Here is a 251,354-nt window from a genome sequence, read left to right as displayed (position 1 = left end):
GAGCATTCATCTGTGTCCATTTTCTCTGCAGTGACTGTGCTGGGATCTCAGAGGGTGAAAATTAGGAGCCAGAGTTGTCTAACCCAGTTGTTAGTTCTATATCAGCTTCTCTTCCACTAGATTGTGCTTCCTAGACTCTTGATGTACAATTTTTCATTCTGATATTTACTTAGAATGTTAATTGCAATTCTATGTTTTCTTCACAGAAATAATCCATCTTACTCCAGTGCCTTTTCCCAATAGATTTTTCATGGTTCAAGACTGAGGGATTTTTCTTAATTTTAGGTATTCTAATAAAGAAAACTTGTATCTGCAGTAGATCCTGTGAGTAATTATAGAATCATTTTGGTTGAAAAGATCTTTAAGATAATGAAATCCAACCATAACCCTAACACTGCCAAATCCACAGCTGTGCCTCTAAGCATCACATCTGCAAGTCTTAAACACCTCCAGGAATGGTGAGTACACCACTTCCCTGAGCAGCTTGTTCCAATGCTTGACAAACCTTTTGTGGAAGAAAATTTTCCTAATATCTATTCTAAACTTTTCCTGGCACAACTTTTCCTCTCATTCTATCACTTGTTGCTAGAGAAGTCGATACCCATCTTGCTATAACCTCTGCCCTTCAGGCAGTTACAGAAAGCAATAACATCTTCCTTCAGCCTCCTTTTCTGCAGGCTAAACATTCTAGCACATGAACACCCTACCAAAGTAGCTCCACGGCATTGTAGATGGACTTGGGAGGAAAATACCTCAAATCTGTCCCTGTTCCCCACATTAGCTGGAATGCTTACACTGCCAAAGAAAGGGGGCAATATTAAGACATGGGAAAGAGTTAACTCCTGCATTCCACATTAAAAGCTCATGAGGAACAGCTTCGTATCTGCAGCTGTCTCTGCAGCTGTACTGTGTACTTGTAGGTGCCAGCTGGTATCTTGCAAAGCTGAGTGCTTTCAAGACACAGATGGGATTGCACAAGCTTTTCCTGGGATCAGGAGACAAGAACATGCCTTTAGGTGCATTGAAATGAAGAGTAGCTGTGGAAGTTAGAGGCAGATATGAGCTATGATGAGGTTTAAGTAATAAAAACAATAAAAATAATCCTCAGTGCAGCTCAAAAGCAAATAAAAGGGGTATTTCAGGATTATGAATGACAAGAAGGAAGAAGGGTGGATTTTGGATTGGTAAAGAAGCAGGCAGGGAAGAAACCCCTGCAGTATGCTGTCAGTTTGATATACACATATCTGTTTGCCCAAATTCAGTAGCAAGAAATGGAATGGGTTGAACCACGCCAGTTTTACAAACAAGTTTTATTGCTCAAAACTTCAAAACCAGAATGTGAAGATGGATCAGTTGTGTGTCTGGTGAATCTAACTCTCTGCTGTATGTTATGTAAGATGTGTTTTTTGCTCACCTTTAGGAATCTTCTGGCATTTGTGACTCAGCTTTCAGACTAACTTTTCAGATAGACTATTATTATTATTATTAATAATAATAATAATAATAATTTATTACCAAAAAGAAATTAGAATGTACATGAAACACAGCCTGACAGTGAAGAGAGTTAAGTAAGTTGTCACAGTCTGCAGCAGAAATTTGACCACTCTCTAGCCAGGGTTCAGTCCACAGCACACCGATGTGTAAAAAGATGCAGTCAGGAGAAGCAAGCAAACAGTAAATATTTCATGTGGAAAATCCTTCCTGAACAATATGACTTTGTGAAGTTTACTGTAGTGCCCCTTCCCTTTCTGTTCCTTACTGTGGAGTGTGCCCAGAAGAGGCCTTGTTTAATAGATCATTTAACTGGGTATTTAGAGTGTAATTTGGAGGTGACATAGATTATACCCTCTCTTTCAGACAGACTCATTAAGGGAATTGACGCTTTGAAAACTAGGTATTTAAAGGTGTTAAGTACTCTAAATTCCAATTAAAGATGTGTTAGCCAAAGACAGCGAGGACCACACAATGCAGTCTATTTTCCTCCCTTAATGATGCACTGTGCTTTAGAGATGGTCCAACTAACTAGGCACCTGAAAGTAAGAGTGTCTGCGTCTCTCACATGGAGAATTTCTCTGGTTTCCAAGAAGAATACTAGGAACATGGAAATGGCTTAAATCTAGAGTTGAGAAATGAACATAATTAAATACAGGTCTACATCAGCCCTCCCCATAAGCACAGCCTGCATATAGCCCTCACCTTTTCTCTCTTCTGAGTGAATACTGGCATGAAGAAATGCCACTGACCATGAGCATGCTTTCTATACTGGAGTTCTCACTTGCTACTACAAAGGTAGCTTCTCCAACACAAGCTAGAGAAGTTTATTTTTCTGCTCCTTTTCATTTCTGCCTGGAGGGGGTAAGGATGGTAGATACTAATTACAACTCTAAGCAGAAACACACTGCGGTAACATTTTTGTTCTTATTAGCTTTTTCTTGGGTCTAGCTTCACAAATACAAGAACAATAGGGAGAATGGTATTGCACTGATAAGAAAGCTCAAGAAAAGATGCTGAGGAAAGATCAGAGGAAAAACTTAGAAGCAGAAAAACAACACAAGGGATAAAGTTTGCAGGTTCTTTCAGGAATTTCAGGTCATATCTGACTCATCTAAATATAAGACTTTTAAATTAAATTATTGGTCCTTTAAATTAAAATTAGATTAATTAAAAATTATCCTGAAATAATTTTTAACGCATGTGGGAATTTAAGGTTTCCATCTAAGACAGAGGCCCACATGTAGCATTGTTTTCAGTAGAAACATGAGTATAATTGTGGCCTTCCAGTATCTGAAGGGGGCCTACAGGAAGGCTGGGGAAGGACTTCTCAGGATCTCAGGTAGTGATAGGACTAGGGGGAATGGAATGAAGCTGGAGGTGGGGAGATTCAGGCTGGAGGTGAGGAGGAGGTTCTTCCCCATGAGAGTGGTGAGGCCCTGGAATGGGTTGTCCAGGGAGGTGGTTGGGGCCCCATCCCTGGAGTTGTTTAAGAGCAGGCTGGATGAGGCTCTGGGCAGCCTGCTCTAGTGTGGGGTGTCCCTGCCCATGGCAGGGGGGTTGGAACTAGATGATCCTTGTGGTCCCTTCCAACCCTGCCCGATACTATGATACTATGATATTTTTCTGTGTGTTAAAGGGAGCTTCTCAGCTTCCTTGGAAGTGAAATTTCTTCATTGATATATGCAAACCAATGAGTTAGTCTTGGTATTGGCTTCTATAATATCCCAAGAAGGCTGAAGCTAGGATCTTTAACTTTCTGTAGAAAGCATTAGTTAACTTGAAAATTAATAAAGCAGTGGACATTGCCTGTTGGTCTCTGGCAGCCTGCTTCCATTGGCTTGCAAGTTGTTGGGTTGTTTGGTTTTTTTTTTTTGTTGTAGTTTGTTGGTTATTTTTCTGTGGTTTCTCTCTCTTTAGATTTCTTTCAGTTATGAAGCTGTTTGCCAAAGATTCAGATTGGCTCATTTAAACTTTAACAAAGAAAAAGTAGTGCCAGTTCAAACGCAACAATTCTGGAACTTTCCAGTGCAGAAATGATACTGTCAGTATTTGGATTCAGCAGGGTAAACTGTTCAGTGACATTGACTGCAGTGCTTTCATCAATGCACTTACTGCTGTCATTCCTTGATGTGTTGGAATAATTTTTTTAATGAACTTTATTCCCTTCTTCCTTTAATTATCTGAGGTTGTTCGCAACACCTATTTCTGCTACCTTTGAAACTGTTGTAAAGCCATATGCTACAAAGCCAGAGTGATAGGACATATGGAGACAACTTTGGGTAATATGCAGCCAGCTGGCTGGAAAGTTTGAGGAAATGTATCTTCTTGCTTGAAAAAGAAAGGGAAAAAGATTGAGGAAAAAAGGGAGGAAAAAGCTTAACCCCAAAGATCTGAAAGCATTTAAAACACCTGTGTATATTATTAAAGACAGAATTAGTGCTTAGGTGACTCTCTGTGATTGCCAGTTCACAGCTTGATTCCAAATACCCTGTTGTGAATGACCTTGGGATCACTGAAGTTAGCAAGTCTCTTTATTTTATTTCATAGTTTCATTCAGGGTTGGAAGGGACCACAAGGATCATCTAGTTCCAACCCCCCTGCCATGGGCAGGGACACCCCACACTAGATCAGGCTGGACAGAGACTCATCCAGCCTGGGCTTAAACACCCCCAGGGACGGGGCCTCGACCACCTCCCTGGACAACCCATTCCAGGGCTTCACCACTATCATGGTGAAGAACCTCCTCCTCACATCCAGCCTTTCTTTCCCAGTGTATTCAGTGATCTTGCTATCAAGTCCTATTTTCTAATTTTCTTAATGTTCCTTATTTACTTCAAGATCCACAGAGAATTTTCTTCCCATGCAATATTTACTAAGTGGAGCCATAAAAAGTGTGTTTTGGTTTGCGAGATAAATTCAATTTTAGTACTTCTAGATCTTTCTTTTCTTCCTTTAGGTTTTTAGCAATATCTTCGTGTACTTTTTGATAGCATGTAAAATTAGAACTCTTCTGTCTAAATGTAGGCTCAGAAACTGTCTGTCATTGATAAGCTGCTTGTTATCTTCCAGCCACAACACACTGTCCTGATTTCTTTTTCCTATAGTCTTTCCATCTGACTGGTTCTAAATTTCTATGCAATGACACTCCATGATCACCTGTCAGACTGCTTGTTCGAGACATGATAGTGGAGCACAGATTTCTCAGCAAGTTTTGACTTCTTTTCCTGCTGTCACCCGTATTTAGCTTAGTAACTTCCCTGCTTTCTGTTATTTATGTTCTCTAGGCAACATAGAAACTCTACTACTGCAGATTAGTGCCCCAAGCAGTTCTTTGCAATGCAGCGTTCATCTAGGTGTCGCTGGGTGGGGTTTTCATCATGCAAATTAAATATGCTTCTGAAAAAGGTTTCAGTAGGAAATATTCCCTCTGCTTTCTCAGAGTGGATGCTGACTTAATGGTTTTGAATGATAGCTGTCAAACACTCACCAAAATCTTCACAATGAGTGTTTTCCATGATTTCACAGTATCACAGTGTAACTTAGGTTGGAAAGGACCTCGAGGATCATCGAGTCCAACCTATCAACACAGACCCCATGACTAGACCATGGCACCAAGTGCCACGTCCAATCTCCTCTTGAACGCCTCCAGGGACAATGACTCCACCACCTCCCTGGGCAACCCGTTCCAATGACGAATGACTCTCTCGGTGAAGAATTTCCTCCTCACCTCGAGTCTAAACCTCCCCTGGCGCAGCTTGAGACTGTGTCCCCTTGTTCTGGTGCTGGTTGCCTGGGAGAAGAGGCCAACCCCTTCCTGGCTACAAGAAGGGGTTGGCCTCTTCTCTTCTCTTTCTGCGCAATTGCAGCCTGCCTTGTGCTGTCCCTTCATACAGGGGAATTGTTCTACAGGTTTGTCAGAAAATCAGTTTCTCACAAGTCTAAATACCAATCCACTTAGTTCTCTAAAAAACTCTCTGGAATACTGTTTACAGTCTCTGCTATTTCACAGGAAATATTTCATGTATTTTCACCTTAAAGAAAAAAAGCTACAGGTATAAAGTGAAAATACATTTCTCAGGTTCACCATTCTTGGCAATGTTTTCTGAACTCCTTACAAAATCACAGATGTACAAACACAGATGTTGGTCAACCAGTTTTTAACGTGATCAATTATTAACATACTTGTCCAGCCTTCAATACCACTTTCTGGTATTTAGGTTTCTTTCTTTTTCTTACATTGATTGGATCAGAGCTCTGGTTTTGTCATGTGTAATCAGAAACTACATAATGGACTTTCTTCCTTAACTGACTAATAGTAGTCTGGTTTGGTTGTGTAACTGGTATCAAACCACTTCTTTCAAAAGTCTCTATAGTTTGCATCTGTACATCAATAATATTAACTAGTCAATCTATCATAACTTGTTGGGGTTACTGTAGGACACAGCTCGCCTGAAGATCTTTACCCCTCTGATTGAAACTCCTAGCACAGAATGAGAGGCATTGTTCTTATGGGGAAACAGTATCTCCTCTTAGATTATCTGGTGTAGGCTAAAGGACAGGACAAACTTCTAGGCAGTCTTTTCTAAAGCACAGACATCAAGCAGAGATTTGGAGCAACTGCCCTGAGCTAACAGCTGTCCACGGTTGCTGGAGGAAGCTATTTATGACAAAAATGCACTTTGCACTTGCAGAGAACTGTGGGATTCTAAAAAGGAGGAAAAGAACATAGTGTTAGGCCTCCTTGGCTGAAAGTACTCTACTATTTCCACCTTTCTTGATTAGAGCATTGACCCTAAAGCACTTCCATTACTTCCTCAGAAACTATGAGAGCCAGCACTGGAACAGAGGGGCTACTGCACTAGGGATAACATTAAAACACTGCTCTTAACCATCAGCTTCCCTTGGTGCACCTGGAAGCCATCCATTGTCTCATCTTTGTGATTTGCTGCATTGAACATGTTTGTAGAAATCCTGTGGTGGCCAGAAGCAGCTTTTCAGGAAGACTGTGCCACCAAAGCTCCTAGAAGTAAGAAAGCACAGAGGTAGCAGCTCTGTGATGATACATTAGAGCATTTGTACTGTGTTTACTTTGTCCTGCTGATGGATTTCCACAACTGCATTAAGCTGACCAGCATCTGACAAAGCTGAACAGTGTTTTGGAATGGAGTGTTAATGTTTCTGGGAACAGGTTTTGGAATTACTATCTCGGCACAGTGTGGTTCTGGCTATTTCACTCTCACTATTTTACTGTCCATACCTATCTTAAAGACATCTAGGAGCCTTAGATGGCAGTCCCTTGAGAAGATTTGAGAAGATAGGTGTTAGAAATACTGCACTGGTGCAGCCTGCATAGCACCACTGAGCTGTAAGTACTGAGTCTCAGAATTTAAGCTTCAGCAATAATATAAGTGAAGGGGAGAGTACAGATGGAATTGTTTACTGAACTGTTTTGCAGGCAATGTTGAACAGTTTGATGCTATATGTTTACTACTGCTTCCTTCAGCCCACTTAAGCATCTTGAGAGACTGCAGCATCCTTCACAAGTGTGTTGTGGCAAAGGTGGTGTTGCCATTCTGAAGCACTGAAAAAAATAAAATACTTGACAGTATTAAGTGCAGATCTAAGAGTGTCTTGCCATGCAAATGTCTCATTAAGAGCACGAGAGCTGCTGCTGGGTATGAAAAAAAGCACTTTAACATGAGTACTAGGTGTGTGTTGGAATATAATAAGCACCTTTCTATCCAAGTGCAATTGCTAAGCAAATGCCCATAAGGAAAAGCTTATCAGGGTAGATAACAGAGGTTAAATGTCTCTGCTTTCAAAACAGGACTGATATGTAGCATGATGGAAAAAGCTGATCCATATTTTCAGGTACTAAAAATCTTCCAAGAGCATTTATTACATCTCCAGCTGCTCCAAAATCTTGCATTTTATGAATACTCACAGCAGAGAGAAAGAACTCTTTGTTGTGTTTGCTTTTCCACTGCAGTGCTCTGACTCTGGAGTTCTCTGTTTCTGAGAATCAGTACTAGCAAGTGCTGCTCCTGTTCTGGCAGCATTGGTGAGAACAACCCGGCAGTCTGTAGCTGCCCCAGAGAACTTGACGGAGTTATGAAAACAGCACCAATAGTTTGGAAGCTTCAGCAGCAAATAACCTGATGGAAATGCACAAATGAATCTCAGAAACTTGGCTGACCTAAAAGATAGGAGAGAGATGTATGGGCAAAGATCTTTCACAATATGATGTTCTTCTAGCATAGATCAAAGTTCTTTAAGAAATGTTTATTGAAGTTTCGGTTTAGAGTAGAATATAACAATCAGAGATACATATTTCAGACCAGTTTATCCTTTTGCCTCATGGTAACTTTCTCTGTAATGATTTTTTCAGAGGTTCATCTGTTCCTCCCAGCAGAACTCTTGTTGAGCTCTCTTTGGATAGATGAGGTGAGCTTTAGTAGAATTTTTCTCAAGGTGTATAAGAAAAAAATGGTACACAGGTATTCAGTGGTACTTCCCAGATACTTTAATGTGCTTTTGATGTAAAATGGCATTATAGAGCTAGGTCAATTGTTCTGTAGATTTCCTCTTTGGAAGCAACATCTTTGATTTTCCTTTAGATTGCTAGTTGTTCCTTGTGTTGTCACAGCCGTTGCAGAATGACAATTGCATGGTTGCTGTGTTGTTGAATTTGCTGCAATTGCCAGCAGATTTTCCTGCATGCACTGGAATACAATTAGCATGTGTTTTCACTCCACATAGCAGCTATTTTCCTAACAGTGTGTCTTACACCTCATGCTGGTCAGTCAGAATGTCAGGATGTCCCAAGACAGTAAGGACAAATCTAATGGATTCAGTTAATGCCTCTTGTAGCCTCAACAGCCTCAGGTAGAATTATCTCAGAAATTTACTTGACCCAATATGTGAACAGAACTGTAATTATCAAGAGTACCAGTGATGTTCTTAGAACTATGACTTTAGTCCTTGTGAGAGTGATGAAAGAGAGATCTGCTCTTACTGAAATCAGTCAGATATATTCTTCATACATATTACCAGATCCTTGGCTAGTGTTATCAGCCCAGAAGATGTGAATGCATCTGCAGAATCAACCACCAGCCTCTAGTCACAGAATGGCTTAGGTTGGAAGGGATCTTAAAGATCACCTACTCCAATATCCCCACCATGAGCAGGGATGCCTCTCATCTAGACTCAGCTGCTCATTCAACCTGGCCTTGAAAACCTGCAGTGAGGAAGCATCTACAACCTCCCTAGGCAGCCCATTCCAGAGACTCACCACTCTCATATTGAAGAACTGAGTCTAAACCTACTCTCCCTCAGTTTAAAACCAAGAAACCAATATTGTAGATTTGCTCTGGCAAATTACACTAACAACACATAATTAATGTAATGTAATGTCTATTCTGTTGGTTTATGCTTTATGAGCCAGAATGGAAGCCAAGTGCCCAGGCTGCCTTGCAGATGGTACAAGGCTGATGCAAGTCATGACAATATGCCTCTGAAATCAGTAAATCAAATGCCTACCTTTTTGTTTTCTTCACTTTCCCCTCTTTCTTTCCTGTTTTGTTTCCATTGACTTTAATGAGTTTGTGGCAAATTCATTTTACTAATGAAGAACTAACAGTCATCAGATTGGTTTACTGTCACCAGGCTCCTAAAACAAAATAAACCCAACAAAACTAAAACCAGAAAAAAAACCAAATCAAAACCACCACCAAAAACTAAACAAAAAAAACCCCACACCACCCACAAACAACAATAACAAAACACAACCAACAAACTAACACTTGGTGGTGATCTGAAGCAAATGGACTTGTCTTTCTGATTGTGTGTGAACTTTTGCAACTGGTTTGTTCCACTTAGCTGATAAACTGTCACAGTGTGAAGACTGAGGAGTTAGGTAAAGTAACAGCACAAGGTTTAGCTTATGGGTTTTCTTGGGATGCAAAATTGGAATAGTTGGATTTCTACTTTTCAAGTGAGTGCAATGCAGTTTGTTTGCTTGCTCAGAGAAAAAGCTCAAGAGCAATTCTGATACTGTGGGAGAAAACTTTCCTTTCTACAGGATATCCACTTTATTCTAAAGATCTTGGACTAGTACCAATATTTCAATGTTTTTTCAAAGGCTAATAGAGTGACCACTAACACACTCTGAAAGAGAGTAGGAGCAGTCTGAAAAGATTTTCTCACACATTTTTCCACCTTAGCACTTTCATGGCCAGTCTACCATGTCTTCAACCATCTTTACGATTTGGCAGTAATGTAGATGTCAAAACTGCCTCAATACCTCAGCAAGAAGTCATCCCTAAAAGAGGAAACAATCAAATGAAAACCAAAAGATGTAAAAAAAACCCAAAACAGTTATAATGTTGACTGACTCACAGGAAGATAAATCCTTTCCTTTTGAGCCCTATAAAACTTATTCTCCTTATTCTCATTGCGAGTGAAAATTGGCATGGGACCCAGCTTTCGAAACTGGGATGTTAAAAATATTCTGCACTAGGACAGCATTTATCTTGCTATTCAGTGGGGGGGAGAAAAAAAAAGGCTAATGAAATACATACTGTATCATTTTCCTGAACTGGGTCAATGTACAGCTACTGCATTGTGTAATCAGTATGCTAATAAACTCATTTTTAATTGTGTATTTGAGTTAGCGTAGCCCGTTACAAGGCAGGCCCTGCAGTGTGTTTGCTTAAACTCTGAAGTGTTTGAATATTTTCTTCATTTTAAGATCACCTTCAAAACCCAACATCAGTCTAAGGTGCATGAGAGAAACACAGATACTGAAAATAACAGTTTGTGGCAGAGACTACCAGAGAGGGAGTTTTTTTTTCCCCTGAGGCATTTGCCTAATGTTTCCCAAATGTTGCTTCATCAGAGCCAAATGGTCAAAGCTGCCTAAGAATCATATTACAGATGCAGAGATTTTTTTTTTTTTTTTTAGCTGCATCCCTGAAGCTGTAACTGAGATAAAGCATGTTTAAAATCTTTGTTCATAGACTGCTCCACAGCTAAAGCTCAGGATCATCTCCTTGAAGATGCATTAGAAACAAAGTGTTCCCAAGTATTCCTGATCCTTGTTGCTTTACATTATAAAACTGTTAATCTGGTTCATGTGAAACATTCCTTGATGCCCACACTTTGTGCATACCATTGCACAGAATCCTACAGGAGTTCAACAAATGACAGTTCAGCTGCTGAAGCACAGCCAGCTTTGGATATCTATATTTCACTTACTCCATTATCTTGTTTTATTATCCCATACACCCAACTAAAGCTGAAACAAAAAGAGGAAAAACAGAAGGCAGGAAGAAGTCAACAGTTCTGTAAGACTAACAAGTGATAGGCAGGAACAAACATGATAAAAATTAAATTCCATTTGTATAAACTTAAACCCTGCCAAAGCCTGGGTTTGTGTTGCACACATGTCAAGCTCTCTATCTGAAGGTCTCAGTCATGTTTGCAAGCCTGCTGCCAGAAGCTATGAGTTCAGCTTGTACTACATGCCTATTTACAAAGATGCTTCAGATACAGATTTTAGGCATGAGCAAGTAGTGTGCAATGTCTTGAGGTTTCTTCCAAGCCTTCTCTTTTCTTTCTCCAAGTTCTATTTTCTCTGTCTTTGTAGCCTCTTTGTTGCAGTCTCCTGGGTTTTTAAATGAACCATTTATTCCTGTCTTTGCTAGGATGGACGTTTTATGGATGGTTTTCTACAGGCTGGTGACTTTTGTTTCCAGACCATTGAAGCCTGAGTAACATTGTTATGCTGGGAAAGGTGCATGCTTGCTTCCAAAGGTACAGGTAAGCAAAACATTTCTTCCATGACTAGGCTGGCAGTTGTCACTGTAGGGTTCAGGGTGGCACCCACAGCAACGAGGATAGAATGCAAGCAGAGTATAGGGAAAGCCAGGACCTAGACTCCAGACCAAGGGGACTCAGACTCCCCTCAAGCAACTTATATTTGTGTCTCTGCTCTTAGTGTGGCTGCATGGATTGGTTGATGATGTGTCTGCATGGGATTAGTTAACAAGCTTTTCTTCTTCCTGGCTAGTGATACTCATTAAGGTAGCACAGCTGACTCCTAGCTCATCTATAATAATTACTCGTTAAGCTATCACAGGTGGTTCCTACCTCATCTTACCTCACAGTTTCTCACCCTTAGTCATTCAGTCCAGGGGACTTTCCAGATTCTCATGGGACACAGTCCCCCACAACCAGTGGCAAATTTAACTGGGCCATTATTGAAATACATCTTGAGAAATGCAGAAAATCAGTCTAAGATTTCTGGTCATGATGTTCTTTTGTAACAACAGATCAGTTGGTAATAGCAGGTGTTACCACATTAAAGAAAGAAGAAAAATGAGCTGAAACCACTCCACCCATAATCTTTGCCATGTTAAACCCAGTTTCCTAGTGTGCAACGGCTTATTGTTTCCAACTTGCAAGCAAGAGTCATCCAGCTTCAGTAACACCTTGGTAAGGAAGGGCAGTACTATGTAAATAAATACCTTGCTCTTTTGACGAGAATAACTAGCTAGTTTGGAGTTCAGTATTTTCAGTGATGTGCCCAGAAGTGGCTGATGTTGCCAAGTGGGAAGTAGCAAACCTTTTTTTTTTCAATTATACTTTATCCCTCTTAAGTAAATCTTACTTTGCTTAGACAGCTACTTACTCCTTAGAGAGCAATCTGTGTGGCACTTACTCCCGACAGCATGTCCTAGCCTGGAGTGAGTGTTTTGCCTCAGTGAAAGCCAAATGTAGAGACGTTGTTATATGTTGAGAGTGCTCCTAGTTCTGCAGAGCCTTTAACAGTGCATCTGGGTGTAGTGGTTGTCCCTGGAAACAGCACCTACAATGCATGTCTGCTACTGCTAGAGAGCTGCCCGGTTGTCATTGTGCCCTTTCCAGTGCAGGCATGATGTTTTGTTGTGAGCAGACGTGGTTGCACTCTGTATTGCAGAAGAATTGCTCTGTGCCCAAGAGCACAGATTCCATCTGCTTTTCTACTCATGTACACTTGTGTGTCTGTCTACTCTGGTATGCTATGGACCAGTAAGTTCACATCAGTGCTGCTGTTCCTCAGACTCCTGTTGGGGCACAGAACTCTTGCAGTAGCTGTTGGGAAGGATGTAATACAACCAAATTGGTGTCTTGCTTATAGTGTGGGTTATTTGCTTTGTTTTAGAAATTCCAGATCTGGAGTCTATTCTTTCCTTACAGCATTCATTGTAAACCAATTGCTTTAAAAGCTTTGCAGATTGAGAGAGTCTTATGCAGTGGAATGGAATGGAATGGAATGGATCAGGTTGGAAAAGATCTTTGAGATCATCAAGTCCAACCTATCATCCAACATCATCTAATCAACTAAACGATGGCACCAAGTGCCTCATCCAGTCTCTTCCTAAACACCTCCAGTGATGGTGACTCCACCACCTCCCTGGGCAGCACATTCCAATGGCAAATCACTCTTTCTATGAAGAACTTCTTCCTAACATCCAACCTAACCTCCCCATCCCCCACCCCACTCCCAGTGCAGCTTGAGACTGTGTCCATCTGAGGAACAGCAGCACTGATGTGAACTTACTGGTCCATAGCATACCTGAGTAGACAGACACACACGTGTACATGAGTAGAAAAGCAGATGGAATCTGTGCTCTTGGGCACAGAGCAATTCTTCTGCAATGCAGAGTGCAACCATGTCTGCTCACAATAAAACATCATGCCTGCACTGGATAGAGCACAGTAACTGAAGTCTTGTGAATATACACTTAATGGCTTTCACTTACTCAAAGAATATCCAAAGTTTATGGGATTTCATTTCTACTCAGCTGCAGCCTGTGAATATTCAGCCTAGCACTCCATTCCCAGCGTATTTAATAGCTGCCACATGTTGGCTTCCCCTTTTTTGACCTCTCCTTTTTTTCAGGTATGAGTGTTGTGATGTTTAAGACAATAAGTCTCTCTGGATCTGGTTCAGTTGACATGGGGTCCCTTGGCGGGTAGCTGAGGTCCTGTCTTCCATTAAAAATTGTGCCTGGTGATGTGGCAAAGGTTTCAATGTCTGATTTGTATCTCCTGTCACAGAAGAAACTCTGCCTGGCTTTGCAAATGCCACAGGTATACAAAGTAGGAAGGCTTATTTGGTCATGCTGAGTGACCTCATTATTTTACACTAAGCTGCTCAGTGGCTTTGTTTTGACACCAGCTTTGGAGGAAAGGTGGGGATATGTTCACTGTTAATTTTTAATGGCTCCTCTTTGCAGCTCTGTCTAAGCTTGACCAACTTTCATGGTATGAATCCTGTGCTTGGGCAAGCTGGGGTGAACTGACCGAGAGACACAGAGGTGTCTGCTTCTAAGCTTTAAATCTGCTGTCCTGGAGACTCTGCTTAAAATCATAGATGCTCTTTAGAGAGATCTTTGGTAGAGAATAGAGACTTCCTGATTACTTTCTCAGCTTATATTTCCAGTGGAATCTGGTACTTAATGCAGTATTCCAGCCTGTGGCTTGCCCTGCCTTGCTGGCTAGCTATGATTGATATTCTCCACATCAGCCATTGTCTGTTTTAAATGATACCATGACTTGCTTTTCTGTATTTTCTTATCGGCAACTGCATTCCTTGTTTAGCTTCAAAATGAGGCTAATCCTTCCATCTAATTATTGAGTCTAATATTACTGCTTTCTCAGTGCTCCCGAGGCTACATGTCAGCTGCAATCAGCTGCCCATTGTTTGTACATCCTGGCTGCAAGAGTAGCAGCCAGCTTCTGCAAGAACTCTTTGCAGAACCTCGTTGCTTTGTAACATGAACTACTGTTTTCTTTTCTTGAGCTAGCTGTAGTAACAGGTCCCAGAAGTACTGATTCCCTTAACTCTTACATCATTGCCTCTCAGCTGCATATTAATCTTCCTATGAGGTATGATGCTCGCTTAGAATATTTCCTGGCCCTTGAGACATGCATCCCATTTGTGTCCCTGTTTAGCCCATGTGCATGCTTCCTCTCAGCGGTCCTTGCTAGGAAAAAGAGACTTTGCACTGCAAGTTGCACTTAAACAAGACCAGGGACAGAAATTAAATGCTCTAAGAATGTCAGTAATGAGTTTAGCCATATGCTCCTCCTTTTTCACCCCCTCTACTACTGAAGCAAGAGGGACTAGCAAAATTCCAGCTGTCATTGAAACGTGCTTCCCTACTGATGTAGTTACTGGCAGTGTACTAGGGCATGCAGTCCATTGAGCAGATACATTTGAAGGAGTTCAGCTGAGGCCAGCCATTGATCACATGGTAAATCCATCTTCAGAACTTCTATACTGTGATCGGTGAGGTTCTGGCTGCATGGCACACAGCAGTGAACCAGCATAAACCCACCTGCAAATTGAGATTTGTTTAAAAGCAGTAGGTTCAACAGCTTAATGTTGTACTAGCATGCTTTATGTCAGATCAAGTACTACTTATCCTCACAAGATCAGGATAAAAAGGCATTCTGTAGTGTGTATTCTGGCTAATCTGCCAAAATACCCTTGCCCAACCCAGATCAGAATTGCTGGGTGATAGCATGCAGCCCTGCTGTTGCTGGCTGTGGACCCACAGTGACAAATACATAACAGTATGTACTCTTGGCAGAGCTTGTGGTGTAGGTGTTGCTATTCAGGCTGCCTGAGCCATGGCTAATGCCATATACGGTAGCTGAAGAAACCCAAAAACTTTGAGGCCACAGAAATCAGCATCTTTCTTCTTCAGCCTCAGCCAGCGCACTGTTTTGGCTCTGGCCCCTGTGGGAAATGATTCCTGCTCATTCCTTACTGTTTGTGTAGCTTTAAATGTTTGCAGTATTTGATGACTTGGAATCCACCCTGAGTCATGACAACGCCATCCTGTGCTTTTCCCCTGCTTTTCCCCTGCATCACTTACAAACATGTAAGGAGCAGGGTAAAGTCAGAATGAGATCGTTACACTGACCACAGGAGCAGTGTAGGGTGAAGAGTATTTGAAGACAAGATAGGGGAGGTGACATTGCATAGGCATCCCCATTTCTCATTCCCACACTACAGAATCCCATTTTGACTCACTGCATGTTACTGAATCTGTTACCCAAAAAAACCCAAGAGAACTACATTTTCCCATGGTAAATGGCCCTGACTATACTCTCTGAGGAAAAGGGGGGGTGGTTATTCTCTGATAAATTGCCAGCTTGCCTAGGAATAACCCTCAGAGTAGCTCAGTATTCTAAGGAAATCTTTTTTAAAATTAGAAAATAGAGGCAGAGCAACCCAAACCCTTGCAACCTGTTCTGTGTTCAGACTTCCAGTTCACACAGGTTAGCAGTCATTATCAGATGTCAGCGACAGGAGCTGCAATCCGAGTGCCACTGCAGAATGAAAATGTGGGTACTGCCCCCTTCTCTGCCTGCTCCTCAGTTTATCAGGGACCAGTGTGTTGGGAAGATGAAGCTGGAGGTGGGGAGATTCAGGCTGGATGTGAGGAGGAGGTTCTTCACCATGAGAGTGGTGAAACCCTGGAATGGGTTGTCCAGGGAGGTGGTCGAGGCCCCGTCCCTGGGGGTGTTTAAGAGCAGGCTGGATGAGTCTCTGTCCAGCCTGATCTAGTGTGGGGTGTCCCTGCCCATGGCAGGGGGGTTGGAACTAGATGATCCTTGTGGTCCCTTCCAACCCTGAATGAAACTATGAAACTATGAAACTATGTATTTGAAGCCACAGGATGTAGTCACCCTGCTCTGCTGATCTTACAAACCCTGTAGTTTAGGCTGCACATTATTGAGTATTATCTCATTGTAATTTCTTGTGGCCATTCAAACTGACCTGAACTCCTTCCTCTAAGCTGAAATAGCTCTTAGGTTTCTCTCATACAGTTCAAATGCAGCAGGGCAATGCCTCAGTAGGTTTTCTGTGTGCATCCCACTGCCTATAGGAGAAAGAGAGTCAACAAAAGTCACTGTTGGAAGGCTGCTTTAGATCCCAGCTGTATATGCAGCTGTAATCTGTCTAGCAGAGCCATGTCCTTTTTCTCTAGGCACTCCAAGCAACAGAGGTCTATGCAGTGGCTCTCTGGATGCATGGCTTGGAGATTCAGAAAAGATGGCCTTTGAGTTTGAAAGCTGCTCTTGCAGTAAGAGAACAATTGCATTAGCAGTGGATAGGAATAATCTAATTTTATTTAGAGATGCCTTTGCTTTGAATCCACAATAGCTCTGTCCACTGCAAAGCATGGGGATTGTTTTGGATCTACCAATGCAAACTGTTATGAAGACTATGGCTGGGACACAAGTCCACCAGTAAAACCCTGAATCCCTATAAGATGGGTAAATCCTGTGTCCCAAGGAAAGTGAAGAGGTTGTTCAATTTCCCACTGAGCTGTTTGTTTTATCCTTGCTGCATTCAGTGTCGCAGAGGGCACTTCTGGCATCATCTAAGCCATGTTTCTGGGCTTTGCTTCAGTCACTGAATTGCCATTTCTATGCATAAAGGAGTCACCTGGTTTGATCATCAGGCCTGGTCTTTACTCAAGATGGCAAATAATAAGTGGGATACCAGTGCTTCAACTGAACAGATCAAAATAAGGAAGGGGCTTTTCCAGGATGATCTTTAGTCTCTTTTCTTTACTTACCTACAGTTGTGCTTTTGGGTCAAATGAGACTCTCAGACAGTCCCCAGCTCTTGGTATTGCCCAATACGCCATCCTGTATGAGGCTGTCGCTCCGCTCTCTTTTAATGATCACATCACTTAACAACCTCCTGGATAGCTCCAGGGGACAATTTGGAGTACATGGATTATACCACATTAAAGCACATCCATACTATTGAGGTACCTGTCCTAGGTGACAGGCAAAATCAGAAAGCATGAGAAAAATATCAGTCAGAAGGGCTCTGATCAAGCAGCTTGTGTCCCTGTGGGGTTTGTGCAGCTGAGCTTTCTACTGCTCTCTGCCTCTTGGCCATTTGAAGAATTTAACAATACACAGTAATACAGTGCACTAACCACCCCTAATGGTAGCCTCATTATTAACCACCCCAATTGGTAGCCTGGGATTGTTTGGCCTGGAGAAGAGGAGGCTCAGGGGAGACCTTATTGCTGTCTACAACTACCTGAAGGGAGGTTGTAGCCAGGTGGGGGTTGGTCTCTTCTGCCATGCAACCAGCACCAGAACAAGAGGACACAGTCTCAAGCTGCACCAGGGGAAGTTTAGGCTCAAGGTGAGGAGAAAGTTCTTCACAGAAAGAGTTGTTGGCCATTGGAATGTGCTGCCCAGGGAGGTGGTGGAGTCACCATCCCTAGAGGTGTTCAAGAGGGGATTGGACGTGGCACTTGGTGCCATGGTCTAGTAGTCATGAGGTCTGTGGTGCCAGATTGGATTTGATGATCTTTGAGGTCTTTTCCAACCTTGTTGATTCTATGATTCTCTTCTATGATTTTTATTTGGAGCCCTCACTCCAGTTCACCTGGTTAAAACAAAAAAAGCTGTAATTGTGAAGAAAGAAATGCCAAGAAATGTCAGGATTGATGCAGCCTTTAAAGGTACCAGATAAGTGTAGCATTAACTGTCACTGATGCTGGAGTCCTAAGTCTAGGTCATGCAGTGGAGGAAATCCTGGAGGTCTTCTCTAGTTGACTGAAAAGATGAGAGAAGGGAAGGGAAGGGAAGGGAAGGGAAGGGAAGGGAAGGGAAGGGAAGGGAAGGGAAGGGAAGGGAAGGGAAGGGAAGGGAAGGGAAGGGAAGGGAAGGGAAGGGAAGGGAAGGGAAGGGAAGGGAAGGGAAGGGAAGGGAAGGGAAGGGAAGGGAAGGGAAGGGAAGACCAGGTTGGAACAGACCTTCAAGGTCATCGTGTCCAACCCATCAACCAATCCAACCCACCTAAACAACTTTGACCCCAGTGACCAGTAGAGGATGTGGTAAAGGAACTTCTCAGAACAAAATCATTTGCCAACACTCCCTGTTTGTGGCATTTAGGCCAACTTTATGAAGTGCATTAGTGCTGTGTTTTAATTAGTATTTAGATCATTGAATGTAACAGATTTGTTGGAAATGGTGACTACTGGGGAGTTGCTTTGGAAAGAGGGAAGCTCCTTATAACAGTTGACTATAGAGGTTACCAAGTTCGCTACTATAGACTTGTGCTTAAAATCCACATCTTCTGAGCAAGTCATATCACATGGTCCTTGTTCTTCCTCCATATTAGCTTCATTTTTTTCCCCTTTTATCATCTTGCTCATAGTTATTTTCTGTGATCTCTGTGACTATTTTCTATTAAACCTATCTGTTTTCTATTAAACCTGCATTTGTGTTATTTACAGATACCTCTGTATTATTCCCAAGAAATTTTTCATGTTGACTTCTTTATTTGCTGCAGTCTATTTTTGTTTTCTCTTTCATGGGTGGCTATAGGTTTTCCTGAAATGACATTCCAATTTTAACCCTGCAGTATAAAGCCAGTGTGAAAGAGTTTGTAAGCAGGAAATGCACTATGATAACTTAAGCCTCAGAAAATGAAGAGGAGGCTGTTACAAATGAAGCAGCTCCTCGGAGGTCAGGCAGGATTTAGCACTGCAAGAGCTGGCTTCTGCCACCTTCAGCCACCCCGAGCAGCCCATGATTTCTGAGGGGCCGTGCTCTTTCAGATGGCTTGGGCTGCTTGCCCAGGGAAAGGTTGTTCCGTGGGGACAAGGGAAGATGAATCGAAGAGTCCACCTCTAGCAGCTTTCTGAAAAGATTAATTACTCTGTGAAAGAGTCCAGTAATGAGCAACAATGTTGCTTTTGTTGTAGGCCCTGGGGTCCTGGATGGTCATTCCCATCTTCCAGGGCTAATCTCTAAAGTAAATAGTTTTCTTTATGTTGACTGTCAGCAGTGTGTCACTGTGCACTGACCTGGATGTGCAAGTGCTGTGGACTAGAGATCTTGTGGCCCCTGCCAAATCTGTACAGGGCGTATCTCCCGCTCCCCAGTGCCCCCTGCCATCAGCTCCTTTCAGCCTGAAAGGAAGGAGATTGAGCAATTTGTCACCGCTTGTTGAGGAAAGACCTTTGTGCTTGATAGCCAACTCCTATCTTGCTGGCCTTTCCTTTCATAATTCTGAATCTCTCCTTCATCTCAGCAGTGATGCTTTGCTCCACCCCTGTTTTATTTGTTTGTTTGCTTTGGGTTTTTCATTCCTTTTTCTTCCTCTGCTTAATGCCTTTCTTTGCAGGATATGGCTTCAGAGGTGTGTGTGTGCATGCACAGAGAATTTAAGTAAATTGTAAAATCTACAGTCAAGAGACACCTACAGACCTTGTCTTTTTTCCCCTCTATGACTTCATAGCATTGCCTGATCTACTCTCAGTCCCTGCCTAATCAGAGTGATCATGACACCAAAGCAGCATGCACACACCCTTCCTGGGATTTTGGTCTTCAGTTGCATGTTATTTGTTTTTCCCTTCCTAAGAGATATTAGAGCACCTTCCAAGGCACTGCTTGTTTGAAGATTGCCAGTGTCAATGAATGATGTATGAGCAGTGATTTGCTGTGCAGCTGTATCGTGTCTTCCACAAATAATGATGAGAATACTTAAATCAAGAGTCTTGAGTTTTATTAGAAAACTTGCCTTGGTCACATGAGAACTTTTCCCTGATGAAAAATTTGCCTTCATATCTACAGACAGGCCTTCATATGCGCCCCAAAAGACTGCAGAGTGGGGAGCTGGGGCTGCCCAGAAGTCTAGTCCTCCATATCCCACAGAAGTCATTCTTTGTTCCTGCTGTCATGCTCCACAGGACAGTCATCTTACTGAGAGACAAGACTGGTGTCTGCAGTTTGCCCCTGGGAAGCAAGCCAGGTGCACTGCCTCCGTTCTGTGTACAGCTACACAACTATTTGGTTTTTAGGTGGCTGCTCCATGACAATTCTTCATGAACAAAAAGCTGCAGTGAGGAGATTCTCACTGTGGCAGACTCTGCAACGCTTCAGCAGTGCTTCCACAGCTGATGGCTGAAAGCAGTTGAAGGGAACTAAACCTTGGGCACATCAGCCTAATAAAGTGGATTGCAATGCAGCACTGACACTTTTTGTCTCTGGTCCTTTTATGGACTTTATTTCTCTCTTATTGAATGATCCAATGGGTGACTGCTTGCAGAGCTCTTTGTAACCTAGGGTATCACAGTGATCCATTCCCACGTCTCCTAGGCAGCTGGTCAGGAAGTATGTGACTTTATCCCAGCTGAAAGGAAAAGCCAGGGATGATTTTAAAACTAAATACAGGCTCAGTACTCTCTGTGAGGGAACTGGCTTTCAGCCACTATGTTCCAGGCTTTACAGGAGCTGAGATCTTGTGCACACACCTCTGGAAGTCTTCACTTCTCACCTTGTAATGGAGTGTTTCTAAAGCAGTCACATACTGTAGGAAACCAAAAGCCCAGCCCTCAGCTCACTCTTCTTGTAACCTGAGGCTGTGATAAGAAAATGATCAGATGCAAAACCCAAAGTAGCCTCCAGCTGAGCTTGAGAATTTGGGATTAGTATGAATGGAGTAACCACAGCATAAGGGCAATGAGTCACTGCCAGGTGGTATGTGCATGGGAAAGCATCAGTAAGGCTTTATCAAAGATTTGAAGTGACTTTGTAAATTTTCTTTACAGGAAGCTTTTCATTTGCAAAAAGAGCATGATGAAAAAGGAAGGAGCACTATTGGAGAGCACAAGCAGCTGGAGAGCCATCTCTTATCTTCTTGGTCAGCTGCAAGCAGCTACTGACTGGTGTGTGCTTTGAGAAAAGCAGGTAATGACAAGGGACATGGGAGACAATGAAAACCTGAACCAGAGCTTTGCCAAAGGCAAAGGGGCTGGATTTTTAAGGCAGTATGCAGGAAGAATGAACAAGATTTGTGTCAAAGAGGCTGCCCCTTCTCCTGCCAGCTGTGCACTGCTTTTTGCCATCCACACGTTACTCCTCTTACAAAACTACTGAACATTTCCATTCCTGGTGTTATTTATAAATAGTTACAATTAAGCCAATTATTTCTGTTCCCTCTGTTTTGGTTCCTCTTACTGTTGAAATTAGTTCCTCTGCTAGAATCTGCAAGCTTTTGCAACTATTGTTTCACTCATTATTGCCAAAGCAACCATTATGTCAGTATAAAAGCCCTGCCAGCTCACACAGTATTTTGTTCTTAGTCTGTCTTAGGCATATAGACTGAAATCCTATGAGAAGATTTTTGTTCAGGTACCTAAAACTTTTAAGACTACCCAAGCTGTCTTCCTCAAATTTTATTCTCTTGCTAATTTCACTACTAAAAGCAAAATCTCACACAACTGCTGTTGTTTGTTGTTTTGTTTTTGTTTGTTTGTTTCAATAACCCTGATCTAGCTCCCACTAATGTTCCTAGAAATATCTCCCTTCACGTCAGTGAGCCTGGTCTAAATAAAGTTAAAGCCTTGACAATACCAAATTTACCTACAGAATCCTAGAGATTGGTGCAAAGACTAATGCTTGTGTGAGTTGTAATGATAATGTTGGTGAAGGATGCACTTTTAAACAATGAAATCAAAATCAGAATCTGTTATGTTTCTACAGCTAATACCCAGGTTTGCTGGAAAAAAAAAGAGACTTATCTCTGGAACCATGAGAAATTGCTTAAACTCTCAACTATAGATTCCCTATTTCACTGCCATGCTGTATAGCAGATGTTGCTGAGGATTTTCCAGGTGTAGGTTTTATAATCTCTAGCACAAACTGTAGCTGGGTCCATACTTATGAATATATGTAACCTACAGTGAAAGAAATAACCTCTCTGGTGTGGAAGTACACAGGAGGTCATAGGACATGCCACAAGAGGGAAATGATTAGTCAGAGGAACTGTAAGCACCTGCAGCCACATCCTGGAGGACATCAGTGCTGAGAAGAGTCAACACCCAGATTGTCCTAGAAAATAAAGGTATGATGCCTTTGGCTTTTTTTGGGGGAGGGGTTAGCAGCTTGTTTCCTGAGCAAGATGAGACTGCAAAAAAGCTTTGGGCCAGGAATGAGCAAAAAGGAGGATTTTTTTTCCTTGCTTTTTGTTCTCAGGCAGAAAGAAAATTCTCTAGCTTGTGCTGATGTTTTTTGTTGGTGAAAAGCATAGATGTGGAAACCCAGAGAAAACAGGTTATCTGGGGAAGGTATGAGATAGTGCGAGACAGCCTTGCTCCTCTTGCAGAGCCTGAGATTGAGGATGCACATTGTGATAGTATGACACTATTCACAGAAAGGTATTCAATAGGACTGACACAAGGGGCTGTGGGAGTGAAGGTAACGTACAAGGACATGCCTTCAAGCCATGGTCTGAGGTTTCATTTTTATCCTCACAAGACAATACAAGTCTGGGGAAGATGAATAAAGCTGAGGCTGTGATTCTGCAGTCACTCTGCACTGACACGAGCACAGGCTGCTGCCAAAGAGACTGAGCTGCACACTTTGACAATAGTCTGTCCTTCTTTTGGCTGAGGGCTTGCATGGAGAAAGAAGCAAAAGCCACAAAGGTAATGTTTTATAACACCCTAAGTACAGAGGTAAGTTTTCTAGGTTTATTTTTTTTTTTTTCAAAAGCATGAAGGTGCTTGAGGCAATCTTATCTTCCCTGCTACACCCAGTTCTTGAACAAATTTGATGGTGAACATCAGCCATCATAACAGCTAAAAAAGCACTACGTGGTCCCTAGAAGAGCAACGAGGCTGGTGAGAGGCCTCAAGCACAAGCCCTATGAGGTGAGGCTGAAGGAGCTGGGATTGTTTAACCTGGAGAAGAGGAGGCTCAGAGGAGACCTTCTTGCTCTCTACAACTACCTGAAGGGTGGTTGTAGCCAGGAGGGGGTTGATCTCTTCTCCCAGGCAACCAGCACCAGAACAAGAGAACACAGTCTCCAGCTGCACCAGGGGAAGTTTAGGCTCAAGGTGAGAAGAAAGTTCTTCACTGAGAGAGTTGTTAGCTGCACAGGGAGGCGGTGGAGTCACCATCCCTGGAGATGTTCAAGAGGGGATTGGATGTGGCACTTGGTGTCATGGTTTAGTCATGAGGTCTATGGTGACAGGTTGGACTTGGTGATCTTTGAGGTCTCTTCCAACCTTGGTGATTCTGTGACTTGAGAAAGTAATATGGCCAGACCAGAGCTGAAACAAGTAGGAGACTAGTTGTGAGAAAAGTCTGGAAGAGTAAGAGCCTGGGGCTGTTTAATTCTGTGGGGCAATATCTATCCTAACACAAAAACATCATCTCTTTTTGTGAGAGGGATAGAGCTTGAAATGGAACAATATCATTAAGCATAATACAATAGATGCAAGATGGTGTGTCACCATAAAGAAGTTTAGTTCACTATCTTTGAAGCTTGCAAATACAGTACACAGGAGAGCCATGGGTGCTTAGGTGTTCCTTGGTTTTGGTGCCTGACTTGGGGAGGTTTCAAACTAAAGGGAGTGCATGAATGTTCTGGCTCTTCAGCTCTACTTCACTACACAAAGTGCTTTTTCCATCTACAAAGGAGAATAAAACACTTTTGTCCCCCTTTCAAATTTTCTTTTGTGGTGATGCCTGAAAAAGCACTGATAGCAGGGTCCTGCCTACCTTACTGATCTGTGCTGTCTCTTGTTCTTCCCATCTGTTGATTTGTGTTTTATGAATGGTGTGAAGCAGAGATTATCTGTGTACAAAATCCAGCAGAGTACAGCTTTGATCTGTGACCAGCTCTTATTATCAAACTCATTAATACCAACACGGAGTTCCTTGAACACAGGGTTTTGTGGAATACTGTCCCCAGGGGGAGATAGAATACAATTTCCCCAGTGCCTAAAGAAGGCTGTCGCTCGACTGGCACACAGAACACCATTCCTCTTTTCATCTTGACTACCTGCTTTCATGAAATGTGCTGAAAGATAAGCTACAAGAGACCCTTCCATCTCTGTCAAGTTGAATTGCAGCTGGCCAGAGGTTCAGAATGATGCAGGTGGGAACTGAGAAATATCAGAACAACAATTTGTGTTTTACCTTCGCATCTGCTAAACTGAAAATGGGCTGCTGTATTTCCAGTTGAGGTAAAATGAACCTGGGATGGTACCACAGCAAGCAGTGTGCAGAGCTACTCCAAAACAGGCTGCAGGGGAAAAGTGAAGGTGCCTCACTAGGCTGTAGTTTAATGTTGTTGTGTGGGACTCCGGGGGGTCTGGTTTGGTTTGGGGTTTTGTTTGGGGTTTTTTTGTTTGTTTGTTGATTTGGGGTTTGAGTTTGGTTTGGTTTGGTTTTTGTGGTGGGTTTTGGTTTGTTTGTTTGTTTGTTTTGTCAATGCTGTGAGCATGACTGTGTGGAATTGGTTTAGTCTTTAGCCTGTAGGCTTTTTCAGCTTTCCTTTATTTCCTTTCCATTGGCAGTAATGTTTCATTCTGCTAAAAGAGGACAGTATAGAAAGGCAAATATGTACATATGAAGCCTACTCTTCTGAAAGTGTGCTGAAGTGCTTCTTCATGTTAAGTCAGATCTGTGTTTCTGAAACTCCTGTGTTTCATGTAAGATCTTAAATTATCAGTCACCAAATCTGTCATGAGGATATTCCAAATCACTGTCCTTGCAAAAATCTGCTTTAGTCTGTAACAAGTCACTGTCATCATACTGAGCTTTCTTGGAAGGCAAAACCAGAGAAAGCAAGAATCTTTTTTCCCAAGATTCTCAGAAATGGTGCCATTAGGAGATGGTCATCTCAGCAATTTAAAACCTGGGTTTAAAAACACCTGTGTTTTATTTTTCAATCCAGGATGCTGAAGGATTTGCTTTGCTGAAGCAGAACATGAGACAAGCTTCAAGTCCCTCATGCAGCAATGGGAGAGAAACAGTCAAGCTGCCTTGTAGTGTGCAATGCTAATTGAGCAAATGCTGGTGAGACAAGCTGGTGCTTTGTGGTTTCTGGCTGGTTAGCTGGCAATAGCTGGGATAGCCAGGCAAATAAATAAGAGTATTTTAAAGTCTTTGTTAGGCATATTTGGATTTGGTAAGGATTAAATAGCAAACACATGAGCATAATCTTCCCTTAAATGCATAGCAACCATTGATATTCCCATTCTGGGCCCTGGGTGAGAGAAGGTTCCCTGTTTGTCATCATCACTGCCATGCTCCTGTTGACAGAGTAGCTGCATCTCTTCCTGTCCCTCTACAGCAGTTGCTATGTTTGCAACAGCAGCAACACTGGAACATAAATATATCCAAAATCATACTTCAACTTACCTATAAACCTTATTCTGTAATAGAAGGGGGAAGATTCACTGTTGCTTTCCTTAAATAAATCAAATTTCTGCAATAGTCTTGTAAGTTCCTTTACCTTTGATATAAGGAATGCAGGAAAGGCCTGGATAGTCCCTAAATCAGCTGTCCACAAGTAGAAGCATCTTGGTACTGCAGAGAGATTCAGTGCTCTAATTAAAAAATCTCAAGCTACCAGAATTTTCCATTAGGCAAACTGAATGTTTGCTTCACCATTATGATGTTATCTTGACTCATCTCATGTATCACAGACATATGGAAAATAACTGGGGAAGGAATTGAGAATGTGCTTTTTAATGCCATTCTCTTTTGGGAACATGGGGAGAAAAAAAGAGCAATGACCCTTTAAAGGCCCTAACATTTGTTTCCAGTACTTTTATGTTGCATCCCACTACCTGACTTTTGGTTTTTTTTTCCAGATCAGAAAAAAATAATATCTTGTAATATCTTGATTCCTTATCTTTTTTAAGAGATGCCATGCTGTAGGAGCTATAAAGGGCTTAAAAATCTCTCTTGACTCTACAAATTCTTCAGGTTTTCTGGGTGCAGAGCTTTGTGCCTGTATTTTGCCTAAGCAACCTCTTCCAGGTTGGCTTTCCATTTCAAGAGAAGTTCTCCCATTTGAAAGCACTGCTTCTTTTTGTTGCTTTTAAAGTATTTATGGGAGGCCATACTTTTAAATAGCCAACAGGAATCAAAGTCATGGAAGTGATACTCTCTGCCAGGCGGTATCTGGACATGTTACTATTTAAGATAAAGGCAAAAAGGTAAGAGAGTCCCGAAGGGTTTAGGAAGAATGGCAGAACTGAGGAACAGAGAAGCTGTTTGATGGATGTGTTTTCAGCTGTAATCTGCAGTACGAAATTCTCTTGCTGGTTATCTTCTTTTCAGTTCTAGTATAGATCTCTCTATGCAGTGTTTGTGTATCTGTATATGAATTTTGCAAGCTACTGGGCTAGGCAGTAATGGGTATGTGGCTACTTGGCAGCAACGAATACAGGGATTCAGTAAATGAGCATGTAAGGAGTTATTTCCACTCCTTTGTGAGCAAAGCTCCCTTTCTTAATTAAAAGGGAGGGCCTTTTGTAAAGAGGGATAGAAACCACTCAGATTAAACTCATCTTATGGATTGCCTTCCAGAGGAGCCCTTTTCTCCCTACTAAGAACCCAACCTTCTGATTTTGGCATCGCAATCAAGTCTCCAGAGCTAGGCTACACCAGGATAAACACCTGTGTAGCAGACACTTAAGTGTGTAAGCCTGTGTACTTTGAAACTAATTCTGGAAATAGACTCTCCTGAAGCAGACATTGCCTTTTGTAAAGCTTATTTCACACTTCATAGTTTCCTTGACCTGAAACCACCTTTTTTGACATCTTCTGTGTGGTCCTTATTCACAGAAGACTGTTACAGAAGGAGGCTATATCTGAATGGCAGCACTTGGGCATGGTCCCATGCTCACGGACTTGAGTGCAGATCCAGTCACATCCTGGCTCACAACAACCTACAGACTCTGGATTTACAGTTGAGTTTCTGATGTGTATGATCTGAGTTTATGATGTGAGAATAAAGTAGCTAATATTTGTAGTCTGAAATAGCTTGATCTGCATTTGTAATGTCTCAAAGGAAATAGTAACTTTGTCATTAAATGTGGAGATATTAGGCTGATAACTTTTCCCTGCATTGAGTATTTTTTTTTCCTCTTTGAACACATGCCATTCCTTTTTTTTTTTTTGTATCCTATCTGAATCTTGTGTTTGGGAAAAAGAATCTCCACTTGCCTTCCACTGAATTGTCATGGAGCTCATTACAGCTGATGAGATAAGCAGTGGCACAGAATAATTAAACTCACTTCCTGCTGGCAAGTGGGAAATCTTTCCACCCCATTCCTTTTGATTTGACCTTTGACTAACCACATTTCTCGTTGCCACATAGGTGGCATTTCACGCCCTGGATGCAGTGTGCTGCTTTATCCTGGATGAGGCAGTGATTTCTACATCGCTGTTTTCATAACTACATTTGCAGGAAAGAAAATGTGATCTTTTCTCTTCAATAAGAACACAAACTTTTGCCTGAACAAATCTGAGTTAGAGAGCAATGAAATCTGATTTTTCTGCCTATGTGAGTTACTTTTCATAATGGAATCTCATTATTAATATGTTTTCAATGAATTTGCATTGCTTTGTTTAAACATAGTGTAGTGTTTAATCATATAAGAATCTAAACAGAGCTTTCTGGTGTAACCCACCATATAAAGATAGTTCATGGGCGGCTTCACAGAGACTCAGGAGTTAATTCATACTGAAATGAAGAGGAATAATGCTTCTATTAAAAGTATTTTTCCTTAGTTACCAGTAAAAAAAACAAACAACAACATTTGAGATCTCAAAACAAAACAAAACAAAAAACAAGAGTTAAAAATAAAAAGGCTGCCTGTCAAAGTGAAATGTAGCCTAGGATGACATGACTTTGATTTAGTGGTAGCCAGTCATTGCCTGTGGGTAATTGGCATTTTCCTACAGCAATTTATCTTCCTTTTAATTTGGGGTCATTTGAATGCTTATGAATACAAGCACCCTATAGACCTAAATGTGCATGGAACACGGCATGGAACCCAGCAGCACACTTTTACTCACAGCATCCTCGTAACACTGTCCAGCTGGGCTTGGTCAGAGGAGAAAAACAAGACGACTGCCATTTCTCAGTTGGCTAGAGGCCAGTCTCTGGGAAACTCTGGTTCTTTTCCTCTGCTCTATTTTTGCATTTAGATAAAACTAATTGCAGAAAGTATTAGTAAAAACAGCTTCAGCATGGCATCTCCTCACCCCTAAGCAAGAAAGTAATTTTCCCTTCCTCAGTTTCTCACTCTGACCCTATTTTCTTTTTTTTCTTGTTTTTCAGCAGGAAAACTTGCCAGAGAAAACAGAGGAACCTGTGGGTTGGAGTCCCTCTGTAGCAGAGAAGTGAGAATTAAACAGGAGTCTCTCCAATCCTGAGGGTGTTTGTTCACCCAGCGCTGATGGGAGCACTGCACTGCTTGCAATTCTCTGCCTATACCCGAAGAAGGACTTCTTTGCTGCTCAGTTTGTCAAAGAAAGACACTGACACTTTTCCCCTCAGGAGAGAAAATAGAGGTATGCCCCTGAAAGTCCCAGGGAAACATCCTACTTCTCCATGTCAACTTTGTCTTCTGATGCCAGTAAGCATTTTCCTGGGGAGCATGGGAGACCATGCAGACTCTGCTCAGAGCTACCAAGGACAGCTCAGGTTGCCTCTCCAGAGGCAGCTTGCCCAAAACAAATTTACTTGCATCCCATCTGGGCTCTGCTTCCAGTATCACTGACAAGGATGCACCCAGCAGTGAAGGGTCACCTCCCAGTCAGGTGGGAGTGTAAAGAGCCATGCCCTTCAAGCAGAGCCTCTGGTCCATTCAGCACTGCTTACCGGCAGGGCTCACATAGACTTTTGGAGGCATCTGTGGCATCAGGCCATGGAAGCAGGTCTGGTAGCAGTGTGTTGTGCAGAGCAGATGAGATGCTCTGCACTCAACTGCTGCTCATTTGAGAAAATCCCAGCTGAGTTGGGAACAGTAAAGTCCATCACCAGCAGCTGTACTGCCTTTTCCTTGCCTTTTTGTCCTGCTGCCCTCACTGAGCACCATGCAGCTGACAATTTACAGGTCTGACAGGGTCTAGCTTTCACCTACTGTCCTATCATTGTTAGATCATGATGACAAATGGGGTATTTTACCTTGGGAAAGTTAACTTTTGCAGCTGGGCTTGGTTACCACTTTCTCCATTACCACTTGTCATATCTCCCTGCTCCTGTCTTCAGATGTCTTGGAAGTAATTAGAGAAAGACTGTGTGCACCTCTAGCCTCAGTGTAGATCTGGGAATCAGCAAGAAAAGAATCAAGGATGCAACTGGGAAAGTCCTACCTCAATTAAACATGGTATCATCTTCTTGAAGTTACTTAATTAGAGGCTGAGGGTTTGGTTTTGTTTGTTTGTGTGGGAAGAGGTTGTTTTTGGATAACTTTGGATGGCTATAGGGAAGATAGTTTGTTTGGGGTTGGTTTGTTTGTTTTCATTTTGTTTACAGTAAACCTTAAATCAGCTCATTATTTCAGCCTTAAATAACCCTTAAGATGCCTGCACATACTTTCCTACAACAGCCTGGTAAACAAGACAGTGATGAGTCGTAGAATCCTAAGGAAAGTTAAAGGCCCAACTTGCTAACCTCAAAAAAAAGAAGCAAGAAAACAACAGCAACAACCCCAACCCAACTTGATTTGCAATCCTGCCACAGCTAGCTGTTGCTTACAAAGGGCTTTTTGATGTTTTTGTTGTGCTCTGGCTGTTTTCTTTTTAATTAAAATCACAATAAATTGAAGATCAGTGAGCCTTGCTGCACTATAGAAGGAGATAGATAAAAGAATAATTAAATTTAGTTTTAAATAATGCAGTCCTGAGCTCGAGTGGCTTTTTGATAGAAAATAAAAGGGACCTCAAAAGATCAAGAGTTTAAAATATTAGAGAAAATAGCCCTCTGAGGAGCACAAAGCACATAATTGACCTCTGACAGATATTCGGTATTCAGAAAGATATGGATTATGTTGATTTGCTAAACACTTGAAAGGGAGATAAATTCTTGTGATTCTAATGAAGGGAACAAGGAAGAGAAAGTTTCACTGGGTGTACCTATCATTTCTTCTTTGCCTGCAAGGTCGTTCCTTGGGATGTTTCTCCAGAACTAACTTCCAGTACTAACTTCTGACCTTATTGCTCTCTACAACTACCTGAAGGGAGGTTGTAGACAGGCAGAGGTTGGTCCCTTCTCCCAGGCAACCAGCACCAGAACAAGAGGACACAGTCTCAAGCTGCACTAGGAGAGGTTTAGGCTGGATGTTAGGAAGAAGTTCTACACAGAGAGAGTGATTGCACATTGGAATGTGCTGCCCAGGGAGGTGGTGGAGTCATCATCACCGGAGGTGTTCAGGAGGAGACTTGATGGGGTGCTTGGTGCCATGGTTTAGTTGACTAGGTGGTGTTGGATGATAGGTTGGATGCAATGATCTTGAAGGTCTCTTCCAACCTGGTCTGGTCTGGTCAGGTCTGGTCTAGTCTATTCTGTTCTGTTCTGTTCTGTCAAGAGCAGATTGCTGGGGCTGATTCTGGCTGGTAAGTCAAATTGCACTTCTGCTCTGCAAGCAGCTGCAAGGTGAAGTAGGTACACTGCAGGTATACAAAAGATGGGAAAAGGGAACAGAAATATTTCCCCCTCTGAGGCACTGGTTACAGCACCAGCAGGTCTTTTAGGAAATGTTTGTGTTCCTGCTGTCCTCCTAAGATGCCCTAATTTAGCCACTGGAAAGAAGACACATCCCAAGTGATCCATTAGCAAAGAGAGGAATTGGGATGTGCACACAGAAGAAAATTGGATCCCACAGGCCCTTTTATATTTTTTTTGTGTTCTGTGCAGGATTCACATCAAAGGGAGTTTTCCTTTAAAGACACATTTCTTGTTCTGATAAAACCTGCTTTGTGAGAATGCTAATAATCTCTTCAGAGCAAGGAAATGTCTTTTTTTTTTTCAAGCTTTGGCCAGTGATCCAGATTTTTCCCATCTCCATTCCAATAAAGTTAGTCTTCTGAAGTCCCCAAGTGCACAAACAAGATAGATTGCGGTAAACTCTCTACCGGCAGACTCTCATTTCACTGGAGTCACAAGCAATATATTTTAATCCATATATCCAGCAGCAAAAAGCTCTGATATGGTAATTTTTACCTCCTTTACTTCCTTTTCTCCTCCTTCTTTTATATTCAATCTCCCTGTACTTACAGCAAAAGACACAAGGCTGTGTATATGCATTCATATTGGAGAGCTGGAAAGCACATGTGCTACATCCACCAGGGAAACCCAATGACTAGGTTGGCTTAGGAAACATTCAGCCTGGTCTGATTTCTCAGGAACAGCAGCAGAGAAGAGAACTGGTGCAGAGGACCAGTCAGGCTGCTCTGGGCAGAATGGTTTTCTGGGTCAGGTTTGCTGTTGCCACCAGTATTTTTTCTACCTACCTGCCTTATACCTACCTGCCTTATAGGGGACACAGTCTCAAGCTGCGCCAGGGGAGGTTTAGACTCGAGGTGAGGAGAAAGTTCTTCACGGAGCGAGTCATTCGTCATTGGAACGGGTTGCCCAGGGAGGTGGTGGAGTCATCGACCCTGGAGGCATTCAAGAGGAGATTGGACGTGGCACTTGGTGCCATGGTCTAGTCATGGGGTCTGTGTTGATAGGTTGGACTCGATGATCCTTGAGGTCCTTCCCAACCTAAGTGATACTGTGATAAAAGGCACCCCCAGCTGTCATGGATCTCTTGCAGTCTGTTGAATAAGCACAGCTTCTAGTTTTTAATGTGATTCCTTTCATAGCTTTTTGATTTTCCTGCCCATTCAGAATTGATGTTTTGGCAATACTTTCCCATAGTGCTTTCCAGGGGCTCATATCTTTCTATTTTTTTCTATTTTCAAAAGCTGCTGAGTCAAATTAGAATTCTAACACATCTTTGGCTCCCTGATGCCTAAGTTGCTCTTGAAAACTTCAAGCTGTAACTTGTTACTAAAAAAAAAGTATGAAAAAAACCCCAAATAAACAAAATAAAACCAAACTATCTAAAAAACCCTAAACAAAACCCAACCAAGCAAACAAAAAGGCATTGAAAATCCAAATGTTGACATTCATCCTGCTCAAAGAAGCAAGATTAAAACACAAATGGGGCTAAGGTCTGTGTAAGCATAGCAAGCAGAGCAGTCAGCTCTTTGTAATGCAATCACAGCTGTGGTGCAGAAAATTTCATCTCAAGTAAGAATGGGAATATTGAAGGAAGCATTTTAATTTTCTAATACCTCATATAATAGAGAAGCAGCCTTGGAATGCACATCTGAGAGGGCATAAGCTGTGAATTAGCTAAAGAGACAATGGCAGTTAAAGATTGTTTAATTCAAAAAGCCTAGTGCTCAAACAGCACAAAACCAGCTAAGTGCTACAAAAGCTGAAGTGAGCAAACTGCTGGCCATGTAATTATTCTCCCAGCAGGCTCATCAAACAATTCCCAGCATGCCCTCCTGCCTCTTCTGGGGATATTTTGACTAAATCTAACAAAATAATGGCTGCAGTCACCTCCTTTTACAGTCACCTGCGATACAAATGGGATGCAGTTTCAAGTCCTTGAAGAAACTGATGGCTCTCATCAACAGCATTTGGCTGTCAGATGCAAACCACCTGGCAGACATGCAAACCTTCTAAAGGCAATTGGGAGAATCATCTGGATTATTTTTTTTTTTCCCTAGACTGAGAAATCCTCAAGGAGGAATGAGGCTTTATGCTGAAATCTGCAGTTTTGATGTGTTCCTTTTGAAAGGGAGAGGGCTTTTAAAAAACTATGTGGTGGTCAAGATGGGAAGTGGATCTGTTGTCACAAGGAAGCTGCAAAGCTACACTAGGCATTCATCAGGCTTCAGGGTAGAAGTGGTAGGAAATCCCATTTAGGTTTGGAGGTCTACAGCAAGAAACTTTAGCCTTAATGTATTGTGAACCTATCCACCACTGGAGATTTCTGCTCATTTTGGATGGGCATCAAAATGCATCTCTCCCTCTACACAACATGGAGCTGGAGCAGTGCTTGTGGTGCATGCCAGAATGGTCCTGTTGAAAGCAGTTACCTTGGAGAAACAAACCACAAGACATGATTCCTAGTGTGCATGCTGTCTATGTCTTGTCATACTTGAGGGGGAGAAGGGGGGAGAGAAAAAATTATGAATCTCTGATTGTTTCATGAACTCATGTCATTTAAGGTGAGGAAAAACTATTAGCCTCTCTCTCTTCTGACTGCTTCACGTCAGTCACAGCATCTCATTGCCATGCAGCAAGGCATATGAATTAGGAATAAAGCAATAAGGTATTGCATGTTAGGAATAAGGACAAAATAGGTTGGCCACAGTGAAAACCCTGAAGTATTCCTCCTGCTGCATCCTCAGAGGGCAGTAGGACCATGTTTGGTGACTGCACATCCAGCACTGGCCATGAGCCCACTCCACTCTTCCAGGCCAGGCAAGATGTTCTGGCTGCCCCCTTCTATGTAATCCTAGGTAGGGAGGGAGCTATGATTCTAGAAACACTTGCTTGTAAAAAGATTATAAAGTGGGAAATGTTACCTTAAAAACCTCCTTAGATCACTGAATCCTCGTAAAGCAGAGCATTTCAGTGTTGTTCTTTTATTAGTGTTTTTCTTCCTTGACTCTACATGTTTTACAAGCTTAAGAGAGCTGAAAGATCCAGCTTGCCTTTGGAGAAAGCTGTTTTCACTGGTGACAATTCAAAATGTTAGACTTATTCAAAACATGACATTTGCATGTCTAAGTGGATAGATCCGTTCCAGTGTGTGAGTTAGAAAGTCTGCTCTCATCTGTCATTGAGTTTATGGAAGTGTGTGTTCTTGAAACAGACTTCTGGCTTCTCTCTCTCTCTTGGATGTTTTTTGTTGTTGTTGTTGTTTTCTCCAAAGTCCTTACCAACAAACTTTACCATCTCAAGTTGTAGAATCAATACTGAGCTGACACAGTCTGCCATGGTTTTTACAGTCTGCAGGGCAGTGTGTTGAGTAATAGATGACTTGCACCAGCTTGCTTGGTCAGATCGGGTTAACACCAGGGTCAGCCAGGATATTCCTCCTTTAATTCAAGCATTGCAAATATTCTTGCTATGCCAACATGCCAATAGAAACATGATCCCTAGCCTTTGCAAAGCTGAAGTCCATGTGAGATAACTGGCAATTTCCTGTACCTTCCAGGGAGACTCCTTATCTTCTTCAGTCTTCAAGAGATCTGTTTCTCCTTCATCTGCTCTGTCCCACTGCCTTTTCCTAGTTACATTTGTTATGTCAGGGTTGCTTCTCTCTGCACTGTTGCCTGTCGTTCTGCATCTAAAACTGCCAGCCCTGAGACCAAATTAATTAACAGGAGCATATGGCTGCAACACTTCCCAGATCTGCCTGCTGCTTGCAGGAGCACAGGTCCTGAAGGACTTGCCTGCATGGCATGGTCAGAGCTAGCACAGCAACACCACAGTCATAACCCTTTTGCTGTCCCCCAAAAAAGACATTTTAGTATTTCCACTGTTTTCAGTAGAGCCGAGATTCGGCAGCTGCTCCTTCTGCTCAGTCCCCAGAAACTTGTGTCTGTAGGTACAGACATCATAGGATCAAGCTGGACACCTCCTTCTGTCAGGATGGGCAGGAATGCAGATTACAGCGGCAGGGACCCAGCCTGACTCTGCCTGCTGCAGATGAAGACAGAGTCAGTCCCTCCATTTTCCAGCCTTCCAGCCGTTCTCCTCAGGTCCCAAAGGCACTGACCCACTGTTTTATCTGAAAACTTGTGGTTTAAGATGTGGTCTGAGGGGGGAAAAAAAAGAGTGTTCCTTTTCTTTGGGGTATATTTTTTTCCCCCTGCACATCTCATTACAGCCCAGTCTGTTTCAACATCAAAAGTGCTTGTGTAAATATATACAACGAGGAGAAGTGATTAGAATAATCTAATGCAAATTTCGAAGGCTTTGAGCAGATCTGAGAAATCAACACTGTCATAAGTTTTATTTCCACAGCCTGGATGGAAATAATACAACAAAAATACAGGTTGTGCTTCAAAGTACAGCAGGGCTGGAATTCTGATAAGAGGATTGCTGGAAGATGATGGGGAGGTGGAACACAGCGAGCTCTTTCCCCAGTTGCAGGCACTTGTAGATGCCTTTTGTTTGTTCATAAACGCCTTAAAAATGTAATCCTGTCTCGGCGAGCGCTGAGGCACTCTTTTCCATTAACTTTCGCCATCTCCTGTTTTCATACGTCCCCGCCCGTCCCCTGAGCCTGGCTCCTCCCGGGCATCCCCCCGGCTCCGGCTGCCATCTAAAGGTGGCCGCGGGAAGTGACGCTTCCCTGAGTAGTATTCCGGCCCTGGCACTCCTTTCCCAGAGGTAAAAATCTCCTTTCGGGAAAAAGAAGAAGGAAAAAGAAAAGAAAAAGAGAAAGGAAAAAGGGAAAGAAAAAGAAAAAGAAAAAGAAAAAGAAAAAGAAAAAGAAAAAGAAAAAGAAAAAGAAAAAGAAAAAGAAAAAGAAAAAGAAAAAGAAAAAGAAAAAGAAAAAGAAAAAGAAAAAAAAGAAAAAGAAAAAGAAGAAAGAGAAAGAAAAGCAATAAAAACCCCACAACACCGATGTCCAGATTACCTGGAGGTAAGAAAAAGCAGTGGTGGCTGAACCTCTCCAGGGCTGGAAGAAAGATGTGGACAGCTAGTCCATGTCTGGCTAGTCCAGTTAGGAGGTAGGAGTCTAGCTCCTAGCTCTAGCTCCTAGCTCCAGCTAGGAGTCTAGCTAGTCCAGTTGCAACAGGATATGGGTGATGGTTTCAAACTAAAATTGGGTAGATTTAGACTAGATAGAAAGAAGAAAATTTTTACAATTCAGCTGGTGAAACAGTCTCCCAGGTTGCCCAGAGATGTGGTAGAAGCCACATCACTAGAAACATTCTGGGTCAGGCTTGATGGGGCTCTGAGCAATCTGCTCTAGTTGAAGGCATAACTGCTCACTGTATGGGGGTTAAACTTTAAAGGCTCCGTCCAAACCTTTTTATGTTTTATGATAAAGGAGATTCACATAAGGAAAGTTGCATAGGACCACATCCAGGTGTGTTTTGAATATGTTGAGAGAAGGATACTCTGCTTGCATGGTATTGATGGCACACATCACTGCTAAAGGGGACAGTGAAGAAGGGAGTTCAGATGTAGAGGTACTGGGGCTCCTGTTTGATGGGGACATGAGCAGCCTCATTAAAACATCCACTTAAAACTGCAGCTCTCCTCAGGCTGCACCACTTTGCCCAGCAGCAGCACAGAGCAAGTTGTAAAAAGGGCTCCTGAAGCCACCAGATCAGAAAGCAGCTGCCTTCTTGAGGGGGTAGGGGGTGTGAAGAGGGGAGGCTGTGATGTGGTGCAGAGCAAATGGAGCATTTGATCCCTCAGATGGGACTGAGTCTCCTACCTGAAGCTTGAGGAGGGCAGATTTAGATTGGATATTAGGAAGAAATTCTTTACAGTGAGGGTGGTGAGACACTGGAACAGATTACCCAGGGAGGGTGTGGGTACCTCCTTCCTGGAGGTGTTCGAGGCCAGGCTGGGTGAGACCGTGAGCAACCTGGGCTAGTGGGAAGTGTCCCTACTCGTGGCAAAGGAACTAGGTGATCTCTGATCCAATCCAAACCATTCTATGAATCTATGAACATCTTTTCCCTCTACATCATCCACTGAGGCCCAGGTTAGCTCCACAGCCCAGAGTGCTCATTTCCTCCACTGGTATCAGTTCCACCCAAACTGCAGTGGGCACCTCAGCAGGGAGCTGATGGAGAGGTGGCACATCAAGGGTAGGGGTATGTAATTTTTTAGTTCTGAGGACAGGCATTTTCATGAGAAAAAAAAGGTCCATTTTCAGATCAATAATAGGTGACCTGTTCAGAAATAAAAGCCTTTCCCTCAGAATTGCAAATCATCTGGGCTGTTCTAACATCTCCAGGGCTCTAATGATCTAAAAGCAGTCTTTTTGCTGTCTGCAAAGCAACTGTAGCTTGGCCTGTGAAGGACAATTTCATTTCAAGTGACCTGGGGAAGCAATAAAAATGCAAAGAAAAAATGGAAAGAAATATTTATTTGAACACTCATGGTACTATTTTTATTTGCATCATAGAGATTCTCGACTGGTTCTGGATGATCTTTCCACTCCCTAGAAATTGCAGTGTTCCATGGTAGCAAATGCACAGAGTTTAAGGTCAATGTCAAGTCATAAACCAGCTGCAAGTACAATTTAAGCATTTGCAATTATGGGCAAAACAAGAAAAAAAGGCACTTTGTACTCCATCTGGAATTCTGCTCACTCTGTACACAGTGTTAATAAAATACAGATGCAGCTCAGGCCGGTGGCAATCGAAAGTCATTAACATCAGAAGCTGTTCAGTGGCCTGCATGAATGCTGCTTTGCTGGGCTTAGCCCAGTGCCCATCAGACAGACAGCTACATTACAGCCAGAGCCTTGTGTCGTTGGAAAGCACCAGGGGCTGCAACACATTTGCTCACTGAATTCCCCTTTTGGAAGTAAAGCTAATCGCTTCTGGACACCATGGGGTCCCTCCTCCCCGGCACCACTTGTGCTCCTAACATTCATGGTCTCCGAGGGCAGAGTGTCCATCTGCAGGGCTGCTGGTAGAGAATATAATGCAGATACGCACAGGACAGCCCGAAAAGCCAAGTGCAAGGAAAAGCTGTCAGACTGACAGCTCTGCATGGAGAGGGGTGGGACCTCCTCACCACCTGCCCGTCCAGAATCCGCCTCTTGTGCTGACTGCAGCTAAAGGCATTGCTGCAGAAAGAAGAAAAGGTGAGCCTGCAGAGCAGCTCTTTGGGTGCATAACTTCCAGCACTCTCAGGGCTGGGCTAATAGAACTCTAATCAATTAGAAGAAAAAGGTCAGGAAGTGTGCTCCTCTGCTGTGCAGCTTCTTCCTAACCTGCTTGTGACTTTTTTCCGTGGACGATTGGTAGATAGGCTTTGGAACAGGCTGCCCTTGAAGGCAGTGGAGCTGCCATCCCTGGAGGTGTTCAAGAAGCATGTGAGTGTGGTGCTTCAGGCTACAGTCTAGTAGTCATGGTAGCTGGGTTACTGGTGGACTTGATGATCTTAAAGGTTTTTTCCAACCTTAATGATTCCGTGATGTAGAGCTTCACACTGAAGCTGCATCTCCCACACCACTCTCTCATTTTTGTCCTGCTCTCTGTAAACAACCACTTGGTGTGAGGGAGACATGGTGGGTTTCCAGCCCACACTTTCCAGGATCCCCTGTCTGGGAAGCACCATCATTCGCTGCCAGCAGAGCGTGCCATAGCCCTCTGCTCAGCCCACCTTTCAAGCCTCATTGGATCCATATGCTTCAAATGATCAGGGTGATTTTTCTCCTAGGTTCTGCACGGGTATGACTTGTGGTTCTCTCATCCATGCAACAATGGCCATATGCTCTTGGGTACCAGCAGGAACAAGAAAGAAAAGGTTATGATCCTCAGAGAAGTGATCCTGTCGGTAGTGCAGCTGCCACCCGCAGTGGGTGAGAGAGCTCTGAGTTTTCCAGTTAATACTCTTCTACGATGTGACCTTTTCCACTCAAATCTCTCACAGGCTGGAAAACATACCCTGAGTTATTCAGTACCCCCGGTCCCACCTCAGATAATATGCTTCAGAGAAAGAAGAAAAAAAAAAACCCATGTTTTTCCCGTGAAAATACAAGGAAATGTGGTTGTTAGGGCTGTAAGGATCTGGGAACACATATTTGTTCACTCAGATGCTTTAAGGAGAGTACAAGGCATAGCAAGTGATGATAAAATAGGTCTGATTTAGTAAAAAGAAAGGTGTGCAGAAAAAAAAATATGCAAACACTCATTTTATATATGTTTATGCACATTAGCTCTCTAAGTGATTAGACTGTCTCTAACCTCTAGATTTTCCACAGGGTTTTGTAATGCTTCAAAGGGATATAGCTGCAAAGAGACAAGAAGTTTCCTTTCTCTCATTTCAGGAACAGCAAGTGCATATTTTTTGCTTTCAGAAGCTGCCTCTTCTGTCAGTTGTACTTAGATTGTTGTCTGCTTTTATGCTGATAAAATTCCACTGACGTCAGCTGTGGCAAACCTTCATGCTTGATAAATGTGTGAGCAAGAAGAGAATCAGGGTCATGCTAAACAAACAAACGTCAATCATCAAGGAATACAGGGGGCCTTTAGCCTGCTCAGAAGGAAGGTAAGTAGAAGGGGCTTTGTATGACTCTTCCTCCATCCTTAAAACTAATACAGGAATGGCTTTAGAGGAATAAAAGCTTATTTTATGCCTTCTGGTTTTGACTTGTGTGCTGTCAGAGGAAATGGTGTTGAAAAGGCTAAAGCCACTGATATTTTGGTGTTGTGAAAGAGTGAGAATGTAAGCTAGAAATTAATGGGAGTGCTCCCTTAAGTATATGATCCATTAAGTTGTTTTGCAAAGCTGAGAAATGAAGCAAAGAGTATTTTGTTAAAGTCAATATCCCATGGGCACAAAAGCAAGATTAAGATGTCACTGCAGCAGGCCAAGCTCTGCCAGTAAGGACATAGGTATAAATCCAGAACACTTCCAGTTTGGTTAAAAGAATCACCTTGAATTCACAGAGATACAGCTGAAAACTAATTCAGGACCCACATCCCCAGCTGGATATCACTGGACTGGTGTGCCCAAGGCTGTGAACAAGCCAGTAGCAGCTACCTGGCCTGTGTGCAGAGAACTTCAGCCAGATGTTGATACAGGAACAATGTAGAATACCACAGGCTCCTCCTGCTTGCTCCCCAGTGAGGGATACCTAATGCCTTTTTTTTTTTGAGAGGCTCCTGCTTATCCTTCCAAGAAAATGAGATGTCCATTCAGTGGAGAAAGCAGGTTGGGTTATTAGAAAGGAGGTTGCATTATCATTCTGCAAACAGCATTCGTAAAATTCAGCCCTTAATGCCTCACCCCCAGCTCCAGCACTGAAGGACACCACTTCCCTCTGTCCTGGAAGGACAGATCTATTACCAGTTTTCACTGGTGTGTATCTTAATGTGCTGCTGCCTTTTTCCTACAACTGCTGACTACCTTGACACTATAGTAGCACTGCTCAGCAATTTTCTGCTCCCACTGCCAGACTTTTAGCTATTCACTTGGTATTGCAGAATATTTTCTTTTGCTTTACCTTCAGACTTGAAGGGCAGGAAAAGGACCTCCCAAGCTTGGCCTGAGATGGATTGGAACTGGTGTTTTCAGGGGTGCTCAGCTGCAGCAGGTTTTCTTTCAGACTCAAATCAAAGAAAAAATCCTCTCTGGTGATTTTCTTTACCTTGTGTGCCTGAAATCTGAATAAAAAGAGAAACCATGCATTTTAAAAAGTGCCAGCTTCAAAACATTGGCACTGACAGAATGTGGCTGATCAATGGTGGTTTGTTGCTACAAGGGGAGCTTTAGCTGAAGCTGTTTTCCCTTGGTCTGCTGCCAGAGAGAGCAGCAGACATCTCTGAGGAGTTCAGGAGGGAAGGTGAAAGCTTCTGGAGGAATACCTTTGTGGCAGTGACTACAGACCAAGAGAAACCTCTTAGCCTTGTACATTTTTTACAGCCAATAGCTCAGTAAACTTTAAAAGCAGGCAGTATGCTGTTGAAAAGAAAAGCAGCTCAGTCCTCAAATACCCTTTTCATAGCGCTCTGTCTCCAGGTTTCATGAAATGGCAGGGGAGATAAAATACCTCTGAAGCAACTGGGTACCTTTCTATATTACCCTCTGCATTTGACATACTGGGATCTAAAAAGCAGCACAATTCTGAAACCATGGCTGCCTAGAGTAAGGGCACTGTCCCCACTGTCAGTTCAAAAGAAGACCTCAGGAGGTATTTTGCCCTGGTGAGGAGTCTTACCCCAGCACAGCAAGTAGGCTCTTTGTGAAGGTTAGCATGCCTTGACCTGGGATTTCCTGGATGACTCCCAGACTGGAGGTGCAGCCAGTCTGATGCTTCCAGAAACTGGTATGTACAGTGCCCTTCTGGAGCAGAAATGTGTGGGTCCTGCAAACAGTTCCAGGGTGCAGTAAACTTAGAATCAGAGAATCATTTCTGTTGGAAATGACCTTTAAGATCATCAAGTCCAACCACTATCTAACTCTACCAAGTCTGGTCCTAAACCACATCCCTTAGCACTGCATCTCTGCATCTTTCAAGCACCTCCAGATGTGGGGATTCAACTTGCTCTCCATGTCCCCTGGAATCAAGCAGTGTGTGCACCCCACACACACAAACAGCATGGCTGACATACACCAGTTAGTATCTCCTGAGCAGTAACCGAGCTATGCTGAAGTTAGCAGGACTGCTGCTGTGACCAGCAGTCGCATTTAGTGAAGGGTAGGGTCAGGATCTCTGTCATTTCCCAGACTGACAGTACCTTTGTCCTCCCAGTTCTGTCACACACTTTCTGAAGCAAAGTTTTTAATTCTTTTTTTTCCTTTCCCCTGGAACTAAAACAGATGCTTTTAATAACAAACACAGCCCTTGGGTGCTGCCTCTTTTTAACCAGATGATAGCGTGGCTAGAAACCATCTCTCAATGTGATAACTTCAGCCTTATCTCTAAAGTAACACATTTGCCTGATCAATCAAATATAAACATGCAATTTCAAATGGCTACAGTCTGGCTTTTGGAAATTCATTACATCTTTAGACTCCCCTAAGCTGCAATATCACTTTAGTTAATAACCTTCTCCTTCACCTTACAGTGTTAGTCCCATCAGGACTGCTTTCCTTTAAAAGAAAGCAGCTTTGGGGATTTTGGGCTGCTGAGGGACGAGAAGGAGAAGGAAAAACTGAGCTTGGAGAGGAAAAAGGAAGGAGCTTTTCTGTTTTGCTTTTCTTTCTGTGAGTATAAATTTTAGACAATGAGTAAACCTTCCCCATCTGTGACCATGCAGAAGTAGGTTACACTGCCTACAGCAATTCAGTAACTCACTTGCCACTTTTTATACAACTCCCTGCTTTATTAGTTTTATGCTGGTAACTTTATAGTTACTTTCCAGGTATAAAAAAAGTAGGTAATTTACATCACAAAGGTAGCTTAATACCTGGATGCATCTGAAACTACCTCAGTACTAAGTTAGCTCTTTCAGCTGGCCAGTGATGTGTCCCTTGGTTTCTCTCCATGTCAATTGGACAAGTGGCAGAAGGACCTCTTTTCCTGACAGTGCAAGCTCTGTAATATTTAGGAGCACATATTTAAGCCATGAGTTACTGGTCACGAGTTACTCTTCTACTGATAAGAGAGCTATGGGAAAGACCTGCAATTCTAATGCCTGGAGTGGTGGCATTGGTGAAAGCAGAAAATCCTATGAATCTGCTGCATCTTCAAAGAATGCAGGTTTATTTCTGTCAGAAGTGAGTGATTTCAGAGCTTACAGGACAGATGGAGAAACAACTTTCACCCTTTTGGCCATCAGAGAAGATTTCACAGTGCCCAGCAGTGCAAGAGTGAAATTAAAGACTTCTCTTTCCACAGCAGAAATAAGAATGAAGACTATGGATTTCTGGTGCATCTACATCTCATGGTTAATCTGAACTGCCTAGGATTGTGTGCAGTTCCAGCACCTCTAAATATACTGCAGTATAGAATAGACCTGGGAATTCCTTCTCCTGGCACCTCTAATCTCCCACGTCCTCAAATGGTATTCTTTCAGCCAATCATCTTAGCAGTTTACTTCTCCCTGCAGAGTGTGGCTGTAAGAGTGAACAGTTCAGCCAGGGTGCCAGAAGTCTGCAGACAGCAAGAGAAGTCTCATGGTATGTGAAAGCTGGCTTTGGAAAAGCTGTTTTCAGACTGGGCCCTTTGAAGCAATGTGAGGTGCTCTGCTGTTCATATTGTAACAGCTGGAATGGACACTTGGTACCTCAGCACATGTCTAACCTTCCCAGGATCAACTCCACAACTCTCTTAAATTAAATGACAGGAAATGATCATTTGCCTTCCTCCTACACTAAACACAGAGGCAATCTGAGGTGAGTCTTTGGTTTGGTTGTTGTTTTTTTAAACTGCAGCTACTAGTTCTATATTTACATATACTCATTAATTTGGAGTCTCAGAAGGTGGCAAGTCCTGTCACTAGCAGAATGCCAAAGCACACAAACAGCTTTTTGTGCTGGTCTTTCTGTTCAGCTCCGGAGACAAATGCGGCATGCTGCTAGCTGTGGTTTGCAAGGCTGTGCAGAGGCATTGCTCAAGGGAGCTCAGGCTCTGCAAGCAGCTGGAGCTCTGCTCTTTGCCTTGGTCCTTGATTAGACTCGATTCTTTAGGCAGAAATGGCTCCCTGGAAACCAGCGCCTGATGCTGGGCTGAGAGTCCTGAGATAAGAATTGCCTTCTGCTCTTCCCAGCTGCTAGCTCTGGGTAAATAAAAGTGAGCTGTGCTTGGGCTCTCTGTCACTTACCCTACTGCAAAAGCGCCTTACAAGGCTTCAGTCGCTGCATATCACAAAGCAAATGAGCAGAATCAGTGCCAGAAGAAACACTAACACTGGGAAAAGGGCCACGCAAAGGTGCAGCCTCTGGCTGCAGTTCAGCAAGGTGTGTTTGAGTTAGCAGGAAACCCCCACCACGTCCTGCAGGCTCAGAGGAAGGAGGAGGTTGTCACTGCAGTCACCCAGTAGACAGACTGCATTTCACTGACATCCAACTCCCTGTAATACAGTCATGGCTTACTGGGTGCTGGGTATCAGCTCCTGTTTTCCAGCTGAACCTAAGGCTGAGTGGGCAGAGTGGGGTCACTGGCAGGAGGTAGAAGTGCAGAGATTGAGACGAGCAAGGAACCACAGCCCACCAAACACTGCATGGCATGCAGGAGCTGGAACAGACAGGCACGGGAGGACCATCCCTCTAGTTTATTAATCATGTGGTTTGACAATAACTTTTGTATTAGAACAAAATGCAGACACCACACTTAGTTGAGGAAAGAACATGACAGATCATTTGGCTTTTGTTCTCACCTTCAGAAATTTCAGCAAAGGACCTGAGCTTAGCTGGAAAGAAAATAGCATGTCCTGGAGCTTCATGGGTCAGATCACTGCTTAGGCAGAACACTACTTCCCTGTCAGCTCCAGCAACGCTTATCATCCCATGGTATGCTCCTGCTGGGATGCAGCTTAGGAGACCAGCAACGGAGCAAGTGGGAAGACCTCTGAACTTTCTCTGTGAAGCTGGAAGCAAGTTGCTTCTCTGACAACCACACATCTCCCACAGGAGAAAAACTTTCAGTTATGCTTAAATGGCATTGGAGGGGCTGTGGCTCAATTTTTGCTGCTGATAATCTGATACAGCTAAAATATTTGTTTTTTAAAGAACCAAAGAAAATGACAGCATATAAAAGTCCATGAGGTTATATTTTAGTTATCTAGAAGGTGAGATAGTCATATTAATATATTATGAAGGCATTGTAATAAGAGTGATAGAATAGAATAGAATAGAACAGAATAGAATAAACCAGGTTGCAAGAGACCTTCAAGATCATCGTGTCCAACCTATCATCCAACACTACCCAACCAACTAAGTGATACAACATCCAGGGTCACTAGAAAATATGTAACATCACCTGTAAATTCATTTTAGATGTAAGGAAATGGCATGGCATAGGAGATCTGTCACATTCTAAATAGGATAGATGTTATTTCTACTGTGTGCTGAAACAGTTTATCTTTTGAAGCAGCAGGAAGGTGCAGCAGGACTCACTACTTGATCACGCAGCATCTGCAAAGGTGCAGAGGGACCATGGCAGCTCATTTGACAGCAACAGGCAAAGGCTGAGGGTAGTTAAAGGGCTTGCTGATGGTGAAGGCCACCTCCTGCAGAGAAAGACCACACTCAGCTGTGCCATCAGGGAGCTTCTGTGGTGCAGAAGAGCACTGGCTGGTATTCTGGTCTGGAGTCATGCTGCGTGGAGGTGAGTGATGGTTTAGCTTTCTCTGTGTAATGGTCAGAGGAGAGGAGATGGCTCATAGATCTGCAGAGAAGGGGGAGAAGCTTGTGGTGAGTGAGCTCTGGTGCTTTTGGGGTGGCTACAAAGGGCTGTGGGAAGGTGCTGTGTCTATGTTCTTTCATCCCACAGCTGAGCCTGGGGGGAGGTTTGAGCATCTTGTGGTGCAGTGGCCCTGAGAGAGCTCAGGGAATGGTTAGTGTACATCTCCACTCGAATACCGGTAGTATGTTAGGCACTGAGCCACCCTCAGCTGACTTAAAACTTGCAGAGTGAAACCAAGGTCAGAAATGTTGCTTGCTGGAAAGGCTTCTTGAGGTGTTAATTTGCTGATGGCTTTGTGAAGTGTTGGGCAGAAGAAGAGTGGTGTTTGTCTGAAGGTGTGAGAAACCCTGCCAGTACCTGCTGTGGTTTATGTTGGCACTAACTGCTTAGAAATGACTTCTGATGGTAGATCAGAGGGCTGTGTTTGTGCAGTATCAGCATGTAAAGGCCATGATGGATCTTTGAAAAACATGTGACACCAAGAAAGTGGGGAGAATATGGCAGGAATGCAATTTATCATCAAACTTGTAAATTGTTCTTAAGGTTCCACATCTGGTCACAATGGTTGTGCTGCACTAACTGTCTAGTATGAAATTCTATCGTGCTCCCTCTGAAGCTCCCTTGGAACTGTTAATGCTTTGGCAAACAAAGCCCCAAGGTTAATCTCTGCATAATGCTTGCTTAGCCTGTGCTTGCAGACTGAAGAGGAGGGGGCAGAAAAAAGCCAATTTTGAGTATATGGTATTGTCTCTGCATTCCCTTCTTACAAAGCACTCAGTATGACTTTGTTGTTTAGCTGTTGATAGATTTATCTTTCTGTTGCTGTTTCTTTTCCTCACTTAAATCCATGCTTCACTGATATATATAGATATATAAAGAAAAAACAAAGAGTGATAATAACTTCTGTATAAGCTTGTGGAAGCATTCTGTTATCCCTGAAGAAGCAGTAGAGAGAAAATACCTTCCTTGTGAGATTCAGCTTTGTAGGTATTTGTTTGGGGCTTTTTTTCCCCAGTCAGTTAGTGTTTAAAGAAAGGTAGAGGCTGCAGCATTTGGGTTTCTGCTGGCTTCCAGAGGAATGTAATGAAAGGTCACTTTTCAGTTTTTAACCACCTTGGACTGGCAGAAGAGCACACCACTTCTAACTGATGCTGACACCAAGGGTGAGGTCCTTGTGCCTCTCTCCTGCTGGTGAGAAAATCTTCAAGGGGCTCATCCTCATCTCTGCCACCAAAATAAGGTGAATTTAAATCAGACTGAAGGAAAGCCAAGGGTTTGTGTGCTTGACCGGCAGTGATTCTCTTTCAAAAGAAACAGCCTCCTTTTCTGCACCAAAAACAAACAGTGGGAAGAGTGACAGGCAACAACAGCAGTAAAAATGTGTATTACCTGCTGAAGAAATCGTGGGGCTTTGCATTCTAACCCCTTAATGAGAAATCAGAACTTACTCAGTGGTTTTGTAATGTGAAAAGCTACAGCAGGTGTTAGGAAACATCACAATAAAGTCAGAAGGTTACCCAGGCCCTGCAGGCACTCACTGAAGGAAACCAAAGTGAATTTTCAACTACTGTTAAGTTTGGGGAACACTGTGGAAGAATCCCTGGCTTCAGAGGGGCAGCAAACACTTCAGATACTGATTTCTAACGTTGAAGTAGGACCGACAATGGCTACAAAAGCTTTCCCTATGCTTTGCAGTGCTTATTTCAAAGAACATTGTGCAGGGCTTACAAATGGGTTTGTTGTAAATTACCAGCAAAACTGCCTGCTTATTAGAAGTACTTTAATTTGATGAGAAACTGAAATGTGATATTTTTTTCTACACACCCCCCCCCCATATTGCATGCATATCTAACCAAGTAAATTAGCTGCAGAAGACAAAGTACAAGCTTCTGTGCTTGTGAGCCTATCATTTGTTTAGCAAAGGAGAAATTAGTGGCTTTTCCATGGAATGATTCTCCTGTCTGCAATGTTCTCTTGCTGGTATTTTTTTGTCTATCCTGGCTATGGAAGCTTAAAAACTAGGCCCTGCTTCAATTTCAGATGTGTGGTAGCTAATTACAGTACACATAATCTTAATAAAGGGGAGTCATTAGTTATAAAATATGTTTACCCTGGAGTTTCATGGGTAGGAGATGTAGAGCCCAAGCTGCAAAGGCCTGTTGCCAACTGGATGGCTTAGGCTGTGATTTTGTCAATTACTGTGTTTTCTATTTATGTTCTACAAAGCTGAGTTGATAAAACTTGTCTCTGTCCTAATTCCCTTGAGCTTTTCCCAAGTATTTGTCGACTATGTGGAGACTGCGCCACGGGAAGTTTAGGCTCGAGGTGAGGAGAAAGTTCTTCACTGAGAGAATGTTGGAATGTGCTGCCCAGGGGGGTGGTGGAGTCACCATCCCTGGAGGTGTTCAAGAGGGCACTGGACGTGGCACTTGGTGCCATGGTTTAGTCATGAGGTCTGTGGTGACAGGTTGGACTTGATGATCTTTGAGGTCTCTTCCAACCTTGGTGATTCTGTGACTTTCTGGAGATGAGTAGTCAAACTTCTACATCTTGTTAAATGTGTTTTGTAGAATCTTCTCTTTGCCTGCCTTAAGCATCTTCCTCTTTCAGTCTTGAAAGCGCTCTCCAGTAGAATTGTTGACATTCACAACCAATACACTTATGCTAAAGGCAGCACATTAACCTCCTGTCAAGCTTTGTTCCATCTTTCTCACCTCAGTTTATCCTCGTGTTTTGTTCCATAACATCTCTTGACATTTTAAGATTAACTGCAGATATTAAACACTAAATTGCTCCCTCTTGGATAAATGGGAGCTTTGCCATTGCTTCCTCTGGAATTAGGATCAGAACCTGGAGAGATGTATGTAGTGCCTTGTAAGACATGCTAATATGCTTTCTGCCTGAACAAACAGGGCTCTAAGCCCTTCTGAAGCTTGTTCTCTAGCTCTCTGCAATATGCATGCTACTACCTGAACAACTGGTAATTGAAACTTCAGTACCTGACAGTGATCTTCCCATTAATTTGCTGGAAACAAAACCAGCAGCCCTGCACCAGGACTGACCAAAAGGCTCCCAGGCACAGGTGCTAAATCACACCTGAGTATAAGTGAAAATGCATTAAATCCACCTAAGCACCCAATGAATTCACAAGCTGCTACTGTCACCATAAAAAAATAGTGCCAGAAAAGAGCTTACAGAGGTGGCCAGAGCTCTCATTTATTAGGGTCTGCAGGCACAATAAATATTGCTTGCAGTTTTGATTCAAATTCTACTCAAGCTTTGTTTAAATGGTCGTCACAGAGGTGGAACTACCTCACATGTAAGACTTTGTATATGTAACTCTGAAGTATTCCTGGTCACACATTGAAACCCCCTTCTCTCAGCTCAGAACTTCTTTTAATCAGGGACAAATGTCAAGTCTTGGGCAGCCTCTTGCCCCTCCAGTAAGCACACACTGCAATGCTGCAGCCTTGAAAACATGGAGCTATGCATGCAGGGGATTTTGTGTGCCCAGGCACTAAGTCCTGGATCCCAGTGACTTGCAAAATTCTGTGAAAGAAGCAGCCCAAGAGTACTTGGTGGGCTGCAGCAGTGCCTGATTTAGCCAGAGATCCTGGGAGTTGTAAAATGTGCATCATCAGTACCACAGCATCCTCACCTTCACATTTAGCACCAGCTAAATCAGCTGCTCAGTTCAGAAGAACAAGTAAATGGAGTACTAATTTATATTTTTGATGTGGAGATGGCAGACTGCCCTGTCAGTGCCCCACTAATATTTCTTCAAGACACTTGAAGGCAGATTAAAAGCAAAGCAAAATGGAGCTGATGAGATGGGCAGTTTGTCCCAGACCAGGCTTTCAATACAGCTGGGACAGGTGCTGACTCTGCTGCATCCTCTTCCTGCCATTTACCTTAAGACAACCAAATGATGCACTCTTTGAAAGCAAGCCTTGAGGACCTATCCCACACAGACCACATGCTTCTAACTTCACTAAACAAGCAGCAAAGGATGAGAAAGTGCAACTCGTAGCACTGTGTCCTGCCATAAATGTACTTTATTAGTAGAAAACAAGGTCATGTTTGTCTGTTCTGGACTGAATCCACCAGATTACTTTAAAGCAGCTTAAACTTGCTTGTTTTGAGCCCCCAGCCAGCCGCTGCAGGTCTCATACCTGGCCCTGTTTCCAGGCAAGTTCACAGCACAGGCATTTCCAGTGCCTGCAACAGCAGCACTAGCAAAAAGCAAATAAATGCCTCTGTCCATTGAGTGGTGACCTTGTTAAATGACAGCAGGTATCCTGAGCATCTGTTACAGGCAGCACTGTGACCTTCTCTCATGACAGTATCACAGGGACATGCATTAGCTCTGCAGGATTGATCTTACAAGGGCAGTTCAATGAGAAAATGAATAATTCTTTCCTCTGATTATGATGATTAATTCTGTTACGTCAGCAGCCTTTGGCACAGCCACTGACAGCAGCAGGCTTCATATGGGGGGGGAAAAAAAACCTCATTCAAGAGCCAACAACCTTAAAGGGGAATTTTGTGTAATTAAGTAATAATGTTAATAAACGACAAACAAGCAGCCAGAATTTTACATGTACGCAGATTCCTCAGCCCTGCAGACTTTGCCCTGCTGTGTAATTGTTTTTGCATTCAGAACATCAGCCAAGATAAAAACCTGGCATTTTTGCTGGAATTGACCAGCCACAGTTGGACTGAACTGTGGAAGTTTTTGGACCACGGGAAGTTGAGCTGAAATTCTGTCACTGCTGCCAGCTTCACAAATAGGGAATCGCTGCCCAACTGGCAGGCACCCTCCTTCCCTCACTTGGAGTTTGGTTGTGCAAAAGCCAAATCAAGACATTAATCAGGTACATAAATGAAGATGGGTAGATCTTTGCTAGCACATGAAACTGGATGGCTATGGAATTTCAGTTTTGAAGGGAATTTGGCGCTCAGACACTGCATTAACAGGCTTCCAGTTCTGAAGGCAAGTCCTTGACATGCACTGATCAGGTCATGCACCCCTTCCCTCTACATTTTCTTCCCACAGCTGCCATAACCAGGTTGTGCTCTTTGTCAGTTTTTCTGCCTTGGATGTGTTCCAGCTCACATCTTTCATGCACTCAGTTTCAGAGGTATCTGGGAGGGAAGCATCAAGGGCAGGTTCCTCAATCTTGTTTTGCTAAGAAATGCTCATTTGGCCATCCTCACAATTATTCTCAGCAGGGCATGCTCTGCCAACATCTGACCTTTAGCTGTTACAAAACAGTAGAGCAAGCACCACAAAAGTAGTTAATTCTACAGTGAGTTCAGATATTTGACAGATAACAAGAAATAGCTCTCTTGTACTTAGGGATGGCATTTAGAAAGCTGGAGTAACACTTCAGGTGGCTGCTCTTGTATCTTGACCTGTCTGCTGTTAAGAGTTGCTGTCCTCTCAACACTGCCCTACAGGAGACTAAATACTCTCACTTAGATGTGTAGGCTGGTAATTAAGATGTTGACTTTCAAATCAGAATCACTGCAAACACTTCTGCAAGTGCCACCTCCTCAGCTCAGTTGTGTTGATCACTTGTACCAGCACAGTTGCACAGAGCAGTATTTGAATCCAGTAATTTAACCCCCACTCTGCTTCCTCAACTTCTCAGTTCACAGGGGATGTTTCCCTTTTACTATGTGCAAGAAGTGTGTCGAAAGGCAGGCACAGAAGAAACCACTCCCCTTTTGACCTAGGGAGAAACTGTCTTCTAGATTTTAGTGGCAGAGAGCACACACAAACATTTCTATTGCAATAAAAACTTTGATTACTTGGGGTGCCCCTGTACTGACTGTAGAGAGCCTCACTGATTGCTGTCTACTACTAAAAATGTTGGAAAGGTAATGTCCAAGTACAACTACACTGATCTCCCTTACCTGCATAAAAGAAGTGATTTTAGTGTCAATTTACACTTTGTACACAACTTGCTTCCAAGCCTTCAGGGGAGATCAGTATTTATGACAGTTCTTTAGAGAATACAGCTGACTTTTATTGTGCAGACCAAACAAAATACAGTCACCACCCCACCACGACATTATATCATCAATTAACAAAAATTATTGTAAAAAATAACTTAATTTCTGATGAGCAAATAGAAAGAAGTTGTTCAGATCTCCCATATTCCTGTATTGATAGGAGAAAATGGTATTGATCCATTATAAACAGTAACTCAAGAACCAAACCATTTCTGTTGCTTAGAGGAATAAAAATATTCCCATTTTCTCCCCTAGTCCCAAACCCAATGTTGGTTTATACCAAAGAAAACAAATGTCAGCTGGAGTTACTGCAGGAGTCCCATACTCTTCACTCTCTAACTCTGATATGTAAGTACCTGGTAGACCTATCCTACTGGCATGTACACAACTCAAGTGAAGCACTGCTTAGCTCCTTCCAAGCATTTCTAGCCTGCCAGCATACTAGGCTTAATCTTCTGGCTCCTCATAGTGTGCATATCCACTAGCATAGGTCCTTCCTAAATTCAAATTGCTGAATACATCTGTGGTCTCAGTGTCAGAATCCTTTCCTCCCTCGTCGTTGTCATCTTCTTCATCATCTTCAGCTTCATACGCGTCACATTCATCCTCGCGGTCACCTGCATCTTCAGCCTTGCTGGAGGAGAGGCTCTTCCAGTAGGCATCATAACCAGAAGCTCCATCTCCATCTTCACCTCCAGTCTGTCGGCCAAACTTCAAAGAACGTGCTGCAGGCAGAGAAAAGTCATCATGTTCCCACCCATCACCAGCAATCTGAGCAGATCCTAAACTTTTCCATACAGAGTTAAGACAGCCTTTCACCCAAACCTGACATTTTCAGGTTCTGACACAACTTTTCTGCTGCACAGCCTGTCCCCTGCAGCCAAGTCTGCCCCCAGAGCATGACTTAGGAGAAACCTTTGGTACTTATGCCAGGGAAAACTGTACCTGGATGTGCTCTGCAGACACAATAAAAACTGTGATTTATGCACAGGAGTGGCCGAGGTAGGCTGTGTGTCATCAAATCATGCTTTGAAATTCATTAGCCAACTTCTTGGAGATGAAATGAAGGCTTAAGCAGTCAGTTTGGCAATCTTTCCATAACTAAAATCTCAAACTGAACAGCCTTGCACTTGCAGTAATGGTTAAGAGGCTGCTCAATTCTAGAACACAGCAACGCTTTGCAAAACAATCAGAAGGATTCAGACTTTACTCCTATGCACAACAGTAGTCACCGCTGGTACTTGTGCTGCTTTTTAGCTAGAGAAGCAGGCTTACTTGACATGCTCAGATCCTTTGTCTGCTGAGTTTCATGGCCACATTTAGGGCAGGGAGGCTCTTTTCCTTTCTCCTGCTTGAAAACCTTACTTCGCACGTGATCGTCACAAAAACAAGCCTGTGGGGTGAGAGGAGAATACAAAGGCTAAAGGTTCTAATCACAGGACAGCAAAAAGCAAGCAAAAAACAAGCAAAAAAGTGTCTATCAGCAGCAGAGTTTGCTGGTTGGGATTAAAATTTAATGAGCTCTATCTGCAGTGGAGTCTGTGCATAGAGTAACCACTTGTGTTGAACGTGGTTTTGTGGCTTCCCAGGGAAGAGGCTGGATAGAAGTCCTGGTAAACCAGGACAGAAAGGAACATGCTCCAGGACTGGATTACAGAGCTGCCCCCAAGGAGCCTGGCAAACTTAAATTAAAATACAATCAGAAATGTGTGCCAGAATGCTGAAGGCAAGAATTAGAGATTGAAATTTCACGTGTTGAGCACCAGGGTGCCAGTGAAGATATCTGGAGAAAGGGACGATTTACAACCCGAAATCACTGCCATGGCAGACTGCAGAGAAATATATGGAGGGTAAGCAGAGTAGGAGAAGGCAATGAACCAACACCTGGATACGTGTGGACAATGCTGCTGCTGAAGCAAGTGGAACTTTATGTATGAAAACAAAGTTTTGTGTGTGAAGACAAAATGATGTCACCAAATGAGCCTCTGCCTATGTAAAACCAAATCTACTTCTGTTGGATCCAGGCTGCAGTGGTTTCTGGACAGACTTAAAAAGAAAACAACTTTTTTCATTGTCTTTGCTCTACACTGGATCAAAACATATGCCAAAGCTGCCTGAGGAGGTGGTGGAGTCACCATCATTGGAGGTGTTCAGGAGGAGACTTGATGGGGTGCTTGGTGCCTTGGTTTAATTGATTAGGTGGGTTGGATTGGTTGATAGGTTGGATGCAATGATCTTGAAGGTCTCTTCCAACCTGGTTTATTCTATTCTAACAATGATATTCTGGTCAAGACCAAGGATTAGTTTTGGTGAGGTTTTTCTTGTTTGTTTGAAAAGGCCCAAACGTGGTCCAGCCCCAGTTTAAACACAGAGCTGAACGAAGGGAAGAGCACCTCACCTGCCATAAGGATGCACACCACTAGCTTGTGTTTCATTAGGCAAGCACAGATAAAGGCCCTTCTGTCCCCAACAAGTCCACTTCCAGGCTTCAGAAACGAATACAGAAGTATGAATAATAATGTAGAGACAGACATGGCATGGCTTGGTAGCAGCCTTGGAGCTAAGGAGAACAAGCCTAAAGCTGTAGCTACTTGTTTTATTCTTTACCTTACAGCGCAGGCATGAATGCTGCCCAAGCCTATTACAGGAAACACCTGTTGGAGAAAAATCAACATGTAAAAGTCAGCACTGGGAAACTGCAGATCTGAGGTGTTCTGAAAAGCTTGTAGAAGTATGTAATGCTGCAATTGAGGCTTTTATTCTTTATCCTCCTGAACAACTGTGCTTTGGCCACACAAATCGGTCATTTCACCAAGTTGTTTTCATATTTAAACAACAATGCAATTAGACACAGAAAGTTTAAGGGGGAGCTGGGGGGAAGGAGCCATTTTTCAAGTTTCCAACCTTTCAAAACCAGAAGCTTCAGAACCAATTTGGCATTAAGTGGTCACCTTGTTCTTCCTCCTCACCAAGGAGCACTAGCATTTTACAGTCACTTGAAGCAATGCCACGGTAGCCTTTAACACCTTCATCTCATAAATGAAATGTGAGAACACTTAAAGCTTGCAAGCTTCCAAACCTAGAGCAGCTGCTTTGGTCTGCATTTTCTATCATGTTCTCTGGAAATAAACTTTTGCACACAACCTTATGTGAAAATCTGTGTTGAAGAGGTGTAGCTGGCACATGAGCTGTGAGGAGCAGAGCTGATGCTCGGAATTTAACTTGGCCTGAAGCTTCACCTTGGTTTCTTCACTCCACTAGAGGGAGCGTCGCAAAGGCAACCACACAGGAACTGGCAGCAACACAAAGCTGGGTGAACAGCTACTCCTCAAGAAGCAGCAATACTTATTTTACCAGTCTCTCTGCAAGCTTGTTCCCTTCCACCTTGCCTTACCCTTGTGACAACAAAGCTTTTGAATCTGAAGTAGCAAATCTCTTGAGCCTTGGGATTTAGCGCTTGGTCACGTGTTTAAAGACAGAACTGAACATGCTCATGCAGGTATATTCAAACATTCCTGAGCATCTGCACTTAAACTTCTCTTGGACAGTGACAGAAAGTAACAGTACCTTTTTCACAGCTAGAATGGGATTTAGACTACAATTGCATGACCACTTTTCAACCTCATGTATTCTGTGAAGTGCAGGGTTTGTAATCTTGTTACTACACCCTGACAAAAAGCCTGCCTCTCTACCAAGACTGCAGCATGTCACATAATATTGAGCATAGTGGAAAACCCTCAAAGCAATTTCTCTATTCAGAGTGTGGCATCACATCTGTAAATTAAAAGCTTCCAACAATCACTGGGGGGGGGAAACAAACACACAACAACATTCTTGTGGAACAGCTGTTGCTGCTTCAATATTGCTATGCAGAAAGATATTCTGGCAGAATACATCAAGGGAGGCTCATCAAGGCTTAGAAAATAGCTGTCTGGGAAGAAAAAAGATGGGAGATGAAAAGGAGACAGGAGATCTCTAAAGGGAGAGTACAGCATTGAAATCAACAATTCTTAATTGGGAGAAATCAATTATGACAAGAGATTACTCAGCTCTGAAGAGAAGTCTTAGATATGATAAAGAGCACCTTGAATTTTTACAGTAAAGCCTGAAAGTGCTCCAATAGTCAGGACATGCATACAGCTTTTGGAAGGGACAAATGCTTGTCTCGTGGGATAAATCAAACAGCAGTTGATGGTGACAGAAAATAAATCATGGAATGGTTTGGGCTGGAAAGGACCTTACAGATCATACCCCAACAGAGGATTAGTTATTTCAAACATACATACTTGGTTTCTTGTTTGTTTGTTTTCAACTTTTGTTGAAACTTCCAGGTTTCAGCCAGAGGTTAAGTAGTTTCATAGTTTCATTCAGGGTTGGAAGGGACCACAAGGATCATCTAGTTCCAACCCCCCTGCCATGGGCAGGGACACCCCACACTAGATCAGGCTGGACAGAGCCTCATCCAGCCTGCTCTTAAACACCCCCAGGGACAGGGCCTCGACCACCTCCCTGGACAACCCATTCCAGGGTTTCACCACTCTCATGGGGAAGAACCTCCTCCTCACATCTAGCCTGAATCTCCCCACCTCCAGCTTCATTCCATTCCCCCTAGTCCTATCACTACCTGAGATCCTGAGAAGTCCTTCCCCAGCCTTCCTGTAGGCCCCCTTCAGATACTGGAAGGCCACAATTAGGTCACCTCGGAGCCTTCTCTTCTGCAGGCTGAACAGCCCCAACTCCTTCAGTCTGTCCTCATAGGAGAGGTGCTCCAGCCCTCTGATCATCCTCGTGGCCCTTCTCTGGACACCTTCCAGCACCTCCACATCCCTCTTGTAATAGGGGCTCCAGAACTGGACACAGTACTCCAGGTGGGGTCTCACCAGGGCTGAGTAGAGGGGGAGGATCACCTCCCTTGACCTGCTAGCCACACTTCTCCTGATGCAGCCCAGGATCTGATTGGCTTTGTGGGCTGCAAGTGCACATTGAGAGCTCATGTTGAGCTTTTTGTCCACCACTTGTGCACTAGCAAAGTCAGGCATGACCATCATGTCCTCTTAATTAAATTGCAATTAATTGCAATTTAAAAGGACATGAAGTCTTCAGCTACCCGTTCTTTACTCAGGTGAAACATCAATGTTTGCCATATCTACTGACACCATAGTCCACAGTTGACTGGTCAGTGAAGAAACTAACACTGAGTTCATGCTCTGGGTGAACACTATTTTTGTTACTTACTTCCATGCTCAGCCCATCTCACTGAGTCAGATGATGACTGCTTCCTAAGCCCTGGCCTTCCTCGGGGCTTGCTGCTTTTGCAAAGTCAACAGATGCCACAGGCCATCCACAGCTACCTCAAAGTTTAGCTAGGCTAACACAAGTGGTTATTGTTTAGGGCAGCTGTTTTCCATGAGGAAAATGTACCTAGAACTAGATGATTGTACAGTCAGAAGAGTGGAAGAGAGCTCCTTCTTGCCTGCAGAGCTTTGTAGAGTAAAAAAGCAGCATCAGCAGGACCACTGTCCACTGCCCATACTGCAGCTTCAGAGACCGCTGGCTCCTGTAAAAGCAACTTCCTATGGGAAGCCTACAAAAGCCAGGCAAGGCAACAACTGCCATGGACAGTATAGCATGGAAGAAGGTCAGAGACAAAAGCTCTAGTACAGATAACTGGATATCAAGGGCAAGAAGATAGGAAAGAGGCCCCTGCCTCCAGTGGTTAGAGAAGTTATTTGGAAAAAGTGATGGAGCACAGAGGAAGCAATTGGAGAGTCTGCTTGGCTGACTACAAATAACTTACATTTAAATGTCTCTGCTTCCAGAACTTGGCAGCTGGCTTGATGTTCAAACTGATCATCTTCACAGAGGAAATTGTGGCAAAAAGAGCAGGCAAATATTCTGCCTCCTAGAAGATTTATCAAGGCAAAATAATTAGCAATAGGCATCAAAATTCTGTAGATGCACAGGCATCTACAAACAAGCAAGGCAGTTTCTCATCTCCCTTCTGTCACAAATACTTGAGCCCTAAATTAGACACTGCCATCCTTTATTATACTGAAAAATACCATGTACCCTACAACTGAATGCAACATATAGCAAATACTATTTTCTTCATTTTGACTATGGCACTAAGTATTTTTCTTAGATCACATTCTCTCTCATCCAGACTCCTTCCCTCCCACCCCTCACCTCTGATGCACACTTGAAATAAACACTTCAAAGGATTCCACAAGTGGAGGTTGGTTTGGTTTACTGAGCAACTGGGAATCCAAATACCTGTAATGGAGTGGGAATGGCAGCAAACTGTGCTGACAACCTGATCCAGTGCTTAACTGTGAAGCACTCAGCGGACAGGACAGTTAGTACTTCCCATTACATAACTACCCATGAGCTGAGTGCTGTACGTTCTTGAGCAGGTCACTTCCATTCCCCACTGCATTAGGTCTTTTTAAAATGAGGGCAATGCCTTGAAGAAACACACAGCAGGGACTGATCAGTGGAGATTAGAAATGCTCTATTGAGAATATAGATACAATAACTTAAGCAATGTGAGGAGAAAAGTATTGTTTGGATTCTCTTATCTTTAAGTGTGAGCAACTTACCGTGGTCCCAGACACTTCTTTCACACTCAATACATTCTGCATCTGCAAGAGGGCAGATACAGGCATGTGTGCTCAGACACTTCCTCCCATGGCACACCCAGGCTTCACAGAAATCACAGATTGCACCCTGCAATTACAGAAAGATATCATCCTGGGACTTCTGCAATACCTAGAGATGCCTGTTCCATAACCCTGAATGTATCCATTCTCTCAGTGGCTTCACTCCAGCTGAGCGAGAGAGTGTGAACCACATCTGTATTCCTATCAAGCTGCTCCACAGTTCATCTTGCTTGTTTGATATTCACTTCTGCAGGATTAACTCTAATGAAAAATAACTTGGGTTTGCTGCTTTTCTGTTTTTCCCATTTCCTATCTTAAATCTTATGCATGAAAATTGTGTCCCCCTGCCGAAACCCGAGATCCATAAATTCTAACAGTGTGCCAGCAAAAATGCAATTCCAAAAAAACACCTGAAAAATGCCAGGAGCTGCTTACAGCTGAGATCACTCATCTGGATTTTAAGCCATGCTGCATGAGAAAACAAGCTCAGCAGCAAGCAGAGATCAAAGAACTCATTAGGAATTAATTAGACTAACTTCCGTTTTGATTAAACTACAAGATCTACTTGTCAACTGCCCCTCAATCGTGGCACTTCAGAAGCTTCCTCAGCCCATATGGAACAAACTGCAGCGTGCATGACAGGCACATAAAGCCAGCAGGACAAAGGTGAATCCAAATTAATAGTTGCTCAAAATACTGCATCTGTGAAAGCATGGAATGAGTTCAGGAACTTCAGAATGGAGAGGCCGGCTGTGTTACCCAGCAAAAGCCATCAACTGGAGGCAGGCACAGGAGGGAGGTTCAGTCCATGCAGCATTTAATCCAGAGGCTGTGACATCATACCTTGCTTTCCAGAATGGGGTAACTCACTTGTCCTTCTAAGAACAAAAACTCAAAGGCCAGGAGCTATGATGCTCTCTGCCAGGAGCTCAGTTCTTGTTTTGTTTATATTTTTAAATGCTATTCCTCCCTAAAGCCAAGGAACAGATCCCTCTCTTATACTGACAGTCTCCACAATACTCAGAAGACAGCAAGAAAAACCTACTACCCTCTCCAGAATGATTCTAGATTTCACTGGAGACTAGGAACTGGTTATAGGGCATGTAAACCCTGGTGCTGTTGATGATGTGCTTAGAGACTCCCACCAATGCAGATTTACTAGCATCCAATTTTCCAGTGAAAGAGAAAAGCTTTGTGGTGGTAAGATGAGGGGAAAAAAATCTTGGCAGGGTACATGCTATCATTCCATAAATCTGCTTTATCTTCTTTCAGATTTGCATAGAATAAGCTCATGGTGCAAAAAAGAAGGCTGTAGTTCTGTGTACATACCACCATTGCTAGTCCAGTACTGTACACCCCAGCATGTTTTATAACACAGTCTGAAGACTTCATCATGCATTTGGTTTTACCTGTTTTAAAGAAATAATAAGACAAGCAATCAGAAGAAAATCATATGGAAAAACCCAAACAGTATTGGAATGAATGTTCATGTAAGAGCAGTACTTCAATCAACCATATAAGCTGAATTGTAAAACTAGGCAAAAAAATGATGCAAACAAATGTGTACAACCTGCAACCCACCCTCAGACTGCATTAATTAATGTCCATTTTCAGCCAAAGTCTCTTGCCCCAGTACTGAGATAAGGCAATGTGTTGACTTGCTCTGGTTTGAGGCATTGGTAGGAATTTAAACTGTTAAAGGTGAAAGTTAAGCAATGCTATCTTTAAAAGCTGAGAAGCTCAGAGCTGAGTTCTGTCACTACAAGTCCTCTTCTAACTGCACAGCATCAGCCCTCTAGCAAATACCAATAACATGAGCCACACAATGCATTATTTCAAAGCCATGTAAGGTGAATCATGCACTGTGGCTTTCACTGATACTAAACCCATCAGAAATTATAACACCCTTAAAAAGCACTATTTATAGCCACCTTGTTGGCAGTCAAGAGTGCTTTTTAACTTTGCTAATGTTGTGGAACAATACTCCACACAGTTAATCTAGGGAAATGGGCAGTCAGGTATCCTCAGACCTAGAAGGCAATGAAATCAAGTCTCCCAAAGATCAAACACTAAAGCCAAACCCATGAGCCACACCTGCACACCTCTGGGGTGGCAGGGTGGGGGTCAGAGGCATATGCATGATCAAGCAGATCTCAAGGAGGGTTATCATAGTATCAGTCAGGGTTGGAAGGGACCACAAGGATCATCTAGTTCCAACCCCCCTGCCATGGGCAGGGACACCCCACACTAGATCAGGCTGGACAGAGCCTCATCCAGCCTGCTCTTAAACACCTCCAGGGATGGGGCCTCGACCACCTCCCTGGACAACCCATTCCAGGGTTTCACCACTCTCATGGTGAAGAACCTCCTCCTCACATCCAGCCTGAATCTCCCCACCTCCAGCTTCATTCCATTCCCCCTAGTCCTATCACTACCTGAGATCCTGAGAAGTCCTTCCCCAGCCTTCCTGTAGGCCCCCTTCAGATACTGGAAGGCCACAATTAATCACAACAGATTTAAAAGAAGCTGCTTCCAATGTGGCAAAGGTACTTTCAGACAAAGGTACTGTAATTGCTGAGAGCTGAACACCTCAAATGGGACTGAGGAGATGTGGGTTAGTTTGTTATTTCTACTTACCACATTGTGCACAAATGGGTAACTTCTGAACAGAGTTACAGAAGTAGCAAAAAGCTCTATTCTTCTGTCGCCTAGGCATGGAGGGAGGAAGGGGGGGGGGGAAAGGCAAGCATTAAAAAAGGCTTTGTAAAACGCTTGAAACCAATTAATATGAAACTACTGGGCTGAGAAGGTGGAAAATACTTACCGCTGGCACTTATCACATTCCTAAAGAAAAGAAATACAATACTGGTGATTATTTTTGTTCCAGGTAAAATACATCACATTTATAGACTCCATAGGGACTCTGAGTTAAGTTTTGGTCCTTATCAGAACTTCTTAGTCAAGTATTACAGCTCTGATGCAAATATAACCTTGCATATAAAGGAAGGATGGCAGGAAGAATGACATCCTAGCATACAGAATCATAGAATGGTAGGGCTTAGACCCCCTACCCCCTCTGTTGTTAGTGGTTTTACATAACTTAAAATCAAGTATTGTAATATAAAAACACTTTAAATTACCATTGAAGCATTGCAAGGATGTTTGGCTAAATCTATGTTGGCTCTTGAAGCTCTTATCTGCTTCTCCCGCTCACGACGGTTCTCGGCCTTCTTGCGAGCACCAGTCTTCTTCTTAGGCATTTTTCACTGTCTGGGGGGTGGAACAGCTAAGTGTGTAATGAATGCACACAAAGTTATGTATGTAACAGAGATACACACTAAAGCCAGATCTTGCAGTTCCCACGCTAACTGTGCTGCTTCATCTCCATTCCTTTGCTTTACTGAAAGTTTCCTTTCAAACCCAGAATCAGGGGCCAGTCCCTCAGGAGCAGCCATGTGATGAACCATCAAGAATCTTGTGATCTGGAAAGGCCTTTGCTGTTTTAAGCTTTGCACTTAGCTATCTTTGAAGTGTTTTGCCTTAAACCCAAAGGCAATATGTTTTCCAGGTTGGTTTGTGCTCTCTGGTGTTGGTTTGCCCTGTCTATTTAGAATAAACCTTTATTTTAGAATAAACCAAACCAGGTTGGAAGAGACCTTCAAGATCATCGTGTCCAACCCATCAACCAATCCAACCCACCCAAACAGCTAACCCATGGCACCAAGCACCCCATCAAGTCTCCTCCTGAACACCTCCAATGACGGCGACTCCACCACCTCCCTGGGCAGCCCATTCCAATGGGCAATCACTCTCTCTGTATAGAACTTCTTCCTAATATCCAACATGAACCTCCCCTGGTGCAGCCTGAGACTGTGTCCTCTTGTTCTGGTACTGGGTGCCTGGGAGAAGAGACCATCATCCGCCTGCCTACAACCTCCCTTCAGGTAGTTGTAGAGAGTGATAAGGTCACCCCTGAGTCTCCTCTTCTCCAGGCTGAGCAACCCCAGCTCCCTCAGTCTCTCCTCATAGGGCTTGTGTTCCAAGCCCCTCACCAACTTTGTTGCCCTTCTCTGGACTCGTTCCAGCAAGTCAACCTCCTTCCTAAACTGAGGGGCCCAGAACTGGACACAGGACTCGAGGTGTGGCCTAACCAGTGCAGTGTACAGGGGCAGAATGACCTCCCTGCTCCTACTGGCCATACTCTTCCTGATGCAGGCCAGGATGCCATTGGCCCTCTTGGCTGCCTGGGCACACTGCTGGCTCATGTTCAGCCTGCCATCGACCAGCACCCCCAGGTCCCTCTCTGCCTGGCTGCTCTCAGCCACTCTGACCCCAGCCTGTAGCACTGCATGGGGTTGTTGTGGCCAATGTGCAGAACCCGGCACTTGGATGTGTATTTAATAAGGACAATATTCAGCTCATTTTCTCTTTCCCTTTTCTTTCTTCTCATTCTCACAACTACTTCAGGCAGTTAAAAAGCTTTCTTTGGGTAGGCAAATCGTGGGGTACTGCAAAAACAAATTTCCCATTTCAGGAAGGCTTAGAAAACCAAAATCATTATATAGATCTATGACAAAGGGGTGTTTGTACTGCATATTCACCATTCTAGCACAGGAGCAATGAGATGAGCATGCACTGCTCTGGACATGCCACTGCTTCTCATGAAGGGGGGTTTACACTAATTTGATTCCCCTTGGTTCAATGTGTGTGTGTCAATCCTAGCAATCTAGGAGGCAGCCAGTTGTTCTGGTGCTGGTTGCCTGGCTACAACCTTCTTTCAGGTAGTTGTAGACAGCAATAAGGTCTGCCCTGAGCCTCCTCTTCTCCAGGCTAAGCAACCCCAGCTCCCTCAGCCTCTCCTCACAGGGCTGTGCTCCAAACCCCTCCTCAGCTTTGTTGCCCTTCTCTGGACACCTTCCAGCAAGTCAACATCTTTCCTAAACTGAGGGGCCCAGAACTGGACACAGGACTCAAGGTGTGGCCACTGAGCATAGTTCTAAGAAACTACTCCCAGGTGGACATGCTTCCTTGTGCTGTAGCTACTAAACCATAGTTCCTTGCAGATAGTAAGATAGCTGAATTTTTGGAAGTGTCTAACTCTTATTTGGGCACCTCGTCACAGAGCTGTTCTGAAAATCTGGCCACTCTAGCAAGTTACCCCAAAATACATTGCACTGTACAGCTAACCCACAGTTCTCGTAGGTACAAGTCCAGCTAACGGTGCTCCTGCCTCTGAATTCTAAAACTGTAGAAATATACTTTCAAAGAACTAGTAACTGAGACTCCAGAGTCATCTGAATATCTCTAAGGAATCTGAAGAAAATCACTACAGACTTGGTAGAGAGCAGCCCACCTGATGGGACAGCTGTGCCTGGGCAAGGTTCTGCTCATTCCATTAGGTCTATGGGTCACCAGTCTGAGGAAATGAGAGGTATCTGCTCTCATCCCTAACTCCCAAGCAGACACATACACATGCAAGCTGGCATCTGTAAGGAGAGCTGCAGCATCAACAGGGAGTGAATTGTATCATCTTAAACTTGGAAGACAAATGAGCATCTTTCTCCAAAAGGTCTCAAAAAAACAACCCCAGCAATCCCAATTTGACTGAACAAAGATAGATATTGCTGTGACCAAACAGCAGAATTTGTTCTTGGTAGCACACACAAATCAGTTTTCTCACCCTGTAGCATTCTGCACCATGTTTAAATTTTATTAGTGTCATATTCTGCAGCCAAAATCATATTGCTGAGCTACCTGCTGGCAGCTGTCATTACTCTGGAGCGTGACATTTCTGACACTGGGAGTCCAATAGGAGCTTGCACACTAGAGCTCAAATGCTGATTTAACATCAGAATTTAATGGTTAGTTTTTCTACCTTGGCTCCTTCACATTCCCTCATAAGTGAAAGCACCAAAACAAGAGTTTTCATGAGAAACAGTCTCAGTCTCACCTTCAGAAAGTTGTACTAAACTAAATAACAAAACTGCAGTACCAGGTCCTTTTAACAAAGGTATCGAGTCCGTTCAGGACTCCAAACACCAGCCAATAAACAACATCCTACAGACCAATATTCTCTCACTTTTTTCCTTCTGAGCCTCCATTCCACATTTGCTTTCTTAGCCCTGAGTTCTAAGTTGTTAGGGAATTTCCCATCTTTTAATTTTCTGACTGCAGCTTAATGATGCTGGAGCAGAAATTGCAATCATAAAAACTGTCTACCTGCAATTCCCTTCAAATCAGACTACTGCATGTTTTAAAAGCACTAACCAGTATTTAGAATGCCCCTGCAGCATGTTCTACCTCCACTTTTGGCAAACCCTCTGTAATCTGAGGCTAATGGGTGACCCAAAAATGCCTTTAGGAACTAGGACACCACTACTAAATGCTAAGATGGGGAAGACCCAGGAGTATTTGTCTGCAGTCTAGACAGGGTGCACAGGAGAAAACAGTGCCTCTGGAGCACTTAGAACAACTCCACTTATCAAGGAAATGCCTTTAGTGAGGAACTACTTGCTTATGATCAACCTGCTGGAAATATCTTGTGCTCCTTTTGCCTGGATAGTCTCTGCTGAAGGCAGACTTGCAGCCATGCCTTTTCATCTATGCACCCTCCTTTTCATCTATGCTGCTGTTGTACAAAAAAAATGCCTAGGACACAGTAGGTTCATACCTGGCTCCCTCCTCAGCCCCAGAAATAGGACCCTTCTTGCCCTACAGTGTCTGAGCTCCCAAGCTGGGAGAAGTTCTGCACAGGGGATTTTTCTCCATTTTTCTACTCAGGAATAAAGCAGCAGCTGGAGCAAGGGTGACTCCCCAGCTTTATGGCTGATGGTGTGCCACAAAAAGCAGAGAGTTCTGGTGTTGGGAGGCTCTGTGTGGAGGTTTGCAGTAGCTCAGAGGAAAAGCCCTGAAATATGTTATGCAGTAGAGGGTCCCCAGCAATGTTTCATTCTGTAAAACCTTCTCATGTGTTGTATTATTTGGTAAATAGAAGTAAATAGAAGCTAAGCCACTACAGCTCCAAAGACTGCTTGTGTATTTCACCTGCTGACTGTGCTAGGTGAATTACATAGTGCCTGACGTGAAAGTTCTGCTGAGGTCATACTATGCCCATTGCCATCTTTCCTCTCTTGATGAGGTCCCAAAGACCTCTGCTTGCAGCAGACAGCAGAGCAGATTGCACCAGCAGATTTCTGCATCTTTTGTGCTAAGCACAACATTCCCTTGTGTCATATTATCTTCTGTGGTATGCTAACCACCCTGCTGTCACAAATATCACCAACAGCTGTGACAAACCACTGAGCTGGAGGGAAGGGTTGGGTTACTCCTGTCATGTCACACCAATACCAACACCCAAAAGAGTCTTTCCCTATTCCAAGACTTCTGGTATTTGACCAGCAAGTAGCTCCTACCTTATGCATAGCCATCCAAAGAGAAATCACAGTAAATCTGCTGGGTCACTTTGATTCCAGTCAGAACTCAACACAATCCAGTTTACACGGGAAGCACTATACAAACCAACTATGTATTCTTTTAATCTGAACTACCAGTATTTCACTCGTGTTTTTCCAGTCCACGGTTACTTTTAATAACAGAATCATTTTAAGGCGCTGTGGTTTCAGTGCCTTACTCCCATCTTTTAGTAACGAGGTGGCCAAACTACTCTGTGGCCGCCTCGCCGGAGGGCTGCCGCGCTGGGGAGGGCCCAGATGTGCCGAGGATCCCCCAGGCTTGTCCCTGACCCGTCCCCGCCTCTGGAACACACCTCGTTCCGCCAGGAGCGGCTGCGGCGTTTCAGCTTTCGGTATATTTCAGTTTCTTTAGGGCCCCCCCCCAACCGTGTCGCCAAGTTTCCAACCCGGCTGGCCGCGCTCTGCGCTCCCCGGCACCTATCTCTGGGGAAGCCAGCAACCCCTTCGCCTGCTCGCTCGGGGAAGCGGCGGGGGTCCGGCACCGCCGCCGGGACTACCCTCGCCCCCCACCAGCGCTCCCCCCCGCTCCCCGCCAGTCCCTTCCCTGCTGGTTGCCCACCTGGCTCCGGCGGCCGCGCGGAAGCCGGAAGCGGCGCGGTGCGGTGAGGTTCGCTGCCCGGCCGGCCCCGCTCCTCTCGGCGGGAAGGTTCCGAGCGGCCTCCGGCCACCCCAGGTCGCTGTCCCGGTTGGCCGGCTGCACCTCTCCTGTCCTTCCTGGCACGGCGTTAAAGCTGCACACCCGGCTGGCAGCGAGGGGGCGACCGGGGGGTCTGTTAATCACAAATCGCACATTATCTGGCGGATGGAACGAATGCTTCCGCAAAACTCTTGAGTCGAAATCCTGTTCCTGCTCAGAACAGTCACAGATTGCATCGGGTTGGAAAGAACCCTCAAAGGTCATCTTGTCCAATGCCCCTGCAGTCAGCGGGGACACCTCCATCTGGATCAGGCTGCCCAGGGTCACCTCGAGTCTGATCTTGAATACCTCCAGGGATGGGGCTTCAACCACCTCCCTGGGCAGCCTATTCCAGTATTTCACCCCTCTCACTGTGAATAACTTCCTCCTTATGTCTAACCTAACTCTGCTGCGGTTTAAAACCGTTGCCCCTTGTCCTGTTGCTACAAGCCCTTCTAAACAGCCCCTCCCCAGCCTTTCCGTGGGTCCCTTTTCAGATATTGAAATGACAAGTAGTATTTCAGTTAGCAAATGCAACAATCATCCCTGCTTGGGAATTGCTCGTTCCCACATAGGAGATTTACTCCTTTGGAAGAGCCCAGGGTAGCCGATTGCTTTGTTAGTAGCATCAATATATACGTGTTCTACTTAAAACAACACAAGAGATGCTAGCCTCTGACAATCATTGAAACAGACATTATACAGTCAATGTGCAGCATATAAGGCTCGTGGGAAAGGTCACTGAAACATTTTCAGAGCATTTCCATCAAATTACATTTTTTTTTTCCCCCCCTATTAATATGATGCTCTACAAATTGATTTTACTTTGATAAAAGTCTTATGCAATTTCTGGTATAATATAATTTTGGAGGTATTTTGTTCCTCTTATATAGTTCCATAAATCCTTATTAAATTTATTTTATGCTCTCTTTTCCAACCTATTGGCAAGGATTATCCTAGAAACTACTAAGAAGGGTAGCATTGTTTTCTATTGATTTTGTTAGGAGTCTGGCAGACAAATTCATGCAGCGTGCTGAGAACAAATCTAATTCTTCTGAAATGAGAAATGATAGTGCTAGGTATCTGAGGTGTGAAAAACTGAAGACCTAAGCTGACTTCAAAGAATGAGAGAAAAGTAAAAGGAAAAAGAGAGAGAGAGAAAGAGGCATGAAAACAAGTACCCCATCTGATGTGTTTTGGTAATACTAACCTTCATCCCCTGGATATGGTTTAATGGTGACCCTGGAAAGCCTGGGATTAAAAAAAAGGCAGACTTCAACACTGTTAAGAGACTCTCCCGATGTGGCTTTCCAGCAATGCTGTTTCTTTGTCCTGCCAGCATTCCTTACCTGTCCTGCCTTGTCCCTTTGATGCAACCCTACAGGTGCATGGAACCCATTGCACACACCATGCACATCTTTGCTAGCATTCAGAACTTGTACTACTATTCCTTTTAACCATTTCATCTAGTAAGCTTCCAAGAGAGAAGCATTTTTTAACTTGTCTCCACTCCCTTTCTCTACAGTTAGGAGCAGTCCTCCCCATTGAAATCTGTGCTTATGCACTAAGGCCCTGCCTCATTAACTTAGGCCTTAGTTTCCTAGTTTCATTCAGGGTTGGAAGGGACCACAAGGATCATCTAGTTCCAACCGCCCTGCCATGGGCAGGGACACCCCACACTAGATCAGGCTGGACAGAGCCTCATCCAGCCTGGGCTTAAACACCTCCAGGGACGGGGCCTCAACCACCTCCCTGGACAACCCATTCCAGGGTTTCACCACTCTCATGGGGAAGAACTTCCTCCTCACATCTAGCCTGAATCTCCCCACCTCTAGCTTCATTCCATTCCCCCTAGTCCTATCATTACCTGAGAAGTCCTTCCCCAGCCTTCCTGTAGGCCCCCCTCAGATACTGGAAGGCCATAATTAGGTCACCTCGGAGCCTTCTCTTCTGCAGACTGAACAGCCCCAACTCCTTCAGTCTGTCCTCACAGGAGAGGTGTTCCAGCCCTCTGATCATCCTTGTGGCCCTTCTCTGGACACATTCCAGCACCTCCACATCCCTCTTGTAATAGGGGCTCCAGAACTGGACACAGTACTCCAGGTGGGGTCTCACCAGGGCTGAGTAGAGGGGGAGGATCACCTCCCTCGACCTGCTGGCCACACTTCTCCTGATGCAGCCTGCTAGAATATACATGAAATAGATCTATGTGACTTCTGCCAAGCCCATAAACCTCACTTGCATCCCTCCTACCTCCCCTACCATGGAAAACAAAGCTAATGCCTGGGGGAGAGGAAGAGAGCCAAGGATCATAAAAAAGAAGTTCAAACAAACCCCATCCTACCAATGGACTGCAGTCCATAAACAGAGCGTGGAACTGCCTTCTACAATGCATTTCTTTTCACATGTAGTAACAGACCACTGCAGCACTTCAGCATCCAGGCTACTCCACGGCAGCAAGCCTCACGATGATTAGGTAAAACAGCAGCCCTACACTTGTTTCACACAAGCACGCTCTAGGAAAAGGCAATGCTACCCTCTGCTGCTTCCTAGTAGAATGACCCTTCTGCCCACAACTCTGTGATCTAACGTTTATTCTCATTTGTTATTGCATTCATGGCTGTCTAAACTAGACAGGAATGGTCACAACCAGAATAAAAGAATTCATGAAGAAAAATTAAAATTACTTGGGAAAAGCTCTGAGTTCTCAAAAAAGATCATGTTTTCTCCATGGGTTGCTAGTTAAACTATGTAGCTATGGCTATCAACAGCAGTTAAAAATGACTTTCTTAAAGGACTTTCTTTAAAAGGAGAACTGTCCAGTTAAGTGGTTATCATGAATTTTTTGTCTTAAACAATAATGCCTTTCCCTGTGTGTCCTGCTAACCTGGTGTGAGGATTACACCTTGAAGGAAAAGCAGGACAAGCAAACCATTTGTTGTGGGAGATACAGCCCTGGCCTCCCAAAAGTTCAGAGAGTCTCCTGGAAAGGCAATGATGGCCAGTGAATACCTGCCTCCTTCACTGAACCAAAAATCACATTCCATAACATTCCAGAAGTGTATGCCCAAGTACAGTGTGAAGCAATACAACCACCCCACCTGAGTGAACAGATGATCAAAGCACACAAGAAATAAAGCAGTGCCTTATGATTTATGTGAAATATTTATCAGGCCCTTTCTAGGTAAAGGAATATGAAACATACCAGCATGTAACTGCCCTGTGATCCTTGCACTCATCTTCATTTAAATGTCCAACACCATTTACCAGTAGAGGTTAGGGCTTGACCTGATGGAGTGCAGCTGCACAGAGAAGGACCTTGGAGTCCTCTTTGATAATAACTTATCAAGGGGACAGCCATGTGTCCTGGTGGCCGAGAAGGCCAATAGTATACTTGGATGCATTAAGAAGAATGTGTCCAGCAGGGTTGAGGGAGGTTCTCCTCCCCCTCTACTGAGCCCTAGTTAGACCACATCTGGAATATTATTTACAGTTTTGGGCTTCCCAGTTCAAGGACTGGGAACTACTGGAGGGAGTTCAACAAGGGCTGCAAGAATGATTAAGGGACTGGAGCATCTCTCTTACAAGCAAAGAGTGAGAGACCTGTGGCTTGTTTAGTTTGGAGAAGAGAAGGCTGAGAGGGATATCCTTTGAAGCAGTTTTGTTTTATCCTAGCTATGTTCCAGAAACCACGCTCTAGGTGGCAGGAGTTAGTCACATCACTCAAGAACAGTAAAATGCCCTCTTTCTAGAACAAATAAAGTGGCCTAGAGCTGTAATACAAGTGAATAATAATAATAATGTTTAAAAAATAGATTAGAATAGCTAATTTAGAGTTTATGGAATTTCTATTACCAATGCCAGACTACTGTCTAAGGAACTTGCAGACCGTTGTTTCAAAGATACATGCCCAAAGTAGTGAGTCACCCTCATTTTGAAAAGTGTTTTCAGTGACCTTTGTAAGAGAAGCCATGGAAGGACGTACTGTGTGTCTCTGAACTATCATCTTCCCACTTTACCTTACAAAGAGTCAGAACTGTCATGTTTTTGCTTAATGGCCACTGCCTGTCTAGCTGAGAAAACAGGCCCTCCCAGTCATGTCCTCCCTGCATTGCCTGACAATGGTCTAGTTGAGAGCGTGACAGCACAATTACTAGTGACTGTGTTAACCCTAAGGTGTGCTACCTGCACAGTAGAAGCTGTACACTAGAGAGTCCTGGCAGTGAAAGCCACTCTTGTAAGCCACATGATGCCATGACACCACAGCCACTTGGCTGGGATTGATGCATCAATGGCATACCCTGCAGCTTGCTTTGTTTCTCACTTGTGGCTTTCTCAGCTACGCCTCTGCCATGCAACTCAGAAAGTTATTTCACATATGCAAAGGGACACAGGATGCTAATAAACAAGAATTCCCTCAAAATAAATTAAATTGCTGTCTCGAATGCAGAACAACAACATTCTGAGCAGTTTCTTCCCACCACTTGCTCCCTTTTTCATTTGCACTTTGGAGTCGTGGCAGGGCAGAGCAGTAGCTCTGTGGATTATGTACTGGCTGCTGGTCAGATAGATGTGTTTAAGGAAGTGAGTTCACAAACATTTTAAATGGGAATGATTCAGCCAAAAGAAGCATTGGGAATGGTTGTCTGAGAGAAGGTGAAGGCTGCCTTTTCCAGTGACACACTGGGTAGCACCACTGCATCACAGGGTGCCAGCTCATGTGGGCACCAAGACTCTTCAGAACTGCCCTGCTTGCTCCTTTGTCTGCTCACCTCATAGAAATTCTTCCTTTCCAGTGAGGGCACATTTCAGGGATGGACACTTATTTATTCCTTCAGCTACTCAGGTAATAAGAAAGAGTTCATGCCACCTCACTTCTCCTAATGAGGGCTGAGCTCAGAAAGGCAAATCAGGCAATGGAGTGTGTGCAGAGCCTCTGTCAGAGCAGCAATATTCTGGGAGAAATAGAACCTTCATCTGCAGCGACGCCGGACTGTGCTGCATGACAATGAAACATTTTTACTGCCTTTTGCTGTAATATCTGAGTCCCTTCAAAGAAACAACAAAGCATGTTAACTATCAACTTGAAATAAATACTGACCTGGGTTGCTGTAATTTACTTTTAATTTAATGCACTGCAATTTCTTTCTCTCTAAATAACATGCTCATTCGGATCTAATTAAGCCCCTATTACCTACCTACCTATTACTGTAATTATCTTCATTATCGCCATGTCTCCTCACAGCATTCAATATGTTTGCCTCCCTGGGGGTTGCATTGTAAAATGGGTGCAGCAGATACCTTTCTAGCTGACCTTTGAAACAGCATACATCACATTTAATTTGTTTTTAAATCCTGGCCTCGCAGCAACTGACCTTAAAAGTCACATCAATATTTGCTCGATGTAAGATAATTTTTCTGTAGACATTTCTCCTCGCTGATTGAGCCACGTGAAGGAAAGGGAAACAAAGAAAACAGCTTGAGGCAAAAATCTTTACTGGTGTTTATGGAACTGGCGTGTTCAAATATAATGTTCTCAAATAGACTTTCTTGAAGTGGGTGTTGGAGAGATTTTGTGTGTGCATCTTTTTCCCCCTGCTGTTATAACTGACGCTTGCAATTGTTCATCTAAGGCCTGGAAAGTTGTTCCCCAAGACATTTCTCAATGGGTCTTCTGGCTGGTCAGTCTTTGTGAAATGTGTTAAAAAGGAAAGAAACTAAAATTAAAGAGAAAGAGAGTGATTGGAGTCCTGATTTGAGCACAAGCCCTGCGAGGAGAGGCTGAGGGAGCTGGGATTGTTTAGCCTGGAGAAGAGGAGGCTCAGGGGAGACCTTATTGCTGTCTACAGCTACCTGAAGGGAGGTTGTAGCCAGGAGGGGGTTGGTCTCTTCTCGCAGGCAAGCAGCACCAGAACAAGAGGACACAGACTCAAGCTGTGCCAGGGGAAGTTTAGGCTGGAGGTGAGGAGGAAGCTCTTCACTGAGAGAGTTGTTATAGCCATTGGAATGAGCTGCCCAGGGAGGTGGTGGAGTCACCATCCCTGGAGGTGTTCAAGAGGGGATTGGATGTGGCACTTGGTGCCATGGTCTAGTAGTCATGAGGTCTGTGGTGACAGCTTGGACTTGATGATCTTTGAGGGCTCTTCTAACCTGGGTGATTCTGTGATTCAGGGAGCCCACTCAATTTTCCACGTCTTTATTAAAATATATTAATCTCTTCTGTGATATTTAAATTGTGTATTTTCACATTTCTTCCATGACTTCAACAAAGAACTGAAGAGCATTTTAGCATGGTAGTGTAATGGGGCTTTTGTGTTTTGGTTTTTAAGATGAAAAACCTGCAGGGAAGCCAATGCTGGGATTTCTGCGGTTCATTTAACCTGGTGTCATGCATTGATCATACATTAATTAAGATTGAGATGTGAGGACAGTGCAAAACTAATCAGATGCTCATTTTCTAACAAAAAAGGTAAGCAAGAATTATTTGTGATGGACAAAGAACTTGTTGGCTGGTAGCAAGTTATTAGTGTTCCATGATGAGATTGATATGTCATAAATTATCTTGTTTCTCTTCTTTCTGACCCCATCAAAATGCTGGCACAAGGCAATAAATTTCCTGCACATGTGACATTGGGAGGCTTTGTGTGTGAAGAAGAGGAGGGAGATACCTGATAGAAATAAACAGGAGCACCTGTGTGACAAAGATGGAAAAAGTAGGGGAAAAAACATCTGGGTCAGATGGCAAATGACTGATGAGAAGATTTTCTCTCTGCAGTGTTGGAGGGTTGTCAGGTGGAAGTGACAGATGAGAATGAAAAGTATGAAAGTTTTAATTCATCACAGAATCTGAGATTAAGTATTAACCCAACTTCAGCTGTGTAATGATGAGCTTATGGGGCTGAGCTTCTTGCCCCATCTCTTCCTCTAATCACCAGACAAGGATGGGCACCTGGAGGAGGTCAACCCTGTCTCTCAGAATAGGTGGATCACTTGTTTTCAGACAGCTAAACCGAGGTGGGGTGAAACCTGCCCATGATGACTGCCTGCTGTCCATGCCAAAGAAGTAAGGTTCTAGGGTATACTGAAGGTAGTGTTTCCAACAGGGGTAGAGAAGATATACTGGTATCAAAAAGGTCTATCAAGACATTAGCTAGAATACTTGGCACAGTTAGCTGAGTTCAGCCCTGGTCTAAAATAGGGGCTGCACAGCTGCAGCCTTATCACTCAAGCAAGAGGGGCTGAAGTTCCTGTTCCCCTATAAGCATAATACCTGTTTATCCTTGTTAGAGGTAAAGAATTCCTACAGCCACGTGGAAGAAAATTTTGCCAAGGTGATCAGGAAACTAAGAAGCCTGTTACATAGGAGGAGGCTAAAAGTATGTGATGGATCTGTCAAAATGACAGGTCAAACTGAGGTAGGGGGTGTTTGTGTCAGTGTGCCAAGTAAGGAGGGGTGAGCAAAAAGCCCACTCTGGCACAAGAGCACATGGGCTTGAAATTGTACAGCCCACAGCCACATGGTGTGAGAGGGATTACAACAGTGGGAGAGCGTGAATGTTCAGGAGTTGTGAGATGCTGGGAAGAGCTGAGGTCTTTTCATCTGGAGAAGGGAAGGCTGAAATGATCTAATTGAAGGCATCAAGGACTTAAAGGGAATTTATAGTGAAGACAGAGCTAGTCTCTTGTCAAACATATGCAGTGAAAGCGTGAGAGGCAAGAGTCACAAACTGCAGTGAGGGGAATTATGACTGGTCCATGGAAGAAGATTGCTCAGACTGAGAGTGGTTAAGCAATGAAAAAGCTGTACTGGAGCCTCATACTTTGATGAGAAGAAATTCTCTTGTAATTTAGAATGCATAGTAGTAAAATAATGGAATTAATTAGATTTGGAAGGGACCTCTGGAGGTCATCTAGGATGGAGATTGCACAACTGAGAATAGAATAGAATAGAATAGAATAGAATAGACCAAGTTGGAAGAGACCTTCAAGATCATCGCATCCAACCCATCAACCAATCCATCCCACCTAAACAACTAAACCATGGCACCAAGCACCCCATCAAGTCTCCTTCTGAACACCTCCAATGATGGTGACTCCACCACCTCCCCAGGCAGCCCATTCCAATGGGCAATCACTCTCTCTGTATAGAACTTCTTCCTAACAGCCAACCTAAACCTCCCCTGGTGCAGCCTGAGACTGTGTCCTCTTGTTCTGGTGCTGCTCTGGGCAACCTTTTTGCAGGCTTAACAACTCTACCTGCAAAGATCCTGAATAGGAGAATCCAGTTAACTTCAAAGGCAGCTGGATTATGGTCTGGATGAGGCAGAATATGTGTTTGCCATCTTTTTCTGTGCTAACACATTCAGGATTTCAGCTGTTTCATGCTTTTCCTCAGTTATCAGGCTGTGTGACATGTTCCTCTTTTGTGGCACTTCTTATCTAGGTAGTGGGTTTTCTCCTTTAATTATGGCTTTTCCTTGCTCAGTACAGTTCAGTTGCAGAACTCTTATGCAAATATGAACTAAATGGTTTTCTTATCCAATTACAGCTCCATTTAGATGAGACTAGTAAGTATCAGCAAAATACTGAATTTATCCAGCTAATGAAAGCTGAGGGACAGATCTTTTGCTTTATGGCATACAATGTGGATGGTTTAGGTCTTGGTTCAGAGGACAGTTCACTGTCCAGATATTGCAGGGAGCTCTCTCTTCTCTCTTTCACAAACTTAATAACCCCTGTTTTATTTACCCTTACAATGCCTTTGAAAATCATCCTGGATCCAGATCAGCATTACACGGAGTGTTCATAATACCATCATGCAGCAATTCATCACATCCAGAACTTCATCTTGTAGATGATAAAATACCTGTATTATAAATAAGAACTTTAACTGCATGTAATTGAGTGTCAAATCATGCTTATGGCACTATAAGATGTGGAAGCATTTCTAGGTGTGGACACCAGTCCTCAGTATTCTGATTTGATTTAGAAAACCCATCCGGTTTTGTTCCACTGCTGTGAGTTGATGTTGTGCAAACAGTTTCTGTTCATTCTCATTTGTATTTTATTCTTTAGATTTCATTTATAGTCCCAAGTTGTAATAACAGTTCTCTTGCTTCTCAAGTAGCTGTACATTTGGAGCTATTGAAGTGTCACTATAAGCAGTCATGTGCTCACCATGGTCGCTAAACTCCTTATTTATATGTATTGAGGACTAATGAATCTGTAGTCCTCCTCTGAGTGAGTTTTATCAACAGCTGATGTATTGTGAAATACATTTTCACTTCATAACAAGTGTTCCAAGCGTGGTGGTGTTAAGAAGCACAGCAAAAGCCCTTTTGGTGGAGTGCAAGGGGGAAATGAAGTTTGTTTCTGCTGCTTTATTGTGTTTATGAATTAGTTAAAGCACCGGCGGAACACTGCAGAGCTGATGTACCACAGATAAAACTCCAAGAGGACAAGAAAAAAGCTGTCAGTTTCTGAAAGCAGCAGCCTGGACTGCCATCCCTTTTCTTTGCTATTTTTTACTAGGTTGCAGCTCTTTTTGACAAGATGGATCTCTCTCTAACTCGTCGTAGATGTGCAGCCTCCGCACTGATTGCATTCCTGATGGGTTATTGGAAGGATCATCAAAGTGTTTGAGGAGTTGTTGGGTTGTTTTATTGTATTGATTGCTGCTGTCATGTCACTGGACAGTCTGATGCCATCCACAGTTAGGATGTGGCTGTGTATTTTATATAAACATTTGTCTGTAAGGAATAGAGCCTGGGGGTTGTGAATTTGCCATTTGCATGATCATGAGTGAAGTTAGCTGGTTACTGCCAGCTTCTCTTGCTCTGACCCACTCAGAGCTTGAAGACCTTCCAGGCATCCCACAAAGGCTAGTTGTGTAACAGTTTTGAGCTGGGAGATGGATGGGATGCCCCTGGCAGCCAGTGTGTGCAGTTTCCAGAGTGTTTCCATTTGTATCATTACCCAGATGAGGTAAAATGCTGCTTCCATTTGTTTGTTTTTCCAAGTGGCTGCTTGGTGGAGTCGATTTGCATAGTTGTGTTTTTGTCACTGGTCAGTTCATTTTAAATCTGATTCATTTCAGGGAGCTCAGACCTTTTAAATGAGCACACTTTCCCCCCCAGTGTTAAATCCAGCTAAACCAGCCTAGAATGAATTTGGAGCACTGGCCTAGAAAGGAAAGGCTTCACAGCCCATTACCAATCCCCTGAGCCATCTCATCCCTTCGACTGTCATGCAGTGTTTGTTTAATGGGAAATTTCCATATAAAACAAAGCAAAAGCCAAAAAGCAGAACAAGCAGCTCCTTGGCATTGAGATACTAAAATGTGAAGGTAGGGAAAAGGAGAATTCCATTTATATTAGTGCATTAGCAACCTTAGGGGAAACCTCAGCAGGGAAATGCCACAGTGGTGAGAAAAGGCTCGACTTGGAGGAGGAGGTGGATGAGCATGTTTGGCAGCGGGGGCTGGAGTCGCTGGGGAGTTTTGTTTTCAGCTTCAAGGGAGAGGAGGTCCTCGTGGGAGCCTGCAAGGATTTCTAAACTAAGAGCTGTGGGCCAGTCTGTCAGCATGCATGTTACCAAGTGTGCCTGGGCAGGAGTGTGTCACTGTGTGAGTTGCTGAGGATCGCTGTGCATAAGTAAGCACGTCACTCCGTGAGTCACTGAGGATTTCTATGCATGAGTGACTGTTTCTGTGCTCCAGTATGAATAAGTAACATCCAGAGCCTCCAGGCATTCCAAAAAGGTTTAATCAAGGCTATCAAATAACTGGATTTTCAAAAACCATCGCTTGCTGAATGTATTCATGAGGTTTCAGCAGCTACAGTAAATTTGGCATCCCAGCAGTTTCTCCCAGGACTTTTAAAGTTCCCAGGAAGATGAAAGACAGACCCCCTCATTCAGAGCTTTAAAAATGTAAAACCAAAATGGGATCACTTGTGTGAAAGGTGGAAGTGATGTGTTCAGAGTCCTGTGCACATATCCCCTCTTGTGGGATTCTCTCAGCCTCAACAAGTGTCTCTGTGGTCACTGGTGAATCTTGTCTAGCTTTGAATGGTACTGAGCATTGACTCTAACACTCATCTGTGGATGGGCTGAGGGTTGGAGGTACTTGGCAATGAGGAGAGTATGTGTAAAATGTTAGTGACAGCCTGCAAATCCTTGCTGAAGGTACTGGGAGAATGCAAAGGAGAGAATTTCAGAGCTGGCTCACTGAGCATATGTTAACATCACACTTTACCTAGCTGTGTTTTCTCACAGGCCTGCCAGGTCTGGTGCTGTCAGACACTTGCCCAGCCTGCCTCTGTGTCCCACTGCTGCTGCTGTCATCCTTGCCTGGCCTTACCCACCTCTCATCCTGGGATCCAGGGGTGGGTTTGTGTCACAGCCTCCCTCACCTGCAGGTTTGCAATTTCATCTGAATCTCCTGTTTTCTGTCACTCCCACCCCACTGTGGAAACACCTGAAGCCACCTGTAGAGGTAAAGCTAGGAAGAAATGCATGGCTGAAAGGTTCATAGAGTGGTCTTTACACACAGGTTAGTATGGTATCTGCAGAAGAGCTGGTTAGGCTCTGTGGCAGAGGGGAGCCAGGGGTGCAGCACAGGTGCAGCATTCAGGCTGTACACAAGACCAAGCACTGTCACCAGACAAGCTGTCCCCAGGCTGAGTCTGCTGGCTCCTCTCTGTCACAGCCCTTTCCCATGGAGTGCTTCCACACTGAGAAGCTCTGAAGTTACCTTCTGCTGCCTGGGGAAAGAGATGCTTCTGTCATGTGCTCATACCAGGCTGAGCTCTCTGTCAGTGAGCCTCTGCTATGGACTTACCAGAGCTTTCCTAAAAGACTGGGGGGTTCATCACAGGTGTCTCAAAGTCTGTGAGTTGGAGTTTGACCTGGAGGAAGCAAGATGCAGGTTTTGAAGCAGTACTCTCTGGAGAATGGTGTCATCTTTTTTTAATGCCATATTTGGGGAGGCACAGGCATGAGTCTCAGTAACTATCCAGGCTGTGCATCTTTTAAAGAGCACTTGGAGGGTGTCCTGAAAGAAAACTAAAGAAATGATATGTTTTTTCCTCTCAGTAACCATTAGTTATGCCATTACATCAGACTTCCTTGGATTCAGCTTCAACAGTTGCTCTTCAGCCTAATCTCATCCAAATGTTTGGATAGCTGGCAGATGGCATTGCATAGATCCAAGATGCAAGGTCTGGAGTAATTTTCTGATTGCTGATGCTTTATCCCTGCTATATAGGAACGTACACGAGAGGCTGGCAGACAACTCTGTGTGACACAGAGCAAAGCTGGAACTGAGGTGCTAAAATAAAAGCAGACACTGAAAGCTATCTGAAATACTGAAATACTATCTGCAGTGAGTTTTGTGTTCCATTGTGCCCTAACATCTCTTGTGGAGTTGTTGCAGCAAATAAATAGGGAGCAGGAATACAACAGACATCCTTGCAAAAGAAGGATGCAAAGATAAATGTAGATGAACATGAAATACAGTTATCTAGCATGGGAATGGGTTGCCACACAATTCTTACTGCTTTTCCTTTGGGGAATTTTACAGGAGCAGCCCTTCCACTTTCATCCTCTGATAGAGGTTGACACCTTCCATAGCCTCATACTCATTAGCAGCCCTCCAAAACTTTTGCTCATTATTGACTGAAGGATGACATCCTTGTTGCCTACTGAATCACTGACTGACAGGGCTGCAAGTTTTTCCCTAGCTGAGGCTTGTGGGCATTTGACTGATGATCAAAACCTCCCAGCCAGCTGTAGGTAATCCCTAGCGTGCCCCTGCTGTGACTGGCAACTGGAGGGTTCTGCTTTTACAGGGCAGATGATAGAGGGCTCCTGGCTGGGCAGCAGCTGAAGCTTTTGGTGGCTGTGGCATGTGAGTTGGTTTGCATCCTGAGGCTGTAGGACTTAGCTGTTATCTTGGTTTCTGTTTCTGGCTGTGGGTCCTTGGCAATGCAACCTTGCTCTAACCCTTCATCCTAACAAGTGGGCAAGATTGGTTGCACAGCCTAAGGCTGGCACTTCAGTCCCCTCTCAGCCTACATAGTTGCAGGGTTGTAGTGATTAAACCCCTGGTCACTTGTTGATCTGCACACCTAATCCTTTTTGTGTATGGTCAGCTCCCAGCTGTGTGTGCCTTTTCTGTTGCAGGTTTTCATGCCTTCCGTGCTGATTTCAGAGCTGATCCCTACAAACTGGAGGAAAAGTACAATTGCAGCTCTTGTTATGCAAGAAATTTAAATTGCTAAATATTTTGGAGGCTTGCTTTGGTTTGGTCTGTGGTGTTTGGGTTTTTTGGTTGTTTGGTCTTGTGTTGTGTTGTGTTTTGTTTTGTTTGGGTTGTGGGATGGTTTTTGCTTTGAAATAGTAACTCATTCAACAAAAGTGAGCAAAGTGAAACTGTGGAAAAGGGAAGGAAGGGAGAAAGAAATCCCCAGAATATGCTAGGTGTTTGAGTGCTTCCATAAGCTGTGTGAGAGAAAAGGGCAAGATATACAGTCCCCTGTCACCTTGAGCTGGGGCATGTACAAAGATTCCAGCTCTGGAAAGTCATCACACGGAGAGGAAGAAAGAAAGACAGAGACTTCTTTTCCCTTTGTTTTAAAATACATTGGATTAAAGCTTCCCTTTACAAGGCTCCATGAAGTCATATTTCTGAGTAACACACAGCTGATGTTTCAGGTGCCCACTCAAAGCAGAGGCAAGAGCCTAAAACCCAGGTACATGGTAGCAAGCTATGGCAGTTTAGGCTGGGTGCCTCCTGATACTGCCACATAGGTTACACCGCCACTGTCCAGAGGGTCAGCTGAGACTAGCCCAGCAGTGGGGGGGGTGGGAAAGAAAGAGCCCTGGGGGTTTTGGCTATACCCTCAGGTGGGGAAAAGGGAAGGCTTTTGGGTGTGCTGTAAGGAGCTTTGTATGCTTTGGGTTTCTTTAGTCACTATGCTTGTAGCTTTCTGTAAAACACTTAGTGCTTTCCATTTAAACTCTCCATCACTTCTGCATTCCATTTGTGTGAGTGTCATTCTTTTCCCCCTCTCAGGGGGCAGAAGAGGATCTGCCTGGCCTCAAACCAGGACACAAGCATGGCCACATTAATATATCTGCCCTGGCCAAGTCCTGTAACAGAGACAGGATCATAGAATTGTTTGGATTGGAGGGGACCTTTAAGGTCAGTGAGTCCAACTGTTAACCTAGCTCTGCCAAGTCCACCACTATACCCTGACCCTAAGCACCACATCTCCAAGTCTTTAAATGCCTCTAGCAATGGGGATTCAATCATTTCCCTGGGCAACCTGTTCCAGAGCTTGACAACCCTTTTGGTGAAGACATTTTTCCTAATATCCCATCTAAACCTCCCCTGGCACAACTTGAGGCCATTTCCCCTTGTTCTGTCACTTGTTCCCAGGGAGAAGAGACCAACCCTCACCTTGCTGCAGCCTCTTTTCAGGTAGCTGTAGAGAGCACTAATGTCTTCCCTGAGCCTCTTCTCCAGACTAACAAACCCCAGTTCACAGTGCTCTTCTTTGGACACTCTCTACCATTTCCATGTCCTTCTTGTAGTGAGGGGCTAAAAGTGAACCCAGGATTCAAGGTGTTATGAAGACAGGAGAAGAGCAGCACACTTTCTTCAAGTGACATTAGCTAAATCAGGGTATGGTGTAGTCTCTATAGCATCCTTTGTCTCTTGGGATTCTTTGCTACCTGTTTTTGCCTATAAAACTGAACAATGCAAGGAAAGCTTGTGTGGCTTGAGTAGATAAACCCAGCTATGCTTTTTGGCTCCTTATTTAGCCATCTGCAGGGAGTCTGCAGAGAGAACTGATAGAAGAACTGATAGAAGAGAGAACTGAGAGAAGATGCAACAGAGAATTACTAGATAGAGCTACAAAAAAGACTTTGGGTAGGAGGTGTTTGGAGTCAAGTGCTGAAGTCATAAAGAGAGAAATTTGAGGGGAAGGAGATCCCTGGAACACAAAAGGAGTCAGGATTGTGTATCGAATTTGCCCATGAAAAAGGAATGAAAACTCTGTTACCAATCTTTTCATCATTTCATGAAATATTGGGGGGGATATTGAACTTAGAAGTACCTAAATGGGCCTGGGTTCACTCTGATTGCAGAGCTGTGCTGGATTCATCTGTCTGGCTGTAACATCACTGATTCAGAAGAGTGGAGAAATCTGGCATACATTTCTAAAGCCTGGGCATTAACAGAGTGTCTGTGCAGATGCATAATATGATTTAGCAGATTCTGTTTGTTTGCTGGAATGTGGGAGATACAAAATCTTACATTAACAGTAAAATGTGGTCTAAGAATGAAGAGAATTTTTCCTGTGTAAAGCATGTTGCAGTTTCCATGGGAAATATAATAGAGATGTAAAACAGAATCACAGAAAGTTAAGGGTCAGATGGGGACCACTTTAATGCAGCCCAGGATGTGATTTGCCTTCTTGGCTGCAAGTGCCCACTGTTGGCTCTTGTCCAGCTTCTCATCCACCAGCACCCCAAGTCCTTTTTTGCAGGGCTGCTTCCAATTTCATCATGCCCCAGCCTGTATTGATATCAAGAGTTGCCCCAACCTAGGTGCAGGACCTTGCACTTTGCCTTATTGACCCTCACAGTGGTACATTTTCCCCTCCACCATAATTCCTTTTCAGTTTGAATCTGTTTTTTCTCTGTTGTTAGTTAACAGCCATGCTGGTTAGAAAAAGTGAAATGAGGACAGCCAGGGATAAAATATGAACTAAATGTTAATTGTGGAATTCTTGATGTAACAATAATTTGGATGTACTATGACTAACACACTCTCTAGCTAGCCAATTTGCATGTTCTAATATAGCCATGAAATTGGTGGATTGGTTTCCTTTCCTTTTGCAGCATCTGTCCTGCAAGCTTTCAGTACTTCAATAAGTAGTAGCCGCTCATGAGAGCAGCCTGACACTGGTGCTAATTGAATGGTACTGGGTTGTTAGCTCTGATCTGTGATGAGGTTTCCATGGGAATAGCACCAGATGAGAGTGTGGCCACTATAACCATTTCTTTGTGCTGGTGGGATTCTGACCTGCCTACCTAGCTGTGGATGAAATCCCAACTCTGCTGAAAGCCAGTGGGAATTTGCTGTTGATTTCCCTACCTAGTTTCATAGTTTCATAGTTTCATAGTTTCATTCAGGGTTGGAAGGGACCACAAGGATCATCTATTTCCAACCCCCCTGCCATGGGCAGGGACACCCCACACTAGATCAGGCTGGACAGAGCCTCATCCAGCCTGCTCTTAAACACCCCCAGGGACGGGGCCTCGACCACCTCCCTGGACAACCCATTCCAGGGTTTCACCACTCTCATGGTGAAGAACCTCCTCCTCACATCCAGCCTGAATCTCCCCACCTCCAGGTTCATTCCATTCCCCCTAGTCCTATCACTACCTGAGATCCTGAGAAGTCCTTCCCCTGCCTTCCTGTAGGCCCCTTTCAGATACTGGAAGGCGACAATTAGGTCACCTCGGAGCCTTCTCTTCTGCAGACTGAACAGCCCCAACTCCTTCAGTCTGTCCTCATAGGAGAGGTGCTCCAGCCCTCTGATCATCCTCGTGGCCCTTCTCTGGACACGTTCCAGCACCTCCACATCCCTCTTGTAATAGGGGCTCCAGAACTGGACACAGTACTCCAGGTGGGGTCTCACCAGGGCTGAGTAGAGGGGGAGGATCACCTCCCTCGACCTGCTAGCCACACTTCTCCTGATGCAGCCCAGGATCTGATTGGCTTTGCGGGCTGCAAGTGCACACTGAGAGCTCATGTTGAGCTTTTTGTCCACCAGCACCCCCAAGTCTCTCTCCTCAGGGCTATCCTCCAGCCAGTCACTGCCTAGCCTGTATTTGTGCCTGGGATTGCCTCGACCCAGATGCAGGACCCTGCACTTGCTCTTATTGAACTTCATGAGGTTGGCCTGTGCCCACCTCTCCAGCCTGTCAAGGTCCCTCTGGATGGCCTCCCTTCCCTCCAGCGTGTCTGCTGCACCACACAGCTTGGTGTCATCAGCAAACTTGCTGAGGGTGCACTCAATGCCACTGTCCATGTCCCCCACAAAGATGTTGAATAAGATAGGTCCCAGGACTGATCCCTGAGGGACTCCACTTGTCACTGGCCTCCACTGGGACATGGAGCCATTGACAGCCACTCTTTGGGTGCGGCCATCAAGCCAGTTCCTTATCCATCTAGTGGTCCACCAATCAAACCCATGTGTCACCAGTTTGGAGACCAGGATGTGGTGGATGAAATCCCAACTCTGCTGAAAGCCAATGGGAGTTTGCTGTTGATTTCCCTACCTAGCTGTGGATGAAATCCCAACTCTGCTGAAAGCCAATGGGAGTCTGCTGTTGATTGCAGTGAATTCAATATTGTTTCTATCATGGATGGGTTTGGAAATGTGCTCTGGAGTTACACAGGTCCCAAATGAAGGCACTCTGCAGTCAAGATAATGTAATACTTCTGCTTTAAACTGTTCACTGTGTTGCTTGAAACCAGATGGAATTTGCTGACATTTAAACCCACTCCCAGACTGACCATGTCTCCACATTAAATAAGTTATGCAAGCCATAACTTAAACCCTTAATCTGTGCTTATTTGATTTCATTGCATAGAAGCCCTTGGAATGGAGTGGGATGATACTGCACAGGGGATGAGAAAATGGTTCCCCTTCAAAGAGCTTACAGCTGGATACAGCTGAGCTTGTGAGAAAGACTGGGAAAGAATGAGGTAAGGAGAATTGGCAGTGATCAAAGCAAATCTGCTGCCTGACCACACTGGGGTTTATTTTTTGCCATTCAAATAATGATCAGTGGTTTTAAGGGGGCTTTTCAAGGAAGATAAAGTGATTTACTCTTCTGTATGAAGCAGATGAAAGAGTATGGCAGTGCTTTTGGCAGCTGAGTGGGCAGCAGAGGCTGGCAGCATGGGCAGAGGGATGGCAAAGTGGGTGAGGATACAGCAGTAACAAACCCAAGAGAGATTGTGGTGCTCCTCAAGGTGGATTTGATAGGGGACAAAAAATTGCTGTTACCAGGAAAAGGTCCAAAATAAGTTAATGATCTTGTTTTAAGAGTACTCAAAACTGGCCTTAAATATGGGCAGATTACATTTACCAGGAGAAGACAAAAGGAAGCTCCTTTAAATACATGAGGTGGTTGAAGCTCCTGTTAGGACATGAGATGGGTTTCCAGATAGGGATTTTTAAATGCAAGGGTGGTTAAGAAAGTCTGTAATTGTCAAGAGATTATGGGAAAAGAAATTGGCAAACTTCAGATGTGATCAGGGTGAGAATGTCTGCAGTGCTCCAAGCATAAAAGAGTTTTCAAACTTTTCTACCTCCTTATACCAGTGAGACAGCCTTGTGCTAGATAACAAAGTGAAGAAGCATTTCTGTAATATTTCAGTGTCTGTTAAGAACAGAACAGGGGACAGGGTTGGCTTTAGAAGGTCAAAAGGTCTCTTAAGAAAGGGAGGAAGGGAGGGCATGAGCTGTGATTTCTAACATCCATTCTTTTAGAGTAATAAGTAGCTGTTTCTCCTAGCAAAAAAGATCCCACACTAGACTAGACTAGACTAGAATGCAGGTTGGAAAAGACCTTCGAGATCATCAAGTCCAACCTATTACCCAGCACCATCTAATCAGCTAAACCATAGCACCAAACACCCCATCCAGTCTCTTCCTAAACACCCCCAGTGATGGTGACTCCACCACCACCCTGGGCAGCCCACTTCAAAGGCCAATCACTCTTTCTGTGAAGAACTCCTTCCTAACATCCAGCCTAAACCTCCCCTGGTGCAGCTTGAGACTGCGTCCTCTTGTTCTGGTGCTGGTTGCCTGGGAGAAGAGACCAACCCCCTCCTGGCTACAACCTCCCTTCAGGGAGTTGTAGACAGCAATAAGGTCTCCCCTGAGCCTCCTCTTCTCCAGGCTAAGCAACCCCAGCTCCCTCAGCCTCTCCTCATAGGGCCCCTTCCTTGATCCTTGTGTTATAGTTGAATCATGAGTGTGTGAAAAGGTTCAAGAAGGAAACTTAAGGAAAGAGAGACAAAATATATTAAAACTAAAGATATGTATTTGCAGAAACTTCTTTCTTTTCTTTTTTGGTTTGTTTTTTTGGGGAGTTGAAGGGGGTTGTTTTGTTGTTGTTTTAATAACGAGGAAGACAAAACAATCTCTGTTGTGCTGGTTTTTATATTTCATTCTTTAACCTGTGTAAACACTGAGCAAATCCAATACACTTGAGCAGACAGCAGTGTTTCTCTTACTAGACTGAGGAGAAGCTCTTCTCATGGAGCAGTTATGACCTCTTGTGGTTATCTGGTAAAGCTTCAGGTTTGTCCCATATGTGAAAGAGTTGGTTTGGTGTTTTTTTGTGAGGGGGAGTCACAACACTGACTGTGCCACTAATGTTCCTCGACAAGTCCTATATTTAAGTGAAGAGTACGAGTTTACTCTCAGAGAGAATGATTTTGCCTCTTTGCTAGAATTGTACTCATGACTTGTGAAATAGAATAGAATTAACCTGGTTGGAAAAGACCTTTGAAATCATCAAGTCCAACCTATCATCCAACACCATCTAATCAACTAAACCTTGGCACCATGTGCCAGGCTCTTCTTAAACACCTCCAGTGATGGTGACTCCACCACTTCCCTGGGCAGCACATTCCAATGGCCAATCTCTCTTTCTGTGAAGAACTTCTTCCTAACATCCAGCCTAAACCTCCCCTGGTGCAGCTTGAGACTATGTCCTCATGTTGAGGTTAATGTTCTAAGCTGAAATGGGAATTGTTTATTTTTTGTTTTAATCCATGAAAGCGAAACAACAAAAGAAGCAAATGCACCTTGTGCAGTTAAAGCTTTCTAGGTTCCTCTCAGTCTAAATGTGTGCAACCCAAAAGTTGTTGCAGTGTGCTAGTAGAGGGAAAAATAACAATTTGTCACTGTTTATGCTCACAGAGACTAAACATTCCTCACCAGCTGGTGAAAAATGCATTTCTAAAATTACACTCCTATAAATAATCTAACTTACATTCACACTGGCTAATGCTTTTCATGCTCACTGTGTTCACTTGGAATCACAGAACTTACCTTTAATCATCTGTAAAGTTAGTATTATTTAAGCTGAAATCATTTCTGTGCAACCATGATCTGAAAGGTAAAGTTCTTGTGACTGTGTGTGACATGTGGTTTCAACTGCCAGGGGGGTTTGGGAGGGAAACTGTCTCTTTTGTGTAGCATCAAAATCATTACTAGACTTCCTTTCTGACTCTGCTAGGTATTCAGTATTCCTAAGGTGGGAAGGGACCTCAAAGAGCATCGAGTCCAACCTGTCACCACAGACCCCATGACTAGAGTAGGGAAGACACTACTGCCCACTGCAGGCTTGAACTCACAACCTTCCCCTTAAGGGTCTAATGCGCTAGTGCAGTGTCCTCTGAAATAGGATGTTTAAGTAGCCCTCAGTGGTTGTGTACAGCCCTGAGGTGTGTCTTTTGGGGTTGGGTTTTGTGATGCATTGCCAATGTTAATAATTAGGAAGTCAATTTAACATAAAAATTCATATTTCAGTATAACAGTGAAGGAGCACATCTAAATGTCCCAAGAGCCTTGGGAAGAAAGGCTTGATTAGATACAGACAGACTGCACTGCCATGAGATGTCATTATAACTGAGCACTGGACAATTCAGAGGCAGGGCCATGAGGTATTTCAGGGTGCATGTCTCTGGTGGTTGATGGTAGCACAAAGCACGGATCATGTGCTTCGAGATGTAAGGCAGTCATTTCTGGGAGGCAGGATAGCATGAGCTGGAGGCAATAATGAGAGGACAAATCACTTCAGATCAGCTTATCATAGGGATTTTTGTACCTTGCGATGTTTTTGCTGGTTTTGAATACTCAAAGCTAAGATGCTGATTCACAGGGATTGTATGTCTGCTAAAATACATCCATTCCCAAGCTCCTATGAATAAATCACTAGATTGAGTATCTGAAAAAAAAAACCAACCCAAACCCTCAGAAGAAAGCAGTTTTCTGTCTACATAACTCACTCAGATATGCATGGAGGTAACACAAAGATTTCCTAAGTAGTGTGGGAATGTTGAGCCTACCTGCTCAACACACTTCCAGCACACATTTTCCACCTGCCTTGGTTGCTGTATCTTTATCATCAGTGGGCACAATATTCTAGTGGTGTTACTGCTCTGTTGTCCAGGACTACTCAGTGCTCCAGGACATGTGGGGTCTGCAAGAACCCCACATTTAGAAACCATGTGCATATTACTACAGAGTCAACCAGGTTATCATGATTTGCTCCTAACCTGGATCAGTGACAGACACATACCTGTTGTCCTAGGACCTTGTAACAAGTTGAAAAATTACTTCTTGGGGGTGTGTGGGGTGTGTGGGGTGTGTGGTTTTGTGTGTTTTTTTAATGTCTGATAAAAGCTGGCTCTAGGAATAATACCTGATATTAAAAACAATATTAACAATTCAAATGTTAATAACACCAGCAGCAGCGGAGGAAATCAGAATAGGGGATCATAAGGGACCCTCTTACAGGAATCCTAATTAGTCTCTGCAGTCTGTAACAAAACCCAACAAAGCCATAGTGACTCCAGAAAAGCCTCCCCTTCTCCCAAGACGATGTTATAATGAACCATTACAACAAAAGTTTTAGTCTCTTCACAAAATGAAGCTTTTAGGCAGGGTATTGACTGAGGCACATGCCAAATAAAGGTGCAGTGTAATAAAGGGATCTAAGCAATGTGAGTTTAGCTCTGTCAGACAAGCAGCAGTGTTATTGCAAACTGCTGTGCTCCAAAACAAAACAAAACCACACCAAAACAACAACAGCAACAAAGCCCACATCAGAAATGAGAACTAGAACTTGATGAGCAAACTTCCTTGAACGAGACTTTTGCTAATAGTACTTATAAATCATTCATCAGTTCTTCCCCTGCATGGTCCATTTCTCTGTCACTCTAGCATGGGCCTTTTCTCTGTCATTCCAATTGTAATGGTAAACAGTTTATAAATGTATGAGATAAGAGGACACAATACGAAGGGTAGGGCTATTACCTAAGCTCTAAATGCAGTGTCTGAAGTATTTGAGTGATTAATTGAGAACACTCAGTTTTAAAGTCTAGCCTTAGAGAAAGGCAGAGACCTAAAGCACAAAGAGAATGAGGAGTAGTAATAGCCCAAAATGAATAAAACCCATCTGACACCCATAAAATTTCTTAGTAACAACTGTGTGTACTTTTCCCTTTAATTCTGTGTTCAAACTCTTCACGGACTGTAGCCTCAGTCACACGCCAGGCCACAAATATCCTTCTGCTTAGTTTAAAGAAAGGTCCAATGAAGGAAATAAAATGAGACATCAAAATCCTGGGTTCCCATTCTTTTCATGTGCTTGACATCCTGGGACTCAGTGCACTTTTCATTCAAGCCAGTGGTGAGGAGACCATTTGAAGGGGAATTTTAATATTGATACTTGAAAGTGCTTCCTTTGAGCAGGAGCACTGCTTCTAAGAACCTGCTCAGCCACAAATGTGGGCACCACACAAAACTTTAATAGCATATGCAGGAACATCATAAAATGTGCTTAATGTGACACAGCTACACAACATCTCGGCCATAACCTGTAAAAATGGGAGTCTGGATGTACTGAGCTTATGAAACTGTGACAGCACCATCTGGTGTCTTCCAGTAATGCCATTTGTGCTATTTTTAGGGCAGGCAAGGGAAAGAAATATCCTGTCAACTTTTACAGCTAAGTTTGGATAGAGACAAAGGGGATTTCCTGGGCCATCCAAACCTTGCTATTGCATGCCATCATTTAATAACTCCCACACATCAGCCAATCATGTTGTCTTGAAGTACAAAATGTCCCAGTTCTCTTAATTAAAAACTTGCCTCCAGTTTTGTGTATTCATTTATATATGATCAGCTTGCAGTCTCTTTCTGAAGTTCCAGACCCTAAATTGCCTTTTGCTTCGGCTGCATTCAGCCTTCCTGATATACCATCAGAGAGGAACTGTATCTCCTTCAGCCTTCCCCTTGTTGCCAAGCTTTTAACATTTCCAGAAATGATTCCTTGTACCCTCACTCTCCTAGCTGCTCTTTTCTGCATCTTCTGCAAGTACAGTTCCTCTTACACACGACTCCAAGTGTACTTTCTTGAGGCCTCCTACAGGAAGATCTATATGCCCCCTATTGCTGCTGACTCTAATGCATCTTAAGGCCACAATTGAAGGAGGTGGGGTAACAGAATCTTTGTAACATTGGCATCCTCATGAACCAGCATCCCAACCAATGAGCTTCCAGTTAAGAGCAGATACATGTAAATTCATGACCTGGCATTATGTACTATTGAATTCCATCATATCTCTCTTGGATCAGTCAGGTTCTCCTATATTCCATACATCCCCTTCCCTCTCTTGCCAATTCCACCTTCTTTTATACCATCAATGAATCTCCCAATTTGTTTGTATGCACTGTGGTCATCAATGATCATGTTAAATATAATCAACCCCAGGAATCTCTCTTGGAAAACCTCCAGTAGTAGGCTCACACATCTGTTTTCAGCAGAATGTGTTACAATCTTCCATTTGGCCAAGGGTCTGGGTTTACTGCCTGCGTGGCACTGTATAAATGCTCTGCTGAAGTTCGCCTGCAAGGTGTATCGGTGTAGGAAAATGCTCCATTCACTCAGGTATATGCTTCCTGTCTCTCAAGCAAGACTCTGCAAGTCTGAAATGAGCCATGCAAACATTCTCTCCATCATCCTGGGTATATCTGGTTTTCATGCTTTGATTCAGAGGCTTGTTGGTGGAAGCCTTGACAAACATTGTCATCTTGGGGCCACTTGGTACACTCAGCTTTTGATCTGAGGGTGATAGCTTTATGGCAATGTAGCACACTAAAGGAAATGCCACTTGGAAGCCATCAGTGAATCATAACTAGGATGTGCATGTGTAGCTGGTCCATTCTTGCACACCTACTATGCTGGTAATTCATAGCTTCATTTTGGCAACAGAGGAGGAATGGAGGAATTTCATGGATGTCCTCTCAAAATCAGACCCTCAAACTAGGAAATCTTTCGGTGTGGCTATGCCACTCAGAACTTGTGGTGCAACCTTGGTGAGGTGAATATTGTATTTTATAGCTCTGTACCCTCCTCTGCTGGTGATCACTTAGGGAGCAAGGTGCAGGATGTCTGCTGAATGAGTGATTTTGTCCATATGAATGCTCCCTCTGCTGCAGCATATTCACTGATGTCTCAACCAAAATAGTGTGAAGCAAGATTCTGCCACTAAGTTGAAAGCTGCAGTAATGTTTAATATATGCTGTCCAGAATAGTGAGATTTTCTGCACAGAGACTGAACTCTGTATTTCTTTTAGGCATTAGAGACTGCCATGTGGCCGGCAACTCCTGCTTTAAGATTTATCATTATACCATAGAAGTTATGAGCCACCTCACTAGCACTTAGCATGACTCTTTTCATTCCAGATCACATGAACTTCCAGCATGAGGCACAGATGATCTCTAATTACACATTTCTGTGCAGCTTCTGCAGCAGGTTCCATGCTTTATTCAATCTTGGCTAATACATTTCCAACTTGTCTGTTTGTTGGAAAGAAGCTCTGTTCTAAACTATAGCTGCTTCTAGGTTCTTCACAATATTTCCCCTGGAAGATGACTAAAATACTAGGAACTGGCACCAGTTTGGAGCTTGAAATGTTGTGTATTCAGAAATTCTGCCTCAGCAGGACGGTGCTTCACTCTGTGTGTCTGCAGCAGAGCAGTTAGCACAGACGCAGAGCTACAAATTTGAGCCATACTTAAGCTGAAGGCTGTCTCCAGTCAGTCTGGCTGACTGCTCAAGAAAGATGATGAAGGAAGGTACCTGAACCTAATGCTACTGCCAGTGGTTCCCTCCCTTCCCCCTCCCCGCCAGGCTAGGGAAGATGGAGCTTAATAATTGTAGCTTGTTAGGTCCTGTAAACCTTTGATATATTTAGTTACACGTGCTCTGCCTTAGAAGGATGCAGGTAGGAAAGGTGAGCACTTGTAATCGGGTTACTGGTGTGCTGCAAGGAGGAACCACCAGGCTATGCTGCCTCAGGGCTGACAGCTTGGCTACCTTGCAGAGCTGGGGCTGGATTTTATCAGTGCATTTTTTTTTCTCTCTGAGATGGTTGAATAACTGCCTTTATAGGAGAGCAAGGGAAATAACTTAGTGACGGGAGAAAACGAACTTTTTTTTGCTGTTATCTTGCAAAAGACAAGGTGGCATTTTGACTTAGTAAATTTCTATGTGCAAGTAACAAGAAATGCAGAAAGTGCTGAAAGTTTAAGGGAGCTGAGTGAGCTATTACAGAGGAGAAAGGAATTGAAGAAAGGAGACATGTTTCTGTCAAATGTTCTTTATTTTTAAGAAGCTATAACAGAAGGAGGAACAGGCAGAAAGATGTTCAGCAGCAGCAATCTCCTGGGTTCTTACAGTTTACCAAAAAAACCCCACAAAATATCTCTATAGCAAAAGCAGATGCTGAACAAACCTGATAAGACAAGGCAATTTTTGCCTCTGGGGCACGAGGAGCACCATCTCACTGTGAAAACTTAATAAGGATCAAATAAGATAAAGGCCTTTTCGATTCACAGAATCACAGAAACATTCAGGTTAGAAAAGACCCTCAGGATCACCAAGTCCAACTGATAACCCAACTCTACAAGGCTCACCCCTAGACCATATCCCCAAGCACCACATCCAAACCACCTTCAAACACATCCAGGGGCGGTGACTCAAGCACCTCCCTGGGCAGCACATTCCCATCCCTGACCACTCTTTCTGTGAGCAATTTTTTCCCTAACATACAAGCACAGCAGCATCACAGCACAGGACACAGTCTGTCTCCAATGAAGGTACACTTGATGCCTCTGGGGCACGGGGAGCACCATCTCACTGTGAAAACTTAATGAGGGTCAAATAAGATGAAGGTCCTTTCAATTCTTTTCATAATTTTTAGATGAAAATGTCATTTTCCCTATACATTCTATTGAACTTTTCCTGTAGCTGCCACGAGGAGTTTATCTGGGCTGGAATGGAACACATTTGTTTATTTATTTAGTTAAACTTTACTCTGAAGATTTCTTTAGAGCATCAGAGCGCTATCAAGGCTATTCATCTGACCTAAGTAAATGAAAGCAGAATTACAGCAGCAGCTTAGAGCAATACAAACAACCTTGCAGAACGAAGCAGCATTCCAGGCTAAGGCAGGATTCTGTCATAAAGTGACAGGCAATACAGCTATTAGCATATGAACAGGAAGATGGATGGAGTATTAACAGTGTCAGTTAGGTCAAGAAAAGATGAATTGCTCAATTAACTCTCTAAATGTACAAACTCCCTTTTTTTCCCCCCTTTTTTTCTTTTTTTCTTCTTTATGACTCCCAGCACAGTATTGGCAGCAAATGGGTGAGGCAAATGTATTGCTTTATCCTCTGTGTAGTCTCCCGTTGTGAAGATCTCTCCTATTCTTCTACCAGCTGTAAACAAGAATCAATTTCAGTCTCAACGCTAGGGAAGGCAAAAGAATTCGTTTTCCTGAGCACCTGCAGAGAGATCAAGTTGCAGCCAAATTTTCCTTCTGTCCATCAGCATTAAGAATCCTTCGGGCTGCACTGAAATTAGCACTAACCCCAAGTCTCTCCCAGCCATCACCTGCTGGGGTCCTGCCCCTGTGGGGATTCGTTGCACTCAATGCAGAGGGAACAGAGCCGCCAGAAGAAACCTCCTGGGAGTAAAGAGAGAGGAGGAATTTCTTTGTATATTTCCCATGGGATGTATATTTGCCATAGGTTTGCTTTTGCCTGCGCCCAGCTCAACACAGGATCACCATCCTTTGAGTGTATCTAGGTCTTATATGCAATAAAGCACCAAGTTTGCATGTTCTGAATTGTTTGCGGGAGGATCTTCCCATTAGTAGTAAAGGGAGCTGACACAGCTAATTTAGGCTTTTTCAATACCATGTAACATCATCTTCAGTGTTCTTCTGGATTGAGATTCCTAATTTACACATAAATTCCTACTGAAGCAGAATTTAGGCAGTCTTTTAAAGCCTAGCTTTTAAAGTTTTTGCCATTTTTTTGCCATTGAGCCAAAGAACTGGCTCTGCCTTCTGTGTGATTCCAATCTGAATCTACCCATTTCTGTTTCTTTTCCATTCCCCCCAGTCCTATCACTCCCTGACACCCTAAAAAGTCGCTCCCCAGCTTTCTTGTAGGCCCCCTTCAGATACTGGAAGGCCACAATAAGGTTGGTTGGAAAAGGTCTTTAAGATCATGAAGTCAAACCACTACCTTGTTTCCACTAAGAGTTGCTCTTCTGGGCCACCTGAAGGTAATTCTTCTACCTTCACAGCTCTCTGCAGTGTCCACCCCTCTACCCTGTTGACACAGACCACTAAGCACTCTCCTTTAAAGACACCCTGAGCAGCATTTCCTGAGCAGCTCTATGGAAAGCAGTTAAAGTGGAGTCTCCCTCCCTGGAAGTGTTCCTAAGAGGCTTGGATGTGGCACTTGGAGCCATGGTTTAGTTGTCAGGAGGTGTTAGGTCTTGGGTAATAGGTTGGACATGATGATCTGTGAGGTCTTTTCCAGCCTGGTTGATTCTAAGCATCTTCTAAGCATTTTACCTCTTAGCAATTATTGTCTCAACAGACTCAGAGTCCACAAAACACCATGGGATTCCATAACAGAGTGGATTAGCAACCTCTCCTCACCTTTAACTGGAGCAATTTCTAGCCATTCCCTTTGAGATTGTTTGAAATGTTGGTCACAGACACACAATCCAGCACAATCTAAGCATACCAAGTTAGCTTTTAAACCAAAAAGGGTATAAACTACTGAATTCTACCTTGTGAAAGGGCAATCTAACCAAGTATTGTGACACATACTAGAAGTAGTCACGTAGTGAATTTCACTGTGTCATTTGCTTGTGACCAGCTGTTACCTAAATCCAGCTTCTGAATTATTGTATACCAAGAATCTGGGGCTGAAGTTCCCCATATGCCACTCCTCTCCTACTTACTGACCACTCTTTACACACTCAAGTTTGAATATTTTGTTCTTGTAACTTTCTGCAAGGCATCATGCAGCTGGAATTATTGTCACTCTAGAAACATAGGAAATGGGGAGGAGAATTTGCAACATGTTATTAAAGTCATATATAACATCCAAAAGCCAGAGGTACACCCCTCAGTGCCATACTGCAGAAGCTGTAAAATTATTTCCAGTAGCATTTAGAGACTGTGCTATTCACTGCAATTTAGTGATTTGTGGGCATAGAATCAATAAGGTTGGAAAAGACCTCAAAGACTATCAAGTCCAACCTGTCACCCAACACCTCATGACTACTAAACCATGGCACCAAGTGCCACGTCCAATCCCCTCTTGAACATCTCCAGGGACGGTGACTCCACCACCTCCCTGGGCAGCACATTCATGCTGGATGAGTGCCTTGTATGCTTCTGTGGGACAAAAGTCACAAGGTGTGGGGTTTTTTTGAAGGAGTGAATATAGGCTAGGGCAAGATGGTGGTAAAAGTCTTGCTGGCCTGAGAAGGAACATATTCACAGCTGCTTGGCTGTTACTTGCAAGTATGGTGTGCTTGTGCCAGGACCAGAAGAGAGTTCTGGGGAGTCCGGCAAAGGGAGAATTTCAGACATTCATGTGACCAAACCCAGATAATATGGGAAGAACCATCCTCATCTGTTATACCAAACTGGCTGATCCTAAGAAAAAGCGCTGACCTGGTTAATTATAGCTCAGCTTTCAAACAGTCTGGTTTTATTCAGGAGTGCTTTTAAGCTGATAAGAGACCACTAGGCTGTAAATTAATTGTGAAGAATTTTTTATCTTGCACTTAAATGAAACACGTTTTCCAAGGGTATTTTTTAATAGCTTGAATGTGACTAGATTGCCTATCACTTCCCAGGACAGTCTCACTTTTCTCCAGTGGACAGTCACTGTTTAATCTGTTATTTTTTCTTCTCTAAGTTGCAGTCTAATCCAAACTCTAGTTCTCCTTATGCCTTTATCCACTAGCTTGAAGAGCCTATTAGTGCCTGCTGCTCCCGCCCCGTGATGTTGCTTACACAATGTAATCATATTGCCTCTTTTCTTGGAAAGCTGAATAGCTTGGACACCTGAAATCTCTCCCTGGAGAGAATTGCTCCAAATTATTTTTAGGGTTTCTTTCTTAACCTTCTCTAGCATTTCAATATCCTTTTTAAAATGCACATACCAAAACTGGACAGCTTCCAGTAGCTGTCTCTCTGATGCTTCCTGCAGAGAGAAAATCGCTTTCCTGCTCCCTTGAAACATCTGAGGATAGCTGCAGCCCCTTCAGGCCCCTTTTCCCTAGGAGTGTAGCACAACTCCTTCCTACTCTGCCCCCCACCTCCTTCCCTGTGTGCAGAGTAAACCACACTCTCCCCAGTTCCACTCCAGAGTAGCTGGCAGGTTCCATCACCTGGAATCGTATTTTTTTCATTGAGCTCTATTGAAACACCTCCTGTGTCAAGGAAGCTCATCTTACCTGCTCCTCAATAGGTGACACATGTAATGAGCAGGCCACATATCACTGAACAGCACCTCTTATGGCCATGGCTGTGTGACTTTACTTACCACACTGATCACCTCCTCAGTAAAACATGAATCATGTTTGGCAGATCACTTCCCATAGAAACAAACTTCATCCATACAGTGGATTTTTCTTGTCTCTTCTTCTCCTTGGAGCTGGTCAACAATAGGCTAACCAGTCTACAACTACCTGCTTACCAAAATTAGTTTTTCTGGATCTCATCTGGACACTGCATGCTCAATCTTTCAAGATTTCCATGTTATGACAAGATTTACTTGAAGCAGTGTCAAAGAGATGGTTATTCTCTCCACTCTCCCACCCACTCTTCAGGGAGTCATTTGTGCCATTTTTCCAGGTCTGATGGGTTTTATATGTTCTTAGGGGGTACTTCCTAAGCTCTCTCTCTTTTTTTTCCTAACTTCCCTTCTAATAATATTTTTTACTCTACCAAACACACAAATGCTTTATAGCCCAGAGCAATTCCAGGCATGGATGCTCCCCTCATGGCTTTTCTTCCCTTATGAAATCTCCATGCTTTCTAGTTAATGTCGATTGCCATCTTACCTTTGTCTCCCAGTATTAGTTCTACATGATAATCTTCTCTTCTCATTTGCTGACTCCATTTCTCCAGGAATGAGTTTTCAAGGAACATTATCCACTTTTCTTGATGGTGGCCTTCTTGGCTACCCCCCGTATTGCCCTGAAAACTCCTCTGTTTTATTCCCCTGTCTGCCTTCACAGGTGTTTTTGTACCAAACCAATTTTTTTCAGCTTTGGAGAAGTAACTTTCTCAAAGGAGCATGTGTGTGTGCAAAATCTGGTTAAGGCTGTCAGGGGCAGCTGTGAACAGAAACTGGAAAGAGGGAAATACTACTGCTAGTGAGATACTCAGGTGTCTCCTGTTAAGTGCAAGAGAATGGTGCTTCTAGCAGCAGGTGTTAAAATGAGGAGAATAACCCAGGTGATACCTATTAATCTTGTGAGACATTTTTGCTACTGGAGGTATTTAGAAGGCACGTAGATGTGGTGCTTAGGGACATGATTTAGTGGAAGGCTTGGCTGTGCTAATGGTTAGACTCACATGATCTTAAAGGTCTTTTCCAGTGGTTCTGTGATTCTATGATACTAATGGGAAAGCAGAATTTTTGCATGTCACTTGCACTAGGATAAATAAACATAGTCAGTTGTGTTTTAACCCTTTTGAAAGGCGTTCTTTTAGTGCTTTATACATTTTAAGAAATCCCCAAATCTGGGCTTTTCCTGAGCCAGAGACGAAACTATTCTGTCAATTTCCATAGAGTTCGAGTGTTCCCTGAGAACAGCTCTCCTCTTCTCGCAGGTTTCACCTTGGAGGTTTGCTGTGTTCCTGTCAGTTTCACCCCCGGGTTTGGTAAACACTCCTGTCAGCATCAGTCAGAAAATCGTAGTAAGAAATTTACTAGGTTTGTGTTCTTGAGCTTGACAGCCCAGCGCCTCTCCCTCCCAGCCCTGTGCCACATGATGCATTTCACCTTTTTTAACTTTCTGCAGCACAAAGGATAAATAAATCAAAGTTAAATTCTCCACTGGCTGTGCGATCCGGGGCTCCGCTCTCTCCGGGGACAGCCGGCTCTTGGCCCCGGCTCCAGCAGCCGCGGCGGGGCTGACGCGGGCCCCGGCGGCTCCCCCCGCACTGGCGCCGCTCTGCCGGCAGATGGCGCCGCCGCGCCGCCCGCTCCTCCCGCACCCGGCGGCCCCCACCCGCACCCCGGGCCCGGAGAGGGAGCAGCGGCGGTGCCAGGCGTGTGTGCGTGTGCAACATCCTCCGCCTCCGTGCCGGCCCGACCCGCGTCGACCGCGTTACTAGCGGCGGGCGAGAGAGGGGCAGGAGCAAGCAAAGGCGGCGGGGAGTCGGGGTGGGGGGGGAGAGGGGGAGAGGGCGGAGACGGGGCTAGCCCGAGGAAATCAAACGGCCCCGCCATGAATTAAGCAGCGGGCTGCAGAGGGGAGGGCCCCCTCCCTCCCCCGCACGGCGCCCGGCGCGATCAGCGCCGCCCCGCACCGGAGCCGCCTGCTCGGGGCGCGCCAGGCGCGCACGCACACACAGACAGGCGGCGGGGGCGGGTCGGCCGGGGTGGGGGGGCCCCGGCAGATGAAGATGGCAATGTCTGTGATCCAAGCATGCCGCAGCCTGGCTCTCTCAACATGGCTGCTGTCCTTTTGTTTTGTGCATCTGCTGTGCCTGGACTTCACCGTGGCCGAAAAGGAGGAGTGGTACACGGCCTTCGTCAACATCACCTACGCCGACCCGGCGGCCGGCAGCGCCGAGCTCCGCAGCGAGAAGAGCGAGTGCGGGCGTTACGGCGAGCAGTCGCCCAAGCAGGACGCCCGCGGGCAGGTGGCCCTCTCCGCCTCGCCCGTCGACCGCTACGCCTGCGACCCTGGCACCCGTTTTAACGCCCCGGCGCCGGGCAAGAGCTGGGTGGCCCTCATCCCGCGGGGCAACTGCACCTACAAGGACAAGATCCGCCACGCCGCCGCCCAGAACGCCTCCGCCGTGGTCATCTACAACGTGGGCTCCAGCAACGCCAACGAGACCATCACCATGCCCCACGCAGGTGAGCTCCGGCACCCTGCCCGCAGCCCGAGGCTGTGCTGGGTGGACGGACGGGGCCCGCTTTTCCCATGCGTGGCGAGCCCGCCCAGCCATCCCGCACCCTTGAGGGGTGCTGGGGACGAGGTGCCCTCGCACCTCCTGGCAAGGGAGCGAGGTGGGCTGCGGGCCCGGCCGGGCACGCATACCCATCCCGGAGACCGTGGAGCATCTCTCTGTGGTGCCATGGCAAAGGATGGATGTGCTCCTGGCAGCACCGCACGCTGGTGTTCCAGGGGTGAAAAGTTTGGGAGATGGAAAGTTTGGGTCTAGTTGGAGGAATAGGTGGGACGCTGAGCCCACCTCGGGGAACCAATGTTATGTATGCTGCGTCCCGAGGACCCTCTAGCAGGTGTTGTGTGGGATCAGGTGTGATTGAGACCTTTCTCCTTGAGAAGTGCAGTGTCTATGATGCAGGCTTATCAGGACGTGCAGTCAAGTAGGGAACACGGTGTCCGCTGTCTTGTGATAGTGTAAAAGTTGTGGGATCGGGTGGGAATGTAGAGTATCTGATTTAGTGAGGACAGGAGAGATTTTGTCCGGGACTGAAATGGGAGGGGTCACTCCCAGGTGAACAGCGCGCTCCGATAGAGTTGTGCTTGCAAGTGTCAGCACATGGGCGCTCCGGTCCCAACATGTGCTTGTCAACTAGAACGCCGGAGAAATTCAGTCTCAGAAACAACCCAAACCTCAGGTTTTGCCCACAGAAAACCGCTGGGTTTGTACCAGTGTTTGATCTGAAATGTTTCCAAACAGATTATCAGATGTATATATTTAGGGGTGGTGATTTCTGCCAGGGGTCACTGGGCTTGTATACCAGCAGCCTATGGCACGGAGACTAAAATGCCACCTATTGTGAAATCTCAGTTTGGTTTGCCTCCAGTAACTAATCACGGCCAGCTGTTTCATGCCAGTTGAATTTTAGCAGAGTTAGGGGGAAATTGAAACACAGGCTGCCAACCAGGACATTATTCTAATGACATTTTAAGTTTCCACATTGAACTAGCTAGCATGGATGTGCCCCAAAACAGTTGGTTGCCTACCTGTAGTACTGCTAATGCAGAGGTAGGGCTTTTGGAGCTTTTGGTGCTTCTTGTCTGCAGCCTCTTTAAGAGACTAACCATTTCTTAGAGTAAATTGATGTTTCTTTGGTCTATGGGTGGAAGATGGGGTTTTGTTAGTGTTTTCCATTAATTTTGTGAGACAAGCAACTCATAACCTCTTGAGCTTCTTAAAACTGTGCATTATAACCTGCACATCGTTTAGCAGCTGTTCAGATTATACTTCTTGGTACTTTAAGCATCGCAGCTTATATCCTAAGCACTGTAAAATAGTAGGAGCTTGCCATACTGAGGCACCCTTCAAGTAAAGCTCAGGCTGTTTGAAAGCTCAGGATGCCTCGCTTGTTCTTGTCTAGTGAGTTTCTCTGAAGCTGCCAACATGTTGGATCAATTAATGGTTTGCCTGTTCTTAAAGTATGCACTAAGCTGGTTTCCCACACAAGTGGTGTTTTATTAAGAAACAGTGGGAGTAAAAAATGAGTCTAACCTTTTAAAATGTTAGAGCTTTTGTTTGTTTTAAAGTCTAAAATGAAGCAAGCAGGGAATCTTTCTTACTGCAAGTGGCCTCAGCTTTAAAAATCCAAACACTGTATCGCTTATCTCGGGAGCAGCTTCTTTTATGTCATATGACTCCTTAGGGTTTATTCTGAGAATCCTTTTTGAGCACTCAATTGATACCCAGCAGTGTGATTGTACAGCACCAGAGGCTGAAATGAAAGGCAGCTTGCAGAAAATAATCTGGACTTGTTGAATTCGGTCAGTGAGACCAAAGGGCTTTGCTGATTGATTGTGGGAGGTTGTATTCGGTTTAGGAATTTTTGTGTTCTGAGAACTGGTTGTTGGTCTTACCTAAGGGAAAATCTGCTCTCTAAGGAGTTTTAGACCATGAGTGTCCTGGAACAGGAGCTAAAAAGAATTGTTCTTAAACAACATTTAACAAGGCAGCAGGGATTTAGAACTGGCTTTTTCTGTGCTCTTCTTCGTGTACCACCTTTACGTGGGACTAAGTGAATGTACAGGCTGTGTAAAATTATCTGACTTGCAGCCTTTGGCACTTGCTTGGTCCCAGTCTAAATGATAGCATAAGCTTCAAGGGAAGAATGAATCAGGTTCTTGGTTTCTGAGTTCAGCAGCATCTGCGGTGCTCTGCCCACGCCAAATCCTGGAGTGGGAAGAAGAAAATTCCATTCTGGAAAATACTTGGGGGGTGGGAAGGGAGGGTGAAATATGACCTAAAAAGCAGTTTAAAAGTCAAAAGGAATATGATGTTACTCTCTCTCTCTTTAATGTTTATCCTCCCACAGATTTATTTTTTTTTGGGGGGGGGAGAGGGGTGGGTTCATATAAGCTTAAATAATCTTTCTGTACAGAAAGCAGTATATCCTGTTGCATAACGTGGCTTCTGCCCTGACTGAAGAACTATTACTCCTGAGAGAGATGTTTTTCCTTACGTTCTCTTCTGTATGCTTTGCCTTCTTTGTCGTTTTATCTTACCGTGCTGCTTCTGCTCCTCTCACCCCACCTCTCATTTCATCTCTACCCTTGTGCTTCGTCCCCCCTCTTGACTGCATTACTGTGCTGTTTGCCCTTGCCACTTTCTTCCCAAAGCTCGCTCTTTCTCCTGCCAGAGATCTTACCTCACAGCTGTATGTTCGGTTACGCTGCCTGTTTCCTGCTGCAGTGTGTGCCAGTGACCCTTTGCTGACATGATGCCTCCTGAGTTTAAAATCTGTGGGCAGCTGTAGCAAAATACCAGTCTGGAATTTGAAGGAGAATTGGTAGACCACCTCCTCCCCCCTTCCCCTCCCCCCCACACTAGGATAATGTTGTATTGAAGCTTGTTGTGGAAAACCTCAAATACAGCTATCCAGGATTTATTTACAGTGCACCAGGCAAACCAATTTGCCCCAGTTCAGTCACCGTACTGAAAGCCTTCGCTTTCAGGGAGCTTGCACTTAGGTCACTGCTTGCACATCCAGAAGAGTGAGGTAGAGTGCTGACATCTGCGTTCACAGGGAATGCAGAGCTCTGTGATTCTCATGCTGGGACCCACTTAGCTTTTGCATCATCTGCTACAGCCTCTGCAAACTGGCTTCCTTGTTTTGTTTTATTGTTTTGGCTTGAAATATGGTATAGGAGCTGTGAGGATAACTTCTGCTTTTTGACTAAGTAGATTTTAGCCAGAGAAGGAGCAATTGCATCCAGAATTTCTGCTTCAGTTGCTTTTTAGTTCTCCTAAATCAACTTTCCTAGTAGAAAAGTGCCCTAATAATATAAAGGATGTTCTTTGTCCTCCAGAATAATAATCCATGGTGTTGGTTAGGGCTCCTGAATGGCATTTTTTTCTTTTTCAGACCAAATTGTCTGTTATTTAGGTTTGAAAAGGCTCTTAGTCACTTTGTCTGTACTCAATAACTTAGTATTACTTGGAAGTAGTCTCACTACCTGTTGCAGTGCATCCTAACACTTCTTCTGAGCTCTGAATAGATACAGTATGGGAACCTTCCAGATGATTCAATATAAGGACTTCTGCTCTCCAGCTCTAGTTTAAGGGAACCTAGGCTCACCACTTCTCACTTGGGCACCTGTGGCTAGGGAGGGTTGTTAACTGTGGCTGTGCATGATTCATATGCAGGCAAAAGTCAGATCTTCAGCGTTCAATATGGTTTGTAACTTCCAGTTTGAATTCTGGGGTGCTCCAGGATATCTCACATGAAATAAATTGCATCCCAGGTATTTTGCCCCAGAAGCACATGGAGTCATGCAGTTTTGCATTCCCCATGTTCTACTTTCCCAGTGCAAGCCATCACAAATCTCAAGTCACTTGCTGTGCATATCATCAGCCTGTTTGCAATGACAGGCAGGTGCTTCAGCTTTTGTAATGGCTTCTGCACACTGGCAGCAACGGCCAACTCTGAGACCTGGATCTCATAGGTGGTCTAAAATGGCTCTGACTTCTTCCCTCCCTCTTTGACCCTCAAGTACAGCATGTGTGCTCCAGCTGGCATGAGGAGATCGTGTCCAGCCCACTGCCAAACCAGGTGTGTCCCTCCACACCTGCTGTGAATTTGGCCAGCCTTGTGCACATGCAGTTCAGTAGCAGCTTCTTCCCTTGTACTCAGATTTTTTTTGTTGTTCCAGCACCATTCTCACCTTTTACATTTTTTTAAGCTGCCTTGGTAGTAGTTTTGGCTTTGGGCACCCCTGTAGATTTGTACAGATTTGCAAATTAAACATTGAAGTTGAGAATTTCTCTCTTTACAGACTTAATTCACTACTGTTGCTACATTTGTTCCTTCACTAAAACAACTGTTTTCCTAACTTTTTGTTGAATTCTAATGAGGGAAATGTGCTGACAGCGTGCACACTGCATTTACATATGGATGAGAGGGAATTAATCAAAGATTGGAGATTTCAGGCTTCTGGGGACTGCCATAATTATTTTCTGTTCCAGGCACTCAGGATTCATTCCTAACCAACTCAGGGAGGGAGAGAGATGGAGATCAATGCATCTCTGAGCCTTTACCATAGTGAAACTGAGGCATAGCTGGAGTGTGCTGCCCTCCTTGGGAACACAGATGGGCTCCTGGATCCATCATGTAGGCCTGGATTTCAGTAGTTTTAGCAAATCTGGTTCTCTGTATTTATCAAAATCAAGGATTTGTGACCTGGGATAGAGCCAGCAGCAGTGCCAACAAGCTGCAGTTGCTGAGGGCCACACTTTCTCCTAGCTCTGCTGTGGTCCATTGCTAGACTTCTCTACTGCAGGTGTGTTTGATTCTGCCAAGTGTGGGGGGTGTAGGCTTTGGGTTGTTAGGTACCTGGTTTAGCTTTAACTGAATTAAAAGAGATTAATTTGACCTACAAGCACTAGAACAACAAAATAATCTTGGTCTCCAGTACTACAAGGGCCAGCCACTTCAGTGCTGGGGTGCTGAGTTTTGTCATTAGATGATACCTTTTTTTGCCTTGTTGAATCTCACAGCTTCTTTCAACCTCACAGCTGGGCTTGTGTGCCTCCTCCTGAGCCCATTGCAGTCTGTGAAAAGACAGTGAGTCCACTGAGCTTTGGATCAAGCTATGAGGTACAGCCTTTCCTACAAAGCAGTGAAGTATTGATTTATTGAAGATTGCATTGATCCTCCAAGCTTACTGATTGCAAAAGCAGTTAGATTTTTTCCATGCTCTTTAGTTATCTGCAGCATTTGTTTGCAACAATACTCATACAAGTGCTGTCTTCAGATCTCTGCAGTAAGAAGTGACACAGCAAGAAGAAGATCTTCCTCAGGAGCAAATCTGTATCAGCGCTGAATCTGGTTGCTGCCTCTTAATCTGGAGCACCTGCTCTTGATACAGTGTCCTTAAGAGAATGGCTTGCTTTTGATAAAGCTTGTTCTAGTGCCATTGGTGTTTTGGCTTTAAAATGGTTTGTGTTAGCTTGGGTTGTTAGAATACCATGGGAGTCTGTGGCTAATGTGTCAACTCGGTTGTAGCTCACTAATTCATGCAGATCTATTTCTGTGCTGCTCCCTTCATGGTACGTCACAGAGCATGGGAACATTTTCAGGACAAGGGGACAGGGGAGAGAAACCTACAGTTAATTCAGTGTTGGAACTTTAAGAGTCTCTGTTCCTGGTAGAAGAAGAGGGCATTTCTCTGCTGTTCTCGCATAAGCCTAGGACTAAAAGAACCCATTATTTTGTCCCGCTTGTTTGATAGAGTTCATAGTGCATTGTCATGTGAGATGGATGAGCTTCAAGTGACCTCTGCCTCCATACACCATGAGCCAGACTGCTGAAGAGTTAGATCTTTATGAAGGGATAGCCCAACAACTTCTCCACTTCCCAATAAATTCTGCATAGCTAACCTGCACAGAAACAGCATTCATTGCAAGACAAGCCCTGCTTCTGCCCTTTCAGTTGGATTTGAGTGCTAGTTACTTGATGACTTCTTTGGTGCAGAAGAATGAACAATACAATCATTGACTCATAGAAATCAGATATGGAAAAGACTGAGTAGTCCATGCAACCGCTCACCTTACTTACGTGGGACTGCTTCCTATGGTGTTACCTTCTCCTACCCTCACAGTGCTTTTTGCTTAGCATCTTGCAGAGGAAGGGATCTTGGGGTGCTTCAGAACCAAATGCAGTCTGTGTAAGCAGCAGAATTGTCATGAAGCTGGGAGGATATAACACTTAATTCTTATAACTTCCACAAAGTCATCTTGGCAGAGGCATACCTGCTGAAGGATAAGGTTTAAAGCCATCTGTAGCCATAGATAAAATATTTTGGAACTGATGATGCCCAAGCAGGGTTTACTCTGCTGCGTCTTGATGCCGTAGTGGGATGTGACCCAGGGCTGCATTAGTGCCCTGCTGTCTCCTTGTTTCACTCTGCTGGTTTTGGTTTCTCTGAAGAGAAATCTAGACAGAAAGGCCACGTGTCAGCCACTACACTGTTTGACCAGATGCTGAGTGTGGATAAGGGTCCTGAGTGTGGATGAGGAAGCCTTACGTGTTCCTGGGTACATTTTGGTGTAGTATCTCAGAAGGTAATTTGGTGAAGAGCTACAATTTCTGTTACCTCAAGGAGAAAACCAAAACCACTTGGGTGAAAACTCAAATTGTGAAATTCATTGGATGAAACTTACCAGATTTATATCTGCTGTCTGACTCACTGCCCTTATTGGTGGATGCCAAGATTCAAGAAACCTACAAGTTTGCCTGTGGTTTTGCTGTGAACTGAAGCTCTCCAGCAACAGGCTTACTGTTCTTCAGTGCATTTTGTGCCACACTTTGAAGTAATCCTTGAACCAGGATAGGTTAAAAATTACTGGTTTTAGGAGAATTTACCACCCTGGTGGAAACAATGACTTCTGGTTCAAAAATGTATGAGTGGAAAGACCTCTTCTCTCACCATCTAGCAGATGGATAAAGATTGTTTTGCTTATGACACAACAGTACTATGCAGCTGTGTTTTACAAGAGAGCTTTAAGGCTCCTTTTTAATTCACTATTTGAGATAAACCTTAGACAACTGAACTGAGAACTGAAGGAGATGATGAAAAGATTAACCAGTTTGTTTTATTGCTGTTCTCTATCTGAATATGAAAAGCTAGCCTCCTGGATTCTTAGGTACTTATAGATATAATAGCCTATTCAAATAATTGTTCATTTCTTTGCCCTCTCAAGAGTGGTTTATAAAAAACATCAATAAAGTGAAGTGCCTGTTCATTTGCTTCTGACAGTGTAATCATAGTGATAGCCAAATATACCTAAGGGTCTGTCAGAGTGTCAGTCTCAAATTTCATGTGTTCAACTGTTTGTGCATGGAAGGGTAGCCCATTTATTTTTTCAACCACCTTTTCAGTTTGAGGCAAAGTTAGAGGGGGAATAAAAAATGTTGGTCATTTTAGTTCCCAAAGCACAGCAGTGTAAATGACAGCCCTGTAACTTCGTGGAGTCCTGGTTTGAGTTTATCATGTGGACCCCCTCAACAAGAATAGAAACGTCATATTTGCATAGGAATGTAGTTCCTCCAGGGATATATGGAATAGGATGAGTTGGCAAGTGCTCCCTTGTGCCACACACTTAATGAGACATAGCTTTTAAAAATTAATTTATATTCCATGGTGTCTTGAAGCCTTTGTCATGAGAGAGGACCCCTGGCACTGGGGTGCTCCATAACAAAGCAGTTATGCACTGTGCACTGTTCTACCAAGACAGACCCCTACTACTGACATAGTTATCTGTGAACTATCATCATATGTCCCTGAACATTGGCTTAATTATACAGGAGATTATTCTTCCTCATAATTTGTTCCATACCTTAGGCCTCCTCCCTTTTCATATGCTCTTTGGTTGGCCTCTTACTGTTCAAATCTCTCCTTACAAGGCATCTCTTTTTGCAAGTCATTGTAAGAGCACCTCACTGGATAATATACCCATTGTAAAGAGAATTATGTATCCAATTAATCTCTGACTTCCAGCTTTATAAATCACACATCATTAAACCATGCTCTTCTCTTTATTGCTTCATCTTGCAGTCCTTGTCAAAAAATCCATTTCCAGCACAGTCACTGTTGTATTGTGTGGAACGTGTCTGACATCACAGAGCAGCACCAGGGATGGACTCAAGAGCCTAGAGAGAAAATCCATCTTTAGTTAACATATATGTCTAATCTTGAGCTGTCAAATGTGTCAACACTAGTTGAGTATGTGCTAGTTGAGTGTGTGCTGTGGGTTGGCCGAGTTCAGGCCCAGTTCAATAACCTGTTGTGTGGTTCTGTTGTTTTGCTTAAATTGATTTGTGGAGCACTTGAGAAGCGTTTACACCTGGTTGTTACTGTCACACTAGCAAGAGCAATTCCAGTTCCTAATGATCAAAGCTCTGGGTGCCTAACAAGTTTCACTAGAAAAGATTCCTTGGATTTTCCAATGATGCAAGAGTATCAGTATCTGATAAGTATCAGATAAGATCTCTCTGGTTTTCCATCCCCTGTTCCTAGCTAAAATGTTAGAAGGTGTTAGCGTTCTCCTTTTCCATGTCAGTATTTTCTGTTGGAAGACAAAAGTATAGTTTTGCTTTTCCTTTGCCCTTTCAGAAGTTTCTGTATTAGAGAATCTTAAATCTTTGGTTATATTTCTGGGGCATGTCTGTGTTGGTCTTCAGAGGAAGATTATCTTTAAAACAGAAGAGTCTGATGCTGCAGTCTCTCTCATGATTGCTTCTTATGCTTGTACAGAATGCACTTTCCTCTCTTGAATCTCTTTAAGCTTTTATTATGCACTCAGTGTCTCCTAGTTTTACCTGCCAGTATCACATTCCTTGATTGAGGCAGCTTTCACAGAACTCTGTGATCTCCCTGCCTGGTCTTTATATGTCCATGTGTTTGAAGTCCCATCTGGTTGTCCATGAAATTCTTACCTTTACTGAACACAGTATCAAGACTCTTCACGGTGGAAAACGAGAAGCTGAGTAAAATCCATTATGTCTTGTTAATATATCGCCTTTGATGTCTTTCTCTTGCCTTCCTTCTCCCTCAATCCTCTCTCCCTTTCATTTTCTTCCTTTTTTTTTTTTCCCTTCTTTTTTTTTTTTTATTTTTTTGGCAGGAGGATATCTTTTACTTTCCACTCTTGCAGTAAGTCTTTCCCTCAGACTTCTTACCTTTTTCTTCCCGCTCTGTCTTGTCTTTGTATGTGATCTGCACCTATTTTTCATCTCTTCTAGGCTCTCCCCCCCCCTTTTCTCCCCACCTCTCCCCAGGCTGACAAAAATAGATGAAGGCTGTTGCTTTAAATACAGAGCTGGCTGTAAGGGGAAGCAGAGCAGGATTATGTCCTTTTGGTTACTTTTCCTTTGCAGCTGACTCAGGGTTTAAAGAGCATCTGCTGTCTGCTGCTCAGGGTCAGCTGGGAGGAGTGGGACAGCGGCAGTCAGGACGCACACGGCCATGCCATTTGTGTACAGAAGGCTGCCAGGCGGGCACAGCACATTTGCTATGTATAGAATGGCTTTGTGCTGAACACTCCTAAGCCTTTTTCATGAATTCTTAAAAGACTAAATTATGGTCCCCTCTATGTAAAGAGGCAGATCCTGTACTTTCATGCTTTTGCAGATGAAGATTAAACTTTCCCTGCTGAATGCTAGGAAAATGGACCAGGAATTTGTCCATCGAAACTGGTTGTCTTCAGTTGTGAAATACATTTCCCACAAAACACTGTTTTGGAAAGTTTTTGCTCTCCAGAAAAGATCTTACAAGTTCAAAGTTTGAATAAAGATTTTTATTTTAGTAAATAATTAATGTCTCTCAATGTCAGGTTCAAAGCAGTTTGGTTTCCCTTTCCTTTTTTGATGATGTATTCCTTTTTAATCATCTTCTATCACCTTTAGACGCTGGCTCTCCACCCCAGGGCCTAGACCTGACTTCTTCCCTCTGCAAACATTACCCATCTCCAGGATTCAGTGCATGCATTTGATTACAAATATTATCTAGAGACACTGAACTCAGATTTGCAGCGCTGAGTTTCTTTTCCCTATGCCAGCGTGCCAGCATCTTTCTATCTTCCTATACTGCAGTCCCTACACTAGAAGGTGTTTGGCCCCTGCTGTGTGTGTATGTATCATTACCAGCAGGCTAGACATGACTTTAGCACTGTCTCTAGATACACAAGGGAACGGTGCTTGCTATGAGATAAAGATAGTTGTCAGTGGAAGTGAGACAGATTGAGGGTTGTAGTAAGATGCAATTTCCTAAATGGTTGCCCATGACTTAATGTTATTTGAATGGGCTTGGATAGCTCTGTAGAAGTCCCACCCTGAAAACTTACCCCATTCTCTGTAAATATTGTGGTAGTATGTGCACAAGGAGGATTAGAGAAGGTGATCTTGGCAGTTCTTTAGGGGTTTCAGGGTTGTACATTTCTGGAACTACCACTCAGCTCTTTTCCACACTTGAAGACTGTCAAAACAGCTCTGGCAGTCTGCACATGGGCAGAAGTGAACCCTATGGCCTGGAGCATCAGCTTTTCAAGGTCAGATCTCTGCAGAGCATTCCTTTATCACCTGGAAAGTACTTAGCTGGGTGACAATGATGAACCAGTTTGTTATTTCTGTGTGATTTATAGAAGAGGAAGCTGCAAGTAAACTCACCTGCATGAAAAACAGTCTAAGCAACTTAAATGTTTCTGTGTCTGAAGATAGCCAACAATTGTAGAGAGCTACCTGTGAGCCTCCACAAAACAAGCATGTCTGGACCATCAGTCTCATGTTGTAACAGTAGTTGAAAGCCTTTCTTTTCCAAAACTTTCATTTAGATATTGAATGCCAGCACAAGGGAATATCATGATTAAATACAACCCAAGGTAGCAAAGGTGTCACAGGGTGGGGTGAAATGCTTCAAAAAGCAGTAGTACTGTCATTGACTCTGCCAGAGAAGTGGCTAGAATGGCCAGTAGATGAAAGGGAACCAAAATCCTGGAGAAGTGAATTCATATTGGTGGGAAAATGATAACTATGGGAGTAGCTTGTGACCCCTGTGGCATTACCACTGGGGAGGTATTCTCTCTCAGAGTCTGTGAAACTTACTTGGCTATATCTTAATGCCCATTTAATTTCTGTGCTCCCTCATCTCACTGATATCCATTGCCACAATCTTTGACATTTTGTTTGCTGCCTCATTGCTGTTTGTTCCAGTCCTTCCTTGCTGCCTTTACAGGTGGTGGGAACATTCCCTGAGATGATGAGGATCTTGGTCACCTTGTGCTCAGGTTTGAGCTTGTGCTGTGTGCATTTCCTAGTTGTGTTTAGCAGTCTTGCATGTTACTTGTGGTTGGAGCACGGGGGATTGCATTGCTCACAGAATACTGCCCAAGTGAATCCATAGGTGAGTTAGAGGAAGCTGCCAACAGCTTAACTGCATGGGAAGCTAATGAGCTATGTCTAAGGCAGTCAGGATCCTCTAGTGTATATTGATTCTGCAGAGAGATCATCTGTCCTTTTCACTCCCCTGGCCTGCTAACTCCTGCTTAAGAAACCACAAAGGAAAAATTAACTTTTCTATGTTGTTTGGGGATTTTTTCCCCTCTCTGGAGACATTAGCTTTTCTTTATCTAAGTCCCAGATCACTGAGGGGTTATAGGCTCTTTTGGTTTTTCTATTTATGGGTTTTTTTCCTACCCTAGTCTACTGACCAGAATTTCTTGAGATACAGTTTATGAGACACCATAGCCTATTTGTAAGAAAAAATTTGACTCTATAACTGTTGTTGTTTTTTTTTTCCCCCCTGACTTTATAATTTCTAATGGTTGGTAGTTAAAGGAAGATTTTTTGGTATCAGAGAGCTGATATTATCCTGTTTCTAAATATGCATGACCTATCACTTCTTCCCTCAATAATTAAAGGCTTCCTTCCCATTAATTTATACAACCATTTTTCTACAGTTAGACATGAAAAATAACAAAGCAAAGCACTGAATTTTAAGTGTGGAGTATCATCTCTTGATTATCTTGTACATTTGATGTGTGGAATCTCTTCTTACTTCTCAACCAATGCTGTGTGGAGTCAGCAGAGTGATTGCTGTTGGTCTTTTCTGGACAATTTATTTTGCATCCATTCCAGAAATATTTTTCACTGATGCAAAGATAACTCTGGTAGTTTTATCACAAAGCTGTTGTCTTTGGCTCTGACTAAACAAATCTGTTGTGGATTAGCCTGCAAAACAGGAGCTATTGTCCATATGTAAAGCAATAGACCATTTGGTAGTAGTGACAGCAGGGAGGCAAATGTAGCTGTCTCACCTAGACCAATACAGCAACTCCTCAAACCTCTTTCTTGCAGGTGAGACTGGTATTTAAAAATCACTCCTCACATTACCAACACAGTGATTTTGCTGTCATAAACTCACTGGTAGGTATTTCAAATTTCAGGTTAGACATTATTTCTAATGTCTGCATTACATTAAGGTAATTGGGAGAAAGCTTCATGTGCCAGTTTGAGGTGGTGTTTGCACAAGTGGTTATAGTTAAGCTGATATTCAGTTCCCGCTAAGAGTGGGCCAGAAGTTGAGCACTGCCTGAATGTGATTGAAAATGGTTTTAGGAGAAAATGCCATCTAAAAGAGGCCAGGGGAGGTTCAGGTTGGATGTTAGGAAGAAGTTCTATACAGAGAGAGTGATTGCCCATTGGAATGGGCTGCCCGGGGAGGTGGTGGAGTCACCATCATTGGAGGTGTTCAGGAGGAGACTTGATGGGGTGCTTGGTGCCATGGGTTAGTTGTTTAGGTGGGTTGGATTGGTTGATGGGTTGGACACGGTGATCTTGAAGGTCTCTTCCAACCTGGTTTGGTTTATTCTAATAAAGAAGTGTCTCATGTAGCCCAGAGGTTTGTTGTGTAGCACTGTGAATCACAGAATCACCAAGGTTGGAAGAGACCTAATAGTCAAAGGTTCTTTACAATAAGGCACTTTTACTTGAAATTGTAAACACAAGATATAAACTTTCTATAGCTGATACAACAGTTGCTTTATAAATACCTATTAAGAGAGATGCTTTAATTATGTTTCTCCACATAGACTGACTTCGCTTTCTTGGTTATCAAGCGTGTCTGCATCACAGTTAGAAGCAAAGTACTTCTCTCGCCTTCCAGTGAGCACTGTTCCTCTTCTATCTGAGGAAGATTTGACCACCCAAACCCTTTGAAACCCAGATGCTATCTCTTCTTAACTGCATTTTGTTAGAGGTCTGTTTACCAGTGCATGCAGAGGAACAGACATAGCTGTGAGAAGTGTGGACAGCTGGTTTAGTTATTTGCAGATGTCTTAGAGATTTGTATCAACCAGGCAATTGTACTTGCTAGGTGATTTAGAATAGCCATACAGCATTTCTTGCTAATCAGGGAGTTGCCTAATTTAGAAGTGCTTACGTATCTAAGGCATATCAGATACACAGCACCTCCATACCTTACACCCAGTCGAGTTTGGGAGTAATTATTGCCATGTTTTCCAGATTTGGTTCCAGTGGATAAAGTTTTGCATCTTCCCTTGTGGCCTTATCAGTTTGTCATCTTCGTTTTGCTTTGAGAAATTCAGGAGAGGTTTCCCTGACGTTCCCGCTGGCACATGCTGATTTTGAACAGAGCTTTCAGCCACTTAGCTGTGGGGGTATGTTGAGAGAATGGGAAACCATAACCAAAGAGGAGGGGAGTGTAAAATGAACAGAGGTTTCTCTGTCTGACATTCCTAACAAGTTAACTGTCGTATTTAGCTAGAGAGATCTGCCTGGAAGTAATACAACATTTACTTTTAATAACCTTTAAGTATGTAAATGTGCCCTGTGACAGCTGACTTCAAATCACAGTAAGACCTACCAGGCCAGGCAAATATTAATGAGTAATAGGGAAATATTAATACCTGGGGTGACTCAGTAGTGCCTGCAGAATCACAGAATTTTAGGGGCTGGAAGGGACCTCAGAAGATCATCCAATCCAACTGCCCCTGCCAGTGCAGGAGCACCTACATCAGATTACACAGGAACCCATCCAGGAGAGTTTTGAGTATCTCCAGAGAAGGAGACTCCACAACCCCCCTGGGCAGCCCTGTTCCAGTCTCCATCACCCTCACAGTGACAATTTTTTTCCTCATATTTACATGAAACTTCCTATGCCTCAACTTCCACTTACTGCCCCTGTCCAGTACTCTGTACTTATCAGCACAAGCCTCAGACATCCTCCATGATCTCAGTGTGAATGGACATCAGAGGGACTGGGGATGATTTATATCCATTTGTGATTGCTTTGCTTTTCACAGGCCTGGGTCTTAGTTTGCTTTCTCCTCTGCCTCCCAGTTTAATAAAATGTCTGTATCTATCTAAGGGTGAGTGTCAAGATGAAAGTGATGGTCTCTTTTTGGTGGTGCCCAGCGATAGGATAAGGAACAGCAGGTACAGGCTGCAGCACAGGCGGTTCCACCTCAACATGAGGAGAGCTTCTTTACTGTGAGGGTGACAGAGCCCTGGCACAGGCTGCCCAGAGAGGTTGTGGAGTCTGCTTCTCTGGAGACTTTCCAAACCCACCTGGGTATATTCCTGTGTGACCTACTCTAGGTGATCCTGCTTTGGCAAGGGGTTGGACTAGATGATCTCTAAAGGTCCTTTCCAACCCCTGATATTCTGTGATTCCGTGCAAACAGAATTGGAATCCATCCATCAGAAAACTATTGCAGGTTGGATTGATTTGAAAATAATCCTGATGTTCATGCTGTTTTCCAAAGGTTGCCTCCACTTGTTGGCAAGAGTATCAGGATCTGGGAGGGCACAATATTCAGTTGGCTGGGGGAAAAACAAAGAATTACTGCAATTTCATTTTTTGTTTCCCGTCTTTAATAAGGGCACTGTCCCTGTCACTGAAGGGGATAATGTGCACATTTGCATTTGAGCACCCTGAGGCTGTAGCAATGAAGAGATGGTAGCTTTTTCTTGTGGAAGGATGCTGCACTGTGCAGCCTTGGTGTCATGGAAACTGGGAGAATGTATGAAGTTTTAAATAGGGGATGAATTTTAGATGCGTTTCTCTAGCTGCTTTGAAGAAGCACCCAAATGACTTGGCTGCAAAAGTCACAGGAAGTTCACAGGGAGAAAATAATTGTCCAGTAGCAATATGATGGTCTCTTCTTATGTGGGGTATTTGGACTAGGCTGGGCTTTAAACTGACTCTTCATAAGCTGTGTTTTCTTTCTGCAGGCTGCTTTCAGGTCAGCCCAGATGATGATTTCTGAACTTTCAGGTTAGCCACCATTTCTTTAAGAGTCTCCCAAGAACCCATTTCATTTATTTCTGCTGAGGGTGCCAGAGCACTGCAACAGGCTGCCCAGAGAGGTTGTGAAGTCTCCTTCTTAGCCTGGAGAAGAGGAGGCTCAGGGGAGACCTTATTGCTGTCTACAACTACCTGAAGGGTGGTTGTGTCTGGGAGGGGATTGGTCTCTTCTCCCAGGCAACCAGCACCAGAGCAAGAGGACACAGTCTCAAGCTGTGCCGGGGGAAGTTTAGGCTCAAGGTGAGGAGAAAGTTCTTTACAGAGTTGTTAGCCATTGGAATGTGCTGCCCAGGGAGGTGGTGGAGTCCCCATCCCTGGAGATGTTCAAGAGGGGATTGGACATGGCACTTGGTGCCATAGTCTAGCAGTCATGAGGTCTGTGGTGACAGGTTGGACTTGATGATCTTTGAGGTCTTTTCCAACTTTGCTGATTCTGTGATTCTTGTCTGGAGACTTTGAAAAACCTCCATGAATTCCTGTGTAGCCTGCCCTAGGTGATCCTGCTTTGGCAGGGGGGTTGGACTCAATGATCTCTGGATCCAATCCCTAACATTCTGTGATTAGGTGATTTACCTTTTTCCTTTTTTTCTTTTTTTTAATGTTAATAACAGAAATGTTTCTGTTAATATCAGAAAGCCATCTCATGCAATTCCAACCCCCAAATCTTTCCTTTAGAGCATGATTGCCAGCAATGCACTTACCTATGCCTTCAGTTAGTAACCTCTGCTTCTAACGTCCTAACCCTGCTGAAGTCAATGCCAAAACCTCACTAGGATTTTGTTGCCAAGTAGTTAAAGCAAGAAAATAAATACCTGAACTTATTGTATAGCTTCTGCTGCCCCTATAGTGTTTAACACCTTGTTGCCAGGAACAGCAAAGCCCCATTCATGGCAGCCCAACAGAAACGATGCCAGTCCTTCACCAATGATCTTGTTGAAGTGTGAGCAGGCTGCCTTTCAGATGAATCACACCCCTCTGTCAGAGTCGAGTAACACAACAGACAACACCAGGGCTTCAGTAAGGCCATTTAGTAGTTGAGTAAAATAAAGGGCCAGCCTAAGAGTGCCTTGAAGCTGCAAGTATGAACTTGCATGAGTTCTCCAGCACATTTAATAGAAGGTTCACCTGGCCTCAAGTGGTAGTATAGATGATGTAGCCACAAGTTCTTCACCACGAGAGTGGTGAAGCACTGGAATGGGTTGTCCAGGGAGGTGGTTGAGGCTCCGTCCCTGGAGGTGTTTAAGAGCAGGCTGGATGAGGCTCTGTCCAGCCTGATCTAGTGTGGGGTGTCCCTGCCCATGGCAGGGGGGTTGGAAGTAGATGATCCTTGTGGTCCCTTCCAACCCTGACTGATTCTATGATACAGATAGAAGTTACTTTTCTTACCTTTTGAAGTGCTTGTGAATAGTAGGTCATGCCTTACGTGGATTTCTGACTGTGGTCTTCAAAACAAGCTGCTCTTAAGTCTGCTGACAGCTAGAATGTAGTTCTTGCAAGGCTTATGGCTTTTGTGTGAAATGAAGGGAGTCAGAGTGGGGGGATGTGGTGGTGTTAGAGCTGTGTTGCAGGAAGAGGCTGAAGAGCCTGGTTTGCAAGATGCACATGCCTGCTAGCTCGATTCCAAGAGCAGGGAGCAGCCAGGCTCACAAGAGCTGCGAGAGATGTTGCTGCCTGACAAAAGTCATAATTGAGATCAGAGCTTCCAAATCTTGAGCAGGTACTGGCTGCACACACTGCAAAAAGACCTGCTCTATATTTGGAGGGTGAGAGCAGAATGATTTTCACACCTTTCCTCACTAACTGGTATGCTAAGCAGGAATGGCAATGATGACAGCCTTATCACAGGGGGAATGCTTCGGTGATGGTTGTTAGGAGAATGCTCAGAATTAGTACTTGCAATTTCCAGTGAAGGTGGTTTTTACCAGCCATCCAGACACCAAATAAAGGAGGACAGGTGTTACAGAAATAGTTACAGAAACAAAGTCTATCCTCATTAAGCCTAGCAGAGGTCACTCCTTACCTGTTCCCAGTCTGACCAAGTTAGGATGGCACTTAATACAAGCTGAATTTATTCCACACAGATGGGTAGTTTATAGAGCTTGGAATATGGGGTTGGTGAATTTTTGTCTTGTTTTCCTAAGGCTCATGGAAGCTGAGGAGATCACAGTGTAGGCACTACCACATGGAGATATCAGTGCCTTTGTCCTAACATGCATATTGTGTTCCCAGTGATGCTGAGCTGTTCTGAGAGCTTGTGGGATTCCCAAAACCACTGCTATGTTAATCTCATTTGGCTTCTGTAACACGCCTCAGATCACTCTCTCTTTTCAGGGTTTGATGACAAGATATTGAATGCTGTGATTTGTGCTGCAAATGCTTGATTTTCAGTTTTCACTACACCTTCATTTTGGGACTCTGTGACTGTTCAACTCCTTTGTAAATCTTCAGCAGACCTTATTACAGTGAATCTCTTTGCTCGTGGAGGTATTTGCCAGTGAGAGAATCCCTGCCTCTCAGTTGGAACAGGCACTGCTGTATCATAAATATGCTTTTTGAGCCCTTTAATACAAATTAATTGTAAGAGGCTAAATGCAGGCAGAAATACCAAATGCACAGCTGTGCTTAGCAGAAATGTTACAATTACATAAAAGTATCAGAAATCAAAGGAGAGATGGGGAAAGGTGATTCAGCACAGAAATAACAGGGTAGCTGGAGTTCATGATTTAAGCTGGTAGTTCTGTTCTGCTTGTACTTGGGCACTGAGTCATCCAAGGCAGAAAAGCTAAATGGAGAGAACATAAGCTGCCATACAAGAACCAAGGTAAATAGAACTACCCTTCTTTCATGTCCTCTCACATAGGAGCAGAATTGGCCTCTGATGCAATCCAAACATAGGAATGTATGAGCAGCAGGAATGTTACCAGCAGAGAGACAATTTCTAATGATTATGGTTAATATTCCTCCCTGGGAGGCTGTGTGGGTTTCTTGTTGTTGGGTTTTTGTGGTTTTCTTTGTTGCTTGGTTGGTTGGGTTAGGTGGTTGTTGGGTTTGTGTTTTGGTTGGGTTTCTTGTTATTTTGGGGTTGTTTTGAAGGGGAAGGGGGAGAAAATGGGTATGTAAAATAGCATGTAAATGTCCTGCACAGCACGATACAGCATCTGAATTGCATATTCAGGGGATATCTGCAAGTTACCATTAAACTGAAGGTTGGCTTGAAACAAACCTTGGTTTGAAGTCAGCTGCACAAGAAAAATCCGTCCCCTTTACTTCTTCAGCTGTGGCTTTTGTGCTAGAATCTGCTAAATTTTGTGCATGATTTAGTTTCTGAACATCTTAGATCTGAAGTGTCTCATTCTTGTTTCAAGTAATTTAAAGAGTTAGAAAATTCTCATTCAATCTGGAACTCTAATCTGAAAATTCTGGCTCTGGTACATGTTCAGATAATGAGACTTCAGTAGGGGGAATAGTACACTTTCCTTATCAGTTGTAGATACATTCAGCATTGAAAACCCTTACAATCAGCAGGTATGCCCCTGTACTCGGCACTGGTTAGGCCACACCTTGAGTCCTGTGTCCAGTTCTGGGCCCCTCAGTTTAGGAAAGATGTTGAGTTGCTGGAAGGTGTCCAGAGAAGAGCAACAAAGCTGGGGAGGGGTTTGGAACACAAGCCCTATAAGGAGAGGCTGAAGGAGCTGGGGTTGTTTAGCCTGGAGAAGAGAAGGCTCAGGGGAGACCTTATGGCTGTCTACAACTCCCTGAAGGGAGGTTGTAGCCAGGTGGGGGTTGGTCTCTTCTCCCAGGCAACCAGCACCAGAACAAGAGGACACAGTCTCAAGCTGCACCAGGGGAGGTTTAGGCTGGATGTTAGGAAGAAGTTCTTCACAGAAAGAGTGATTGGCCTTTGCAGTGGCCTGCCCAGGGAGGTTGTGGAGTCACCATCCCTGGAGGTGTTTAGGAAGAGCTTGATGCTGTGGTTTAGTTGATTAGATGGTGTTGGATGATAGGTTGGACTAGATGATCACAAAGGTCATTTGCAACCTGTTTTATTCTATTCTATAAGGAGATCCATCCTGGTATTCATTTGAGTATTAAAACTAAAGGTTCTAATTAGTAGTGTGCTGTGATTTCAGCATTATGTTAAGTGAATTTGTTTTCATCTTCCTCAAAGCTTGCCTAAATAGCAGAGAAATAGTGGTAACCTTATAACAAACCACGTAACAACATCAGTCACAGTTGTACAAAATGTGGTGTGGCCAAAAATGTGAAGCTTGCAAATACTGACAGGTAACTTTGACAGATGCTTTGTTTTAGGAATCTGAATGTGTGGAACACCCTCTGAAGAGATCATTTTAGTAGGGCATTGTGAATTTGCCTGAGAAGTATGTGCGAAGAGGCATTTATTTCTGACTGAATAGTCAGAAGCAAAGCCTGTATTGCTGTGTTCCTATAAAAGGAACAGCACAGAGGAAGGACTGCCTGCTCAAAACAGATTTGCACCCATTTATGCACATAACTTCCACTGAGGCATCTAAATACCTTTTTTTAGGAGGAGATAGCATGAATCATTTGCCCATAGATACAGATGTGTCTATCTGTGTGTCCTTATTCACACAAATATGTATAAAAATAGTGATTTCCTGCAGGGAGATTGGCCACAGCAGGTAACCCACCCCTTGTCTTGAGCTCACAGATCACCCAAGGTGTGTCGATACCTGATACACCTACTTTGATAATGAGTGATCTATGTAAACATTAACAGCCACATTTGGAGCCCACGTGGCATGGTGGTAGTACTCTTGCTGGTTGCTTTGGGGTTCATTCCAGCTCTATAGTTGAGCAGAACATGGAAAAAATGGAGAAAAAAAAGGAAGTAGAACTCAAAAAAACCTTCTAGGCAATTTTAAGAAGCCCATTTCCTGTGCTCTTTTCTGGTTTGGGAAGGACTGAGGAGAGAGGGAGAAAGGAAATCTGTGTCTGGGCCACCTCTAGTTCTTCATCTTTTGTGTCTTAGAATGTAGACAAAAAATGTTGCACAGTCAACTCATGCCACCCTGCAACTTGTATAGGCAGAGGTATAACAGAGTGGGGACAGGAATTTGCCTTCTATTCATGAGAATTTCAGAGTACTAGGAGCAAGAGATTCCATCTGGAGATGAGTTTCTCCTAGTTTCTGGGTACAGAAATGAAATAAATGTTTCCATATTGTTCCAACTGCTCGATTAGAAATGAGTCAGAGAGTGGTCTCTGTGTTCTTCTCCATCTGGATGTGCATACTCCAGGATAAGCTCAGATAGGAAATGACAAAATTCTGTTAAAGTGTTTAGCTCCTCCAGCTAAGAAGGCAAGGTTTGTTTGTAGGAAAACTGTAGAGACTAGTTTTACTGTCTCAGGCCCTCATGCTCAAAATACTCATGTGGGCAAGTACCTCATGCATGTAATGAACTTGCTTGATCTATTTATAGCTTTTACTCAGTGGATGTTTGTACCCAGATGGTGCTCCTTCAGTTTCACTGGGCTGTGTGTATGAGCAGCAGATCACAATGCAGGACGAGAACCCAGGTAGCAAACATGCATCCTTCATTAAGTAGATGTTCACAGTTACTTAATACAATACTTAGGACTGGTGTCTCTTTGCAGGAAGGATCTTTAACTGGTAGGATTTGCAAAACAGCATGCAATTTTTAAAAGTGGATCATTTCTTTACAAGGATGAATGAACAACATTCCATTTTAAGGATGGATAAACTGACCAAAAGGGGGAAGCAGCCAAACCTTCCAGTTTGTCAGGAGCAGAGTCCAGCCTTCCAGACTGTCCTTTTCTGACCAGTAATAGGTCATTCCCGTCTCCCCAGCACCTTGCTTCTCCAAGCTTGCCTGACAGTTTTGGTTCTCTGTTTACTCTTTCCATGTGCCTGCACTCCCACCAGTGCTGGCTTGGCTTTGGAAAATGTCCTTGGCAAAAATCTACAAAATCATTTTAATGAACTTCTTGTTTTTCCTTCAAGGCATTCATATCAAAGTCTGGGTTTTAATGCTGCCACAAGTTTTGCATTAGCTTCCTCTGCCTTTCTTGTTCTTCTCTCCATGGCACAGTCTCTGCTTTCTAGTATTCATGAGGACCCCAGGTAGGCAACACACTGCAGACTGTCTTTAAAAGGCCTGAGAGATGGGAAAACTAATGACCCAGTGTATCTCCTTCAGAAGCATAGATGTCTTAGCAGCCTCTCCCTGTTCTCTTCCTCTCTTCTTTCCATGTTGTTCTCCAAGCTGCTTGTTTCCTGCTCCCATATTGCAGTGTTCTGCCCTTTCAACTGTTCCAAAACGAGCTGGGCTTTAAAAATATTTTAAAAATGAAAAAAAAATGAAGAAGTCTTCTTTATTTTTAGATCAGATCAGACCTGATTTACCCTGGAGTCGCTTAGTACCATGTTGGCGCAGCTGGTCAGTGATGGTGCTGCTGCAGGAACAGGAGGTTGTTGGCGAGGAGGGTCAGTAACTTTGTGACATGGCTTTGCTCCCAAAGAAAATGCATGGTGGAGCTGCATGTGGATTACATCTTGAGTTGAGCCTCAGGTGCAGCTGTGTTTATTACACCATCTGCAAAGTAGAGCAGTAGTGTGCAGGCAAAGCTCCAAAGCCCCTTAGCAGCTTCCTAATCTGAGGTCAGTCAAGACTTCCAGCTTAGAGGAAGGCCCTGTGCGTAAAGCTGCTGTATAGTCAAATGTCATTTAAAGAGGTTTGGACTACAAAGAAAAAAACCCATAACTGATAGCTTTGGTAGAGGACCAAGGGACTGGAGTTAGTGTAAATAACTGCCATATCCTATATGGGTGTGGAACTGCACATATAGTGTGTATGTCCCAGCTCCTAGGCTCGGAGTGCTGACGTAGTCCTTCCCTGCTATACATCCTCTGGCTGTTCATGTTGTTTTCTTTTCTGACAGTACTTATATCATACCAGCTGCAGCTTCCTGCTCCCCAGATCTTGGCATGCCCTGTGGTTTGGCTGGCTTGATATTCACTGTTCCAGCAGAGCTGTCTCTTCCTGTAGGACATCTATCATATCTTTGATGACCTCCTGTCCCGTTAGCAGTTCATCCTCACTTTCAGTCTCTCTTCTCTCCATTCCAACTGTGATTTCAGGTCAAGTCACATGCCACACTGTTACAGGTCATGCTTTTGTGTTTTCTTAGCCATGTGTTTGCCTGATCATGTTTAATCAATGCTTTTCCTTAGGGTGGTCCCTGATTTTCTTGCCGTTTCAGAAGCTACAACTGTTCCAACAAGCTGCAATGTTCTGACAAGTAGTAGAACTAAATGTAGCATGTCTGTCTTTCTATCCAAAATTTTTTAAGGGGCAGTGGGAAATTTAAACCTAAACCAAACCAGCCAACCAAACAAACAAAAAAACAGGTAGCTGAGCAGTTATTTACACTGAAAATCTGTGAATGCTTCTCAGGTAAATCTGCCTGTGGCTTCTTGGCAGTGGTGGGGGTATTAGTAATTCCTAACAGCATGGCAAAATGCAGTGTTCCTGCTCATTCTTCATGTGGCACAGCTGTGTGGCTGATCACCTCTATCCATACCCCAGTCAGAGGTAGAGGAGCTATAAGTAAGCTGTACAATAACTACAGCTCTCCTCAAGTAAGCTTTTCTGGCCAAGGCTCAAAGTTGCATCTTTCTATGCATCTTCATTCTGTCTTTTAGGACTTGAATGAAAAATCAGAAGCAGTTTTCTTCAGTGTTTCTCTCATGTATATAACAATTTACGCCCTCGTTGTAGCTTCAGGGAACCAATATGTTTTTCTGTTCCACCCTTCTATACTCACCAGGCTCAGATGCTCTTCAGACCCAGCAGAAGTTTACTTAAATAGCAGAAGCTGAACAGTGTAAGTCATGTCAGGATTGTGAAAAACTGCCTGAAACTCAAGAGTCCAGATCAGTCCTGACCTGGAGTTAGAATAAACCAAACCAGGTTGGAAGAGACCTTCAAGATCATCGTGTCCAACCCATCAACCAATCCAACCCACCCAAACAGCTAACCCATGGCACCAAGCACCCCATCAAGTCTCCTCCTGAACACCTTCAATGACGGCGACTCCACCACCTCCCCGGGCAGCCCATTCCAATGGGCAATCACTCTTTCTGTATAGAACTTCTTCTGCTCTGTTTGCTCTGTTTTCTCTGTAGACCTTGACTGTTACTGCTGTAGTTCAGCCTGTCTTTAAAATCATAGTAGACCATTTTTTATGGAGGTCTATCACAGAATCACCAAGGTTGGAAGGGACCTCAAAGATCATCAAGCCCAACCTGTCACCACGGACCTCATGACTAAACCATGGCACCAAGTGCCACGTCCAATCCCCTCTTGAACACCTCCAGGGATGATGACTCCACCACCTCCCTGGGCAGCACATTCCAATGACTAATGACTCTCTCAGTGAAGAACTTCCTCCTCACCTCCAGCCTAAATTTCCCCTGGCACAGCTGGAGACTGTGTCCTCTTGTTCTGGTGCTGGTTGCTTGGGAGAAGAGACCAACCCCCTCCTGGCTACAACCACCCTTCAGGTAGTTGTAGACAGCCATAAGGTCTCCCCTGAGCCTTCTCTTCTCCAGGCTAAACAACCCCAGCTCCCTCAGCATCTCCTTGTAGAGCTTGTGCTCTGATCAGTCTAGTACATAAGGACCCAGCTTCCTGTCTCTTGCTAATAGCAATGAGCTACCTGATGAAGTTTCTGTCTGTATCACACTGCATAGGCCATGGACAGCATTGTCTCCATATTGTTCTTCACATCTGTTTGTGAATTTTCTTGTAAGTTAACAGAACTCTGCTTAAATCATTGCAAACAAATGGAGAATCTAGTTCTAAAGCAGTTACCCAACTTTGAATAGGACTGGGTGAATGAGCCTATCTTTAGTTAAGATTCTGGACATTTAAAAATGCATTTTGAATGACTGGAACCCTTTTATAGACTCTATATTTAGTCCTGTGCTATCTCCCTGACACAGACATACTGCTAATTCATTAACATGATTTTCTCTGTAATTTTGTTAGCAGGCTTGGCAAAGGTGAAAATTGGAACAGCTGAGAAGGGGAGCTAGAAAGTGAAGGTATTCACTGACTGCAGTCAAGAGTGCAAAAGCATTTTTCTCAGTAAATGAAGAGAGATTTGCTTTATTCTGCAGATGGGAGATCTAACATGCTAAAAGTGCAATTTAATATCTGCCTCCCATTTGAACAGCCATCAAGCAAAGCAGGTGATCTGTAGAGCATCAGAGTGCTTGGCCTCAGTGTTGTGTAAACATAAATTGTTATTTTTTTTGGCTGGTTTGGTCTCCCACAGAGTCCAGTACATACTTAACATTTTAAAAGAGGTGCTCACATTGCATTTGAGAATGGAGCCTTTGTGGATTAGGAAAACTTACCAAAACATCTGTGACAGGCAGCAGAAAATAGCAGCTACCTGCATGAAACACTGCTTTTAGTGCATCAAATCTTGCAGGGTAAGTACAGGTTGAGAGAGAAGTATTTTTGCCTCTTAGGTCAGTGAGGCTGGATGAGGGGCTAAAAAACTGGTCCTGGATTGTTGTGGTACAGGATATGATCATTGCCAGGCCCTTCATCCCCAGCTGGAAAGCAGTGTTAATCAAAACATCTATTACCACAAAATCTGGTTGAGGAGCACATACTTGGGCTGCAGTTGTTCTATTTTAATGCAAGAAGAATGCATTCTTGGTTGTTGACTCTGGAAGAAAAAGAATTAGTTACCACATTAAAAGATGAGAAGTGAGAATAATTAAATGGTATTGTGTGATCTTATTCCACTTCTGCTTCCAATATTAGTTTCCTGAGTGCCATGTGTACCAGTGCTAGCAGCAGCACTGGTGGCTGCTTGTGGGAGAGCAATTTATGGCTCAAGGCAGTGTTTTACTTTGTTGAAACTTAATTGCTGGTACAGTTAACTATCCAGTACATAGCTCAGTAAGGCTACCTGCAGTACAGCAGGCTTTGAACATTGAAATAGTCCTGTCTAAAGTCAGAGAGAAGTTGTTGGGCTTACAGTCAAGTACCCTATTGCATCAGGACCTGTGACAAGAAGCTTTCTGAAGGAGGCTAATAAGTTTCTGGGCTCCCTTGTTGTGTAGCATGTTGTCTCAAAAGTGCATGTGCTGTGCCATTGTTTCAGGTGGTTTCATTGACTCATCAGAGGCTTGTCGCCAGTGTTGCGCTTCATCAGTATCTGCCAGGAGAACAGTCTCATGAAAAGGCAGGTGTGCATGTTATGGAGCTATTCAGAGCTCCAAACATGATGAGTGCTAAGAAAGGGGAAATAGAAATGACAAAAAGCTACAGATGTTTGGAGGGCCAGAAGACTAACGTAGGAGCTGCCAAAGAAAGAGCAGGTAACAGTGAAAATAAGTGGAAGGTAAACACAGGAATGTGGGACGAGGTAGAAATCCTTATGAAGGAAAAAAAAAGCTTTGAAATATTTGTCAAGATAGGAATCATCACCAGACCATGAGTGCCTTATAGCATTTCATAAGGTCCTTTATGTTTCACCATAGTTTGGTGATTTGATTATATGTGATAAGGAGATTTTACTTCTGTTTATGCTTGTTTTCCCAGCTGAATGCTTGTGAGCTAGTAGAAACATCATAGGTTGGTAGCCTTATATAAGATCATCTTATTGTAATGCTTGATTTCATGCAGTAGAAAAGGAAAGCTGATGGTCTGGAGTATGTAACTGTCCACAAGTATTTTAAGTGGGGATTTTTTATCAATATTCTGAAAAGAAATGCCTGTTATTTGGCCATTGGAATGTCCTGCCCAGGGAGTTGGTGGAGTCTCAGTCCCTGGGGGTGTTCAAGAGGGGATTGGACGTGGCACGTGAAGCCACGTTTAGGTGGTTTAGGTGCTGGGAGACAGGTTGGACTTGATGATCTCTGAGGTCTTTTCCAACCTTATTGATTCTGTGATTCTTCCCTGGATCTGTGGATTTAAGTTCTGTTCTGCACATGCAGGTGTGACAGTAATGAATGCACACTGACAAAGCTTTGTCCCACAAAGCTCACCTAGAAAACAGAGGTGTGTTTATAACCCCTGAGGCCAAGCAATGTTATCCTGGAGTGGTGATAATAGAAAGGAGTGCTCAATAGCATCAGTGGTGCCTGTGGTAGCAACTAGACTGTGTGCTCCTGGCCTCTCCTACTCTGTTTACTGAGCCACACTAACACCCACTCCCCTATCTTCAGTGTGAGTGTTACTTGTGCTAGCTGGAGTAAAGTGTGACAAGTAGGCAGCTTCATGCCACTACACAGACATACCTCTAGACAAACTCTGTGGCTTGCCCAGCTGGGAGGTGGCAAAAGGAGGTCATTGCAGCAGCCAAGGAGTACCAGAGAGCGTAGGTATCTCCTAGCTGTCCTGCTCTTTTCCTGTATCTTGATGATGTTGCTTCACACTAGAAAGAGGTCCCTCAGGTCAACTTCAGCATGAGCAAGGCAAAAAACATCTGCATTGTGGAACCTGTCTTAAGTATTTATCCTTCTGTCCTCTGTACTTTTTCTGTCAGTTAGAATAGAATAGAATTAACCAGGTTGGAAAAGACTTTTGAGATCGAGTCCAACCTATCACCCAACACCATCTAATCAACTAAACCATGGTACAAAGCACCCCATCCACTCTCTTCCTAAACACCTCCAGTGGTGGTGACTCCACCACCTCCCTGGCAGCCCATTCCAATGGCCATTCTCTCTTTCTGTGAAGAACTTCTTCCTAACATCCAGCCTAAACCTCCCCTGCCACAGCTCAAGAGGACCTTCTCTAGCACCCACTGAAGCCTTCACTGAAGGCTAAGGTGCAGATAGGTCTTCTGATGCAGAAACCTTCAGCAAGTGTGTGCATTGCCCTTAGTGAGGAGGAAAATGCTGCAAGTTGCATTTCCATAAAGCTAAAGCAGAATCCTAACCAGCAGCCTCTTCAGGTTATTTCCTATCTCATTGTGTGCAAAATATCAGAATAGGCCAATCACAAACCCCTCATGTTCTGCACTGCTTGTAAATATAGTATTGCACATTTGTTAATAAGAAGAAAATGAGTTTGAATTTCCCTGTGAAATATGAAAAGAAGATAATCACACAATCCATGAGAGATGGAGGGCTCTGAGATGTGTTCTACTGCTACAGCTGTCAGCTTCTCTGTACATGCAGATGTTGTACTGTCAGAATTTAATAGGGTGAAAGAGGTTTTCATTGCAGATGAACAAGAACTCCAATTATAAGCTCTCACAATTCCAGTTACTGTACTCTGTGTGAGTGTGTTTCACAGCAGTTCAGTGTATGGCACAGAAAAAGTCCTTGGCATGTTGGCTGGAGTTGCAGTGCTAGGTACAGCATCATGCTGTCCATACACAGAGTAGACAAGGCACTTCCATGCATCCCCCTCTAGTTGGTTTTTGGGTTTTTTTGTGACTTTTTTAAAAGTCTTTTAATCTTCATGTTGTCACTCTTATTCTTGGTCCAGAACCCAGCTTCTCTTGCTAATTGTTGTAAGCCCCACCTGGGTAATTTGGAACTCTCCTGGTTTTTTAAAAGAGAAGGTTTGTGATTAGCTAAAGAAAAAATGTGTTCTGAGTGTTCACATGCCTGAAATATGCAAGATTAGAGTACTTAATGTCACAAAAGAGTTGTGGTGTCCAAAATTGTGAGCATAACATTTGAGCTGGCACTTTTATTGTGTTTCTTTATTAGAGTATTAGAATAAAAACTCTTTATTAGAATAAACCAAACCAGGTTGGAAGAGACCTTCAAGATCGTGTCCAACCCATCAACCAATCCAACCCACCCAAACAGCTAACCCATGGCACCAAGCACCCCATCAAGTCTCCTCCTGAACACCTCCAATGATGGCGACTCCACCACCTCCCCAGGCAACCCATTCCAATGGGCAATCACTCTCTCTGTATAGAACTTCTTCCTAACATCCAACCTGAACCTCCCCTGGCGCAGCCTGAGACTGTGTCCTCTTGTTCTGGTACTGGGTGCAATTCTGAAGGCAATTGCTTTGCTGAGAAAAAGAGGGAATTGGTAGCAAAGTCAGTAAGCTGTCCTGGGTTTTATATGTGATCCTAAAAACTCTGGTTTCCATATAGGTCCTCAAAAGAGAATCTTTGTGCACTGAAATCAGAAAGCTTCTGCCCAGGGTTTATGTAGCCATTTGTGTTCTGAGATAAAAATCACAATTCAAAGAATTTTCAAGATGATCAGAGGGCTGGAGCACCTCTCCTATGAGGACAGACTGAAGGAGTTGGGGATGTTCAGTCTGGAGAAGAGAAGGCTCCAAGGTGACCTAATTGTGGCCTTCCAGTATCTGAAGGGGGCCTACAGGAAGGCTGGGGAAGGACTTCTCAGGATCTCAGGCAGTGATAGGACTAGGGGGAATGGAATGAAGCTGGAGGTGGGGAGATTCAGGCTAGATGTGAGGAGGAGGTTCTTCCCCATGAGAGTGGTGAAGCCCTGGAATGGGTTGTCCAGGGAGGTGGTTGAGGCCCCGTCCCTGGAGGTGTTTAAGAGCAGGCTGGATGAGGCTCTGGCCAGCCTGATCTAGTGTGGGGTGTCCCTGCCCATGGCAGGGGGTTTGGAACTAGATGATCCTTGTGGTCCCTTCCAACCCTGAATGATACTATGATATTATGAATTCCAGTTCTAAAATGAAAGTGATTCCATTTTAATTCCCTTTTGTGAGAGTTTAGATTCACAATTACAGGTTAGGGTAAAACTATATTTGCAACCTTATGCAGCTTCTTCTGTTGCTTGTGTAAAAACAGCATTGCGTTTAGGCAGGATGGGCTGATTTGTTACATTAATACCTGTGCAGTTTTAAGCTAATGAATTTATATCTTTAAATCCTGGTTCTACACATTGGCCACAACAACCCCATGCAGCACTACAGGCTGGGGTCAGAGTGGCTGCAGAGCGGCCAGGCAGAAAGGGACCTAGGGGTACCGGTTGATAGTAGGCTGAACATGTGCCAGCAGTGTGCCCAGGTGGCAAGAAGGCCAATGGCATCCTGGCCTGCATCAGGAACAGTGTGGCCAGCAGGAGCAGAGAGGTCATTCTGCCCTGGACTCAGCACTGGTTAGGCCACACCTTGAGTCCTGCGTCCAGTTCTGGGCCACTCAGTTTAGGAAAGATGTTGAGTTGCTGGAAGGTGTCCAGAGAAGGACAACAAAGCTGGGGAGGGTTTTGGAGCACAGCCCTATGAGGAGAGGCTGAGGGAGCTGGGGTTGCTTAGCCTGAAGAAGACGAGGCTCAGAGGAGACCTTATTGCTGTCTACAACTACCTGAAGGGGGGTTGTAAACAGGCAGAGGTTGGTCTCATCTCCCAGGCAACCAGCACCAGAACAAGAGGACACAGTCTCAAGCTGCACCAGGGGAGGTTTAGGCTGGATGTTAGGAAGAAATTCTTCATAGAGAGAGTGATTGCCCATTGGAATGTGGTGCCTGGGGAGGTGGTGGAGTCACCATCACTGGAGGTGTTCAGGAGGAGACTTGATGGGGTGCTTGGTGCCATGGCTTATTTGATTAGATGGTGTTGGATGATCTTGAAGATCTTTTCCAACCTGATTTATTCTATTCTATTCTATGCAATTTTAAGATAAGTTTCTATTTCCATTTATTAGTGGTCCTGAATTTCACAGACACTGGTTGGGTCTGGAAATGGACTGATGCATAGAGTGGAAGGGTTGGTGACTGAGACAAGACAGGTAGAAAAAAATACTCTCTTCTGTTTTCTCAAAGGGAGCCTCTATTGTGTAAAGTAGCTCTGGTGTGATACCTGCTTCCCCTAAAGACATCTTCCTGGTGTACACTGAAATCAATTCATGCTTATTGTAAGGCTTAGAAAAGTTAATATAACAACTAATAGTTGTCTGCCACTCACAGCATCACAGAATTGTCAGGGTTGGAAGGGACCTCAGACATCATCTGGTTCCAACTGCCCTGCAATGGGCAGGCACACCTCACACTAGATCAGGTTGCCCAGAGTCCCATCCAGCCTGGCCTTAAAGACCTTCAAGGATGAGGCTTCCACCACCTCCCTGGGCAACCTGTGCCAGTGTCTCACCACCCTCATGGTGAAGAACTTCCTAACATCCAATCTGAATCTACCCACTTCTAGTTTTGCTCTATTCCCCCTAGTCCTGTTCACTACCTGACATCCTAAGAAGTCCTTCCCCAGCTTTCCAGTACCCTTCAGATACTGGAAGGCCACAATAAGGTCTCCTTGGAGCCTTCTCTTCTTCAGACTGGACAGCCCCAACTCTCTCAGTCTGTCTCCATAGCAGAGGAGCTCCAGCCCTCTGCTCATCCCTGTGGCCCTTCTCTGGACACATTCCAGCACCTCCACATCCCTCTTGTAATAGGGGCTCCAGAGCTGGACACAGTATTCCAGGTGGGGTCTCACCAGGGCTGAGTAGAGGGGGAGAATCACTTCCCTCAACCTACTGGCTATGCTTCTCGATGCAGCCCAGGATGTGATTGGCTTTCTGGGCTGCAAGTGTACACTGGTGACTCACAAGTGGACTTGGAGCAGCCTGTATGCTTAAGCCCTTATCTATTGTTGCATGGTGAGCAGCTGTTCTCTGAAGCCCCATGTTGTGAAGACTGGAGGGTACTGAAGGCTTACCAACACTCAACAGCTAGGACAAAGCTTGACTCATTCTTTCAGTTAGGACAAAGCTTGACTCATCCTTTCGATTATTTCCTAGATGTGAGATAACATTTTATGGGGAGCTTGAGAACATTCTGTACACAAGATGCTGAGAAGAACTAGTTAAAACTTTGTGAGTGTCTTTTCTCTGAAATTCCTTGAGGGGGAAAAAAAAAACAAATCAAAAACTCTACACACAATAAAACAACCCAAAAAAACCCAACAACTGTTACTGCAGTCTGAAATGTTTGTATTAGCATTAGTGTGTGTTTCTGTTGCAACAGCAAAAGAAAGCAGTCTGCTTGGGAAATCCACCTACTGTGGGATTGTCATTCCTGAAGCCTCACAGCCTTGCCATGTTTGTGTATGTCTGTGGTTGGTTTGCAGAGGGGCATCTTAGCATGCATCAAGAATAGTGTGGCCAGCAGGAGCAGGGAAGTCTTTGTGCCCCTGTACTCAGCACTGGTTAGGCCACACCTTGAGTCCTGTGTCCAGTTCCAGGCGCCTCAGTTTAAGAAGGACATTGAGACACTTGAACGTGCCAGAGAAGGGCAACAAGGCTGGGGAGAGGCCTTGAGCACAGCCCTGTGAGGAGAGGCTGAGGGAGCTGGGGTTGTTTAGCCTGGAGAAGAGGAGGCTCAGGGGAGACCTTTTTGCTCTCTACAACTACCTGAAGGGTGGTTGTAGCCAGGAGGGGGTTGGTCTCTTCTCCCAGGCAGCCAGCACCAGAACAAGAGGACACAGTCTCAAGTTGCACCAGGGGAGGTTTAGGCTGGATGTTAGGAAGAAGTTCTTCACAGAAAGAGAGATTGGCCATTGGAATGTGCTGCCCAGGGAGGTGGTGGAGTCACTATCCCTGGAGGTGTTGAAGAGGGGATTGGACATGCCACTTGGTGCTATGGTTTAGTCATGAGGTCTGTGGTGACAGGTTGGACTTGATGATCTTTGAGGTCTCTTCCAACCTTGGTGATTCTGTGATCCCCAGGATCAGCACTGTTTTTATTCCATAGACATCTGTTGCATGGTCTATTCACTTTCTAAAACATACACTAATTCAGTACCTGTAAAGTAATACTGTAGCTACAATAGTTTAAAGTATGTTAAAGTAGTATTTATCAGGCATTTCATCAAATTCAGACCTAAATAAATAATCCATCTCAGGGCCCTGTGATATAAATAAGGGTGGGGTATATTGTGACCACAAACTAGAATGAAATTCAGCAGTCTGTCAGCACTGTTGATCTATTTCTGAAGGCCATTTAATCTGGTAATGGAAGCCACAATACCTTTCTTTCTTTCTCTCTCTTTTTTCCCCCCTCCATTCTCAGCTGGAAGCATTTATTTTGTTATTTATTTATTTATTTTTTCAGGTGCTAAGCACCTGTGGCTCCAAATCCAACTGTGAGTGCCTTGTCTAGCATAAATTGAGAGTGCTGCTTCAATCAGAAATGCTCTTCAACAAGTCCTTTTTATTGCAGGGATGACCGTCTGCCCTTGTAAGCTCTTGACAGTGCTATTTTGGGGACGGTTTCGCTGGTTGGCTCTGGAATGATCGGGACACATCTGAACAGCAGCGAAAAAACCTGGTCTAAAACAAGAGCTCTTAACTCTAGCTCTGACACGCTGCTGGAGATTCAGAATCATATCATATTTGCTTCAGAGGGGGAAAAAAATGGAGAAAATAATGTGAATGAACAGTGGAAGTGGCATTTAAGGCACAGTTGCAGACTTTAATTCCAGATTAAGCTTTACTGTCTGAATGCCAGTGCACTCATTTCCTTGCCATAAAAAGATCCTGCCTGTGATCTCTTCACTTTAGCTGATTGCTGGGAGGTAGAGAAAATGCTCACTGATGGAGTGAGATACGAAATGAAGTGCTGCAGATTAGTGCAGTCAGAATTTGGAGTGCAGGCTGACTTCTGTCGTTGAGAAATTATCCTTTTAGGCCTTTAAGTGGAGCTTGGGGCAGAGAGATTTGGGGGGGGGGGGTGTGGGGGGTGTGTTTGTTTTGTTTATTTAATGGCAGCATTCATTTGGAGAGGGAATGGATTTAAGCTTGAGGAGGGTAGATTCAGACTGAGCATTAGAAATTCTTTGCAGTGAGGGTGGTGAGATGTTGGAACAGGTTGTCCAGGATAGCCCTGGACAGCCCCTCCCTGGAGTTGTTCAAAGCCAGGTTGGATGAGGCATTGAGCAACCTGGACTAGTGGAAGGTGTCCCTGCCCATGGCATGGGAGTTGGAACTAGATGATCTTTAAGGTCCCTTCCAACCCAAACCAATCTATGCATCTATGAAACATGCTTAAAGAGCAATGAATGCTTTTCACCAAATGAGTGTTCAACTTGTCCCACAGTAATCACTGCCTGGCTTGACCAATCTTGTGCTCACATCCAGTTCTAAATTTATCAGGAAAAAGTTGAAGTGGAGTTGAGGGCAGAGACTGCTACATATTTACCCTCCTCCTTCCACCCCCAATTGAGGTTCTCAATTAAGAAATGCTCAGACTTGGAGAATTTGAACAAGAAATATTAAAGTAAGAGCCAGTCAAATGCAGAATGTGTCACAGGGAGTAACTGATGCTGTCTCTTAGGAAAGTTATCCCAGCACGGATAGCTTTTGGAGAGGTAAAAAATCCCCAAACCTGTGTTGGATACTTTATGACATAAATATGAGTGTTTTGCTCCAGTTACACACGAGGTTTTTGTACTTGTCATGCCTCAGCAGCTCCTGTTGAAGCAGGAGCTTGCTCTTGAATCTCTTTCAGAGTGAGGAGACTTGGATACAGCCTGCTGTTCCAAATGGATGCTGCAGTGCTCTTCAGTGAGCATTTAGGAGGAGGCATGCAGTAAGATGTGTGTAGCACAGCCTCTCAACACAGGTGACAAAGTGGCACACTCTGGGGACTAAACCTGTTTACACTCATAATAGGTTCTATTTATTTATTTTCCCCAGTACTGAACTCAATCATAGACTCACAGAATGGTTTGGGTGGGAAAGGACCTCAAAGCTCATCCTGTTCCAATCCCTCTGTAATGAGCAGGGACACCTTGCACTAGATCAGATTGCTGAAAGCCCCATCCAGCCTGGCCTTGAACACTTTCAAGGATGTGACCTCCACAGCTTTTCTGGGCAACCTGTTCCTATGCCTCACCATTCTCACAGTAAAGAATTTCTTCCTAGTGTCTATTTTCCCTCTTCCAATTTAAAACCATCACCCCTCCTTCTGCCACTGTTTTCCTGGGTGAAGAGTCCCACCACAGCTTTCCTGTAGATCCTCTTTGTACTGAAAGGCTGCCACAAGGTCTCCCCAGAGCCTTCTCTTCTCCAGGCTGAAGAACCCCAACTCATCCTGTGCTCACAGGAGAGATGCTCCATCAGGAGTGCTGCACATCATCAGGAATACTTTCTTTTACTGAACTGATCTGTCCTATGGAGCAGAAATCTAGTAATGAGGTGTTTGGATTAGTTTGGCTTTGTTGTGGCTGAGGTCAGGTGAATTCTCATAGATGTGAATTTTTGGCTGCTTGCTTTATCCACATTGAGCCATTTAAAGTTTGTTCTGTTTGCTCACTGCTCCAGACTGTGTCAGTTTTAATGAGAAGATTCACATTATGCATGCTTTAATTTGATGGGAAAAGTTGTAAATGGCAGCTGTGACCTTCAGCTATTTAACTTTGGCTGCATGCATGGTGGATTTGTGAGAGGTGCTAAGCACTTGCAACTCTTCCTTTAGCAGACACAGTGGCTGCTCAGGACCTTTGAAAAGTGTCACCAATCTACTCAAAAATAACCATTATCCTCAAAAACCCATTCCTTGGCTTAATTCACACCTGTTAACAAAGTAAAGGTGATTATCTCTGTGCAAATACCTCAGTGTGCAATTAAGGACATAAAGTGTTTCAGTAATCAGAACGATTTTGACCCTGAGATAATGCTATAGCACATCCCCAAGCTGCCTTCTCCCAGAAAGCATCATCTTAGGTTTAATATTACCAACCCTTGAGCTACAAAAGCATTTTCAACCTGAAGTTTTTCTAGCTAGACCTTTTGCACCATTTGGATCAAATGGCTCCTTTCCCCCCATCCCTGAGTATGTTTTCCTTAGCCCTACGTATCTTTAATGATCTGTTCAGTGGTTCAGGCCTATTAAGGAGGTTATTACAGCAGTGGAATAATTTTCTTTTGAACTTAGAGGTGAATACAAATACTTAAAAATGAGCAAAATTGACTTTGTCTGCTATTGCAGAGGCATCTAAAAGCCAAAAATACACATGAGAGTGGATGATGGCAGACAAAGGATTGTTTTGCTCACCCAAATTCCTGAGGTTCTGCTCCACAGAATACTGAAAATAAAGAAATAAAAGGGAGAACAGTTAAAAGAAGGCCAGAATGAGGATGGAAAGTTGGAAAGTGAACTTGACTAGATGCCTGTTGCTGTTGGAAGAGTTTATATAAAGCACCAAGTTTTTGAGTCTTTGCATCTTTGAGTTGTCCTTGTCTTTAGTTTTCACACTGACCAAATTTACCAGGCCTAATGAATGTCCCGTGCTTACTCTTTTAGTTGGAGTTGTTGTTTGATGCAACAAGACTGGTTAGCATGGAGGCCTTGGTACCAAGAACACTTCTAACACTGTGGCAGTCATAATGAATTGACTTGCATTCTTTTGGAACACAAAGAGCCTCCCAATACTTATTGATCCGGTTTTGGAGGGTTTCCAGTGCGATGGCCTTGTCTCATTTTCAGAGTACTTTTGTTGCATATTGAGGATTTGAGTAACATGTAAAATGCCTGAGAGATTGCAAGCCCCAGCAGGGTAAAATTAAAACCTTGTAAGAGTGAGCTCCCTCATGGGATATCCTGTACTTTGAGATGGTAAGGATGAGTCTGGAAAAGATTAGCAATGGTGCAGAACACAGTTGAGAGGAGAACTTGGCCAAGAGCTGTACAATATTTTGATATTCAGGAATAAATAACTTGTGTGTACTAAGAATCTGATTTTATAACACCTGATAAGCAGGATTAAAATGGAAAAATAGGCAGAGAGAGGTAAAGGATCTAGCCTTCTCCTCTGAAAACACTGAAGATATGGTATCAGGTATTCACTGGTAGGTAATTTATCTGATGATAGTGGTGGATCCTTGATACACAGTCATTTTGCACTTCAGTAATTCCTCTGGAAGGTTTGGCTGGTACAGCAGCAGCCTGTGATCAGTAACCACAGAGCATCACAAATCAGGGAGATGTAGGCTCTGGAGAGCTGGTACTCCCTGCTTGGTGCTGGGCTCCGTTTTTGCCAGGGGTGAGTGTACAGTTGCCATGGGAGATAATTTGGGAGGAAAACCAGAGATATACTTTCATTTATTAACAAGTTAAAAAAACCCCAAAGCTCTCCATTATTGCTATTATTGGGAAATATGCTGCATACAGATAAGTTAGAAGACCTAAGTACTGTGTAGCCTGTGGGAGCTAAGTACTTCAAGATGACACACAAGGAATACAAGAGATTTCAAACTACATAGATTTGCAGTTCAAATAATCCCATTTGAGTGATGTTGTTGAAGTGGGATCTTTCATGCTGGACCTCTGTTTTCATGTTAGAGTGCACAGACTTCTTGCAGAGCTTCTTGTACAATCAAGAGGCTCTTCAAGGAGATTGTAAAACAGAATTGGGATAATAGACTCAAATACTGGCTGTGATTTGCCTCAGTGTTTTTACTGTGATTTTGGTGCAGTTGGGAAACGTTTGAATTTCTTTGTCTATTCAGCAGTTGAGTGGTATAATTACTGGCAGGTTTCACTAACTACCCTTTAAAAACTTTATTTTGTCTTCTGTTCTAAAAGCAGATGAAATATCTTTAATCACATCTGGCTTTTACATTCTTGTGAAGGTGTATTTAGTCAGAGGAAAAGTTGCCTTTCCCTCAGAAAGGCATTGTCTTTGGGTGAAGGTTTAATCTGAAGGGATGGAATTAATCAGATTGCTTAGGACCACTTGACAAGCAAAAACTGATTACAGAATCATAGAATCAACAAGGTTGGAAAAGACCTCAAAGATCATCAAGTCCAACCTGTCACCCAAGACCTCGTGACTACTAGACCATGGCACCAAGTGCCACGTCCAGTCCCCTCTTGAACGCCTCCAGGAATGGTGACTCCACCACCTCCCTGGGCAGCACATTCCAATGGCTAACAACTCTCTCTGTGAAGACCTTTCTTCTCAATTAGTCAGGTATAAAGGCAGAGTCTTTTTTCCTTTCTCTGACAGCCCATTGCAGATCTAATTCCTCAGTTCAATGTAGATTACTTCATCAGGTCGTAGTGAGCTGTAGCTAAATTGTACGTAATGAGACGGGGAGTAGTGCGAGGGAAGCATCTGTATGTACGAGTGAGAGTGGAAGGAGGGAGGGATTTTAGCTTGTTTAGAAAATAAAATGCACCATTAATCTAAATATGACAGTAGCATAAGCTGTGAGGACTGGCTTCCAAAGAGCATGCCATGAGCCTGCTTTGTTTGCTGTTCTCTGCCAGCCGCAATCACATTTTTCCCGAGCTGCTGCTTCGTTCCCTGGTGCTTGGATGGACCCTTCCCTGCCCCTGCCAGCTAAAGGCATTGCAGGGAAAGACTGCCTGAAAGAACAGCCACTGGAAGAATAATCTGCTTGGATGCAGTGCAGTATGAATGAAGGGGCAGAGAAAAGAGAGGCCAGTCCACCAGCATTCCCAGCTACATCTGAACACTGTGGAGAGGCTTCACACCTTCTGCACAGAGTCTTAGACATGTGTGTTTGATAGTGATGTGACAAAGGTAGTGTAAGAAAAGGATCTGATAGGAAAAGTCTGGCTGCAAAAGCTGGGTTTTATTTCATTTTTATTCTTGTTGGGAGTGATCTTTAGAATGATCACCATCATAGAATCAGTAAGGTTGGAAAAGACCTCAAGGATCAAGTCCAACCTGTCACCCAAGACCACCTGACTACTAAACCATGGCACCTTCCTATTTTGCTTCTCTTCTTCAGAAGCTGGATATAGGGCAGACTGTGAAAACCTAATAACTCATGTAGCTGTCACCACACTGGTTTGCAGTTTTCTCCCTTCCCTGAATAACTGTTCTTTCTTTAAACATTCTGCAAGGTTTCAGTTTTGGTTTTGTTGGGTTTTGCTTTTGAATAACAAACAGGTCATGGGTGAGAGAGTGCAAAAGCTAAGCAACACAAAGCAAACAGCAGTTCTGCTTAAGAGGTGCATGCAGAAATACACATAGATGTACAGGAGTTTGTTTAATTGAATGTAAGTACAGTGGAAGCAGAAGCTGAACTGCTGCCAGGAGGATAATGATGTAATTGATGCCTTTGTCTATGAGACTGTTTTATTCTGGGGTTTGATATATAGCTCCACTAATGAGGTAGGTCTCAGCCCCAGACTTTGGTCTCCTGTTCCATGTGTAAGCTTTAGATATACTTAGAAACATAGAATCATAGAACGGTTTGGGTTGAAAAAGACCTCCAAAGGTTATCTAGTCCAACCACCTCTGCAGTAGATTAGGTTGTCCAAAGCCTTGTCAAGCCTCATCTTATCTCTAGGGATGGGACCTCAACTACCTCCCTGGGCAACCTGTTCTAGTGTTCCACCACCCTCATGGTAAAGAACTTGTTCCTAACATCCAATCTAAATCTACTCTTCTCTAATTTCAAACCATTGCCCTTCATCGTACCTCTACAGGCCTTTGTAAGTAGTCTCTCTCTGTCCTTCCTATAGGCTCCTTTCAGGTACTGAAAGGTCATTTTCTCCAGGCTGAACAACCCCAGCTCCCTCAGCCTGTCTTTGTAGCAGAGGTGTTCCTCCATGAGGAATGTGCCTGCAGCCTTTTGGAAATGAAATGCAACTCTTCTAGGCAGCACTGACTGCATTTGGCCGGTTTCTGGGCCACATCATTTCCCACTTCACATTCAGAGGAAGACAGCAGTCAGAGTTGGTACAAACAGAAAATTAGAGTCAGGCTGTGCACCCAGTGATGCTCCTCTCCTTTCCAACACAAGGCATGTTTATTTGCATGTATTTTCCTGATTGCTTTTGTAACCAAGTTCTTATTGAGCTCTCATTGAGCCAGGGGAGGGTTAGACTGGATGTTAGGAAGAAGTTCTTCACAGAAAGAGTGATTGCCCATTGGAATGGGCTGCCCAGGGAGGTGGTGGAGTCACCATCATTGGAGGTGTTTAGGAGGAGACTGGATGGGGTGCTTGGTGCTATGGTTTAGTTGATTAGATGGTGTTGGATGATGGGTTGGACACGATGATCTTGAAGGTCTCTTCCAACCTGGTCTAGTCTATTCTATTCCTTTGTAAATTAATCACACTCTTCATCTCATTCTTTAGCAGACACTGATCTCATGGGTAGATCAATGTGCTGATGAAGTCTGTGAAGGTCAGGAAAAAGAATGAGGCTCATAAGTAGGTGACTGGAAGAAATGGGTTGTTTTGCTGATGTGCCACACCAAAATACTGGGCTTCAGAAAAACAATTGTCTAAGCTGAACAGAGCATTACCTGGGGGCAGTGAGATGACTCTGCTCTAAAATTGGTTTTACTGTTCTCTTTCATTTGAAGATTGTTAGTTGTCTGTTTTTTTCTCTTGCCTTTTTGTCTTCTGCTGTGTGAGTTGCCTTCCTGTCCTTGTGCTTTCCATGTAACTTTGTTCCCTCCTGATGCACACACACACGTGAATACACATTTCACAGAAGAACACAGAGAATTCTCCAAATTCCAGGACTCCATCATTTTCTTTTGGAAGATGAGAGGATCCTTAGGCCTTCTCTTTCCTCCTTTGCCTCTATTTCCATCTTTCCAGTCTTGTCCCAGACAAGAATCCCCCAAAGCAGTATTGCTTTGCTGACAGTTACTAGTGAACTCTGAAGGTGTTAGTATTGCAGCAGCACACTGGCGAGGGAAACCATCTCTCAGACTGCCCATTCAGCAGTGTCTCTGCCATGCTCCCAGGGCCTAACACCAACAGACACATTTTGATGATTATTTTTTGCTGTGATTAAGAGAAGGATAATTAGTAACTTAACAGCAAGCTTCCATACTCATGTTTCCTAGCATTCTGTCTCTTGAATCCTCACGTATTTGTGTGCTAATTTATGGGCTTGGGTGACAATTAGGAGGCTTCAAATCTGGAAATGCTGCATTTTAATAGGTAAGTTTCAAATAACTTCAAGTGCTTTAGGATGGGTATGCTTTAGACAAAAGCACAAAGGAGACTAGTTGAAAGAGTCAGACCAGAAATTCCAGCTGTATATCTGAGAGTTATGCATGACTGCAATATGTACCTGAACAAGAGATCCCAATGAGATGGGACAGCATCTGGTCACTGAACCAAAAGGACTTGGGGTTTTTTGCTCTGCCAGTGTTGGGTTTGCTATTTACACATGAAAGCTGGCATTTAAACCCTCACTGGAGGTAGGATTCCTTAGTTTTGAAAAGTCAGGGACTGTGAAAACACAGGTGAGAAACCATTAAAGGGCATTGTAACGCCAGAAGACATGGGTGATAAGTGTGCAGCCTTGGATGGGAAGCCTGCCACCAGGGTCACAGTCTCCAGGAACAGGATTCAGTCACTTAAATGGAGATTTCTAGTACCTTTGTAAGGCATAGTAGCATACACTGCTGCCCTTGCTGCCCCCAGGGCTCCTGGAGGTCCTGCAGTAGACTTGCCAGCCCCGTGCTGGTTTCTCACATACCTTAAGAAGGATGAAATCTCTCTTCAGGCTATTGAGTTTGGTGGCAGAAGGAAGTGAATGGAAGAAATGCCAGGAGCTGGGCAGCAATGAAAGCACAGCTAGAGGATGTGGTATTGGGGGGTGGGGAGGGGAGGGTGTAAGCAAGGCAAATAAAAAGAGCATGGGTGCCAAGGAGCAGACAGGTAATGAAAGAAACTTAAACTATAGGAGCCTAATTTTTATACAATTATGTTAGATAATGGTTGGAGTCAGTGATTTTAAAGGTCTCTTCCAACCAAAATGATGCTGTATGTTTCTTAACAGAAAGTCACATTAGCAACTTTCCTCCTGCAGTAACAGAGAAGTAGTTCAGGCTGAATTTGTCTTTCCCTGGATCCTTTCCCATGTATATGTTGCTGCTCTGTGGGTTAGGTTTGTCAACAAAATTCCTCTGCAGCTGGTTTGCAGTCTGCAAACTCAGTCGTTTGTCAATTCTGTACCTGACTAATGTGAGCCAAACTGACACTGCAGAGTTGTTTTGAAGTCGATTGGTCTTGGCACGAAGAGAGATCTTCAAGGTAGTGTAAAGCCAAAAATAGAGGCAAAGAAGATACATGCAGCAGAGCTGAGAGTGGAGAGTCATTAGCAATGATGTCACTAACTAGGCCAGGCTTGAAAACTCCAAAAGGGAAGAAGCCTAGCATATGTATGTTGCAGCAGGAAGCAGTATCCGGATGAGCTGCCGAGAACTGAGTGCCAAGTGTATGAATTTAAACAAAGTTGCTGCATTTCAAAATCTGGCTGTGGACTGAGCGACCTGGGAGCAGGTTGGCTTCATGGCCAGACGCTGAAGGTGAGGGCTGCTGAGGACAGAGCAGAGCCACGTCAGCACTGCTCAGCGTGATGGGCAAAACCATGGCAACCCAGCCTGGGCAAGGAATGCCCAAAGAAAAAGGCAAGGAGGGAGAGAGTGAAAACTAAGAGAGAAGGACCCTGGAGAGGGTGTTTCGCAGGGCTGTAGCTGCAGAAGGCTGGTGTTTGTGCAGTGCTTGGCTGCACCTCCACGCTGGCTGCTGAGCCATGTGCTCTAAGCCCTGCAGCTGGCCTGGCTCTGCCCATCCCCAACCTAACTCTGTCTCAGGCATCTGCCTGATCTGGCTAAGCCTGGAGCTGGCTCCACATAACCCAGTGAATTCCATGCTTTAATGAGTTGTGGATAGCTCAGATCTTAGCCAGCAATATGTGGTCAGGACATTTGAATTACTATTTTTAACTTGGGAAAGAAAGATGGCTGTTAATATACTGTGCTGTGTTTTTTCTGGTGGTAAAAAGACATTTCCTTTTTAGCACTGCCATATCCCCTCATGTCCTCCTTAACCCCTTCAGTGTTTTTTAGTCATAGCATCAATTACAAAATAATGTCCTTAAAGGCTCTTGCAGCTTTTTCCACAACGACCTTGATTTATTTCACCAAAGGAGGCCATTGCACTAGGAACTGGTGACTCTTACTCCAGCATCTGGAAGTGGAAAAGAAGAGAGGCCAGTTTTGTTCTGTACATGGCCCCTGCCTGCTGGTGTTTGGGTGCTGCAGGATGTGCCCAGGAGCTGGTGTCCATGAGCTCAGTGCCTGGAGAAGTGTCAGATCTCACACAGGCATGAGCAGTGAGTTGGTATGCCGGCATGGTGAGCAGGCACAGGGCAGCTGGAGAGGAGGCTGCTGAGTGATGAGGAGCAGCTACACTCAGAGTCTCTCCAAGTCTGCATTTATGTCCAGCTCTTTGCAGCCAGTGCCTTTGGTAGCTCTTGTCAGAAGTGTCAGTCATTTTGGCTGAACACAGTGCAGCATGTGCTTGGACAAGACTCCAGCGTCCTCTCCTGTCTCTTCTTCGCTCTAAATGGCAAAGTATCCAAGACATCCTTAGGTACTTGAAACAGGTTCTACAAAGGCTGCTATTCACTAAGTATCATGGCTGAAGAATGGTTTAAGACTTTGCCACAAGGGGAAAAAAGATTGGTTAAAACTTTTTCAATTAATCCAATTAGTCACTTAGCACATTAAATCAACACCCAATCCAGATCCATCCACAAATGTGTTGCAACAGTTCATAGTAGTATGATAGTATCAGTCAGGGTTGGAAGGGACCACAAGGATCATCTATTTCCAACCCCCCTGCCGTGGGTAAGGACACCCCACACTAGATCAGTTATGCTTATTGTAGGTAGCTGGAAACCAATATTGTGGGAATACTGCTTGGGAATATAAAACCACTGTGAGTTTTAAATCTGCATTGCAAGGGTGGGTTTGGTATTGCTGAGTGCCCTTTTTCTTGACAAAATGGTTTATGGGAGAGCATCTAATATTTGTATATCAGCAAGATTACTAACACTGAGATGTCATTAACATTAGATCTGCTTAGTGTAACCACTTTCAAAAGAGAAAACTAAGTTCCTTTTAATTCATGCTGTTATTCTTTCATGTTTTCATTAATACAGTCCATATAACTTTTTTTTTTTTCCCTGAACTTGGGAGAGGATCACTCTGAACCTGACCATGCCATATTTTATCCTTTCGAAAGGGTCATTCACAGTTACTCAGCTCTGTTAATTTTGATGCTGAGGTCTTTTCTGCATCATTTGCTATCCCCTTTGCCTGGTGTTTAGGCATTATTTTTTGGTGTATTGGTATACAGTGATAGAAATCTTTAATATCCTTAGATGACCATGCATGTCTGATGTGATTACCTTCTCAGTCTGGTTTTCCCTGTTTTCCCCATGCAACACAAACATTACATTAGTGCCCATTCTGTCTATTAGTTAACCTTTCTTCCCTGCTTTAAGAGGCTCTTGCAGAAGAGCTCATTGCTGCAGCCCCTGCCTCCCTGACAGGTCTGAAAAGCATGTGAATGCTGGATTACCTTTTCTTTTTTTCCCCCCCTGAACTTTATATTCTTGCTCCTTCATAGTGTGGGATGGCAGAGACAGCAGGATCCAGTAAATTTGCTGACGACACCAAGCTGGGGGCAAGAGTTGATCTGCTGGAGGGTAGAGAGGCTCTGCAGAGGGACCTCGACAGGCTGGGCAGATGGGCAGAGTCCAACGGCATGAGATTGAACACATCCAAGTGCCGGGTTCTGCACATTGGCCACAGCAACCCCATGCAGTGCTACAGGCTGGGGTCAGAGTGGCTGAGAGCAACCAGGCAGAGAGGGACCTGGGGGTGCTGGTTGATGGTAGGCTGAACATGAGCCTGCAGTGTGCCCAGGCAGCCAAGAGGGCCAATGGCATCCTGGCCTGCATCAAGAACATTGTGGCCAGCAGGAGCAGGGAGGTCATTCTGCCCCTGTACACTGCACTGGTTAGGCCACACCTCGAATACTGTGTCCAGTTCTGGGCCCCTCAGGTTAGGAAGGAGGTTGACTTGCTGGAACGAGTCCAGAGAAGAGCAACAAAGTTGGTGAGGGGTTTGGAACACAGCCCTGTGAGGAGAGGCTGAGGGAGCTGGGGTTGCTCAGCCTGGAGAAGAGAAGACTCAGGGGTGACCTTATCACTCTCTACAACTACCTGAAGGGAGGTTGTAGGCAGGCGGATGATGGTCTCTTCTCCCAGGCACCCAGTACCAGAACAAGAGGACACAGTCTCAGGCTGTGCCAGGGGAGGTTCAGGTTGGATGTTAGGAAGAAGTTCTATACAGAAAGAGTGATTGCACTATGGAATGGGTTGCCTGGGGAGGTGGTGGAGTCGCTGTCATTGAAGGTGTTCAGAAGGAGACTTGACGGGTTGCTTGGTGCCATGGGTTAGCTGTTTGGGTGGGTTGGATTGGTTGATGGGTTGGACACAATGATCTTGAAGGTCTCTTCCAACCTGGTTTGGTTTATTCTAATAAAGGTTTATTCTAATAAAAAAATGGTGGAGTCACTGTCCCTGGAGGTGTTCAAGAGGGGATTGGGCGTTGCACTTGGTGCCATGGTTTAGTAGTCATGAGGTGTTGGGTGACAGGTTGGACTTGCTGATCTTTGAGGTCTTTTCCAACCTTATTGATTCTATGATTTAGTTGTTAGGAGGGGTTAGGTATTAGGTAATAGGTTGGACTTGATGATCTCTGAGGTCTGTTCCAATTTGGTTGATTCTATTCTATTCTATTTGTGAAGTTCAGGTTCTTTAGTTTGGGGGTTTGCTAATATTACAGTCATGGGTAAACATCACTTACAGGTTCTGCTCCTGTCCTTGTCAAGGTGAAGTTACCAAGACTCATTTACAGCCTGTAAAAGGAGATGTCTAGAGATGAAGTCTGGTGCTACTTAAACATTAGTGTATCTGTCTACTATTTACTCATGCTGTCAGGTGAGAAAACCTGTGAAATGTGTTCCTATCTCATCATCCAAGAATTTATTCATGTAAATCTCTTAACCAGCATTAGTCTGAGCTGAAAGGAGGAGGGATGCCTACACCTTCCAGAACAAAGTTGTGCCTGGGAAGTTCATGTTGCAAATAAACAACATAGGAAAGAAAAACCGAAACACCAATCCATGAACACCAATGGTTCACATCCCATGGTGAGAGCCATTGTTTAACAGCAAAAAAATACCAGATCAGATCCCTTGAAGCCAGAGGATCTAATCTGAGAATAAATTAACTCTCACAAGAAGAAGGTTTTGGTATGACCTTTTCCTGTGGGTTTCGCTGGCTTGACTGAACAGTCCTTGGTGTGGGGGGCTGGTGCTGAGGCTGCCCCTTGCTCCAAGCAGGGAGCATCCATCACAGTGCAACCACCATATCTGGGGACTGTGGAAGGCAGGGAAGGAGAGGCTTTACCTGCTGATGGGCATGGAGGAGGGAAGGCAATGTGAGAGCAGAAAGAGGTTCTCAGAGCTCCTCAGCCTGCAGCAGGGTGGTTCCCTTCCCTGCACCCCCCCAAACATCTCTGCTTTGGGCTTGGGAAAGGACAGCTTCCTAAAGGCTTGTGTTCATCCCAATCAGCCAAGAGTTGCCTTCAGGCCAAGCTAGAGGTTATGTGAGGCTACACAAATGGTTGGCAGGTATGAAGACAGGTTAACTAAAGACTGAGCTCTCCAAGTTCCGCTAGCAGAAACAGGATTATTTGTACAGAAGATGTTTTGCTTTTGTTTTCCCTTTTTATTCTAAGATAATGTGTTGGGGTTTTAAAATGAGCTATTTTTTTTTCTTCTTCTCTTCCCAATAGTTTTGACCTTTTCATTTCAGTGCTTTACTGAGGCCTTTTTCCACCCTCAGCACTGCTAAGGGAAGCTGCCTTTATGTGACCTTTTTAGAAACTAGGATCTGTGTTGTGGAGAACGAAACTGTTGCAACAGTCCTCTGAATTTTGAGTGTTGAATATCATTTCTCCACATGCAGGAAGAGCTACTGATGCCAATTGGTGCTCCTTAAAACACAGTAAGAGCTGTGATTCCCGTAGAGTTGGTTCTTTATATAAAGGGAAAAGGTTGAGCTATTGTTTTAATTAAGTATGGGTAAGATTCTTCATTTTGTCTGAATGAAGGTGTTCACATAGCATTGCTTGTACCTGGAAACTAACTGCAGGAGTGTCAGAAAGTAAAAGGAGGAATGCTGAAAACTATTTCTGTTTTTTAATGTTCCACTCTCTTCCTTCCCATCTTTTAGTCCTCTCTTGCAAAATTTGTTGGAATCCATTTATTGTGTCTGTTTCAAAATATTCTTTTCCCAACACAGACACAGCTCCTTCTCTCACAGTTGGTTTTTTTTTCTTTGTCACTTTCTTGTGTGAGACTTGAAAGTGAGCCAGTTTGTTTTCACCTTTTTTGCTTAAGGCTTCCACCTCTCTCCCCTCATTTTTTTTTCCCCCCTTTTTATTTTTCCCCAGAGAAATCTCTGGGGTCAAGAAGCTTTCTCTAAGGAAAGCTGAGGTTCATACATAATTACTTGATGAAAATTGTTTAAACTCCTCAACAGTGTGTTCTCACCCCCTTAGAACTTCTATTTAGCTGCTTGGCATCTTTTATCTCAGGACTTGTTTTTGGAGGAAAGATGGATGGCTGCTGCTCTGCTCCATCAGAGTCTTTGTACGAGCGCAGCGCCCTCACTGTTTTAAGAAGTTGGCTGGAGCATTCCACACCAGGAGCATCCTGCAGTCCTTGAGTGCTCTGTCATCCATCCCAGGGGCACTACCCAGAGCTTCAACAAGGTGTGAGGATGTATCTTCTGAGGCAGGATACTAAACAGGGGAGGGTTTGGGAGAATTGTCTCCCAAGGGAAGCAGTGGATTCCTCTATACTGGACAGTTTTAAGACTCAGCTTGACAGAGTGCTGGGCTAGCTCATTCCAGTTCTACCTAGAATGGTTGGACCAGATTATCATTGAGGTCCCTTCCAACCTGGCATTCTGTGGTTCTATGACTTTCTTCTTCCTCTTTTTTTTTTTTCCCTTCCCACTGGATGTTAGGAAGAAGTTCTTCACAGAAAGAGAGATTGGCCATTGGAATGGGCTGCCCAGGGAGGTGGTGGAGTCACCATCGCTGGAGGTGTTTAAGAAGAGACTGGTGCCATGGTTTAGTTGATTAGATGGTGTTGGGTGATAGGTTGGACTTGATGATCTCAAAGGTCTTTTCCAACCTGGTTAATTCTATTCTATTCTAGGAAAGGCTTTCAGAGCTGTGGATTCTTTAGTCTGCCCTGGTGACATTTGCAGGTGGAAGGGTTGGTCACATAAAGTCAAGAAGGAGAAAGTAAAGCACAACTTGCTTAATACTTAACGAGTTTTCCAACCCTATTCAGACCCTCCACCATAGCCAGGTTTTCCAGATGTGCTTATGAGAAGTTAATCAAGCCCAGTAGGTAACATTTCTAGGTACATTCAAGACTTTGCATTGCTTTTCCACAATATGATTCCAGGTCATAATCTTAACTATGCTTGTTACAGATCCCCAACAGATTTTTAGGACACTCAGTGTACTGTATTGTCAGACTTGTCTTATCCCTACCAGTAATTTTTTTTCTGCCTCTTTGAAGCTTTTAAGTTTTCAACCATCTTTTACACTGAGGAAATGAAACTTCCAGATTAAGTGTGCAGTAGTTCCTTTGTCAACAAGTAACTTATTACAGTTCTGCTGTGAGCTCTTATTTTTGCTCTGAAAACTCTCTTTCATACTCCATACTTGCTAGGAAGAAGCTCTTGTACCTTTTGCCTTTGTTCTTTTTCTCCCCTAGTGGAGTATTAATGAATTATTCATCCAGAACTCTCAGAAGACAAGGCATAAAAAGGAAGAGTACCTGAGTTCCCCCAGAAGTTCATTTTGCACTGCTTTTCACTAAAATCCAAATCCTGAAGCGATGCATACATCCAGCTCTGTGAACAAGTGGTCTTGATGAGACCCTGGGCAGCCTGATCTAGTTAGAAGTGTCCCTGCTCACTGCAGGGGGCTTGGGCAAGATGACTTTTGAGGGTCCCTTCTAACCTGGTGCAATCTGTGAATAACTATGTAACCCTGGGAAGATCCATGTGTGCTTTAAATGCAGGAGCTGCTGACTTGGAAACACAGCTACTGGTAATAAGTATTGTACATGAGACTTCAGATGTAGAATATTAAAGAGCCAATTCTGTGGAAAGAAGCTGGGCTTGTTGTTTTGTCAACCTATAGTTGTCTTTTCTCTTGATTCATTCCCTTATTTGTCTTCATTTTTTCATTGTTCCTTGCTTTGTGGTGCTTGCATGTAGAGCCCTCTAATAGTTAAGGTAATAGAAAGCAAGACAACAGGTCTGGAGAAGAGGAGGCTCAGGGAAAACCTTATTGCTCTCTACAACTCCCTGAAGTGAGAGTGTAGACTGGTGGGGCCTGGTCTCTTCTCCCAGGCAACCAGCACCAGAACAAGAGGACACAGTCTCAAGCTGCACCAGGGGAGGTTCAGACTGGATGTCAGGAAGAAATTCTACACAGAGAGAGGGATTGGCCATTGGAATGTGCTGCCCAGGGAGGTGGTGGAGTCACCATCACTGGAGATGTTTAGGAAGAGACTTGATGGGGTGCTTGGTTTAGTTGATTAGGTGGTGTTGAATGATGGGTTGGACTTGATGATCTTGAAGGTCTCTTCCAACCTGGTCTGGTCTAGTCTAGTCTAGTCTATTCTATTCTCTGCATACTTGAAATCTCAGTCATTCTGCTGACACCAATATCTCCAATACAGCACTGATTTCAAAAGAGCTTACTTAATGATGGAAGAATCTTATAGAATATTTACTCTGAGACTTTATGCTTGGTTGTTTCATATATGTTTCTAATATATAAGAGTTTTAAAACAACAGGACCAGGAAATGGGCAAGAAAGGGTGGGAGAAAAAACAGGAAACTAAAGATTTTTCTCATCTTGATTTTTTTCTCTCATCTGACTGCTCTTAGTCTAAAGAGTAGGGGAGGAGGAGAAAAGTCATAACTGAAAATAAAATAAATAGTGAAGGTTTTTTCTTGGTGCAGATTTTCATGCATTTGCATATAAATGTTTGTCACAAGGTTCAAATGTGCTGCTGTAGAGAGCTGTCAGCATTTCACAGAGTCACAAAGCCACCAAGGCTGGAAGAGACCTCAAAGATCATCAAGTCCAACCCATCACCACAGACCTCAGGACTAAACTGTAGAACCAAGTGCCATGTCCAATCCCCTCTTGAACACCTCCAGGGATGGGGACTCCACCACCTCCCTGGGCAGCACATTCCAATGGCGAACGAGTCTCTCAGTGAAGAACTTTCTCCTCACCTCAAGCCTAAACTACCCTTCAGGTAGTTGTAGACAGCAATAAGGTCTCCCCTGAGTGTCCTCTTCTCCAGGCTAAACAACCCCAGCTCCCTCAGCCTCTCCTCATAGGGCTGTGCTCAAGGCCTCCCCCCAGCCTCGTTGCCCTTCTCTGGACATGTTCAATAGTCTCAATGTCCTTCTTAAACTGAGGGGCCCAGAACTGGACACAGGACTCAAGATCTGGCCTTGAGTGCTGAACTGCTCTGCTTTTTTATTTATTTTCACTTTGCTCCAGAAATTAAAATAAAAGCATGAAGAGATGTGTTTCTCCTAACACCAAAAAGAAAAGCAATATTAAAGCCTCTCAGCTCATAAATGATACATTTGACCTTTTCAATTTTATGGCCTTTAACTATTATTCAAGGTGATTGTGCAGAAAATCTCTGGTATCTGAGAGGGCATCCTGTCCCTATTGAATCCTACTGCAAGTTACATTGCCTTTTCTTTTGTCCTATTGAAAAAGTGCCCTGTGGTACATGAAAAAAAAAATACTGGTAGAGGATTTGCTTTTAGAAAGTGCAGAAAGTTCTTTTCCTTCTTAGTGTAATTTTACAATAAATGCTTTTTCTTGCAATTCACCTCATTATTTATTTTTGGCTCAGGGTTTTCCAAGTACTTCAGTCACAGACTCAGAATTCAGGAGAGGTCTTCAGCTGTCAGAACATAACATGGTGAACCGTTAATTTGATATCAATTTCATAGTATCATAGTATTGTTTAGGGTTGGAAGGGACCACAAGGATCATCTAGTTCCAACCCCCCTGCCATGGGCAGGGACACCCCACACTAGATCAGGCTGGCCAGAGCCTCATCCAGCCTGGGCTTAAACACCTCCAGGGACGGGGCCTCGACCACCTCCCTGGACAACCCATTCCAGGGTTTCACCACTCTCATGGGGAAGAACCTCCTCCTCACATCTAGCCTGAATCTCCCCACCTCTAGCTTCATTCCATTCCCCCTAGTCCTATCACTACCTGAGATCCTGAGAAGTCCTTCCCCAGCCTTCCTGTATATTCCTGTATATATATATTTGTATATCATTAATTTGATATCAATTTGTATATCATTAATTTGATATCAATTTGTATATCATTAATTTGATATCAATTCGTATATCTGGTGGGGTTCATAACATGTCCATTGTGAGTAGTGATCTTTGTAATTAGAATTATAGTACATAAACGGTTTGCTTTGTCTGGATCCACTCCTTGTTTGCCCTCCACTCTGGTCCAAGCTGGTATTAGAAGTCTAAGTTCTGCTGCATGTTAATATGGAGGCTAAAAGATTGAGGAAAGATGGACTAAGGTTCTAATTTTTATAATACAAACAAAGGATGAGTGTCAAGTGAGGATTGACTTGGATAGGAAAATGTGGAGAAATGGCAGAACATTTCACAGCCATTCTCAGAGAACTCTTCCTTTTTCATTCCCCTGTGATATTTTATTAATGTTTTTAACAGAAATCAAATTATTGATGTGTTAATCTATAGTGTTGTGGAGTCACCATCCCTGGAGGTGTTCAGGAGGGGATTGGGCATGGCACTTGGTGCCATGGTTTACTCATGAGGTCTGTGGTGAAGGGTTGGGCTTGATGATCTTTGAGGTCTCTTCCAACCTTGGTGATTCTGTGATTCATTTACAAAGAACAGTTTTTCAGTTGTCTGATCTGTCATCAGATCCATACCAGCCTCATAGCAGTTGTTTCAGTCTTAGATTTTAGCAACTTTTTAGTTGGAGAAGAATGAAGAATACTGTTCTGAGGGGGAAAAAACTGCAATCGTGATGGTTGTAGCCATTTCATCCCTTCCCTTTCCTGAGTGTCAGCCACGCCACACAGCTTGGGGTCATTTTTCCTGAAACATACCTCTAGTTTCCATTAATTTGGAATGTGATTCTGATAGAATGAAGTCTGCTACATGTGTAGCAGTAGCTGGGTTAGGGGTTTCTTGCTGCCAGTTTGTTTGTATAATAATGCCCACCGAATGATGCTCTTCTTTCTTCCATACTCTTTCATGGGTGCAATAAGCAGTAACCCTGCAAAGAAGCCTTGGTTTGTAAATGAACTACAGCAAAAAGAATGCCTGGATGGTGCAGAAAAATGTGGGCTGTGCCTTGACCCAACAGAGAAAACTGACTTTTTAAGTCTTACTAATAAAGGGAATATTGGATGAAAGCAGGCAGAGAAATGGGAAGTGTGCAGGTTTTCTGTGTTCATTGCTTACTGGACCTTGGAAAGCTGATTTCTGTTGTCTGTGCAGTAAATGTAGGGAAATACACACATACAGAACTACCTTTCATTACTCACTTAACAATAGAATAGCAGAGAAAAACAAAGCTAGGATAAATTCTTACATCTTAGTCATAAAATATCACGTTTTACTGCCTGCTTCATGCTCAAATCAATACTCAGTCAGTCAGGTTCCTCCTGGAGCACAGTAGAGGAGGCAGGATTAGGTCCAAAATTTGAATGACAACCTTATGCTGTTTAGCTGCAGCATTAGGGTTTAAATGGAAGTTGATCCATCTGGTATTTTCATCCTACATCAAAAGCCTCTCCTTGAAAGCTGTTATGAAAGAGAACAATTACTCTCTAGTTCAGTACAGGGTATTGAAATTGAAAACTGCACCAGATACTTAGGAAGTTATGGAGGAGAACAAGTGGCCAAAGTGACGTGATGTCAAGGTCATCTATCAAATGTAATTTAGCAGAAGATGGGAATGTCTTTGCTGTGCATAGCACTTTGGCTTTTTTGTACTCTGGGGAATGCTAGACCTGCTAAACCCCAGATTGCAAAACAGTTTTGTAAGAAGCTTCAAAAAGTAAAATAGAAAGCATGTCCTATCCACGCTGGATGTTTGTGGAGAGCATAGCCTAACACAAAGGAGGCACTGAATTTCTCTCTTGTAAGTCTTTCATAAAACACACCCTTTCTATCTCAGAACTTCTGTCAGCCTTCCATTTCCTGACTTTAAGCTTCATTTATTGACATCAAGCTTCTGTGTGGAGGTTGTGAGTGCTGAAGCAACAACCTCTCTTTGCCTCCTGCCTCATGCATTAACTTATTTGAACTGAATTATGAAGAGGATCCACAAAAGGTGACCAATGTGAGACACTTCTTACAAGGTGTCATCCAAATCCTTTTTCAGTCCAGCTGCCTCCAGTCTCATTACCTGCTTTGTCCTGCTAGGCTGGTTGGACAGGAGGAAGAAACTGAAGAATTAGGTTGAAAAGCTGGGGGTGCTCCCAGTTTTCTGTTCTGTTGAACCAGTGCCCTGAGAGTGAGGGACTTTAACCACTTTCCCTGAGACCTCATTAAAAGGTCATGCTTCTTGGCTGTTGGGTTTTGCATCTCTCTGTTGGCTTTCACCACATAAAAGGAGCCTCAGCAATGAAAAGATTATTACAGTGTGTTTGAAGAGGAAAGGTGAATTTTATGTGGGGATGAGAAATCCTTTGTGATAAATCTTTAGCTTAGAAGAGAGGAGGATGGCAATTCTTCTGCTTGTGGTGGTCATGATTTCGTTGTGTTTTGCTGCTTAATCACTTTGTAAGCAGAAAATAAACAGTAAGTCCTTGATCAGATTTTGAGGTATCTCTGAGTTTTACTACAGGAAACTGTGAAGGCCCCATGCAGAAGTGGAGGAGTTAAGTTGAGGAGTTAATCCTCAAGCACAAAATGCCTGAGCCCTCATCCCAGGGGCGTGGTATGTGACAAGGCAGATGTGTAGCAAGGGATTCATCCAGGATTTCTTCTAGCTTAGACTGAAATTAGCATAAAAATTTTGACCAAGGAAAAAATTGGACAAAAACCTCAGCTAAAATTTTGGGGCTCTATAGGTACTTCTAATGTGGCATAAGAACATCCTGGCTACAGAAGAGGTTGGATGATATGAAAGATTCTTTTGGACTAGCTTTTAAAATCAGTTTGGGAGATTCTTGGAAATTTGGCCCTGTAGGTGGTATCCTTTCTTTCTGCTTAGATCAGGAGTTAATTCTCAGAGGCTGGTTGTGTTTAGATCCAAGGATTTGGCTCAGAACCTGTTTTGTATGTTCATGATGCAAAAGTGCAGGAACTTTGCAGGTGCTTTGAATCCAGCAACAACTGAACTTACAGAGAAATCAGCCAGGATTCAACTAGTTAAATTCCAGTGCAAAAAAGTGTTGCATATGAGGAACTTGACTACATTTCCCTCAAAGTCAAGGCATTTTCATTCTAAGAATAGGATGAAGGTAGAGAGGCTTTGCAGAGGGACCTCAACAGGCTGGACAGATGGGCAGAATCCAACAGTATCAGATTGAACACATCCAAGTGCCAGGTTCTGCACATTGGCCACAACAACCCCATGCAGTGCTACAGGCTGGGGTCAGAGTGGCTGGAGAGCGGCCAGGCAGAGAGGGACCTGGGGGTACTGGTTGATGGTAGGCTGAACATGAGCCTGCAGTGTGTCCAGGTGGCCAAGAGGGCCAATGGCATCCTAGCCTGTATCAGGAACAGTGTGGCCAGCAGGAGCCGGGAGGTCATTCCCCAGCCAGTCCCTCTGCAGAGCTCTCCTACCCTCTATCAGGTCAACACCTGCCCCCAGCTTGGTGTCACCTGCAAACTTACTCATGATGGACTCAATCCCCTCGTCCAGATCATCAATAAAGGTATTAAAGTGCATGGGGCCCAGCAAGAGTACATTTTTATATCACTGAAGACATCAGGCAGAAAATAATTTACACAACTTTTTAGCTAGAACTAAAGAGAGTGTTTTTGTGATTTCAGAGCTGCTTTTATGACAGTATAAATTCATGGCTCCCCTACTACAAAAAAAACCCTGAAGCCTTATTGTTTCCTTGAACGTTGCCGGTAATTTTTGTGTGGCAAAGAACCAAAACATCCCTAGGAAGCTGTGTGTTTGTTTGTCTTGTTATTAACAGGCTGTTGGCTAAATAAATTTCCATTGTTGAGTGACTAAAATGGTCAAATATTTACCATGCAGACGTGGGGCAGTTCATTTTGAAAGGCTGTATAAGGAACATCTGGCCAGCTGACTGAACATCTTTTGTAAGAGGGAACTTCTGGGCTTAACAATCAAGGCTTCTGACTAATTGCAGGCACTTCATGAGTGCCAAATGTGCACCTGTTCACCTCTCTGGCCCCTTTGTAAATGTGGTGTGTGGACAATGTTCCTGTGGGTGGTTGCTTCGTACTGAAGCTTGAAGGTCGTTCTTCCCTGCAGCTCCGTTTTATTTCACACATCTGGGCACGTTGTGCACACAATGGGATATCAGTGCTGTTATTCAGCTCTAATCTGGTGCCTTTACATATGCACAAAATCAGTTCCTTAGGCTGTACTTAAAAATCCTTCTTGTGCTTACTGCTCTGTATTAGACAACATAGGCAACTGTTGTGACAGCTCTTTTCAGGACTTCGGTGGTTCTGTTCTGAGATGCCTTCCCATGGCCCCCAGCACTGTAACACTACAGCCTGAACAAAGGCAAGAGAGTTTGCAGTCACAATTTAGGGTCTGGATTACTACTTTTTTTAGTTTTGGATGGATTTAATGCCACCACAGGGGAGCAATCTTGGGGACGAGTTGCTCTACGAATCAAAGCCCATGCCTGGCAATGAAATTTGCAGAGAGCAGCCCACAAATACCTCTTCCAAGCCCAGTCAGCACAGATCTTGCCCTCTGACCTGTTCTGATTGCTGATGTACCTGTGCTAAGCTGTTTTTTTTGCCCCCAAAAGTGCTAAACAAGCTTACAGAGTGAAACTTCCTCATCTGCACAGTCCCTGTAGGCCACTTCACACTAGACACCTCCAGCAAGCATGCAGATTTATTGCACAGAGGACCTACAAATGTACGTATGCAATGAGTGTTGCTGAGTGTCACCCTGCAGTGGCAGTGAAGGATCTGATGTATCTGTGTTGCAATAGATCTCCTGCCTGTGGGAATCTGTAGAGATGGAGCCCCAGAATATAGGGTGATAGGACAAGGGGCAATGGATATAAATTACAGCACAGGAGGTTCCACCTCAACATGAGGAAGAACCTCTTCACTGTGAGGGTCACAGAGCACTGGAACAGGCTCCCCAGAGAGGTTGTGGAGTCTCCACCTCTGGAGACTTTCAAGATCCATCTGGATGTGTTCATGTGCTAGATTCTGTGGTCCTGCTTTGGCAGGGAGGTTGGAGTTGATGGTTTCCTGAGGTCCCTTCCAACCTCTATCATCCTTCTGTGTGTGGTTGTGAGGACTTCACTGCTGGAATTCTTGAAACAGAGGCAGAGTAGGGCAGGCCCTCTTGCTGCCAGCTTTCTTGGGGTGGAAAGTAGCAGGAAGGCAGTCCTGTCAAAATGTTTGGCTTTAGTGTTATAGATGTGCCAGAGAGATGAATGTGAAACAATAAACCTGCCAGGACACATTGCTTGCCAACAAGGAAACAAATGGGACATTTGGTGGGTGAAAGCAGTGACCCCTATCCTCTGTTTAGGATTAGAAGAAAGGAGATGGTGAACTAAAAATCAATAGGGTTAAACTTTCACTTCAGTCTGTACTGACTGAAATTCTACACAGAGAGAGTGATTGTCCATTGGAATGTGCTGCCCAGGGAGGTGGTGGAGTCACCGTCATTGGAGGTGTTTAGGAGGAGACTTGATAAGGTGCTTGGTTGCATGGTTTAGTTGATTAGGTGATGTTGGATGATGGGTTGAAGGCAATGATCTTGAAGGTCTCTTCCAACCTGGTCTGGTCTGGTCTAGTCTATCTCTCAGCAGAGTCCTTAATCCATAAAAACTTCCTCTGTTGTGAAATATGGTGTGGGGTAGTCTGGGTTCTGACTTTCAGAATAGAGTGCTTTGCAGTAACTTTGTGCACAGCTCCTTTCCCTTCTGCACTTAGGAGTGTAGCCCTGCCTGTACTTTACTCTGTGTGACTTGCAGTATTTTGTAAGTGCTATGATGGTTTGTTTCTGAAGCGCAAACAAAACACATCCAGACTCTTAGCACCTGTGTAAACGTGATTCATTACCAAAAAAAAAAGCAAACTTGGGTCCTACTTTTGAAAAGCCAATGCATTGCTGTGATGTTTTCAGCTTGTTGCTGTCCAGCTGCTCGAGAGAAGCAGCAGCTGTGGTGCTTCCTTGCCTGCTTCTTTCCTGGAAGGTGCTTTATGATTTAAATGACTTCTTTGGGTGGAGAAAAGCAGACCTCTCTAATTCAGCCACAGCTGTTTGCATTGACTTGACACCAAGAAATGGAACCAATTGAAAAGGCTCACTGCAAGGATGGAGAAGAATAGGCTTAAGCAGTAAAAGCTGCTGAAAGGAAAATTAAAAAGAAGAGGAAAAAAAGTACTCCCAGGGTTTAACTCTCTGCTTCAGAATGTAAACAGAGCTTAATTCTCCAGAAGGTAAAAAACATGCACACAAGCTTTGTGCATTTCAAAGGAAAGCAAAGTGTTGTTTGGTGGTTGGGTTTGGGTTTTCTTTAAGACAGGCTTTTGTTATATGCATGGCTTGTATGTCTAGGATAATGACTTAAATCAGAGAGCAGCATCCATGTGATACATGTGGGCATTTTAAGCAAAGAGCTGACTGCCTCCACGTCAAATCCCTTTGCTTTTTTTGGCTGGAGCATAAATGCTTCCAAACTCGATGCAAAGTCAAGGGGAGGAGCAGACTGTACAGCCTGAGATTTGTGACTCTTTATGCCATGTGCTTTTAGCAGTGTGTGGCATGGCTAGTGGGTAGCTTCCCCCCCTAAATCAGATTATCTAACCGCTAATCTGTTTTGTTGATGTGCTGAGCGACAGCAGCTCATTCAGGAGCAGACTCAGGCTGGAAGGGGGGAGCACTTCTGAAAGCAAGCTGCCTCAACCAAACATTTTCCTTTTAGTGATTGGTAGGATTAAATTTCAGGCTGTTGCCTATGGAACTTGGCATCAACATCCAGACACGTTCATCACATTAGCTTTTCTCCTCAGCTTCCCTTATGGAACAAAATAGGGCTGGAGTGTAGCACCATCAGTCTCTCTTGGTCAACTTGTAAGACTGTGATTACCCTTTTTCATCACCTTTTAATACTGCCCCAAACTTGTGGTTAAATTCAAAATCCCCTAGATCTTTTTGATCTGTGTCTGTTTTCAGCATCTACAGGATAGTTCAGAAATTAGCTGGAATTGATCTGTGCTACTCTTACCCTCCTTCCTTTCTAGACAGGTGATTTCTTGGTATATGTGTCTGCAACCATCCATATTCAAACTATGCAGCAAGCCTATTTCATCCTCACTTGGAGGAAAGGTGGAAATGCATGTCATTTGTCAGCATTTATTGCACTGTCTTTCTCTTGCTTCAGTGAAGTTGATTAGTCTCTAGACCCTGATGTGGCTCCTGAGCCCCAGTTTATACAGCATTTGGCAGCCTGTGTAATGTCTGAATGGTGAGAGCCTCTTCTAGTCATCTTTCTCTCTTTCCATGACATAAAAGGGGGGGCAGGGAAGACCAAAGTCTAATTAGAGTGAATGATTCTGTGCCTTGTGCGTGCTTCTCAGCGGCTTTGCCGTCTCTTATCCATATTACTGTGGCAGCTGAGGAGCACATCACAAGGGCACCCTGGTGCAGACCACAAGTGCTTTATCTGTGTAGATGACTGCAGTGTGCTCATACAGAGTGAATCCAGACTCTGCAGCTTCAGCTTTCACAGAGCCTCTTCACAAGAGGGAAACAAATTACTTTAGCCACCGTGGAGCAACTGCCAGGAGGTAAAAGCCTAATAAAATTAAGGCAATGTGCAGTCCTCACAGGCACTGAAACTGCAGGTACCTTGCCTTGTCCAGAACTGCATTTCACTTTGGTCTCTGTGTAAATGGCATCTGAACATATTTTGACATCACAGTGACGAGATTTCAGCCAGTACAGTCGGGGCTGAACTAATGGCAGCATAGGGGACAAGCCAAGAACTAGGCTGTCTTGCCAAGATAACAGGAAACCATAGTGTGGAGTCACAGGGTCATAGTGAGAGTGCTGTGTTTGCTTAGCTGGACCTGCCAAACTTGTCCTACCTACTATAGGGAAAGGTCCTGTCTCACTGTATAGCCATGTTATTTGTATCTGGATATTTCTGTCCATGGAGAGTGAATGAATTGGGTGATACTTCTCACCAGGATGCTTAGAAGATCCTAATGACAACAGCATGAGTGTTGCTAAGTAGCCTTTTGAACGGGCTCAGGGGCACATAATGCTGGTGATGAATTAGAGAGCATAGTGTCCATGTATGACTGTGATGGTTTCAGGAATTGTCCAGAGCTGTGAGTCAGCTGTGAGCAGTTCTAATCAGGAAAGAGACCATCTGGGCTACTGAATCAATACAGGTGGGCTTCTAGCTTGTAGACAAGCAGAAGGAACATGAATAAACCTTCTCTGTCTGCATTTAAAGGTGGTGGTCTGCTGTCTCCTCTCAGTTCCTTTTCCAAAGGACATCAAACTGTGGTGGCTGGAGCAGCCCAGATTCTTGAATCTCTCTTTGTTCTCTCTTGCCTGTTTCCTGTGGTATTTCTCCCATCTGCCAATTTGGCCCCATGTGGCTCAGGCCCCAGTTTTATTTCATTTTGAAGTCCAGTGTCAGTCAACCTTGGTCTGAGATACAGGACTGCAGAAGTCTTCTGTCTGTACAGTTCCAGATTTCTGCCTCTTCTGGAGTAGTTTCTTCTGTTCTTTCTGATTAGACTTGTGTACCTCAAATAAAACCAGTAAGGTTTTGCCATCAGAGCATTGGGCTAGTACTGTATGCAAAACAAAGACACTTTGAAGATTACCTGTCTACAGATCACGAGTGTGTAAATACTTACTGCCTGCTTACGTAAGTGTCTTTCAAGGGTTGATTTTTGACAGCTGCAGTTCAATTTTACCAGCTGTGTCTTCCCAAAAAGGAAGAAAATAGAGGATAGCAAGAGCAGAAAGAACACTTTTTAATGCAAACAGGTTGGGTTTAGGGAGTTAATGAATGAAGCAGCTACTGAAAGCCTTCTATTAGTGATTAGAAATGTGAAGAGTCATGTATAATTCAAAGCCAAATCCCTCAGGAAGAGTTCACATCATGTGCATGAACTGTTGAGCTGTTTAATAAAAAGGGAGACTGGAAAGGGCAGCATTTGCTGTAATCCAGACATCTCCTTAATGTACACAGGTATCTGCAGCCAAGAAAGGAGCTCTGTGTTTACGCTGAGGTGTAGCTGATTGAGAAACAAGACAGGGAATTGATAATACCACAGCGGTTAAGCACGTTGGAGTAGTACAGCAGTCTTCTATTCCCAAAGTGCCAAGAAAATGTTATCAAACCTCTGAAACCTTTTAGGATTCACTCTCCTCTTCAAGAGCAGTAATACAAGAGTTTCTAAACTGAACATTTGAACTTCCTAGACTCCAGCAGTACTACATGTTAGTAACTACAGGAGCCATCACCCAAATACAGCCTGGTGGCATTTGGCTTATTTTCAGACAGCACCACAGATATCATGTAAGAGTGAGATCAGAGTTTTAAGTTCCCTCTGGGGCAGCCAAACAGAAAGGGACCTGGGGGTACTGATTGACAGCTGGCTGAACATGAGCCAGCAGTGTGCCCAGGGGGCCAAGAAGGCCAATGGCATCCTGGCCTGCATCAAGAATAGTGTTGCCAGCAGAAGCAGGGAAGTCATTGTGCCCCTGGACTCAGCACTGGTTAGGTCACACTTCAGTACTGTGTCCGGTTCTGGGCCACTCAATTTAAGAAGGACATTGAGACTCTTGAACATGTCCAAAGAAGGGCAACGAGGCTGGGAAGAGGCCTCGAGCACAGCCCTGTGAGGAGAGGTTGAGGGAGCTGGGGTTGTTTAGCCTGGAGAAGAGGAGGCTCAGGGGAGACCTTATTGCTCTCTACAACTACCTGAAGGGTGGTTGTAGCCAGGAGGGGATTGGACTCTTCTCCCAGGCAGCCAGCACCTGAACAAGAGGACAGAGTCTCAAGCTGTGCCAGGGGAGGTTTAGGCTCAAGGTGAGGAGAAAGTTCTTCACAGAGAGAGTTATTAGCCATTGGAATGTGCTGCCCAGGGAGGTGGTGGAGTCCCCATCCCTGGAGGTGTTCAAGAGGGAATTGGATGTGGCACTTGGTGCCATGGTTTAGTCATGAGGTCCGTGGTGACAGCTTGGACTTGATGATCTTTGAGGGCTCTTCCAACCTTGATTCTATGAAAATGGAGAGCTTTAATGGAGACTTCCATGTTGTAATCAAAGCTCCAGTGAACCAAACTTTGCTCCAAGTTAAAAAGTATTGTCATTGATCTATGGATCACGTTGCATCATTTGGCCAGGATGATGTTGTTATTTTTCACAGCTAAATCCAAAATAGGAATCAACATCCAAGCAGATCTCCCTCTGCTCTGACCTGGTGAGCCCACACTTGTAGTATTGTGTCCAGTTTTGGGCTCCCCAGTTCAAGAGGAAAGGGGAACTACTGGAGAAAGGCCAATGGAGGGCCAAGAGGATGATTAAGGTGTTGAGGCATCTCGCTTATAAGGGAGAGGCTGAGGGACTTGGGGCTCTTTAGCCTGGAAAACAGAAGACTGAGAGGAGATCTTACCAGTGTTTGTAAATATCTGTCTCTCTATCTATCCATACAAATCTGGAGGTCAGGAGGATAGGGCTGGGCTCTTCTCAGTGATAGGACAGGGGACAGTGGGTGCAAATAAGAACACAGGAGCCTTCACTTGAACTTAAGGAGAAACATCTTTATTTTGAGGGTGCTGGAGCCCTGGAACAAACTGCTCAGAGATGTGTGGTCTCTTTCTCAGAAGACTTTCAAAACCCACCTGGGAATGTCCCTGTGCAACCTGACCCAAATCTGCTTTAGCAGGGGTGTTGGACTAGATATTTCTAAGAAATCTCCAGCATCCTGTGATTCTTTGATTCTGAAGACACTGATATAGATCTTCAATATGATGCCTGAACTGCTTTGTTTTTAGAAGGCTCCTACTGCCCTGTAGCATTTTTGGTAGCCCTCTCAGTCAGGCTCTATGCAGCAGCTTGCATAGGCTACAGTTTGCAGTCAGAAGTCGGCTTCCCCAGTTTCTCTGGGGCCAGGTAGAAGTCAGCTTTTGTTTGACTGTGCTCTGCTTTGTGCTGTCTAATCTGCCTGAAATAGGGGAACTGATTTAAAAGCTGCCCACAATATTTCCTTCTAGAACAAAGTCTGATGAAATCAAACTGAAGAAGACCTTACATTTCTGCATGCCTTTTGTGTGTGTGTGTATTTCTGTCTGGCTCTGTACCTCCACACGTATGGGGAATGAAAATATAATGGATTGATGTAGATATTAAATGTCTAGGTCAGTGCAGCTCACTGTGGTAATTGGCTGGTGACTTCCCTTTAGGATCTTTGATGAAGCCAATCTTCTTAATGTGCTTCTGCTATGAGCTCTTATTCTGGATATTTAAAAAGTATTCAGTTCTTGGGCTTTCTCTCATTTCTTGTAAACAAATAGGTGTTGACTGGTTGGGGTCATTATGCCCTGAGGGCTTTCTTGGAACTGCTTTTCAAATAAGTCTGTGTTGAGATGAATAGAATTAGAATAGAATAGACCAGGTTGGAAGAGACCTTCAAGATCATAGTGTGCAACCTATCATCCAACACCACCCAACCAACTAAACCATGCAACCAAGCACCCTGTCAAGTCTTCTCCTAAACACCTCCAGGGATGGTGACTCCACCACCTCCTTGAGCAGCCCATTCCAATGGGCAATCACTCTCTCTGTGTAAAACTTCTTCCTAACCTCCAGCCTAAACCTCCCCTGGCGCAGCCTGAGACTGTGTCCTCTTGTTCTGGTGCTGATTGCCTGGGAGAAGAGACCAACCTCTGCCTGTTTACAACCCCCCTTCAGGTAGTTGTAGACAGCAATAAGGTCACCTCTGAGTCTCTTCTTCTCCAGGCTAAGCAACCCCAGCTCCCTCAGCCTCTCCTCATACTCTGTGGTTCCAGGCAGTCTTTGGTGTTTGGAGATGGAGTTCCTTGGTCTCCTAAAGGCTGTGTTTAATGACAGTGGGTGGATTGCTTTGAAGGCCATCCATGGGTTTTCTTTAACCGAAATTACCTAAAAATGAGGCCACTCATCTGAATGAGTCAGATGGGTTCCCGTTATTGTTGAAGGGTAGAACAAGGCATCTGCAGAGGGTGATTCATCTCTTTTGACTGTAGGGAGAGCCTTGAAGCAGCTTTTACCTACTTAGCTGAGGTGACATTAATTCCATGTTATGACTTTAAACCAGAGCACTCATTGATTTGGATGGGAGCACACCCGAACACCTTTTTCTTTCCTTTTCGGGCAGTGACTCATCCAACCTGAGGCAACCCGTGTTTGGAGTTTACATTTTCTGTGGGTTTTCTTACCTTGCCTCTAACATTTAGATTGCCACACTCAGGTTTTGAGAGGAAACTAACAAAAAGAAAAGTCCTCTGCAGAAGTGTCTGAAGCAGAATGCATTGTTTCTATGGTGGCTTTCTTATCATTTTTTTCTTGGCAAGTACATTTCTACTAATTTTAATGACTACCATGATGCCTGTAAGTGCTACAAACTAGTAAGTGAGAGAATCAGGTAAAAATAACACTGAAAGGGACCTCAAAAAGTCATTTAGGCTATCTCCTAGTACTTCAAGGTAGAAGCAATTGTCCTTAATGGGCACAAAGGTTTGGTTTGCATCTTTATTAACCTGAGCGCTCTTAGTCATCGGTGCCCTTTCTGTACTCTCTGAAGTGTTTTCCACAAGGCACCAGGATTTTAAGAGGCACACCTTTTACTGAACTGGGTGCATTTGACTGTATTTTCTTGTAAATGGGATAAATACTGTCTGCCACAGCTGTGCTGTATGCATGAGACTTCATCTTACACTGTTAGTAACTTTGCAGTGCTGCACAGTGGTCTCTCTGCAGGGAGAAAAGGTCTAAAAGAAATCAATGGCAAACCTGAAATATTCATTAATGGACATTGTCTGCATCTCAGTGCTCTGTTGAAAGGACATTAAAATATTACCACCACACATCTGCATAAGAGGTCAATGTAATTCAGCTTTGTTTGCACCTCAGTGCTCTGTTGAAAGGACATTTAAAATATTGCCACCAAAAGCCCACGAAGCCAATCAGATCCTGGGCTGCATCAGGAGAAGTGTGGCTAGCAGGTCGAGGGAGGTGATCCTCCCCCTCTACTCAGCCCTGGTGAGACCCCACCTGGAGTACTGTGTCCAGTTCTGGAGCCCCTATTACAAGAGGGATGTGGAGGTGCTGGAAGGTGTCCAGAGAAGGGCCAGGAGGATGATCAGAGGGCTGGAGCACCTCTCCTATGAGGACAGACTGAAGGAGTTGGGGCTGTTCAGTCTGCAGAAGAGAAGGCTCCGAGGTGACCTAATTGTGGCCTTCCAGTATCTGAAGGGGGCCTACAGGAAGGCTGGGGAGGGACTGCTCAGGATCTCAGGTAGTGATAGGACTAGGGGGAATGGAATGAAGCTGGAGGTGGGGAGATTCAGGCTGGAGGTGAGGAGGAGGTTCTTCACCATGAGAGTGGTGAAGCCCTGGAATGGGTTGTCCAGGGAGGTGGTTGGGACCCCGTCCCTGGAGGTGTTTAAGCCCAGGCTGGATGAGGCTCTGGGCAGCCTGATCTAGTGTGGGGTGTCCCTGCCCATGGCAGGGGGGTTGGAACTAGATGATCCTTGTGGTCCCTTCCAACCCTGAATGATACTATGAAAGTCTGGAGAAGAGATGAATTTCATTCAGGTTTAGGTCTTTCTCTCTTGGCCTCTGGGTGTGTCTGCCCAGGTTTAATTGCCTAGGGTATATTTTTGATGTAGAAGACTTGTATGTGCTGACTTTTCATGTCCAAATTTTTGAGGCTGCCAGGCTTGCTTTCTGGGGAAGTTTTATGTAATTGGAGTGTCATGCAAAGTGTGTTGCTTTTTGACTAAATTCCTTGAAAATTGTTGGTATTTCCCACTTTTATTTCTGAAGTTCCTTCATTTCGTGTCATAAATAACACTGAACTTGCTGAATCGTTGCCCTTGAATTGTTTCAAGGCTAGGGGGACAGAAACTAAAAGGGAAGTGAGAGAAGATTTAGTCAAACTTGGCATTAACATGAGCAAGTGGCACTCTGAGACACTGCCCTATATGCTAAGAATATTCTCCAGGGAATAGAATAGAATTAACCAGGTTGGAAAAGACCTTTGAGATCATTGAGTCCAACCTATCATCCAACACCATCTAATCAACTAAACCATGGCACCAAGCACCCCAGCCAGTCTCTTCCTAAACACCTCCAGTGATGGTGACTCCACCACCTCCCTGGGCAGCACATTCCAAGGACCATTCTCTCTTTCTATGAAGAATTTCTTCCTAACATCCAGCCTACACCTCCCCTGGTGCAGCTTGAGACTGTGTCCTCTTGTTCTGGTTGCCTGGGAGAAGAGACCAGCTCCCACCTGGCTACAACCTCCCTTCAGGTAGTTGTAGAGAACAATAAGGTCTGGCCTGAGCCTCCTCTTCTCCAGGCTAACCAACCCCAACTCCCTCAGCCTCTCCTCCTAGGGCTTGTGCTCCAAATCTCTCCCCAGCTTTGTTGCCCTTCTCTGGACACCTTCCAGCAAGTCAACATCTTTCCTAAACTGAGGGGCCCAGAACTCTGTGGGGCCCAGAACAAGAACCTCAAAACATTTACAAGAATTATGGTACTGATGTGCTGCTTTAAAGCCATTCTGAACCTTAGACAACATAGCAGGAAACACTGAAGGTGAACAGTGCTGCTGTCTCATGGCTCAGAGATTTGAACTCCCAAGCACACAGACAGCAGCATTGTCATTGCTAGATGTGTATAAAACACAGTAACTTTGCATTTAAAATATCCATATCCTTGTATTATCATCCTTTAGGACCATGGGCTCTCAGGAAATTGGTTTTGCTTTTTGTGATCTTTCGGACTGCACACAGGCACAGCTTTCGGTTTCTGCTGCCCTTGCCTTGTGTCACTGCTTGCACCAGTGGCACCTGATCAGGTCTGACTACTTGGTAGTCACTCTGTGCTCCCATGCCTTGTGCAGGCAGAGAAAGGTGCCAGAAAACCCACACAGCCATACCTTGGAGCCTTTTCTGCTAACTGTCAGAATCATAGAATTGTAACAGTTGGAAGGGACCTCAAGGATCACCTAGTTTCAACCCCCCTGCCATGGGCAGGGACACCTCATTACATCAGATTGCTCAGAGCCACATCCAGCCTGGCCTTAAAAACCTCCAGGGGGATGAGGCTTCTACCACCTCCCTGGGCAACCTCATGCAGTGTCTCACCGCCCTCATGGGAAGAACTTCTTCCTGACATCCAATCTGAATCTACCCACTTCTAGCCTTGCTCCATTCCCCCTAGTCCTACCATTCCCTGACACCCTAAAAAGTCCCTCCCCAGCTTTCTTGTAGCCCTCTTCAGATACTGGAAAGCCACAATAAGGTCTCCTTGGAGGCTTCTCTTCTCCAGACTGAACAGCCCCAACTCTCTCAGTCTGTCCTCATAGGAGAGGAGAATAATGCCAAGGCTTTTGCAGACAATTATTGCAGACTTCTTTCTACATTTCCAAATGAAGTATGGAAGAAACCTTTATATTCCTTGAGAATCTTCTATCTCTTCAAGTACTGCACGAGGGCTAAGTGTTTCCTGCATGTGGTGGTGACTTTGCTTGTGCAGCCAGGTTAATCCCTGGGTAGTGGGTAGAAGTCATACAGTAACTCCCCAATTAGTCCAGAGTACATCCCCATGGGGCAGGAAATAGTGTTTTATTTCCAGGCTTTGCTTAGTAAATGTCTTGAGAACCTCTAAAGGTAATTCTAGGAGAAATAGTACTAAGTATTTGCAAAGAAAAATGCCTGAAATAAAATTGCTGGCTGATGTTTTCACTGAAGACATTACTCATAGATGGTCTTGTGTTATAAACAGTAGTTTTAGGAAGCAGAAGATTTTCTTTGCCCAGTATAGCACATACCAACAGAAATATGGAGCTGTGAGCATAGTCTGCATGTCCTAATGAGGGTGGAGATATCTCACCTGATTTGAATTGTGTGTTTTCTTAAGCCTGCACTTCCAGTGAGAGCCCTTAAAAGATTCAAAAGCACTGCACGTAAGCATAAAGATTAATTTCTCCCTATCACTCAATTATGAAGCATACAGCTCTAGAGAAGTCAATAAGGGTGACCCAGAAATAGTAATAGTGTCTTTAATGAAATATGGAGATGTTGTATCTGAAAGGCACATCAGAGCTGTAACTCTCTTCCTCTCATTGTGCCCACACACTTTCAGCAAAGGGAAAAGGATGCACTGAGCAGGTGAGGAGGAATTTCTTTACGGGGGGAGCATGCTTCAGTAATTATAACTCCTTTTAAGTAACTCTTTGGGAATAACAGCTCTGAAAGGAGTTTGTGGAGTTGCTTTAGCCAGGGCATATGTCTGGCAGTGGTTCATCCAGCTGCTGTTTAAAATGGCTGTTTTGTGAAGTCTGCAGTTCTGTTTTGCTGACAATGAGAGCCCATAAAATGCTGGGACCTACCAGAGCGTTTTAAGAAAATGTTTTGCTCTTACACCTGCCAGGACATTTGGGGCCCTGTTCCCTTTCTCCAGGATGTCTGTGACTTCCATATATAATCAATAGGAATTGCTCATATCCTGTGCTAGGAAAATAAGGCCTGGGAGCCAATCTGTGTAAACCTCTTTTCTGAAAAGCTGTGAATAAATAAAACTGTCCAGCTTTTTCAGGGGCTGTAGATGTTTTTCTGCTCTTCAGCAGCCCTTCCACAGTTGACTTCACATAGTGAAGGTCTAGTTGTGCATCATTTTGAGCCAGTGGGAAATGTAACTTTCATTTCATTTGGGGGAAAACTGGCCTCACAGAGGAAAGGTGTGTAGAATAGAATAGAATAAACCAGGTTGGAAGAGACCTTCACAATCATTGCGTCCAACCCATCATCCAACACCACCTAATCAGCTAAACCATGGCACCAAGCACCCCATCCAGTCACTCTCTCTGTGAAGAATTTCTTCCTAATATCCAGTTTGAACCTCCCCTGGTGCAGCTTGAGACTGTGTCCTCTTGTTCTGGTGCTGCTTGCATGGGAGAAGAGACCAACCCCCACCTGGCTACAACCTCCCTTCAGGTAGTTGTAGATGGCAATAAGGTCTCCCCTGAGCCTTCTCTTCTCCAGGCTAACCAACCCCAGCTCCCTCAGCCTCTCCTCACAGGGCTGTGCTCCAAACCCCTCCCCAGCTTTGTTGCCCTTCTCTGGACACCTTCCAGCAACTCAACACCTTTCCTAAACTGAGGGGCCCAGAACTGGACACAGGACTCAAGGTGTGGCCTGACCAGTGGAGTCACATACCCTTCCCTCCCTGGTTGTAAGGTGGGAAGATAAGGTTTGTAAGGCTTTTCATGTGTTATGAATGTGCTTTTTTGAGGTGATTATTGTCCTGTGTTACCAAGGTGCTGTGGCAGCTTTGGGCTATGCCTTTAAAAATCTAGCTGCAGATGTGCATGATAAAGATTTTTAAGAGAAGCTGCACATCCAAGCTCCACATAGACTTAATAATCATAAGGTCCCAGAGCATGACTGTTCCTCTGTATTGAATTGGAAAGCTTTCCAGCAACTTCCTCCATGTGAAATCAGGAGAGAGAAACCATGTGGCTCTATAGAAGTATAAATACTTCCCTCCAAGACATTTAGACTTTAACATGCTGTTGAGGGTTGTTTTCCTTTCTTTCTCTCTCTCTTTTTTTTTCCCCTACTGTGAGAAGGCTTGCATGTTCAAAACATTTTCAGGCTTGTTGTGTAGTTTTAGCTAAGGGTGGGTGTATCTTGCAGAGCTTGAGGTTTGGTTAACACTGCCAACTATTTCCAGGTTCACACGGTTCGTTCATCTAGTTGAAGCCTGAGGAAAGAAAACACTTCTCCTGTGTTTCACTTGTGGAGTTTTTTCCCCTTTCCAGTTTGTTTTTGTTTGTTCTGTTTCTTGGTTTGAATTAGGAGTTCTGCTCGCTGCTGGAGCTGGAACATCACCACCACAGTGTGTGGTTTGCAATGTGCAGCTTGTGGTGCCTCTCCTGTCTTGCAGCTGGAGCCAAGGATGATCAGCTCAGTAATAAATATTAAGGAAGGGTTGGGAGGTTGACTATGAACCAGCACTGTGCTTTTGTGGCCAAGAAGGCCAATGCCATTCTGGGGTGTATTAGAAGGGCTGTGGCTAGTAGGTTGAGGGAGCTTCTCCTCCCCCTTGCCTCTGCCCTGGGGAGGCTGCATCTGGAATATTGTGTCCAGCTCTGGGCCCCTCAGTTCAAGGACCTCAAGGCAATGCTTGAAAGAGTCCAGCACAGAGCCACAAAAATGAATAGGGGAGTAAAACATCTTCCATATGAGGAGAGACTGAGGGAGCTGAGGCTCTTTAGCTTGGAGAAGAGGAGACTGAGAGGTGACCTCATTCATGTTGATAAATATGTAAAGGGTGAGTGCCAAGAGGATGGAGCCAGGCTCTGCTCAGTGATGCCCACTGACAGCACAAGGGGCAGGGGTAGAAGTTGAGGCATAGGAAGTTCTCTGGAAACATGGGGAAAGGTCTTTTCGTTGTGAGGCTGATAGAACACTGGAACAGGCTGCCCAGGGGAGTTGTGGAGTCTCCCTCTCTGGAGATACTCAAAGCCTGCCTGCATGCATTCCAGTGTAACCTGGTGTAGGTGATCCTGCTCTGGCAGGGAGGTTGGACTGGATGTTCTTTTGAGGTCCCTTCCAGCCTCTAACATTCTGTGAATTCTTTAGTGAGACTGTCACATGTGAACTGCAACATCTGGCAGTCTTGAATTTAGTATTAAATAGCCTCATTTCAGCACTTGGGTTAGTTTAAGCCCAAATTGATCTGGAGTTGCCATGGCAGGTGTTGGTGACTGTACTGAATAAACACACACATACACATCCTTGCTGGACACTTGGTTGGACTTCTGTCTGTGCAGAAAGAAAGTAAAGTTCTGCTTTTGTTCAATTTTGTTCTCCTCATACCTGAGTGCATGTGAAATTAGACCAAGTAAGTTCAACATCACTAAGTTTCAGAGGTTGTGAGAGACTGGGTGCCCAACTATCATAGTATCAGTCAGGGTTGGAAGGGACCACAAGGATCATCTAGTTCCAACCCCCCTGCCATGGGCAGGGACACCCCACACTAGATCAGGCTGGCCAGAGCCTCATCCAGCCTGGCCTTAAACACCTCCAGGGACGGGGCCTCGACCACCTCCCTGGACAACCCATTCCAGGGCTTCACCACTCTCATGGGGAAGAACTTCCTCCTCACATCCAGCCTGAATCTCCCCACCTCCAGCTTCATTCCATTCCCCCTAGTCCTATCACTCCCTGAGATCCTATGCAACTGCAGAGTGATTTTTATGTTTTTCTATCTATTTACTACAGAGAGCCTGGTTTCAGTCAGTTTCTCCTGCACTGCTTGACTAGATTGTTCAGCTCAGGTTACATGCACACCCCCCCAAAAAAAAGTTATTTCCCCCTCCTCTAATAACCCAGTTTAAAATTCTGTGACTTATGATTGATTTGTGATTTGAAGAGAACAGTTTGAAACTCTTAACTATTCATTCCAGCTATTCCTTTTTCCAGGTAGATGAAGCCACACTTACTAACCAGCACCAGAACAAGAGGACACAGTCTCAAGCTGTGCCAGGGAAGGTTTAGGCTGGATGTTAGGAAGAAATTCTACACAGAGAGAGTGACTGCCCATTGGAATGTGCTGCTTGGGGAGGTGGTAGAGTCACCATCACTGGAGGTGTTTAGGAGGAGACTTGATAGGGTGCTTGGTGCCATGGTTTAATTGATTGAATGGTGTTGGATGATGGGTTGGATGCGATGATCTTGAAGGTCTCTTCCAACCTGGTTTATTCTATTATCTTTTCCCATTCAGTGTATGTTTACAGAGAGAGAGAGCAGGAGGGAGAGAGAGTTGTGTATACATATAATCAAGGCACCTTCTGGTCCTGTTTTCAATAAACCAAGCTCTTGGTAGTCTTCAGGTCTCCCCAAAACACTTTTTCTGCAGCCAGAAGCCTTGCATTGTTCTGCTCTTCCTCCCAGTTGCTCTTTGCTTCTTCTCACTGTTTCCTGTTTATAAATCCCGAGATCATAAATCATTTTTTTTGCCACAAGGTTATCCTTGAACTCTGTCCTGATGTGGCACTTTTTTGTTTGCTTGGCTGTCCTGCCAAATGAACCACTTTCTAGGTTGAACTGTCTTTATTTTTGTTCCTTTCCCTCTTTTTTCCTCTTTTCTTTTCTTCCATCATATTTGTTTGCTCAGTCTGGTTTCCTGGCTCCTAGAAACACCGCCTTGCTCGTGGGAGGAGTAGGGGGCAGGTGATTCCCAACAACCCTTCCCTGCCATTCAGTCTGTTTGTTAGGCTATTTCATGTAAGAAACAGGCTGCATTGTGGTGTTGCACAGCTGGGTTGGGCCTTCCTCAGGAACGCTGTACTGAAGAGTTACACAAAGTAATGTAAGAACTAATGTGTCAAGATATTCTGCCTGGAGTCATTAATGAGTTGGATTGCCCTCTCCTGTGCTTTGCTGGATCCAGAAAGTGGGATTTGCAAACTGGAGCTCTGCTGTAGATTGGCTCTGTGATGTGGACACCTTATCCTACTTTAAGCTGATAAAATTTACCCACTACATTATAGCCACTGGGCAGAGAAGATCGTGGTGTTACAGCTGTGTAGGATAACATACAACCTTTCTGTGGGATCAGAAGTATCATTTCTAGACAGGGTCAAATGCAGACCAATCCATTGAATCATAGAATCAATAAGGTTGGAAGAGACCTCAAAGATCATCAAGTCCAACCTGGAACCCAACACCTAATGACTACTAAACCATGGCACCAAGTGCCACGTCCAATCCCCTCTTGAACATCTCCTGGGACAGTGACTCTACCACCTCCCTGGGCAGCACATTCCAATGGCTAACAACTCTCTCTGGGAAGAACTTTCTCCTCACCTCCAGCCTAAACTTCCCCTGACACAGCTTGAGACTGTGTCCTCATGTTCTGGTGCTGGTTGGCTAGGAGAAGAGACCAACCCCCTCCTGGCTACAACTTCCCTTCAGGTAGTTGTAAAGAGCAATAAGGTCTCCCCTGAGCCTCCTCTTCTCCAGGCTAAACAAACATGGTGCTAGCCAGCTTAGCTCAGCTTCCTGCTACTGCTGAAGGCTGACATAGAGCTTGGTGGCTGTGATAGTAAAGAGAGAATTTTAGCTGCTTCCACATATCCTTCTGCTGTGTGAGTCAGGGCTCAGGTTGGTTATTTACTTAGACTGAGCAGTAGCAGTCAAGGTTAAATCACCCCTACCCTAGACCATGGAGCTGACAATTCAGCCAGTCAGAAGGATATTAGCTAACACCAAGATAGCTCACTTGGGAAAAACCCCCAAACAAACAAAGAAACAAAGGAAGCAGAAACCTGGGAGTCTACTTTAGCAAGCACTCTGCACCCCCCTGAGAGTGGTTTTAAATGTTCTGCTCTCAATTCCGTCTCCAATATTCTTAATTATTCCTCTGTTCCTGTTGCTTTGTCTTTTTGTATCACACAAAGTGAACAGTTACTGCCTTTTGTCTCTAGAAAGCCCTGACACCAGGGTTAAAAAGGGGGTTGTTGCCTGCCAGACCTTTGCCTCCCCTGATGCTCAAAGAGACCCTGGGAATTTTATTTTACTCTCAAGTTCTCTCATTCTCTGAAGCTGCTGTTCTTAAAAATCATTTTGAGCCGGTTTGCATCGGTGTGGGTAATTCAGCCATATGGGTTTAAAACCCAGTTTTAGATAAGCTTAGGTCTGTTCCTAATGTAGCAAAGACCTACCATTTATCTTCTGCTTGATTTTTATTTTTAGGGTGTTGTGTTTTTTTGCATTAGACATTTTAATTGTTGCTTACCCTAAGGGATTGTAGGGGGACAGCTGGAGAATTGCAAAGCTAACTGTGTTAGAGACTAATGAAATAAAGCTTGATTTCTTGAGAAGGGAGGTGTATTTTATTATCTGAAGAGCAGTGTTTTGCCCTGATCTTTGTGTTATTTATGCTATTTTTACCCCCTTCCCCCCCCCCCCCCCCCCCAAGTATGTGCAATAGATCCCTAATTTTAAGTGGTTTTTAACCACGCTGCTTGAAGATTCAGCAGCTCTGCCCCATCCTCAGCACGGAAGGTTTCCCTTCCTGAGCAAACAGGATCTCTCCAGCAAAAACAGGAGAAGCTTTATTATTCCTGTTTATGTCTGAGGTAAAACGAAGCAAGACACATCCCTCTCTATTTTGAGGTGTTTGCTGGATATTTTTCTTATTTACTTCAGGAAGTCACTGGCATTTGGGCTTTTAGGAGTTCATAGATGAGGCTACAGATGTTTTCTCCCCCTTAATTGGTGCCTGGCCTTGACCGGAGAGGGGCAGTGAAGAAACCTGCAGTTGGGTTGGGTGATGGTTTGAGGGGAGCAGCTGACACTGCACTGCATGTCTCCCCTTCTTTCCTTCCTCTGCTCCTCCTGCCCCAGCATGCAGAGAGTGATTTTTTTCCCTGTTACCCCTGGACCTGGGAGATGTGCTGTGCTGAGTGCCCACCCTGCTTGCGGACAGCAGATTGCTTTGCAGGCGAGATGCAAGGCTGTTCCTGGACCTGTAGGAGTGTTGGGAAGGCACAAAGAGAAGGGTTACTTGAACTGAGAAGTAAGCACATTCCAGTAGTTCTTTGTAGTTTTCAGAATGATTTTGCTATCACTGATTAAAAAGAAATGAGGGCTTATTCTAGATGAAAGCCAAACTGCCACTTAGAATCATAGGATTGTTAGGGTTGGGAGGGATCTCAAGGAATCATCTAGTTCCCACCCCCCTGCCCAGGGGCAGGGAAACCTCACACTAGATCAGGTTGCTCACAGCCACATCCAGCCTGGCTGTAAAAACCTCCAGAGATGAGGCTTCTACCACCTCCCTGGGCAACCTGTTCCAGTGTCTCACCATCCTCATGGTGCAGAATTTCTTCCTAGCATCCAATCTGAATTTACCCACTTCTGGTTTTGTTCCATTCTCCCTAGTCCTATTATTACCTGACACCCTAAAAAGTCCCTCACTGCCACTTAAGATATTGAAAGGCCATGATAAGGTCTCACTTCTGCAGAAGGTACAAAGACTTGTGGCATTAGTTGTCCCTGTGACACTTGAGATGACAAAGGTGAAGTTTCAGGCTTGTGGTTATAATTTACACTGAGTGTGATGACTGAAGCCCTTTTTCTTTCTGGGAATGTCTTTAAGATGGCAGCTACTAGAAAAAGGGCAGGCAAATGAGCCACTATTAATCAACCCCATCCCTCCCCTATATGGAAAAGTATGTTCAAAGCTATGGAATGACTTCTGTACGAGGAGCAGCAGAGCAAGATGGGCATCATTCAACTTGGAAAAGGGATGACTAAGGGCACAAATTGTAGAGGTCCACAAAACTGATGTAAAAAATCTAATAGCACTGAGGGATGTTCAGCATGTTTGGCAATGTGTTGGTGATAGAATAGAATTAACCAGGTTGGAAGAGACCTTTGAGATCATCAAGTCCAACCTAGCATCCAACACCATCTAATCAACTAAACCATGGCACCAAGCACCCCAGCCAGTCTCTTCCTAAACATCTCCAGTGATGGTGACTCCACCACCTCCCTGGGCAGCACATTCCAATGGGCAATCTCTCTATGAAGAACTTCTTCCTAGCATCCAGGCTAAACCTCCCCTGGCACAGCTTGAGACTGTGTCCTTTTGTTCTGGTGCTGCTTGCCTGGGAGAAGAGACCAACCCCCACCTGGCTACAACTTCCCTTCAGGTAGTTGATACTCTACTCGGATCTGCTGTGTTCATTCTGCTAATGTGATCCTGGCCCTTTGCCTGCAATTTGGCTTATTTGTCCTCTAGGGTCTTCTTTTATTTTTTTAACCATGTGTTTTTGCTGTTTTCTTTCACTTGCTCCTTTTTAAGCCATTGTTGCTATCAGGTTTTAATCCCATCCCCCTACACGGAATGATAAAAGCCGTTGGTGGTTTCGCACCTCTGGGGAAGTTTTATCTGAGAGAGGAAGGAGGAATCCCCTGAAGTAATTTTATTAAATTCCCATCTTGCTGCTCCAAACCTGCTTCTTGCCCAGCAAATTCAGGGTCACTTGAACTGGAATGTGCCCAGTAATGTTGCTTAAAACCGCACCAGATGTGCTCTGCTGTTTTGTAGCTCTTTGCCCTTTCAGTCATCTGTGCTGTTCAAACCACAAACCACAGAGCCACCAGAGCCGTAGTATGTGGCCTCAGACAGAGTTGTCTTAATCTCTTTGTCCGGGGATTTTCTGTGCTGAATTTGTGAGGTTTTATCTTCTCTTGAGAAATACTGGTGTCCTGTAAGGCTGCTGTGACTAGCAGGTTTGATAGTAGATGAGGAGGAGGATGTGTGCAGTCCTGCCTTTCCAAGCAGCAGATAGTGTCACCAGGTCGCCTTTCCTCCATCCTGCAGCCCCTGCTGCCCAGTACTGGTAGTCAGTGTGACAGCAGGGAAGAGGTAATTGCAGGGAAGCCAAGGCAGCCTCGAGATGTTGACACTAAGGTAGAAGACCTTCAGTGGGAGGTCTGCTAACTGACCTGCTGCACCTAGGAGGTGCTGGAGAAGATGGGGAGGGTGCAGGAGAAGTCAAAGGTCAGAGCAGCACATGACAGGGGCACAGCAGTACCCCAGGGGGCCCTCAGCAGCCCACAGGTGCTGCACTGCCTTTGAAGCTGCTCAGACTTGTGCTGGGAACTGATATAGTCCCAGTCATGGGGACTGGAGAAGAGAACCAGTGATTAAGAAACTCATCTGGTCCCCATCTATTTTCTTTAATGAATAGTTTCCAGCCAGAGTTGTAGATGAAGCCTCTTGGTTTTGAGAGGCATTTTCAGCTGTGTTAGAAGTGCTTGAAATATTGCTTTAGAACTCAGGCATTTCAGCTGAAATGGGCTGTTTCCATGTGTGTGTCTTTCTCTCTTCCCCCCACCCCCCTCAATATTTTAATGGCTTGGGAAGTTCCTAATGACACTTATATTCTCCAGGGTCAAATGTTGTTTATTTTGCATATGGCTCTACTAATGTTTTTAACACTTTATGTGTGCAGGATTTTTCACTACATCCCGAACCAAAAACACCTTAAAAAATCACTGATTCTGTCTCTCAATTTGGATAAAAAGCTGTAATTAATCTGGATAATAATGGCTACATTTTTTCCCCCTTGCTTATAGTCTCATGCTTACTTCCTAATTTTCCTTGTGTTACAAATTTTCTTGCTTCAGGAAGTGTGCAAAACACAAAAAGCACATAACTAGTAGCAGGCCGTAACTCCACAAAGGTTATTTCAGTGTGCAAACAAAGTCTTCAGTTGCTTCCAGGGTTGTTGATTGATTTCCCTCATTTTATCTTTGAGCATCCCATGCCTCTTTGTACACCCGTAGGTTGCGTTTCCAGTATGTTCTGGTGAGACCCTGCCTGCACTACTGTGTTCAGCTCTGGAGTCATCAGCACAGGAAGGACATAAATCTGTTGGAATGTGTCCAGAGGAGGCCACAAAAATGACCAGAGGTCTGGAACACCTTTCCTGGGAGAAAAGGCTGAGAGAGTTGGGATTGCTTGCCCTGGAGAAGAAACTTTTCTGTGGTTTTTCAGTACTTAAAGGGGGTCTGTAGGAAAGATGGGGACAATCTGTTTAGCAGGGCCCTATTGCAATGGGACAAGGGGTGCTGGATGTAAACTAAAAGACAGGAGATTCAGTCTAAAGAGAATCATAGAATTGTTAGGGTTGGAAGGGACCTTAAGGAAGAAATTGTTTACAATTAAGGTGATGAAACACCACCCCAGGTTGCCCAGAGAAGTGGTGGAAGCTCCATCTCTGGAAATATTCCAGGATGGGTTCGACAGGGATCTGTACAAGCTGATGAAAGATGTCCCTGCTCATTTCAGGATGGGTGGACTTGATGTCCTTGAAAGGCCTTTATTAGAATAACCTTTATTAGAATAAACCAAACCAGGTTGGAAGAGACCTTCAAGATCGTTGCGTCCAACCCGTCAACCAATCCAACCCACCCAAACAGCTAACCCATGGCACCAAGCACCCCATCAAGTCTCCTCCTGAACACCTTCAATGACGGCGACTCCACCACCTCCCCAGGCAGCCCATTCCAATGGGCAATCACTCTCTCTGTATAGAACTTCTTCCTAACATCCAACCTAAACCTCCCCTGGCGCAGCCTGAGACTGTGTCCTCTTGTTCTGGTACTGGCTGCCTGGGAGAAGAGACCATCATCCGCCTGTCTACAACCTCCCTGCAGGTAGTTGTAGAGAGCAATAAGGTCACCCCTGAGTCTCCTCTTCTCCAGGCTGAGCAACCCCACCTCCCTCAGTCTTTCCTCATAGGGCTTGTGTTCCAAACCCCTCACCAACTTTGTTGCTCTTCTCTGGACTCGTTCCAGCAAGTCAACATCCTTCCTAAACTGAGGGGCCCAGAACTGGACACAGTACTCGAGGTGTGGCCTAACCAGTGCAGTGTACAGGGGCAGAATGACCTCCCTGCTCCTGCTGGCCACACTGTGAATGATGCAGGCCAGGATGCCATTGGCCCTCTTGGCTGCCTGGGCACACTGCAGGCTCATGTTCAGCCTACCATCAACCAGCACCCCCAGGTCCCTCTCTGCCTGGCTGCTCTCCAGCCACTCTGACCCCAGCCTGTAGCACTGCATGGGGTTGTTGTGGCCAATGTGCAGAACCTGGCACTTGGATGTGTTCAATCTCCTGCCCTTGGACTCTGCCCATCTGTCCAGCCTGTCGAGGTCTCTCTGCAAAGCCTCTCTACCCTCCAGCAGATCAACTCTTGCCCCCAGCTTGGTGTCGACAGCAAATTTACTGATGATGGACTCAATGCCCTCATCCAGATCATCAATCAAGATGTTAAAGAGCACAGGGCCCAGCACTGATCCTTGGGGCACACCACTGGTGCCTGGCTGCCAGCTGGATGTGGCACCATTCACCACTCTTCCCACCCAAACCATTCTGTAATTCTATGATTGTATGACTGAGTTGACGCCTTACTCTGTGCACCCAGCATCCTGATGCACTCAAATGCAGACTTTTCTGGGGCTGATCATAGAATCAATAAGGTTGGAAAAGACCTCAAAGATCATCAAGTCCAACCTGTCACCCAACACCTCCTGACTACTAAACCATGGCACCAAGTGCCACATGATCCATAGTTTGAAGAGAGGAGGGTTTAATGCAGGGATGCAGTGGCAGACTCAGCATGCATTTCCCCATGCAGGGAGCAGACAATGGCAGCATCAGTAAGATGTTGCTGAACTGCCTCACTAGCAGAGGAAAAGGCACTCTGGGTAGACAGGGCTGTGCTGAGCCCTGCCCCTGTTTCTCAGGAAGACCAAAGCAGCTCCAGTCCTTCCTGCCTTTTTGGAGGAGTAGTGGTGCTGCTTTCCTCTTGGGGATGAAACTGGGATTTAGATGTTCTGCACTTGTCTTTCAAGACCCTTTATTGAGTCACTCACACACTTGATCCAGTTTCCCCTTCAGTAAATGGAAATATCTTTATACCTGTTCTAAGAGCATCAGGCACAGCAGCTAGCTTGTGTAACTCTACCCTGGCTACATAAGATGCAGTTTAAGACAAAATATTTTCTTTTGGCACAGTTCCACTGAAGGCAGCAAAGCAGCTGCTGCTTTAGACAGTGGCTGTGTTTTGCCACAACTCAGAAGAAGCTGTGTTTGACTAATAAGTGATCCCTGTAGTGTATTTTGCTATGAGTTGGCTGTAAGGTCAGCATGAAGGAGTCCACCTGGCCACCGTGTGCATGGGGAAAAATCATCAAGCCTTGCAGTGCAAATCCCAGAAAAGAGAAGCTGAGACAAGTGGCTTATGTCATTATCAGTATATATTGTATATATATATAGGTTTGTCAAGAGGGCTTCTGGCAGTTATAATGAAGCACTGTCCTGGTTAAGGTAACAGAGCCTCAGAAATTCCTGCCTTGGGTTGGGGTCCTGAGGAAACCCCTCAGAGAGAGCCCATTTTCAGTAATTAAGTGTGAATAAGTAACACCACGTTGGTTCATTAACATTGTTTAGTTCAGCTGACTGATGGGCTGACAGTGTGGGAAGCAAGCCCAGGAAGAATGCAGCTATCTTGCTGGATTTGGTTTTGTGAGGTTTGTAGCTTTTTTACTAGCTTTTCCTTTGCTGCAGTTTCTGCATAAAATCAGAGGAAGTCAATATATTCTGAGCCTTGGCAAGATCAGCATTGATTACAAAAACATGAACAGAAATGTCTTTGTCCCTAAACACTAGTAAACAGTGGCTGAGACTGGGGTTTTTTTTTCACAAGGAAGATCACAGCCAGAAGCATCTTGCCTCTCCTGGTTTTAGCATCAAAAGAAATGAACCGAGAACAGCTCTGCTGGAGGTTATTGTTGTTCACTTCAGGACCAAATAGAGAACGTTTGCCTCTGTTACCTAAACGCTGTAGCCAGTCGTTAACATCAGTAGGTCTTTTTACTTTGCTGGTCACTGAAATTAGAGTGGAGTGGAGTGGAATAGAGTAGGATGGCACAGAGTAGGATAGAATAGACCAGGTTGGAAAAGACCTTTGAGATCATCAAGCCCAACCTATCACCCAACACCATCTAATCAACTAAACCATGGCACCAAGCACCCCATCCAGTCTCTTCCTAAACACCTCCAGTGATGGTGACTCCACCACCTCCCTGGGCAGCCCATTCCAATGGCCAGTCTCTCTTTCTATGAAGAACTTCTTCGTAACAGCCAGCCTAAACCTCCCCTGGTGCAGCTTGAGACTGTGTCCTATTGTTATGGTTCTGGTTGCCTGGGAGAAGAGACCAACCCCCTCCTGGCTACAACCTCCCTTCAGGTAGTTGTAGAGAGAAATAAGGTGTTCCCTGAGCCTCCTCTTCTCCAGGCTAAGCAACCCCAACTCCCTCAGCCTCTCCTCACAGGGCTTGTGCTCCAAACCCCTCCCCAGCTTTGTTGTCCTTCTCTGGAACACCAGCTCCTCCAGGATAATTTTGCTTTTGCGTTGAAAATTGTTCCATGACACTAAGGTTGTCCTGGGGGTGGGGGGAATAAATGGTTTGCATAAAAGAGTTTCCTCCCTTTACAAATGGGCAAAGTGCTGTGGGGAAAAGGTGTCACTCCTCTCTCTCTGCTTGCTGCATTTGCCTTTTAAGGAAACTTGATTTACAGTTAAATGTTTTGGAAGATGGGCAAAGGACCAAGGCGAGTGCTAGCGGTGCCAAGGAGAAGCGGGAAATGAGGGAGAGGATAAGCTGAAGGAAATATCTCTCAGCTTTTAAACAGAGAAGGAAAACAAATTGGAAATGTAGGTGGGGGGGAGATGAAAGCATCTACGTCACTGCAAAGCAAGGGCTCTGGAGTAAAAGGGAAAAAAAGATGATGTGGTGAAAACTTCTCTCCTGGTAACTTCAGTAGCTTGACATCCACAGAAATGGGGTGATGTGCGGCTATGCTGTCTTTGCTTCTGGCCTCTCCCTGCATTTTTCTGCCCTCTCAGGCTGGACACCCTCTTAAGGAGGGTGCCTGCCTGCTGTGTCTCAGTTTTAGCAGCAAAGACAGGGCATGGTCACACTCCTGTACCTGCTTTTCTTTCCTGGCTAGTAGCTCTCTTCCACCTGGCAGGGTGTGAGGGTAGAGTGGGGCTGCTACCTGGGGGTTACAATGGGGCTGGCAGTGCCTGCTGGCCCCACAGGTGTGTAGGCAAAGACTTCTGCATCCTGTTCTGCAGCATTCCCTTAGTATGAGGTGAAATCCTGCCCAAAACCTCACTGATCCCCTACCCAGAGTGATACCTTTCCAGAATGGGCACTGGGGGAGGAGGTGGATGGGCAGGATCCTGGTGTGATGTTCAGTGTAAGGGGTGATTCAGTCCAGCTCCCCAGGCCAGCAGTGCATCTCCTGCCTTCTTGCTGCTTTCTTCTGCTTTGTGCCTATGTTTGTACCCCAGTGGTGGCAGCTGAGCACTTAATGCTCACATCACATGGGTGGTGCACAGCTCTTTTGCCTCCAGATCAGCAACACACCCTTCTGCCTTGGATCAAGCTCTAAGTGAGGCTTTGTGAAGCAAGAAACACCGTCTCAGCTCCAGTCCTTTCTCGTTAGTCACCAGTTACAGGAACAGATATGATTTCCCTACTCCAGCTCAGAAAAGAACTTTTTGGCATAATCAGATCTCTGACCTTGGCCCTGTTGTTTCACTGACACAACTTAGCTTAATCTTTCTTCTCTCCAGAGGAGACAGAACTTTCAGTTTCCAGTTAATGGCAAAGCAAATCTCTGGTTTGAGACCAAAGGCCCATCTGTCCCAGCATCCTGTTTCTCCTAATGGCAAACAGCAGCTGCTTAGGAAAGACCATAAGCACAGGGTGAATGTTTAGTCCTGCCTCCCCAGAATCACTCTTCTAGCCTCCTCCTGCAGTTTGTGGTCCCTGTGTGTTGTTTGTGCTTGGTGGCTCTCTGATGCTTCAAATGCTGAGATCCTGTCGTGTAACATCTTATTTTCTCATGTGAACCCCTTCTTATTTTAGCCAGCCTTTGGTAAGGAACCTTGCAAAATAACTTTGGACAACCTGATCTGCAGTTGCCCATATCTCTTATTGAAACCTCATTAGAAATTGGTGTCCTTTCTAGTCCTCTGGCATTGAGTCACTTTAGGCAAGAGATTATAGATGAGTTTGTAGTCATTCCACCTATGATATACGATGTACTGACTATACATTATTGTTACTTACTATATATTGCTCCTCTCTTTGCCAATTTCTTCTATAGTCTCATTTACTGATACTTCAATTTGAGACCAGTGCTGTGAGTGCCTCATAAAGGAGAGTTCTTGCAGGGAACAGTCCTTTTACCTAGTAATGATTCCCCCTTGGCCCATATAGGATCCTGTTTGGTTTGTTGTTTAAACAATATTATGCTGCTTCTCACAGAATCACCAAGGTTGGAAGAGACCTCAAAGATCACCAAGTCCAACCTGTCACCACAGGCCTCATGACTAAACCATGGCACCAAGTACCACGTCCAGTCCCCTCTTGAACACCTCCAGGGATGGTTAGCCTTCCTAAAATATTTCTTTGGCTTCCAAAAGTAGCTTTTGACTTCACAAGAATGGGATTTAAGCCTGTGGTCATTTTTAAAAGAGAAAACCAGGTAACAGCTGATATTCTGATCGAGTTATAATTGCACCATACAGAGCAGAAGAACTCAGGTGGAACTCTCATTGAATGGTCTTAAAGCCTCCTTATGAGTATGAAAATACTAGAACAAAATTGCCATGGCATTAAAATTCACCTGATTCAACTGATTAACCTATGTGCCATCTTCCATGTAAGCTTATTGTGAAGAAGCCAAACACAACTATAAAGCAAAAGTATTTCTAAAGAGAATGAGGCAGTATCTTCTAACAGCCCAACAGATCATTTGTGGTGGCAGCTCAAGCAATCAGAGCTACAGCACCATCACCATGGATTCCTTTTCATTCTCCTCAGTATCAATTGTTTAGATCTGCATCCATTTTACTTCATTTACCAACAGCTGCTAGTTACTGACATGAATTCCAAAGACATTATTTCTGCAAGAAGTAAAGGAAGAGCTGCTTAAATTCTTGCACCCCTCCTGTGAGGTTTCTATGGCCTGGGTTCTGAGCACACTGTTTAGCCAGTACCAGAACAAGAGGACACAGTCTCAGGCTGCGCCAGGGGAGGTTTAGGTTGGATGTTAGGAAGAAGTTCTATACAGAGAGAGTGATTGCCTATTGGAATGGGCTGCCTGGGGAGGTGGTGGAGTCACCATCATTGGAGGTGTTCAGGAGGAGACTTGATGGGGTGCTTGGTGCCATGGGTTAGTTGTTTAGGTGGGTTGGATTGGTTGATGGGTTGGACGCAATGATCTTGAAGGTCTCTTCCAACCTGGTCTGGTCTACTCTATTCTACTCTATTCTATTCTATTCTAGCAATTTCTGAACTCTGGAGTAGTGTTTTGAGTTTTCAGTTACAAATCTGCAAAAGGAAATCATTTATGACTTCATTTCTCTGGTGCCATATATCAAAGTCCTTATTCACATCTTGATAGGCTATCTCGGAGAACTCTATAAGCCTCCTAAACTGGCATTCTATTCAAATGATTCAATTAATTATTTCTCTGACTGACTTTTGGCAGTTGCCAGGCACAAAGGATTAAATTACCGCTTCTGAGATGTCAGGAGCATACCTGAGCCTCCATCAAAAACTGACAGAGCACTAAAGCAGCAGGACTGCAAACCGAAAACTCAGGATTCGGAATCATGGGATCGTTAAGGTTGGGAAAGACCTCTAAGATTGTCCAGTCCAACTGTCAACCCACCACTCCCACTAAACCATCTCCTTAAGTGCCATATCTACACAGTTTAGAACACTTGGAGAGATGGTTACTCCCCCACCTCCCTGGGCAGCCTGATCCAGTGCTGGACTCCTGTGTAATGCCATGGGATGCACAGCACAGAAGCAGAGCAGCTGCCTGAAGACCAGCAGCACATTTTCTCCACCCAGAAATATTTGATTAGGTGAATGCACTTCATCAAGTTACAGTGACTTAAATCATCCCACATGCCTGTAAGCTCTACCTTACCTGTTTTGTTGTTGCCTCATAAGGAGAGAGCACTGATATGGCAAATGTTTCTTAAGCCAAAGAAAAAAAGAAGGAAAGAAGAGAAAATGAAACCCCATTCACTGCAGCCTGAATACCTTTGATTTATGAATCTCTGATTCATCCTGACAGCTAGTTAAAAATTCATGGCAAACTCTGCATTAATTGTGGCCAGAAAAAGAAAAGAGGAATGTGTTAGGTAACAAGAGTGCCACAAGCTGCAGTTACCGCCGTGGGTGTTATTAATGAAAGGCATCGGTAGCATTTAACTGACCAGAGAAGCATCAGTACCATCACACAATTATTGAGGCTGGAAAAGACCTCTGAGATCATCAAGTCCAGCCTATGACCTAACACCATGACATCAGTTAAACCATGCCACCAGGGGCCACATCCAAGCTTTTCTTAAAGACCTCCAGTGATGGTGACTCTACCACCGCCCTGGGCAGTCCGTTCCAGTGCCTAAATAGCCTCGCTGTGAGGAAATGCTTCCTCATACCCAACCTAAACCTCCCCTGCTGCAGCTTCATATCATGCCCTCTTGTTCTGTCGCTGGTTACCTGGCAGAAGAGCCTGAACCCCACCTGACTACAGCTTCCTTTTAAATAGTGGCTGGAGAGCAGCCAGGCAGAAAGGGGCCTGGGGGTACTGGTTGATAGTAGGCTGAACATGAGCCAGCAGTGTGCCCAGGCAGCCAAGAAGGCCAATGGCATCCTGGGTTGTATCACAAATAGTGTGGCCAGCAAGAGCAGGGAGGTCATTTTTCGGAAAGCATGCACAGACTCCCATGTTGGTGAGGCAGGAATCATTTATTGGTACAGAACAAGCAGCTTATATAGGAAAAATCGAGCAGGGTAAGCAATTCCCTGATATTCTTGTATCACTGCTGCTAATTGGGTTTTCTCCTTTGATATGTAGCTGTCCATTGTTATCTCCATCCCATATCAGGTTGGTCTTCTCCAGCATGGAGGCAAGTGTCCTCTTGTCTGGCACATCAGGTTGTTTACCATGGTCAGCTCTTCTTTATCATCAAGCCATCCTTCCAGTATCAGTGGCCTGTGTTCTTCCTTTTCCTGAAACCTTCCATAGATACTTTCTGCTTTCCTACAGTCATTCTCCCCCTGTACACAGCACTGGTTAGGTCATACCTTAAGTCCTGTATCCAGTTCTGGGCCCCTCAGTTTAGGAAAGATGTTGAGACGCTGGAAGGTGTCCAGAGAAGGGCAACAAAGCTGGGGAGGGATTTGGAGCACAGCCCTGTGAGGAGAGGCTGAGGGAGCTGGGGTTGCTTAGCCTGGAGAAGAGGAGGCTCAGGGCAGACCTTATTGTTCTCTACAACTACCTGAAGGGAGGTTGTAGCCAGGAGGGGGTTGGTCTCTTCTCCCAGGCAACCAGCACCATAACAAGAGGACACAGTCTGAAGCTGCACCAGGGGAGGTTTAGGCTGGCTGTTAGGAAGAAGTTCTTCATAGAAAGAGTGATTTGCCATTGGAATGGGCTTCCCAGGGAGGTGGTGGAGTCACCATTACTGGAGGTGTTTAGGAAGAGACTGGATGGGGTGCTTGGTGCCATGGTTTAGTTGATAAGATAGTGTTGGGTGGTGGGTTGGACTGGATGATCTCAAAGGTCTCTTCCAACCTGGTCTATAATATTCCATTCCATTCTGTTCTGTTCTATTCTATTCTAAAGGACCCCTCTACGTCTCCTCTTTTCCAGGCAGAACAACCCCGCCTGATAGCTTCTCCTTTCTCAAGCCTGCTGAACAAGTGTGTACTTGGGTGCAGAAATGCATCTTTAACATTCATGTCTCATTATATCATTTCCCTTCTTTATTGTCTAGAGTTTTCATGTGTGTCAGAGATTCCTTTGTATCTTTAAATACTGAAACTGAGATGATAATAATTTTGTCGTAGAAGAGAGGGAAGGGGGGGGGAGAAATATTTAATTATTTTTTTTTCTTCCTAATCTTGAGCATCTAAGAAATAAACTTAGCTTTATGAACTTGATTGATCAATTATCTTTCTCTATGGTGCCTCGGAGAAATTGTCATCAACTGAATTCTTGATTATTACTTGTTGCTGATTTGGTTCTTTTCTTCCAAGAATGCTTCATTACAAATGGTAATGTTTTCCAAGAAAATAACCAGATAGCCTGAAATTTAAACATATTAAGAGTCTGGAAGCAGCTGCTGGGGAGCCAGCTGCTGCTTGCCTTTTGCAATCACTACGTCTTCTGCTTTGCATCTCTATAAGCAGTTTGACTTAGCCTATATCCAGGACAATTTACATAGCATATTGTGGGGTTTCATGTATTTTGAAGGGGCCTAGGCTTGAGGTGTCATAGAATTATGGAAGGAATGTCTGAAGATCATCTAGTCCAACCCCCATGCTAGAGCAGGATCGTAGAATCATAGAATCAATAAGGTTGGAAAAGACCTCAAAGATCATTGAGCCCAACCTATCCCCCAGCACCTCATGACTGCTAAACCATGGCAGCAAGTGCCACGTCCGATCCCCTCTTGAACACCTTTGGGGATGGTGACTCCACCACCTCCCTGGGCAGCACATTCCAGCTGGAGTAAATCACCCAGGAACACATCCAGGTGGGTTTTGAATGTCTCCAGAGGAGACTCCACCTCTCTGGGCAGGAAGTCTGTTGCAGTTAGGTTAGGTTGTTGCAGTTAGTTGTTAGGTGTTCAGGAGGAGACTTGATGGGGGGCTTGGTGCCATGGGTTAGCTGTTTGGGTGGGTTGGATTGGTTGATGGGTTGGACACGATGATCTTGAAGGTCTCTTCCAACTTGGTTTGGTTTATTCTAAATAAAGTTTATTCTAAATAAAGTATTCTGCCACCCTCAAAGTGCAGAACATTCTGTTTATGTTTACATGGAACCTCCTGTGCTCCGGTTTGTGTCCATTGCCTCTTGTACTGTCGCTGGACACCACTGGGAAGCCTGGCTTTGTCCTCCTGATGTGTCAGTAAAACGTCCTGGCAGTGAGATTCAAGTAGGACAGGGTAGAGAAGGGAGTTGTGTGGCAGCACTCCTATTCAAAACCAGTCATTTCCACCTTGAGTTCAAGCCAGAAATCTATGCTGTAGCTTAATTGGAAAGGGCAAGTGATGAAAAAGCAGGAATGTGGTTAAATTTAGGGAGGAGATCACAGTATATTTTTTTCCTGCCTCTTTTTCATTATGATTAGAGAAAGACAGGGCATTAGTGAGGGATGCTTGTATTACTACAAAATGTTAATTTCATAGTTAAGCAATTGAATGTGATATTATCATCATCATCATCAACATGTTCTATCTGACCTGTGCCCCACTATTGACAGTTCTCCAGAAACAGCCTAAGCTATCTTCACTTGACTCAAACATAGCTACACATGTTGTTCAAGCTTTTTAAGAAACTGAAGATTCAAGATAATTCAACAAGTTAAGATGCTACCTGGATTTGCTACTGAAAACATTTTTTGCCTGCGTTTCCATTTCTACAGGTTTTCAGGTAACATCTCCCCCCCCCTTCTCTGCCCTGGGGAGGCTGCATCTGGAGTGTTGTGTCCAGTTCTGGGCCCCTCAGTTCAGGAAGGACCTCAGGGAAATGCTTAAAAGACTCCAGCGTAGAGCCACAAAAATTATTAGGGGAGTGGAACATCTTCCTTATGAGGAGAGCCTGAGGGAGCTGAGGCTCTTTAGCTTGGAGAAGAGGAGACTGAGAGGTGACCTCATTCATGTTTATAAATATGTAAAGGGTGAGTGCCAAGAGGATGGAGCCAGGCTCTGCTGGGTGATGCCCAATGACAGGACAAGGAGCAATGGTCAAAGCTGAGGCATAGGAAGTTCCCTGGAAACATGAGGAAAGGTCTTTTCCCTGTGAGGCTGATAGAACACTGGAACAGGCTGCCCAGGGGAGTTGTGGAGTCTCCCTCTCTGGAGATATTCAAAGCCTGCCTGGATGCATTCCAGTGTAACCTGGTGTAGGTGATCCTGCTCTGGCAGGGGAGGTTGGGCTGGATGATCTTTTGAGGTCCTTTCCTGCCCCTAACATTGTGTTATTCTGTGATCATGCATACAGTGTCCCAGATCGTATTGAAGGTAAAGTTAGAGGTCCATACTGGACAGTGAGTGGCTCAGAATGGTAGCTTCTGTACAGTGTTCATGAAATACACTTCAGTATTTTTGCCTGTGAGACTATTCACTATGGGGTTTTTTTAGCTGTATGTGATGTGGTTGCTTTGGTTTTCTTGTAGAGTGTTTTTAAATATATATTATTTTTTTCCCTTTAAAGAAAGAGAAAAGAACAAAGGAAAGCATGTGGACAGCTAAAGACTGCTTTAGGCCATTTGTCTTACTGACTGCAGGGGAATTACTGGCATGGCACCAGCGCCCTTCTCAGCCACTTTCAGCCTTGGCAAATTCCCCCTAGACTGTTAGGGTAAGGTTTGCATTAGCTCTGTGTAATAAACAGGTATCAGAGGGCTTGCAAAGGTAGATTTATCTTGGCTGCTGAAGGTGGGTTCATACTAGACAAATGAAGGGAAATAGCTGAAAATTTTGAATGCCTTGAGGGAAATCATCAAAAGAAAGGTTCTGTTTTCTGTCATGGGTATCTTAAAATTCTCCACTCAGCCAAACTATTGATTTCTTTGGCCTGTTCATAATCAGGGAAGCGTTAGGATGGAAAAGCTCACGAGAGAAAGAGCGAGAGTGTTTGCCCTTCTGCTCCAAGACCCGAGAGAGGAGGGGTCAGTTCCCAGCTTTGCAGCAGATTTTGTGTGTGAGTAGCAAGTCTGTTACAGCTATTCCAGTACCTCCAATTGATCCAGGCACCCGCAGAATTTGATGAAGTTTCCACCACGTTAGCATTTAATTTGAGCACCATCCACCTGTCTGATTTAGTACATCCGAAACCCTGCTAGGCAACTCCTGCTCTTTAGCATCCAAGTATGTTTCAAAACCTGGTTTATACCTCCCAGGGGTTTTTGGTGGGGAAATGTCAGAGCTAGGCAACAAGGACCAGGCAACAGTACTGTGCTAGTGAAGCTTAGCTTGGATATCAGCTTGCAGGGGGATGCTTTTTGGAAGTGCAAGTTGCTGTCTCGCATCTCCCCCTGTACTCACCACTGCTTAGGCCACACCTTGAGTCCTGTGTCCAGTTCTGGGCCCCTCAGTTTAAGAAAGATGTTGAGTTGCTGGAAGGTGTCCAGAGAAGGACAACAAAGCTGGGGAGGGGTTTGGAGCACAAGCCTTACGAGGAGAGGCTGAAGGAGCTGGGCGTGTTCAGCCTGGAGAAGAGGAGGCTCAGGGGTGACCTTGTTGCTCTCTACAACTACCTGAAGGGAGGTTGTCGCCAGGAGGGGGTTGGTCTCTTCTCCCAGGCAACCAGCACCAGAACAAGAGGACACAGTCTCAAGCTGTGCCAGGGGAGGTTTAGGCTGGATGTTAGGAAGAAGTTCTTCATAGAAAGAGAGATTGGGTGGAGTCACCATCACTGGAGGTGTTTAGGAAGAGACTGGATGGGATGCTTGGTGCCATGGTTTAGTTGATTAGATGGTGTTGTATGATAGGTTGGATTCGATGACCTTGAAGGTCTCTTCCAACCTGGTCTGGTCTGGTCTGGTCTATTCTATTCTATTCCATTCCATTCCATTCCATTCTATTCCATCTCCATTTGCAGCTGAGTGATCCTTTCCCAAACATCCCAAAGCAGGCACAGTCAATTGATGATTAACAGCATGCCAGCTGATTTTCTAGGATTTAAGCTGAAATTCTGAACCCCCACCCAAGCATTTTCTTTCTTCAGGCACTCCCAGTCTGTACCTTTCTTTCTAAATGCCAGGTTGTGATCATTTCACACGCTGCTGTTTCTGTCACATTTCCACATTAAAATACACCCTCTTTGTCCTTGGCTGCTAAGTACAATACTGGATTTGACTGTTGCAAAACATAGCTAAGGTAGAAAAATTGTCTGGATACTTGTTTTGTGAAGGTGAGGAACAGGATATTGCCAACATGAAACCATAAACTGGTGATAGTTTAGATTTATAAAGCTAGAAAAGGCATGAATTTCAGACAGTATTTATCATGCATGTATTAGGAAAGGCAAATAGTTTCTGCAGTGTGTGATGCAATTAAAATGAAACAAAAGCTGGTGCAGAGTTGAGAATTGATGGATTGATGGTTTATTTCACAAGCTCATGGCTTGATAGGACTGTAGGAAGTCCCTGCCCCATCCTGTTATTGGACACTCCTTTGCCATCTCAGCTGTGCTGACTCCTGTCCTTCTGAAGCCATTCTGCAAACTGCATCAGGGGCTGATCTGAGCTGCAGCAGAGTTTGGGGGAATAAAACAGTGCTCTTGACTTTAAACTTGCATTAGTTGGCAAGCCCAGCTTCCCACAGGGGCTCCAAACCGTCTGTGGGCTCAGGCTGCAGGGTGCCTCCAGTGACATGGGGCAGCAGTTGAGCTGGGAACATGTTGAGCTGCTCTTGTCCCCACAGGCTTCCCCTGTTGCCAGCCCTGGACGAGGGCAGTGATGCTTTGGCATGTTCAGCTTGTGAAACCATGTGGGGATCTGTCACTGAAAGCATTTCTGGTCTGAAGGGCAAGGTTTGGAGAGGCTTCCCAGGCAGGCTTGTGACCCTGCAAAGGGGACTGTGATAAATGTGTCTGGAGTGTTGGGCAGAAGCATGCTGGCTGCAGCTTGACTCCCTTTCTGTAGTGCTTACAGCACTGTAGTCTAGATAAGCCTCAGCAGTGCTGGAAATCTGTGTTTATGTCAACCCATGAATCATGTTTTACATATCTCACTGAGATTAGTTTATAGAAACACACTGTGTAACTTGTTCCAGTTGAAACCTTCACCAGATCCACCTGACTTACCTCTTGCTGAAAACCAGCAGGAGAAAGGGTAGCTCTTTCCTTACTGGTTTGCCTTGGATTTGGGAGGGTTTTTCAGCCTTGCCACATTCTCTGGTCATTTTATTACATGGGGTCAGGCAACCAGCAACAGAACAGGAGGACACAGTCTCAAGATGTGCAGGGGAAAGTTTAGGCTTGATCTTAGAAGTTCTTCACAGAAAGATTGCCTATTGGAATGTGCTGCCCAGGGAGGTGGTGGGGTCAACATCCCTGGAGGCGTTTAAGAAGAGACTGGATGAGGCATTTAGTGCCATGGTCTAGTTGGTTAGTTAGGGTTGGGTGATCAATTGGGCTTGATGATCTCGGAGGTCTCTTCCAACCTGGTTGCTTCTGTGTGATCACTTGCTTCAGCTAAGATTTCTTTTTGCTCTCTCTTGTCTGACAGGCCTAGAAGATGTTGTAGCAATAATGATTCCTGAACCCAAAGGAAAAGAGATAGTGAGCCTCCTGGAGAGGAACATTACTGTGATGATGTACATCACCATCGGGACACGCAACCTGCAGAAGTACGTCAGCCGGACCTCTGTGGTGTTTGTCTCCATCTCCTTCATCGTGCTGATGATCATCTCCCTGGCGTGGTTGGTCTTCTACTACATCCAGCGATTCCGCTACGCCAATGCCAGGGACAGAAATCAGGTGAGCAGCGCTGGAATGGCTCTTTGTGTGCCCCAGAATAAATCACCAGGGGAATCGGCTTGAAAGTGAAAGTCGAGTGTGAGGGGTTGAATTTACCCCCCCCAGCTGAAACTGCCAGAGCAGCTCAGTTGGAAAGCAGCTGAAGCTATATTTAAAAGCACAACTGCAAGCTAGAAGTATGAAATGCAATGAGTATGTGGAAAGTACACAATATTAACATGTATTTACAACTTATAAACTGCACAAGAACACCCCCCCTGGACAAACCCAGGGGGTTACCAACAGCTTCCCCCTTTCCCCATCCCAGACAAGGGAAAAAGAGGAGAAAAGCAGGGAGTAGCTTCTCTAGTACTTAGCCACAATAAGAACGCAGCCAAGGTCAGCAACAGCCAAGCAAAAGCACCAGCTGGCATCTGCTAGAGCAAAGCCAAAAAGAGAGAGTTAATTTATACAACTATGTTAGTTATCAGACCTACAAGATTATTTAGACCTTAGCATTATTTTCCCTTTAACATCCATTGGTAATTTATTTACATCATTGGAGGTGTTTAGGAGGAGACTTGATGGGGTGCTTGGTGCCATGGTTTAGTTGGTTAGATGGTGGTTTAATGATGGGTTGGACTCGATGATCTCAAGGGTCTCTTCCAACCTGGTCTGGTCTGGTCTAGTCCTGTTCTGTTCTGTTCTGTTCTATTCTGTTCTATTCTGTTCTATTCTATTCTATTCTATTCTATTCTATATCACAGGGATTAGGTAGCAAAGTGTAGGGAGCTGGCTGGCTGGAGGTGCAGCATGTCCCTTATAGCAAGTATTGTATTCTATATATTTGTATAAATATACTCTCTCTCTATATATATATATATTAAAAACCATGGGGGTTCTCCATGAAAACACACAAGAAAGGCAGAAAATTGATCATCTTTGGTGATGTGACTAAAACATAGTGAGCAACATGAGTATCTGTGTGAAATGAGTGTTCATGATAAGTGAAGAAGAAATAAAAGAACAAGGAGTGTTTTCATTTTAAATACTGCTTCTGAAGGATTTTGTGCTTGAAAGGCACCATTCATTTGACAATGATGACTGAACAAATAAGTGCTGTAGTGATAGCCACCAATATTGTTAAACCATTGCTTTTGGTTTTGGCAACTTTTCCAAACCCCCTGAAAGAGATCCAAAACCTACAGAGCTGGAGAGGAGTCAGCAGCAGTGGGAACGAGCCCTTGGTCCTAAGGCCCTCTGTATTTACCAAGCAGCATGCATCTTTATGGTAGTTCAGCAATGAATAATAATAGCAGTGATAATAATAAATTTAATCTTTTCTTGTCTGGATGCCACTATCTTGGCATCAGCAGAATTGTGAAGCTGAGGCTTCTACATTTCATTCTAATGGTACAGCAGAAAATGTTATCACTGTATGAAATCTGAGAGGATAACCATTTTACTGCAGGGACAGAATGCACTGTGAATCAGAGATGTTTCTGGACCCTTAATAGATGACTGTTGAGGCAGGAGGAGGGTTGTCTTGCTTGCTCTGCAGAAAAGGTAAAACTGAGAGTGTTAATAATCATCTTGTAGAGCAAAGTGCTGCTGCACACCCTGTAATGTATGCTGGAGGATCCCTCACCCTCCTCCTTTGAAATTCAGGCATCCTCTGAGATAGAGAGCAGCTGCTCTGTATTTACAGACAGAGAGAATATATTTTCCTTTTAACTATACAGTATGAATTTTTTTGGATAGCAAGAAGGAGACTATCCCAGCTGGAACTGGAACATCACTGGCAGCAGATTCACTGTGATAATTTTGAGCTGCTTTGGCTGCAGGAGCACATGTGTGCCTAATTTATGTGTGTGAGTACCGTAAGCGTGCTCTCAATCAAGTAATTACACAGGCAGACTAGCAGTGTAAATAGCCACCCATAAACATGGAACCCAGCAAAACAAGAAGCTCATTCAGGTAATGTGCTGTCATTTGGAGTCAGTAGGTTTAGAGAATCAGAGAATTGTTTGGGTTGGGGAAAGACCTCTCAAATCATCAAGTCCGACCACTGACCTTAACACCACCATGGTCGTTAAAACTTGTCCCAAAGTGCCATGTCCACACAGTTCTTAGAATCATAGAATGGGTTGGGTTGGAAGGGGACCTTCAAGATCATCTAGTTCCACCCCACCCTGCTGTAGTCAGCAACATCGTCCACTAGGCTACATTGCTCAAGGCCTCATCCACCCTGGCCATGAACACTTCCAGGGAGAAGGCATCCACAACTTCCCCGGGCAACCTGTTCCATTGTCTGACCTTGGTGTCCGCAGGTACCAACATAACTTTATTTGCCAAGAGTAAGATGTGTAGCTTTGCTTGTGGGTCCATGATTCAAGTGCTTGGACACTACCAGAGTGAGTAGGTTGAAGATAGAGGTGTCATAGAATCATTAAGATTGGAAAAGACTTCTGAAATCAGCAAGTCCAGCCATCAACCCAACACCAGCACTGGTTAGGCCACACCTTGAGTCCTGAGTCCAGTCCTGGGCCCCTCAGCTTAGGAAAGATGTTGACTTGCTGGAAGGTGTCCAGAGAAGGGCAACAAAGCTGGGGAGGGGTTTGGAGCACAGCCCTGTGAGGAGAGGCTGAGGGAGCCTGGAGAAGAGGAGGCTCAGGGGAGACCTTATTGGTTTCCCCAGCTACCTGAAGGGAAGTTGTAGCTAGGTGGGGGGTGGTCTCTTCTCCCAGGCTAGCAGCACCAGAGCAAGGAGACACAGTCTCAAGCTGTGCCAGGCTGGAGGTGAGGAGAAAGTTCTTCACAGAAAGAGAGATTGGCTATTGAAATGTGCTAGCCAGGGAGGTGGTGGAATCACCACCACTGGAGTTGTTTAGGGAGAGACTGGATGGGGTGCTTGGTTGCCATGGTTTAGCTGATTAGATGGTGTTGGATGATAGGTTGGACTCGATGATCTCAAAGGTCTTTTCCAACCTGGTTATTTCTATTTCTATTTCTATTTCTATTTCTATTTCTATTTCTATTTCTATTTCTATTTCTATTTCTATTTCTATTTCTATTTCTATTTCTATTTCTATTTCTATTTCTATTCTACCACCATGGCCACTAAACCATGTCCCAAAGTGCCACGTCTACAGATTTTTTTGAACACCTCCAGGGACACTGACTCTACCACCTCTCTGGGTAACCTGTTCCAATGCCTAGCCACTCTTTTCATAAAGATTTTTTTCCTAATGTCCAGTCTAAACCTCCTGTGGCACATTTCCTCTCATCCTGTCACATGATAGTAGAGCAGGCTAGGTTGAAGAACAGAATATGTTCCAGCAGATTTCCTTTTCAGTGTTTCCTTTCCAAAATGAGAATGAGACTTAACGTGTGCACAAGCATTTGTCCTGGGAGAGATTCCTGTTCTCTCAAATTGTCCTCATTTGCATGTAAGTCATGAACTTGTCTATTTAAGAGAGAGAAGAGAGAGCAAATAGGAAAACAAGCAGATCAAAGATGTGCATGAGTCTTTAATCTTGTCCTTTCCTCTTGAAGAATGCGCACAAAAGGAACGGAGACATTTCATTAGTTTAAGTAATAACGATGATAAAAAGGATTCACAGGTAATTCCTGGAGCGGGACATAATAGCTCTTGTCTTGCTGTATGCTATCAGTCAGTCTTTGATTTACTTTAAAGAAACAAATAGGTGGCAAGAAGTGTTTCCAGCTCTCTTCTGATCCCTTTGTTTAAGTGAGAAAAATATATGACAGAAAAGATGTTGTCTAACCGGATGATACTCCCTCACATGCAATAATTAGTAATGCTGGAGAGCTCATATGGAAATCTCCTGTGATAGGCAAAGTCGTTTTCACCTCTTTATAGCCAGATCTGAAATTGCTCTCTGCTTTCAGTATTGCATGCATTTTTGTCAGTCTTCCATGTCTTTCCAATCCAATAAGCTTACTCTCTAATTCAGTGATTTTAATTGAATCTGAAGAACAAAGTGGTAATTTAGTAATCGTCTCTGTATGGTGATTAGGTCTCAATTTACAAACTACTTCCAGCTTCCTTTCATTCCTGGCTTCATGCTCTCACCCCCTCCAGCTGGAAACCCTTCCCACTGACAGGCCCCTCTGAACTCCAGCACAGGCAGTGTTCCCAGCCTGAGAAGTTGAATGTCTTCTGAGTCACCAAAGCTCTGTAGTCTCTCCCTCCTGTCCAACAGCACACGGCTGGAAATACAGATGGGGAGGGGAAATGAAGAGGGGAGTTGAAGTCATTTATTGCTGGCAATTTGGGATGCATGGTATCATGAACTGTTCTAAAGTTGACAAGAAAACTTCAGAGTAGGTTTTGCTGCATGAAACTGTACGAGAAAGGCATGAAAAAATGGAGAGAGCCCAGAGGAGGTTCACCAGTATGGTCTTGGGACAGAGCACATGCCATCTGAGGAGAGGCAGAGGGAGCTTGACTTGCTGAGCACAAGAGGAGGAAGGGGTCTGCTTGCAGCCTGCAGCTCCATAGCAAGTGGTTGGAGAGGAGGCAGAATTAGCCTCTTCTTGGAGGTGCACAGAGAAAGGACAAGGGTAATGGTCACAAAGGACAATAAGAGACATTCCATTTCTATATTACAACAAAAAAAAAGGCAGTGAGAATGGTTAAGCACTGGAACAAATTATCCACAGAGGTTGTGAAATCTCCCTTCCCAGAGAGATTGAAGGCTTGACTGGACACAGCTCTGACTTTGAAGTCGCCCCAGCCTTGACCTCTCAAAGTCTTTCCCAGCCTGTCAGTCTGTCTCCATATCGCCTCCTTGTTGGGTTAGCACAAGTGAGCAGCCAAGTCCTTGAAGCAGTGATACAGACACAAGCTCAGCAGCACAGAGTGCAGAGGTCACTTTGTTCACCGGTGATTCTATGAGCTGCCCCATCATATTCTCAGCCTCTTGCAAGAGGCAGGCATCTCCATCTCCAGCATCTGAGAACAGCGTGGATTGTGGCAGGCTGTTATTACATACTTTAATCCTGAGTGGCTGTGACCCTGCCAGTGTGGTAACAGTGTTTTGGAAATATGGGAGAACAGTCAGAAACATCATGTGGTAAGCAATTTGTGGTTCACTGGAGGGAAAGACAGGCAAAGAACCAGCAAATGGTTATATATGGACAGGACTGTGGAGTGCTTTACCTGTGAGAAGCTGCAGATGCTTTCAGCCCATTTTTATACCTTGCATGGTTCCTATAAAGTAGGCAACTCTGTATTGCAGGAAAAGAGAACAGCAGAGAAGATTATTCATAGGGTTTGTGGTTAACAAATAGGTCACTTTCAGCACCTGCATCTTGCTGAAGATCGTGAACTAGTTCTGGAATAACATAAGAATAAAGACCTTCTGAACCTTAAGGCCAGTGTTTACTCTGCTTACCAGCCCAGGCCTCAATTAATAGTGTGTTTTTAACAAGTGTCATTTAAAAAAGAGTAGGGAGAAATGGGATGCTTGAATATTGGACATTACTGCTCTCTGGAGTGGTGAAGGTGGTGTAGTGTAGCATCACGACAGGCTCAATGTGGTCTCCACTGGATCTCTATTAGAGTAGCTTGGCCTCAGTGGCCACGGGTTACCAGTAAGCCTAGAAGACCGACTTGTGCCCTTGTGAATAACAGTGTGACTGACCTCATCTGTTTGTATTTATACAGCACTGTCCTGTTTCATGTGCAGTCACTCCAGATTATTAAGAAGCCTAGGGAGAAAAGGTGATGATTTCTGCATGGAGAGAGATCTTTTGCTTAAGAGCAAATTTTGTGTTACAGCGCCGGCTCGGAGATGCTGCAAAGAAAGCAATCAGCAAGCTACAAGTCAGAACAATCAGGAAAGGTGATAAGGTAATTTTTCAAATTGCTCATTACCAAATGAAACTCTGTGCTGAGGATTCCTTCAGACCACTGGGACAGTGAAGCAGAACAGAAATGGCAATTGCTTATTTAGCCACTCTGTGTCCTGCAGGCGGGGGTGGAATACTGATAAGCAATTTGCAGATGGAATGGGGTAGAGAGGAGGAGAAGGTGATTCTGTGCAGATGCAGAAAATCCTGAAAGTGAAAACATGCTAACTAGATCTGCATGCTTCCTGGGGCAAGTTTCCAGCTGGAAACGCGTTGGAAAATCTGACTTGCTTGTCTTGAAATGCATTACTGGATTGGAAGCACGCATCAGCGACTGTTTCACTTTGTCCCATAGGCTCTTGCATGAAGAGATTAGCTGACAAAATCAGAAAATGAAAATGATGAATGTTCTCTTTCCTGTAGGAAACTGAGCCAGACTTTGATAACTGTGCTGTATGTATTGAAGGCTACAAACCCAATGATGTTGTCAGAATTTTGCCTTGCAGGTAAGTTGAAGGTTGAAGGTGGTTTTAGCTCTGGTAGTCTTTCTACATCAAGGCAGGCTTTGTTTTCATGATATCAAACTGATGAGGTTAGCTGAGAGCTTAGGGAGGGAAGGATGAGTTTGTCATTTTGATTTATGCAGAATCTGTTGGTAAAGATACCTGAAATGTCTCTTCATCCAGCTTGAAGTGAGAAGGTGCTGAGAGCCTGACTTCAGCATGGCAGTCAGAAATTTTGTCTGGTTTGGACCTATTACAGGAATTTTCCTCATTCCTCAAACAAATGCCTTTGAAGAATTTGCCCCTGACTTCAAGGTGAGCCCAGGGCACAGCATCCAGGGATAGAGGAGTCTCCTGCTCCCCATGGAGCTGCTTCTGTTGCTGTCCTGGGCCATGTCCAGGCACTGTGAAAGAGATGGCCTCTATCAAAAAAATCCCCAGCCATAAAAAGAGATATGCTGAGCAGAAACAAGGGAATGTGACAAAGGCCACCTTATCTACTTCTGCCGTGAAAATACTCTCAGGCAAGTGGAATGTGGAGGTGACAAGAGAGCTTTTGAGCTTTTTCTTTCTCTTTTCTTCCCCTGTGTGAACATGCCCTGTGCAGCACATACAGTCGCAGTGATGTGACACAAGAGTGCAGCCTCTTGCCACCCCTAGCAGCTGCATTCATCTCTCTGTGTCATTGTCCTGGCAGCTGTGAAGTCCTAGCTAATGAGGGATTTCTCTAAGGAAAGCAATTTCTTAGTAAAATTCCTAGGAACTGTGTTTCCCCTAGGAAAACAAGAGCCAAGTGTTTGATTTCCCTAGAAATAGGCATCTCAAGTGCTGTACATACAGAGCAGAGATTAGGGATGTTTAACAGAGTTTCTTTCTTCTCCTGCAGACATGTTCCCTGGCTCCAGAAACTGAAATATTTGTTTCTTTCCTCGCTGTCTTGTTCCCTGGTAGTTATTTGAATGTTACAAGCTGTCCATTTCTGCTCCTTCCTGTGACTCCTTAAATCTGTTTATTTCCATCACTAAACGGCGAACAAATAGCAACAGATTAATCATAAATTTGACCTACTGTAAATCCCCCACAATGACAAATTGCATGGGAACTCTTTCTCCTTTCTTTCCCCCCCCCTCCTCTGAACAGACACAAACACATCACTTCATGAAACAGAAATGCAGAGAAATTGCCAGCACAGCGTGGACTTTGGTTTGACGTTCGGAGGAGCAGAATCACATTGGAAATGCTGCATGATGGAGAGAGGCAAAAAAAGATGTGTGTGTGCAAGCTTTAGCTTTCACTTGTGTCTCGCCTCATAATTCATCGAGGCTCCACTCAGGCTTTGTCATCCAGAGTGTTGAGTCAAGCAGAGTGAGGAGGAAACACATAGTTAACAGGTGATGCTCAGTTCTTGGCTGAATTAAAAGGTCGCCGAGAAAATGACTCACGCGAAAAGGGTAGCAGCAGTAGAACTGTCTTGTAAGCTGCTCACAGGCTGAGCCTCAGCAGTTTGGAGTTATAAAACCTCAAAGCTCTTGCTCAAGCAGCTGCTTCACAAACCCTGGCTTTCCTGCTACACGAACTGTGAGGGCAGTCTTTTACACTTTCACTTGGGTTTGAACTTCCAAAACAGGAAGCGATAGTCATGATTCTTTCTGCCGTTGCCAGTCTCTTATCCAAAGGGGGTGGGGGGGGGGAAGGAGGGAGGGAAGTGAATTAATTTGTCTCTGTTAAGCGAGTAGGAGAGTGTTATAACTTGCTGAAGACCTACAGTCTCTGTATGTTTTCTTTCTCAAGCATCCTCAGTTAAACTGTGTGCAGTTCACAGTATGGGAACCTCATTAGACTGCTGTTTAATAAGAGGCTGGCATTTCACCAAGTCTTACAGAAGCCTGCACTATATGACATCAGCGCTGGCTGACCTTACTGTTTCTATCCAGGAGGTGCTTAAGATAGAGAACTTTTTACCTGCAAAGCCAAATAGTCCCCAAGGGCTGCACATGAATGATGATGCTTTGTGCTGCAGGCAGGACTGGGAAAACCACTGCTAGAAGGCACACTTTGGATAAAGACCTTCACGTCCTAAGATTTCTTTTTAAGGCTTGTGGAGCCTGAATCTCCTAAAATGTTGGCCCCAAAAACCCACCAGCCAATATTGCAGTAGATGAGCTCTGAAGTCATATAGATACACAGTTATTAGTCCTCTCTTTTCTGCTGGCAGAGCTGGCTCTGGGACAGCCTGTTGCTATGTATCCCCCTCTGGAGAACTAGGAGGAGAATTCCTGTGAACTCATACTTCTTCCTCTGTCCTCTTCAGCCAGTTCCCACAGCTGACTGTGTTAATGAACTTCACTCTGCAGGATGCATTAAATAAATAAGGACTGACACTTGATTTAAAAAAAATGATAATAGAATTGTCTTGCAGCTGGTTTTATGTTTAATGGTAGCAAACATCACTGAAGTTACGTTTGAGGGCACTGACACAACATCAAATGAAACCAAGTTCATTGTTCCCAGAGTGGCTTCTCTTCTGCTTCTTCTCCATCCCCAACTTCAAAATGCCTCTGTCTTTTCTGCTCTGGCTTTGGAGAAGCTGCTGGTGCTGCTGTTCCCAGTGTGTGCCTTTTGCTAAACTTTTTACTCACTTTACCAAACTTCTGTAGAGAGCCAAGACAGTTCTTTCAACCTCATCTCTACTCATAAGCTCTTCATAAGCTCTTTTTTTTTGATTGTTTCATTTCTGTCACCAATAAGTGCACTTTCTGACCCCATTCCAGCTCCTTCCCTTCCGCTGAACGCTCAGTCCATGAACAACTGCAATTTCAGAGGCTGCCTCACTCCTTCCTCTTTCTGATAGCTTCCACGGTATCACTAAGGTTGGAAGAGACCTCAAAGATCATCAAGCCCAACCTGTCACCACAGACCTCATGACTAGACCATGGCACCAAGTGCCATGTCCAATCCCCTCTTGAACACCTCCAGGGATGGGGACTCCACCACCTCCCTGGGCAGCACTTTCCAATGACCTTTCTTCTCACCTCCAGCCTAAACTTCCCCTGGCACAGCTTCAGACTGTGAACCCTTGTTCTGGTGCTGGTTGCTTGAGAGAAGAGACCAACCCCCTCCTGGCTACAACCACCCTGTGAGACTTACTTTATCACACACATTCTACTCTTCAATTCCATCTGCACACCCTCATTATCACCTTTCTTTTTTTTAATCCCTCCTTCTTCCTCAAAAAAATGAACAAATAATCCTGTACACGCACCCACAAAAGCCCAGACCTTCTATTTGGATACTAAGTGGTACTCAGTCTCTCACCAAAACCCCTCTCAGTCCTGAGCCTCAGCCCTGTGCCTAATCTAGGCAACTGCTGGTCTTGCTCAGTGCCCCTCTCTTTCTGCTTTTGCCTCCCTTCAGTTCACACTTTTCTTCTGAGAAAAATTACATGATTTGCCTGCAGTTGGGAAACTGGGGACTAGGAGTAGAAGGTGGGGAGGAGAACAGTTTCCCTTAACCTGGAACAAAAGGCTTCTCAAGGTTGCTGGCAAACTAAAAGCTCAACAATAGCTTTGTAACAATCAAATTATTAGAATCTTGGGCTGAGCCCGAAATGAATTTATTTATGTATGTATTTAATTGTATGGTTGAAAGGGCAGCTTTAAAGCAAGATTGCAATACATTTCAAACAGAAGTAATCTCCAGTTTAAAATGATGAAGTGCTATTTAGGTAAATGAAATGCTCAGGGACTTCGAGGTTCTTCTTTCTTTGTGCTCTGTGAGCTTTCCACATCCTCGCAGAGTCACAGAAGGGAGCAGGACGGATCCCAGGAGGCCACCACCCCTGGAGCAGCACAGGGGCACTGGCTGTGCGCATGTTGTTCTTGGGAGCTTTTTCCAACACACTCTGCAGTCTCCTGGGATGAAGACTCTACAAATCCCCCTGATAATTTACTGCAGTGCTTTGCCACCCTGCCTGGGGTGAAGCTTTCGCTATTGTGTAACCTGGATCTCACTTGCTGCAGTTTAATCACGTCATTGTGTCTCTTGTCCCTAGGAGAGGTGAAGAACAGTTGTTTCCTTTCTCCTCCTGGAAGCCTTTGTTTGGTAGAAGGATTGTTACAACATCTCCTTTCGCCTTCCTCTCAGCTAATCAATTACAGTTCCTTTGAGAAACTTTTCAACACACCCAAATCAGCACAGTTTAGCAATGCATGTGGTTGCATGCAGCAATGACAACAGAAAACCCAACATATTTTTGTCTGGCTCTGACTTTGTCAGAGCCATGTCCCAAGCTTGTGCTTGAAGCACCTCTCTTAATGTCTTCCTGTATGCATCATTAGTTCTGAACTCATCCATGATCCTCTGCTCTCTCCTTCCTTTTAAAACGTGCATCAGTCAGAACCGCAGAGGGAGAGGGATTTTTTTGTTGCAGCTCTTTACACTTTTGCCTTGCCATCTGACAGTGAAATATTGCAGTTTCTCCCTTGTCTTACTTTGTGCTGACCTTTATTTTGCCTGAATTTGGATGATAAGCTTCTCAGGACATCAAACAATTCACAGTTTCTTGAAAGCATGCACATAGGGCTGCAGCTAATGACAAACAGAATAAACTTTCCAATCCAAACTTGCAAAGCCTGCCACCTCACTTAGAATCATAGCATCAGTCAGGGTTGGAAGGGACCACAAGGATCATCTACTTCCAACTCCCCCTGCCATGGGCAGGGACACCCCACACTAGAGCAGGATGGCCAGAGCCTCATCCAGCCTGCTCTTAAACATCTCCAGTGATGGGGCCTCAACCACCTCCCTGGACAACCCATTCCAGGGCTTCACCACTCCCACGGTGAAGAACTTCCTCCTCGCATCCAGCCTGAATCTCCCCACCTCCAGCTTCATTCCATTCCCCCTAGTCCTATCACTCCCTGACATCCTGAGAGGTCCCTCCCCAGCCTTCCTGTAGGCCCCCTTCAGATACTGGAAGGCCACAATGAGGTCACCTGGGAGCCTTCTCTTCTGCAGACTGAACAGCCCCAACTCCTTCAGTCTGTCCTCATAGGACAGCCCTCTGCTGCCTGTGCTCCAGCCCGCTGATCATCCTCCTGGCCCTTCTCTGGACACATTCCAGCATGTCCATATCCCTCTTGTACTAGGGGCTCTCTGGACAAACATTTGTGTGCCCACAAATAGACATTCTGAGCTCTCTGGTGCGGTACAAACATGTTAAAATTCAAATCTTCACCTGAGTTTTCAACAACATTCCATTCTGCTGCAGATCTCTGTCCAAAAATCAGGTTCCTTCTGTTGTCCATATTAAACCTGAAATTAATAGAGCCATAATACACTGTGCTAATGCAGTATTGAGGAGTGCAAAGTGACAGGATCTGTCATGTATTTGAATTACTTGGCATTTGTAAATCATCTTTTAGAGTATTGTTTCATGATGCCAGCTGCAGGAACAGTGAACTTCAGCTTTTTGAACTCTTGAAGGCATGAAAGCTCCAAGCTTTTGGTGATTAACAAGCATTATGAAAGGCTGGTAATATGAACCACAGCTTGACTGAGGCTTGCAAAGCTTGAGCTTGAAAACAAGAGGAGACTTTCTAGCCTGTGGTAGCATGGCTCAATAGAAGTTATGTATTGGTTTTTATCCAAGGCAGATTTGGGGAGTCTGGGGTTTGGGTTTGAGTTTTTCAAGACAACAGTAAATATCTCAGGTCTTGTAAATGTGCTGATTATTTTGGCCCCAGTGTTCTTCAGATGCTTGCAGCTAAGCGTGCTTATTTAGGATTTTGAGTATAGCATTAAAGAGGACAATCACTATCAAGAATTTCATCGTTACTTCAAGTAGCTGAAAAGCAAAGAGGTTGACTTTCAGTACCCAGCATGAATTAGCACAGCCAAGAAATTCTCTTGGCTAACAGATTTTGAGTATAAAATTACACATGCCTGAGGAGTGTGTTTTTATGCTTTCACCTATTCAGATTGCTCACCTGATGCTGTGCTGAATATGCCCCTCCTGAGGTAAGAGGCAGAAAGAGTTATGCAGGACAGAGAGTGAAATTTGGTGGGTTTGCCCAGTAAAGCAAATCTTGTTGGGAAGGAGAGTTACAAACTTTCAGCAGCCTTAGTAAGGTAGTGCTTTAGAATTAAGGTAGACAAGGGCAATGGATATCAACTGCAGCACAGGAGGTTCCACCTCAGAATGAGGAGAAACTTCTTCACTGTAAGGGTCACAGGGCACTGGAACAGACTCTCCAGAGAGGTTGTGGAGTCTTCCTGTCTGGAGGCTTTGAAGACCCATCTGGATGTGTTCCTGTGTGACCTGTGCTAGATTCTATGGTCCTGCTCTGGCAGAGGGGTTGGACTCAAAGATCTCCAGAGGTCCCTTCCAAGCCCCAACATCCTGGACTCTTGTGATCCTCTTATCCTGTGATCGTGATACTAAGATGATTGAGGGACTGGAACATCTCTTATATGAGGAAAGGCTGAGAGAGTTGGGTCTGTTTAGCCTGGAGAAGAGGAGGCTGAGTGGGGATCTTCTGTATGCTTACAAATATCTAAGGGATGGGTGTCTGGAAGGTGGGGTCAGACTCTCCTCAGGGGTCCCCAGTGACAGGACAAAAGGTAATGGGCATAAACTTGGACATAGGAAATTCTGTCTGAACATAAGAAGGAGCTTTGAGGGTGGCAAAACACTGAAAGAGGCTGTCCAGAGAAGTGGTGGAATCTCCATCTCTGGAGACTTTCAAGGCCTGCCTGAATGTGTGCCAGTGTGATCTGCTTTAGGTGGTATCCTGCTCTGGCAGGGGGATTGGACTCAATGATCTTCAGAGGTCCCTTGCAACCCCTACCACTCTGTGATTCTGTGATACTTCAATTATGTTCATCATGTTGACATACAGGATCAGATGAGGTTTGACAAAGTTTGGTATCACAGCCAACTGATATAATTAGACTGGGTCAAACTTCCAAGAACAGCTTTGCCCTTTCCCATAGCTGTGTGTGAAGTCAGACCAAGTACAGGAATGTGGTAATTTGCCATGTGGCTTTGTTTCACAAAGGAAATGTTTCTTCTAGAAATGGAGGGAGAACATCACAGTGAAAAGACTAAGTTTCTGTGATTTCATGCAGTTTGGGCTTGGAATTTCTAGTGTTATCTAGGACTGGAGCCAGCTTGTAAACCAGCCAGCTGGTATGTGGGCAAATATCACCTTAGTAAGAGACAGGGTTGCAAATCAGAGTCGGTGAAAGTACACCTCAACATCTTCCATCAAGTTGCAAGGCTGTGTGCATCTCATGTGAGAGAGGCCAGAACAGAGCACAGGAGCCTACCCATGCAGCTGAGCACGTCCCACTTCAATACTTAGCATTCCTGTGGTGCATTGAGTGATTCTGGCTCTCTCAGAGGTTGCATTTCGTCATGGAGGCTGCTCCAGATGGAGCCATGAGCCCGGTGGGTTCGTGTGGCCACGCTGTACAAGTGATGCATGTGGGGCAGCAGCAGCACAGGGACAGACAGCCTGGAGTCAGCTCAAATGTAAAAGTTCAAGCAGGCTGAAATGTGACTTTCAGGCTCTGCCAAGTACAATGTGGGACACCTGTTGCAAGCCTTAGAAAGCAAATTTAAAGCTGATCTATACAGAATTTCAAAACAAGGAAATTAGTCTTAGTTTGCACCTTTTGGAGCAAGACTCTGTATATTGAACCCCAGGTTTCAGAACAGAACATCCCCTTTCAGTTTTGCTTAAGTTATTATTAAGTTATATTAGGTAGTTGGACTAAGGTCCCTCCCTACTGAACTATTTCATTCAATTAATTGATTAAAAGATACTTTTTTTTAGGAAAGCAAGTGAATGTTCAGTTTCCTACATGCCAGTGTAATTTCTGAGCCTGTGTGCATGGTAGGAAACTTTCCTCCTTTTCTCCACTCCACTCTGGTGAGACCCCACCTGGAGTACTGCACCCAGTTCTGGAACCCCTGTTACAGGAAAGATACGGAACGTGTCCAGAGGATGGTCAGAGGGCTGGAGCTGCTCTGCTATGGAGACAGACTGAGAGAGTTGGAGCTGTTCAGCCTGGAGAGGAGAAGGCTTCAAGGAGACCTTATTGTGGCCTTCCAGTGTCTGAAGGGGGCTACAAGAAATCTGGGGAGGGACTTTCTAGGGAGCGACAGGACTGGGGGGAATGGAGCAAAACTAGAAATGGGTAGATTCAGATTGGATGTTAGGAAGAAATTGTTCCCCATGAGGGTGGTGAGACACTGGAACAGGTTGCCCAGGGATGTGGTAGATGCCTCATCCCTGGAGGTTTTGAAGGCCAGACTGGACAGGGCTCTGGGCAACCTGATCTAGTGTGAGGTGTCCCTGCCCATAGCAGGGGAGTTGGAACTAAATGATCCTTGAGGTCTCTTCCAACCCTGACAATTGTATGATTCTTCATGCAGAGTGTGGCTGAACAAATGTCACTGCCTTGTGCTGAGCCCCAGCTCCTCTGCCTAGCCTACTCAACAGTGGTTCTCAAATCCCAAGCCCCACATTCCTGTGTTTTAGAACACTTGTTCCCTGTAACACAGGGTAACAGGATATGCCTGCAGCAGAAAATACAATCTGTCAGTCAGGTACATGCACTAAATATCTCTGTATTCAATCTCAGTTTGTGACAGGCAAAGCTAGACAAGAAGCTTTCAGTTTCTCCACCTGGATAATGTTTTTTAAAAAAGTGGCCCCACAGCAGCCACAGGGCTCAGGGAGTTCCTTAGTGGTCACTTCAGACTGAGCACAGGATTATCAACAAGCCCTTTGGGGCTGGGATCGTTTAGGAGCTAACTCTGATGGGGCAACTTCTAAAGAGCAGGAAAGTCAGGGCAAAGGTTTTAAAAAGCAACATCCTGGGTTTCACATTTAAATGAAAAATAGCTACTTTTACTCTATTTCTTCATGCCTGGGTCATACAAAAATACCAGAGCCCAAATGGCTTCATGTTTAAGTTGTGTAGAGTCAGGTTTGTCTGTGAAACCATTGAGAAATGCTTTATGTGATACTTACTGTTTTTAACCTTTACCAGCAAGCAGGTTTTGTTTCCTGACAGCCTTATAACATGTAAAGGATATGGGGTTTGCTGCTGCATTTTGTCTCTTTTTCCTGCCTCTCTAACTCTTGATTTCCAAACTCAGTTGAGCAACACTCTGCACATGTGATTGAGATGCCACAGAAGTCATTTTAGTCCTTTGGGCACTGGACGTAGCTGTGCAGTGCTTGCAGAGCTCCCAGACCCCAGCATTTGGAACACCCTCACTTAACTGAGTTCAGAAGCAGCCTCTAGTACTAGGTGGTAAACTGTGCTGTGCTTGATTTGCATTAAACTCTCCTGGTTTTCATTGCAGGCATCTTTTCCACAAGTCCTGTGTAGACCCCTGGCTGCTAGACCATCGTACCTGCCCGATGTGTAAAATGAACATTCTAAAAGCTCTAGGGATCCCGGTAAGCACTTCACACAGCTGGGCAGGGCAGAAAGCAAGCACCAGCTGCATGGGTATGGCCCTAGCCCCTTGCCTGTCTGTTCCCATCCTACTTTTCTTGCTGTGTTAGTGAATAATTAATTAATTAGTGAGTTATTAATTGATTCCTTCGGGGGGCTGCGAGCTGAAATGCGTGACTGCTGCTCCCCTGTACCCCAGAGTCTGTATGGGGGCTGGCTGGGTGTTGGGATTTGTGTGTCTGTGCTTGCTTGCTTTGTGGAGGCAGAGGATTGTTTGTTGGTCTTTTGGTGGATTTATGGGTTCTTGCACATAGCTTTTGTTTACCTTTTAAATCAGGCCTGGATTGATTGATTTATTTTTAAGTCCTGCTCTCAGTTGAAATCTCAAAGCAGAAGGCCTGCAAATAACATTTTCCTGGCTTCACTAGTCAAGGACAACTAATTGCTCATTCTGGGGAGCTAAATCTTTGGTTTTCTTCTGTCAGATTTCTCTTAAAGTCTGTCTGTAGCAAGCTCTGTGCTCCTCATTCCAATTAGGGAGCATTTCTCCCAGTAGCTAAGCATGAGGCGGTCCACATGACACACCAGAAATTGTAAAGCTCTTTGTTATTGGGAGCATTCAGATGTGGTCAGAAGCTGCCAAAGCAATTGATCCTTTTGGGTTGCATGTTTACTGTGTGGCAGACAGAACATATACTTTCCTAACCACAGCTATCCCAGAGAGCAGGGGCTTCAGCAGGAGGAAGTGAGTCACCTTCTCACACCGCAGGAGGCTTGACACGTGGTAGAGAATTTCAATACTGCACCGCCACAGGTCGATGCATGAAGAGGTGCTGTAAATACCCTCCCCAGTTACAGATGACAGCTTAACATGTCATTACAGTTGGGTTACCTTTTCTGCTAAGCATGTCTATTATCTTTACAACATTAAAAGATGATACAGCTGTGACATTGGTAGCTGAGATGTCAGGAAAAGCTGGAATGAAGGCTGGCTCTGCCATTCAGCGTCTTTGCATGTAGGCTTAAAGATAGGAATTTATCCTCAGGTTCAGTGTCTCAATTCAGGCTTGCCCAGGATTCTGACACATCTTCTCTGTACCCAGTATTTTATTCCATGGCTTGTTTCTTCACCATGCAGCCCCTCATGATTCCTGCTTTCACCTCCTATTTTTGCCCAGGCATTTCATTAACATGCTCTTCATCCAGTATCATGCCTCTTCATTAACATCTCTTCATCATCAAGGGATATAGACAAATCAGACATCCACTTTCTGGATACCTGCAGTGAGATGTTAAGGCCTTTCTAGAAAATGTAGTAGTGTTAGTATGTGGAATGGAATGGAATGGAAGAGAATATAGTTAACCAGTTGGAAAAGACCAGGTCTATCCTATCTTATCAACTAAACCATGGCACCAAGTGCCTCATCCAGTCTCCTCTTAAACAACACCAGTGACAGCGACTCCACCACCTCCCTGGGCAGCACATTCCAATGGCCAATCTCTCTTTCTATGAGGAACTTCTTCCTAACATCCAGCCTAAACCTCCCCTGGTGCAGCTTGAGACTGTGTCCTCTTGTTCTGGTGCTGCTTGCCTGGGAGAAGAGACCAACCCCCACCTGGCTACAACCTCCCTTCAGGTAGTTGTGGAGATCAGTATGGTCTCCCCTGAGCCTCCTCTTCTCCAGGCTAAGCAACCCCAACTCCCACAGCCTCTCCTCACAGGGCTGTGCTCCAAACCCCTCCCCAGCTTTGTTGCCCTTCTCTGGACACATTCCAGCAACTCAGCATCCTTTCTAAACTGTACATGTAGAATATAGCTCTCACTGTCTTCACTGGCAGCTGCCAAAGGCAAAGAGTCCCCTCAGTCTGACTGAGGCTGGGTGCATGCAGGGGAAGGGAAAACATGCCCAGAGGCCATGTGCAAAGGTTTAGGTTTACATGACTGGTTTTTACTACACCTGAACACATCTCTGTGGTGGCAGGTGTAGAATCTGATTGCCAGGAATAATTGAAGGCACCATTCACTTTCCTCAGCCATCATTTCTCTTCTCACAGCTCCCTGTCTTGTTCTCTCTGTACTTCATAGCAGGAGGAAGATCCATTCCACTCCTTCGCTGAGAGCTTTCCACGTGGAGCTTCTGAGGAAATAATTGTGCTGGGCATGTAATTAAAGACAGTGCTGTAACCAACATAAACATCTGGGTCACATAAAGCTTTCAGGATCAGCCTTAGTGCTGGGCTGCCTTAACACTTAGAATCAGATGCCTGGATGTTAATGTTCCACTGGCAAAATTTGTTTAGGGGATTTTGTTGTATGCATTCCTGTGAACGTTTCCCTCGGCTGCTCTAAGAGAACAGTCTGAAAACAGCTTGCTCCATCATTGGAGGAAGTACATTGGCTCCTAGCCACATGGATCATCAGTCAGGTTCATGAAGTATATTGGCTCCTAGCCACATGGATCATCAGTCAGGTTCATGAAGGGGGAGAGCTGTGTGCTAGAGCCTTACCCCTCAAGGTAGCTGTTGTTCCCTAGGAACTGGGAACAGATGGTATCCTTTGTGTCAGAGGTTTCCTCTGGCTGACAGAAAAGCAAGTGGGAGCCTAAGAGCATCTGGTAGCTTGGGGATTAAGAATTCCTTTAGTGCTATCAGTTGCTCCTCTTCCTCTGTTTCCTCTGCCTTTTCTTGCTAAAATATGCCTGAACTGTTGTCTTTCCCTCTCCTACCTCACACCCTTTCTTACTTCTCCTCTGCATAACCCCTCCAGCCCAGCCTTTATCCTTTTGAGCTGCTGCTCCTGTGTTGCTGCTCGTACTCCTTGCTCAGCTCACAGGATCTGTTCTCCAGCCACACAGAGATTGTGCATCCTTCTCTCTGCCCATCACCAGCTGAGGGCAGCCCAGGGTGGGCATCAGTCCTGTGGGGTGCTTTCTGCTGCCTCTGTGAGCTTGCAAGCACCACGCAATGCCTGCTCTGCTTTGGAGAGTGTAGTTGTTGGTCCCAAAAATGCCACCAGTCTCTGTCAGCACATATGAGCTGATCTTTTCAGAGGCTTGTAACCTAGCCAGATGTCAGCAGGCTCTTGTGGGAAAGGATGTTTCCCTTGAAGAAGTTGTAAAGCTCTAGGGCTCCTCAGTGAGAGGTGGCAAACACTTCTGTGGAGTGGATGAAGCGAAATGCCATTCCCTAATCGCATTCCTGAGTCTTGATGAGTCTTCTTGCTGAGATTTCCATGCGGGGAGAAGCAGCCTCGGGCAGGCAGCACTCGCTGATGGGAGACGAGTGCAAATTTGCCAAAGTCCTTTTGCAGGCTTTTACCATGGGGGGAATGAAGAAATCTTCCCATAGGCAGGGCTGGTGTGGTGGGGTGTTGGTTTTCTTTCTGCCAGCTGGGTGTTTGTCCTGTGGTTGTTATTAAAGAGCTGGCTTGGGTGACTGCAAATATATTGTGCTTTGTTTAGCAGGAAGACTCAGGATTTTCCAGGAAATGACTGGTTAAAATCCAAGGATCTGAATGCTTCAATTCAGTTCAAATCTGAAACTGTCCATTTACTCTGTAACAAAGACTTCAAATACTATCTGCCCTAAAAGCAGATTCCCTAGGCTGCCATGTGAGGCACCAGGATAACTGTGCTGCTCATTTTCATGGTACCCAAGCATCTCCACTTGTCACAATGGCTCTCTGCAGCTCCAGAGGGTTTTTAACTAGCTGTCTATCAGCAAACTGTTGGCATAACTTTTTCCACTGTCCTTTTGCTGGTGAGTTCAGCTCAGACCAGGCCTCTTTGGGCTGTAGTAGTTGAAATGAGTTTATCAGTGAAAGTGCTTTCACTTTGAGAGAGCTGCATTGCTGTTGAGGTGATCACATCCCATAGAATAGTTTCCCTCTTCTTCTCCCCCTTTTCTGCAAATATCTGCTGGATATGCAGACAGCTGCATTTTTGGCAGCAGATTGGATGACTTGAAGCTATTCACTAAGAGCCCTCAGAAGTCAATACAAAGCCTTCCCTTGACTTCAGTGGAATTGTGCCCTCAAAGCACTTACACGGAAGGGAATGAGTGAAACCAATATAATTAAACTCAGCAAATGTATCTGGGTCACTCTGACAGCAGAAGCCATAATGTTTGGGGGTTTGTTTTCTGGGTTTTGGTGTTGGGTTTTTTTTCAATCAGAGTTTCATGTCATTGGTTTCATAGAATGCTGCTTAGTTTGGGGACTTTTTTACCCAAGGAAAAATTACTCAGGACTAAAAGGATTAGTTACATCGTGCAATGCTATTTATGCATCTATAAGGTTTGGGTTGGCTTTCAAGTATAACCCCCTGGTTTTAAAAGTTAGTGATAAACCCCCATTCTAGGAATGACTGGAATCAGAGCAAAGGACAGACAACTGATCCCCTGGAAAGAAAAAAAAGGAAATAGTTTTTCTTAGAGTAGAAAAGAAAAAAACAGGGTTTGGTTTGTTAGGGTTTCTTTTAAGATATACTGCCATCACAGCTAAGTGCTACACATTGGCCACAACAACCCCCTGCGGTGCTACAGGCTGGGGTCAGAGTGGCTGGAGAGCAGCCAGGCAGAAAGGGACCTGGGGGTACTGGTTGATAGTAGGCTGAACATGAGCCTGCAGTGTGCCCAGGCAGGATGGCATCCTGGCCTATATCTGGAACAGTGTGGCCAGCAGGAGCAAGGAGGTCATTGTGCCCTGTGCTCAGCACTGGTTAGGCCACACCTTGAGTCTTGTGTCCAGTTCTGGGCCCCTCAGTTTAGGAAGGAGGTTGAGTTGCTGGAAGGTGTCCAGAGAAGGGCAACAAAGCTGGGGAGGGGTTTGGAGCACAGCCCTGTGAGGAGAGGCTGAGGGAGCTGGGGTTGCTTAGCCTGGAGAAAAGGAGGCTCAGGGGAGACCTTATTGCTGTCTACAGCTACCTGAAGGGAGGTTGTAGCCAGGAGGGGGTTGGTCTCTTCTCCCAGGCAAGCAGCAGCAGAACAAGAGGACACAGTCTCAGGCTGTGCTGGGGAGGTTTAGGCTGGATGTTAGGAAGAAGTTCTTCATAGAAAGAGTGATTGGCCATTGGAATGGGCTGCCTGGGGAGGTGGTGGAGTCACCATCACTGGAGGTGTTTAGGAAGAGACTGGATGGTGTACTTGGTGCCATGGTTTAGTTGATTCAGTGGTGCTGGGTGATAGGTTGGACTTGATCATCTTGAAGGTCTTTTCCAACCTGGTGTGGTGTGGTGTGGTGTGTTCTGTTCTGTTCTGTTCTATTCTATTCTATTCTATTTTATTCTGTTCTATTCTATTCTATTCCCAAATCTAGGTTAAAAATGAAATTCTGAAAGCATTTTATAGCAGCTAAGGGTGAGGGAAAGGGTAATAGATCTAAGGAATAATTTTTGATCCAAATCCTACAGATAAAGAATTGGGCTGTCACTTAGAAAAGTACAGCTTCAGAGGGTTTCTTTAAAACCTGGTGCAGCTGAATGTGCCTTTACCCCTGTTGTGAGGAGCTCTCACTGTTTGTTGATTAGACTGGAGCCTGACAATGACAATTCTCATTTTTTTTTCCCAAGCTTCAGCTTGTGGAAACAAGTCACCTGAGAATTGGTTAAAATGCCTGCCTTGTTCATTAGGAGCATTTGTAAGAACATATTTATGGGGTGGCAACAGTCAGACAGGGACCTTATGAGAAAACATGCTCAATTCCTGGTTCTGCAAGAAAATGCAAGCATATGGTAACCTTGTATGCCTCAATTCAAAGGGATTACTCTTGTGCTTAAAGCTAAGCCCCTGTTTAAGTCTTTGCTGCATCATATTTTGCTTAGTTTCTAGCTGCCTGCTGTTTGAGATTTTCAAAAATGCCTTAAGTGAGAGAACTAAAGCATAGCTAAAGTCAGATCCAGAGGGCAGAGTTCATCTCCTCTGACTTTAGCCATCCACACGTTGGCTTTTCAATCTAGCAGTTTAAGCCCCATCTCTGCTGAGCAGTGGGAAGGTAGAGAGGGCAATTCAAACCACCTCTGCCTTAGGGTGGGATGAATCACACAGCAAAATTGTCTCAAGCCAGTGAAGTTAGAGGAAGTCTAAGTGACTGATGCAGATTATCTATCTGACTCCAGGACAATGAAGATAAAGGAGAGCAACTTAATTATATGCAATTACAGCTCAACAGTGCTGGGTCCCTCTGTCATTTTGGAAGCTTTGCACCCTGACACACAGCATCCTCATCTGTGAAGGAGCCTTGGTTTTGCTAACAGTATGTTAAAACTTCAAAGACCAGCTCTTGAAATGGTTATGCAAACAATCTTTCTCCACCCCTTGGGGAGAACTAGACCTGGTTCTGTGAGCAAATGGCACAAGAGATTTTTTTCACTCCTAGTGAATAGCTTCAAGTCATCCAGTCTGCTGCCAAAGTGCAGCTGTCTGCATCTCCAGCAGATGTTCATCACCAGTGTTCATGGGGAGTGCCCCAGAAATCACTGCTGTAGGAATGGGACAGTCAGGCTTATAACAGGCCCAGAAACATCAAGGGTAGGAACTAGGTAAAAACTTTTTTCACTACGAGGGTGACAAAACACTGGAACAGGCTGCCCAGAGAGGTTGTGGAGTCCTTTCTCTGGAGACATTGAAAACCCACCTGGATGTGTTCCTATGTGACCTGCCCTAGGTGATTCTGCTCTGGCACGGAGGTTGGACTAGATAATCTCTAAAGGTCCTTCCCAACCCCTAATGTTCTGAGATTCTGTAATGTTGCATTGGGTCTCTCCGGACCAACGATCCTCTGCTACACAAGTCTCAGTGCTCCTCATGGACAGGCACTCAATGCTGAGGATAATGTGCACAAGGTGGGCACCACAACACCCTCTTACTGCTTCCTTTGACTTGAAGAGCTTGGCTCATTGTGGAGTGTTGGAGCATTGACTAACTGCATGAGAGAAGGGTGGAAGTTCTCCAGAACCGAGTTCCATCCTTGGTATCTCTGAATCAGAGGGCAAGAAAGACTTTGGATTGAATAATACTCTCCAAACACCCATCCTTGCTTGTTTGTTTCTTTTCTCATCACTTTATGTTGTAGATTATAGAACATTAGCAAAGGAAGAGAGCTTTTAATGTGAAAAAAACAACCCTTGTCTTATAAACAGTTTGAGCTTCTGGTTTGCACCCCACACATAGATGCGCCCACAGGCAGCTCCCTTGAATTCCTGTGCCTGGAAGCTCTGATACCAGCTCTATAAAATGTGTGTTTAGGGAGAAGATAATCATTCCCCTTCAGCTACTCTCTCTGTTTACATTTGTGATCTGACTCAGCAATCTGCCTGCGTTGAGCAGATCGTATCAATAAGTGAGTTCTCTTTTTTATTTAATGTATGTTCTCCCAAACCCTTTCAAAAGCATAAATAAGAATATTCAGAGACTGCTGGTGACACAGTTTAATACTGAGCATTTCCAGTGCACACTTTGAGTCTCTCTTGCAGCAGATTGTAGTAAGAGGTTTTAAGTACACGAAAACAAACAAGCCATGCATGTCTGTTCAGCTTATGTTGCTGTCTTGAGTGCTCACAGAAAGTGCAAAACCCTGGAAGAACTGGGAGCAGGTAATATAAATCCTTTTATCAGGTAAAAGCTCCATTTGCTGTCTGCAACTATCTGAAGGGTGGTTGCAGCCAGGAGAGGGTTGGTCTCTTCTCTCAGGCAACCAGCACCAGAACAAGAGGACACAGTCTCAAGCTGCGCCAGGGGAAGTTTAGGCTGGAGGTGAGGAGAAAGTTCTTCCCAGAGAGAGTTGTTAGCCATTGGAATGTGCTGCCCAGGGAGGTGGTGGAGTCACCATCCCTGGAGGTGTTCAAGAAGGGATTGGACGTGGCACTTGGTGCCATGGTTTAGTCATGAGGTCTGTGGTGCCAGGTTGGACTTGATGATCTTTGAGTTCTCTTCCACCCTTGGTGATTCTGTGATTCTCCTTTTTTACTTTGGTTTTTTTTTCCCTGATAGCCAAATGCAGACTGCATGGATGATATACCTCCAGATCTGGAAGCATCCATAGGAGGCCCACCAACCAACCAGATAACAGGAGCCAGCGACATAACAGTGAACGAGAGCTCCGTAGCCCTGGATCCCCCGGTGCGGACTGTGGGAGTACTACAAGTCATCCAAGATGTAGACTCCTTTCCCCAGGCTGGGGAGGGTAACTTCACCACAAGCAGTAAGTTCCTCTTTCTGGCAGAATTTGCACTGAAATGAGGGTTTAGAAACCCAAATCCCAAACTGATCTCTTGGGGGGGAGGAGGGGGAAAGGGCTTTTTTCACTGGAGCACTCAATGACCACACCTTAAACCCAGCCAAAATCTGCAAGGTGAGTGAATTTAAACATCCTGGCATTCTGCTCTACTGCAAGCACTTCCAGCCTGTGTGCAAACCAATGTGTTGAATAGAAACTCTAATTGGAAGCCTCTGCTTGGACAGAAGGAGCTATTTCAATCGACACAAAACAACAGAAACTCCTGGTCATCTTCAGATGTTGTTTATAGTAAGTGATGCCATTCAAGATAGCCCAGCATGTATCACCTGGCTTCCTCATGAAGCAAAGCCAACGCCTGAAGGGATCCTTCCAGTACCTGAAGGGATCCTACAGGAAGGCTGGAAAAGGTCTTTACATAAGAGTGTCTAGCAATAGGACAAGGGGGAATGGCTTTTTAAGCCAAGGGAGAGTAGGTTTAGACTGGATCTTAGGAAGAAGCTCTTCAGTATGAGGGTGATGAGACTCTGGAATAGGTTGCCCAGGGAGGTTGTGGATGTTTCCTCCCTGGGGGGTTGTTCAAGGTTGGGTCAGATGAGGCCTTGAGCAGCTGAGTCCTGAGTCTAGTTGAGAGGCATCCCTGCCTGGTGGGCAGGTTGGAGTAGGTAATCTCTAAGGTCCCTTCCAACCTAAGCCATTCTGTGCATGTCCTTTGGCCTGCCTGTTACAGAATCATAGTAACTATCGAGGTTGGAAGAGACCTTTGAGGTCATCAAACACTTGCCTAGAGTTTGCAATCCTACCACTGCTGCTAAGCCATTGCCACTAAACCATGTCCCTAAGCAGCACATTGACATGTTTTGAATACCTGCAGGCATGGTGACTTCACAACCATCCTGGGCAGCTGGTTCAAATGCTTGATAGCCCTTTTTGTGAAGAAATTTTCCCTAATATCCAACCTGAACTTGCCTTGGCACTCTCCTCACTGGGCTACATGTTACTGTATGGGAGTTATTCTTACCTGCATGTCATAAAATAAATAGTGTCTGCAGCAATCATCTTCACTGCCTTTGATCAAGAAAAACAAGTGCTGAATTCTTCTTTTGCCTTTCCCATGCCTTCTTACATCAACTGAAGCTCACCTGGTTACTAATTCATACTTTAACTTCTCATTTCAGAAGGATTGCTGATTTCAGAGCACCTGTCCTTGAAAACCTGAGTGTGTTCAGGTTCAAGTAACACTGCCAAGCTGTACAACAAGAGGAGAAATTTGGGTGGTTTAGTTTTCACTTGGTTCAGGGGCACCATCCGAGCCAGCAACTCGCAAAACGTCTTCATGTGTCTCTGCTGCTAAAAAATTATGTTCTTTGGTGAAAATCTACTTCTGAGAGGTTAGAAAGAATGTTGTCAGCTGTTTTGAGTGAGGCTGGCACTTGTCTAAAATTCTCAGTTTTAGATAAAATAGCAGACCAGTAGGAAAATACACATCTGGGTGATAGCAGTCGGTGTGCTAGTATTGACAAGACTATTGCAGAAAATCATCAGGTATGCCTGAAGGGAGGTAAGAAGAATGTGGTTTGTGTATGGAGCCTCCTTAGTTCCTGGAACAAATGTACATTTTCAACCTTTTCTAAGTACTGCTGTGGGCCTGGGTGTGGAAAAAAAGGAGAGATGATAGGACTAGACTGAGATGATTTATCATGAGCCTCCTTACTCTGGGGAGATGCTTGATAATCACATTGTCCCTCATTATTGCAGCCAGCGTCACGGCAGGGAAAATAGCTGCTGGAAGGACTAGTCTTGTGTCCTTAGCAACAAAGTTGACCCAGAAGTGGATTTTAAGTACTCCCTTTGTAGATTAGGTACTGGTTTCAGGTGGTTTGTGTAGATTGGGTACTGGTCTCAGATGGTTTGTGTAGATTAGGTACTGGTTTCAGGTGGTTTGTATAGATTTGGTACTGGTTTCAGGTGGTTTGTGTAGATTAAGGACTGTTTTCAGGTGGTTTGTATAGGTTGGGTACTGGTTTCAGGTGGTTTGTGTAGATTGGGTACTGGTTTCAGGTGGTTTGTATAGACTGGGTACTGGTTTCAGGTGGTTTGTACAGATTGGGTGCTGGTTTCAGGTGGCTTGTGTAGATTAGGTACTGGTTTCAGGTGGTTTGTATAGGTTGGGTACTGGTTTCAGGTGGTTTGTGTAGATTTGGTACTGGTTTCAGGTGGTTTGTTTAGATTGGGTACTGGTTTCAGGTGGTTTGTATAGATTGGGTGCTGGTTTCAGGTGGTTTGTTTAGATTGGGTACTGGTTTCAGGTGGTTTGTGTAGATTGGGTACTGGTTTCAGGTGGTTTGTGTAGATTGGGTGCTGGTTTCAGGTGGTTTGTATAGATTGGGTACTGGTTTCAAGTGGTTTGTATAGGTTGGGTACTGGTTTCAGGTGGTTTGTGTAGATTAGGTACTGGTTTCAGGTGGTTTGTATAGGTTGGGTGCTGGTTTCAGGTAGTTTGTGTAGATCAGTGGTGTGATGCTTTAGCCCACAGGCACCAACATAAAGCACAGCTAAACTCAGCCAGAGAAGTGAATGGAAAGCTGTACTTTACAAGCAATAATGAAATGCAATGAATACATACAAAATATACAGTATACACAATATCATGCAAGAATTTACAGGAAATAACACACAGATCCTCCCAAGGAGGATCCAACCTCAGCTTCCCCCCAAACCTCTCTCCCCGTCCTTCCCTTTCCCCTAGTAGTTAATTAAGCCAAAAAGGAGAAAGAGAAAAGGATATTAAGGGAAATTTGTTAGCTCAAAGCAGTTGCAAAGAAAATTAGTTACTCTTATCTTATCAGTTTCATTCCAGGGTCAGTTGCATGCTCTCTGGCCAAGAAAACAAAAAGTCAGAACAGAACCGAAGCTGGAGCTGGAGTGAGTGAGAGAAAGAATGTTAGTGATATTTGCTGTGGTACCAATGAAATTCATTCAGAATCAATCTTTGTTTTCCTTTTTACACCCAAACATTCAGCCAGAGAATTCTGCAGCTGTCTTTTCTTAAAGGCACAGCCTAAGCTGTCACAATCAGGTACTGGTTTCAGGTGTTTTGTATAGATTGGGGACTGGTTTCAGGTTTGATCTTTTTGTAGTCCAAGTCCTGGATCCAGCAAAGGGTGAGCAGCGAGGTTATAAGCCCAGCTGTCACCAGTGGCCAGCCTGTGAGCTGGTGGCACACAACTTTCTCAAGACTGCTGAAGTGCTGGCAAGAGCTGTTCAAAACAAGAATTTATTTTGTTCCTTCCAGTAATTGTTTTTTAAGTGCATCTGAGGCTTACTTAAACAGCGAAGGAAAGATTTTACTTCACGATACCACAGAGACTGGGCTAGATGCTGGTCTCAGTTGTAAGCCTTTTAATGCTCCTGAAGTGAGTGTCTCCTCTGGCACATAATTATCCTTGTCCCACTGTTCTTTACGAAGTCCCCTATTGAAATTGGGAAAGAGGGCTGTGGTATGGCCTTCACCCCCACAGCTGCATGGCACATGCTGAGAAGAGCCAGCAGCTTGGTGCAAATCCCAGCCTTTCATCCCAGGGTCTTGGCGCACCAAGAAGTAGATCTTCTGGTTTGTCATCGTGGTTACAATGCTCCTGAGGCAACCAGGGAGCTCAAGAGCTCAGTAACTCTCAACCCACTCTCTTCCCCTCCAGTTCTGTTTCCAGAGTCTATGGAAGGATCCATGTCAGTCCAAACACATTTGTTCTTCCTTTTCCAAGTTGCCAGCCAAGTAACTGGGTGAAAAGTTTGCTCCAAGCCAGGAGAATACTGGCTGGCCTACAGAGATGCTTTGTTCTGCCCTGGTGACCTCTGGTTTTCCCCATACCATTAATAACATTGGGCAACAGACACTAGCACGTGGGCAGTCCTGAGGGCTAACAGCAGACCCCATGGACAAGGAACTTGGATCAAGACCAGCAGTATGTCCAGGCCCAGAGGTAATGAGACAGCAAACCATGGAGTTTCAAGAGGTTTCCATCACCTGAGGCTGAGGCTGACTGTGTGGTCTGGGTAAGGACTGTGAAAAGAGTTTTCCTTTGGTTATTTGATAGCTGGAGGGAGAAGAGAGCAGGGAGGGGAAACTGGTAGGTGGTCTGAGCTCTGTGAAGCTTGTGAATCTTGCTCCATCACAGGGTGGCTGAAACAGACCTTTCAAGGCTTTTTTTTTTCCTGAAGAAGGAAGAGCCCTGACAAAAGGTCAAAGGATCTTGGAGCTTCCAAACACTGTGCTTGTCACACACAGTCGCTCAGGGTTTAACACTTGGCTAGCTATTGTCACTCACCCATAGACATTGATATGCAGACATGATTCATCATCTGGATCTCTCACTTGGAAGTGGCATACAATAGTTGAGTATTATTCAGTGGTGGGTGTGCAGATTTACCTGTTGTCATCACCACATCCAAAGGGGTGTTCACAGCAACAGAGCCCTTTGGTCCCTTTTTGCAGCAGAGCTGCAGCAAAGAAGAGGATTTTGGTTGGGAGTTAGAGGCTGAATTCCAGCAGTGATGGGAATTTGCCCTTCCACCTGCCTTGTGTGGATTTGAGGTGATCTGGCACTCTGAAAGGTAGAATTTCATGTCTTAGGCAGGCTCAGCTCTTAAGCCAGTGAAACATCCAGGAGCAGTGTGTAGTTGTGGTAAGAAACCAAATGCTAATTAAATCAGAGGGCAACTGCAAGCTAAATAACTGGGTCATAGCTGTCATATGGATAGGGCTTTATAGGCATTGTCTGTTTATTGTATTCAGGCTTTATATTCCTCATTTCCAGACTCCTCACAGTTACACAACTGCAGAGCTTGCTGAACCTGCCCTTTCTGTGAACTAGCCTGCCTGGCATTGTGAGTGGTGACACTGATTGCTCCTAGGAATCTTTACTGAAGTTGCTGGGTTCCAGCCTCTTTATCTAGCATTAGTGATGGGAGGATTCTCCAAGGCTAAATCCATGCTAGAGGAACCTGAATCTGTGCAGACTGCCTCCAGTGCAGCCTTGATGTGGCAGCCTGCACCCAGCACCATGAGCCCTTGCATCCCTCCTTACTCCTGGCAAAGTTCAGTGCTCCAGGAGGTAAAGGACTTGCCTTCTTTCCACCCACTTCTGCAATACTTTTTGCTTAATTGTTCTCACATCCTTTTTGTTTGTTGATTAATCATTCTGGTATTGTTGTCTTGGTTTGGGTTTAATTTCCCTTTCTGTACTTCCAGTGAGCATTCAGAGCCAGAAGAGCTCCCACAGTGTGTCTGGAGGGAGGATATTTCCAGAGTACTGTTCACATTGGGTGAAATTCTGTCTCCATTGAAATCTGGTGGCAAGGCTCCCACCTTCTTCAGTGGGGCCAGATTTTCAGTTCTGGAGCTCAGCCAGCGCTTTTCTCTTTATTTCCCTCTGTTTGCTCAGCAGACATTTCCTCTTCTTTCCCTCCCTTTTTCTCCCCATGCTGCTGAATAGATAATGTCTTTCCATGGGACCCTGGGCAACATAGTGTACTGTGAACATCTGGATGGGACATCATTTGAGGGCCTGTCCCTAGGGTCCCTTGCTAAACCATGTATCTTCTATGTAGTAGCACTGAGCACTTATAAAATGGACCAGCAGTTTCTTTCAGCTGGCTTCTACCAGGATCTAAGATTCAAGTCTTCATTAAGTCCCTTGGGCATATCCATAGACCCAAATCTGTTGCATATTTGGGCTTAGTGACTGTTTGGTCTCTGTGGTAGGATTTTGTGCAGGATCCTGGGAGAGTGTCTTGCAATGTGGTATTTCTGTATTCAGTCACTGAAAATGGGTGGATGGAAACATTGAAAAACTGGAGTTAGGGGGGAAAAAAAAGGGGGGGAAGGAAGGGATGAAAAAATAGTGTGAAATACAGAAGAGTTCAACTCAGCTGGGTTTCCTGCTTTCACCCTATTACTCTTGAGCTCTCCAGAGGGGTATGCAGAACGAGAAGCTAAGGGTTCTTTTCCACTATAATGCATCAGAGCAATCTGTGTTGCCTAGTTTTTAGTAGTGAATTATGTAAAGCACTAAGATCTTTTGGAAATTTCAGTGAGTTTCCTGCTCTACAGATAAGGTGAGTGCCAGCTGGACTTGGCCAAGATCTGAATCTGAAAGAGCTGTGGACTGCATTAGCTTTGGAAGAGTGGAAGATGGATTTGGGATTTGAGGTGGACATAGGAATATTCTTTAGGTGAAGCTCAGCTGGGTTCCAATTCTATTATTAAAGGTAGTTTGCTAGGAAAGGAGGATGTGGATATTCTAAAGGTTGAATGGTGACACTTGGGGTGGGGGGGGAAGTAGTTATTAATACTTTTTGGCTTTTATAGCATCCATGATCATTCATCTCCCTCAACCCATGTGGCACTTGCTAATTTCTGCAGCAGATAAATGTGCACTGCCTGAGTCTTTGGTCTCTGTTGGTAAATACCTCTGAAGTTTTTCACTTCAGACAAGCTTTTATACTCATTCCAGCAGGATGTCTCATCCTACTGCATCAGGCCTCAGAAATGTGTCCAGAAAAGGGCAATGAGGCTGGGGAGAGGCCTCAAGCATAAGCCCTGCAAGGAGAGGCTGAGGGAGCTGGGGTTGTTAGCCTGGAGAAGAGGAGGCTCAGGGGAGACCACATTGCTCTCTACAACTACCTGAAGGGTGGTTGTAGCCAGGAGGGGGGCTTGGACTCTTCTCCCAGGCAACCAGCACCAGAACAAGAGGACACAGTCTCAAGCTGTGCCAGGGGAGGTTTAGGCTCGAGGTGAGGAGAAGGTTCTTCACTGAGAGAATGTGCTGCCCAGGGAGGTGTTCAAGAGGGGATTGGACGTGGCACTTGGTGCCATGGTTTAGTAGTCATCATGAGGTCTTGGGTGACAGCTTGGACTTGATGATCTTTGAGATCTTTTCCAACCTTATTGATTCTATGATTCTGTGAAATCCCAGCAGCACTGTCTCTCTAGCTGGAAGAAGATCCATAAATAATCCTACTGCAAACACAGGCAGGAGTTTTAGTATGAGAATCCAAAAACTCTCCCCCAGGGTGTCATATCACCTGCAAAGTCCACCCAGTTTGGCAGGCTGTACAGCAGTGTGGGCAATCTAGAGAGTACCAGCAGTTCTTTTCCTGCCTCTGCCTTTGTTCTTTCCATAAAACCCTGCCAGTGTATAGCTCATCATGACTGTTAGGACACTTTTAAGTCTCTTTGATAGCTCTTCATTAGTTCTAATAATATAACTTCTCAAGTAGTTATTTTGATCTGTGTATGTCTAAAATGTCTTTGTGAAGAACAATCACCCTTGGGAAGGGGATGAAAGCACATAAGAATCTGATCCACTGTTGTCTTGCAACCACTTGACTGTTCCTTCATGCTATTAATAGAGGGGTTTTAGGCAGAGTGTAGAGGAGGAGGGAAAGGTGAGGAAACTCCCTAGGCAGTAGTTAATAGAGAAAGTTATTAACACTTGCATTAACACCTGACACTGTCCTGGAGACAGTATTCTGATGGGACCTAGTTAAAGATTGAGCAGGTTGGGTCCCATGTGCCTGGGGTATGACATAAGTCCTTGGTGGCTCTATCAAAAGCCTGTGATAAATAGTTGTCATGGGCTGAAAATTCCTGTGAGCTGAGGTCCTGGAATTGTTTTGAGACTCACACCAGTGCCAGCATCGTGTTGGTGGTCTGACAGGCCAGCAGCAGTTTGAAAGAGTCACCAGGTGACACCTAACTGGCACTACAAATACACCCTGGATTATTGCACACACCTGCAAGACTCCTGCCAGGCTCTGTGTGTGGACAGTGAAGTTTTCCTGTTACAAAACCGCTCTTCCTTTCCATATGTTGAGACGTGAGCTAGAGACAGAGTGCTTCTGTACAGCAAACTGCAAAAGGGGGTGGTCAAAAATGCTGTGAAACAAAAAGGAGCAAATTGGAAGTCTAATGCTTTGTTTGTTTCACATCTGCACTGCATACAGATCAAAGATGGAAATATCAGCCCCCACATCTCCCTTCTTGCCTGCAGACACACTGAGTTATGCCTGTGGCCCAGTCTGCCTTAACCTATAGTGACAAAAACGCTGCAGATCTTAAGAAACATGCTTAATAATTGGCTCTAGGGAGAGATTTAGAAGAAAATGTTCTCCTTCAGTAGTGAAAGCTCCGTTTATAAATCAGTCTTTACATATAAATGCCATGGCAGCTACCAGCTTGCCTCTCTCTGCCCCAGATTACTTGAGTTCCTACATCTGTACTGTCCTTCCATTGTGCAGCTGCCTTGTGAGCCCAGCCCAAAAGCTAACCAGTTTCTTCCTGGTGTGGGGATTGTTATGGGATCAGTCCCTGATCCTACAGTAGTTGTGCCACTACAGCAGGAGGAAAGAAATGTGGAGCAGACAAGAAGAGAAGGACATACAAGACATTTCTTCCTGTTGCCAAAAGCAAGCAGACTATGTCAAGCGCAGCTAGACCCCACACAGCTGTCTGTTTTGCCCAGAAATCAGGATAAGCACAAAGGCAAAGTAAGCCTGATGTTTCAAATCTCATTTGAATGCCCCTATTCGAGTACACAGACATTTTATTAATGGTCAGTGAATGCAAGAGACAATAAAGGATTTATTGTCTCTGACAGTGAGACTCAGGGAAAGTGTCATTGTAAAAGCTGTGGCAGCACACAAGCATGTCCTTGGAAAGATCACTCCCAATTGCTCTGAATGTGCATTGCATTGCATGCAGGGGAAAAGGGGATCTGAGGACTGGCATCAGTAATAATGTAGCTCATATCTTTCTTTATACTTCACTGTCTTAAACAGCCAGCTAGGAAAAAAAAAAACAAACAAGATTGAACCAGAAAGCTTGTAAAGCAAAATGGACAAACAATGCAGAGTAAAATACAAACCTGAGCTGCAGGGAGAGCACATGGCTTAATACTTAGCTGATCTCTTTGATTTGTGCTTGAGAATGAAAGCCTTGCTTTGCAAGAGATGTTCAGCATCTTGCATACAATCTGCTTGATTATTTAGGACTCATTGTCACATCCCTGATGTCTGTGGAGATTTTATTCCCATCAGTTTTTGCACAAAAGCCTCCCCTGAAATCATCAGGAAGTGCTGTTGAAGGTAAAATGTGCTACTGTGATTCTCCATCTTTTAAGACAAACAGGAGGCACAAGGATCCACCTTGGATCAGCACCTGAAAGTATGAATTAAGAAGTGAGACTGAGCAACAGCTCTTTAGCCATGCAGACAGAGGAAAGGCAGGATTCCAGGGTCAATGCTGCTGGTCTCTGCCAGTATTTCAGACACATGAGCAATGCAATAGTAATGCTCACCTGTACAGCTCGGACCCCAGGGACCCCTGCCAGGGTCAGGCTCTGCTCTGCCAGTCGTTGTGTACAGACAGTAACAGATGGGAAAATTCACAGGTAGGAGCAGATTATAGCAAGCAAGCAAACCTAATAAATTTAGTGAGGGGGGGAGGGAAAGAGGCAGCTGTGCCTCTGAGAGAGTGAAAACATGAAGCTGAGATGCAGGAGGCACTCCCATTTCTGCAGCACTCACCCTTGTTTCTGCTCACACCTATTTTGTTCTGGTTCCACCGCTGCATAATGAAGTGCACATTTGCCTCAGTGCTCCTGCAGTGTTATGACCTTCTCAAAGGTAACTCAAATAAATGAGAGAACATTTAGGGATGCTGAAAATAGGACCCTCATGGTCGTGTTCTAGCTCAGCTTGATCCTGTCTTTGCCGCTCCAGTGACACGGCTGATGTCCTGAAGAAGGTGCTCAGGCTGTACTCAGCACTGTGCACGCTGGCATCACTGTTGCATTAATGAATACCTGGGCTCCCAAAATGCCCAGGAGGTACATGATAGAATATCCACCCTTTTGCTGTGAATATCTTTTACAAGTGCCAATAACTTGGACTTCATTTTGACTCATGTTATCATACCCGAGTCACTCAGAGAGTAAGCAAGAACCTGTGCTCTGTTGTGGCAATAATTAAACCCTGAGTTAATATACATACTAGTGTATTAACTGCAGATCTCTGTGGTGAATTTCTGCTCTATTTGCCACTGTCTAGGTAGCACAGTGCTGTAAGACAATACAAAAAACATACTCCTACAGGAAAAAATGCATAGAAAATGTATAGAACAAAGATACCACTGGCAAAGTCAGAGTATGGAAAGCACTTAGCTAAAATGGCTTTATTAAATCATCAGGGAGGTCATTCTGCCCTTTACTCAGCACTGGTTGGGCTACACCTTGAGTCCTGTGTCCAGTTCTGGGTCCTCAGTTTAGGAAAGATGTTGAGTTGCTGGAAGGTGTCCAGAGAAGGGCAACAAAGCTGGGGAGGGGTTTGGAGCACAGCCCTATGAGGAGAGGCTGAGGGAGCTGGGGTTGCTTTAGCCTGGAGAAGAGGAGGCTCAGAGGAGACCTTCTTGCTGTCTACAACTACCTGAAGGGAGGTTGTAGCCAGGAGGGGGTTGGTCTCTTCTCCCAGGCAACCAGCACCAGAACAAGAGGACACAGTCTCAAGCTGCACCAGGGGAGGTTTAGGCTGGAGGTTAGGAAGAAGTTCTTCATAGAAAGAGAGATTGGCCATTGGAATGTGCTGCCCAGGGAGGTGGTGGAGTCACCATCACTGGAGGTGTTTAGGAAGAGACTGGATGGGGTGCTTGGTGCCATGGCTTAGCTGATTAGATGGTGTTAGGTGATAGGTTGGACTTGATGATCTCAAAGGTCTCTTCCAACCTGGTCTGGTCTATTCTATTCTATGCTATTCTTTTCTATTCTATGCTATTCTTTTCTATTCTATGCTATTCTTTTCTATTCTATGCTATGCTGTGCTATTCTATTCCATTCACTTTTCCCTTCTAGCACTCAGTCACAGTTACACATGATTTATAGACCATACCAGTGCCTGACAATGTCATATCCCACCTGCCAATCCATAAATGTCAGTATCAGTTTAAGTCAATTTACACCCTTAGCAAAATGCCAGCCCACAGCCTGTTGTGCTTACAACTGCCCAGTGATACAGGGGGCCCTTCCTGCTACACAGATTATCCAGACAGTGGGAAGCCCTCATTTTAGGAAGTCTTAAGTGCAAAAGTTCACATTTTGCTAGGAAGATTCCTCTTTGTGGCCATGGTCAGATTTGCTTCTCAATCAGGGAACCATCCACAACTGTAGATAGAACATTGCTGATGGTGAAAGTATTGAGTAGGCTGCAGGAGGGATCAGAGCTGGAGTAAGTCCTGTTCAAAAACTGCATAATTACACTGGAATGTAAAATATGTTGTGAGGTTTAAGAGAAAGGAGTGTTAGCAGCTGAACTCATCTATCATCACTGGATGTGAAAAACCCAAAGTAAATCTCTGTGGGTTGCTGTTGCATGAAGGGTTCTTTTGAAAACCAGGTATTAGAGCTTTCAACTGACATCTGGCTGTGGTTCTGCACTGGCAAAGAGATGAACTGAGTAGCTGGGGAGCTTGTACAGTGAGTGATGCTAATTGCTAGCAAATATGAAAGGGATTATATTGGGCAGCCACTACAATAGTGGAGAGTAGACTCAGCTACCTAGGACATTCCACCCAGTGAGAGTCTCCTAAGGCTTCCTCTTTAAGTAAAGAGCAATCCTGCATGCATTGAAGAAATTGCTCTGCTGAAGCTGTTTCAAAGCCTGGTTCCTGCACAAGCCACCCTTTCCTGCTGTTGTTTTAAAACAGCATTCTCAAGACTCCAGAGAAGATGAAAAACCTGAAAACACTGAAGCATTTCAGGCTGCTTATTTTAAAGGAGACATTTATAGTAGCTCAAGCAGTTGGTGGTGACTCAAGTATCTGCAAGTGCTCAGTGAAGGTCAGAGCTGTCCTTAGTGTGTGTGTGAGGGAGGATCAGACCCAAGTACCTACCAAGAGCGCATCTGAAGGCAGAGCACTAGAACTGGAGGCTATGCTGGTTTTAATCAGGGTACATTTTCCTGATGTAAAGATGCTGTGAAACTGGATATTAAAGAAAGCCTCCTTGCAGGATTTTTCCATTATTCTAGGGGCCTCATAAGAGGATTGTCTGAATGTTGCAAGAAGCCCATAGGGATGAGATTCAAATTAGACAAATATGTTACTTTGAAAGCCTCCAGAATTTAGTCTAAAAAAAAAACCCACCCTGCTGCAATCCTAATGAAACTAAGGGGTGGCACATCAGTTTGTCCCATGACTTTTCCTCATTGCTCATGCACATATAAATGACTGCATTTGTTTCTTCTGTGTGGAAAACAGGATCTTCTTATTTAATTATCATTCCAAAGTGGTTTGTGTAGGCATTTAAAAAAAAAAGGAAAAGCCTGCTTAACCAATTGAGCCATCCCCTCCCTGCATCCAGAAGAAAAGTCTTATTCACCTATGTGCCCATCCTGACATAGCAGAGAGAGTATATCTACAGGATGTGGGAATGGAATGGAATGGAATGGGATGGGATGGGATGGAATGGAATGGAATGGAATGGAATGGAATGGAATGGAATGGAATGGAATGGAATGGAATGGAATGGAATGGAATGGAATGGAATGGAGTTGACCAGGTTGGAAAAGACCTTTGAGATCATCAAGTCCAACCTATCACCCAACACCACCTAATCAACTAAACCATGGCACCAAGCACCCCATCCAGTCTCTTTCTAAACATCTCGAGTGATGGGGACTCCACCACCTCCCTGAGCAGCACATTCCAATGGCCAATCTCTCTTTCTATGAAGTACTTCTTCCTAACATCCAGCCTAAAACCTCCCCTGGCAAAGCTTGAGACTGTGTCCTCTTGTTCTGGTGCTGGTTGCCTGGGAGAAGAGACCAACCCCCACCTGGCTACAACCTCCCTTCAGGTAGTTGTAGATAGCAATGAGGTCTCCCCTGAGCCTCCTCTTCTCCAGGCTAAGCAACCCCAGCTCCCTCAGCCTCTCCTCACAGGGCTGTGCTCCAGACCCCTCCCCAGCTTTGTTGCCCTTCTCTAGACACATTCCAGCAAGTCAACATCTTTCCTAAACTGAGGGAAGTCCAAGAACAGATTTTCTCTGGGCTGCTGTGCTGTTTCTGTCACACCTTCTCTGTTTTTATTGATCTTTAACCTGTGCAATGCAGTTTGGTCAAATGTCTCCCAGTTTTCTGAGCTCATCCCTTGACAGTCCTGTAGGAGCATGAGTATGTGAGAGGAGATTAGAAATGGTCAAATCCTACAAGTCCACATGTGGCTGGTGGGAGGCAAGACACTTGATTTTGCTGCCAGCTAGCAGAGGAGGTAGGGGGGGAAAGTGTGACACACCATGTCCCACTACCACAAACGCCTCTGCAGGTGTCTGTGTTTGTGGGCAGCCCCTGGGTGGCACAGAGGACGCTGAGGCTGTGTGGATGGATGACCATTGAATGCCATATACTACTCTGCCCAGACTTGGCAGGCATGGTGGTCCCACAGCTGTGCCCTGCCTGAGGCACTGAAGCTGTTGCTGCAACAGAGCCACGCTCGTTCTCAGGCGTGCTGTTTCCTTCCACTGAACTAAAAGGCAGATGGTTTTCCCCTTCAGGCAAAAATTGCACTGTTAAAAGTTGTATTTTGCTAGTGACTGCAGAAAAATGACATACCAAGTGCATGGGCTCCTCCACCACCACTGTGGGATTTTTCTCTTTTGACTTCATTACTCTGTGCATTTGGTTTTTTCCATATCAACTGAGAAGACTTCCCTGGGTGGCATCTTTACTGCAGACATTTCTAAGGGAAAGAAGTTTCAGCCCAGCATCCCCCTCCCCAACATGCATGGGGAGAGAGAGGCTCCTAGCAATATGCTCAAAATGATAGAGCCCAGGAAGTGCTGGGCTAATGACTTGCTCCTTTTGAGGAGAGGCTGAAGGAGCTGGGGTTGCTTAGCCTGGAGAAGAGGAGGCTCAGGGCAGACCTTATTGCTGTCTGCAATTACCTGAAGGGAGATTGTAGCCGGGTGGGGGTTGGTCTCTTCTCCCAGGCAACCAGCACCAGAACAAGAGGACACAGTCTCAAGCTGTGCCAGGGGAGGTTTAGGCTGGATGTTAGGAAGAAGTTCCTCATAGAAAGAGAGATTGGCCATTGGAATATGCTGCCCAGGGAGGTGGTGGAGTCACCATCACTGGAGGTGGTGTTGGTCATCGTATCCAACCCATCATCCAACACCACCTACTCAACTAAACCATGGCACCAAGCACCCCATCAAGTCTCCTCCTAAACACCTTCAGTGATGGTGACTCCACCACCTCCCTGGGCAGCACATTCCAATGGCCAATCTCTCTTTCTATGAAGAAACCTGGTCTGGTCTGGTCTGGTCTATTCTATTCTATTCTATTCTACTCTACTCTACTCTACTCTACTCTACTCTACTCTACTCTACTCTACTCTACTCTATTCTACTCTATTCTACTCTATTCTATTCTACTCTATTCTATTCTTCTGTGGAAATGTCCTGGAGATCTCAAGTGGAGCCTGGTGTTAGCAGCATTGGAGAGGAAGGCAGGCTCTAGTGAGGGAAGGAAACAAAATATACATGCACTTCATTCAAGTAATTCCACCACTGATGAGCTCTTCAGCCACCCCCTTGTGTGATTTCTCATTAAACCCTCTAATGTATGCACAGGAGGTTTTGTGACGTCTTTGCACAAGGATGTTTGTTGTAACTGCTCTTGAAAATGCAGTCCATGATTTGTCAGTGCTGTGCTTTGCTAGAGACCTAGGGGGGGTTGAGAGCTTATGCAGTAAAAGCTGTTTAAAGAGACACCTTTGAAAATCATGTGCATGCTGCTGTGTCAGACAAAGTCAGGGTGAGTGGCATGAGCTCTTCCAACTCATTCAAAAATTAGCAGGAGCTGGCTTTAAAGCAGTCTGGTGTTTCCACAGAATCACTATGGTTGGATAAGACCTCTGAGATCATCCAGCCCAACTGTCAACCCAACAGCACCATGCCCACTCAACCATGTCCCGGAGTTCCATGTCAACACAATTTTTGAACGCCTCCAGGGGTGGTGACTGCACCACCTCCCAGGGCAGCCTGTTCCAGTGCTTGACCTGTTACAGCTGTGTAGGCACTTGGAATTGAGGGAGCACTTCACAGTGATGAGGCAGAAATGTGCTGTGGGTTGTTTTTTTCAATTCTGGTCTCAGCAGCCTGAGTTTCACATCAAGTTCTCATAATTAATTGTCCCCATGCAGATCTGTCACTGGCTAACAGCCACCTTGTACATGAGCTGAAGGAGGAGTGAGAAGCTTCTAGCATCCTTAAAGAAGAGCTGCAGTAGTCAGAGATCTCTTCCAACAGCCTAGCCAGGCCTTGTCCTGCAGGTCTGCTTTCATGTTCTAGTCTCCCTGTGCACCCTTGGTGGGTTGCTCTTCCAGCACCAAATAGCCCTTCTTATGTTCCCATGAGGGAATGCCAGAGGTGGCATCTCCACTTCCCAGGAGTATTGTGGTGCCTTGGCAGGATCCAGCTGTGCTGAAGCTATTAAGCAGACATCATAGCCATGGGCTGCAGTTTCTTCTAGGTCCTACTGTGTGCTAGCAGACCCTGCTGACCCACATGCAGGTGGTCTGGGATGGGCTTTTTGGTTGCCTCAGCGAGAAGGAAGGTGAACATCCCTCCAGGATGGGTTGAGCAGGGTGCAGAGCAGCATGGCAAAGCAGAGCTGCTGTGCAAGTGGGGTCAGCAGGGATCTGCAGTCCTAAGAAGGAGCTACCTCAGGTGGCTTTGTGCAGCTGCTTCTGCCATGGAGTCCCCAAAAGAAAGGTCCCAGCTCTGCAGCATGATCAGACCAGAGAAAAAGGGCTTGGAAAACAACTGGCTTACATTGAGTCTTCTGGTTTAATGTGGTACCATGCTTGAGGGTATTGCAACACCTCTCCAGTGGGACTGCTCTGAGTGATTTGTGTGGTGAAATGATCATTCTTCCTTAGGTTCCTTAGGAGCAGAAGGGAACTAAAGTTTCTCTGAGCACTACACTGTTGCTGATTCGATCCAGCGCATCCTGCGGCTGAGTCAGGCTGTGATTTCCTTCTCCTTTCAGGCTTGCAGGAAGCAGGGCACACTGCTGACACAGGGGTTTAAGGTATAAATAAGGAAGTTCAGTCACAATAGTGGTCACCAGTACAGGCCATGGAAACTGAGATGCACTCCATTAAATTGTGTGATTGTACTGCTTGGGTGTGAAAGTCTCTTTATCATGCCAGCCTGCCTACAGACCATGGTCTGCCCAGCGGTAGCTCTCCTTTTGCCACACACCTGCTGTCCCTTCTGGTGGTGGGGTTGCAGGTGTTTGCTCACTGCTCAAAGGGTGAATGTTTCTCCACCCTTCTTACCTTGGCTACTGGAAGAATCCATGCAATATACCTTACACACCATTAATATAGTAATAATCTGGGGCCCTTGCTAGAAAGAAAGACATAGAGGTGCTACAGTGAGTCCAGAGAAGGGCAACAAAGCTGGTGAAGGGTCTGGAGAGCAATTCTTGTGAGGAGCAGCTGAGGGAACTGGGGTTGTTTAGGCTGGAGAAAAGGAGGCTGAGGGGAGACCTTCGCTACCACTCCCTGAAAGGAGGTTGGAACCAGGTGGATGTCAGTCTCTTGTCCCTAGTAACAAGTGATAGGACAAGAGGAAACAGCCTCAAGTTGCACCAGAGGAAGTTTAGATTAGATATTAGAATAAACTTCTTCACAGAAAGAGTTCTCAAGCACTGGAACAGGCTCCCCAGGGAACAGAAGAGTGTGGTGCTAAGGGACAGAGTGTAGCACCAGACTTGGTAGAGTTGGAGAGTGCTTGGACTGGATGATTTTAAAGGCCTTTTCCAACCTCTTTCCGATTCTCTCAGGAAGCACGAGTGTTTTAAACCTTACCACTCAATGCTCTTTGTTTTGCAGTAACACCAAGGAGCCCTGGTTGTTTAGCATCTGCTGAGAAAACTACATGCAACAGTAGTCCCCGTGCACACCTGATGGTTTAGAGATACAGCATCATGGTACCACAGGGATAGCTTGCAGCTGTCGAGTGGAAGGGGAGTTCCCTCCCCTGCTTTCTCTGTTGCTGATTGCTTCTGTCCTGGAGTTGGCTGCAGTGCTGGCTTTGTGAGTGAGCCAGCCTGCTCAGCTGCTAGGCTAGCAAAATAGATTTCCAAGGTAGTCTTCAGACTTTACATAAAAATTAAGTCAGCAGATCTGACTCCAGATGGGTGGCAGAAGGGTGTGCTAGGGCAGGAGAGCTGGACTTCCACTTCTTGGCTCTGTCACGCTGCTGGTACACAGATCTGCTTTGGCAGGGGTGTTGGACCCAATGATCTCTGGAGGTCACTTCTAACCTCTAATGTTCTGTGATTCTGTGAGTCTCCTTCTCTGGAGAATTTCAAGACCCATCTGGATGTGTTCCTGTGTGACCTGCACTAGATTCTATGGCCCTGCTCTGGCAGGAGGGTTGGACTCCATGATCTTCAGAGGTCTCTTCCAACCCCTAACATCTTGTGATCCTGTGATCTGTACTTCAGCCAGGTCAGAAACTTGGTCAGCACACCAAGAAATTAAATGGAAGAGGAATAGAAGCAATCAGAGGGCAATACCTGCACATGAATTGTTGGTGACAGGGTTCAGGACTGCACAGCAATAGTGACTTCAGCTCAGTCTAGGCCTAAGGGACTTTTTGGTGAGTGAATTCGGTGAAGAACTGACCTAGACTTTTTATTTAACGTGAAATTGAACACTTCATTGTTTCTTGGGATTCATAGAGGGCCACAGGGAATCACAGAACCTGAGGTAAGGATTGAAAGGGACCTCTGAAGGTCATTTAGGCCAACCCCCTGCTAGAGCAGGATCACCCAGAGTAAATCCCACAGGAGCAGGTCCAGATGGTTTTGAAATTCAGAGCACATATTAACACAGTTTATGTGGTGGTGAATGGTGTCACATCCAGCTGGCAGCTGAGGAGAGGCTGAGGGAGCTGGGATTGCTTAGCCTGGAGAAGAGGAGGCTCAGGGGAGACCTTACTGCTGTCTACAACTACCTGAAGGGAGGTTGTAGCCAGGTGGGGGTTGGTCTCTTCTCCTGGGCAAGCAGCACCAGAACAAGAGGACACAGTCTCAAGCTGCACCAGAGGATGTTTAGGCTGGAGGTTAGGAGGAAGTTCTTCATAGAAAAAGAGATTGGCCATTGGAATGTGCTGCCCAGGGAGGTGGTGGAGTCACCATCACTGGAGGTGTTTAGGAAGAGACTGGGTGGGGTGCTTGGTGCCATGGTTTAGTTGATTAGATGGTGTTGGATGATAGGTTGGACTCGATGATCTCAAAGGTCTCTTCCAACCTGGTTAATTCTATTCTTCTAGTCTATAAGCAGCAGAGTGATGCTGTGGCAAGGCTGCAGTAGGAGGGAGCAATAAACTCTGTAATGGTAAAGTGCATTCTTGAGTAGACAAAGAGAAATAGAAGGTTCTTGAAATGTCTCTTCCCCTGTCATAAATCAAATGTGATGAAGAATGTTCTTGTTCTGACACTGAAAACAAAGTAGGAATGGCACTGCTTGCATTGGCAGTTTGCTATGGTTTCATGCTGAACACAATCTGTTTTGATAAAGGTCCCATATCAATGCCTCTAAAGACCCTGGATGTATTCTCTCCTTGGGTCCTCAGAGCTCCCAAGAGATGGAAATTTCTGGTTTCTTAAGGAGCAAAATGCTTCTAGATACATCTGATTGGGAGCAGTGTGGTTTGATTAAATAGAAGTTAGCCCCAGACTCAGATAAGAGCATACTAACAAATACATTTGAGACACTTGCCTAGATGTGAGAGCATACCTGTCACCAGCAGTGTCATGTTTTGGCATAGGTCCAGCTTCAGAAAATGAAGAGTTCTGAAATCACAGAATCACCACCAAGGTTGGAAGAGACCTCAAAGATCATCAAGTCTAAACTGTCACCACAGTCCTCATGACTAAACCATGGCACCAAGTGCCACGTCCAATCTCCTCTTGAACACCTCCAGGGATGGTGACTCCACCACTTCCTTGGGCAGCACATTCCAATGGGCAATCACTCTCTCTGTGAAGAACTTTCTCCTCACCTCAAGCCTAAACTTCCCCTGGCACAGCTTGAGACTGTGTCCTCTTGTTCTGGTGCTGGTTGCCTGGGAGAAGAGACCAACCCCCTCCTGGCTACAACCTCCCTTCAGGTAGTTGTAGACAGCAATAAGGTCTCCCCTGAACCTCCTCTTCTCCAGGCTAAACAACCCCAGCTCCCTCAGCCTCTCCTCATAGAGCTGTGCTTGAGGCCACTCCCCAGCCTCATTGCCCTTCTCTGGACACGTTCAAGAGTCTCAATGTCCTTCTTATACTGAGGGGCCCAGAACTGGACACAGGACTCAAGGTGTGGCCTAACCAGTGCTCAGTGCAGAGAGAGAATGACCTTCCTGCTCCTGCTGGCCACACTATTCTTGATGCAGGCCAGGATGCCATTGGCCTTCTTGGCCCCCTGGGCACACTGCTGGCTCCTGTTCAGCCAGCTGTCAATCATCACCCCCAGGTCCCTTTCTGTTTGGCAGCTCTCCAGCCACTCTGGCCAAATGAGGTGCGTTTGACAGTAGCGAGAATGTGAGATGAATAGTGAAATCAAGTCCAAGCGTTGCTGTGTGTTTATTGTCAAAACAAGGTTTTAGACAAGAGACCCATTGTCTGCTGTACACTTTCTGCTAGCTAAAGATGGGATAATAACTGCAAAATTTTCACAGTGTTTCATTAGATGAAGGAATCAATAATTACTCTTTCTCCTCCCAGCTGGGCATCCGCCGTCAGGAATGAAAGATCTGTGCAAAACAAGACTTGTTTCTTGTGCTAGGTGCTCAGCTTTACAGCTGGACAAATAGGTTCCACCTAAGTCAGTAGCACAGTAGCAGCTTTTTTCTTACCCTCTGATTCCTGTCACTGTCATAAGATGAAGGAAGCCACCAGCAGCTGCACAGCTTTGTGCAGTGGTTTAATTGTGTGTGGGGCAGGGCTGAGTATGCTGAACTAGTTGAAGGAGTGCTGATAACTGTCAGCAGAAAGGGACCTGGGGGTACTGGTTGACAGTAGGCTGAACATGAGCCAGCAGTGTGCCCAGGCAGCCAAGACAGCCAATGGCATCCTGGCCTGGATCAGGAACAGTGTGGCCAGCAGGAGCAGGGAGGTCATTCTGCCCCTGTACACTGCACTGGTTAGGCCACACCTTGAGTCCTGGGTCCAGTTCTGGGCCCCCTCAGTTTAGGAAAGATGTTGAGTTGCTGGAAGGTGTCCAGAGAAGGACAACAAAGCTGGGGAGGGGTTTGGAGCACAGCCCTGTGAGGAGAGGCTGAGTGAGCTGGGGTTGCTTAGCCTGGAGAAGAGGAGGCTCAGGGGTGACCTTATTGCTGTCTACAACTACCTGAAGGGAGGTTGTAGCCAGGTGGGGGTTGGTCTCTTCTCCCAGGCAACCAGCACCAGAACAAGAGGACACAGTCTCAAGCTTTGCCAGGGGAGGTTTATGCTGGATGTTAGGAAGAAGTTCTTCATAGAGAGAGTGATTGCCCATTGGAATGTGCTGCCCAGGGAGGTGGTGGAGTCATCATCATTGGAGGTGTTTAGGAAGAGACTGGATGGGGTGCTTGGTGCCATGGTTTAGTTGATTAGATGGTGTTGGATGATGGGTTGGACTCAATGATCTCGAAGGCCTCTTCCAATCTGGTCTGGTCTATTCTAATCTATTCTATTCTATAATAAACGAGGGAAGGGAGCCTGACTCCCAGCTGAATGGTTTATTGCTGTGGCCCATGTTGTTAATCCCCAAGAACAGGAGATTGCTGGCTTTAGTTACACTTTGAGTAGATGAATTACACACTTGGTGGCTGCTCTCCTTCGACACCTAATAATCAATACTGCTTTGCTGACTCCAAGTGTGTGTCAGAGCAGAGAGCTGCCTGAAGATCCAGAGAAGGACAAAAGCCTGGCATCTTAGACAAAATGTATATGCCTTCAGTGCTGAGAAGTCTTTGCTGTGTAATGTTTTATTGTATTCTTATTTTCCTGCTGATTTCCTGGATGCAAATTGCTAATGGACCTTTTTAGCCCAGTCATGGGGTTCTGCAGCTTTTCCAGCTCCCTGAGCTTGGGGGAAATCTCAGCCTCTGTGGCAAGCAGGCGCAATTGTAGGAGAGTCCCGTGGAACACTCTGCATGCCCTAGGGACGCTGAAGCATGGTGGCCTCTTTGGGAGGGAGCAGAGTGGTGAGCAGGAGTGAGACCTCCATGAGTGCGAAACTCACCACAGTTCTGTCAGCTCATTTCTCACCCTCGAGTGGGTCATGGCCAGTGCAGCTTGCTTTGAGCCCATGCCTCTGTGCTTACCTACACATGGTAGATGTGCACTGTTCACACACTGCTGAGTGCTTAGGTCCCTCCCAAGACTCTTGCAAAGAGTATCAAATGCTTAGAAACCCATCCTCTGACCTTCTTCTTTTGGAATATTTATTAGTGTGCACCTAGAGGATTACTCAAAGTGTCAGGAGTAGCAGCAGCTAACTCTTACCAGTGTGCACTCTTACTTTCTTTTAAAGCACCAGACTAATTAGCAGCTTTCATCCCAGTTTGATTGCAATTATGCTCAGGTATAAACATCACTTAGGGAACTTTACAACAAGTAAGGGCTGCACTACTACTGTGTAGGGCAGTTCCATATCTGTGTGGTGATGGCACAACGGAATTTAAAGCAGCAGTGGCTAGAGAAAGAGTTTGTTTTATTGCACCTCTCAAACAAATGTGTGTCAGGGAATATAAGTGAGTGGAAAAAGTCTGTCTGGAAGCAGGCAGCATGCTGTGGTGTATTGTGTTTCGCTGACATGAGAGGAATGCAGCAGTGAGGTCTACAGTTGCCTGCTGTAGGCACTAGCGCTCGGGCTGAAGCGCAGCTTGGGATGTGCCTTTTGCTTCATTAAGCAAGAGGCTTTATGCCTGTGGCATCAAAGTGCTGTAAAACACAGTGCAGGTATAGAGTGTGTGCTGTTTGTCAGGAATGCCAGCCTCAAACATCTAAAATCACAAGGCAGATACTCATTCCAACATAAAGCCTGTCTAGAATCTAGGTGTATGGCTTGTTGAAGTCTTTATTGCCTTTTTACTTCTTGGGATTCATTTATGTTTAAGTGAAAGCTGAGATCTTCATTGAAAGTTGAGATCCTCACCTGACTTCAGGGCTTGAAGAGAAAAACACCAAACTCCAAAAAAAACTTGCAAAAAGGTCACTAAAGTTCTTAAGAGTGAGTCTAGCATCTTGTGTAGATGTGCAGCTGTGTCATTGTAAACAGGACCTAAAAATCAGGGATGCAAAATGCAGGCTAAGCTCCTGGCACTTGCAGCTCAGCTGAGGTTTGCTTGCCTTTAACAAATGTCAGTAACTCTGCTGGCTCACGTTATGGAGCAGCTGGCAGAACAAACCACACCATCACAGTCTAGAAAGCCTGTGTTGTGTGTGGGAGCCACGGTGAGGCAGTTTGTAGACCTTGCAGCCAGAGTTACCTACAGCTGATCTGTATCTGCTGTAACTTCTGCAGCCTCCCAGAGTTTAGGCCTGTGCATGTTGGGGTCAGTAGTGGGACTCCTGTTGATAAGAACAAGCATGTCATGCTGAGGGATACATTCATTCCCTTGTGTTGTCTGCATCTTCCAAAGAATGGAATGGAATGGAATGGAATGGAATGGAATGGAATGGAATGGAATGGAATGGAATGGAATGGAATGGAATGGAATTAAATGGAATGGACCAGGTTGGAAAAGACCTTTGAGATCATCAAGTCCAACCTATCATCCAACACCATCTAATCAACTAAACCATGGCACCAAGCACCCCATCCAGTCTCTTCCTAAACACCTCCAGTGATGATGACTCCACCACCTCCCTGGGCAGCATATTCCAATGGCCAATCTCTCTTGCTGGGAAGAACTTCTTCCTAACATCCAGCCTAAACCTCCCCTGGCAAAGCTTGAGACTGTGTCCTCTTGTTCTGGTGCTGGTTGCCTGGGAGAAGAGACCAACCTCCGTCTGGCTACAACCTCCCTTCAGGTAGTTGTTGAGAGCAATAAGACAGAAATACCAGTGCTGAGGCCTTCCCTGAAAGGGAAGGTGTAAAGGATGGTGATGTCCAAGGTGAAGCAGCAGACTGTAGCTGTGGGATTTTGAACCACTGCACTGTCAGCCAGGTGCCTTGACAGCCTTGGAAAAGTACTGCCATAGGCATGGGCATTTTTAGGATCCTCTGTTCATTGTTCCTACTGATTGGTATTTCAGTACCAAAGAAACCAAGCTACAAAACCCATGGTTTGGAAAGACTAGGATCCAAGAACCTGAATAATCATCTGGGATTTCTGCAGTAAAGCTCAGGTTTGCTGATTTGGAAAGCAAGTGCTCCTGTACATAGGTTCAGCAGTAGGTAGGTGAGCTGTAAATCTGCTTCTGCTCTATCTGTCTTGAACTCAGATCTTATTCTGCTGTGTAACCCTCAGAGAAACAACAGCTCTTGAAATAACACCTCAGCACCATAAACACCTCTCATCTGATGCTCTGACGTTGGCTGTTAGCAGCTCAGCCTCTTCAGCGTGCGTGTGGCTGTCGCCATTCAGCCAAGTCCTTCTTCCCAGCACAGCTACTTCAGATGACAATCACCTTTCTCTCAAGAGTGCTCCACGGGGCTGTTTAGCATGGCTAAGCATCTGTCATGCAAATAGAAACTTCCTCTGAGGTCAAAATTTAAAGCAATCATTCTCATTGCTTTATTAAGAAGCCTATTAGAGGAATGATAAACAGTCTGGTGGTCTGGAACCACATTGTTCTGGCTCAGGTAGCTGTTAGCACTCCAGTTGATGGTTTTGGTCTTGGAGGTGCATGTGATGCATGTCTGTACTCTTTAGATCTAGCAGGTCACTATAATTGAAGCCCACTGAAATCGGCAGGAGATACCATTCCATTCCAGGTGTTGATCTGCTGGAGGGTAGAGAGGCTCTGCAGAGGGACCTCAACAGGCTGGACAGATGGGCAGAGGCCAAGGGCATGAGATTGAACACATCCAAGTGCTGGGTTCTGCACATTGGCCACAACAACCCCATGCAGAGCTACAGGCTGGGGTCAGAGCGGCTGGAGATCAGCAGGGTGGAGAGGGACCTGGGGGTACTGGTCAATGGTAGGCTGAACATGAGCCTGCAGTGTGCCCAGGCAGCCAAGAGGGCCAATGGCATCCTGGCCTGCATCAGGAACAGTGTGGCCAGCAGGAGCAGGGAGGTCATTCAGCCCCTGTACACTGCACTGGTTAGGCCACACCTTGAGGGTGTGTCCACTTCTGGGCCCCTCAGTTTAGGAAAGATGTTGAGTTGCTGGAAGGTGTCCAGAGAAGGGCAACAAAGTTGGTGAGGGGCTTGGAACACAAGCCCTATGAGGAGAGGCTGAGGGAGCTGGGGTTGCTTAGCCTGGAGAAGAGGAGGCTCAAGGGTGACCTTATTGCTCTCTACAACTACCTGAAGGGAGGTTGTAGACAGGCAGAGGTTGGTCTCTTCTCCCAGACAACCAGCACCAGAAAAAGAGGACACAGTCTCAAGCTGCACCAGGGGAGGTTTAGGCTGGAGGTTAGGAGGAAGTTCTACACAGAGAGAGTGATTGTCCATTGGAATGGGCTGCCTGAGGAGGTGGTGGAGTCACCATCACTGGAGGTGTTTAGGAGGAGACTTGATAGGGTACTTGGTTGCATGGTTTAGTTGATTAGGTGGTGTTGGATGATAGGTTGGACATGGTGATCTTGAAGGTCTCTTCCAACCTGGTCTGGTCTGGTCTGGTCTATTCTATGCTATGCTATTCTATGCTTTTCCATTCATAAGTACTTCTTCACCTCCCCTGGCAACATCTCTAGTCAGAAGCGCTGCCTCGGAACGTTTGCTGTCACACCGATGGGAACAAAACATGTAGAGAGGTTGTGAGGTTGTGTGCATTAATTATTTACCTTGCAATCAAGAAAGCACAAAAATAATCCAGGGTGAAATTGGTGAAGAAGGGCTGCAAAGGAAAATCACTGGCTCTTTGAGGCTGAATAATGCAGACCCCACTCAAGCTTTCTTCGCAGAACACGAAGTCGAATCGCAGCACAACTGAATATCTGGGGGTTGTTGGAGGTTTTTGTTGTTGAGGTTGTGTTTTTCTTTCTCTGAAGCAGATTTAAAAACCATGCAGCTCTTGAGAGGAGACTAATTGTGCTCACTTAGCTTCAAGTGAATAATTAAACTGTTGAGGAGTTATTATTTTCCTGGCTCCACTGTAATGTTTCTTACTTGCTAATTCAACTTTCAGGGTTTTGAGCATCAATCAAGCTTGGCTTTTATTGTCCAAAAAAAAACCCACCCAACCCTACAATATGTAAAGGAAAAACTGCCACAGATGTAAATACTTTGTGTTGCTGCAGTGTAAATACCATCATGGTAATTAAACCACTCGAAATTATGAACCATCCACTGTTTCTCTGAGGGGCTCAACCACCTATGGGACCTTGGTGCCTTTGAAAAATCTCCCCAGAGGCCCTGTGTGCTTTGCTTCTCCTGATTGCTCTCAAAAGAAAAGGAGCTTTCAGTTCTTTGGCTCCTTTTGTTGGCTCCATCTGCTACTAAATACACAGGTAGTGATGCTGTGAGATCAAAACCAAGTCACTCCTCCTGTGCTTGCAGTTTGGATGGGATTTGCAGTTTGGCAAAAGATATTATCAGTCTCTTACTGTATTTTGCATCATGGTGCATCAGGGTAGATCCCTTCAGCCTGGATAAGAACCTGCAGGGGCTTTCAAAGCAGAGGAAAGTTGAAGTGAAAAGTGACTGGAAAAGGTTGAGAGAAGGCATCTGAGAAGGCTGGCAACTTGGTCTTGAGTACTGGGGCAGAACTAATGACACCCATGTTGCTCCTTCCAGACATTAGCCTAGCACTCTCTTTAAGGTCTCCACTAACAGAGGTTCTGCTACCTATGGGGGTTTGAGCAGATTTCTTTCCTGCTAGAAATGCCCTCCTGATGGCCAGCTTGCTCCCTTAAGTCCCTGTGACTTTGTCTTGTCTTTGTGTGGAGTGCAGGATGACGCCAGACTGAAGAAGTGAAAGGACATGGGGAGTGCTGAGGCGGTGGGAGAGCAGTTGTGGACATGAAAGGAATAGATGGAGAGCACTGGGAGGATTAGGAGGAGATGAAGGTGTTACCATCCAGGTTCATAGTATCATAGATCATTCAGGGTTGGAAGGGACCACAAGGATCATCTAGTTCCACCCCCCATGCCATGGGCAGGGACACCCCACACTAGATCAGGCTGGACAGAGCCTCATCCAGCCTGGGCTTAAACACCTCCAGGGATGGGGCCTCGACCACCTCCCTGGACAACCCATTCCAGGGCTTCACCACTCTCAGGGGGAAGAACCTCCTCCTCACATCTAGCCTGAATCTCCCCACCTCCAGCTTCATTCCATTCCCCCTAGTCCTATCACTACCTGAGATCCTGAGAAGTCCTTCCCCAGCCTTCCTGTAGCCCCCTTCAGATACTGGAAGGCCACAATTAGGTCACCTCAGAGCCTTCTCTTCTGCAGACTGAACAGCCCCAACTCCTTCAGTCTGTCCTCACAGGAGAGGTGCTCCAGCCCTCTGATCATCCTCGTGGCCCTGCTCTGGACACATTCCAGCATGTCCATATCCTTCTTGTACTAGGGGCTCCAGAACTGGAGGCAGTACTCCAGGTGGGGTCTCACCAGGGCTGAGTAGAGGGGGAGGATCACCTGCCTCGACCTGCTGGCCACACTTCTCCTGATGCAGCCCAGGATCTGATTGGCTTTGTGGGCTGCAAGTGCACACTGAGAGCTCCTGTTGAGCTCCTTTGCAGTGTGTTTCTCACTACCAATGGCTTGAACTTTCTGATTCTCTTGTACATGCTTTAGACAGATCCTGAATAAGAGCCAAGTTTGGAACCTAAGTGCAACCTCTGTGTGCTTAGTGATGCACTGACAGAAAGATGTGACCATAATGTACTTTTCCTGTCTTCTTTGCCCTCACAGATGAACAGGAGCCAGCAGTCAGCAGTGATTCAGATATCTCCTTGATTATGGCAATGGAGGTTGGACTGTCCGACGTGGAGCTTTCCACCGATCAAGACTGCGAAGAGGTGAAGTCTTGAAAAGCAAACAGAGATCCAACACTAACTACAGGGGAGGGTCACAGGGAGGGGCCGAGTCAGCTTTCTAGGATTTGGACCAGTCATGCACATGCCTCCAGAGCACTGTCACTCCTGCACACTCCATTCTGAGACGGTCACGAAAAGCAATAGCAGCAGTTGTGTCTGCCCGGATGTGGTTTCATCATCTGCATACCTTCATTTGGTTCACATGGGAGGTGAACCCTGCCAGTTCACCCACGTGCTTGAGAGCAATCATGTAACTCTTCAGTGGCTCAGAAATAAGGCAACTGAAATGACAGCTTGAGTGTTTTCTGCACTTGGTCGACCTGGGCTCTTTGTTTTGGTTTGGTTGTCGTTGTTTCTTTTTAAAGACACGTGTCTGTTATGTTTGTTTGTTGGTTTATAGTTTGTTATGGATGGACACTCTGGTTTTGTGTTGACTGACCCCAACTTTTTCAAGAGCTCAATCCAGAAATCTGAATTCCTGTTCACTGGTCACTTCATGGTCTGACTCCAGGATGTGTTGTTGCCTTGCTGTTTCTGCATGAAGTGCACACGGCTTCGGAAGGAGGGCGCAGCAGCACCCTGCATTAATGTGAAGCCTGCTTTCATTGAGTGGGAGCCTTGGAAATGGTGTATGCTGAAGGCCTTTATTTGTAAGGGGGCTCTGAATTAACAGAGATTGCTGAGATTTGAGCAGGAACTCTGTAATGTTGGGTTTTACTTAAGAGTTCTGTTCTAGACAAGTACCACAGAGTGCAAAGGAAAAGCTTGAAGCTTCAGTCCGTCCTTGGTGTCCTTTGCTGTATTTTATACTGTTAGTAGGTGTCAGTACATGAATGGCCTTCCTTCAACTCACAGTTCAGTAGCTGGAAAACAGGAGCTAGTCTCACATCCTGTCTCCTCTTAATGTTACAGACCAAAACCTGCTCAGTAGGCTAAAGGAGTGTCCGAGAGGTTTCCAGAGGCAGCTTGTTAACAGCTGTGCGTTAATGATGGCAAGAATATTCTTAGAAAGGGTCTGGAGATGCTGATACCAGTGTCAGAGATTGCTAATGAAGCAGGAGGCAGGTGGTGGAAATGTTTACCTCCTGGTTTGTTTGGGCTGGGGTTTTCTAGTGCATTTCACTTCCAATGTTTTGACTGCTTGCTAGTTACCAAACACAAGAGTTCAGGTGGTTCCTTGCCCTCCAGAGTCCCATGTCAACATTGCTGCAAGGATAATGGAGTACTTCAGTTTGTACAGAGATGTGCAGCAAAATATTTGGGGTAGAAGGGAAAGAGTTGGGAAGTAAACAGAACTAACATAAATCAAAGCACCTAAATAATAATGACCTGTGATGACTGTTTGGATCACCCCGAGCTCTGCTTTCCAGAGAGAAGCTTTCACTTCGTCAGTGTACGATTTCCTTTTTCAGTCAAAAAACACTCAGCTGTGAAGAAGCATTTTTAGCTTACTGTTATACAAGAGTAAATGGTTTCTGTTGACAGTCAGATGACATGAATCACATTACTGCCTCCTGAGTAAGTCCATAGAACCAACAATTCATCTTACATCAACATTCCACAGAGAGGTCAAACATTTTGACTCGATGGTGTTGTGGCAGCGTCTCAAAACGCAGCTATTGGGGCTCTTGCTGCATTTAATCTCCTCGTGGACTGACTTGTTAGGTGTGGAAACCCAGCTTCCAGCCAAAACTGGGCTTGTCAGATCTTATTCAGGATCAAATGTGTCCAGAGCTATCCTGAAAACTTTGGCCAACCTGCTGCTTGCACGCAGGAAGAAGGAAAGACTGTACTCCATGATTGGCTTTATTTGGTCCAGTCAGAGCTCAGTTCGGTTTATAGCTTATTTTGTTTTGGTTTATTTGATGTTCTGCTACTTTATTTTATGTTGGCTTATTTTTATGTTCTCAGCCCCTGCTTTGCAGGGTAAATTTGAGGCAAAAGGAGCGCAGCCCTTAATCATCCTTCCAAACCATGCTCCGGCAACGCGCCGTTCCAGTTTTCTAAGCTGTTTGAAAGGCCATCTCTTGTTAATTAAAGGCATGCAGGCAGCTGGAAACCTGCTTGGTTTCAAAAGGCAAGTCAGAGATCGTTCCACAGGGCACAGCTGGGTCAGTCTTGCCAATATTTGTGGTTCTGTAATCGTATTTTCCTCAGTCTTTAATGTCTTTACTCCTTGCTGCTATGGGAATGGCCCACAGTGTCAGGGGAGCTGATGCTGAAATTCATCCCTACAAGGTACCACAGCAGCTCCACTTAACTCCCATTTCAGCATTATTTGCAGAGCCTAAGTGGTGCTTACACCAAATACTGAAATTCATCTCAAATGACTGCAGGGGAGAGGGTGAAGCTGGTTATATACAGCCAGATCTCCCTATGGAAAAACACACTGGTACAGTTTCTTCTCTAGTGCTGGAGCCTGGGTGCTACATGTCGCAGGAACATCATAAACACCAACTTGTCAGTGATCATTTTATGTCTGCCCACTGCAGACTAGCTCCCAGGCATAGAACTCTTGGCTGAACTGTTTGGGTTTCAGGGGAGCTGTCATAAAGTCTCCATTTCATTTCACAAACTTAACTAAGTGAATCAGATTGGAGTTGCCAGAGTAGAGTCACCCACAGCATAGCAGAGCAAGCCAGGTCTGTGGAAAAGCAAGGCAGGGAATAAACTTCCAGCTGGTACTCAGCTGGGTTCTATGCCCAGCAAAATCCTTAAAGGGAGCTGTGTTCAGGGGGGGATCACAAAAGATGGCAACTGAAAGCCTGCCTGTATGGCCAGGAGTTAGTGAAAGATCTTGGAGAGGGATTGCACTGTGCGAGTATCTCATAGTAGATGTGGTTTCTGGGGTCCACAGGTGGCCACTGGAAGAGGCAGGGTACTAGGCTGTGGGAGATGTTTTTCCACATCCCTGTCCTGTGGCCAGTTGAAAGAAGCATCCTAGCAAATCTGAGTCAGGAGCCCTCCTGCTTTTGTTTTCCCAGTCCCACCTGCAGTTTCACTCAGGGAAGATGCTTTTCCATCCCTGACCTCAGGTGTTCTACAGCTGTGAGCAGTGTTAAGTGCTAAGCCAGGTTGCACATCACTGGAGCCAGAAGGTAGGAAAGCACTTAAGCAAATGTTTTGTTCTGTCCTTCTTCAGAAAAGCACTTATGACTGATTTTGAGCTTGCACCAAAATCACATTGTTTTCAGCAGGGCTGCTTTGAGCATAACTAAGCCCCTGTGTCAAACAGGAATGTTTCCTTTAAAGCAGGAGCTGGCTGACAATATGCTTTGTCTATCTAACTTGTGAAATAAATGCCTTGGGAATTTGAGGTGCTTCATGAATACTAAGATCCCCAGGTGTATGTTTATAACATGTATGAAAGCCTTAACTCTGCAGATCTGCGTGCCCATGCACACTTTTTCTTGCAGGAATCTCTTCCATGAGTAAGATTAAACCTCCCAATGTGCAGCTGTGGGCAAGATGAGTCCCACCCCAAGCACTGTGTGAATCCTGGGGACTGCTGCCCACTGAGCTTGGGTTCTGGCATTAAATATTGAGGGATTCAGATGCCAGGGACACAGCACTGGCTATGCAGAAGGGAAAAGCAGCCTGTAGAGAGCAGCCAGCAAAAAAACCAAAACCCTCTGGTGCCCTCTGACGAACAAGCGCTCACACACACAGCATTCCACAGCCTCACACCGTGACTGCCACCCGCAGCACCTCCTGCGCAGGGACAGTGGCCACAGGATGGTGCAGCTCTGAGAAAGGCACCCTCCTCATTCAGCTGACCTTGTGTCTCTGCAAGTTCCTCCTGCCTTGTCATCTCAGGCTCTTTTCCTGCTCATAGTGAGGAGCAGAGGGGAGAAGTGTTCGCTTTAGTGAGGCTCGTTCTCACTCAGGCTGTGCTGCAGGATGAAGCTTGGCCAGACAGAGCCTGTGCCCTGAGTGTCCTTTGCCTCTCAGAGGTTTCACTCAACATCCTTCATGAAGGTCTGTTCAATAGGTAGGACATGGGCAGAATTTTGCACTCACAGCTGACCTAATGTGTGCATGCAGATGTGCAAGGCACCAGCTCTGTATCTGCATGCAGGTGTGCAAGGCACCAGCTCTGCATCCATTCCACACAGCTGCCCCGCTCTGGTACTCAGCTGATCTGGTGCCCACAGATCAGGCACTCGCTGAGATTTGGAGGATTCTTTTCTTTTCCAACTGCTGTAGAGCCTCAAACCCAGGATCAGAAGAATCACAGCACTGCAGTGCACCCTTCAAGCGTTGTACAGGGTTCAATTGCCATGTGTGCATATAAAAGTACATTGATTTGGCTATGGAAACTGTGCTGTAGTGAAAACAGAAGCAGGTGCTATTTTTAGAGTTCTTGTATGAGGGAGAGTGTGGCACTGGAGAAAAAGGCTTTATAGAGGCAGCTTGAGAAGAATGTTCTTGAACTCACATGTGAGGAGAGGTCCCTCAGATCTCCCTGCTTTAATGGCCCCTGGATGAGATCCAGAGGAAGTCATTGGAAGAAGGGCAGGGCTTCATCTCCTTGTTGAATGGCTCGTTTGGGACACCTGCTTATTTTAGTAACAAAATGAAACCAAGCCCCAGGGATGGGTCCAGTTCTGAATTAAATCCTTCTCAAAGAATACGCATCTTGGGATCCAAGCCTTCTGTTCGTCCAACCTGTTAAGCCCCACTCCCTCTCCCCTCCTGCTAAAGAAATGCTTGTCCCATTTGCAAAATGCCTAGCCCAGAGGGCACTGCATACAGACAGGTAGCCCTGGCAGGTATCTGCAGGTCACCTCACACTTTGATGCACTTCTAGTCACCAGTACAACAGAGTTTACAGATTTTCCACAACTCTGTGTGTTTTATTTGCCACTCTTGTTAAACCCAGAGAGCAGACATCACAGAGATCTTTTTTTCTTCCCCATGTTTTTTTGCCTTACTGTTTTCTTCCTTTGAATATATGCCCCAGCCTTTTGAGCAGAATCTGTGATTAAAAGGCAAAGATTGGGGCACAAGGCTTTACATATGTAAATCTCTGTACTGCAAGTCCTTGATGTGACAATTGGTCTGCACTGAAGTGATGACAGAGGTTATGCCTAAGAGCCAGCTGGGGATCTCCCAGGCTTTGCTCATAAGAGGCTTGTTCCTTCATGATCTCTGTCTTTAGAAAAGCTCCTGACTAAGCATCTAGTTAGAAGTGAGACAGGAATAGGAGTTTAGAGGGCAGCGCACACCAAGAGAACTAACTGATAGCCATTCTTGATTTCTATTTGTGAGCAATAGCAGATTTCTTTAACCATTTGTTGTAGATCCCTGTTGTAAGACCAGAGTTACCAGTCTGCTAGCAATAGAGGCCAGGACAAGCTGACTCCCTAAAGAGCAGAGGGAAGAGTTGGTTTGCTGTTGGAATGCACCATTTTGCAGGACTGAAACTGCTGAGAAATCCAGCCCCTCTCACAAATGCTTGCTCTAGTGTTGCAGGAGAAGGAGGTTGTGGGATCAGACTGAAGTTGTGCTGCTTCCTCACTTGCATTTTGTGCTGCCTGTATCAGGTTGGACTGCTGTGGTTCTGCACTGAGGAAAGGAGCCAGCCTAAGTTCATTTTAAGGGCTGAAAAACAGGCAAGCACGGGGGCTTCAGCAACTCCTGAGCTTTATACCCAGTGCTGACCAAGACTGCTGAGCAGATAAGTACAGGGGTTTCAGCAGCTCCTGAGCTTCATACCCAGTGCTGACCAAGACTGCTGAGCAGATAAGCACAGGGGTTTCAGCAGCTCCTGAGCTTCATACCCAGTGCTGACCAAGACTGCTGAGCAGATAAGCACAGGGGTTTCAGCAGCTCCTGAGCTTCATACCCAGTGCTGACCAAGACTGCTTCACTGAAGAACACTGAGCATTGACTGATTTGTCCTACAGATGCAAAGTGTGTGAGTGTATGGGGCAGCCAGCATGGCAGAACTGACTTGGCAGGGTTAATGCAAGCAGTGACAAACGACGCCATGAAGTATTTTAGGGGTAAGGGGAAAGGAAGAGGGGAGGTGGTGTTCTCACAGAGCTTTAAACTAGGGACGATTGATCCAACACAAGCACTTCTGTTGTTTTATCAAGCTGTTACCTGAACTAATTGATAGTTTCTGAGTTGAAAGAGGAACACCAGATGGACTTTCTAGTCTGGATTTGTTTGTGTAGCAGATGGCAGCTGCGGGCTGGGATGGCGAGCGAGGGAGAAGGCTGTCCTCTGCTATGCAGCTTCTCCCACTGGGCTGGAAACCTGCTCAGCTCCCTTTCTCTTCTTTGGCACTTCTTTTCCAAAGGGAAAAAAAAACATAACAAAACACACAACACCCAAACAACCAAAACACTGAGCAGGAGCTACACTTCAAAGGCAGAAACAGAGAGCAACGGAAGAAAGATGTGGGGTTTGAATGAAAAACTAATGAAACTAGTACTGTACTGTGTCCAGTTCTGGGCCCCTCAGTTTAAGAAGGAAATTGAGACGCTTGAATGTGTCCAGAGAAGGGCAACGAGGCTGGGGAGAGACCTTGAGCACAGCCCTGTGAGGAGAGGCTGAGGGAGCTGGGGTTGTTTAGCCTGGAGAAGAGGAGGCTCAGAGGAGACCTTATTGCTGTCTACAACTACCTGAAGGGAGGTTGTAGCCAGGAGGGGGTTGGTCTCTTCTCCCACACAATCAGCACCAGAACAAGAGGACACAGTCTCAAGCTGCACCAGGGGAGGTTTAGGCTCAAGGTGAGGAGGAAGTTCTTCACAGAGAGAGTCATTAGCCATTGGAATGTGCTGCCCAGGGAGGTGGTGGAGTCACCATCCCTGGAGGTGTTCAAGAGGGGATTGGATGTGGCACTTGGTGCCATGGTTTAGTAGTCATGAGGTGTTGGGTGACAGCTTGGACTTGATGATCCTTGAGGTCTCTTCCAACCTTGGTGATCCTGTGAAACTAATCTTGTCCCAACTATTTTAATTGTGAATCAGTGGAAGTTATTTCTTTCTGGAATGAATGAAGGGGGCAGGAGGGGAAAGAAAGAGAGAGAGAAACCAGAAGAAATAGCACTTCATTTTCCCTTTCTTGTTTAATTTCCTGGCTCTTCAGGCCTGTGTGGTGTCAGAGGCAATAACAAGAGCAAGAGGCTTGTTGGCTCTGAATGCACACAGTTCTTTGGGATGTCAAATAGCTCCATGGTGTGTGTGTGTATGTAATACCATCCTTCCTGTTTCATGTTGGGAACCTGAAATGACTGTACCATTTTATAATTAGAAATGCAAAGAGGGGACAGCGGGTGGGAGGGCCTGTTATTTTTACAGCAAGATGTTCCTTGCATCCAGTGAACGTTTAAAATGGGTTTGTACTTGTCAAAAAAAAACCAAAACAAAAGGAAAACAAACCCCACCACAAACAACATTCCATCCATTTCCACCAGAGAATTGGGTTTTATTTAGAGTAGTTTATAAGCAAACCAAAAACAAAGAAGGAAGATGTGGTGGTGTCCCACCTGCAGGCGGTTCACCAAGGGAGCAGAAGCGCCCTGGTCGTCAGGGATGGCTCCCAAGCTGCTTCCAGCCCTGTGCCTTGTGGCAGGCTGCAGAGCCACACCAGCAAATGCCAGTGTTTGAAAAAGGGAAGGCAAAAAACAACATCTCAAACTAAATAACTACCACATGGATCAGTGCACAGCTTACCGAAATGACTTCGGTTCAGAGACCAGGGGCTGTCCCAGTGACGTTCTCCAAGGTAATCAAGCCCTGCTCTGGACAGCAGGAGTGGGTTTATTGGGAGGCCTCCAGCCCTGCCTCTCCCCTTGCCCCTGCCAGCCCCAGCAAGCGGAGGGGGGAGCGACAGGCTTGTCACACTCACGTGTGCTGGTGCAGCTCTGGTTGTGCTGCAGCTCCCTCCGGAGAGGAGCCTGGGTTTGGTTGCTGTTGCTTTGCTGGTAAATCAGTCCCTTGCTGCAAGCTGACCGTGTTGTGTTTCTTTTGACTGTGGAAAGGACCCTTCATCTCCACATCCAAAAAGTTCCTCTCTCCAGACAGCTGTGCTTTGGTTCCTGAAACACCCAGTGAAAGACCATGACAGAACCACAGGGGTGGCATTTGCACAGGCAGTTCCTTCTCTTGTAGTTAGCTTTTTGTTTTCCCCCTTGTTTGTCTGTCTGTCCCCTGCTACCTGTGACATGCTGCCAGAACAGCGCAGCAGCAGCTTGTGAGGCGAGCCGGGGTTTGCTGGCATTACTTTCTGTACAGTATTGCAAACATCCTTTAACCCTTTGCTGATATTTCCCAGCCTATACATCTGCCCCTCCAATGCACTTTATCTCTCTTGAAAAACCTGGGAGTCAGAGAGCTACCACCTGAAAGGGATTTGCCTGAAAACCATAAGGCACACACTTTAAGTTCCTTTATTTTTTTTTCCTCTTATTTCTTTTCTTCTTTTTGTTTTCTCTTTTTTCCCACCCCCCCCACCCCCCCTTCTTGCTTTGTTATATACTGTAAATGCTAAAGAGCATGGACAGTGACTCAGCTGGGGGAGGTACCAAAACGTTGAGGCTAAGTGTGTGGAAGCATTATTCAGTAGTACAACACGGCTATTTTTGTTATATAGAGGACTCTAATGTAAATATGTGAGACTGTGTTATTATGTACTAGTAAAATATTGCAACTCTTCAAGGTAAGATGGTGAACTCCAAGGAATTTTATTGCAAGGTCCTTTTTTTTAATAAAATCAATCTGATGACTGTGTGGTACATGCTTTCTGACAGACTGGATAAAACTGGCAGCCTGGCCTCTGTGCCACGGCCCCCAGCCCCAGACGTTGTGCTGGTCCCTCCCCGCCCCCATCCTCCAGCTTGCTTTGGATGCAAAAGCAGCAGCTGTGCAGGAGGTAAATGACTCCACTTCTTCAAGGGAGAGCTGGGTATGGTGCTGCCACAACCAGCAACAGAACAAGAGGACACAGTTATCATCATCATCATCATAAACAACTAGGTTGGAAGAGACGTTCAAGATCATCGCATCCAACCCATCAACCAATCCAACCCACCCAAACAGCTAACCCATGGCACCAAGCACCCCATCAAGTCTCCTCCTGAACACCTCCAATGATGGTGACTCCACCACCTCCCTGGGCAGCCCATTCCAATGGGCAATCACTCTCTCTGTATAGAACTTCTTCCTAACATCCAACGTAAACCTGCCCTGGCACAGTCTGAGACTGTGTCCTCTTGTTCTGGTATTGGCTGCCTGGGAGAAGAGACCAACCCCCACCTGGCTACAACCTCCCTTCAGGTAGTTGTAGACAGCAATAAGGTCACCCCTGAGTCTCCTCCTCTCCAGGCTAAGCAACCTCAGCTCCTTCAGCCTCTCCTCACAGGGCTGTGCTCCAAACCCCTCACCAACTTTGTTGCCCTTCTCTGGACTTGTTCCAGCAAGTCAACATCTTTCCTAAACTGAGGGGCCCAGAACTGGACACAGGACTCAAGGTGTGGCCTAACCAGTGCAGTGTACAGGGGCAGAATGACCTCCCTGCTCCTGCTGGCCACGCTGTTCCTGATGCAGGCCAGGATGCCATTGGCCCTCTTGGATGCCTGAGCACACTGCAAGCTGCACAGGGGAAAGTTTAGGCTTGATCTTAGAAAGAAATTCTTCACAGACAGACAGACAGATTGCCCACTGGAAGGGGCTGCCCAGGGAGGTGGTGGGGTACACATCCCTGGAGGTGTTTAAGAAAAGACTGTATGAGGCACTTAGTGCCATGGTCTAGTTGATTAATTAGGGTTGGGTGATCAGTTGGACTTGATGATCTTGGAGGTCTCTTCCAAATTGATAGATTCTGCGATCCCTGGAAGTGGGGGGCCACGGAAGAGCACCATGGGTTGTCATGCCATCCAGCAGAGGTGTGCTGCTTGCAAGAGGTGCGAGGCACAGTTCAAAATCCAGCCTAGAGGAAGTTTAAGATACTTAAATAAAAGTTTTCAGTAGATCAAAGGTAAAAAATTGGAGCAGATCAAAAATTTTGCATGAGTAGATGCAGAAGAAGGCAGAAAGAAATCCCATGGGGGGGGCAAATCCTGGCTCAAGCCACAGCCCCACCACGGAAGCCCAGCCTGGCTGCAGCCTGGCCCCCGTTTTGTGCTTGCTGGCCAGCGCCTCCAGCACGGGTGCCTGTGTCCCGGCAGCAGCTGTGCACAGGGGGCACCAGCTGTGCACAGGAGGCAGCAGCATGCCGGATCGCTTCGGGCCCTAACTTGGGGTTCACCCAGGAGCAGCCATGGGCTAGATCGCACCCAGCTTCCCCAGCCCCCTGCGCCTCCCTGCTCGCAGCCTCCCGCTGCTCACGGTGGAGGGACAGCTCGGAGCAGGAGCCCCAGGTGTGATTTAACGTGGCTTTAGCAGCGGCGCCGGGCACGGCTTCTCCTTTGCCACCCCGTTGTCAGCCAGCCGGCGGCACAGCCCGGAGCTCCC

The 251,354-nt window shown here is 44.8% G+C and overlaps 2 protein-coding genes and 2 long non-coding RNA genes across 5 annotated transcripts; 3 read left to right on the top strand and 1 right to left on the bottom strand.

Moving 5' to 3' along the window:
* Positions 1-23,630: 23,630 nt before the first annotated feature.
* On the top strand, positions 23,631-29,077 carry LOC137449028 (uncharacterized). Its single transcript, XR_010989301.1, has 4 exons — positions 23,631-24,475; positions 25,277-25,398; positions 27,178-27,301; positions 28,682-29,077. It is a non-coding gene; the product is annotated as an uncharacterized lncRNA (long non-coding RNA).
* Positions 29,078-39,464: 10,387 nt separating this feature from the next.
* LOC137449027 (uncharacterized) lies at positions 39,465-45,365 on the top strand. The gene is made up of 3 exons (XR_010989300.1): positions 39,465-39,661; positions 43,168-43,453; positions 45,153-45,365. It is a non-coding gene; the product is annotated as an uncharacterized lncRNA (long non-coding RNA).
* Positions 45,366-49,508: 4,143 nt separating this feature from the next.
* Positions 49,509-66,263, bottom strand: ZNF330 (zinc finger protein 330). Of its 2 annotated transcripts, none has more exons than XM_068154042.1 (10): positions 66,173-66,263; positions 61,282-61,411; positions 60,966-60,985; positions 60,779-60,849; positions 59,471-59,550; positions 58,082-58,208; positions 57,280-57,384; positions 54,090-54,136; positions 52,758-52,875; positions 49,509-52,207 (listed from the first exon to the last, which is right to left on the bottom strand). In XM_068154042.1, the coding sequence occupies exons 2-10, from the start codon at positions 61,399-61,401 to the stop codon at positions 51,930-51,932; spliced, it is 966 nt and encodes a 321-aa protein (XP_068010143.1). In that variant the 5' UTR covers positions 61,402-61,411; positions 66,173-66,263; the 3' UTR covers positions 49,509-51,929. The 2 variants fall into 2 exon arrangements, with proteins under 2 accessions (XP_068010143.1, XP_068010144.1); XM_068154043.1 differs by lacking the exon at positions 66,173-66,263 and adding an exon at positions 65,907-66,059.
* Positions 66,264-97,910: 31,647 nt separating this feature from the next.
* RNF150 (ring finger protein 150) lies at positions 97,911-249,627 on the top strand. Its single transcript, XM_068154041.1, has 7 exons — positions 97,911-98,593; positions 189,321-189,571; positions 195,357-195,428; positions 195,851-195,933; positions 205,310-205,406; positions 213,391-213,601; positions 240,767-249,627. Exons 1-7 carry the CDS (start codon positions 98,128-98,130, stop codon positions 240,883-240,885), a joined length of 1,299 nt encoding a protein of 432 aa, XP_068010142.1. The 5' UTR covers positions 97,911-98,127; the 3' UTR covers positions 240,886-249,627.
* The last annotated feature ends 1,727 nt before the right edge of the window (positions 249,628-251,354 follow it).

Source organism: Melanerpes formicivorus, unplaced genomic scaffold, assembly GCF_026170545.1.
Source record: "Melanerpes formicivorus ecotype bairdi unplaced genomic scaffold, bMelFor1.0.p_v2 SCAF_27, whole genome shotgun sequence".
NCBI classification, from domain to species: Eukaryota; Metazoa; Chordata; class Aves; order Piciformes; family Picidae; genus Melanerpes; species Melanerpes formicivorus.
This window is presented reverse-complemented; position numbering and strand designations above follow the sequence as displayed.

What these genes read in the sequence shown, in the direction of transcription:
- ZNF330 (XM_068154042.1), bottom strand. Translation starts at nt 61,401, where the DNA reads ATGCCTAAGAAGAAGACTGGTGCTCGCAAGAAGGCCGAGAACCGTCGT. An exon ending in ACCCATTTGTGCACAATGTG is followed by an intron (nt 59,551 to 60,778) that starts GTAAGTAGAAAT and finishes TCTTTAAAACAG; the next exon opens with GTAAAACCAAATGCATGATG. An exon ending in AAGAAGTGTCTGGGACCACG is followed by an intron (nt 57,385 to 58,081) that starts GTAAGTTGCTCA and finishes TAAATCTTCTAG; the next exon opens with GAGGCAGAATATTTGCCTGC.
- RNF150 (XM_068154041.1), top strand. Translation starts at nt 98,128, where the DNA reads ATGAAGATGGCAATGTCTGTGATCCAAGCATGCCGCAGCCTGGCTCTC. An exon ending in CAATCAGGAAAGGTGATAAG is followed by an intron (nt 195,429 to 195,850) that starts GTAATTTTTCAA and finishes TCTTTCCTGTAG; the next exon opens with GAAACTGAGCCAGACTTTGA. An exon ending in GTCAGAATTTTGCCTTGCAG is followed by an intron (nt 195,934 to 205,309) that starts GTAAGTTGAAGG and finishes TTTTCATTGCAG; the next exon opens with GCATCTTTTCCACAAGTCCT.